Here is a 288,358-nt window from a genome sequence, read left to right on the forward strand (position 1 = left end):
GACAATGTTATGTAGCCTAAGTAAAATACTTATTTTACTATTGCATAATCAATATCTAACCTCAAAGAGAATCACAATGATGTCTGTGTCAAGCCCATGGAACAATTCAGGGCCGGATAATCTGGGAAAGAATTAGCAGTTTTAAAGCCAATTTTCTGAAATTCTAGACATTTTGCCAAGACCATGTTCATATGCTATATGAGTGACTCAAACATTAGGACAAAATAAATGGGGGCCCCCTGGAGGTTGGGGACCATGGGCACGCGGTCCTGCAGAAAACTCATAGCATGGCATAGGTTTGACAGTAGGGTATCATATAACTTCTAAACAAAACCTCTATCATCGACTTATGGCACAGACATCTGACTTCAATAATATTCATGGCTAGTCATGGCTCATCCTATATAACTACTTTTCTATTCATATAGTATCCATACTGTCTATACACACCATTATATATATATTCCGCACTTTTGCATTATTTGTGTAGTATTGTTTTGCATTGCTAGGTATTACTGTACTGTTGGAGCTAGAAATACAAGCATTTCACTGCACCTGTGATAACAACTGCAAATCTGTGTACGTGACCAATAAACTTTGATTTGATTTATAATTTATTCCTACAGAAGTCAAAAAATGTTTTATTAAATCCTGCAGAACAAGCTAAACCTGCAATACCAATTGTTGGTATTGAATGAAAGTTAAAAAATATATTTTGTGTATATATAATGTTAAATGAGAATCTAACATAAAATACTCCAATACTAAGGCCTTTGTTTAATTGTATGCCTTTTATTCGCGGGACTTATATTTTGAAAGGATCTTGCAGAAATCGCAGCATGTTTGTTGCCAGCTGCTGTTGGTTGGCTTTGCTGGCTTCACACAGATGAAACTACGCGGAAAAAAGTTTTGTCCTCATCATTTCCGCTGTCAAAATTGCTGCGGTTGAGTGCGTGTTGATGTTGCACATCAAGTAGACGATAGCCTATGCATTTAATATAACTTTTATTATTAAAGGAGCTGATAAAACGCTGAGTTTATTTCGTATTGATATATTGGGGAAACAAAACAAGTGAGATGTACAAGAATAAAGTTACAAATGATTCAGTGCTATATGATACGCAGTTATTTGAATTCGTATTTATACTACAGTGTTAATTAAGACTAGTGTTAAAAAATCTGAATCACCTTTATTCGTCAACCATTTACTTGGTGAAACGGTGCTGCTAGTGATGGACAACATTTAAAGACAGAATACAGACAGCAGAATTCAAGCAAAGTTTACATAGATATTGGTTGAAGCTCAGTTGTTAAATTAAAATCTCCCTATCATCATATCTAAGCCAATAAATATCACACCAATCTGGATAAACAATTCGCAAGCAACTTGATTGGAGGTACTCAACACGCTCCCCACCTCTCCTCGTGAGCCGTCTGTCCATTACTAAGATTCACATACCGGAATTCTTAACAGTGTCATTAGCAATTGAGTTTTACGATTTCTTGCACCTACCTAGCTCAAATTCTAGATTTCAGATTAAAACGAGACTATAGCGTCCATAAAGTGATCATTGGATTTAAAAAATGCCAGATTGACTAAATGTATAGGTGCAACCGTTTTTATTAAATATATAATTTATCGCTCTCACGTGCTACTTTTTGTAACAATTGTGACAATGCTAACGTCTTTTTTCGCTGAAACTCATAGTTCTAACACAGGGTTGGTTGCTTGGCAACAGCACAGCTGCACCATGCTGCCAGTTGTAAGTAGTCTATGCGAACAAACCTAGACTATTGTATATAGCTAGCTATATGTTGGTATTCAAGCTGAGGTTAATCAATAAATGCAAACATATATTTTGATTAGCTAGGTAGCTAATGTTACCTAGCTAACGTTAGCATGCTTGTACAACGTTCAGCAGCTAACCTCTGTAGCTAGCTAACACCAGTCAGCTAAAAGCTAGCTAACAAACAGGCAAGGTACTGTAACTAGCCAATGAATGTGGTTTTGTTTTGATTAGCTAGCTAGCTAACGTAACATTATACCAGTCAGATGAGAGCTAACATTGGCTAGGTAGCTAACCAACAAGCGACGAAAGCTAACTAGCTATATTTTGCCAAGTTACCCAGTCAACACGGTGGGTTCGAGCCTATTCCGTTTGAGACTCGGGGGACTTGGCATCGACTCGGACTCTGGGGGCTTCATACGGGCTTAGCTCTTCCCGAGTCCGGCAGAATCATATTACTCTGGGTTCCGGCTAATGGTACTCGGGCCGAGTCCACTTCAGCATATCTGTCCCAATTAACTTTTTCAGAAGTAGGGCCGTATTAATTTTTTATTCGGGAGGTGATGGAAGAATATAAAAAATAATTAATGTAATAATTTCACCTCGAATTTGCTAGATCATTTGCAAGCTCAAGTTTGGCCCATTAGGCTATTCGATGGAGAAGGAACGTAGAGAATCTATGCTATAAATTAATTCGATTTTACTACTGAGTTAGCTAACTAACTCAGTATCGCTTCTTACACATTTTCAAAGATGGATTCATGCAAAACGGCCATTTTATGTTCGGTAAGGGGATGCCCAACACTTCGTGGACAAGAGGCTGACTGAAGAGCATCCTTTTCCTGAGAAGTGGTTGCGCTATGATACTCAAAATCAAATCAAACTTTATTTGTCACATGCGCCGAATACAAGTGTAGACCTTACCATGAAATTACAAGCCCTTAACCAACAGTGCAGTTAAAAAAGAGTTAAGAAAATATTTACCATTTAAACTAAAGTATAAAAGTAACACAATAACGAGTCTATATACAGGGGGTACCGGTACCGCTGTAGAACCTTTTGTGGATCTGGGGTCCCATGCCAAATCTTTTCAGTCTCCTGAGGGGGAAAAGGTGTTGTCGTGCCCTCTTAACGACTGTCTTGGTGTGTTTGGACCATGATAGTTCGTTGGTGATGTGGACACCAAGGAACTTGAAACTCTCGACCCTCTCCACTACAGCCCCGTCAATGTTAATGGGGGCCTGTTCGGCCCACCTTTTCCTAAGTCCACGATCAGCTCCTTTGTCTTGCTCACATTGAGGGAGAGGATGTTGTCCTGGCACCACACTGCCAGGTCTCTGACCTCCCTTTAGCCTGTCTCATCATTGTCGGTGATCAGGCCTACCACTGTTGTCGTCGGCAAACTTAATGATGGTGTTGGAGTTGTGCTTGGCCACACAGTCGTGGGTGAACAGGGAGTACAGGAGGAGATTAAGTACACACACCTGAGGGGCCCCAGTGTTGAGGATCAGCGTGGCGGATGTGTTGTTGCCAACCCTTACCACCTAGGGGGGGCCCATCAGGAAGTCCAGGATCCAGTTGCAGAGGGAGGGTTTTAGTCCCAGGGTCCTTAGCTTAGTGATGAGCTTCAGGGGCACTATGGTGTTGAACGCTGAGCTGTAGTCAATGAACAGCATTCTCACATAGGTGTTCCCATTGTCCAGGTGGGAAAGGGCAGTGTGGCGTGCGATTGAGATTGCGTCATCTGTGAATCTGTTGAGGGCGGTATGCGAATTGGAGTGGGTCTAGGGTATCTGGGAGGATGCTGTTAATGTGAGCCATGACCAGCTTTTCAAAGCACTTCATGGCTACCGATGTGAGTGCTATGGGGAGGTAATCATTTAAGCAGGTTACATTCGCTTCCTTGGACACAGGGACTATGGTGGTCTGCTTGAAACATGTAGGTATTATAGACTCGGTCAGGGAGAGGTTGAAAATGTCAGTGAAGACACTTGCCAGTTGGTCCGCGCATGTTTTGAGTACACATCCTGGTAATACCTCAAGCCCCACGGATTTGTGAATGTTGACCTGTTTAAAGGTCTTGCTCACATCGGCTACCGAGAGCGTTTTCACACAGTCATCCAGAACAGCTCGTGCTCTCATGCATGCTTCAGTGTTGCTTGCCTCGAAGCGAGTATAAACGGCATTTAGCTCGTCTGGGAGGCTCGCGTCACTGGGCAGCTCGCGTCTGGGTTTCCCTTTGTAGTCCATAATAGTTTTCAAGCCCTGCCACATCCGACGAGTGTCAGAGCCGGTGTAGTAGGATTCAATCTTAATTCTGTATTGACGCTTTGCTTGTTTTATGTTTTGTCTGAGGGCATAGCGGGATTTCTTATAAGCGTCCGGATTAGTGTCCCGCTCCTTGAAAGCGGAAGCTCTAGCCTTTAGCTCGATGCGGATGTTGCATGTAATCAATGGCTTCTGGTTGGGATATGTACGTACGGTCACTGTGGGGACGACATCGTCGATGCACTTATATATGAAGCCGATGACTGAGGTGGCATACTCCTCAATGCCATTGGATGAATCCCGGAACATATTCCAGTCTGTGCTGGCAAAACAGTCCTGTAGCGTAGCATCCGCGTCATCTGACCACTTCCATATTGAGCGAGTCACTGGTACTTCCCGCTTTAATTTTTGTCTGTAAGCAGGAATCAGGAGGATAGAATTATGGTCAGATTTGCCAAATGGAGGGCGGGGGAGAGTATTGTATGCATCTCTGTGTGTGGAGTAAAGATGGTATTGAGTTTTTTATACTTTGGGTGCACATGTAACATGTTGGTAGAAATGAGGTCAAACGGATTTAAGTTTGCCTGCATTAAAGTCCCCGGCCAGGGTCTGATCTGAGTGTGCTAATGCCACCACAGCATAAAGATGCTGATACTCAATGGGAGATTCCAGCACTGTCTGATCACAGCTATGTGTCAAGTGAACCAGTCAACAAGCCCATCTGCCACAAACAAACCCAATTTGGTGGTGCAGAGCCATTGACCCACATCATCCTGAAGAATGACACTAGCTCAATGTTGTATACTGGCCTTCCTCTTACTTCTTTGACCATGTAGCTTTTCTGCAGAAATTCTACATGGCTATCTTCAAAATGCATATCACTGATGAAATACTGATAACCTTGATGAAGCTGAATCTACTCCAGGGTGATCTTGCTGAACGATTTGCTGTGTCCCAGGGAGTAGTGAGCAGAATACTTTCCTTCTGGATTGATACAATGGAGGAGCACATGAAGATCTACATACATAGTCACAATGTCCTTCTTAGTTGTCTTGGTCTTGTAGTGGAGTGTTTTCAGAGCAGATACTCAGATGTTTGTCTGAGATGGGATTCCTCGGGTAGATAGCCAAACTCACTTTACACATGCCCAGCTGCAGACTGGCAATGTTAAGGTCTAGTCTTTATCTTCTTCAACTTGTGCTGAGAGTTTCCGAGTTTTTAACCATTTCAACATGTGGACCACGGTCAAACGTCTTTTTGTCTGGGAATTTCAACTATTTGTAACGTTTAACTTACACTTCACGTCTGCTGGTCTGGTATGTTGATTCTTAGCGAGTCCTTTTAAGCACTCTGCTCGAAAAGGGAGGCTCAGTCACACTGACACACTCTTCTGACCTGGCTTAGTTAATGTGCAAAGGCCATGAAAACTATGATCTCGTTGGAAAACTAAAATCACATTCCTATCTTAACAAAACTAGCTTAATCGTTCTTCATATTTCCTACACAATGTAAAGGATGTCAACCTGACATACACAGTGTGAAAGCTCTTCATGTTACAGTATTTTCGTGATACAATTTTTAATGACATCACAAAATGAAAAACAATATGACATGATTATTCTTTAGATCCCCACTGAACATTCCTAACATTCCTATCTTAGAAATATTGTTCCCTCCCGAGTTGCACAGTGGTCTAAGGCACTGGTACCACTAGCGATTCTGGGTTCGAGTCCAGGCTCTGTCGCAGCCGGCCGCGACCGGGAGACCCATGGGGCGGTGCACAATTGGCCCAGCGTCGTCCAGGTTAGGGAAGGGTTTGGCCGGCAGGGATGTCCTTGTCCCATTGTGCACTAGAGACTCCTGTGGTGGGCCGGGCGCAGTGCACGCTGACACGATCGCCAGGTGTACGGTGTTTCCTCCGACACATTGGTGCGGCTGGCTTCAGGGTTAAATGGGCATTGTGTCAAGAAGCAGTGCGGCTTGGTCGGCTCTCGACCTTCGCCTCTCCCGAGTCTGTACGGGAGTTGCAGTGATGAGACAAGACTGTAACTACCAATTGGATACCATGAAATTGGGGAGAAAAATATATATTTTTTAAAACAAATTAAATTAAAAAATATATATAAAATAATACTATTATAAAAAATATATATATTGTTCTAATCGTCACTTTTTGGACGTTACAGTTTTTGGGCGGGCAACAGTCTCTCTAGACAAAGGCATTCCTTTGGTTGATACTGAAGAGCAGGAGAGGGTTCTCTGCTGCATAAGATTTACAATTGGCGTGAGGTGTCATTAAACCGGCCCAGCCACCCCCCCTTCTCCCGTGGGTCTGGCTATTTGTCAGCCATTGGCCAAGCTGATCTGAGGCCTTGGATCTGAGGCCTTGGAGAGTCATCACAAGGTACAATAAAAATATTAATAAATCTAAATCATCATCCGTAGGCATTAGAGATAAACATGTATAAAGAGAGCTGTACAAGAAGATATAACACCAAGAACACCAAGAATTATGCAAATATAATCAGGTAAATGATATGAAGAGAACTGTGCAAGACAAAAAAAAACACCAATCAAGAGTTATGCTTAGATAATAAGGTAGAGCTGACAGAGAGCTTTACAAGGCACAAAATATAGGAACTTTTTAAAAACACAGAAGTATTAAGCCCCTAGACATCACATAGATGAACATATTTGGAGCACAGAGTTAGTCTGCCTGACTGGAACTCATCCACTATCCTTGGCAGCATATGTGTGAAATAGAATGCCTTCAATTTAGGGACAAGATCAGCACAGAACTTCACATCAAAAGGCACATCAATAACAACCTGTTCGGATGGAGCCCAGACAAGCAGGTTGCATCTCTCCAGTCCTGTGCAGAACATGCCCATTTGCACTTGCATGTAGTGCCGACGGGCTCCATTAGGTTGCAGCTGAGGAACCCCATCCACCAGTTTGCTAGAGAACAGTTCAGTCAGAGACTTTCACTTCTTACTCAGAACAGGACATTTGATGTCTAGAAGTTCTTGAGAGTTTAACACTCCATCTGGGCTTGCAGAAAGACATGGCTCCTTGACCCTCACTACTGTGTCTCTACTCTCCAGACTAAACCCACAGCTCTCCATCCATGTGTAGACCACCTGCTCATTCTCCTTTCCACCTTCAGAAGAAATGCTCCTGCACAAAGTTGTCGGGATTTGTTGAGGTGCGCACAGGAACCTTCTTTGCTGAGCTAGCAGTGATCCGAAGATTACACGTGTCAAACCGCGCATGGGAGGCATTCTGTGCTTTAGTGACCTCCTCCAAGCTGGCACATTTACACTGCTCCAGTGTTTTGCTCTGACTGGGCTGTAAACGCTGAAACATCCTGACAAAATGCATGTAATACCCTGTTAAAACATGTACAGTTGAAGTCGGAAGTTTAGGCCAACCTAAGTGTATGTAACTCATTAAAACTCGTTTTTCAACCACTCCACAAATGTCTTGTTAACAAACTATAGTTTTGGCAAGTTGGTTAGGACATCTACTTTGTGCATGACACAAGTCATTTTTCTAACAATTGTTTACAGACAGATTATTTCACTTATAATGCACTGTATCACAATTCCAGTGGGTCAGAAGTTTACATACACTAAGTTGATTGTGCCTTTAAACAGCTTGGAAAATTCCAAAAAATTATGACATGGCTTTAGAAGCTTCTGATAGGCTAATTTGAGTCAATTTGAGATGTACCTGTGGATGTATTTCAAGGCCTACCTTCAAACTCAGTGCCTCTTTGCTTGAAATCATGGGAAAATCCAAATAAATCAGCCAAGACCTCAGAAAACAAATTGTAGACCTCCACAAGTCTGGTTCATCCTTGGGAGCAATTTCCAAATGCCTGAGGTACCACGTTCATCTGTACAAACAATAGTACGCAAGTATAAACACCATGGGCCCACACAGCCGTCATACCGCTCAGGAAGGAGACGCGTTCTGTCTCCTAGAGAAAGTGCAAATAAATCCCCGAACAACAGCAAAGGACCTTGTGAAGATGCTGGAGGAATCAGGTACAAAAGTATCTATATCCACAGTAAAACAAGTCCTATTTCGACATAACCTGAAAGGCCGCTCAGCAAAGAAGAAGCCACTGCTCCAAAACCGCCATAAAAAAGCCAGACTACGGTTTGCAACTGCAAATGGGGACAAAGATCGTACTTTTTGGAGAAATGTCCTCTGGTCTGATGAAACAAAAATAGAACTGTTTGGCCATCATGACCATCGTTATGTTTGGAGGAAAAAGGGGGAGGCTTGCAAGCCGAAGAACACCATCCTAACCGTGAAGCACGGGGGTGGCAGCATCATGTTGTGGGTGTGCTTTGCTGAAGGAGGGACTGGTGCACTTTACAAAGTAGATGGCATCATGAGGATGGAAAATTATATGGATATATTGAAGCAACATCTCAAGACATCAGTCAGGAAGTTAAAGCTTGGTCGCAAATGGGTCTTCCAAATGGACAATGACCCCAAGCATACTTCCAAAGTTGTGGCAAAATGGCTTAAGGACAACAAAGTCAAGGTATTGGAGTGGCCATCACAAAGCCCTGACCTCAATCCTATAGAAAATGTGTGAGTAGAACTGAAAAAGCGTGTGCGAGCAAGGAGGCCTACAAACCTGACTCAGTTACACCAGCTCCGTCGGGAGGAATGGGCAAAATTCACCCAACTTATTGTGGGAAGCTTGTGGAAGGCTACCCGAAATTTTTGACCCAAGTTAAACAATTTAAAGGCAATGCTACCAAATACTAATTGAGTGTATGTAAACTTCTGACCCACTGGGAATGTGATGAAAGATATAAAAGCTGAAATAAATCATTCTCTCTACTACTATTCTGACATTTCATATTCTTAAAATAAAGTGGTGATCCTAACTGACCTAAGACAGGGAATTTGTACTCGGATTAAATGTCAGGAATTGTGAAAAACTGAGTTTAAATGTGTTTGGCTAAGGTGTATGTAAACTTCCGACTTCAACTGTATTTAGAACTATGGTTTACGTAATAATAATATGTACATTGTAATGAAACAGGCAAGGAGCTGGTCCGAACCCTCAACCTTCTAGTCCGAAGTTCAGCGCGCCATCACCTGTGCCCAAAAAGCATGATCGAGCGGCAGAGTCGATATCCGAGCTTATAAACCCAGGGTCGTTACAATATTTTGTATACTTTGTATACATTTAATCATATTTGTTTTATTTTCATAAGCGCAACATTTTACTTCAGCCTTCGCTGTTGGGCCTATGTTGGTTAAATTCTTATGTACTGTTATTTTAAATACGTTAGGGACCGTTTCTGTTCACGTGAAGGGTGTGTGTTCGTTTGGGCCAATCAAGTTGGACTATGAGTTGTGTGCAGAGGGTTCACGGGTTTTTCCGTTGATGCTTAGGAGAGAAAAAAGGGTGAAAGATGCTCTTGGGAAGTGGGAAAACATGTTGTGTAGTTAAAAGAGGTTTTCCCGAATTGGTTTTAACAGCACCCTACTTTACTTACCTTAAATAAAGAGGAGTTGTCTCATTTCGCATGCTGCTTGACGAAGGTTCCAGTTGCTTTGGGAGCTAGCTTGGGTTCGTCGGATCGGGAGCTGGAGAGGACGGTTTGGTCTGAGGGACTTTGAGGCCTTTGTTGAAGCTGGACATCATTTTTCGGATGCATGCAGGGCACTTTCTGCCAATTGGATTATAAGTAGGCGACGGCCTTGGAAATGTTGGGTTCTACGAAACTGTGACTAACTGTGGGGTTAGCCTAATGTTTTTTTGAGCTCCAGCTGCTCCAACGACCATTTTCAGTTTAGCAACCGGGTTTAGGTTTAGGCTATTAAAATTGTATTGTATCGTGTTTGTATTGCAGATTGTATCATTCATAATTCATTATTTCTATATAAACATTCTATCTGTAGGTAAGAACCCTGGTCTCTTTAGTTTTTCCCTAGCGAGTTAAGTTATACCAGGTTTATTATGAACTGAGAGGTGTTTTTCACCATACTACTGTATTGATTTATCTGAGCCTTTGGTAAGAGTGTTAGATTTTGGGGGCTCGTCTGGGATATTATTTGATTTGTTTTCCTTGAATGATATTGTGTATTAGGCATACATATTAACACTAACCACTAAGCTTCTACACTGAGTCACTGTACTAAATTGCTAGTTGTTAGTGCTGTGTTTTTCTAATCCACGCTGCTCAATTGATCTCATCAACATGGAGGTTGATGAGATTGTAGCTTGGTGCACTGAGCAGAAGGTAGCTTCACACAATACTCTGTTGTACAGAGTAATGTGTCTGAAGTAACAGATGAAGAACTGAATTTTATTTAACCAGGAAAAGCCCATTGAGACCCATAGTCTCTTTTTCAAGGGAAACCTGGCCAAGAAGGCAGCAACAATCAATGCATTACATAATTAAAACATACAACATGATCCAGCCTAAAAAAAGCCTTTACACTCCTCTGTAACAGTCTTCCATCAATTTTTGAAATTCGTTCAGTGACACTTAACATATCTAGATGAAGCATGGGTTGTACAGTCGTGGCCAAAAGTTTTGAGAATGACACAAATATTAATTTTCACAAAGTCTGCTGCCTCAGTTTGTATGATGGCAATTAGCATATACTTCAGAATGTTATGAAGAGTGATCAGATGAATTGCAATTAATTGCAAAGTCCCTCTTTGCCATGCAAATGAACTGAATCCCCCCAAAAACATTTCCACTGCATTTCAGCCATGCCACAAAAGGACCAGCTGACATCATGTCAGTGATTCTCTCGTTAACACAGGTGTGAGTGTTGACGAGGACAAGGCTGGAGATCACTCTGTCATGCTGATTGAGTTTGAATAACAGACTGGAAGCTTCAAAAGGAGGGTGGTGCTTGGAATCATTGTTCTTCCTCTGTCAACCATGGTTCCCTGCAACGAAACATGTGCCGTCATCATTGCTTTGCACAAAAAGAGCTTCACAGGCAAGGATATTGCTGCCAGTAAGATTGCACCTCAATCAACCATTTATCGGATCATCAAGAACTTCAAGGAGAGCAGTTCAATTGTTGTGAAGAAGGCTTCAGGGCGCCCAAGAAAGTCCAGCAAGCGCCAGGACCGTCTCCTAAAGTTGATTCAGCTGCGGGATCGGGGCACCACCAGTACAGAGCTTGCTCAGGAATGGCAGCAGGCAGGTGTGCATCTGAGTGCATCTGCACGCACAGTGAGGCGAAGACTTTTGGAGGATGTCCTGGTGTCAAGAAGGGCAGCAAAGAAGCCACTTCTCTCCATGAAAAACATCAGGGACAGACTAATATTCTGCAAAGGGTACAGGGATTGGACTGCTTAGGACTGGGGTAAAGTCATTTTCTCTAATGAATCCCCTTTCCGATTGTTCGGGGCATCCGGAAAAAAGCTTGTCCGGAGAAGACAAGGTGAGCGCTACTATCAGTCCTGTGTCATGCCAACAGTAAAGCATCCTGAGACCATTCATGTGTGGGGTTGCTTCTCAGCCAAGGGAGTGGGCTCACTCACAATTTTGCCTAATAACACAGCCATGAATAAAGAATGGTACCAACACATCCTTCAAGAGCAACTTCTCCCAACCATCCAGGAACAGTTTGGTGACGAACAAGGCCTTTTACACCATGATGGAGCACCTTGCCATAAGGCAAAAGTGATAACTAAGTGGCTCGGGAAACAAAACATCGATATTTTGGGTCCATGGCCAGGAAACCCCCAGTCCTTAATCCCATTGAGAACTTGTGGTCAATCCTCAAGATGCGGGTGGACAAACAAAACCCCACAAATTCTGACACACTTCAAGCATTGATTATGCAAGAATGGGCTGCCATCAGTCAGGATGTGGCCCAGAAGTTATTTGACAGCATGCCAGGGCGGATTGCAGAGGTCTTGAAAAAGAAGGGTCAACAGTGCAAATATTGACTCTTTGCATCAACTTCATGTAACTGTCAATAAAAGCCTTTGACACTTATGAAATGCTTGTAATTATAAATATCTAAAGACACTGAGGTAGCAAACTTTGTGTAAATTAATATTTGTGTCATTCTCAAAACTTGGCCACGACTGTAAATTATTCCATGCATCTGGTGCATAAGACGATAAGGCAGTCTTGCCTAATACTGTGAATGTCTTGGGGACATTTAGTAGCAACCACCTAGCAGACTGGGTAAGGTAACTGCTGGTGGTGAAGGAGACCAGTCTACAGAGGTAAAGAGGGAGTTTTCCCAAAAGGGCTTTGTAGATGTGAAGACATACAAATGTATCTTTCTGCGCATATAAAGTGAGGTCCAACCTACCATTTGGTACAATGTGCAATAGTGGGTGAGTGACTTGGCATTTGTAATAAAGCGCAAAGATGCATGATTAACAGAGTCCAGTCTCTATAGGATGGAGGTTGCATGCATATACAACAAGTCGCCATAATCAATTACAGAGAGAAACGTGGCCTGAACAAGCTTCTTTCTAGCAATAAGCGGGAAGTAAGCCTTATTACAAAAATAAAAACCCAATTTAAATTTAAGCTTTGTCACAAGATTATCCACATGAACTTTAAAGGACATCTTGTCATCCAACCAAATACCTAGGTATTTGTAGGATGACACTTTTTCAATGGATAAGCAACCAGATGTGACAGTGCTAATGTTCTCTGGCAGAGTTCTAGCTCTGGTTAAGGTCATGAATTTAGTTTTTTGTACATTCAAGACCAGTTTGAGACCATAAAGGGAGGCCTGCAGTGACTGAAAAGCAGTCTGGACCAGAGAAGGAGCACATGAATATATGACTGTATCATCTGCATATAGATGTTCCATTCCATGATCTCGCCATCACGGTTGACAACTCCATTGTGTCCTCCTCCCAGAGTGCTAAGAACCTTGGCGTGATCCTGGACAACACCCTGTCGTTCTCAACTAACATCAAGGCGGTGACCCGTTCCTGTAGGTTCATGCTCTACAACATTCGCAGAGTACGACCCTGCCTCACACAGGAAGCGGCGCAGGTCCTAATCCAGGCACTTGTCATCTCCCGTCTGGATTACTGCAACTCGCTGTTGGCTAGGCTCCCTGCCTGTGCCATTAAACCCCTACAACTCATCCAGAACGCCGCAGCCCATCTGGTGTTCAACCTTCCCAAGTTCTCTCACGTCACCCCGCTCCTCCGCTCTCTCCACTGGCTTCCAGTTGAAGCTCGCATCCGCTACAAGACCATGGTGCTTGCCTACGGAGCTGTGAGGGGAACGGCACCTCCGTACCTTCAGGCTCTGATCAGGCCCTACACCCAAACAAGGGCACTGCGTTCATCCACCTCTGGCCTGCTCGCCTCCCTACCTCTGAGGAAGTACAGTTCCCGCTCAGCCCAGTCAAAACTGTTCGCTGCTCTGGCACCCCAATGGTGGAACAAACTCCCTCACGACGCCAGGTCAGCGGAGTCAATCACCACCTTCCGGAGACACCTGAAACCCCACCTCTTTAAGGAATACCTAGGATAGGATAAAGTAATCCTTCTAACCCCCCCCCCCCCCCCCTAAAAGAGTTAGATGCACTATTGTAAAGTGGTTGTTCCACTGGATATCATAAGGTGAATGCACCAATTTGTAAGTCGCTCTGGATAAGAGCGTCTGCTAAATGACGTAAATGTAATGTAACTTTGCTGGTTGCATCCCATTTCCCAAATCATTAATAAAAATTGAGAACAACACAGGAGCTAAAATTGAACCCTGGGGCACACCTCTATTCATCTCAAGAAAGCTAAACTTGTGATTGTCAGTATATACACATTGTGTTCTGTCAGAAAGATAGTTCCTAAACCAATTTACTGCCCTTTCACTGAGCTCAATGTTACTGAGTCTAGCTAGCAACAATTCATGGTCAACTGAATCAAAGGCCTTTGATAAATCCACAAACAGAGCAGCATAATGTTGCTTTTTGTCAAGTGCATTAATGGTGTCATTTGCCACTGCCATAGCTGCAGTTGTGGTGCTGTGCCCCGATCTAAAGCCAGACTGAACCCCACTCAGTGTGTTCTTTTCAATTAACACGTTTTTTTTACTAGGGATTCTAGACTTTGGCCAGGATAGGGAATTTAGAGAGAGGACGATAGTTATTAGCATCTGAGGGATCTCCTCCCTTTAGCAGCGGGAGGACATAAGCTGATTTCCAAATGCTGGGTATGGAATTGGTCAAGAGACTCAAGTTGAAAATGTGAGCCACAGGTTCAGTAATAGTTCCAGCTGCTATCTTTAAGAGGTAGGGGTCCAGGTTGTCTGGACCTGCAGACTTTTTAGTGTCTATTGCCTTTAGTGCTTTATGGACCTCAGTATAAGAAACAGGCTTTAAGTTAAAATGGTTCACATGAGGGCCTATATCTTAGTTGACTGTAACTGGAGCTTACATTAGAGGCCTGGGCCCTACCATTATCAAAAAACTGAACCAGCAGATATGAAGTGATTGTTAACAACCCCTACAATATCGGCTTTATCCTTCACTTCATTAGAATCCATCATTAAATGGTCAGGAAGGCCAGAGGATCCATTAGAACATGACACTGATTTGATTAGCTTCCAGAACTTGGTAGGGTTGTTTAGGTTCTCTGTGACTGCATTTAAATAGTAATCTGATTTGGACTTCCTGATCAATCATGTGCATTTGTTTCTTAGCGCTCTGAAGGAGGCCCAGTCAACAGGAGCATTTGTATGTCTAGCTTGAGCCCAATAGATATTTCTCTTTCTACTTAATTCTGCCAGGTTATCTGAAAACCAGGGATTGTCCCTTCCACTGGTTCCATATTTCTTCACAGGGGCATGCTTATCACAAATCGACACAAATTTCATATAAAAATATGAATCAGACTTTACTCTGTCAATATTATGGTACCGATCATGTAAGAACGTTTGCTCTTCAAACTGTCTAAAATGTATTGTAAAAATATAACAGGGTTTGGCTTTGGTCATTTGTGTATTTCTAACACAAGCAATTGCACAGTGATCACTGACATCATTACAGAATATCCCAGTCGATGGGTATTCGTTAGAATAATGTCCAATAGCGTTGATTTGTCAGGTGCTCTGGGATTCGGTCTTGTAGGCGCATTAATTAATTGAGTGAGATGCAGAGAGTCACACAGTTCTTTAAAAGAGTCTGATACAGATGTAAGCATGTCCCAGTTCAAATCTCCTAAAATAATGAATTCAGAGTCATTTAACATGTGCAGGACATCAGAAAGAGAATTTAGTGCGTCTCCCGAAGCCGAGGGCGGTCTGTAGTAGCCGACTACAGTGATGTGGGAGTTCTTAAATATGTTCATTTTAACCGCAAGCAATTCAAAATGTTTGGCTTTGGTGATCGAGAGAATTTCAGAGGTGTTAAACTCGTATTTCACATAAATTGCAACCCCTCCTCTACTCATCCGATCCGTTCAAAAAAACGTGTACCCATCAATAGAAATCCAGTTATTTGACACAGATTTCTTCAGCCAAGTTTCTGATAATGAAGCCCTCAGTCATGTCAAACCTTTTGGGAAGGCTTTGGTGTGAAATCAATGCTCGTATGCTTCTGGTAAAAAGCACTATGTCTTGGTTGAGATGTCACAGGATGTGACTAAGGTAAACCTGACACGCTCACTCAGAAGACAGATTCCGCATTCAAAGTCAGAAGGAAGAACGCTGATCCATTAAGGTCCCACTAAGGATAAAGGCCGACCTGGCATCTTCTGCTATAAATGTGGAGAGGATGGACACTTCAAACAAGACTGTGAGGGTGAAGAAAATCTGAGGAAAGTCAACAAGCGTCTCATCAGCCAGAAACGTTCAATAGGAAACTACAGTGGGAACCAGTAAAGGAGCGGCCTGACGTCTCGGTGAAGATAAGTTCCACCAAGTGCAACAAGAAACGTGAAGAAGCAAAATATATACTACTGTACCTACCGGCTTAGTGGGCCCTAGCACTGTTGTTTCTGTACAGATTGAAAGCATCTATGCTAAAGCTTTACTAGATAGCGGGTCTCAGATCACCCTACATATCCTTTTACAACGTACTTGACGCCATTAAAGCCCATTGAACACTTGGAGCCTTATCTCAGAGCAATACCCACCCCTATGATGGCTATTTGTTGTTGAAGTTTTCAGGATCAGTAGTAGGTGTAGTGGAGACCATAGAAGCACTTGTGTTCGTTTACCAATCCCGGCCTTGAAGTCTCTATCCTAGTTGGTACAAACACTTCTGTGGTGAGAAGGCTGATGGCCTGGGAAGAGAAAGGAGGTGAAGGCTTCCTGAGCACAGTTCCTGAGTTAAAGTTCATCCTGCTATCAAAGAGGCTTATGAGATTTAATTTTATGTTTTATTTTTAACCTTTATTTAACTAGGCAAGTCAGTTAAGAACAAATTCTGATTTACAATGACAGCCTACCCCGGCCAAACCCTAACCCGGACGACACTGGGCCAATTGTGCGCCGCCCTATGGGACTCCCGATCGTGGCCTGTTGTGATACAGTCTGGAATCGAACCAGGATCTGTAGTGGTGCCTCTAGCACTGAGATGAAGAGCCTTAGACCGCTGCGCCACTCAGGAGCACCCTGAAAGTGAAAGAGATCCCAACTGATGTTGATGACCAGAAAAGAGGAACTTTATGGTTTTCATAGACAACCTGTAACATTGCCCCCTGGTGAACTAGCAAGAGTCACCGAATAGAGTCACCGAATAGAGTCACCGAATAGAGTCACCGAATAGAGTCACCGAATAGAGTCACCGAATAGAGTCACCGAATAGGACTCAGAAGTTTCCTAGATCACCTTGTGCTCAGACCATTTTGGTAGATAGGCCTGAAGAATCCCAGTGTCCAGAAGATTCCCGGTTTCCATAAGAACTTCTTGTGAGACCTGACATTCAGACGTGTACGCCTGTGTCATCTAGAAGACTAACAGTTACAGTCAGAAATGTATCGTCATGGGAGATAACCTTAAAATGTGGCATGCCCATTGCTTACCTGTTTCTTGTAGATGTAGCTCCTGTTCCTGCTGCCCCTGAGGGGAGTAAGCACAACTTACCTGAGAAGCTGACTACTTCTTCATTTAACTTCGGTGACTCACCTGTATCTGAAGAATGGAATAGGAGGTTAACTGACAAGATGGAACGAAAATACGTTTTCTCAACTCATGAGTTTGACGTTGGTTGTTCCAAGAGTACTCGCCATACCATCCGAGTCACTGATGACACACGGTTAAGGGAGAGGTCTCGACGGCTGTCCCCAGCTGATGTGGAAGATATAAGGAAAAATCTGAAGAACCTGAAATATGCTGAAATCATCTCTCAGTCCAGAAGCCCCTATGTATCGCCAATTGTAGTAGTGAGGAAGAAGAACGGAAACATACGGATGTGTGTGGACTACAGAACGCTCAACAGACGTACAGTTCCTGACCAATACACCGTTCCACAAACTGAAGATGCCCTGACCAGTTTGAATGAAAGCAAATGGGTCAGCGTGTTGGATCTCAGAAGTGGATATTATCAAATTCCAATGAGTGAAGCTGACAAAGTGAAGTCCCGGCTGTTTGGCAGGCGCTGCACGCCAGGTGTACCACGGGGCCGGTGGCGAAGTTCTATCGCGCTTGACCGAGGATGGCACCAGCAACTTTTCAATGTGTTATGGAACAGACCGTTGGAGACATGAACCTGCTCAAAGTTCTAGTGTACTTAAGACGACCTAATAGTGTTCGGAAAGACACTAGAAGAACACGAAGAGAGGCTTCTCAAAGTGTTGGATCGCTTGAAAGAAGGACTGAAGTTGTCTTTGGACAAGTGTAAATTCTGCCGAACGTCAGTCAACTATGTTGGACACATAGTATCCCAGGATGGAGTGGCAAACACATGGCTGAGACCAGACACTGTGGTCTGTTCTGCGTTCTTTTCTCTGATTCTGTGGGTATTGTAGATGATTTGTCAAAAACTACTCAAGTGAGTTACCCTTTGAATCAACTCCTGTATGGTTACATTCTCTCAGCCAATAAAGGAAGAAAGCCCAAGGAAAAAATAGACAGTGTACTTCAAGCCTTCTGAACTCTTCGAATCTAAGTGGGATGATACCTGTGAAATGGCCTTTGAGAAACTGAAAGAAAGCCTCACTAAAGCTCCGGTGCTGGCTTTTGCAAGCCATCAACAGCCATATGTACTACATGCTGATGCAAGCATTGAAGGGTTAGGTGAAGTATTGTACCAAGAAGAGAAGGATCACCATCTGCGTCCAGTTGCATTCGTCAGTCGAAGTCTATCCCCGTCTGAGTGCAATTACCCTGCTCATAAATTACAATATCTAGCCTTAAAGTGGGCCGTCATTGACAAACTGCACGATTACCTGTACGGAGCAAAGTTCGAGGTCAGAACAGACATCAATCCGATGACATACAGTACCAGTCAAAAGTTTGGACACACCTACACATTTCAGGGTTTTTCTTTATGTTTACTATTTTCTACATTGTAGAATATTAGAGAAGACATCAAAACTATGAAATAACACATGGAATCATGTAGTAACCAAAAATATATATTTTTATTTGAGATACTTCAAAGTAGCCACCCTATGCCTTGATTACAGCTTTGCACACTCTTGGCATTCTCTCAACCAGCATCACCTGGAATGCTTTCCCAACAGTCATAATACATCTTTGGGATCGGTGTCCCTTCCACGGGACGGTTGAGCAAACGTAGGCTAATGCGATTAGCATGAGGTTGTAAGTAACAAGAACATTTTCCAGGACATAGACATATCTGATATTGGCAGAAAGCTTAAATTCTTGTTAATCTAACTGCACTGTCCAATTTACAGTAGCTATTACAGTGAAAGAATACCATGCTATTGTTTGAGGAGAGTGCACACAATTTTGAACATGAAAAGTTATTAATAAACAAATTAGGCATATTTGGGCAGTCTTGATACAACATTTTGAACAGAAATGTAATGGTTCATTGGATCAGTCTAAAACGTTGCACATACACTGCTGCCATCTAATGGCCAAATCTAAATTGCACCTGGGCTGGAATAATACATTATGGCCTATCTCTTGCATTTCAAAGATGATGGTACAAAAAAATACAAAAGAACGGTTGTTTTTTTCTTTGTATTATCTTTTACCAGATCTATTGTGTTATATTCTCCTACATTACTTTCACATTTCCACAAACTTCAAAGTGTTTCCTTTCAAATGGTACCAAGAATATGCATATCCTTGCTTCAGGGCCTGAGCTACAGGCAGTTAGATTTGGGTATGTCATTTTAGTCCGAAAATTTTAAAAATAGGGGCAGATCCTTAAGAGGTGTTGAAAAACAAATGATAGTCTCACTAAGCTTGCTGTCTCTGCTTGGCCGGTTCCCCTCTCTCCGCTGGGATTCTCTGCCTCTAACCCTATGACGGGGGCTGAGTCACTGGCTTTCTGGTGCTCTTCCATGCCGTCCCTTGGAGGGGTGCATTACTTGAGTGGGTTGAGTCACTGATGTGATCTTCCTGTCCGGGTTGGCGCCCCCCTCGGGTTTGTGCTGTGGGGGAGATCTTCGTGGGCTATACTCGGCCTTGTCTCAGGGTAGTAAGTTGATGGTTGAAGAGATCCGTTTAGTGGTGTGGGGGCTGTGCTTTGGCAAAGTGGGTGGGGTTGTACCCTGCCTGGTTGGCCCTGTCCGGGGGTAACGTCGGACGGGGCCACAGTGTCTCCCGACCCCTCGTGTCTCAGCCTCCAGTATTTATGCTGCAATAGTTTGTGTCAGGGGGGCTAGGATCAGTCTGTAATATCTGGAGTATTTCTCCTGTCTTATCCGGTGTTCTGTGTGAATTTAAGTATGCTCCCTCTAATTCTTTCTCTCTTCTCTCAGAGGACCTGAGCCTTAGGACCATGCCTCAGGACTACCAGGCCTGATGACTACTTGCTGTCCCCAGTCCACCTGGTCGTGCTGCTGCTCCAGTTACAACTGTTCTGCCTGCAGCTATGAAACCCTGGCCTATTCACCAGACGTGCTACCCTGTCCCGGACCTGCTGTTTTCGACTCTCTCTCTCTCTACCGCACCTGCTGTCTTTAACTCTGAACGATCGGCTATGAAAAGCCAACTGACATTTACTTCTGAGGTGCTGACCTGTTGCACCCTCTACAACCACTGTGATTATTATTATTTGACCCTGCTGGTCATCTATGAATATTTGAACATCTTGGCTATGTACTGTTATAATCTCCAAAGGCCGTACGATCCTCAGGGAGATCCACAACCTGAGAGATTTGATAGAATGTTGTTGAACATGCTTGGAACACTGGATCCAAAGTGAGAGCAAATTGAGTCAGCATATTGGACGTCTTGTACATTCGTACGATTGCACTCTGAATGAATCAACTGGATACTTTCTGTACTTTCTCATGTTTGGTCGTGAAGGAAGGTTACCTATAGACTTGTTCTTCAGAGTCTCAAGTGATGGAGCATCAGAGAAGACTTACCTGAACTACGTGTCAGACATGAGGAAAGAGTTGCAAGCTGCATACAAACTCGCAGAGACCACATCTGACAAACAGAACAAAGGGAACAAACAAAGATATGATCAGAATATTCACTATCACCATCTTATGCCTGGAGACAGAGTCTTGGTACGGAATCTAGGACTGAAAGGAAAGCACAAGCTGGCGGATCGCTGGGCTTATGTTGTTGAAAGTCAAAATGCCAAACTTACCTGTGTTCCGGTTGAAACCAGAGAACGGAGATGGACCCATCAAAATCCAGAAAGGACAGAAAATATGCTTAGAACCAGTGTCTGATGTTGAGCCAACACTGAGTTGAAGTACCCTTAGAAGAAAGACGTAAAAAAGAAGCAGACCGACGTGAATTCGAACAATCCTGAAAGCAGCACTTCAAGTGGAGAAGTGAATAATCCAGAGAAATCTGAAGATCTTGAAGATGTCGATTCAGAGAATGAAGACATTGGAGTGTGGTATGATCGCCTTGACACAAACTGTCAAGAAAAGAAGATAAAGAAATGAATGAAACTTATAGTATGGACTTGGACATTACATGGAATATGATGACTGGAGAACCTGAGGCGAGATCAGGAGAAGAAAAATAAACGGGAGTCCACTGAAGAAACAAATAAAGCTTAAGAAGCAACATAAACAACTGAAACTGAGGAAACATATAGAACAAATGAGGATGAAACAAATGAGGTTAAGAAATCTGTTTCAGTTGAAGACAACTCAGAAGAAATGAAGGAAGCAGAAGCAGAGATAAGATGATCTCTAAGAACTAAGAAAGCTCCTACACTACTGACCTGTGATACACCTGGAGTTCCTAGTGTGGTGTCTGTTCCTATAGTGAGATACAGTGGGGAGAACAAGTATTTGATACACTGACAATTTTGCAGGTTTTCCTACTTACAAAGCATGTAGAGGTCTGTAATTTTTATCATAGGTACACTTCAACTGTGAGAGAAGGATATCACCTCCATATACAAGTGGATTGGATAGTATTATGTGTAGGCCTATCCCTTATGCCCTTTGAGTTATTCTAAGAAACAGAACAGACAGGTTCACACATTTCCTGTGTTTGTACGTACTATGTTCTTTACCCTGGTTTACTTGTCATGAGGACATGCCTATTTTTTGGGTAGGGGGAGTATGTAATACCTTGTTAAAACATGTATTTAGAACTATGGTTTAAGTAATAATAATATGTATATTTTGTATACCTTGTATACATTTGAATCAGATTTGTTTTATTTTCATAAGGTCTACATTTTACTACAGCATTCGTTGTTGGGCTTATGTTGGTTAAATGATTATGTACTGTTACTTTAAATATGTTGGGATAGTTTGTGTTCACTTGAAGGGTGTGTGCCTGTTTGGGCCAGTCAAGTTGGACTATGGGTGGTGTGCAGAGGGCTTCACAGGTTTTTTCTGTTGTTGCTTAGGAGAGAAAAAAGAGGGAGAGATACTCTTGTGAAGTGGGAAAACATTTTGTGTACTAAAAATAGTTTTTTCCTGAATTGGTTTTAACTGCGCCCTACTTTACCTTAAATAAAGAAAATGTATAGTTTAACTTAGCAATCGAGTTGTCTCAATTCGCTTGCTGCTTGGGTGGATTGATGAAGGTTCCAGTTCCTTTGGGAGCTAGTTTGGGTTCGACGGATCGGGAGCTGGGGAGGATGGTTTGGTTTTCGGATACATGCAGGGCACTTTCTGACAATTGGATTATAAATAGGCAACGTCCTTGGAACTATTGGTTTCAAGGGGGTTTGTATGAACCCGTGAGTAACTGTGGGGTTAGTCTAATGTTCCAAAGGCGCCAACGACCATTTTTAGTTTAGCAACCGGGTTTAGGTTTAGGCTATTAAAATTGTATTGTATCGTGTGTGTTGCAGATTGTTTCCTAGTCCAACAACACAGCAAGAGAGGCAATCTGTGTGTGGGAGATCTTCACCTCGTACTTCTTCGAAGAGGGTGCTGTACCCTGGCAACACCATAGACTACACTGCACAACCACAGGCTCTTTAAAAAAAACTTGTTCAGGATCGGTGTCGGTAGAGCAAACGTAGGCTAATGTGATTAGCATGAGGTTGTAAGAAACAAAAACAATTCCCAGGACATAGACATATCTGTTTTGGGCAGAAAGCTTAAATTCTTGTTAATCTAACTGCACTGTCCAATTTACAGTAGCTATTACAGTGAAATAATACCATGCTATTGTTTGAGGAGAGTGCACAATTATGAACTTGAAAATGCATGAATTAAACAATTAGGCATATTTGGGCAGTCTTGATACAACATTTTGAACAGATATGCAGGATTTCACTGGATCACTCTAAAACTTTGCACATACAGTGCTGCCATCTAGTGGCCAAAGTCTAAATTGCACCTGGGCTCGAATAATTTGTTATGCCCTTTCTCTTGCATTTCAAAGATGATGGTACAAAAGAATACACAAAAACGTTTGGTTTTTTCTTTGTATTATCTTTTACCAGATCTAATGTGTTATATTCTCCTACATTCCTTTCACATTTCCACAAACTTCAAAGTGTTTACTTTCAGATGGTATCAAGAATATGCATATCCTTGCTTCAGGGCCTGAGCTACAGGCAGTTAGATTTGTGTGTCATTTTAGGTGAAAATTGAAAAAAAAGGGGTGGATCCTTAAGAGGATCTATAGAGTGTTGTTCCATTTACTTAGCTGTGTCAACTGCAGTTATTCAATTCCCAGTTTCTCTCTCTTTGATTTCTACTTTTCAGGTGAGTGTGCTGTTTAGGTCAGGGTGATGTCTGTACAAAAACAAAACAGGCTATTTTAAGTCACCCATATTGAAAAAAAATGGAACAATTAGACACCCTATTACACACTCATGTATCAATCTGATTAATGTGTTGTGCAGTAAGCAGGCTCAGGTGTATAACTGTGGCTGCTTCCACCTTCAAAGAATAGGCAGAGGACCAACCATGGAGAATAGTAAGATACTTCATTATTTCTATTACTACGCTATATTGTTTGTCCTTGTCTGTCTGTGCATGTTTCTCAGCATAAAGTACTCTGCAGCCATTTAGTGTGGACACCGGGTGAGGCCACACACACAGATTCCTTTTGAACACTGTCTCTTTAACTACCTTATATTCTCAATATTAGTCTCTCTCCTTCACTTCACCCCTCTTCCCCCTAAATCCTCTAGGTTATATCAGCTGTGTCGGTAAACCCCTCCTGCATCTGAACTGGCTACACAGAGGGCACAGCATGAGCAGAGGTCACTTGGTCGGGTCAACAGGAAATATTATTAAAGAGATGCTTTAGATAGAGATGTAGTAGTCCCAGAGTTAATGATCCAAGGTCAGTTTTGCATTTCACCTCTTGATGATTATGATGACTGACAGTGTTAGAATAAAATATTTTTAAAAACAAGGCTTAAGCATGCTCTCTCTCTCCATCCGTTTCTCGTCTGCAGGTATGTTTTGATGTGAGAGAGGATGCCAACTCCCAGTCCCATCATCGCCACCTCACCGGCTCTTAAGATAACCTTTGGGCTGACTGGGAGCCCAAGGCTGGTTAGGAGGCGTTGGATCACTACTGGCTGTAAGCGAACGAGTGATGCGCTTTTGGAGCAATACTGGCTGCTGTATCCAAGGCTCAGCCAATCGTTCACATAACAACAGAATGCATCGCAGCACGAGACTGAAGAAAGAAGAGACAACCAACTTACTAGTTACAGCATCAGCGTGCGCTCTGGAAAGGCAGCTTTTGAATACTGGGCACGGAACCCAAGATAAGAGAGACTGGTGTGAGAGACAGACAGTGGCCTGACCATAGAATTAGGAATTAAGAATACTATTAGGACATAGCCTGACAGTAGATCACAGAAAATAGTTATTTTCCAATGGAAATTGATCTGAGGCCTTTGCGGGCTGCCAGTTGCCCATCCCTGACCTAGAGTCCTGAAATTCTGTGCATAATTCCCTCTTGTCACAGGGAAAAAATTTGCCTCAAGGACCCACAAGGTTTGCCATGATGGATTTTCCGCCATTTTGAATTTTTGAAAACACTTAAATGACATCTCCTCCAGAACCACAGGGCCGATCTGGATGACACTTGATAATGGCATCTATGGACCAATGTCTTTCAACAATATTTTCCAGGCTAGTATGTCAAACAACTGACCAATAAACATTAATGTGGGCGTAGTCTGGTACATAAATGGATATAAATCAGACATGGATATTTGTACTGTAACCAAACTTGGTACTTACATTCCAAACCCTGTCAAGATTGAACATATGCAAGCACATTTGGATTGACCACACGGTGGCGCTACAACAGGCACATCTTTATCTCGATCTGTTTGACGCAGTGTTGAAATTGAAAACCTCTGGTTGTAGCGTTGTGTTGATGTGCGTCCCATTTGAGGTCTGGATTGTGATTCTCAGGATTTTGTGTGGTGTCAAAATATTTGTAACTAATTGTTGTAACTATTACTTTGTTTTTCCTGACAGGTGCTGTCAGGAGAAACACTTTCGCATCCAAGGCTGCAGATGGAGAGACGGAGAAGTTCGTCATAAGGTTGCTGCAGCATGCACCAGACAGAGACTGAGGCAGAAAGGAGAGGACCAAACACAGCAAGGAAAGGGCAGATAGACCCAGAGAAACATAGATACATCTACATACACACATACAAACATGTAAGGGATAAACACTGACCTTTGTACATTATCTGGGTCTAATGGTACTGCCCGAGTTTATTAGTTCCAGATCATGTACGGAGCGGAGGTGTTTATCCCGCTTATACCACGGTTGCCAAAGAAAACAAGCACACATTTACTGGTCAAAATGACATGTTTTCATTTATAAGTGAATTCATACTACTTCATCCTACCGCTAAACCTGGTTGTTAGTTCTATCGGTTACCGTCATTAATTTCGGACTCAGGTCGGATCCGGCTGCCAGACCTGGGCCAGCAGTTTTAGATCTGCCGGAATCAGGCCAGGTGTGGGCCAGATGTTTGTGCTACCTGGGAAAGGTTTTCACATACGGCTGGAGTAATCATGTGTTAACGTGTAATCGGAGCATAAAAACAAATATGCACAAATAAACTAGTGAACGTCCTTGGCTGCTATGATAGCTAACTAACTGTAGCTAGCTAAGTAACCTTAGCCAACGTAAGACTGTAACGTTAGCTAACATGTATGGCCAGTTCATGCACCACAATATTTCATACTTTCTTACACAAAACGTAACTAGTTAACGTTAAGTTTAAAACACCAAACTTTGGGAAACTGACACGCTAATGTTGATAAAACGTTTACAGGAGACAGGAGATCAAGTAGAGACAATAGGACGAGGTGGATCATTTTATAATAAGGCCGTTTTATTCAAGTGTAAAGATATCAGGCAAAAACGTGCACGGCCCCTTTCTGTCAGATTCTTATGAAATCGTCGGAGAAGAGAGCCCCTCTAAGCAGTACATACAGATTATATAGGCAACAAGCAAAGTAGGTTGATCTTGAAGTCTGGCCTTCCTATTGGTCGATCTGGGTCGTGGGTAATCCTGTTCGGCCTGATGTCGACGTTTCCATTGGCCCTTCCCACAGTTCATTGTCTTATAGTCTCATCCTTGAGCATAATGTATATGCCTCTGTTTTAACAGAGTCCTATTCATGGGGGAGGGTTGAGTATGTGGGTCTGTGGTTACTTAACAAGGTACAAAAGTGGGGGTATAGTGGGGGATGGGTGGATGTTGTGCCAAATTATAGCTTATGTTGAGAAGTGGTTAAAACAAGTTACCAGTATCTTATACAATTTCTTACACTAATCATGTTCATTTGCATTGCACAGACCAAACTACAGTAACATTAAGACGAGGTACAGGGCCGGCCCGCTCATTAGGAATGGCGGCCTATGGCAGAAGATTGACGAGGGTGGCATTTTCTGCCCAAGACGCGCTTCCAACAATACATAAAACATCACTTAATTCTGCTCAAAAACAATAAAAATGTTCTCAAACATAGACGAGGCCTTTTCAACTTTTATTCAGAACCGAAAATTGACCTTATTTCAACGTCTGGAAAATCCACATTTTCAACATCCGGAAAATAAGTACTTTCAATGCCTGGAAAATATGTATTTTCAACTTTAATTCAGAACCTAAAGTTAATCTAAATTCAACATCTGGAACAATACGTATTTCAGACGTCTTTTCAATGTCATTTTGCTTACTGGGACTATTCTAGTAGGGGCTGCAATTTTGTTGTCTTGCTTAGGGTAGCAGAATGGCCAGGAACGGCCCTGACGAGGTAGCCAGATTTCAGACAGGACACACACTGCAGTTAGCTACGCTACATTTCCTCAACTAAGAACAACCAAGACCACAACACAAACCATAGCTGAGAAAACATTTTTGTTGTTGTTAAGTAACAGTAAGTTAGCTATGTTGAACCGCATATGGTAAATTGTTGAACCCCAAATGCACATGTAAACAGAACGTCAGTTGTGCATGCAGGTAGCCTAGTGGTTAGACCGTTGGGCCAGTAACCAAAAGGTTGCTGGATCGAATCCCTGAGCTGACAAGGTAAAAATCTGTTGTTCTGCACCTGAACAAGGCAGTTAACTCACTGTTCCCTGGGTGCTGTGGATGTTAATTAAGACAGCCCCCTGCACCTCTCTGATTCAGAGGGATTGGGTTAAATGCGGAAGACACGTTTCTGTTGAATGCATTCAGTTGTGCAACTGAGTAGGTATCCCCCTTTCCCATGCTGTAGCCAGCTACATTGTGTAATCTTATAGTAAATATTTGCTTCAGTCTTTGTTTCCTTGCTCTTGGCAATTTGCTTTGAGCAATGATCAGTAGGATTATGAGCTGGGATCTTATCAATAAATAAAACGCACAACATTGTGAGAGTTCACAAGGAGAGCATGTGTTATGCTGTATTATAAACTGGGTGGTTCGAGCCCTGAATGCTGATTGGCTGAAAGCTGTGGTATGTCAGACTGTATACCACAGGTATGACAAAACATTTATTTTTATTCTTCTTATTACATAACCAGTTTATAATAGCAATAAGGCACCTCAGGGATTTGTGGTATATGGCCAATATACCACGGTTAGTGGCTGTGTCAAGGCATTCCACATTTGGCTGTATATATTTTTAGATATAGGCCTATTGTAAATGTGTATTGTTGCATTGTCTTTATTGCAACAAAAAAAGAGTACAAATATAACTTGAAGCTACACATTGACAGAGGTAATGAACGGTCCATTGATCAGTACAGCAATTGATAAAACAGGACTATGTTAAAACACAAGTGGTTCTGAGCTTTTGCCAGTATTACACAGGTAAGCTAACAGCTAGCAGACATATCTGTCTCCAACACACTACCTGTTACGTTGGGCACCTACTAACCAAAAAAGGATGTCATGATAATTTATTGAAATGACATGTATTGCTATAATAAAGGTTTAAGGAAATACAGCCATGCACCAGATAACTACAAGACAAAACAGCTCAATCATGCCTGATGGTCTTGTAAGTGTTAAGCGGAGCGACACCGTGGAACCCAAGAGCAGACTCAGATGAGGAAACGGGGATGAATGAACCAAAATATTTGTTACACAGAGAGATATGGAGTGCAGATCCTGGGAAGCTCAGATGAGTTGCAGAAAAACCAGATGTGGAGACTGAGGTTGGAGTTGGCTGAGTTGAACAGGGTAAACAGATCCTGAGGGGAATCCAAGGTAGTGATGGTGAGTAAAATCCAGAGCAAGGTAGTTGGGTGGTGAGATGTGGAACAGGAGACAGAGAGAGCGGTAACTGCAATGAGAGGATAAATGGTGTGAGGCAGGGAAACAGGCACAACAGCCTAACAGGCACTTGCGTAATCATACAAGGCTAGAATAATAACTGACTGAGCAGAGATTACAATCTGGCAGAGTGGAAATGGCAGGACTGAGTATTTGTAGAGGTCTTGATTATGGAACGAGTTGCAGCTGGAAGGGATTTGCTCTGACTCCAGCACACCTGTCTCCAACCACACAATCACACAGAGAGGGAGAGAGAGAGAGTACTGGGGGAGTAACTGCTGGTTAAGAAGATACCGGATGAACACCAGAGGGCGTAGCAGGAGCAGATGTGACAGTAAGTATAAAAGCTAAGATAGCTTTCATTTCATTTATTTTTTAAAAGCTTTAAAAAGGTAGCTTAATGGGATTATGTCTTACTGTGGTGTGTGAAGAATCCAATACTTTACCTTGCATGCGGTACAAATCACATTGTGGAAGCACCTCCTTTATGAGTATGAACTAGGCTATTTGAGAAGGTTTGAATCTTAAGCAACCTGCCTACACATAGTTTGAAGTACAATACCAACATAGCTAATGTAGTAGGTCAAAGCTGTGTGCTGAAAAATCTTGGTAGAGCATGGATGGACTGGACATTGTGGTGCTTGTGAATTTCCTTCCTTTTTCGGCTTCAGACCAATGCCTATTCTCACTTAATTTTTGTATTATATACAACTAGGTAGAGTGAGCATAGAGCTATAAGAGAATTAGTAGATATACAAATATACTGTGGGTAATACACAGTTGATATACAGTGGATGTACAAATGGGCAGTATCAATATGAATATATCTAAATGCAGAGCGATGAACAAAAGTGCAAATGCAGTATAGCGCAGTTATTTTTGTGTAGGCTACCGTTCAGAGAATGCTTGATGCAGTGTGCAGCATAGAGTGCATAGTCCAGAGGATCTTTTCAGGTGGTGTGGTTTTGGTCATGAGTGACCTGAACTGCCTGCCAGAGGCTCATTTTTTTCTTCTTTCCTGCACGCTTCCTTGCTCTGGAGCCAGAACAATGCGTTGCAGTTTGCCCTTGCAGCGGGCAGACGCAGACCCAAACCAGACTGTGATGGAGGAGGTGAGGATGGACTCAACGATTGATGCGTAAAACCGGGTCAGGCTTGACTGGGAGACATTGAGTAGGTAATACCAGTAGGTAATACATGTATCTGCTGGTGTGTGCCTTCTTGGTGACTGCTGTGATGTTGCCTTCTTGTTGACCGCTGTGGGGTGCCTTCTTGGTGACTGCTGTGGGGTGCCTTCTTGGTGACTGCTGTGATGTTGCCTTCTTGGTGACTGCTGTGATGTTGCCTTCTTGGTGACTGCTGTGGGGTGCCTTCTTGGTGACTGCTGTGATGTTGCCTTCTTGGTGACCGCTGTGGGGTGCCTTCTTGGTGACTGCTGTGATGTTGCCTTCTTGGTGACTGCTGTGATGTTGCCTTCTTGGTGACTGCTGTGGGGTGCCTTCTTGGTGACTGCTGTGATGTTGCCTTCTTGGTGACCGCTGTGATGTTGCCTTCTTGGTGACTGCTGTGATGTTGCCTTCTTGTTGACCGCTGTGATGTTGCCTTCTTGGTGACTGCTGTGATGTTGCCTTCTTGGTGACTGCTGTGATGTTGCCTCCTTGGTGACTGCTGTGATGTTGCCTTCTTGGTGACTGCTGTGATGTTGCCTTCTTGGTGACCGCTGTGATGTTGCCTTCTTGGTGACTGCTGTGATGTTGCCTTCTTGGTGACTGCTGTGATGTTGCCTTCTTGGTGACCGCTGTGATGTTGCCTTCTTGGTGACTGCTGTGCTGTTGCCTTCTTGGTGACTGCTGTGATGTTGCCTTCTTGGTGACCGCTGTGATGTTGCCTTCTTGGTGACTGCTGTGATGTTGCCTTCTTGGTGACCGCTGTGATGTTGCCTTCTTGGTGACCGCTGTGATGTTGCCTTCTTGGTTGTCCTCCCACTTGAGAGATTATGGTCCCCAGGAATTTTTATGATTCAGCGGTGCCATCAATCTTCAAATCAAATTTTATTTGCCGAATACAACAGGTATAGACAACGTGAAATGCTTACTTACAAGCCCTTAACCAACCATGCAGTTTTAAGAAAATATTCACTGAATAAACTAAAGTAAAAAATAAAAAAGTAACACAACAAAATAACAATAATGAAGCTTCATACAGGGGGTACCGGTACCGAGTCAATGTGCGGAGGTACAGGTTAGTCAAGGTAATTTGTACATGTAAGTAGGGGTAAAGTGACTAGAGGGGGTGGGGTGGTCAATGCAAATAGTCCGGGTGGCGATTTGATGAATTGTTCAGCAGTCTTATGGCTTGGGGGTAGAAGCTGTTAAGGAACCTTTTGGACCTAGACTTGGTGCTCCGGTACCGCTAGCCGTGCTGTAGCAGAGAGAACAGTCTATGACTTGGGAAAACATTTTTGAGGCCTTCCTCTGAGGGGGGAGAGACGGTGGGGGTGTTTTCTGAAGTCAACCACCATCTCCACAGTTTTGTCTGTTGAGTTCCAAGTTATTGCGACTGCACCAGTAGTCTTGAGTCATCCTGATCTCACACATTCACATTCCATTTCGCTACACGGGTCATCCTGATCTCACACGTTCACATTCCATTTCGCTACACGGGTCATCCTGATCTCACACGTTCACATTCCATTTCGCTACACGGGTCATCCTGATCTCACACGTTCACATTCCATTTCGCTACACGGGTCATCCTGATCTCACACGTTCACATTCCATTTCGCTACACGGGTCATCCTGATCTCACACGTTCACATTCCATTTCGCTACACGGGTCATCCTGATCTCACACGTTCACATTCCATTTCGCTACACGGGTCATCCTGATCTCACACGTTCACATTCCATTTCGCTACACGGGTCATCCTGATCTCGCACGTTCACATTCCATTTCGCTACACGGGTCATCCTGATCTCGCACGTTCACATTCCATTTCGCTACATGGGTCATCCTGATCTCGCATGCTCACATTCCATTTCGCTACACGGGTCATCCTGATCTCGCATGCTCACATTCCATTTCGCTACACGGGTCATCCTGATCTCACACGCTCACATTCCATTTCGCTACACGGGTCATCCTGATCTCGCATGCTCACATTCCATTTCGCTACACGGGTCATCCTGATCTCGCACGCTCACATTCCATTTCGCTACACGGGTCATCCTGATACATCTGTGTAGTGAAAGAGAATGCGAGTTTGTGAGATCAGGATGATATGGTATGAAGCTATTGCACCAGGCCACCAGCCAGTTGACCTCTCCACGGTACATGGACTTATCGCCATGATAAGAGATGAGACCGAACAGTGGTGTCATCTGCAAACTTGAGTAGTTTGACAGATGCGTTGTTGGAGGTGCAGTCATTGCAGTAGAGGTGAGAGCATGCATCCTTCACGTGTTGTGTCCCGTTTGTCAGGAAGTCAGTGATCCACTGACAGATGGCGCTGGACACATTCAGCTGGGAGTTTTGTTTTGTAGCAGTTCTGGGGTGATGGTATTGAACGCAGAGCTGAAGTCCAATAACAATATCCTTGCATATGTCTTTGGGTTATCGAGGTGTTTGAGGATGTAGTGTAGGCCCATGTTGACAGCGTCGTCACAGACCTGTTAGCTCTGTAGGCGATCTGCAGTGGGTCAAGGGAGGCGTCGGTGATGGTTTAGAGGGGGGACAGTACCAGGCTCTCAAAGGTTTTCATGATGAACGAGGTGAGCGCGACAGGTTTGAAGTCGTTCAGGTAGGACACCTTTTGTTTTTTCGAGACTGGAACAACAATGGAGGATTGGAAACAAAAAAATACAATAAGTCCTTGTAACACTAATAAATACAAACATGTAATAAATTGTCGATGTAGATTTGGTCATAGTGTTTTAATCATCTCTATAATATAAACATGTATTGATCAATTAAAAGGAGTAGAAATTAGGCCAGACTACCCCTTCCATACACCTCGGTCGTCAGTAGTTACCACAGCCAGTCATAAACCCCCCTATTTCTACAATTTACCTTCTTAAAATGTGATTTTAAACCTAACCCTAAAATGAACCACACTGCAATACGCACATTTTTGTTTTTATGAATTTTTACAATATACCAAAGTAGAAATTAGTTTGGAGCGACATCTGGTTAAATGAAAGCAAAATGTTTCACTTTAAGAGAAAACGCAACCCTATTGTCCCATCTGGACTGGTCACCTGATGTTGATTTAATGCCGTCCATTTCAGTTTCCTCGCTCACATTAAATTCACATATATTCTACAGACATGCCAATGCGAACACAGAAACTGGCATCAGATTAGCATCAAAAAAAGTTTTCAGTTCGAGGAAAACAGCCCAACATGAACAAATGTATTCATTCAAACATTGAAATGAAGGATACACACTTGGACAAAACAAGAGAATCTTTCAGCTGTTTATTGATGTGTTTAAATTACTTATAGGTAATGCTCATAGTATAAGTTCAGTCATTCATTCAGGGTGAGCAGCTGAAGGTAATTGCATTACTGTCTCTAGACACAATCCCATCTAGCCACATGGAAACAGGACATTCTTCTGGCAGTAGTGTACTAAAATATTTTGGTATTCTTTCCATGAAGTTGACCACAAACAGATTACAAAAGTATAAGGAACCATTGGGTTGTCATCGTTCCATTTTTAGCACACTGGATATAGAGGTGTCATGCTGTGCAATGTCTCATCCAATAATTTGACATACTCCAAATGGCATAATTAAAAAAGGGAACTAACTCGGTACAAAATGTCCTCCTAGTGTCAGAAAGATTCAATAAAAACATAGTAATCAATAACATACAACTGATCATCCTTCACCCAGTCACAATCACATCTATACCAACCACCTGTATGTAGCCTGTTCAGGATCTTTATTGGCTTTCCACAACTTGATTTTCCGTTCCTTGTCCTATCATATTTTTGGCACCAGTAACAGACTTGTCTAAAGCTACCAGTCTAGTATGGTATGACCAGGAAACAGAAAAGGCCCCCCCCAAAAAAAAAAAACTGGGTTATTCCATTATCAGTAATCAAATGTATATATAAAAAAAAAGTGACTAATAAAAATACTGTTTAAGACCTGGCCAAATGGATTGAGCCATTGTCGCAAACGAACAAAAATTGCACTAAGGTATGGTTTGGCAAAAACCAAAGGCAGATAAAGGCATTGGGTAGGCCTACTCTTATTATTAGATGACTGTCAATGACAGGTTTGGGAGGAAAATCATAAGGCACAGGTTAAAAAGAGAGAAGAATTTTCTAAATATGTAAACCATTGCTTGAGCAAAATTAATGTGGTATAAAGAATGAATGCACCGGTGTTCATTCTTCAATGGTCCCCCTTTCAAAACCTCCGGTGAAATGGAATGAAATGCATTTTTTCAACTATGTACATGTACTGACTTCTATTACCTGTCAGACATACTCAATTCAGTAACAATCAGGGGTCATCCTTTCTTTTGTGAATAGAAAAATGGTAGAACACAATGATAGAGAAAGTGATAAGTGATCGTAGTTTCTGATTGGAAAAAAAACTACAACAAAAAGATAGTAAATACAAAGCTTTTCCTTTAAAAAAAAAAATCCAAAATGTACCATAGACTCATAGAAATGTAGTGACAGACAGTCATAGGACAACACATCATATTCCCACTGGCCCACAAGACCTAAAAATACCAGGAAAGTGCTGCTTTTAGAAAATCAACTAGCTCCCCAGACTGCCCCAAGGGTTTGGAATTTTAAGGACACGCTCTCTGGCATTAAAGTCAAGGTATTTTGGGGTGAAACAATCCTGCGAAGTGACAAGTGCCCTTTCTAATAATGGCTAACAGCTGGGCTGTGAGGTGAGGGGGAGGGGCGCCTCAATGGCTCTGAAGCCACTCCACCCTCAGTTCAGCCACCTCTTTTCCGTACCAGTCGTGAAGTTTGGAGAAGCACCCAGTCCCGGGAGAGACAGGACTCTCAAGAGATGCACCCCTCCTGCGCGGAGGCACGGGCGGAGGCCTGACCCCATCACCCCCTCCATTCCCATTTCCCTCCCACGGCACACCAGAGTGGGGGCCCTCACCATACCCATTGACCAGAGCAGAAGGCTTGCTCCAGGCCACCCCGTTCTCTTTAGAGGCGCCTGACAGGAGCTGCACCTCCTCCTGAAGGCTGCGGGCATGAGCCGAACCCTGTGCGAGCGCCGCACCTGTAACCTGGGTAGAGGGCACGTAGGAAGCGCTGAATGATGCTCCTGATTTGGAGCGTGCCACCCCCCCAGCCTTCTTGGAGGACTTGGGCCTGCCCTGCAGCCCACCAGCCCCCTCCTGGATTTCCTCCAGCTGCCTCTCCAACTCTCGCACCACCAGCCGCATGTAGTCGAAGCTGGCTCGCGACAGAGCCTTAACCCACGACTCCATGGCCGCCTGGTTCTCCGCCGCCATCTTGTAGACACGCGCCTTGGCGCAGTCAAACTTGATGGCAAAGGCGAACTCCTCAGCTGACTCGCAGAGCTCTACGGTGCAGCCCTCCAACACGATGACGCCGATGGGTTCCCGGCTCTCACGTTCCTCAAAGTAGAACAGCATGTTGCCCTTCAGGATCAACCAACGCCGGTGGTAGGCTGTGTTTCGCTCCCCCTTCTTGAAGAGGAAGCCTGTCTTGTCTGGCGGCGAGTCGCAGGTGGCATAGTGAGCCACACTACGTTCATTCAGCTTCATCACGCCTTCTCCACAGGGGTGTTCTTAAAAAAATAAATAATAATAATCACAATACAGCATCTGGGTACTAGTCCAGCTCATCAATAAGATGTATTAACTAATTGTTTAGGTATACACACCTCTCACAACACAGGTCAGAGGCATCTAGGATTAGACTACTGTAAACAAATTAAACAGCTCACAAGTCCTATACCTGCCCATTTGTAGTTTACAAGTACTGTAGCATGCAAACAAAGACGGGGGTCATGCAAGAGGTCACTGTAACGACCTCTGCTAGCTAGAGCAACTTAGCTTAATGCAGCGTTTCTCAAACACTGTCCTGGGGACCTCGTGGGGTGCATGTTCTGGTTTTTGCCAAGCCCAGCACTCTGGGGAGCTCATCAACTTGATTATTTGAATCAGCTTTGTAGTGCTAGGGCAAAAACAAAAAAAACGGGTCCGAGGACTGCGTTTGGGAAACGCTGGCGTATTGGCACTGATGTTATATGATTGAACAGGTGAAATTGAGTGCTCTGCCACATATATTTTACCTTTCCAGATAAGTCTAATCAGTGATACATTTTTTAAGTATCACAACAGGGTAACAGCATTTTCAGTCAATAGCGCCGAAGACTGGATGTAACGTTATACTCACAGACCCTTTACCGCAGGCCTGTTTGATCTCACAACAGCATTGCAGGTCAGAATTCACCATCCCCTTTCTCTCCACTGGAGCTGGAAAAACACCGCAAATCTTACACTGTAATTACGAAAACAAAAGGACAGTCTCACACCACAGGGGGAAAAAACGGCCTATAAATACCAACACATGAATGTTTCAGGGATAACGTTAGCTAGCTATACTTTCAATGGCTTAGATTTGACACGTCATCAGCACAAGGATGCAACGTTACCAATAACTCCCTTGAAAACAGTGCTAGTTAGCCAATCCAACTACTGAAAGAAAGCTAACGTTAGCTAGCAAACACACACCTAGCTTGATGCCCCTAGCTAACTGGCTAAATGTTTTTGGTCCAGACAGTGAAAATTATCCAACGTCAGCAAATACAGTTTCCTCGCCTTAAAACTGGATACTTAATACGATGTCTCATTTAAATATATAACGATATATATATATATACATACAATTGTCCCATTTCCACAAGTGTTGTTTATCATACCTTGCAGTGTTGTTAAAGCTCTTTTTCGTCTTTTTCTTTTTAGCCTTTCATTCTTTTCCCCCTAGTCAGTCACGTGTTCTTTCGACACAGCATCACGCTAACCAGCAGTAGGCACACTTGCTGTCCCTCGCTCCGTGCAGGAGGTTCTTCTTTAAGTTTTATTGGCAAATCACAACCAACTGACAGGTGCATACACTGCCACCTACTGTACTGGAGTGTAAGGCCGGTCACGACCTACAGTTGAAGTCGGAAGTTTACATACACTTAGGTTGGAGTCATTAAAACTCGTTTTTCAACCACTCCACACATTTCTTGTTAACAAACTATACTTATAGGACTATAGTCGGCTAGGACATCTACTTTGTGCATGACACAAGTAATTTTTCCAACAATTGTTTACAGACAGATTATTTAACTTATAATTCACTGTATCACAATTCCAGTGGGTCAGAAGTTTACATACACTAAGTTGACTGTGCCTTTAAACAGCTTGGAAAATTCCAGAAAATGATGTCTTGGCTTTAGAAGCTTCTGATGGGCTAATTGACGTCATTTGAGTCAATTGGAGGTGTACCTATGGATGTATTTCAAGGCCTACCTTCAAACTCAGTGCCTCTTTGCTTGACATCATGGGAAAATCAAAAGAAATCAGACAAGACCTCAGAAAACAAATTGTAGACCTCCACAAGTCTGGTTCATCCTTGGGAGCAATTTCCAAACGCCTGAAGGTACCACGTTCATCTGTACAAACAATAGTACGTAAGTATAAACACCATGGGACCATGCAGCCGTCATACCGCTCAGGAAGGAGATGCGTTCTGTCTCCTAGAGATGAACGTACTTTGGTGTGAAAAGTGCAAATCAATCCCAGAACAACAGCAAAGGACCTTGTGAAGATGCTGGAGGAAACAGGTACAAAAGTATCTATATCCACAGTAAAACTAGTCTTATATTGACATAACTTGAAAGGCCGCTCAGCAAGGAAGAAGCCACTGCTCCAAAACCGCCATATAAAAAGCCAGACTACGGTTTGCAACTGCACATGGGGACAAATATGGTACTTTTTGGAGAAATGTACTCTTGTCTGATGAAACAAAAATAGAACTGTTTGGCCATAATGACCATCGTTATGTTTGGAGGAAAAAGGGGGAATCTTGCAAGCCGAAGAACACCGTCCAAACCGTGAAGCATGGGGGTGGCAGCATCATGTTGTGGGGGTGCTTTGCTGCAGGAGGGACTGGTGCACTTCCCAAAATATATGGCATCATGAGGAAGGAAAATTTATGTGGATATATTCAAGCAACATCTCAAGACATCAGTCAGGAAGTTAAAGCTTGGTGGGAAATGGATCTTCCAAATGGACAATGACAAAGTTGTGGCAAAATGGCTTAAGGACAACAAAGTCAAGGTATTGGAGTGGCCATCAGAAAGCTCTGACCTCAATCCTATGGAAAATGTGTGGGCAGAACTGAAAAAGCGTGTGCGAGCAAGGAGGCCTACAAACCTGACTCAGTTACACCAGCTCTGTCAGGAGGAATGGGCCACAATTCACCCAATTTAGTGTGGGAAGCTTGTGGAAGGCTACCTGAAACGTTTGACCCAAGTTAAACAACTTATAGGCAATGCTACCAAATACTAATTGAGTGTATGTAAACTTCTGACCCACTGGGAATGTGATGAAAGAAATAAAATCTGAAATAAATCATTCTCTCTACTATTATTCTGACATTTCACGTTCTTAAAATAAATGGTGATCCTAACTGACCTAAAACAGGGAATTTTTACTAGGATTAAATGTCAGGAATTGTGAAGAACTGAGTTTAAATGTATTTGGCTAAGGTGTATGTAAACTTCCGACTTCAACTGTATTTATACCACTATATTTTCTTAATTAACTGACCCAGAATTTCTAATAAAATAATTCCCAACAAACCTCACTACTCCCATTACCCCCACCCAAAATACCACCCACTCCCCATCTAACCTCTCTGACCCTATCAAACAACCTCTCCCTTTCTACATCATACATTTCACAAAATGATAATACATGATCAACCATTTCCTCTACCATACAGCCATTACACATTCCAGGACCATGTTTCCCTATCAATTTCAAAGATTAATTCAATCCCGCAAGCCCTAATCTCATCCTACACAACATAACCCTCTCCCTTCTGTTCCCATTATATGACACTATCTCCCGTGCAGATTTCATTGTATTATAACAATGTCTGCCCTTACTACTTTCATCCCATTGTCTCTGACAGCAATCTAACCCATTTTCCCGAATCAATGTTTTATTTTCCCCTCTACCCAACGGCACCCTTATATCCACAATATTCTTTCTCACTGCTCTTTTTGTTATTATATCTACTGTGTCATTTCCATTAACTCCTGTATGAGCTGGAATCCAACAGATCTGAATTTCAATACCATGTTTTTGTAACCCAAACAACAGCATCATTATTTCTACCCATAAATCATCACGTTCTGACGTTCCAGATCTTAAACTACACTAAACTGATGCAGAGTCCCAACATATTACTAGTCTTCTTGGTTGTGCCTCCTCTATCCATTGGAATCCAACAATTATAGCAAGCATTTCTGTTGAATATACAGATAAATCATTTGTTAGTCTCTTGCATAGATTAATATTGAAATCAGGAATAAATACACCTGCTCCTGTCTTCCCATTCATGGGATCCTTTGAACCATCTGTATACACTGCAAGACAAGAATAAAACGTATTACTACTATATTGATCCACTATTGTTCCTTCATTATCTTCTTCACACCACTGTTTCTTTTCAGATCAACATGTGGTCTTGTATAAAACCACAGTGGCAGATTTCCTATTGCCACAGATGGCCCTATAACAACATCTCTGAGTACATATTCAGCAAACCTTTTTCCAATCTCTGGGCCAAAACCCCTCTTTGGATATTGTTCATATTCCCAGCACTCTTCCAGTACTGTCAGTATATGATGGTCTACCGTACTACCCTTCAATCCAGTATGCCAGGGCTGGCTTAACTCTTCTCAGGGATAGTGGCATTTCCCCAGTATCTACTTGTGAAGCCTCAACCGGTGTAGTTTTAAATGCCCTCGCTTGCATCCTATCAAGGTGCAACAGCGATGTAAAAGCCGCAGAACCATATACAAAGTACTCAATCTTCGGACAATCTCACTAAAGTACGCTAAATATTCAGTAAATATTTCCTATCTCCCCCCCCAATCATGCACAACTATTTAAAACTTTCTTATATTTAGTATCAATATATGTAATATGTCTCCATGTAAGCTTTTGATAAAACCATTGCCCCAAATACTTAAATTCTGTTACCCTTTCCATTCGTATTGCATATAATTGAACACTGACGTCTTCCTTAAATCTTTTTATTAGTGAACTACATACGGCATCATGGCAACAACCCCATGATAAGGACCATTCCTTTACTGCTACAACAGCACCTTGCATTGTCTCTATTGCATAAGGACCATTCCTTTACTGCTACAACAGCACCTTGCATTGTCTCTATTGCATAAGGACCATTCCTTTACTGCTACAACAGCACCTTGCATTGTCTCTATTGCATAAGGACCATTCCTTTACTGCTACAACAGCACCTTGCATTGTCTCTATTGCATAAGGACCATTCCTTTACTGCTACAACAGCACCTTGCATTGTCTCTATTGCATAAGGACCATTCCTTTACTGCTACAACAGCACCTTGCATTGTCTCTATTGCATAAGGACCATTCCTTTACTGCTACAACAGCACCTTGCATTGTCTCTATTGCATAAGGACCATTCCTTTACTGCTACAACAGCACCTTGCATTGTCTCTATTGCACAAGGACCATTCCTTTACTGCTACAACAGCACCTTGCATTGTCTCTATTGCATAAGGACCATTCCTTTACTGCTACAACAGCACCTTGCATTGTCTCTATTGCATAAGGACCATTCCTTTACTGCTACAACAGCACCTTGCATTGTCTCTATTGCGTAAGGAATACTCCTTCCCATTTTCCAAATGGACCATCATCTGCATATAACGCCGCCCCTATACCCTGTCCGATACCCCAAAGATATCATCAAACATCAATGTGAAATAAGATAGGACTAACAGCACTACCTTGTGGAGTTCCATTTTCTACCTCATATTCTCTTGATAACGCCAATCCCACCCTGACCTGGAAGGTTAGGTCAAACAAGAACTCCGAAATCCAGTTATACATTCTCCCACCCCTGCCTATTCCATTCAATTTAATCAGTAAACCAAGGTGCTGTACAGAAACCCAGCCTAAAACCCCAAACAGCAAGCAATGCAGATGTTGAAGCATGGTGGCTAGGAAAAACTCCCTAGAAAGGACAGAACCTAGGAAGAAACCTAGAGAGGAACCAGGCTATGAGCCAGTCCTCTTCTGGCTGTGCCGGATGGAGATTATAACAGAACATTTGAACAAGATGTTCAAATGTTCATAGATGACCAGCAGGGTCAAATAATAATAATCACAGTGGTTGTCGAGGTGGTTGTCGAGGTGGTTGTCGAGGTCTATAACTAGCAGGACTGGATGGATCTTTACCAGGCTTCACAAAAAGCATATGCAGATTCTGATGGTAGCACTCCTGTCCTCCATATGTTGTTTAATTAAATCAAAATCTTTCCTAAAACTTCTGTAGGCAGATGTTTAAACAAAATGTAGCATAATCAATCCTGACCTGGAGCAGTGCAACCAAAGACCTCGTTATTTCAAACGTGGCGAATTCAGCATCCAGAGATAATCCAGAATCACATTTCTTACGGTTTCCATCTTCATGCGTTCTTAGCTTTTCTTCCTTACATCTTTTACGTTTATCACTTAGATTGTGAACTTTATTGCTCTGCTGCAAAATCTCTTCCTAGAGCATCGCATCTGCTTTTTCTTTGTTTGAAACAGCCATAACATCGTCCTCAACTAACACAGTTATCTGTACTGTCTTTCCTTTCCCCATCATCCTCTTTAACATTTTCCAAACATCCCCCACTTCCTATAGAAGAACAGAATTCCTGCCATGCACCTTTCTTTGCGTTCTTAATGACTTTCCTAGCCAACACTCTCTTTCCCTGAGAGACTATCATGCTATCAAATGTCAAATTATTCTTCAAAGTTTTAAAAGCATTATCACGATCATTGATGGCTTTATTACATACTTCAGGCACCAAGGAACTATCTTTCGTCTACCACCTGTATACTTACAGTACCAGTCAAAGGTTTGGACACACCTACTCATTCAAGGGTTTTTCTTTATTTGCACTATTTTCTACATTGCAGAATAATAGTGAAGACATCAAAACTATGAAATAACACATTGGGTATCATGTAGTAACCAACAAAAGTGTTAAACAAATTATTCAGAGTAGTTACCATTTGTCTTGGTGACAGCTATGCACACTCTTGGCATTCTCTCAACCAGCCTCATAAGGAATGCTTTTCCAACAGTCTTGAAAGAGTTCCCACATGTGCTGAGCACTTGTTGGCTGCTTTTCCTTCACTGAGGTCCAACTCATCCCACACCGTTTCAATTGGGTTGAGGACGGGTAATTGTGTAGGCCAGGTCATCTGATGCAGCACTCCATCACTCTCCTTGGTCAAATAGCCTTTACACAGCCTGGAGGTGTGTTTTGGGTCATTGTCCTGTTGATAAACAAATGATAGTCCTTTGTCAGAGATAAACAAATGATTGTCCTTAGACTGTTTTCACTGCTACCGCACAGCAAGAGGTACCGGAGCGCCAAGTCTAGGACCAAAAGGCTCCTCAACAGCTTCTACCCCCAAGCTTCTACCCCCAACCATTCATAAAATTGCCACCGGACTGTTTACATTGAGCCCCCCCCCCCCCACACCTTTTGTACACTGCTGCTACTCGCTGGTTGTTTGTTACCAATGCATAGTCACTTCAACCCCACCTACATGTACAGATTACCTCAACTAGCCTGTACCCTCGCACACTGACTTGGTACCAGTGCCCCCTGTATATACTGTAGCCTCGTTATTGTTATTCTTATTGTGTTACTTTTTTTATTACTTTTTATTTTAGTCTACTTGGTAAATATTTTCTTCTTCTTGAACTGCACTGTTGGTTAAGGGCTTGTAAGTAAGTATTTCACTGTAAAGTCTCACTTGTTGTATTCGGCGCATGTAACAAAAAAGGTTTGATTTGACTAAGCGCAAACCAGATGGGATGGCGTATCGCTGCAGAATGCTGTGGTAGCCATGCTGGTTAAGTGTGCCTTGAATTCTAAATACATCACAGACAGTGTCACCAGCAAAGCACCCCCACACCGTCCCACCTTCTCCTCCATGCTTCACGGTGGGAACCACACATGCGGAGATCATCCGTTCACCTACTCTGCGTCTCACAAAGACACGCCGGTTGGAACCAAAAATCTCACATTTTGACTCATCAGACCAAAGGACAGATTTCCACCGGTCTAATGTCCATTGCTCGTGTTTCTTGGCCCAAGCAAGTCTTCTTCTTATTGGTGTCCTTGAGTAGTGGTTTCTTTGCAGCAATTCGACCATGAAGGCCTGATTCACGCAGTCTCCTCTGAACAGTTGATGTTGAGATGTGTCTGTTACTTGAACTCTGAAGCATTTATTTGGGCTGCAGTCTGAGGTTCAGTTAACTCTAATGAACTTGTCCTCTGCAGCAGAGGTAACGGGATCTTCCTTTCCTGTGGCGGTCTTTGAGAGCCAATTTCATCATAGCGCTTGATGGTTTTTGCAACTGCACGTGAAAGTTCTTGAAATTCTCCGGATTGACTGACCTTCATGTCTTAAAGTAATGATGGACTGTTGTTTCCCTTTGCTTATTTGAGCTGTTCTTGCCATACTATGTGTCAAGGTGTGCGCTACTGGTGGAGAAGTCAGGTGCAGGAGAGCAAAGAGTTGTGAACAGGCGCACACTTTATTAAGGCAGAGGCAAATAAAACAGACAGATGCCACTGCGTCAAAACCTCCAGCCAAAGGTAAAAGTGCTATGCGCGAAACTGTCACAAAAATTTAGCACATTTTGTACAATCAACATCCCTCGTGAAAAGCCACGGAATAACGGGGAAAAACCCAGCCTGGCGCATACACACAAACATGTAACAAAAACAATTTCACATCCCCATGTCTTTGTGTAACGTCTTTCGTCGGTGGAAAGAGAGGAGGACCAAAGCGCAGCGTGGTATGTTTCCATATTTATTGGAATACTTTTTCAATACGAACAAAAACAATAAACAGACGAAAACCAACGAAGCTACAGTCCTGAACTAGTGAACATAGAACACATGAACGCACGAACAGGAACAATCACCCACAAACCAATAGTGAAAACAGGCAACCTAAATATGGTTCCCAATCAGAGACAACGTAAAACACCTGCCTCTGATTGAGAACCATATCAGGCCAATAAGACAAACCTAACCTAGAAACATAGAACATAGACTATACCCACCCAGCTTACGTCCTGACCAACTAAATGAAGACAAAACAAAGGAAATAAGGTCAGGAACGTGACAGGGGAACAGAGGAATAAATACATGCAGTGTGATTAGGGAATGAAAACCAGGTGTGCCGGGAACAAGACAAAACAAATGGAACAATGGAAAAATGGAGCGGCGATGGCTGGAAAGCCGGTAACGTCGACCGCCGAACGCCGCCCGAACAACGAGAGGAGCCGACTTCGGCGGAAGTCGTGACACTATGAACTTGGTATTTTACCAAATAAGGCTATCTTATGTATACCTCCCTACCTTGTCACAACACAACTGATTGGCTCAAACGCATTAAGAAGGAAAGAAATTCCACAAATGAACTTTTAATAAGGCACGTGTTTTCATTGAAACGCATTCCCGGTGACTACCCCATGAAGCTTGTTGAGAGAATGCCAAGGGTGTGCAAAGCTGGCAAAGGGTGGCTACTTTGAAGAATCTCAAATATAAAATATATTTGGATTTGTTTAACACATGTTTGGTTACTACATGATTCCATATGTGTTATTTCATAGTTTTGATGTCTTCACTATGATTCTACAATGTAGAAAATAGCAAAAATAAAGAAAAACCCTGGAATGAGAAGGTGTGTCCGAACTTTTGACCGATACTGTACTTCAAGATCTATGTTGCATGTGACTGGAAAATTATCACTACCTGTTGTGGATTCTATCTTCACACCCCACTCACATACTGTGTACCAGCAATGGAGGAGGACCCAATGTAAGATCTAAGCATGACAATGTACCTCTAGTCACATTTATCCATGTCCCCCGAACATCATTTATACCAACTAGTCCCCTTCGCTCCATAAAGTCTTGTATTGCTGCCCCACAAGCTGTTATGCACACTGAAATCTCCACACCATACTATATCTCCTTGTCACCTTTACTGGATATCGCAACTAGATTCAGATACAGAGACGGGTTTACAAGGATTATAGTAATTAAGCAATGTGATATTACCCCCTTTTCTACAAATCTCCAGTGCCACACATTCATGTTCTTTGAAACCATGAATCTCTCTAAGTGCTACATCTTCTTTAATAAATGTAGCACACCCACCACCGAAAACTCTATTTCCATCACTTCTCACAGAGATAAACTCAGTTATAATATAATCCAATTGGGGTTTAAACCATGTTTCCTTTACACACACCACGTCCTGTAAAACATCTAAATCATGTACACACTTTTTAAAATTCTTGTCCATTGGCAATCAAACTCCTAGCGTTCCATTGGCGTCCTCGGAGCGACCACTATCTGCCAATATGTTGTATCTGGAGTATTGTGAACACTAGGTTTGTTATTCACTTTCCAAATAGTCTCAGCATAGGATACCTTGTTTGTAATTGTGTACCTCTGCGCTTCCATATGGCTTTCTGTTGTACTTCACATCCTCCCTCACAGTTATAACATTTAACTTTAGCATCAGGCCCACATTTCCCATACACGTGATCCCTACCACACTTTGCACATCTCATTTTACCTTTGCACACATTAGCAACATGCTCCATCCGTTGGCACTTGAAGCACAGAAGTGGAGACGGCACGTACTCTCTAACCGGATAACTGAGGGATCCTAGCTGCACCCTATTCTGCAGGTTCCCTTCAAATTCTAACAGTACAGTTGTAGTGTCCACTCGACTGCCACTTCTTCTGCTTTTCATCCTTTTCCTCCTTTCAGGGAAGCCTTAACTTCTTCCATTTCCATTGGCATTCCAGCAATTACTACTCTCATTTTAGACATAGTACTGGGAATGTGACATTCCACCCGACCCCCATTTAGTGAGTTCAATTTCAAAACTTTCTCCTGCTGAATTGTACTGTTTGCAGTGATCAGGACCTTCCCCTAACCCAGCGGTTGGGCATCCTTAATAACCCCAATCTCTTCCCAAATATTTTTGTCAAATGCAAAGGATGGAAGTACTTACTTGCTGGTTCTGGGAACACTACCATAACTTTATAACTTTCTACTCCAACCTCTTTGTCTAGTGGTCCTGCGCTTTACAGATCTACTCTCAACACTCATGGTTTCCAGTATTCATCCCTCCATCACCCTCATTGCGATTTATCTTACTCCTGTTCCTCCTATTTACAACAGGTGTAAATAGCTGATCGTCACTGGTTATATCATCATTAACAATAACAGTTGCCCTAACGCTACCATCTGAACTATCCGCCATGCCGACCCCAGCCACAAACCAAACAAACAAAGATACAGCTTGTTACTGACCGCCCGTAGGCCACGTTCGCGGCTACGCTCGCGCCGGGAGGTTGTAGAATGGTTCTAAACTAGCGCACATGGCATGCCCAGCCTGCCAGACACGCCTGATCCGATAAATCAATGGCATTATAGGGGTGGAAGAGGCGGTGAGACTCTGCAGTCTGTCACACAACGTGGGTGTAAGGGGTTGTTTCTGGACTCTTGTTTTGCTTTTAACCCATTGACAGTAAAACAATAAGGTGTTAATATTCACTACATGAGCAACAGTATGTGGATACCTGCTCGTCGAACAGCTCATTCCAAAATCATGGGCATTAATATGGAGTTGGTCCCACCTTTGCTGCTATAAGAGCATCCACTCTTCTGGGAAGGCTTTCCACTAGATATTGGAACATTTCTGCAGGGACTTGCTTCCATTCAACCACGAGCATTACTGAGGTCGGGCACGGATGTTGGGCGATTAGGCCTGGCTCGCAGGGGTTGAGGTCAGGGCTCTGTGCAGGCCCTGTTCTTCCACACTAATCTAGACAAACCATTTCTATATGGACCTCGCTTTGTGCATGGGGGCATTGTCATACTGATGCCACAAAGTTGGAGCACAGAATCGTATAGAATGTCATTGTATGCTGTAGCGTTAAGATTTCCCTTCACTGGAACTAAGGGGCCTAGCCCAAACCATAAAAAACAGCCCCAGATAATTATTCCTCCTCCACCAAACTTTACAGTTGGCAATATGCATTGGGGCAGGTAGCGTTCTCCTGACATCCGCTAAACCCAGATGGTCGGACTGCCAGATGGTAAAGCGTGATTCAAATCAGTCTTAGACTTGGGGGTAGAAGGTGTTAAGGAGCCTTTTGGTCCTAGACTTGGTGCTCCAGGACCGCTTGCCGTGCGGTAGCAGAGAAAACAGTCTATGAGTGGAGTGACTGGAGTCTTTGACAATGTTTTGGGCCTTCCTCTGACACAGCCTAGTATATAGGTCCTGGATGTCAGGAAGCTTGGCCCCAGTTATGTACTGGGCCGTACGCATTACCCACTGTAGGGTCAGATGCCGAGCAGTTGCCATACCAGGCGGTGATGCAACCGGTCAGGATGCTCTCGATGGTGCTGCTGTAGAACCTTTTGAGGATCTGGGGATTCATGCCAAATCTTTTCAGTCTCCTGAGGGGGAAAAGCTGTTGTTGTGCCCTCTTCACAACTGTCTTGGTGGGTTTGGACCATAATAGTTCTTTGGTGATGTGAACACCAAGGAACTTGAAACTCTCAACCCGCTCCACTTCAGCCCCGTCGATGAGAATGGGGGCCTGTTTGGCCCTCCTTTTCCTATAGTCCAAAATCATCTCATTTGTCTTGCTCACATTGAGGGAGAGGTTGTTGTCCTGGCACAACACTGCCAGGTCTCTGACCTCCATCCTATAGGCTGTCTCATCGTTGTCGGTGATCAGGCCTACCACTGTTGTGTCGTCAGCAAACTTAATGATGGTGTTGGAGTCATGCTTGGCCACACAGTCGTGGGTGAACAGGGAGTACAGGAGGGGACTAAGCACGCACCCCTGAGGGCACCCAGTGTTGAGGATCAGCATGACACATGTGTTGTTGCCTACCCTTACAACCTGGGGGTGGCCAGTCAGGAAGTCAAGGATCCAGTTGCAGAGGGAGGTGTTTAGTCCCAGTGTCCTTAGTGTCCTTAGTGTTTAGTCCCAGATGGGAAAGGGCAGTGTGGAGTGTGATTGAGATTGCGTCATCTGTGGATCTGTTGGGGGGGTATGCAAATTGGAGTGGGTCTAGGGTTTCCAGCATGATGGTGTTATGTGAGCCATGAACAGCCTATCAAAGCACTTCATGGCTACCGACGTGAGTGCTATGGGGCGGTAAATCATTTAGGCAGGTTACCTTCGTTTTCTCGGGCACAGGGACTATGGTGGTCTGTTTGATACATGTAGGTATTACAGATTCGGTCAGGGAGAGGTTGAATATGTCAGTGAGGACACTTGCCAGTTGGTCCGCTCATGCTTTGAGTACACATTCTGGTAATCCGTCTGGCCCCGCGGCTTTATGAATGTTGACCTGTTTAAAGGTCTTGCTCACATCGGCTACGGATAGCGGGATCACACAGTCGTCCGGAACAGCTGGTGCTCTCATGCATGCTTCAGTGTTGCTTGCCTCGAAGCGAGCATAAAAGGCATTTAGCTCATCTGGTAGGCTCGCGTCACTGGGCAGCTCGCGGCTGTAGTCCGTAATATTTTTCAAGCTCTGCCACATCCGACGAGCGTCAGAGCCGGTGTAGTAGGATTCATCACTCCAGAGAATGCGTTTCCACTGCTCCAGAGTCCAATGGCAGCGAGCTTTACACCACTCCAGCCAACACTTGGCGAATGGTGATCTTAGGCTTGTGTGCAGCTGCTCGGCCATAGAACCCCATTTTATGAAGCTCCCGACAAACAGTTATTGTGCTGACGTTGCTTCCAGAGGCAGTTTGGAACTCGGTAGTGAGTGTTGCAACGAAGGACAGACGATTTTTACGCTTTGCGCACCTCAGCACTCAGCGATCCCATTCTGTGAGCTTGTGTGGCCTACCACTTCGTGGCTGAGCCGTTGTTACTCCTAGAGGTTTCCACTTCACAATAACATCACTTACAGTTGACCGGGGCAGCTCTAGCAGGGCAGACATTTGACAAACTGACTTGTTGGAAAGGTGGCATCCTATGACGGTGCCACGTTGAAAGTCACTGAGCTCTCCAGTATGGCCATTCTACTGCCAATGTTTGTCTATGGAGATTGCATGGCTGTGTGCTCGATTTTATACACCTGTCAGCAACGGGTGTGGCTGAAATAGCTGAATCCACTAATTTGAAGGGGTGTCCACATACACGTGTATATTTAGTGTAGTTTAGCCAACTACATTTCCTTACACAGTGTAGTATCATGGATGACACCTCTGGAAGTGTGCCTCCAGTCATCTCTGAGTTGCAGAAAAATCTGCTCTAGCAACAGCTGGGGCTCTTGAACAAAGGTAGACCACTATCAGAGGGATCTATTTGACCCAGTTCCTTTGATTACAAATGGAGAATCTATGGGTATTATAATTCTATTCAGTCCTTGTTTGTTTTTTACATCGAACGTCTTCAGCTACTTGGGACGATGGTCTTACATGGTACAATGATTAAAAAAAATATTTAACCAGGCTAGTCAGTTAAGAACAAATTATTATTTATAGTGACGGCCTACCCCAGCCAAACCCAGATGACGGTGGGCCAATTATGCGCCAACCCTATGGACTCCCAATCACTGTGATGCAGCCTGGATTCAAACCAGGAACTGCAGTGACCCCTCTTCCACTGAGATGCAGTGCCTTAGACTGCTGCGCCACTCAGGAGCACAGATATCAATTGTCTTCCTTTTGCCTCGTATGTTCATTCACTTTGAAATAGGTTTTTGACTCTCACTGAAAATCTGAGATAATAATGACAGTAGCACTAGCTTGGATGAGTATTAATACTATCTTTTTCATTTGACTTACAGCGGGGTGATATACTGTAGGTCATTGACCTTTCAAATAGCTTTAGAAGCAGGCATTACCATTTCAAATCAACACAATCAACACATACTTGAAATGATTCTGTAATTAACATGTTAAAGGAAAAACAAAGTATAAAGACTAACATAAGTGCAAAGTGCAAATGATGTCCAAAGATGTGGACATTGTTTCCCCAACACGTCATTGACAATGGGTTTTTCTTCCCAGAGAGAACACAGTCACAAAGTCCGCATCGACTAAGGGTGAGCCGAAGTGAGGTGCACTCCAGTTGGTGGAAGGGGCATCAGGTCCTAACAGCCTCTCCAGGAAATGCATAGCAGACCACAGCGATGACAGGAGGAAGTGGAAAAAGAATCAGTCATGCGTTCATTCAGTATCATGCCTCCCCTGATAAGCACAACAATGTATTTGGTTTAATCTAGTTTGCTTTCACATTTTACAAAAAATGTTCCGCCCCTATACCATAACAATAATGTGTGTTTATTTATATACTCTCTCACTATAGAAATAAATTATCCAGATATGCCCTGCAGAAACGCATGTACTTGCAGAAGAATGACAGCCTTCTTTAAAACACGCCTTTCATCCCACAGAATAAAAAAAATATCCTATTTTTAAATGTTACAATCTCTGTAGAAATGTTTTATAAATATATAAATATATACAAATAAAATGTAATGCAAGTTATTCTTTAAGTGCATGCCATATCTTTGCAAGCAACTTGTATGACATTGATCACACATAGATTTCTATACGCTCAACATAGTATTCCGAACACAAATTAGTGAACATCCTCAATTCCTATATTTTAGCCATTTAAGTTGCCTCATATTGTATGTTGGATTTTCAATATGACACATGTGTGTATTTCATGTTCCTGTATATTAAGAGCAGTCACTGCAGATCAACAAATCTTGTCCAGCAGATTTTACTGGCTGTTTATGTCTAATATCCCATAATTCACAAAATCCTATAACCAACAGATACAATTATGAACTGAGAGTGTCTGTTCTTGTTCAAATGATGTCATAAAAAAAGTTACATGAACATGGTTTGGTTTCTCTCTCTCTCACCTTCAATAGGAATGTCTGCTATAAGCAGACTTCCCACCCTTGAAGAGTTCTCAGAATGCTGGGGACATCAGTAATTCCACTGCCTACAATTATACATAGAATCTCCATTTCAATTGTAAATGAACCAGTCACATTTGGATGCAATGTTTTCATCTTATGTTTGCATTACATTTGAACTTTTACCATGCTTCTCCCATGAATAAAACTGTGCTACTATGTCTTCCAATTCTCTATGAGGATTAATTATATGGCCTTGGCTCAGAGGATCTGGTATTCTGTCAAAGGTAGGGAGCCTCGTTCTCAGTGACTGTATGATGAACCAAAATTGATCCGTTTCATGTCAGTAAAGGCTGTTTCCACTTTTACCCAGAAGGACCTGCAGGGGAAACAAGGAAAACACATTAATGTGAGCATTCTGATAGGAAGAGGGAAATGCAATTGAACTTGCATAACAGCAGTAGCCATGGGAATGAACAGATTAAAAAAGAACATGACCACAATTCAAATAAAAGGATGGGGATGTTTTTTTGGTCAGAACATTATTGCACAATTCCTTTCAGTGCATTCAAGGTTACATTAAACTTATTTGTTAATAAAATCACAAAAATTGTGAACAAAATAGTACATTGTGAATTCTCTTATGTTTTTGATGTGCATGCAGCTACACCATAATAGCCAGCATCAATAATCCAGTATGTGGTTGGAACCTTACACTTTCTAACTCACAGATAGATGTTGGTCAACCTGAATGCCTTGTACTTTGACTAAATATCTTTATCTAATCATCAAATTCAAATGGATTACTTCAATGGTGATTACACATTATAGTAGAATGTTGATACTGTCCCTTTCTTTACAGTTTCTGGGTGACATAAAATCTTCTGCATTTTAAGTGGCAGACAGAGGAAGTGGCAGACAGAGGAACTGTGTGTATTTCGTACATTCTTCATAGTCTCTTGACCAATTCTTCCACTTGACAAATTCTTGACTGTAGATCTGTACAGCTGTATCATCATTTGAAAAACAAACAAGTCCCAATTGCAATATTGTTTATCTTAAAAAAGGAGATGCAGCTGATGTCTCTCCTTTTAATAGTCTCCAAAGGAGCATAATAATCTGATGTCTCTCCTTTTAATAGTCTCCAAAGGAGCATAATAATCTGATGTCTCTCCTTTTAATAGTCTCCAAAGGAGCATAATAATCTGATGTCTCTCCTTTTAATAGTCTCCAAAGGAGCATAATAATCTGATGTCTCTCCTTTTAATAGTCTCCAAAGGAGCATAATAATCTGATGTCTCTCCTTTTAATAGTCTCCAAAGGAGCATAATAATCTGATGTCTCTCCTTTTAATAGTCTCCAAAGGAGCATAATAATCTGATGTCTCTCCTTTTAATAGTCTCCAAAGGAGCATAATAATCTGATTATCTCTCCTTTTAATAGTCTCTAAAGGAGCATAATAATCTGATGTCTCTCCTTTTAATAGTCTCCAAAGGAGCATAATAATCTGATGTCTCTCCTTTTAATAGTCTCCAAAGGAGCATAATAATCTGATGTCTCTCCTTTTAATAGTCTCCAAAGGAGCATAATAATCTGATGTCTCTCCTTTTAATACTCTCAAAAGGAGCATAATAATCTGATTATCTCTCCTTTTAATAGTCTCTAAAGGAGCATAATAATCTGATGTCTCTCCTTTTAATAGTCTCAAAAGGAGCATAATAATCTGATGTCTCTCCTTTTAATAGTCTCCAAAGGAGCATAATAATCTGATGTCTCTCCTTTTAATAGTCTCCAAAGGAGCATAATAATCGGATGTCTCTCCTTTTAATAGTCTCCAAAGGAGCATAATAATCTGATGTCTCTCCTTTTAATAGTCTCCAAAGGAGCATAATAATCTGATGTCTCTCCTTTTAATAGTCTCCAAAGGAGCATAATAATCTGATGTCTCTCCTTTTAATAGTCTCCAAAGGAGCATAATAATCTGATGTCTCTCCTTTTAATACTCTCAAAAGGAGCATAATAATCTGATTATCTCTCCTTTTAATAGTCTCTAAAGGAGCATAATAATCTGATGTCTCTCCTTTTAATAGTCTCCAAAGGAGCATATTAATCTGATGTCTCTCCTTTTAATAGTCTCCAAAGGAGCATAATAATCTGATGTCTCTCCTTTTAATAGTCTCCAAAGGAGCATAATAATCTGATGTCTCTCCTTTTAATAGTCTCAAAAGGAGCATAATAATCTGATGTCTCTCCTTTTAATAGTCTCCAAAGGAGCATAATAATCTGATGTCTCTCCTTTTAATAGTCTCCAAAGGAGCATAATAATCGGATGTCTCTCCTTTTAATAGTCTCCAAAGGAGCATAATAATCTGATGTGTCTCCTTTTAATAGTTTCCAAATGAGCATAATAATCTGATGTCTCTCCTTTCAGTCTCCAAAGGAGCATAATAATCTGATGTCTCTCCTTTTAGTCTCCAAAGGAGCATAATAATCTGATGTCTCTCCTTTTAATAGTCTCCAAAGGAGCATAATAATCTGATGTCTCTCCTTTTAATAGTCTCCAAAGGAGCATAATAATCTGATGTCTCTCCTTTTAATACTCTCAAAAGGAGCATAATAATCTGATTATCTCTCCTTTTAATAGTCTCTAAAGGAGCATAATAATCTGATGTCTCTCCTTTTAATAGTCTCCAAAGGAGCATAATAATCTGATGTCTCTCCTTTTAATAGTCTCAAAAGGAGCATAATAATCTGATGTCTCTCCTTTTAATAGTCTCCAAAGGAGCATAATAATCTGATGTCTCTCCTTTTAATAGTCTCCAAAGGAGCATAATAATCGGATGTCTCTCCTTTTAATAGTCTCCAAAGGAGCATAATAATCTGATGTGTCTCCTTTTAATAGTTTCCAAATGAGCATAATAATCTGATGTCTCTCCTTTCAGTCTCCAAAGGAGCATAATAATCTGATGTCTCTCCTTTTAGTCTCCAAAGGAGCATAATAATCTGATGTCTCTCCTTTTAGTCTCCAAAGGAGCATAATAATCTGATGTCTCTCCTTTTAGTCTCAAAAGGAGCATAATAATATAATGCCTCTCCTTCTAGTCTCCAAAGGAGCATAATAATCTGATGTCTCTCCTTTTAATAGTCTCCAAAGGAGCATAATAATCTGATGTGTCTCCTTTTAATAGTTTCCAAATGAGCATAATAATCTGATGTCTCTCCTTTTAATAGTCTCCAAAGGAGCATAATAATCTGATGTGTCTCCTTTTAATAGTCTCCAAAGGAGCATAATAATCTTAGATTGACATTGCTTCACAACTTTCTCAAACTCTCTCTCTCTCTCTCTCTCTCTCTCTCTCTCTCCTAATATGTATGAGATGTATTATTAGCACTCTAATGTTTTGATAATGTACTGTAGGTGATCACTATTTTGATATCTCCATTATAGATGGAACGCCTCTGGAACAAAACTGTATTATTTGTCTTGTCATATTTCACTTTCCATTTTGTTTAATGTCTTTTCACTTTATTTCAATTTAGAAAGCATGTATCCAATTGAAATTAAAGACCTAACCAAGTGATACATGTTGAGTATATCAACAATTGTGTCTGGCACTGTAGTACGATATAGAAGAGTATGATAGCTAATTGTTAATTGAAACAACTGTAATTGTGTCACATTTATGCATATTCCTCTTTGCCAGGTCGGCAAGCGATGATGTCACGCAGAATTTTTAACCATCAGCTCAATGGATGTTAGAGTTTTGCACAATAAGTTTTACACCATCATTCTAAATGTCTGGAATAGTTTCCCACCCACAGGCACATGCAGATCATGTACTGTAGCTGGGTGGGTGGGATTCATCATTGCGATAGATATCTCTATATATAGTTCTGCTGTGGGCACACTCTTGTGGAAGTCTTTTCTGATCACCCTACAATGCCCATTTCCTTTTAGTACATTTATGCATTTATGTATTTCAAGGGAATTGTTCTTCATTTGTTAGTATTCAATATGACATACATAGAGCTGTACTACTTGATGAAGGTTAACACATTTATTTTATTTCTCCAGAATAAAATGTTTTTTTACTAATCTTATCCACAATGCGACCGGGCGAAGCAAGCCTGCAGGGCATAAGCTGATATCGCTACATCCTTCATGGCATTCCTCATGTTTGTTACATTTTTTTCATGTTTCTGTTTATTTAAAATGCTTGAATAAGCACCAATCCCTATCTAAATGTTGAATGCGGGTTAGTAAGCTTGTCCATGAGAGCAAAGACATCATGCATTGAATCTCAGCAGCGTTCACATCCCACTTTTTGTCTTTGTTCACACAGACTCACACACATTTTACACACACATTGCTTTCCCATGTCTACTTTAGAGCATTGTCAACATTTGTGTTGGTACAAAGGCAGTATGAAATAGTGTTATCGGCACAGTAATAGCCTAATCCTGCTCATTAGAAGGCTTGCTAGTAGGAGGTGCTACTATTTCCATCCACCTCCAGGGTATGCCTAATTTCTTCCCTTCCAAAGCACTGAAATGCTTTGTGCTTTCATACCCTTTTGATCATTCCTTTCTGAATGACATGATAACATAATAAAGCACCCACACACGGCCACTACTGTTTAATTACAGTTCTATAAATGTATGGTAAATTAAGATTAAAATACCAACATATGTTGAATGGTAATACATCTAACTAAGATTTAACCTCAAAACATCTGAGGTTAAACACTTTTGAATAGTGTCTGTTCAGTCCACCATGGGAGATTTGACATGGTTTGTCTTCGCAAGCTAAACTCAATGTGACTATATTTATTTTACATCTTCCTATAACCTAAGCCACCAGTAGATGTTGCTCTAGATTCAGTAGTGTGACACCCTCCCCATCTCAAGAAGTGAAGTATGGCAGTGAAGCAATAGCGGGTGACAAAAGCTACTATATGCCATCATTGTATTACTGTCTCAGCCCTATACACAGAGGTGTACTGTAGAATCTGGGTCAGCGGTCGGATTTGAGGCAAGCTTGATTTGTTGTTTAATCCAGAGCATAAATGAATGACATGTTCTAACACAGCTTCTTGTTTCTAAAAAATCCCCCCCAAAAATATGATACAATGTTACTTCACATCTCTCAAACCAATCCTGCCAAACCCGTACACTAGCAGGACAGTTGTTAGATGCCACTCACTCACCTCACCGTTCATTCTCTCCTTGTGCATTTCTGAGCTCATGGCCACGTCTTCTAGCGCTCTTTTTTCCTCATCGTTTAGATAATCCACGTTTGACTGGAGTAGAAAGTGCTCATGAAATAGAAAACACTATAAATTATTTAGAAATATTTAAATTAAGGGTGATTAACATCAAACCGTTGTGGTGGTTGATTTTCGAAGGATGGTTTTCTGTGGTTTCAGGGAAGGGTTAGAATGAGGCACACAAGGCAGTTTTGTAGGAGGGAAACTATGGCTGACACTGAGGCCGCCATTTTCTAACATGAGCTGGGATGGTGGTGAGGAGGAGGAACACTGATGGACAGGGCTCATGTCATCAGTAAATTCTGTCTGTAAGTGCATATCTGTGTTGTCAACGTCATATTGCAGGTCACAGTCGGGGCAGTACCCGTGATACTGGACCTTTTCACTGAATCGGACCCTCTCCCGGGTTGCCTGGGGGCATTTGGTCTTTTCATGCCGTAGCAAAGGCATTGGCATAAGTCTTCTCTCTTCCTTTGTACTATTAGAGATGCAGCACGATAAGTCTCTGTTTGGCTTCCCTGGGAAAAGACCATTACGCATAAGAGTCCCGTTAGCCTTGGCTAGTAGGCTCCCTGATAGTGGGTTCTTGTTGTGCTCCTCTGCTTTGATAGGTGTCAGCCTGGGAGGGGGCAGCGGAGGGTGGGGCTTCTTCATCACGGTCAGGATGGCGTGGCTGACAGACGGGGGCCTAAAGAGGGCGATCTTGATCTTGTCGATGCTGGAGGTTGTGGTGGTGGTGGTGGTGCTGCTAGAGCTGCTGTTCAGGGTGTCTGTCTTGGAACTGTCTGTCATCTCCTCCTCCAGCTGTAGGTCACACGTGAGGGAGTCGATCTCATGCACAACCTGCACCAGGAGAAAAGGAAAAGGAGGACAGTACATATTTAGTTTGACAGACATCGAAATATAACAGACTAATAGAGTAGAAAATACAGCAGCAGCCAAAATGTTACCGTATGAAGCACTTGTTGTTGTGCAACCTGGCTAGTAAATAGTTAGGCAGGGGGAGGGGGCTTCTACCAGGCTAACATATGGAATTGTTTTAAGATGGTCATACCAAGGATCATTTAGCTATTTGATTTAGAGTTTTAGGAACCCTTTAGGTATATAACAAAAAAATATATATATACTGTATATAAAACAAATATTTGATGAAACATTGAATTTGGCCTTACTGTTATTAGCCCATAGAAACACATTGAATAACAGATTCATACATAGTCCAAAAAATGTATGCAAAGGAATTTTGTTTTAAAGTTTCTGTCCTATAGCTGAGAGATATAAGAAAGATACGGAAATTATTAGTATTTTTTTTTTACCCATATTTACCCCATTTTTCTTTTGCACTAAACTACTTCCATATAGATATACACTACATGACCAAAGGTATGTGGACACCTGCTCGTCTAACATCTCATTCCAAAATCATGGGCATTAATATGGAGTTGGTCCCCCCTTTGCTATAACAACCTCCATTCTTCTGGGAAGGTTTTCCACTAGATGTTGGATCATTGCTGCAGGGATTTGCTTCCTTTCAGCCACAAGAGTATCAGTGAGGTTGGGCACTGATGTTGGGCGATTAGGCTTGGCTCACAGTCGGCGTTCCAATCCATCCCAAAGGTGTTCGATGGGGTTGCGGTCAGGGCTCTGTGCAGGCCAGTTAAGTTCTTCCACACCGATCTCGACAAACCATTTCTGTATGGACCTCGCTTTGTGCACGGGGGCATTGTCATGCTGAAACAGGAAAGAGACTTCCCCAAACTGATGCCACAAAGATGGAAGCACAGACTCATCTAGAATGTTGCTGTAGCATTAAGATTTCCCTTCACTGGAACTAAGGGGCCCGAACAATAAAAAACAGCCCCAGATAATTATTCCTCCTCCACCAAACTTTACAGCTGGCACTATACATTGGGGCAGGTAGCGTTCTCCTGGCATCTGCCAAACCCAGATTCGTCTGTCGGACTGTCAGATGGTGAAGCGTGATTCTTCACTCCAGAGAGCGCGTTTCCACTGAGTCCAATGGCGGCGAGCTTTACACCACTCCAGCCGACGCAGGCATTGCGCATGCTGATCTTAGATTTGTGTGTGGCTGCTCAACCATGGAATCCCACTTAATGAAGCTCCCGACGAACAGATGATGTTGCTTTCAGAGGTCATTTGGAACTCTGTAGTGAGTGCTACAACTGAGGACTGACTATTTTTACGCACTACGCGCTTTAATACTCGGCGATCATGTTCTGTGGGCTTGTGTGGCCTACCACTTCGCGGCTGAGCCTTTGTTGCTCCTAGACGTTTCCACTAAACAAAAACAGCACTTACAGTTGACCGGGGCTGCTATAGCAGGGCAGAAATTTGACAAACTGACTTGTTGTAAAGGTGGCATCCTAAGACTGTGCCACGTTAAAAGTATTTGAGCTCTTCAGTATGGTCATTCTACTGCCAATGTTTGTCTATGGAGATTGCATGGCTGTGCCCTCAATTTTATACACCTGTCAGCAAAACAACCGACGTGTATGTGTTCGTGAGAGTCTCAGCTTTTCATAGAGGCATATTCATATGTAGCCAAACAGTTTGCACGCTACTTCAGACGTTTTCGCGTGAAGAACAATTTTTGGGATGTCTCATGGTCTGACAAACACCGCTGTAGCTCGGCCATCTTCCACCGCAGATGCGGAAGGCCGTCATTGGTGGATGCGGTAGAATGAGACATAGACGTGGACATCGACTCTATAAAGGCCCACTGCAGTCAAAAACTTGTTTTACAGTGCCTTCAGAATGTATTCACACATTTTCCACATTTTGTTGGGTTGAATTTAAAATTGATTAAATTGAGATTTTGTGTCACTGGCCTACACTTGAAAGAGCTTGAAAAAAAAGTACTAATATTGTGCAATCCAGGTGTGCAAAGCTCTTAAAAACGTACCCAGAAGGACTCCCAGCTGTAATCGCTGGCAATGGTGATTCTAACATGTATACTTTCAGTTAAAAGTTTGGACACACGTACTCATTCCAGGATTTTTCTTTATTTTTACTATTTCCTACATTGTAGAATAATAGTGAAGACAGCAAACTCTAAAATGACACATGGAATCATACATAAAAAGTGTTAAAGAAATCAAAATATTTTTTATATTTGAGATTCTTCAAAGTAGCCAACCTTTGCCTTGATGACAGCTTTGCACACTCTTGGCATTCTCTCAACCAGCTTCATGAGGTAGTCACCTGGAATGCATTTAAATTAACAGGTGTGCCTTGTTAAAAGTTCATTTGTGGAATTTCTTTCCTTCTTAATGAGCCAATCAGTTGTGTTGTGACAAGGTAGAGGTGATATACAAAAGATAGCCCTGTTTGGTAGAAGACCAAGTTCATATTATGGCAAGAACAGCTCAAATAAGCAAAGAGAAACGACAGTCCATCATTACCTTAAGACATGAAGGTCAGTCAATCTGGAAAATGTCAAGAACTTTGAAAGTTTATTCACGTGCAATCGCAAAATCCATCAAGCGCTATGATGAAGCTGGCTCTCATGAGGACCGCCACAGGAAAGGAAGACCCAGAGTTACCTCTGCTGCAGAGGATCAGTTCATTAGAGTTACCAGCCTCAGATTGCAGCCCAAATAAATGCTTCACAGAGTTCAAGTAACAGACACATCTCAACATCAACTGTTCAGAGGAGACTGTGTGAATCAGGCCTACATGGTCAAATTGCTGCAAAGAAACCCCTACTCAAGGACACCAATAATAAGAAGAGACATTCTTGGGCCAAGAAACACCAGCAGTGGACATTAGACCGGTGGAAATCTGTCCTTTGGTCTGATGCGTCCAAAGTAGACATTTTTGGTTCCAACCGGCGTGTCTTTGTGAGACGCAGAGTAGGTGAACGGATTATCTCCGCATGTGTGGTTCCCACTGTGAAGCGTGGGGAAGGAGGTGTTATGGTGTGGGGGTGCTTTGCTGGTGACACTGTCTGTGATTTATTTAGAATTCAAGACACACTTAACCAGCATGGCATCCACAGCATTCTGCAACTATACGCCATCCCATCTGGGACTATCATTTGTTTTTCAACAGGACAATGACCCAAAACACACCTCCAGGCTCCGTAAGGGCTATTTGACCAAGAAAGAAAGCGATGGAGTGCTGCATCAGATTATCTGGCCTTCACACTTCACACCCGACCTCAACTCAATTGAGATGGTTTGGGATGAGTTGGACCGCAGAGTGAAGGAAAAGCAGCCAATGAGTGCTCAGTATATGTGAGAACTCCTTCAAGACTGTTGGAAAAGCATTCCTCATGAAGCTGGTTGAGAGAATACCAAGAGTGTGCAAAGCTGTCGTCAAGGTAAAAGGGTGGCTACGTTGAAAAATCTAAAATCTAAAATCTATTTTGATATGTTTAACACTTTTTTGGTTACTACATGATTCCATATATGTTATTTCATCATTTTGATGTCTTCACTATTATTCTACAATGTAACAAATAAAGAAAAACCCTTGAAAGAGTAGGTGTGTCCAAACTTTTGACTGGTACTGTATGTAAATGAGATATTTCTGTATATCATTTTCAATAAATTTGCAAAAATGTCTAAAAACAAGTTTTCACTTTGTCATTATACAGTATTGGCGGTAGATGGGTGAGAAAAAAACTTTCTGAAGGCACTGTATATAATGTATATTTCGACACTATGTGGTTGGAATAATATTGTGAAATTGTGAAAATGATGATAATGTTCTTCTAGTGTAAGAGCTGTTTGAAAAGTCTGCCTGAAATTTCAGCCTGTTTTGGTGGGATGGAGTTTTGGCCTGCCTGGTGACATCACCGGGTAGTTAATTAGTTAATAGACCAATAAGAGAGTTTCAAACCTCTTCCAATAACAGCTAGTCTTCCGTTTCCCCTCCCCACTCAGACCACTCGTAGACAGTCCTAGCAAATTTTTTGCTTGAGAAATTGCTCATTGCTGAGAAGCTATTTTTGCTTCTTTTTGACCATTTTAGTTGAAAACAATCACAGTAAGGTACTTAATTGTTACCAGAAATGATTTGATATGGGGGAAAAAACTGCTTAATTTGGCCTTTAAACTAATGAATTATTATAATAACTTTGTAGACATATGGTCCTCTCAAGCCAGATTCGCATGCAACACAACAATATTACACAGTATTCTCTGATTAATTGCAGGTCGTGTTTGATTAATTAATTTGCAAGACGTATTTGTAAGGTAAGGGCAAACTAGAAACTACCCATAATAGTCCAATGAAAAGAACACACACCAAACTGTATGAAGACTCTAAATCAAAAGCAAGACCCTCTGGCTATAGCAATACTAACGTGATAACATACATGATCAGTTTATATAAGAATGAATTCTGTGAGTATGCTCTGGCACGTGGTGGACATATCAAGATGAAATTGAAATTGTTGAAAGCACATACTTGGCCCCTCCATACATTCATGGTTGAGGTGATAATAATATACCTACAGGACAGGCAGTGAAAATTGCAAAGACATCTCTTTGTAGCAAATGACTACATCTTCCCTTAGGTATGTTTACTAGTTTTGAGTAGAAATAAACCTTGATTACTCTATGTGTATGTGCATGTATAAAAATACACAATGTTCAACACTATTATGGAGATAGTCTGAAATGACTTGTTATTTTGTCATCTATTACTGACACAATACCTACTAATTAAGACCTATGGTATAAGTTGCCAATCCTTTCACATTTCAGTGGTAGCCAATACTTTGCCAAACCATGTCTGCGAACAGTATCCACATAGTATACCATTTTAAAAGTCATTATATTTTTAAGTAATTGACGCTAGTGAAGTAATATCAGCATATCCACATTTAATGGAATATAAAACTGAGGTTGGGTAAAAAGCTCATGTAGAGTGAAATCTCCATGCAGTCTTATTAAATGGATCATTTAGTGGGACACAAAAGAGAGTCACAGTATCCATTGCAACATGCTTAGGGGCATGATGGTTCTCTCTGTGCCAAGCATCTGGGTTCAGCTCCCCTTAAACATAGGCTCGAATCCAATAATTCAAGTGTGTGAGTTGCACTAGATAAATACTGCATCTAAATGGGATTTACTGAAACATTGGCTTTGACAATGAACTGACAATCCCCGAGGTGGGTTGTTTTAGTAGTGTACACTCTCCTAAATAGAATATTGATTTGTATTTTTTATTTCTTATTTAACCTTTGTTTAACTAAGCAAGTCATTTAAGAAAAAAAATCCTATTTACAATGACGGCCTAGGAACAGTGGGTTAACTGCCTTGTTCTGGGGCAGAATAACAGATTTTTACCATGTCAGTTCAGGGATTCGATCTAGCAACCTTTGGGTAAGATCGACGCTCTAACCACTAGGCTACCTTCCGCCCCAGATTGATGTTTCTATAACATTGTATTTAATTAAAATACTTGTTGAAAATGTTGAAAGAGTAGCATTATGTCAGAGGAAATGTGTGTCATGTATCCATCCATTACATCCATCAATTAAGAAGAACAGTGTAGGTTTCATCTAAAGTGACAACCTGTCGTGTAAGGGCGGGTATTTCAGGACCAGCAGGCCGGACAGTTCCTTTCGTACAAACATCTTGGTAGGCTACATCCACGCGTCAAAGCAAGTTAGATTTCGTGTCATTATAGGGACGATGGAAGACCACAAGGATCAATGTGTGAAATCAACAGAAAACAAATATAGTATGAGTTAAATGAATGAATGCACTCAAATTTATATTCCTGACAATTGTATATCACTTAGACACAATGACAGCGCTGACACAATCCTGATACTGTAACAAGGTGCCTATAGAGAAGAGAGCTGCTGTATAATTTGACAGGAGACAATTATCATAAAAACAGTAGGCTAGACTGCATTTAGATGATGAAATGCAATGCAAAACCATACCGGTGAACTACACGTGATTAATCATGATACATGTTTGCACTTAAATGATCAAAGCCCAGTGTACGCACTAAGGCGCAGCTGCGTTGTCATCCTTCGCACATACAACGTGTCCTATATGTCGTTCATGTTCACTGATAAGATAGTTGGTCACATACGAAAGGGCAATGCATAGGCCATGGACTTAATTATATCTGAGCCTTCAGATGTGTTTATTATAGAACAATCTTTTTCCCAATCGGTAAAAAATCTATACCCTAAACATACCTGCATTAAAACAAAACAATGTTCATATCAAATAAAAAACACCAAACATAAGCCAGACATAGGAAACCTATTCCACTAACCTCTTTGAGTTCCTTGGCTACATCCCTCAAGTCTCCCAGTATGGTCTCCAAATCCTTCACGATAGTCTTGATCTGCTTTTTGACTTTAACTTTGGAGACTACTCCTTCAGCAGATTCTACATTTGATGTCCCTGACATTCTTCGTTGGCACAATGTATTTTTAAGGATCACAAGTAAATCCTTCCGCTGCCGTCAGACCACTTTGCCTATGCATGTTAATGTTCTGTTTTCTTCACTTTCCTCCCATACAGGCTAAATCACGCAATAATGTAGCGAAGCGTGGTGACAGCGTCCCGGCCAGCACGCCTGCGCAATAGAGCAAAGCAAAAATAATATTATCTTAAAAATGTTTAACAAAATAATGTTGCTGGAGAGGTGTTTCTAGACAGTCGCTCGTGATCATTCTGCCGTTACCTTTCAAAATTTCTGTCAAAAAAACAAATGCTGATATGTCACATTTCCTTGTGGCAAGATGCCTAGTCAGATATTCGGTCCATAATTTTAATCAGACTGAAATAATAAGAGAATGAAAAGGAACATGGTACATAGTACACATCAATCCAATCCAAGTCCAATATTCTAATCATAATGGTCCATAGGCTGCGCCAGACATCCCCATTGAACGTATTGTCTCTCAAAAATATATGTATATTCTATAGGCTACATAAGACAGGCATAGTATATTCATAAACTGCAGTTACTTTACTGAATAAATGACAAGTGATAATAATCCCATCTTCACATTGCATCTACATCGAAGCCTCCGTGGTGTCTGATAGCCTGTCCATACACCAGGGGAGAGAATGGTCTCTGCACGGCTGCGCGTGTCATGACACGCGCGCCGCAGAAGCAGGTCACCTAAGGCTGCTCTTCATGTTTTGATTTGGAAAGTGATACATTCGTGTTACTCACCATTATTTCCATAGTGTTATGGTTTAAAACAATGTTTTCCCGAACCGGTACACGTGACGTGTCATTACCCTCAGCCAGCACTTTCACATAGGCTATGTCATCTATTCTAACACCAGCACACCTGATTCAAGTAGCCAACTACAGTTGGATCAGGTGTACTTGACGAAATAGCCTTTAGATCACATTAGTCGAACGGCTGCGGTTCCCGATGACAGGTTCCTGGGTTAAAGCATGGCTGCATTGAAGCTGTTTGGGATTGTTTTGCACATTTCTAGGCTTTTGTTGGGGGATAAATATTACGTCCTCTTTAGACTTTCTAACTTTGGAACAACATAGAAAGCTTTCCAACTCACGATTACATAACATTCATCAAGTTCCTGGAATATTTTCCAATGGGCTTGTTTCTTCTGTTTGGACAACTCATCTTATATTGCCTGCGTGTTTATATGAGAAAAGCTTTTGACTTATGCTTTTTGGGTGATTATGCCTATAGACAAACTTTAAGATGTAATGAAAGAATATTTCCAACCATACTAATCGGCAATACTGTAGGCTATTTTGATGGGTAGGGTCATTTACTGTTGAAGATCTCACGTCCAAGTTAAGCAATCACATCCATCATCGTTGACCTGTGTGTGTCTTGCACACTTCACAAGGCATGGATTTGCTTGCCCAGGGTAAGCAGTCATTTATAATACTTAGGCCCCACTTGGACATCTAGTTCAATTTTGGAATAAGGGGTTGGGTGCTTCTGTGGTTTGGTCTGTATCCTCAAACCTTGACTCAAAACATGTCCAGGCTATTTTTGCCATATATGATCAGAGACAGGTGTGATCAATGATTTCATTTGAATAACTTCAAATGAAGTTATTCAAATGACACGGTAGGCTATGTGAACAGACTAGAGATATTGGCTTTGTGAAGCTGTGGTTTTTAATTTGAGAGAAAAATGAAAGGACATTTAAATGCTCCCACTTCTTTTCATTGATTTTCTCATAATAATGCAAAATGCTGAAGGCTTACAATTGCAAGTATGTATCAGTCCAAGTTGAGTCACTCAAACGCCCACTAAATTGTCATAATCCTTCCTCACTCAAACAAAGTGATTTGGCTGGTAGTGCTGCAGACTTACTTGTATGTCAAGAATTGATCTAGGATCCCATGATTGAGGAGCCCTTTAAAAAGTGCTCCTCAATGTAATTTTCGAACTATAGCCTAGACTATAGCCTATTAACTCACCTGTATGTCTTATTGGCCAGAGTCAGAGCAGGGTCATCATCACTTATGTTGAGCCTAGTATTCAATTAGGCTACAACCTTTTAAGATATATTTTGTTTGCTTGGAGAAATCAATGACAATGCCGTGCCATCCACAATGGTTTGGAGAGTTGTGACATTTGTTTGACAAGCTTTTCTTTTTTTCTTTTGCATCTTATGCCTCTAATTTGAATTCATTTATGCATCAAATAAGCACTGGATCATTATAGCAAAAGGTTCAGCTCAAGACGTAAGCACTTTTCAGCAGAGGGCATTTAAGTAATTAACAGGTTAAATTATATAGGATTTATAATGGTTTGTACTTGGATCTCTGTGATTGGTTGTTGTTACCTTTGATTACCCAGCGCCCCCCCTGCGGAAGTAAGACAAAGTTCACCCTGATAGCTGTTAACACTCTAGTCGTTGCCCTGCTGTCTTTGCATACTACCAGCACAGTTTTGAATCTGGACACAAAGTTAAAATCCAGAACTACTTCATCATGTCTGTGCCTTTGGTTTTCGACGGGAAAGTTGTTATTGTCACTGGTGCCGGTGGAGGTAAATGACTGCTATCTTATGCTAACATAGCTAGCTTCATTGGGATATGCTCATTTTGTTAACTAGCTACGTTGTGCAAGGTGGTGTTGTGTTTTAGTGGTGGTTGACATGGTTGTGAATCCATTGTAGGGATTATGGCCAGGGGTATTCTTATTTGTCTGGTAGCAACAGTGGCTAACTAACTAGCTATCCTAACCAGCAGCAGTGCTTGGTGGCTAGGCGCTATGACAGAAAGTAGCCAACTTGCTAAGTTACTTTAGCAAGTTACCCACTGCTGTCATTGTTGCAACACTTTATACTTGAATCTGATATCGCTCGGCCACACAGGACAAAGTACATTTAGTTCATTCCAGATAGCTTATGTGAGGGCATTCTTGCAGAAAAGTACCCAGTAGCCCATCCACGCATGACGACAACATGGACTGTGCTGGACACTTTGCTGCAACCGTAAGTCTTATTTAACTTTTTCATTTGACCAAGTATTAACTTAAACTTATTTCCATAGGACTTGGGAGAGAATATGCTTTGGCTTTTGGTGAGAGGGGTGCCTCAGTAGTTGGTAAGTATTGTGAATGTATATTTTTAAGATGTTACATTAAATAATAAGCTGGCAACTATACAGAAAATATGCTGTTCAATGCTTAGTTTTTGGTTTAATTGTTTATCTTTTCTCTGCACACAGTTAATGACCTTGGAGGAGATATTAAAGGGGGAGGGAAGAGCTCTGATGCTGCTGATAAAGTCGTGGAAGAGATAAAAGCCAAGGGAGGCAAAGCAGTGGCTAACTATGGTGGGTAGATGGACCAAGTTATCTAACTCCATTTGAACTTTTGCACATGGTTCAAGAGTCTTGCGTGGCCAACCTTCCAAATCCTGTCTAGAGCCCTGGAATCTGAAGTTAGGTTCAAGGCTATGTGGGCAGGTTACAGGGCAAAATCACAGCCTTGACACAGTCTCAAATTCCATCCTTCCATTGCCCAATTTGACTTATGTTTTTTTTGAGCCCTCAATGAAACTATGACCGTAGACATCCATAACTGTTTAGGAGCATTATATCAGCTGTGAAAAGAAGCCATGCACATTTGTCAAACTGTTTTGACGTTTCCATTTTTTACCTGGCCACCCAGAAGAGACTGGTTTCTTTCTTCCCAGAGTTTCTTTGCCACCATCACACCTTGGTTAGGCATTTTGGGGGTTTATTCTCATGTTTGTTTACCTGCTCATATTTGCCCCACAGATTCTGTAGAAGATGGTGAGAAATTGATCCAGACTGCCCTGGATGCTTTTGGGCGAATAGGTGTGTATTTAGACAACTGTTTTTCTTGTTTAAAACCAATAACACTATGTACATAGCATGGCTGATGGTGTTAAGTTAAGCATGATTATACAGTGCATTTGGAAAATATTCATACTCTTGGACTTTTTAAAAACATTTTATTATGTTACAGCTTTGTGTCTTCTTGGGTATGACGCTTCAAGTTTGGGGAAAAACTCCCCAAATACAGGTGTGCTGTTCTTTGCAGATCCCCTCAAGTTCTGTCAGGTTGTATGGGGAGCGTCGCTGCACAGCTATTTTCAGGTCTCTCCAGAGATGTTCAAGTCCGGGCTCTGGCTGGGCCACTCAAGGACATTCAGAGACTTGTCCAGAAGCCACTCCTGTGTTGTCTTGACTGTGTGCTTAGGTTTGTCCTGTTGGAAGGTGAACCTTTGCCCCAGCCTGAGGTTCTGAGCACTCTGGAGCAGATTTTCATCAAGGATCTCTGTACTTTTCTCTGTTCATCTTTCCCTTGAGCCTGACCAGTCTCCCAGTCCCTGTCACTGGAAAAACATCCCCATAGCATGATGCTGCCACCACCATGCTTCACCCTAGGGATGGTGCCAAGTCTCCTCCAGATGTGATGCTTGGCATTCAGGCCAAAGAGTTACATTTTGGTTAGTAGACCAGCGAATCTTGTTTCTCATGTTCTGAGAGTCTTTTAGGTGCCTTTTGGCTAACTTCAAGCGGACTGTCATGTGGCTTCCCTCTGGCCACTCTACCGTATAGGCCTGATTGGTGGAGTGCTGCAGAGATGGTTGTCCATCTGGAAGGTTCTCCCATCTGCACAGAGAAACTCGAGAGCTCTGTCAGTGACCATTGGGTTCTTGGTCAGGGAGGTGACCAAGGCTCTTCTCTGATTGCTCAGTTTGGCCAGGCTGCTAGCTCTAGGAAGAGTCTTGGTGGCTCCAAACTTCTTCCATTTAACATTGCTGGAGAACTGATTTCTTGGGGACCTTCAATGCTGCAGACATTTTTTTGGTACCCTTCCTCAGATCTGTGCCTCCACACAATCCTGTCTCTGAGCTCTACGGACAACTCTTCGACCTCATGGTTTGGTTTTTGCTCTGACATGCACTGTCAACTGCGTGACCTTTATATATAGAGAGATGTGTGCCTTACCAAATCATGTCCAATCAAAATAATTTACTACAGGTGGACTCCAATCAAGTTGTAGAAACATCAAGGATGATGACTGGTAACAGGATGCACCTGAGCTCAATTTCAAGCCTCGTAGCAAAGGGTCTGAATACTTATGTAAATAAGGTATTTCAGTTATGTTATATAAATTTGCAAACATTTAACCTGTTTTCGCTTTGTCATTTTGGGGGGAGGTCTGAATAAGGCTTTAACAAAAGTCAAGGGGTCTGAATACTTTCTGAATGCATTGTATGTTCAGGCTTGATTGAGCACATAATTACATGTTAATGTGCAAATGGTTTGTTTTGGCATCTTACAGTACATGATTTGGTGATAAGAATTTTGTTTTAAACAGACCTGTTGCTTATCTTTTCCAGATATTGTTGTTAATAATGCTGGGTAAGAATGTGATTTATCTAAATCCTTTTAATCAGAATTGATGACCACTTTTTGCTAAATAAACTAAACTGTAGTGTTTCAGATGGATATGTGACATGGAAAACTATTCCATTTTACTCAATGTATTTAATAGAATAGAGGTCAAAGTGAACAACACCCTGTTTTATTGATTTCAAGGATACTTCGGGATCGCTCCTTTGGCAGAACGAGTGATTTGGATTGGGGTAAGGAGTTTATTTCTGAGTACACGTTCATTCTGTCCATCACGGAAGGAGAATATTGCATATTAAACAGTCATATGGAATGAATAGTATATGTCTATCAGGCTGGAGAAGAGCTTTAATTCCAAGGACTTTAGCTTAGAGAAATTAATGACAAATACAGTCTGAGTAGTAATTTGCAAGAACAGGATAACCTCTACATAGTTATTGTAATGCAACATTCGAGCCTGGTTCCTCTCTAGGTTTCTTCCTGGTTCTGGCCTTTCTATGGAGTTTTTCCTAGCCACCGTGCTTCTACATTTGCATTGCTTGCTGTTTGGGGTTTTAGGCTGGGTTTCTGTACAGCACTTTGTAACAACGGCTGATGTAAAAAGGGCTTTATAAATACATTTGCTTGTATTTCAGACCTCATCCATAGAGTCCACCTGAGAGGGTCCTTCATGGTCACTAGAGCTGCCTGGAACCACATGAAGAACCAGAAGTTTGGGAGGTGATGACAAGGGTCAGACCCAGCACCATGTTGCCTATGTAAAAGGAAGTAGAGCTGACTGTTCTGCTGAATCCCAAATCATACCCTAGAGCAGGCTCTGCAGTCCTGTAGATCAGTGTGGATTGGATAGGAATAAGCAACATGGTAATTGTCTTCTGATAGGCTGGATGGAATTCTCACCACCGCTTTGCTGTTATCTATTCAAGGGGTTCTTAAAGTGGGGTCTGTGGAGGTACTTCAGGGGGTTGTGGCTAGATCCCCCCCCCCCCCCCCCCCCCCCACTATTATTGTTTAAAAAAATATATTTACATTTTATTTAATCTCCTATTTCTGTTCTTAACCCTGGCCTACATGGGCCTGGGAGGCTCACAGGGATATTGGTATCCACAGTACTCCACCAATTGTACTTAACAAAAATATATATACATTTTTTTTTTTTTTTTTCAACTCCATACAACAAAATTCCCAATGACAAATTGTGTAGAATTGCAGGAAATTTGCTTGAAAATGGCAAAATTTGCAACCCATGCCAAGAGATGGGCCTTTAAAATGTTCCTGCTTGGGACTTGGTTTGTCCGGACATCCACTGCCAGAGTCCTAGTAAAACTCCCTGCATGCTATTTTTATCTCACTCAAGTTGTTCTGATTATGAGGGGGCTCCCTGATGACTTTGTCATCACAAAAGGGGTCCCCGGGCCCAAAAGGTTTGAGAACCCCCTGACCCATTCAATCATTTCAGCTCATAAGCAGTGCCTAGTGATTCAGAATTCCTTTTGTACATCCAATCAATCCAGCTCTCATACTGAGCACACTCCAAACAGTTAGGTAATGGCCGCTGCAGAGTATAGAGCTGTTTCAGGTTTGCGCACAGGTGGACCCTGTCTTAAATTAATGTAGAGAAATCATCCTGATGATACCCCTTGATTTGCAGCATCGGCACCAAGAATACGTGAGAAAACGGTCTTCAAATGTTCTAGAATAGTTTTTAGGTGGTTGTTAGCTTTTGACAGGCAGTGAAGCGGATGGGTTTCTTAACTATTGTTATTGCCACGTGCCTGAAACAGCCTTGGCGCTTCAGTCTACTTCAGTGCACAGTGTTGAATCAACGTGCCACGGTGCTCTGTCTGTGCCCAGGATTATCATGACTTCATCGGCTGCTGGCATCTACGGCAATTTTGGGCAGGCGAACTACAGCGCGGCGAAGCTGGGTCTACTGGGATTGGCCAACACCCTAGCCATCGAGGGCCAAAAGTACAACATCCACTGCAACACCATCGCCCCGACCGCAGGCTCGCGCCTCACAGAGACTGTTATGCCCCCAGGTCAGAGGAGCCGCTGAGAAACTGCTCTAAACAGGCTGAGCAGCACACATTACTGGGTCATCTTATTAAGACTCAATGATTTGAGTTGATCTGTTGTGTAATATTGCGATGAGTTACCAGTGCTTGACATGTCCTGATGGGTGCCTGTACTCATTGTGGGTGCCAGTATTGTTTACATTTAGATGCAGGAGCTCTACATAGTTTTGAGCTAATATTATAAGGCCTGAGGGGTTGTGGTATATGGCCGATATACCACGGCTAAGGGCTGTTCTTATGCGCGACTGAACATGGTGTGCCTGGATACAGCCCATAGCTGTGGTATATTGGCAATATACCAGAAATCCCAGAGGTGCCTTATTGCTATTACAAACTGGGTACCAATGTAATTAGAGCAGTAAAAATACATATTTTTGGCATACCTGTGGTATACAACCTGATATACCATGGCTTTCAGTCAATCAGCATTCCGGGCTCAAACCACCCAGTTTAATACAGGAACTCGAGCAGTAGAAAACATTTGAGGTGCCGGTACTCTGCTCCAGTGATCTGCCTAAGTCAAGCACTGTTGCATCATGTAATATTGACATGTAAATTTGTTACTAAAGTTACCTGCTATTGTCAAACTAGTGCACTCACAAACTCAGTAAACACTGAGATTAATCATGCGTTCTGACAAATAACGTTTATTTATGGGTTGGGCATTTAATGAGGTGTCGTAGATTGCTTTGGTGGCCTCTGCTTGGCTGACATCTGTGATTTTTCTTCTCTGGTGTCTGCCACGTGATGCCCTTTTAATATCCCATATGAAAGTCGTGTGATACTGTCGCGTTTGCTGGTATTAAAAAAAGTATGTTAAACTGTAGGACATGGGTGTCAAACTCATTCCACGGAGGGCAGAGTGTCTCGGGTTTTCACTCCTCCCTTGTGCTTGATTGCTGAATTAAGGTCACTAATTAGTAAGGAACTCCCCTCACCTGGTTGTTTAGGTCTTCAATGAGAAAGGAAGAAACAGAAATCTGCGGACACTTGGCCCTCTGTGGAATGAGTTCGACACCCCTGTCCTATGGTTTATGAAGTTTAAAAAAATATATATGTATATACCAGCAAAAGGCTGGTATATCCCCACAATGTGCATACCTTTTCATGTTATTAGCAACTTAACATTTCGTTTTTTTTGTCGTAGATCTGTTGGAGTCCTTGAAAGCAGAATACGTGGCTCCCCTAGTTCTGTGGCTGTCTCATGACCAGTGTCAGGAAAATGGAGGCCTGTTCGAGGTTTGTTAGAGAACTATATGAAATGTTCACCTATGCCTTAAACTGTATCGGGCTTACTCCCAATCCTTACTGATTATTCTGTTAATGTTCTCTCGCTGTTTAGGTTGGTGCTGGCTGGATTGGAAAATGTGAGTTGATTTTATTATTCTCATTTGGGAGTATTTTCACCGTTCTACAATATTTTCCATCAATGTGTTTGTGTAGTGCGCTGGGAGCGTTCACAGGGCTGCATTGTGAGGAACAAGAACCAGGGCATGTTTCCTGAGACTGTACGAGACCAGTGGGACAACATCTGTGACTTCACCAATGCCACCAAACCTGCCAACATCAATGGTAACCAAGTCAAGCAGCCCTTAGACTGAACACCTATGCTGGCATATTTTGCCTCTGTCAGATACGTTACAGATATTAGTCATTGACTTATACACAGATGTATTGAATTTAAACTTTTAAATATATATTTTTTAACAATAGTATAAAATGCAGAAAATGACTGACTAGGTAGGTGTCAGTGAAACGTTCAAATAATAGTCCACCTGCAGTAAATGCTGGAACTCTTTTGTTGTTGTAATAACAACCACTTTCATGGGACAAGGTCTGCAGTGTAAACCGAGTGGCTGACCAGGGATCAAACCTCTAAGAGAAGGGGGGGGGGGACAAGCCAGCAATCCAGTGAACAAACTCATTGGCTTGTGCTGCTATGACACAATGTCAATTCCACCACCGCTATTTCCCCCTCGTCTTTTAATAAAGAGCACAGTATCGAGCGGCGCGTCTTTGGGTCAGACACAGAAGAGAACATGGCAAGTGTTCATCATTATTCTCTCCTCCCTCGGCTTGCCCTTGGATGTGCAGCAGCAGCATGGGGGTGGCAGCCTCCAGAGGAGTGCCTCATTACCATGACTTTGTAGTGCTCCTCATTTGTACCTTTATTAGTGGACTTGTGGCCGTCTTTGTTCCACAGCGTCCTTATTGAGTGACTGTAATGAATCTCCTCTTTTCCCTTTTTTTTTTTAGAGTCCTTGGCTACATTGGTGGAGGTGCTGTCAAGAGTGGAGACTGATGAGGGAATTGCCCCCAACCCCACCAGTGCTATGGCCACTGCTGCATCTGGGATCAGTCCTGTGAGTGGAGAGGTCAACAGTACTAGGCTGGAATGAAGTGACATGCGGTCCCATAATGATGCTCTGTGGGCGATGTCTTCAAAGATGTCTGTTTGGAGTGTCTTTGACACCAAGGGGCCATGGCTCCAAGTCAAACAGTCCCTGGCAGGCTGATGTCAGTGTATCACTAGCTGACCTACGGGGCCTGGTTCTACCAAAAGGCATGCTTAGTAACGACATGGCTTGTGTCCACTTCGTACTGTGCCGATTGTCACTGTGCTTCCCCTTCAGCTGGAGGCGGTGGGACAGAAGCTTCCGGAGTCGACCTTCAGCTACTCCCAAACTCAGTGCATCCTGTACGCCCTGGGAGTGGGCATGTCCACCAAGGATGACGACCACCTCAAGTTCCTGTACGAGGGCCACGAGGACTTTAGCTGTCTGCCCACCTTCGGGGTCATACCCTCCCAGGCGGCCATGATGGACGGAGGGCTAGGTTCCGTGCCTGGACTTAACTTTGACTTCACCAGGGTAAAAGCTCCAGGAAACAATCCCAATCATCTTTATTTCCCCCAAGTACAGTAGAATTTACAGTTTATATTCATTATATAGAAAATAGATGCAGTAAACTCAGAACTCATCCCATACAGAAGTGGCAAAGCAACTGTTGCTGTTCTCACACATTTCATTTACATTTTATTTTGCTAGGAGCAAAGACTAACTGAAACCGCTATTGTAACCATAACCAATTTACTCACCTTTGTTCATTCTGATATTGTCCCTCTCTCTCAGTTGTTGCACGGAGAGCAGTATCTGGAGCTTTTCAAACCATTACCCACCTCTGGTATGTGTGCCCATTACAGATTCTAAGTATCTCTGAGAACAACATTTTCTGCTTACAAAGGCCTGTTATTTAAAATAATTTGTCTGCATTTGCAGGAACACTGACGTCTCAGGCTAGAATCGCAGATGTGTTAGACAAAGGATCTGGCGCAGTCATTCTCCTGGATGGTTAGTTTTGTTACGCTTCCTTGTCCCTGAGAATTAGTGTGGTAGTGTGAAGGGTATGTATGTGACGTTCCACAGGGTTGCATGAGATGAGCAAAGAAATAGCAGAGGAACTTTAAGAATTAGTTATGGACCTGATATTAAAGGAAGGAAATGTAACACATGCAGTCTAAAGATTCTTTCAGAGAAACATGAAAGAATATTTTATTTTCTCCTGTGGAATGCAATTATTATTATATATATTTTTTAAAGTTTCATTATTGGTGAAAAAAATAAAGAAGCTATTTAGCAGGCACTTTTATCCAAAGCGACTTAATCATCTGCACACATTTGAAGTCCACTGTCCTGGCATTGCAGCACCACGCTGTACCAACTGAGCTACAGAGGACCATTTGGAAGATAATAACATTGTCTTTCTCCACAGTCCACACGTACAGTGGTAAAGAGCTGGTGTGTTACAACCAGTACTCTCTGTTCATCGTGGGGGCTGGTGGCTTTGGAGGAAAGCGAACATCTGATAAAGCAATGGTAACAAGGAGTCTGTTAACACCACCAATGCTTAAAACTATTCAGAAGTACTATAATCTTTTTCTAGAACAAAATGGTTGACACTTACTATTTTTCTTTCAACGTAACTTAATCTCACTCTTTCAGAGCACAGTGGCGCATCCAAACAGAACTCCTGATGCTGTGATGACTGACACCACAACAAGGGACCAGGTTTGTTTTTCATCTAATGTATACACTGATTTACTACTAGTGCCCAAACTGTTAGGATTTTTTTCAAAAGTTGACGCATCAAGTAAGTAGCCATAATGGCTCAACGGTAGGCCGACTCTCAGGATATTTCTAAAAGGAGTGACTTGACATTGATTCCACGCTTTCAGGCTGCCTTGTATCGTCTGAGTGGGGACTGGAACCCCCTCCACATAGACCCCAGCTTTGCAGCAATGGGAGGTGAGTCTTTTGACCTGGTACCAGATCTGTTTTGGCAATCGTGTCAACTCCCTTGTCATGCCAAAAGCAGAGTGCCAAGGAGTTGACATGATTGCACCAACAGATCTGGCACCAGGCTTTGAGTCTTCTATATGAATATAACACTGCACAGTGTTATGCAGGATATTGTGTTGACTCATAAAGACCTCTTCTCTTCATTTTTCAGGATTCAAATCCCCTATTCTGCATGGCCTGTGCTCCTTTGGGTTTGCAGCTAGGCATGTGCTGAAGCAGTATGCCAACAACGATGCCTCCAGATTCAAGTCCATCAAGGTGAAGCACGATCTTGACAGTAACGTCATAGACTGAATAGAACGGCCGTTTCCATTCAAGTCAATGATGGCATAATGGGGGGACTGGCGGCCGTTGCGAGTGTACCCATCAATCTGTGCTGTGATTTGTTGAGTCAGCTCAACTGACATTACAAAAAATATATTCAATTGCATGAGCGACATCAGTTAACTTTCTACATTACCATGGAAACCAGGCAGCCATTGCAGGTGTACCTATGAGTTTACCGGTCAAATTGCCAGGGTTAGAGGTTCCAAGCCCATTCTATGTTAACAGTTCCCTATATCTTTTTGGAGCTTGGCACTTAAGAAATATAAGAACACCCTACCGTTGCACGTACCTTTTCTTACACTTGTCTCTTGACTATCACTAATAGCTGCTTTATCGAGGAATGTTTGACTTATGACTGTGAGATGTGGTTCTCACCTAGCTACCTTAAGATGGGTGCTCTAACTGGAAGTCACTCTGGATAAGAGTGTCTGCTAAATGTCTAGAATTGAAAATGTAATCAGCTGTTTTAAAAAAAAAACATTTTTTCCCTGGTCCCTACCGTTCCTTCAGGTTCGCTTTGTAAAGCCAGTGCTACCAGGCCAGTCCCTACAGACTGAGATGTGGAAAGAAGGAAACCGAATTCACATTCAGTGCAAAGTAAGCAGTTTTATCATGGTTGTGCTAGAGGTTAATAGTGATCCATTAAGATTGAAAGAATTACCCAAATGAGGTCCAGTAACCTCTTTCCATGCGATACAGAATATCCATGTTAAATTGATTTGGGTTATGTCTTATTCCTCAGGTCAAAGAGAGCGGTGCTGTGGTTTTGTCAGGTGCCTATGTGGACTTGCATGCTGCTGCAGATGGCTCCCCACAAATTCTTCCTGAGGTACATCAGTCAGGCTATTCATGTGTGACGCAAAAACACAAAGGTGGAAATGACCTCTGACTAGTTTTTCCTGTTTTGAACCCTTCTAGGCAGGGGGACTCAAGAGTGAGCTGGTGTTTGCTGAGATCGGCCGTCGCATTAAGGACCTAGGGGCTGAGATGGTGAAGAAGGTCAATGCAGTGTTTGGCTGGGAGATCACCAAGGGGGGAAACACTGCAGCCCAGTGGAGTAAGTGAACCCTTGTTGCTTTCCAAGCCCTCCTGTCAATCAATGCAGTCATGTTGAACCTATGCGTCCCGCTTCCCGGGCCCTGATTTTAAGCCCTGGACTAAAAATTATTCTCGATGGAGAATTACCATTGTGCACTTTAGTCTACTACTAAACTTAATCTGGGAAACTGGCCCATAGTGTGAATGCCTAAACCATATTTTCATTATGCTCTCCCCCAGCCATTGATTTGAAAACTGGAGCTGGCGCCTTGCACAAGGGCCCATACAGTGGCAAAACCGACGTGACCATCACTGTATCTGATGATGACTTCATGGAAGTAGTGCAAGGAAAACTCAACCCTCAGAAGGTATAAACATCTCCCCAAGCCTACATGCCTGGCAACATCTGTGAGACACTGTAGAAAGCTGGAAGATGACTCAGCAGAGAGAACTGCCAATGTGTAGCACATTCACACTTCAAAGCTTTTTACAGTACATCCCAGTAAGAGTGGGTTTCCTTGGCAGGAATGAGCTACATTTCACCTTTTCATTGTTTTGTGACTTTAGATCAGGGATGGACAACTGGCAGCCCTCCTTTTTGTAGGCCCGCGGATCAATTTCTGTAAAATAAAATGTTGGGGGGTGGAGGGAACTCAACTTAATGTTGAGAGGTAGAATACACAAGGTGCAGTTTCTCAACAACATTTCACTTAGGGCCCCCAAAAGGCTAGGATTGCCTTTTACTGCCTGTGTGGGTATGCAGACCTGTGAGCCACTGCAGCCTATCATGAGTTCAGATTTTTTTTTGTGGCTCCCACCCCAATCAAAGTTGCCCATCCCTGATTTTTCTACAGAACAAAAATATAAACGCAACATGTGAAATGTTGGTTTCATGTGCTGAAATAAAATATCCCAGACATTTTTTCATATGCGCAAAAAGCTTTTCTCAATTGTGTGCACAAATTTGTTGACATCCCTGTTAGTGAGCATGTCTCCTTTGCCAAGATAATCCATCCACCTGACAGGTGTGGCATATCAAGCAGCTGAGGAAAGCATGATCATGAAAATAAAAGCCCACTCAAATGTACAGTTTCACACAACGCCACAGTTGTCTTGAGGGAGTGTGCAATTAGCATGCTGACTACAGGAAAGTCCAGCAGAGCTGTTGCAAGAGAATTGAATGTTCATTTCTCTACCATAAGCCTCCTCAATGTCATTTTTAGAGAATTTGGCAGTATGTCACAATCGCAGACCATGTGTAAACCACGCCAACCCAGGACTTCCACATCTGGCTTCTTCACATGCGAGATGTTCTGAGACGCGCCACCTGGAAAATGTGGGTTTACACAACCGAAGAATTACTGCACAAACCGTGTCTGGGAAGTTCAGCTGCGTGCTCGTCGTCCTCACCAGGGTCTTGACCTGACTGCAGTTCAGCATCGCAATTCCTGGAAGCTGAAAATGTCCCAGTTCTTCCATGGCCTGCATACTCACCAGACATGTCACCGTTGAGCCTGTTTGGAATGCTCTGGCTCGACGTGTACGACAGCGTGTTCCTGTTCCCGCCAATAGCCATGAACTTCACACATGCCAATGAAGGAGACAACATTCCTCAGGCCACACAAATCAACAACCTGAGCAACTATGCGAAGGAGATGTCGCGCTGCATAAGGCAAATGGTATCACACTGGATACTGACTGGTTTTCTGATCTGACCCTACCAACAAATCTGACCAACTGATGCATATCTGTATTCCCAGTCATGTGAAATCCATAGATTTAGGGTCTCTTATTTCAATTGACTGATTTCCTTATGAGCTGTTCATCTTTTTAAATTGTTGCATTTTATATTTTTGTTCAGTGTCGCTCCAGGAAGCCCTTAGCTTATGAACATATATTTTTCTCAAAGTGACCTGAGACTTGTACTTGTTCTTCCAGGCGTTCATTGCAGGCAAGCTGAAAGTGCGAGGGAACATCATGCTGAGCCAGAAGCTGGAGGTGATCCTCAAAGACTATGCTAAACTGTGAGGTTGAGCCACTCAATCAGTTATCTAACTTGTTTCACCTGAGGTAGCAGCATTAATTGCCGATGTGCATAAAGATGGCAGAAGTCATTGTTTTAACACCATCCGCTGAGTTTTTCAAATTGCAGGTGTCTCGAAGATAAAATTGCACCTCTTCTGTTGCACTAATTTGACCTGGATTTCAATGCATCAACCTAAATGCAAGTTAATGATAATTTGTCCAGTGATTTTAATGCTATTTCAACTAATAGACACCTTACACTGAGATCATGATTTGTACTTTGACGCTGATGAAATGTATAGCGACGTTTATTAAACATGAACAGCTTTGATGGTTAAGAAGATAGTGCTGATGTGCAATTCTGAATGTCAAATGCAGTAGGATTTTTCTCAGGTCGGGTGTATGGGGCAAATAAATTACTGGGCTATGCAGTAGGTGGGGCAAACTGTACATGAACAATATACTATAGTGTCAACTGGGGATGCTTGCTGTATTCCAGGGAAATGAAGAAAAGGCTAGCAGAACCTGTCTGCTACATCTTCTCACGAAAATTGCATTTGTGCTCCCAGATTAGTCGTTTTTTTTCTCATGTAACAACTGTAGCCATAGTGTTGGCTTGGTGTAACATGCTACACTAATTTCTAATAAATCTAATGCACTTTCATCATGTGGCTTCTGACGGGGATAAACTTTAATCAAGGTTCCAAACAGACAAGTGTACATTAAGTTGCTTTATTATATTACACTTGTAAATCTGACTTAATCAACATATTCATAAAATTAGCTTTCTGAGCATATTCACAGTGTAAAGGAAGAAAAACATGGAACCCCTATTGTATATGATGGTTCTAGTTAGATACTCATCCCTTGTCTGCAATAGCATATTAACATATCTCCTACGCATTGTTGATTAAAGATTTTATTCAATTATTTTGCAGTGAAATGTGTTTTACAGGGACAGCCATAGTTGTACTGCACCCCAGGAGGAAATTATGGTTAAGTGCCTTGCTCGAGAGCACACCGATTTTCACCTCAGGGATTCGAACCAGCGACCTTTCGGTTACTGGCCCAACGCTCTAACCATAAATCAATGAACTTTGATTCTTATATTAACCATCTGCCCCTGGAGGTGATTAAACAAACCCAATTCTGCATCATGATCAGACAGTATTGTTTATAACACAATCCATAAATATTACTGGTATTTCGCAGAACTTGCTAAAACATCACAGTAAAGTTGTGAGGTGTAGTTTGTTCTAGTTACAGAATGCAATAACTATTTTATCAAGAAAGCTTTTCTCCAGCTTATACCCCAAATATAGATTTGTCTACAGCAGCTATGTGACAGTATGTCAAGGGGGTGAAGTTATTGGGAATAATCGATATCACAATATACATGGGCCTAGATTCAATCTATAAGTTCATTTCCTGAAGGCAATGCATTTTGTAAAAATAAAAAGCTATTTGTCAAACCACACAAGTACCCCACTAAGGCAGCCAAATTCAGATTTTTTTTAAACCAATCATAAGCTCTGAAAATATCAGATGTGATTGGTCAATTAATGGAAAAAAAATAATTGGGCTGCTTGTCTAAATGCATCCTAACTGACAAGCTAGTTAACCAGTTTGTAAAGTCAATTTCATGTTAGCAAAGGTAAATCCACAATTTAAGTGACTTATCTATGCATCTGGGGATGGGAGGAGGAAAGTGCTGTGTTGGAATAAAACAATTTCATACTCAAGACACCCATTCAAATTAGTGCTCTCTCTCTCTTATTGGCTAAAGGAAAGGGTGGTATTACTATAAGCTTCTTGATAGTTACAGCATTCTGTCTAAAATAATCAAGGGGAAGAACAGACCAATTATATTGGTGTCCCCTGATAAGTATGTCCTTATTAAAGCTACGTGTGTACCTCAATAAGATGATCACTTGATTGGTCAATTGCACACAAGGTCCAACCAAAACTAAATACCTAGGAGAGATGGGTGCAGTACCAGTATGAGTTAAAGATTTATAAAGACACATCACCACTGTTTGAATCTAGACCACAACAATACTAAACAGAATATTCTACTTACTTAAGGCTTGGCTTGCTCTCTGGGATCTAAACTATGCACTGCATATCATTTTACCTTATTTATGAGCAAACAAAGCGAATTCCTTATGATTCGATAATGTGCTTTATATCAACTGGCCTTAACAACTCAAGCAAGCAGGGATGTCAGTATTTTACAGTCTTAAAATAGATGCAGAGCACTGTAGAAACACCTGACATCCCAAATCATACACTGCACAGATAATCTAATCTCTACACGACTCATCTTGACATGTAAGATTCCAATATGATGATTGCCTTAGAAAAGTGATCACTGGTGAGAGGAGGAAGCTTGCGTCCGTTTTTGAGTGTCCTCTCCTTGTGCAGACAGACAATCAGTCCCTCCACACTCATCTTGCAGTAACTTGTGCAAACAAAGGCAGTCTTGGTCACGTAAACCACAAGCTGACGCTGTGCTGAGTTAGCTAAATTATGAACTTGACGTCGTTCTTCAGGTTGCCATTGTTGACGCTGAAGCGGTCAGGGAGAATCCTCATCTTCATGGTACCGTCGGCCCCACACGAAAAGATGTGGTTGGCCGGGCCCACCTCGATCTGCATCACGCCCGTGCCCAGATTCCGGAACAGGGACTGGCGAGCGTGCTCGTTGGGGAACTGATGCAGTAAGCACTGCGTGGACAGGCTCCACACCTGCAACAACATGCCACAGTCAGGGTTGGAGCCAAAGTAACCTTTTTGTTATACTTGCATATGATTTATGGATTTAAATCTTTAACATGCTATACAGGGGGGAACCAAATATCTATTGTAATCCTGATTTTCCAATAGGCTGCTCCCACCACCCTACTCCCCTTGAACCTCCCAAAATACACCCATAAACCCACCCTATACCGATCCACAACTGTTGTTTTTGACCCATCCTAACCCAGTCACCTGGAAAGAATAAACAAGCAACAGGTGCAGTGAGGGGGACTATGCGAGGGGACTATGTGGCTAGTGAGGGAGGGAGGGCACCTTGATGTTGCCCTCGGCAGAGCCGCTGATGAAGCTGTCCTCGGTGGGGTCCACAGCCAGCGCCTTGACGGGGGAGTCGTGGGCCTGGAAGCTCTGGCGCTGGTGCCTGTGGGGGAGCTCCAGCACGCTGATCCAGCCCTTCCTGCCACCTGTTATCAGCAGCTGCTGCCTGGGGGCCAGCGACAGCACCGTGGCCCCCGACTCATGACAACTAAAGGCTGCAGAGAGAGGAGAGGGGCAAAATAGGAACAACTTAAAAGTAGCTAACTTGGCCACTCTGTATTATTGTTGATGATGTACTGGCTTCAATAGAAAGAGCCAGTGTTGGAGGACTCACCGTGCACTAGACTGTTAATAGTGTTGTGGAGGACTCACCGTGCACTAGACTGTTAATAGTGTTGTGGAGGACTCACCGTGCACTAGACTGTTAATAGTGTTGGAGGACTCACCGTGCACTAGACTGTTAATAGTGTTGGAGGACTCACCGTGCACTAGACTGTTAATAGTGTTGGAGGACTCACTGTGCACTAGACTGTTAATAGTGTTGGAGGACTCACTGTGCACTAGACTGTTAATAGTGTTGGAGGACTCACTGTGCACTAGACTGTTAATAGTGTTGGAGGACTCACCGTGCACTAGACTGTTAATAGTGTTGGAGGACTCACCGTGCACTAGACTGTTAATAGTGTTGGAGGACTCACTGTGCACTAGACTGTTAATAGTGTTGGAGGACTCACCGTGCACTAGACTGTTAATAGTGTTGTGGAGGACTCACCGTGCACTAGACTGTTAATAGTGTTGTGGAGGACTCACCGTGCACTAGACTGTTAATAGTGTTGTGGAGGACTCACCGTGCACTAGACTGTTAATAGTGTTGGAGGACTCACCGTGCACTAGACTGTTAATAGTGTTGGAGGACTCACCGTGCACTAGACTGTTAATAGTGTTGGAGGACTCACTGTGCACTAGACTGTTAATAGTGTTGGAGGACTCACTGTGCACTAGACTGTTAATAGTGTTGGAGGACTCACTGTGCACTAGACTGTTAATAGTGTTGGAGGACTCACCGTGCACTAGACTGTTAATAGTGTTGGAGGACTCACCGTGCACTAGACTGTTAATAGTGTTGGAGGACTCACTGTGCACTAGACTGTTAATAGTGTTGGAGGACTCACCGTGCACTAGACTGTTAATAGTGTTGTGGAGGACTCACCGTGCACTAGACTGTTAATAGTGTTGTGGAGGACTCACCGTGCACTAGACTGTTAATAGTGTTGGAGGACTCACTGTGCACTAGACTGTTAATAGTGTTGGAGGACTCACCGTGCACTAGACTGTTAATAGTGTTGTGGAGGACTCACCGTGCACTAGACTGTTAATAGTGTTGTGGAGGACTCACCGTGCACTAGACTGTTAATAGTGTTGGAGGACTCACCGTGCACTAGACTGTTAATAGTGTTGGAGGACTCACCGTGCACTAGACTGTTAATAGTGTTGGAGGACTCACTGTGCACTAGACTGTTAATAGTGTTGGAGGACTCACTGTGCACTAGACTGTTAATAGTGTTGGAGGACTCACCGTGCACTAGACTGTTAATAGTGTTGGAGGACTCACCGTGCACTAGACTGTTAATAGTGTTGGAGGACTCACCGTGCACTAGACTGTTAATAGTGTTGGAGGACTCACTGTGCACTAGACTGTTAATAGTGTTGGAGGACTCACCGTGCACTAGACTGTTAATAGTGTTGTGGAGGACTCACCGTGCACTAGACTGTTAATAGTGTTGGAGGACTCACCGTGCACTAGACTGTTAATAGTGTTGGAGGACTCACTGTGCACTAGACTGTTAATAGTGTTGGAGGACTCACTGTGCACTAGACTGTTAATAGTGTTGTGGAGGACTCACCGTGCACTAGACTGTTAATAGTGTTGGAGGACTCACTGTGCACTAGACTGTTAATAGTGTTGGAGGACTCACCGTGCATTAGACTGTTAATAGTGTTGGAGGACTCACCGTGCACTAGACTGTTAATAGTGTTGTGGAGGACTCACTGTGCATTAGACTGTTAATAGTGTTGGAGGACTCACTGTGCACTAGACTGTTAATAGTGTTGGAGGACTCACCGTGCATTAGACTGTTAATAGTGTTGGAGGACTCACCGTGCACTAGACTGTTAATAGTGTTGTGGAGGACTCACCGTGCACTAGACTGTTAATAGTGTTGTGGAGGACTCACCGTGCACTAGACTGTTCATTGGATTCACCAATGTATCCCAAAGACACACATTCCTATGGAGACAAAACAAAGCATTACTTACAGCGCATTAGACCAACTGAAACAGGCACTCTATTACATCAGCCCATTTGGTCCCCAGTGAAGTGATTGAGAGGTTTGATCGCATGGCTCTGTAGCAGGGCTACGAAGTGTACCTGTTGTCTGTTGACAGCCCTGCTGTGGCTATGAGGGAGGATGAGCCCACGAACACAAAGTCGTGAGCCGTCTTATTATGGCACTGCAATGTCTGTGGAGGGAAGAGCATCACCAGTAAATAACAACAACGCTACCAGACAGTAGGAGGCACAGCTAACTGCCAAAATAAAGGAAACGCCAACATACAGCGTCTTAATAGGGTGTTGGGCCACCACTAGCCGCCAGAACAGCTTCAATGCATCTTGGGATAGATTCTACAAATGTCTGGAACTCTATTGGAGGGATGAGACACCATTCTTCCGCAACAAATGATGTTGGAAAATGCTGTCTCAGGCGCCGCTCCAGTCTCCGATAAGAGTTCAATTGGATTGAGATCTGGTGACTGAAACGGCCATGGCATATGGTTTACATCGTTTTTATGCTCATCAAACCATTCAGTGACCAGCCTTGCCGTGTGGATGGGGGATTTGTCATTCTGCCCATCATTTTTATACATGACCCTAAGCATGATGGGATGTTAATTGCTTAATTAACTCAGGAACCACACCTGTGTTGAAGCACCTGCTTTCAATATATGTTGTATCCATCATTTACTCAAGTGTTTCCTTTATTTTGGCAGTTACATGTAGACAGAGACAGACGAGTGCTTTGTTCCTACCAGGTAGGGTTTAGGGGTGTTCCCAGTCGTATTGGTCTGCCATAGACGTAGGGCTCCGTCAGCGTCAACGATACCAAACTACAGCCAAGAGATGACCATATTAGGAAGATAATTCAAATAGGGAGTAAAAGTAATGTCCAGCAACTACATCATTCCTCAGCAGTAGCCATGTTGTTGAGGGACTGAGTTGGGCGGGGAAAACGTTACTCGGTGAATAATTTGATGTAAACTAAGCATGCGTTCCAAATGGCACCCTATTCACTTAACAGTGCACTACTTTTGACCAGATTCTTATGAGCCCTGGTCAAAAGTAGTGCACTATAAAGGGAAATTGGGAATAGGGCGCAATTAGGGAAGGAAAATGTAGTCACCTTGTTTCCTTGGTGGTTGAATCGTATCCGTGTGACTCTGGAATTGCCTGGACTTCGGAAGCAGATGATCTGCTGAGAGTGGCCCCACTCAAACATCCGGACACTTCCGTCCTGCGCTCCTGTTAAGTCTGAGGGAGGGAGGGACTTGGTAATCAAAACCACAACAATAGGATTCTCCAATCCCAATGTAGTATTGACAATAAAAGGCCTTGTGTATATTCTTGGAATATTAGCACAAGGTAAGGATGATAACATCAAGGACTAAACAAAATAGACATGGTATACACATAGCTAGCATGTGTGGCAGTTTCAGTCATTGTATAGTCACATCTACTTACAGTAAGGCAAGGTTGGGTGGGAGGTCATCCTTCTCACGTTGTTGATGTTCCTTTTGATGAGCTGCACCAGGAAATAAAAAGGACAAGATACTTGACAAGACATGCTAGTAGAATGTACTGCATTGTGCTCAATATCAGTGGCAAAAAAAAGAAAAGGAACCGCAGTAAAAGCTCTATCGGTCTCACCACGGCAGCGCCTCTCCCCGTCTGTAGGCCCCCGAGCCAGGGCATGTTGATGGGCGTCCCTAGGCTGCTGTGGGTGTAGGGGGTGGTGCCGTGGAGGGTGTTGAAGTCATCCCGGGCCTGGATCACCAGAAAGTCATCACTAGTGTGAGAGTGTGAGAGTGAGAAGAGTTTGAGAGGACACTCCCAGACAGAACAGTATTAACACAGTGCTGACTGCATCCAAGAGCTAAGCTTGAGGCTTTTACTTCTTGCCAATCTGAACATCTCTGATATGGTCAATAGGAGGTATTCAGCAGCCAAATCACAGGTAGGGACACAGAGGGACACTCAAAGTTCCTACACAACTCCAGAAGACACTATTTTCTTGTTTGGGTAATTGAGATCCGGGCTTACCCTTTGGCCTCGGCCTCGGTATCGTCGTCGATCCACGTCAGAATCTGAGTGGCCAAGATGGAGGACACGTCCAGCTCCTGGATGTCATGAGTGGAGGCCATGACTAAGCAGTTCCGATTAGCCTGGGACACGGAGAGAATAGAGAAAGAGGAGCGAGAGAGAATAGATAGAAATCCAAATCAGTCCTTCCACTTCACACAGCCTATTGAGCCAATGTGACACCTTGCTAGTCTAACATAACGACGCAGATGAGAACAGACGTCTCCTGTGGAAAACATGCGTAGAACAGACGTCTCCTGCGGAGAACATGCTTAGAACAGACGTCTCCTGTGGAGAACATGCTTAGAACAGACGTCTCCTGTGGAGAACATGTTTAGAACAGACGTCGCCTGTGGAGAACATGTTTAGAACAGACGTCTCCTGTGGAGAACATGCGTAGAACAGATGTCTCCTGTGGAGAACATGTTTAGAACAGACATCTCCTGTGGAGAACATGTGTAGTACCTTGTTGATGGCGAAGGCGGTAATGATGTCCGAGTCCTTGTGGATGATCCGGGCCTTGCCTCCGGGGTAGCCCAGATCTGCCTCGCTCTGTAGAGCAACGCATGAATCATTACACAGTCTCTGCATGTCTGAATCATTATACAGTCTCTGCCCGTCTGAATCATTTCAGTGTGACCTAAAGGAAGTGGTGGGAGATGAATGGACGACGCATGCCTGTCTGCAGTAGGAGGGTGTGTATCTCTAACAGAGCCTTGCCTCAGGGCTACAGGGTGGGAGACTAGAGCATCAAGAACCCACAGTTACCAGGATTAGTGCCATTTTCAACCTCTAGAGACAATGCTCAGCACATGAGGCTCAGCACAACCCACTGCGATGGGCGTCTTATTGTATAATATAAAAGGGGTGTATTGACACGAGATGCCGAACGGAGGCTTTCACAGAACATTAGGTTGAATTACATTCTACATCACAATTATTTAAATGGTAAATACCACATTTCCTCTCAGAGAGTGTTCGGCTTGACTATGAAATCTAAATATGGTGACTTGCCATTTTCACATAGTACTTAATCTTAACCTGACGAACATTCAATGTGACACTCTGGGCCTGCTAATCAGAACCTATTGTACTTCATGACAGTCTTATTCTCCTCTGCACATTCTGTGGAATTAGTTAGTGACAAACTATTGCAACCTAATCACTGTATAGACTAGAAAAAGGCTTTATCACAGAGTACAGAACATGCATTTTATGTCATTATTTTACCGTTCAATAATTCTGAAAGTGTTAATGGTTCTATTAAGTAAAATCACACCATATACCCTCAACACCGTATATATAGTGAATGTTGTCTTAGATCTAGTCTAATGTATAACATTCAGATAAAAGCATGGCAATGTCTTTCATGTAGCTCTATACCATGACAGAATAAACATTGTTTGATTCTTTATGAAGCTGTCCATTACAAAATTCATACAAATCTCAGATTAATGAAAGCAATGCACATGCATTTGTGATCCAACTCTTGTGAGCTCATGCTAACAAGATTTCAATAAAACCAATGCAGCTTTTTGAAATGAGCCAAATTGCTTAACTAATTGGTTCAATTATTTCAAACAACTTGGGAAATTTGCCAAATGAATAATGCGCTGGGAAAGTGACATTCACTTCCGTATTTTATTTGTTCCGTTTTTTAAAATGGACTTCAAGTGCAAAATGCACAAAATGCAATGTAAAACCTTCATAAAATGCATTAGGTTGAAGTAAATGAATTCACTAATCTAATATACAATGCATCTGAAAAGTATTCAGACCCCTTGACTTTTTCCACATTTTGTTATGTTACAGCCTTATTCTAAAATGTATTAAATTGTGTTTTTTCCTCATCTATCTACACACAATACCCCATAATGACAAAGTAAAAACCAGTTTAGAAATGTTTGGAAATGTATTAAAAATAAAATATTACATTTACATAAGAAAGTTTGAAATGCACACACCTGCCTATATAAGGTCCCACAGTTGACAGTGCATGTCAGAGCAAAAACCAAGCCATGAGGTCGAAGGAATTGTCTGTAGAGCTCCGAGACAGGATTGTGTCGAGGCACAGATCTGGGGAAGGATACCAAAAAATGTCTGCCGCATTAAAAGGTCCCCAAGAACACAGTGGCCTCCATCATTCTTAAACCACCAAGACTCTGACTGGGCGGCCAGCTCTAGGAAAACGGCGCAATCGGGGGAGAAGGGCGTTGGTAAGGTAGGTGACCAAGTAGCACAGCGGTCTAAGGCACTGCATCTCAGTGCTAGAGGTGTCACTACAGTCCCTGGTTAGAATCCAGGCTGTATCACATCTGGCCATGATTGGGAGTCCCATAGGGTGGTGCCAATAGGCCCAGTGTTGTCCAGGTTTGGCCGGGGTAGGCCGTCATTGTAAATAAGAATTTGTCCTTAACTTGCCTAGTTATATGATGGTTAAATGTAATTATTATTTTTGTTTTAACCCGATGGTCACTCTGACAGAGCTCTAGAGTTTCTCTGTGGAGATGGGAGAACCTTCCAGAAGGACAACCATCTTTGCAGCACTCCACCAATCAGGCCTTTATGGTAGAGTGGCCAGACGGAAGCCACTCCTCAGTAAAAGGCACATGACAGGCAGCATCATGCTGTGGGGATGTTTTTCAGCGGCAGTGACACTAGGCAAAGATGAACGGAGCAAAGTACAGAGAGATCCTTGATAAAAACCTGCTCTAGAGCGCTCTGGACCTCAGACTGGAGCCAAGGTTCACCTTCCAACAGAACAACGACCCTAAGCACACAGCAAAGATAAGGCAGGAGTGGCTTCAGGACAAGTCTCTGAATGTCTTTGAGTGGCCCAGCCAGAGGCCGGACTTGAACATCTCTGGAGAGACCTGAAAATAGCTGTTCAGTGACGCTCCCCATCCAACCTGACAGAGCTTGAGAGGCTCTGCAGAGAGGAATGGGATTAAGTCCCCAAATACAGGTGTGGAAACCTAGTAGCGTCATACCCAAGAAGACTTGAGGCCGTAATCACTGCCAAACAAAGTACTGAGTAAAGGGTCTGAATAGTTATGTAAATGTGATATCGTTTTTTTATTTGTAATAAATTCTAAAAACCTGTTTTTGCTTTGCCCTTATGGAGTATTGTGTGTAGATTGATAAAAATAAATAAAACATGTAATCAATTTTAGAATAAGGCTGTAACTTACACTGAGTAAAAAGTCAATGGGTCTGAATACTTTCAGGAGGCACTGTGTATGTGTGTGTGTGTGTGTGTGTGTGTGTGTGTGTGTGATACATAAACTCAGCAAAAAAAGAAACCCCTTTTCAGGACCCTGTCTTTCAAAGATAATTCGTAAAAATCCAAATAACTAAACAGATCTTCATTGTAAAGGGTTTAAACACTGTTTCCCATGCTTGTTCAATGAACCATAAACAATTAATGAACATGCACATGTGGAACGGTCGTTAAGACACCAACAGCTTACAGACGGTAGGCAATTAAGGTCACAGTTATGAACTAAAGAGGCCTTTCTACTGACTCTGGAAAACAACAAAAGAAAGATGCCCAGGGTCCCTGCTCATCTCCGTGAACGTGCCTTAGGCATGCTGCAAGGAGGCATGAGGAATGCAGCTGTGGCCAGGGCAATAAATTGCAATGTCCGTACTGTGAGACGCCTAAGACAGCGCTACAGGGAGACAGGATGGACAGCTGATCGTTCTCGCAGTGGCAGACCACGTGTAACAACACCTGCACAGGATCGGTACATCCGAACATCACACCTGCGGGACAGGTACAGGATGGCAACAACAACTGCCCGAGTTACACCAGGAACGCACAATACCTCCATCAGTGCTCAGCCTGTCCGCAATAGGCTGAGAGAGGCTGGACTGAGGGCTTGTAGGCCTGTTGTAAGGCAGGTCCTCACCAGACATCACCGGCAACAACGTTGCCTATGGGCACAAACCCACCGTCGCTGGACCAGACAGGACTGGCAAAAAGTGCTCATCACTGACGAGTCGCGGTTTTGTCTCACCAGGGGTGATGGTCGGATTCTCGTTTATCGTCGAAGGAATGAGCGTTACACCGAGGCCTGTACTCTGGATCGATTTGGAGGTGGAGGGTCTGTCATGGTCTGGGGCGGTGTGTCACAGCGTCATCAGACTGAGCTTGTTGTCATTGCAGGCAGTCTCAACGCTGTGCGTTACAGGGAAGACATCCTCCTCCCTCATGTGGTACTCTTCCTGCAGGCTCATCCTGACATGACCCTCCAGCATGACAATGCCACCAGCCATACTGCTCTGTTCTGTGCGTGATTTCCTGCAAGACAGGAATGTCAGTGTTCTGCCATGGCCAGCGAAGAGCCCGGATCTGAATCCCATTGAGCACGTCTGGGACCTGTTGGATCAGAGGGTGAGGGCTAGGGCCATTCCCCCCAGAAATGTCCGGGAACTTGCAGGTGCCTTGTGGAAGAATGGGGTAACATCTCACAGCAAGAACTGGCAAATCTGGTGCAGTCCATGAGGAAGAGATGCACTGCAGTACTTAATGCAGCTGGTGGCCACACCAGATACTGACTGTTGCTTTTGATACGTTTTTTCAGGAACACATTATTCCATTTCTGTTAGTCACATGTCTGTGGAACTTGTTCAGTTTATGTCTCAGTTGTTGAATCTTATGTTCATACAAATACTTACACATGTTAAGTTTGCTGAAAATAAACGCATTTGACAGTGAGAAGACGTTTCTTTTTTTGCTAAGTTTACATACATACATATAAATAAATAAAGTGCCAGTCAAAAGTTGACACACCTACTCATTCCAGGGTTTCTCTTTATTTGTACTATTTTCTACATTGTAGAATAATAGTAAATACATCAAAAATATGAAATAACACATATGGAATCATGTAGTAACCAAAAAAAGTGTTAAATACAAATTATATTTTGATTGATTTAAGATTCTTTAAAGTAGCCACCCTTTGCATTGACAGCTTTGCACACTCTTTGCATCCTCTCAACAAGCTTCATGAGGTAGTCACCTGGAATGCATTTCAATTAACAGGTGTGCCTTGATAAATGTTAATTTGTGGAATTTCTTTCCTTCTTAATGTGTTTGAGCCAATCAGTTGTGTTGTGACAAGGTAGGGTTGGTATACAGAAGATAGCCCTATTCGGTAAAAGACCAAGTCGATATTATGGCGAGAACATATTAAATAAGCAAAGAGAAACAACAGTCCATTACTTAAAGACATCAAGGTCAATCAATGCGGAAAATTTGCAGTCACAAAAACCATCAAGCGTTATGATGAAACTGGCTCTCATGAGGACCACCACAGGAAAGGAAGATCCAGAATTATCTCTGCTGCAGAGGATAAGTTCATTAGAGTTACCAGCCTCAGAAATTGCAGCCCAAATAAATGCTTCACAGAGTTCAACACATCTCAACATCAACTGTTCAGAGGAGTCTGCATGAATCAGGCCTTCATGGTCGAATTGCTGCAAAGAAACCACTACTAAAAGACACCAATTAGAAGAAGAGACTTGCTTGGGCCAAGAAACACGAGCAATGGATATTAGACCGGTGGAAATCTGTCCTTTGGTCTGATGAGTCCAAATTTGAGATTTTTGGTTCCAACCACCGTGTCTTTGTGAGACGCAGTGTAGGTGAACAGATGATCTCTGCATGTGTGGTTCCCACCGTGAAGCATGGAGGAGGAGGTGTGATGGTGCTTTGCTGGTGACACTGTCTGATTTATTTAGAATTCAAGGCACACTTAACCAGCATGGCTACCACAGCATCCTGCAGCTATACGCCATCCCATCTGGTTTGCGCTTAGTGGGACTATCATTTGTTTTTCAACAGGACAATGACCCCACACACCTCCAGACTGTGTAAGGGCTATTTGACCAAGAAGGAGAGTGATGGAGTGCTGCATCAGATGACTTGGCCTACACAATCACCCTACCTCAACCCAATTGAGATGGTTTGGGATGAGTTGGATAGCTGAATGAAGGCAAAGCAGCCATGAAGTGCTTAACATTTGAGGGAACTCCTTCAAGCATTCCAGGTGAAGCTGGTTGAGTGTGCCTAGAGTGTGCAAAGCTGTCATCAAGGCAAAGGGTGGTTATATAAAATATATTTTGATTTAACACTTTTTTGGTTACTCCATGAGTCCATATGTGTTATTTCATAGTTCTGATATCGTCACTACTATTCTACAATGTAGAAAATAGTAAAAATGAAGAAAAACCCTTGAATGAGTAGGTGTGTCCAAATGTTTGACTGGTATTTTCTAAATTGTAGAATAATAGTGAAGATATCAAAACTATGACCATGTTTTTATGAATTCCATGATATAATCTTGAAGTCCAGTTAAAAACAGAAAACGCGGACATGGAAGTGGACGCGGAAATAGATGACATTTTCCCAGCGTAAAACACAGGTGTCAATTAAAAACAGGAAAAAAAACAAATGATTTTACTGGTCAATGAACATGATAATTACAACCCATAAACCCCCACCACCAAAATTATCCAAAGCAGTACCTGGTTACAGCTAGGCTCCTCCATCCCTGAACATTTGTCATTTTCATTGTGGTCCTCAACCGACTTAATTATTTGAGAAGCCCCCAAGACATCAGACAAAACAATGTGATGAATCATGCAGAGTCAACAGGAAACACAATCTAGAATTAGACGGTTAATTATCAGAGTTTAAGAACAATATTATTCACCAGAAATCCATAAAGTAAAAGGTAATTAGGATATAAGTACAGGAACCATGCAAAACAAAAGCACAAATGTGTCAACAGGGATAGAAAAAGTTAATGACACTCTCTGTGACTAGAAATTATGTTTTAGGTATTATTCAATGGGAGATGTTATTTAGTGACAGTATGCAATGTGTCAGTGCTCAGACTGCTCAGCTGTCTGCATGCTGTGGGTGGGTGAAGTGGAGCGGTAGCGGTAGCTACCTCGTTTTGGTCTCGTTTCTTGGTGAAAATATTGCGGATGAACGTTTCCTGCACCTCTTCCTGTTTGACCAGGTACTGCCACAGCCTCTTCACAGGCAGGGCAGAGTGGTGACTGGACCTGTAGCCACACAATACTCCCCTCGGTTATACAGCTCACTTACAAAAAGGCATTTATGACGTTGTGTGGATCATATCAGAGTGTACCGAAAACCTACATTTACAGCAGTGGTCACTAACCTTTTCGGAGTCAAGATCACTTTCGATGTCAAAAAGCAAGCCTAGATCTGACACTTTAAAAAAGGACTTGTAATGCGCATATGCAACATTAACTTAATAAAAACAGTTCTGTAGGAAAGTTTTGTGCAGTAGGACTGATAAATTATCACAGCATATTGACTATGCTTGGCCTGCCAATATTGTTCTTCTCAGACCATATTATATTTTAAAACTCAATCTTTTATAACAAATTAGATCATTTGTTGTATCAGTTGGGAGGCACAGCTGAGAATAAATTGAAATAATTACTGGACTGATGGTCAGTCTCTGTGGTGAGAGACAGAAGCAGAGGGTCCATCTCTCACTGTCCTCTCTTTTTCTCTGGTGAAACTGACCAGAGAGAGGAGACACTGTCTTCCATCTGACGGCCCAACTTGAGACACACCACATTATTTCTGTCTCATACACAAATTCATGTTGTTCCTATGATCAGAGAAAGTGAAATATCCCTTGATATTAAAATATACACGACGAGCTGCTAATAATACAAATTCTGGCCTATCGATACACTTGGCTACTCATGTACTACAGTGCTGGTTGTAGCGTGAAACACGTTTTATGTTTTGTAAAAGTGCTGAATAAAAACAGTGTTAACAGTGTTGAATAAAAAACGTAAACATGAAGTCACTCATAAAAACAGCAGCTCTTTGCTGTATTGTTTGACAGTCTCTCTCTGGTCATGGTTTTAAAAGTTATGAGATCTCACGTAAGCTAGTATCAAACTCTACTGTTGGGTCGTGAAAGCTGTAGGCATGGTATTTTGAGCTATCCGACTGGCCAGAGCAGTAGGCGCACTTGATTTAGCTCTCCTGGTCCATCTGGTAGGCAGAGTTTGTCCCTTCAGACAAATGAAATGGTTCAAAATGGGAAAACTTCGCCTACCTAGCGCGGAGGGCCTCTGAATCAAGTGCACCTACCATCAATCTCGCAAGACGAATAGAACAACAAAAAAATAGCGCGCAAGGCTTTGGGCGTGTTCCTCTGCCCAGGCGTTGCTGATGCCTGCCAGATCTTATAACACCTGGACAGGTATTTTACATATCAGCTAACCACATCATATGTTATAGCAATCTGTCATTCGATGACGTGGCATGTAACCTCTGATCAGGGGACCAGCATCTTTGGCTTTTCTACAGAAATGCCTTGATGATCGACTAGGAATGCGCCTTGATGATCGACTAGGAATGCGCCTTGATGATCGACTAGGAATGCGCCTTGATGATCGACTAGGAATGCGCCTTGATGATCGACTAGGAATGCGCCTTGATGATCGACTAGGAATGCGCCTTGATGAGCGACTAGGAATGCGCCTTGATGAGCGACTAGGAATGCGCCTTGATGATCAAACAGTCGAATGCAATTGACCGGTTGGTGACCACTGATTTACAGAATGTTATGTCAAACATATCAATATACAGATAATTCCTGTTTGGAGCTCACCTGAAAGGTGTGTTGGAGGGCTCAAACAGGGCTTTGTGTCTGAGGATGGCGGGGCCCGAGGCAGCCGTCTCGTCCAGAGGGTGTGTGGAGATGTACTTGGAGGGCGGCCCCCCGAAGATTTCCAGCCTCTTCAGCAACACCTGCTCCCAGCGCTGGAGGGTCTTCAGCACCGCGTGACACAGAGGAGAGCCCACAGGTAGATCTTAGAGAGACACAAACACTAGGTGACATTAACAACAGTACATTCAGAGGCGTGAGACTTCACTAAAAGTGCAGGCAGTTATCTAAAAGGGAGTATAGTTCAATATCACAGAATCCCTCTCTTAGTTTGGACTTCACAAGCCCTAATGCTTCCAACTAAAATTGTCTCCACAAATAGACATTAGTCCAGTGGTTGTGTAGGCTAGTTGTCGTTAGTGTACGGTACCTAGTAGGTCATGTCCTGCCATGGGGTAGAATGACTTCAGGTTGCCTAGGACCAGCTGGACCATGGCCAGGCGCATCAGACACCAACTGGACACACACAGAGAGAAATCACCATTGTTATGTCCAACCATCACTGACAAGAGTAACGTCCATTTGCTTTGATACTACTGCCCACCGACTGTACCTGTAGGAGTTGGGATTGGAATGTTCTCGGCTAGGAGAGTTGGGGTCAAAGTCTCCAAACTCGTCTTCATCATCATCATCATCCTCGTCCTGACTGCCCTGGCTCTCCTCCGAGTCGTACTCCACCCTGCTCTCTGACGGAGGGAGGAAAGGCTGTGGGAGGAGAAAACACTATAAACACACACATACAGTTGAAGTCGGAAGTTTACATACACCTTAGCCAAACACATTTAAACTCAGTTTTTCACAATTCCTGACATTTAATCCTAGTAAAAAAATCCAGGTTTTAGGTCAGTTAGGATCACCACTTTATTTTAAGAATGTGAAATGTCAGAATAATAGTAGAGAGAATGTTTATTTCAGCTTTTATTTCTTTCATCACATTCCCAGTGGGTCAGAAGTTTACATACACTCAATAAGTGTTTGGTAGCATTGCCTTTAAATTGTTTAACTTGGATCAAATGTTTTGGGTAGCCTTCCACAAGCTTCCCACAATAAGTTTGGTGAATTTTGGCCCATTCCTCCTGACAGAGCTGGTGTAACTGAGTCAGGTTTGTAGGCCTCCTTGCTCGCACACGCTTTTTCAGTTCTGCCCACAATTTTTTCTATAGGATTGAGGTTTGGGCTTTGTGATGGACACTCCAGTAAACTTGACTTTGTTGTCCTTAAGCCATTTTGCCACAACTTTGGAAGTATGCTTGGGTTCATTGTCCATTTGGAAGACCCATTTGTGACCAAGCTTTAACTTCCTGACTGATGTCTTGAGATGTTGCTTCAATATATCCCCATAATTTTCCTCCCTCATGATGCCATCTATTTTGTGAAGTGCACCAGTCCCTCCGGCAGCAATGCACCCCCACAATATGATGCTGCCACCCCCGTGCTTCACGGTTGGGATGGTGTACTTCAGCTTGCAAGCCTCTCCCATTTTCCTCCAAACATAACAATGGTCATGATGGCCAAACAGTTATATTTTTGTTTCATCAGACCAGAGGACATTTCTCCAAAAAGTACGATCTTTGTCACCATGTGCAGTTGCAAACCATAGTCTGGCTTTTTATATGGCGGTTTTGGAGCAGTGGCTTCTTCCTTGCTGAACGGCCTTTCAGGTTATGTCGATATAGGACTCGTTTTACTGTGGATATAGATACTTTTGTACCCGTTTCCTCCAGCATCTTCACACGGTCCTTTGCTGTTTTTCTGGGATTGATTTTCACTTTTCGCACCAAAGTACGTTCATCTCTAGGAGACAGAACGCATCTCCTTCCTGAGCGGTATGACAGCTGCGTGGTCCCATGGTGTTTATACTTGCGTACTATTGTTTGTACAGATGAACGTGGTACCTTCAGGCGTTTGGAAATTGCTCCCAAGGATGAACCAGACGTGTGGAGGTCTACAATTGTTTTTCTGAGGTACTGGCTGATTTCTTTTGAATTTCTCATGATGTCAAGCAAAGAGGCACTGGGTTTGAAGGTAGGCCTTGAAATACATCCACCAGGTAAACTTCCAATTGACTCAAATGATGTCAATGAGCCTATCAGATGCTTCTAAAGCCATGACATAATTTTCTGGAATTTTCCAAGCTGTTTAAAGGCACAGTCAACTTAGTGTATGTTAACTTCTGACCCACTGGAATTGTGATACAGTGAATTATAAGTGAAATAATCTGTCTGTAAACAACTGTTGGAAAAATTACTTGTGTCATGCACAAAGTAGATGTTCTAACCGACTTGGCAAAACTATAGTTTGTTAATAACAAGAAATTTGTGGAGTGGTTGAAAAATGAGCTTTACTGACTCCAACCTAAGTGTATGTAAACTTCCGACTTCAACTGTACATACATGTTAGAATGAGCTGAATGACTGGGTCTTTAAGTTAACTAAGAACCTGGAAGTGTACACTACTACGGTACCTTTGCGATAAAGTAGTCCCAGATGCTGAGCTCCGGGGGGACAAAGTGCTCTTTGAAGATGGAGGTCTCTTGCTCCACCACAGGGCTGGTTGGGCTGGGGGTCTCTGGCCCCTCTCTGGAGGCACTGCGTGTCGACGACGACAGCAGCTTGAAGCGCCTGGGCTTCCTATCGAACTCCTCACTGGCTGCTGAGACAACCACACACATGCTATATTTATTGGACATACTGAACTTGCCATTTTTCAAGGTAGTGATGCTTTATATTAGTGCGTAAAACTGACATAATATTATGGATATTATTGAGATGAACAAGAGCTGCAGTGTGTGTAGACTGTTGTTCCAGCCCAGCTGTAATATGCCTGATTCAACCAATCACAATCTTCAACAGATCTTTGAATCAGGGGTGAAGCCTGCCCACACGGCTCCGAGTTGCCCACCCTTGCGTTCCAGTTACATCAGCCTCTACATCTGGCGCACACACACACACACACACACACACACACAGAGGATGACAGACCTGGAGGTGACTTGGCCTGACTGGGCTTCTCTGTGATGGGGGTACGCGCCCCCCCTCCGAACACAGCCACCCACAGCTTGCTGTTGAGAGGGTGGGCCACGATGCGGAACAGCTCGTTGCTGGAGTGGGTGGCCAGGCCGTGCACAAACAGGCTGAGGAAGACGGCCGTCAGGATCTCACACAGTAACACGGCCAGGCCTGGCTGGCTCTCCTCACCAGCAGAGTTCAACAGGCGGATCAGGGTACTGATACCTGACACACAGAGACCGTGAGGGAGTGAGGGTGAATGAATTGACCAGAATTAAAGAATCACTCAAATGTTTTTTTGAATAAAGTATGTTGTTCATTAGTCTACTGTTGATATTGTCCCAACAAATCGTTTACTGTTTTCTTTTTTTAGATGGAGCACTTTCAGTAAAAAGCAAAGTGTGATGATGTAAAAGGCATCATACTTTTTTGCTTTTTAATGAAAGAACAAAATACTAATTAACAAAATATTAACAAATTGTAATTAACAAAATACAAAAATGTGTTTTTGTGTTTAAAGTGATCCTTTAAAAGTTGTATGTTTAGGACTGTGGTGTTAAAGGGGCAATCTGCAATTGCTACATACATTTGACTTATAAATTAATACTATGTACCCATTGATTCTTAAAGAATATTACTTAGAAATACTTCATAAGATTAGTTCAACTATCGTAACCCATCAGAACCCAAAATATATTTATTTTTTTACTCCAATGTTTATAAACAATGTAATTGTAAACAAACACTATCGCCTCAAGCCATGGTTAAAACTGTCATTTTGATCTCATGGATTGTCAGTCTTTGCATCCCATAGCTGTCTATGAATTTGAGAGTGGTTACATTTCTCCAGACCCATCCCTCAGCTTTTTAGCAAAACAGGGACGGGGTCTACACTTTGTTACTGTTTGAACTGCAGATCGCCCCTTTAATGTAGCAAACAAGCAATGGTTCTCCAAACAGGATACATGGGGTTCATTTCTGTGAAATTAAGTGAAAACTGGTGGAAGTAAAGTGGGATTACCTGGCCACTGTGCTGGGTGGGTGTTGGGCAGTACAGTCTCCTCCATGCTCACAGTGCGTACCGGGTGGTGCTGGAAGGAGAGGATACTCTGGTACACTATCCCAGTGAACTGGTTCACATGGCTGGGAGGAGAGAAAGACAAGGAAGGACACCCACACTCACTCATTAAGCAAGAAGGAAGGGGACGTTCCATTAAACAAGGGATTATCAACCAGGGGAAATGGTGACGTGTACGTAGGCCTATATGGAGCGGACTGTAAATGTTTTAACTTCTCTGAATCCAGAGAAGTTTTGCACGGCAGACGGCGGGAGGCAGACCCATTTAACACATAAAACACTAATACACTGCTGTGGCTCCTCACCCTCTGGTTACAATAAAGAATTCAGGAGATCTATAGATGAAGCGCAGAAGTGTATTCTGACATCAAAGAGCCTTCTCTAGATAGTTAATGAGTTGGGAGGCAGCACAGAGTTCCATCTCTCACAGGGGGGATATATAGCTCTCTCAACATGATGGATCTAGTTCAGTATACTGACGGGTATATTAGAGTGCATTGTATATCTACTAAGTCCTCTATTAAGCTTGCACGAAAGAGCTGATTCCTGTCACATAACACAGAATTGAGTTACTGGAAGTGTACAGGCTAAATCTGCAATATTAGAACATAAAAAGTGCTTCTTTAGTGGACAGAGCAGGTTGAAAAGGACCGTGAAACTGTGCAACAACATAAAAAGCCAGCGTCCAAAGCCTTTCACATGTTCGCCAGATGGAATCACCTACCATGAGTTGAATTTAGAGTCAACGTTTCGACAAACCTCTAGCACGACTGCGGCGTGGGTTTTCATTAGCATAACAAAAGGGGAGTGTTGAATTAGAAAAGGCTAATTTAGTCGGACTGCACCGCTTCATTCTCCACACGAGAGGGGGAACTGTTGGGCACGGCTCAAAACAAAGTCCTTACTCATTTACAGATCGGTGAGCTTTGAAATGTCAAGGTCAGGCCGAGGGCCGGGCGCAGTCACGTGATTCCTATTTTAAGGTCATTCAACTGCTAGATGAGTCAAAGAAAAAAGCCTTTTCTCTACTTTTTAACGTCATACACTTTTCTCCTTGTAGTAGTACAGCTGTTAGAGAATTAAAAAACAGGACAAGGTTTTAATGATCATTATCACATACACACCGACAGGCAGATTCTCAAAATCAGATGCACGGTGCAGTTCAAATGTCTGAACTGTTGCCTAATGTGCATTTCCCAGCATGCTCTTGGTTGTGTGCCGTTCTAGTACAGAGATCAGGAGCACAGATCAAAGTTGGCGGCGTTAGGATTCAGACTAACCTGTGGTTGTGGCCATCGCAGAGACACTGGTATATGCAGGCGGACAGCGAGGCTGCCAGTGTGTGCATCACATAGATCTGGAAGAGCAGGAGGTATTAGACACATTAGGAGCAGCAGAACACTCCTTCCCACCATCAACTCACCTTATATTACCAGTGATATCCATCTATCACAATATCTACACTAAAACACTGCTGATAAGATATGACCCCTGTCAAATTCACAGCACATTACCGCCCTTGTCAAATTCACAGCACATTACCGCCCTTGTCAAATTCACAGCACATTACCGCCCTTGTCAAATTCACAGCACATTACCGCCCTTGTCAAATTCACAGCACATTACCGCCCTTGTCAAAATCACAGCACATTACCGCCCTTGTCAAAATCACAGCACATTACCGCCCTTGTCAAATTCACAGCACATTACCGCCCTTGTCAAATTCACAGCACATTACCGCCATTGTCAAATTCACAGCACATTACCGCCCCCCCCCACCCAACCACCACGCACAACCAACACAAGTACCACTCTGATCTCTCAACATGCTCTTTGATTGGAGCACACAGCATGACGATAGCCTTGGCTGGTGCACGTGTGTCTGACCTCGTTGTTGACGATGTCTGGGTGTGGCGGGGAGTCCAGTGCGTTGATGGTGTGCAGGATGTCGTGGGTGAGGTTGGTCAGATGGACGATGGGGTTGGCCACCACTGTCTTGGCACTGGCAGTGCAGGCCAGCAGGAGAGGAATGGAGGCGTGGTGCAGGTAGGGGGCGACGGCTGACTGGACACTGTCATCCTGTGGACATAGAGTAGCGTGGAGTGAAGTGTGGCTCCAAGACTCACAGAGAAAATACATAAACAACTGAGCTGGAGTTGGATCTGTCTGAGCTAACTGTGTGTGTGTGTGTGTGTGTGTGTGTGTGCTGAGCCATATGGCAGACTGAGAATCTACCACTATAACATTGTTTTTGGCCCCCCACTTTTTATCTGAAATTATCATCACCCACTGAGTAACTTCTCATATAACAGTTTAAAATGTTTTGAGCTAGTAATGTCAATATTTATCTTTAGAAATTAGCTATGACATACATAGACAATTAATGTAATGCAGCTTTGGATTTCACCCCAGTCTCAAAAACAGGGAATTTCACCCCCATTTGGAACTTTAGAGAGCTGATCTCTTCTCCCGTTCTGACCAGTGCATCTTCCAAAAATGATTGCTGTCCTTGTTATGAAATTTCATCTTTCAACTGTTCATTTAAAAATGACCAAATGCACTGATTGAAGCAGAACTACCAAAAATATTTTGTATAATGAACCTGGCAATCGAAAAGCCTCAATCAGTTAAATTGGTGAGTTGTGTCCACGATGGTAGACTACACAGCCCCGCTGGTAAAACACAATTTTCTACAGCGCATTTGGTAACAATGACATAGACAATTACATTGGTTGTCCCTAAAGCCTATGATTTATTATTGCAAAAGCCATTTTACAAACATCTGAATGCTGAAGGCGCGGCGCAGATATAGCCTACGCATATTGAGGCAGGGATGGGGGCGGCCTACTTCTCGTTGGCGCGAGAAGCTGCTTCTCCTGCACTGTGCGCAGTTATCTGAATTTTAGATCAATGTCAAACGCAGTTACGGTTATAAAAGTTCAATAGGCTGAAGGAGAGGACGCATCAACTCTGTCGTCACAACATGAGGTATTTTCGTAATAAGGCAGAAAAAAAGGAACAAAACACGTCAATGAACAGCCGGTTTTATTACCGATTAGTGCTTTACTTGGATCAGTTTGGGATCCGCGGACGGATGCATTCACATCTTAAATATTTTAACCGGTAAACGATGCGTATCGGCGAATTGTTACATCCCTAAAAAAAATTGCTACAGAATTGAATCCTGGCTACTATTCTGCGGTTCACTCATCAGATCAGATGCTTTGATGTCAAACTTAAAAGTAAGTCATCTCAGACAGAGGCGTCATCTCAGACAGAGGCGTTACTGTCATGTGGTATGACAGGAGCATCTGATGTTCCAAACGCTCCAGAGAGGAGACCAGTGTTTCTGGTGTTGGTGACTCGATGCTTGTCTCCCTATAAGTAGGACGAGACGTCAGAAGAGAATTGGAATCAGTCTTGTCTGTCAGACAGCCAGCCACTCACTGCAGAAGTCACTGATTCCAACCATCAGCTACGCGAAACCCCAGCCCGGCAAACGCGAGGCTGAGACAAAATGGCAAGCTCCGTTTTCTTTGCTTCAGTTTTTGTGTTGCCCTTCCTTCGTATCCCTCCTCAGAGAACTTGCTGTCAAGTACTGAGATGCAAGAGTCTTTTTCTTAGTCTTGTTTACAACAAAGATACTTTTTTGTTAGAAGAATTTTAATTGTACACTGAACAAAAATATATATAAACGCAATGTGTAAAGTGTTGGCCCCATGTTTCATGAGATGAAATAAAAGATCACAGAAATGTTTAATACGCACAACAAGCTAATTTCTCTCAAATTTTGTCCACAAATTTGTTTACATCCCAGTTAGTGAACATTTCTCATTTGCCAAGTTAATCCATACACCTAACAGGTGTGGTATATCAATAATCTGATTAAACAGCATGATCATTACACAGGTGCACCTTGTGCTGGGGACAATAAAAAGCCACTCTAAAATGTACAGTTTTGTCACACAACACAATGCCACAGATGTCTTGAGGGAGTGTGCAATTGGCATTCTGACTGCAGGAATATCCACCAGAGCTGTTGCCAAAGAATTTAATATTAATTTCTACCATAAGTCGTCTCCAATGTTGTTTTAGATAATTTGGCTGGAGGTCCAACCGGCCTCACAACCGCAGACCACGTGTATGGCGTTGTGTGGGTGAGTGGTTTGCTGATGTCAACATGTGCCCCATGGTCGCGATGGGGTTATGGTATGGGCAGGCATAAGCTACAGACAATGAACACAAATGCATTTTATCGATGGCAATTTTAATGCAAAGAGATACTGTGACAAGATCCTGAGGCCCATAGTCGTCCCATTCATCCACCACCATCACCTCATGTTTCAGCATGATAATGCACAGCCCCATGTTGCAAGGAGCTATACAGAATTCCTGGAAGCAGAAAATGTCCCAGTTCTTGCATGGCCTGCATACTCACCAGACATGTTACCCATTGAGCACGTTTGGGATGCTCTGGATCGACGTGTACGACAGAGTGTTCCAGTTCCCACCAATATCCAGCAACTTTGCACAGCCATTGAAGAGGAGTGGGACAACATTCCACAGGCCACAATCAACAACCTGAGCAACTATGCGAAGGAGATGTGTCACCCTGCATGATGCAAATGGTGGTCACACCAGATACTGACTGGTTTTCTGACCCACGCCCCTACCTTCTATTTTTAAGGTATCTGTGACCAACAGATGCATATCTGTATTCCCAGTCATGTGAAATCCATAGATTAATTGATTTCAATTGACTGATGTCCTTATATGAACTGTAACTCAGTAAAATCTTTGAAATTATAGTTATATTTCTGTTCAGTATAATTATAAAACTGGGTGGTTGGAGCCCTGAATGCTGATTGGCTGAAAGCCGTGGTATATCAGACAGTATACCACGGGTATGACAAAATGTAATTACGTTGGTAACTAGTTTATAATAGCAATAAGTCACCTCGGGGGTTTGTGATATGGCCAATATAGCTATGATCCTTATTGATGTCACTTGTTAAATCCACTTAAATCAGTGGAGATAAAGGGGAGGACACAGGCTAAAGAAGGATTTTTGAGACATGGATTGTGTATGTGTACCATTCAGAGGGTGAATAATATTGAAGTTTCAATAGGGTATGGTAGTTGGTGCCAAGCGTAGTGGTTTGAGTCAAAAACTGCAACGCTGCTGGGTTTTACATGCTCAACAGTTTCCCGTGTGTATCAAGAATGGTCCACCACCCAAAGGACATCCAGCAACTTGACACAACTGTGGGAACCATTGGAGTTAACATGGGCCAGCATCCCTGTGGAACACCTTGTAGAGTCCATGCCCTGACCAATTGAGGCCGTTCTGAAGGCAAAAGGGGGTGCTAATGTTCCTAATGTTTTGTACACGGTATATATGGCTATTGTATCCATTTGTTACTCATTTTAATAAGATTGACAACATACAGTGTGTGTGTTAGTGTGTGCTGTACCTGTTGGGACTCCTGAAGCAGCAGGATGAGTTCCATGCGCACCGAGGCCAGGCCTCCTCCGTGGGAGCCGTGCAAGCTGCAGTAGCTGAGGAACATGCGCAGGAGAGGCTGGTTGCTCTGGAGCCAGTGTCTCCGGGTGCGCTGGGCCTCACCAGGCTGGGCCTGGGCCTCCTCCTCTCCACTTGGCCCTGCCATTCCCAGGGCCAGCTCTGGCAGGCAGGGCTTGTAGCTGCAGCACCTCTGCAGGGCCACCACCTCCCTCTCCAGCCACTGGCACAGCTGGTAGCGTAGCTTCCCCCCGTCCAGCTCGTAACCCGTGGACAGGGTCCGCAGCTCCGTGGTCAGGATCTTCAGGCAGGCGCTGAATTTGAGTTGAGCGGCCAGGATGTCCTCAGAGGGCATGAGGACGTCACCCTCGTCCAGCAGCGTCTCCGTCAATGGAGAGATGGCGTCTTGAAAGACGCTACTGGTGTTGTCGGCACTCTTCATGGCCAAGCCCTGTGGATCGTCGTCCTCTTCCTCCTCCTTGTCGCTGTCCCATTTCAACTCCAGGGCTTCATCCTGAACCGACACAGAGGGCTGACCCCAGTCAAAACTCAGCACAGAGTCCGATTGGCTATTGGACAAGCTGTCTGACACAGACTCGAAGCCGTTCAACGCGGGCTGAGACCAGTCCAAATCTGACGCCTGTTCCTTTTTCGTCTCGCTCAGGTCGGGGTTAGTGGTATCGTCCTGGTGGAGCTTGGATCTTTTGACGACTTTGGGCATTTTGGAGAGGACCTCCAGGGCCAGCATGGGGCAGCCGGCCTGCAGGTGAGCGTAGGCTGCGGTGAAGAACAGCCTCCTCTCCACCAGGCTGATTGAGTTTGCCATGCGACCCTCCGCTGTCAGACCCACCCTGGTCTTCTCAGACGAGCCAAAATGGCGGCGCAGCAGTAAGGGATGTGTGCGGAGGTAGGTGTAGAAGTTGAAGACCTCCGGGCTACAGATGGACGTGGACGAGGTACCTGCAAATCACAGCTCTGTCATTTCCCCAGGCATTCACATCAATAATTTACCTCAAAATAATCAAACGTCAAATCTAAGAAGGGAAAAAGCATCGTTCTCTTACTACTACCTGGTTGAGTTGTGTGGCCAGCCTGAGTGGAGGACGCTAGGTTTGGGGCAGCAGGCTGCTCCAGCAGAGTATCCAGGGCCCGGCTGTAGTCCTCTAGTACCCAGTAGGCCGTGCTGCGCAGGAAGGGGTCCTGGTGGGCGGGGAGCTGGCGGTCTTGGCCCAGCACGTGCCTCTGCAGGATGCGTTTGTAGGTGGAGGACGTCTCAAACTCGGACTCATAGAGCCGGGAGATCACCAGGGCCAGCTGCAGGTCCTGCATCTTCTCCAGGCAAACCTGTACAAGGCAGGCCAAACCTCATCCAATAGTGTTGAAAGCATTTGCAGTAGCAGCACAGAAAAATACCTCACAGGAATATCAAATAAGGTCACCTCTACCCTTTGCATGGCCAGATGTAATTTGCATAAATGCTCAAAGATACAACTTTGTATTTAATTATATATATTTTTTAAAGAGAGAGCTACCTCTCTCCTGAAAATCTTTGTATGAAAAAGGTGGACATCATATCTACTGTAGCTGAAATTAGGACATTTTTTACCTCTACAGCATCCTTGAGGGAGCCTGCCAAAAGAAAGAAGGCTGCAGAGTGCTGGAAGCGCTGCTTCCCCAGCAGAGAGAAGGCGTTCTTCAAGGCAGCCCTCCTCCACCTTTCCTCACCGAAATTGTTGCTGAAGAACGTAGTCATTTTGGCATTCTTCTGAGACCTTGATGGAACAACACACGTTGGCATTAGACTATCTGTAATGTGAAATAATTGTTTCAATCTTTTCAAGGGGATATGGGAAATTATATTCAAGAACTTCTAAAAGACGTTACCTGTACAGTCCCCAGACCACCGCTTTCTTTTTCATAGCGAGATAGAAGATGGCGGCGTCCAGAGGATCGTTCTGCCTTTGAAAAGACGCTTTTGCGACCTGATGAATAACGGAGGTAGAAAAACACATTTGTATATAGGTCATTCTACATTCTCTGATTTATATTACTGAATTCTGTGTTGCAGCAAAATCTGACTCTGTTCTCCTTTTGTATCTCAAAGGCAACCAATAACTCTTATCTACCTATCCATCTATCTATCTATCTATCTATCTATCTATCTATCTATCCACACATGTTCAAAAGTTGGGGGTCACTTAGAAATGTCTTTATTTTTTAAAGAAAAGCAAATTTTTTGTCCATTAAAATAACATCGAATTGATCAGAAATACAGTGTAGACATTGTTAATGTTGTAAATGACTATTGCAGCTGGAAACGGCTGATTTTTTTATGGAATCTACATAGGCGTACAGAGGCCCATTATCAGTAACCATCACTCCTGTGTTCCAATGGCACGTTGTTAGCTAATCCAAGTGTATCATTTTAAAAGGCTAATTTATCATTAGAAAACCCTTAGAAAAATTATGTTAGCACAGCTGGAAACTGTTGTCCTGATTTAAGAAGCAATACAACTGGCCTTCTTTAGACTAGTTGAGTATCTGGAGCATCAGCATTTGTGGGTTCGATTACAGGCTGAAAATGGCCAGAAACAAAGATCTTTCTTCTGAAACTCGTCAGTCTATTCTTGTTCTGAGAAATGAAGACTATTTATTCCGTGCGAGAAATTTCCTAGAAACTGAAGATCTCGTACAACTCTGTATACTACTCCCTTCACAGAACAGCGTAAACTGGCTCTAACCAGAATAGAAAGAGTGGGAGGCCCCAGTGCACAACTGAGCAAGAGGACAAGTACATTGGTGTCTAGTTTGAGAAACAGACGCCTCAGAAGTCCTCGACTGGCAGCTTCATAAATAGCACCCGCAAAACACCAGTCTCAACGTCAACAGTGAAGAGGCGACTCCGGGATGCTGGCCTTCTTGTACGAGATCTTCAGTTTCTAGGAAATTTCTCGCATGGAATAGCCTTCCACCGTAGGGATGGTGCCAGGTTTCCTCCAGACATGACGCTTGGCATTCAGGCCAAATCTTTGTTCCATCAGACCAGAGAATCTTGCTTCTCATGGTCTGAGAGTCTTTTAGATGCCTTTTGGAAAACTCCAAGCGGGCTGTCATGTGCCTTTTACTGAGGAGTGGCTTCCGTCTGGCCACTCTACCATAAAGGCCTGGTTGGTGGAGTGCTGCAGAGATGGTTGTCCTTCTGGAAGGTTATCCCATCTCCACAGAGTTACTCTGGAGCTCTGTCAGTGTGACCATTGGGTTTTTGGTCACCTCCCTGACCAAGGCCTTTCTCCCCCAATTGCTCAGTTTGGCTGGACGGCCAGCTCTAAGAAGAGTCCTGGTGGTTCCAAACTTAATGATGGAGGCCACTGTGTTCTCGGGGACCTTCAATGCTGTAGAAATGTTTTGGTACCCTTCTCCAGATCTGTGCCTTGACACAATCCTGTCTCGGAGCTCTACGGATAATTCCTTCGACCTCATGGCTTGGTTTTTGCTCTGACATGCACTGTCAACTGTGGGACCTTATATAAACAGGTGTGTGCCTTTCCAAATCAATTGAATTTACCACAGGTAGACTCCAAATCAATTTGTAGAAACATCTCAAGGATGATCAATGGAAACAGGATGCACCTGAGCAAACATTTGAGTCTCATAGCAAAGGGTCTGATGAGTACTGATGTAAATGTCATATTTCAGTTTTACATTTTTTATAAATACGCAAACATTAAAAAAAAAACTTTTCGCTTTGTCATTATGGGGTATTGTGTGTAGATTGATGTATTCTTTTTTAATTTTTTTAATACATTTTAGAATAAGGCTGTAACGTAACAAAATGTGGAAAAAGTCAAGGGGTCTGAAAACTTGCCGAATGCACTGTATGTATGCATGCATGTATACAGTAATCCCTCGTTTATCGCGGGGGTTTACGTTCCGAAAATGACCCGCGATAAGTGAAATCCGCGAAATAGAAAACTTTTTTTTTTTTTACAATTAGCAACTATTACATGTATACAAATACAGTGACTCACGTGTAGGCCGTTTCGTCGACATTATGGGTTTAGGAGATGTTCGAAATTACAAGATAATTTGGCCAACTTAATGTAAATTTGCCAAGCTGTTTTATGTACGTACACATAACTGCACGAGACGACAAAATGATAGCACAATTCGTAGCATGTTTTGATACAAGAAGCGGGAGTGAGTTTTTAGCGAATCAGAATGCAGAGCACAATGCACCAAAAAAAAAAAAAAAATGCATTATGAAAATCCGCGAAATAGCGAATCCGCGATAAGTGAACCGCGAAGTGGCGAGGGATCACTGTATATTTATTTAAAGGGAGGAAAAATTATCGCAATAGGTATATGGGACACATGGGCTCACTTTTTCAATACACCTCCGGAGTTTATTGGTGCTCCTGAGCCACCAGCCCATGCCCATGGCGCGGAGCTCGGGCCAGGTGGGGTCTCCTTTCTGCAAGGCAGGTAACATGTGGAGCAGCTCGTCCTCAGCCTCGGAGTGGAAAGCCCAGGCGTAGTGACAGGTGGACAGACCTGGAGGACCAAACACAGGTTGTCAAGACAATCAAACGTCGCACTAGTCTACACAGCACCAGGCTGGAGGAGCTAGAGTTGTTTGACTAATGTAATAATATGTTCATTTACCCACATTGATTTAAATGTATGTATTTTTTACAAAAATAAATAGGCTAATCAGCATAGGTCAGCCATGCAGGAATTAAACCCACAAGTCTAGTGTTGCAACAAGCTTCATGTTCTAGCCATCTGAACCTCAGTGGGCTGAGTTCAGCCCTGCCTACCTTGGCGAAGCAGCTGGGCGCGATGGGCAGGAGGCAGGGTAGTCAGCAGGAACGTATGGAGCCTCACAGCCAACAGGAACTTCAGACCGCACTCATCCAAAGTCTCTCCACCTAGTCAATGGAAAGAACATGACCATCTGCAGTACTCCTCCTCACAGGCCTTCTACTAGAATAAAACAAATACACCCCCTTTGGTCATATTAGTCCATTGAATAACATTTTGTAAGGAGAAGGACTATTAAGGACGGTCTGTGTTGGGTTAAATGAGATACCGTACCTTTACCCCTGCTCTGGCTCTCCCGGATGTCAGTGCTTGTGGTGGCGATGGTGTCAGCCAGGGCCATGAGGGACATCTGCTCCATGCGGGTCAGGCCCGGCAGGCTGGAGTGGAGCAGGTGGCTGGACAGAACCTGGGCGTGCTCTGGCCCAAAGAAGGTGGGGCTATATTGAGACAGGTCTATGACCTTAGCACCGCCGTCCTCCTGGTCGCTGTCCATATGCTCCAGGTCGTCCACACCCACCCCGCTGCTCTGGAAGAGCTCATCGTAGGCGTCCGTCTGACTGGACCCGTGGCCACTGTCTCCACTCAAGCTGGACACCTTGTCCTTGGGCTTGGGGGAGCAGTCCTCGTCGGCCGCCAGCAGCGCGTACAGGGGCAGGGGAGGGATGGAGTCGATCTCTGTGTAGTCCGAGCTCTCGCCCTTGCTGAAGAGCTTGGGGTCTCTGGAGGTGCTGCCGCCGGCGCTGATGGTGCGCGAGCGGAAACGCTTGTCTTGGTTGGTGCCGTTGTCTTTGAGGGCCACAATCTCCCCGGCAATGCATTTGACGAGGTGGGAGAGGATGGCCTTGGCACGCCGAACCTTCCCCAGGTCCATGAGCTCCAGCAGCTGTACCGGGTGGTACTGGGGCAGTGTGGGGAACAGGTGGTGTGCCGCCTCAAACAGCCCGTAGTCCTCCATCTCCGCAGGCAGGTCGTACACCGTCCTCTTCCCACTCAGCTTCTGGGCCAGGCTGGTCATGGACCTGGTCAAGCTCTTCTTGGGAGGAGCAGGGTTCAGGCCCTCCTCATGGCTCTGTTTCATTGCAGCCAGGAGGGATGACACGCTGCCCATGTCTGTGGTGGTGGTATTCGAGGCCGTGGACTTGGACGGGGCCGGGGGCTGCCACTGGGAGTACACGTGCATCTCACAGTCCATGCCCACCACCAGGATGCCGTCTCTCACCCAGGACAGGGAGACGGGGATGGGCAGGGAGCCTTCCACGGAGGACACCAGGTCCACGGAGCGCAGGAGGACCAGGCGGGAAGAGCTCTGCTCCCTGGGGCCCTCAGACAGGCCCAGTTCAGGAGGTTTGCCAGAGAGCAGGCCGTACATGTAGAGTTTGGAACCAATCCCCACAGTAAGAATGTGGGAGCCGTCCTCCCTGGAGACCCAGTCCAGGTGGACCAGACTCTTACCAGACGTCCCCTGGCAGTCGTCATTGGGCAGATAGATGTCCAGGTTATTATTCTCCACATTCAGGCCCTTGACGACACTCTCCATGTTATTGTTGTTGTTACCAGTGGGAGTGGAAGCATCCAGGACGAGGGTCTGCTCTAGCACCCAGTGGGAGCCACCTGTGGACTCACACTGGAATAACCCTACATGGACCAGTGGTTCCCTGACACCCTGCTGAGGGTTAGGGCTCAGGTGGTTAGGGCTCAGGTGAGGGCTAGGGTTGTGTCGGTAGGCCACTGCAATGCGGCTGGTGTGACAACAGCTGACCGTGACTGGTCTGCCTGACACGGTCACGGCACTGCTGTTGCCCAGCCCCTCCTCCACCAATAGAGGCCATTCCTCCCAGGTGTACGTCAGCTCCTTGGTGTCTGGCTCCACTGCAGCCACCCTGCACCTCCAGAACCTCACCTTCCCGTCTGAACAGGAAGTGGCCAGGAGATAGGGAGCGCCACCTGCCGGCTGCAGGGAGGACGCGCTCAGATGACCTGGAACAAGAACAATCATTGGTTAGTTAGTTAGCCACACTTCCTGGGTAGGCTTGTACACTTGCGACGGCAGATAGCCTACTGGTTAGAGCGTTGGGCCCGTAACCGAAAGGATGGTGGATCGAATCCCTGAGCTGACAAGGTAAAAATCTGTCTTCTGCCCCTGAACAAGGCACTGTTCCTAGGCCGTCATTGTAAATAAGAATTTGTTCTTAACCGACTTGCCTAGTTACGTTTTTTTTTTTAAGACACAAACTTAATACAATTGACTTAAGCTATATCTATACTGAAATGTAACAGTTAGATGCCAGCAAAGTAACAAAGATGCAAAACCCCAAAACCTTTCCAAACAAATGGCTGTTAATTATCTCTTATCCAATTTCAGTTGAACTGGTTCCATTCTATAGAATTAGCCAACACTTTGTGAGTTGATTACATTCCTGTAGAAGAACAAACAGGATTGTCCCATTATACAGGAGAAGAGGGCGGTGTGACTGTGGTTCAGTGACCTCTCACCTGCTGAGGGCGTGACACTGATCACCTCAACGCCGTCTGGAAGAGCTAGCTCCTGGCTGTACAACCTGTGAGTGGCCAGGGTGAGGCGACTGGCACTCTGCAGGTTGGACGTGCAAGGCTTGTTCTTCTGGGCCGAGGGGGAGCTGAACGTCTCAAAGCTAAAGGAGCTGTTCATTGGCGACAAGGTCACATTCTCCTTTTCAGGCGGAGCACCGGTCTCGTCTGTAAAGACACACAAAAACAAATCGTTTTTTTAGAGCCAGGTTAAAGCTGGCTGACTGGCACACAATTCCCAACAATGCTGTAACATAGAAATGGACCCTTAAAGGTCACACACCCATAGTGATTTGGCCAGCTGCCAGTTGCAGGTGCCACATATGCAGGAAAGACCTGCCAGTCTGGGTAAACTCTACCACCACCAGGAAGAAGCGGGCGGAGAAGCCTGGCTGGCTGGAGGCTGCAGGAGCAAAAACAAACACACACAAGGACACGTACATCACACTGAATGAGATTGACTGGAGAGTAAAGAGAAGGTTGTATTAGTGAGTGTCTCCTCTAATCCTACCAGTCTCTGTAGCGGGAGCTTCCTGAGTGGCATCTCTCCTCTCACTGCCCAGAATCAGATCCTCTTCAAACACATGCAGCAGCTGAGTCTCTTTCCCCTGCTGCAGAACACACATTTTACATTTATATTTTTTGTAATTTAGCAAGACGCTCTTATCCAGAGCGACTTACAGTAGTGAGTGCATACATTTTTATACTTTTTTTTTTGTACTGGTCCCCCGTGGGAATCGAACCCACAACCCTGGTGCTGCAAGCACCATGCTCTACCAACTGAGCTAGACAGGACACACAATAGGACAGGATATACTTTGTCACTGAGTGTGCTGATGCTTCCATACATAAAATCTAACCATGCATCATCATCATAATACACACACAAAAGTTAATTATTTCATGCCAAGGCTAGGCTGTGACTTGGTGGTAGCTCCGCATGATTTAACGCTTACTGGCTAGGCTACAGTGTAAAACATCTATGGCATGGCTGACCTTTTCATTAAGATGGCAAGAAGCCATTAAACAATGTGTTAAATAGAATTCAGTCATGTATTGAATATCAGATTGTGCTTACTATGCCTAGCAAACCCCAATCATTGTGCTGAAAAAGGTCAGTGAAAATCTGTGTGCACTCAATAGAACATATTTCCTTCTTCCATAAACGTATACTTACGAAGTCAGTAATGGCATCTAGCTCGATGATACAACCTGGTTTAGCAGTCGATTGCTGGCTGATGATGTTAAAAACTTTGCCGACATATTTCTGAGACAAAGTTATAAAAAAGAATAGTGAGGGTAAATAAAACATTATGTTAATCTGAGATATCAAAAAGACATTGTGCTGGTGGTCGACTTACTGAAATATCTGGGTTGGAGAGCTCACTGAGTAGTTTCTTGGCTTCAATAACAGCCTGGTAAAGCCTCAGCGTGTGACCGTCACTGGCCACGAAGCAGGCACTGGGAGAGTTGCAGTAGACACCTGCAGTAGAGAAGAAAACTATTGCAACAAGCCATCTGCTGACAGATATTGTAGCTACCAGAGTTTTCAAAGGTAAATCCACTGACTGTCTCCTTCCTTACCAAGGCAGTTGCTGGGGATGAGTGTGGGCAGCCAGGCTACATTGGAGAAGGCGGAGGAGTGGAGAGAGTTGATCCTGGCCAGCTCAGACACCCCTCCAGAGAAGGACAGCGGTCCCACTGGATCCACCCTCCACAGAATGAGCTCGCTGTAGATGGCATTGGGATCCTGCGACACAGCGCCCAGGGACACCCGGCTGGGCCCGCCCCCGAGGGGTTGAGAAAGGGTGGTTGAGGGGGCGGGGACACTGTCCACATCGGGGGTGCGCAGGGCATTGTGGTGTGAGGTGGTGAGCAACAGGGGCAGCAGGGAGTGGCAGGCCAGGTCGTTGAGGTGGAAGCGGTGGCCGCAGTAGCGTGACTTGTGGGACACGCTGAGCACAGTGGAGAAGGCCGACTCCTCTGCGAAGCTGACCGCCCACTGGTTGAGGGAGCCATCGGAGTGCGTGGAGATCATGAGCACGTTGGGGGTGAAGATGCTGAGGCGCAGGCTGCTGGAGTAGGAGGTCGCCTTGCTCTGGCCGTAGGGAATCAGCACCGACGAGGAATGTGGTAGGCCGGCAGGCCGCTGGCGGCCATGTTGGATGGCTAGGTCCACGTTCTTGTTACAGGCGTACATGACCACGCTGCGGCTCAGGGAGTTGGCGTCGCCCGTGGGGAAGGCCACAGGAATCCGGGACACAAAGGACACCTGTCACGGGACAACGGAGACATGATTGGTCAGTCGGTGCTGCTTCACTTCTTCACCAAAGATAATTAGCATATTATTATGCATTACGCTTTCTGCCATTTTTATCAAATGAAGGCAGCCAGCCCTAATAAACCTGGATGTCATTGAGATTCCATCAGCAGCGTTGACTGCCGGATCAAAAGAGGCCCAACCATTATACTGCAGATAAACGCATTTCCAATTTCAAATAATGTCAGACTTAATTAGAATATAATTAACCCAGCGTCAGTGAGAATCCATTAAAATGTAAGCTGTACAATGCAACTGTCAAAATGATTAGTTTCTTGGAGACAGCTAATGTTGTTTTCAACGAGTAGCACGTTAATTTATGTTAATATTCCACGTATTAAAAGACACAAAAAAGTTACAAAAATGAAATCAGTCAGACCACATAACACAGTGCCTACAGAAAGTATTCATACCCCTCGACTTATTCCACATTTCGTTGTGTTACAGGCTGAATTCAAAATGGATTAAATCAATTTCTGTTCTCACCCATCTCCACACAACATGACAAAGTGAAAAACATTTTTTTTTAATGTTTGCACATTAGTTGAAAATGAAATACATAAATATCTAATTTACATAAATATTCACACCCCTTTCCTGACACTCCAAATTGAGCTCAGGTGCATCCGATTTCCTTAGATCATCCTTGAGATGTCACTACAACTTGATTTGAGTCCAGCTGTGGCCAATTCAATTGTTAGGACATGATTTAGAAAGAAACATACCTGTCTATATAACATTTCCAACAGTTGACAGTGCATTTCAGAGTAGAAACTATTGTGAGGGAAATTCTGTTGTCTGAAGAAATAGCCTTGAATTTTACATCTTGTCTCATACAATCATTGGTTCCTCTAGATGCTGGGTAGAGATATGAAGGGAAGACCGTCACGACCCCCTCTTCAGACCTTTTGTCAGAACGCCCAGAATATGTTCTATTGGTTAAGATAGGAGACGGTGCCAGTCACATACAGGAACCAACCCTATGAACCACGCCTGTGAAGCTTGTTTGTATAGCCGTAAATAAGAGAACTAACGGGACTGCCCCGACAGAGCTCCTGGCAGACTTCAGACTGGTACTTTAGGGACTGAGTGTCCCTGTGTTGAATTTCCACAACAATTTGGAGTCAACGAAACAGGATGATTGATTCTGCCTGCGGAGCTTTCTAGTGAGAGTCTGCGAGGAACACCGGTGGGGCATTTTATGAAACGTGAGGGAAATTCCCATCTGACCAAAAGATGACGAGGACCCGCCCAGACCCATACTGCAAGCTGCCCAGGAGGAGACACATCATCCGCAAATAATTGAGGGACAGAGAGTTTTTCGATCTATAACCCTAGTGAGGGGGTTCCGTCCACCACTGCCCATCGTAGTCTGGGACTACTAGTAATAGCATGGGGTGTTGTTTTATATGTATAGGAAGTAGAAGTCTATAGGCATTTCTGAGAATTGTCCATGTGATCTGAGACCACTGTACCATAGTTTCTGGGAGGCTAGAGAACCGTTGAAGATACATATGGTGCACAGGATGCAGATGGGGTGGTGTGGATATAAATACCTAAGTTGATTGATAACGTTATATAGGGATTCTGTGTGATGTGAAGATATAGAAGGAGAGAATACTAAACCGAGCAACAAAAAAAAAAACTCACTGTCAACTGCTTTTATTTTCAGCAAACTTAACATGTGTAAATATTTGTATGAACATAACGAGATTCAAGAACAGACAAACTGAACAAGTTCCACAGAAATGTGACTAAAAGAAATTGAATGTGTCCCTGAACAAAGGGGGTGTCAAAAACAAAAGTAACAGTCAGTATCTGCTGACACCAGCTGCATTAAGTACTGCAGCGCGTCTCCTCCTCATGGACTACACCAGATTTGCCAGTTCTTTCTGGGAGATGTTACCCCACTCTTCCACCAAGGCACCTGCAAGTTCCCGGACATTTCTGGGGGGAATGGCCCTCACCCTCCGATCCAACAGGTCCCAGGCGTGCTCAATGGGATTCAGATCCGGGCTCTTCGCTGGCCATGGCAGAACACTGACATTCCTGTCTTGCAGGAAATCACGCACAGAACGAGCAGTATGGCATTGTCATGCTGGAGGGTCATGTCAGGATGAGCCTGCAGGAAGAGTACCACATGAGGGAGGAGGATGTCTTCCCTGTAACGCACAGCATTGAGATTGCCTGCAATGACAACAAGCTCAGTCCGATGATGCTGTGACACACTGCCCCAGACCATGACGGACCCTCCAACTCCATCCCGCTCCAGAGTACAGGCCTCGGTGTAACGCTCATTCTTTGACGATAAACGCGAATCCGGCCATCACCCCTGGTGAGACAAAACCGCAACTCGTCAGTGAAGAGCACTTTTTGCCAGTCCTGTCTGGTCCAGCGATGGTGGGTTTGTGCCCATAGGTGACGTTGTTGCCGGTGATGTCTGGTGAGGACCTACCTTACAACAGGAATACAAGCCCTCAGTCCAGCCTCTCTCAGCCTATTGCGGACAGTCTGAGCACTGATGGAGGGATTGTGCGTTCCTGGTGTAACTCGGGCAGTTGTTGCCATCCTGTACCTGTTCAGCAGGTGTGATGTTCGGATGTACCGATCCTGTGCAGGTGTTGTTACACATGGTCTGCCACTGCGTGGATGATCAGCTGTCCGTCCTGTCTCCCTGTAGCGCTGTCTTAGGCGTCTCACAGTACGGACATTGCAATTTATTTCCCTGGCCACATCTGCAGTCCTCATGCCTCTTTACAGCATGCCTAAGGCACGTTCACACAGATGAGCAGTTACCCTAAGCATCTTTCTTTTGGTGTTTTTCAGAGTCACTAGAAAGGCCTCTTTAGTTCATAACTGTGACTTTAATTGTAACAGCTTACCGTCTGTAAGCTGTTAGTGTCTTAGCGACCGTTCCACAGTTGCATGTTCATTAATTGTTTATGGTTCATTGAACAAGCATGGGAAACAGCGTTTAAACCCTTTACAATGAAGATCTGTGAAGTTATCTGGATTTTTACAAATTATCTTTGAAAGACAGGTTCCTGAAAAAGGGACATTTCTTTTTTTGCTGAGTTTATTACTGAATATGGTGTATGAATGTATAATGGTTTACTAGAGATTTTATTAAGTAACATTGAAAAAAAAAAGAAATATATATACAACTTGCACACCCACACGTAGACTTACGTAAGTGGTGTGAAACGTATTCTGAGAAGTTCAGGGTGGTCCCTTTATGGATCATTTGATAAAGATAAGGTTAAAGCGTTGTATGACTGTCTAAACGGGTCTGTCTAAAGATTGGCGCATATCAACTTTTGGTAAAGGTACGGGACTTGATTTACCCCCAACCAATAAAATTATAAACGCTTATGGGATTCCTCCACCCCGGTAATACATTTTGAAACAATACCCATTTTCTGTTAACTAAAACCCCAAAGTGGCGCAGCGGTCTAACGCACTGCATCTTAGTACTAGAGGCGTCACTACAGACCCTGGTTCGATCCTGGGCTGTATCACAACCGGCCGTGATTGGCAGTACCATAGGGCGGTGCACAATTGGCACAGGTTAGGGGAGCGTTTAGCTGGGGTAGGCCGTCGTTGTAAAATAATAATGTTCTTAACTGACTTGCCTAGTTAAATAAAAATGACTTAATGCTACAATTTATTGTACCCCAGATTGAGTTTTTGTTGATACCCAAAACAATGAGATATTAAACCAATGTGTAAGCAGACAAATTCAACCACTCTCCCAGGAGGAGTAGGGGTCTGACACTGCCTCCCAGTCTGTCCTGAACCACTCCCCCAGGAGGAGTAGGGGTCTGACACTGCCTCCCAGTCTGTCCTGAACCACTCCCCCAGGAGGAGTAGGGGTCTGACACTGCCTCCCAGTCTGTCCTGAACCACTCCCCCAGGAGGAGTAGGGGTCTGACACTGCCTCCCAGTCTGTCCTGAACCACTCCCCCAGGAGGAGTAGGGGTCTGACACTGCCTCCCAGTCTGTCCTGAACCACTCCCCCAGGAGGAGTAGGGGTCTGACACTGTCTTCCAGTCTGTCCTGAACCACTCCCCCAGGAGTAGGGGTCTGACACTCCCTTCCAGTCTGTCCTGAACCACTCCCCCAGGAGGAGTAGGGGTCTGACACTCTCTTCCAGTCTGTCCTGAACCACTCCCCCAGGAGGAGTAGGGGTCTGACACTGCCTCCCAGTCTGTCCTGAACCACTCCCCCAGGAGGAGTAGGGGTCTGACACTGCCTCCCAGTCTGTCCTGAACCACTCCCCCAGGAGTAGGGGTCTGACACTGCCTCCCAGTCTGTCCTGAACCACTCCCCCAGGAGGAGTAGGGGTCTGACACTGCCTCCCAGTCTGTCCTGAACCACTCCCCCAGGAGGAGTAGGGGTCTGACACTGCCTCCCAGTCTGTCCTGAACCACTCCCCCAGGAGGAGTAGGGGTCTGACACTGCCTCCCAGTCTGTCCTGAACCACTCCCCCAGGAGGAGTAGGGGTCTGACACTGCCTCCCAGTCTGTCCTGAACCACTCCCCCAGGAGGAGTAGGGGTCTGACACTGCCTCCCAGTCTGTCCTGAACCACTCCCCCAGGAGTAGGGGTCTGACACTGCCTCCCAGTCTGTCCTGAACCACTCCCCCAGGAGGAGTAGGGGTCTGACACTGCCTCCCAGTCTGTCCTGAACCACTCCCCCAGGAGGAGTAGGGGTCTGACACTCCCTCCCAGTTTATACTGTCTCAGGTGCCAGACTTACTATGGAATGATTGGGAGGGTCTTGAAGGAAACAGATATGGAGACTAGTGAAATCAACAAAGTAAATGGTAATATTAGTGGCTTCCAGAAAGCACTCTAATAATGCAATATCTTAGTAATTTGAAGAAGACAATGTTTCAATAAAAAGGTCACATGACAAATGGAGGGATTAAGCATTGGGACAATACATTAGAGACTGCCATCTGGTGTTTTGGTTAGAGATAAGCTTCCTGTGGACAAATAGATAACCCACCAGTGAAAATAAGTGCTACTCACTGAACTCAAAACAGGCTGTAAGGGACATAGTGGGACAATTGGGACAGAGGTATGAATAATTGAAAAATATACGTTTTTGAAAATGTCCAATTATCATTACTCAATCCTATCGTTTGTGTAACACCAGTGATTTAAGTAAGAAGGTAATGCCATCTAAAACAATCAGTTTCCATTACGTGGAACTGTGTCCAAAATGTAAGTAGATCCAAGTAAATATTTGTAGTACCTGAATACTGAGCTGATAAGCCAGCACAAGGACACCTAGCAGATGTCAAAACAACAGGTTTCATATTTTGACTAGTTTATGTCACAGGGACAGTCAGTGCAGGACATATGTCAATGCAACAGGTCAACATTATGAGATTACAAGAAAGGGCCTCTGGGATTGTTTACTTTAGAAGGTGCCTATTCCACTTAACGGGACACTATCATCTAATGTGTCTGAAGTAGGATTTTGTATACACATGGTTTTATCAAGATTTCCTGCCCAAGGTGTAGTAAACTCGATTAAGAATTGTTAGGACTGACTAAGTTTACCAATGATTCTTTATCTCTTCATTTGAAAGGCTTCCTGAGGCAGGTGCCTTAGGAGAGACGTTATTGAGACTGTGTACTACACAGTACAAAGGTGCCCGGATCCAGCTGTTAAGGGAGCTCCCAAATTAAGTAAGGCCTGGCCAATTTGTTTGTTTTTATCCTACATTTTACCACATAAGCCAGCACCCACACAACCCACGTGTTATGAATATTTGTTAGTGGTGTTAATACTGTGATTTATTGTGTGGGGTCTTTTTCTTTTGGTTTTAGTGGGTTTTCACAGATTAGAAAGGATGCGCCTTAAAAAGGGCACACAAATGACATTTTCTGAAGTATCTATTGTCCGAATTTTGGTTGTATACATGTAAATTATTTTTATAAGAAATTTACTGAAAAACCCAATGTAAACCTGGTACACAAAATGTTTTAAACGTTTTTAAATAATGAGTGAGGTACAGGGAAAGAAACACTCAATAGGGTTGCATGACCCGGTGAGGCCTGATTCCCATCACTAGAAAGGCTAGAGACATTTGGTGAGATTTAAATGTAATTTGTAAACGCTGATAATTAGGAAGAAGTTTATAATTGATCAATAGTCCTGTGTGTGATTCGGCCCAATCGTGGTGGTGTTGTTATTTTTGGATGCATAAATCACGATATAAGTCATGTCAAAAGGGAAGAAGTGCATGTTGTTGTGTGTGTATTGTTTTGGTCTTGCTTCAATACAAATCTCACCAGATTGGGTCTGCTGGAGGATTAGCCCTCTAACTCCCTGACCTCGTAACTCTGCAGTAAGGTCGCCAAGATGATAGGGGAGTATAAGCCAATGTGTTATTCTTTTTGACATGTGTCTTAGACATTTGTATTAATAATATTAGTAGTAGTAATAATTTGTCATACAGTAAATAGTAACCACGCTGGGCCAATTGTGCGCCGCCTCATGGGTCTCCCGTTCGAGGCCGGCTGTAACACAGCCCGGGATCGAACCCAGATCAGTGCCTTAGACCGCTGCGCCGCTCGGGAGGCCTCACCACACATTTCTGTAGAAAAGCCAACAATAAAGGCTTGCGTTTTTTTTGTTTTTGTATTGCGCTGTTAGCGGTAGGTGCCCTTGATTCAGAAGCCCTGTGCACCGGTTAGGCAAAGTGTTCGGTTTTGAACCATTTCATTTGCCTGAAAATATTTTAAAAAATCTGCCTACTCAGCAGACCAGAAGATCTGTGGCTAAATTGAGTACATCTACTGCGCTGGCCAATCGGATAGCTCCAAATCACCATGCCTATAGCTTCCATGACCCCGGCCACAGCAAACTTTAATATTAACCTACATTAGATTTCATAACTTTATAAAAGACCAGAGAGAATGTCAAAGAACACAGCAAAGAGCTGCTGTTTTTGTTTCTCTTTTTATTCAACACCATTACAAAACATCTCTACTTCCACTTGCGCTGCAATGAACGAGTCGCTAAGTATCAATAGCCCTGTGTTCTTTATTATTAGCAGCTCGTTGTGTCTATTTTAATATCAAGGAATTCCACTTTCTCTGGTCATAGGAACAACATGAATTTGTGTACGATTTGGATGCGGTGCGACTCGAGTTTAGCCGTCAGGTGGAAGACTGCTTCCCCTCCCTATGGTCCCTCCGCTGAGACTAATATAGTGTTCAACACAACTAGGAACTCTGGGGGGAAAAAAACAAGTTCTGACTTGGAAGAATCTTTTTGAATGGTCATCCAACTCGGAAACTCGGGCATCTTTCCAGAGCTCAGACCTGAAGATCACTGACATGATTTGATGTTCTTTTTTCACAGTTGTCTTGAAACCACCATGACCATGAGATACAGGTACCATCAGTCCAGTAAAATAAAAAGCTAATTATTTCAATTTTTGCTCAGCTGTGCCTCGGAAGCGCTACACCAAGTGATCTATTTTGTTACCAAAGCTTGAGATTTGAAATAAAATATGGTCTGAGAAGAACAATATTGAAAGGCCAGGCATACAGACAATATGCTGTGATAATGTATTAGGCCTACTGCACAAACCTAATTCCTCCAAAACTGTTTGTATTATGTTAATCTATAAAATATGTAGTCATTTTTGAAAGAAATTCTGAGCGGTAGTTCCCGGCTTGCTTTTTGACTGCATAAGTGATCTTGACTCAGAAAATGTTATGTTCTATTGTGAAGCAGAAACCATAGAAATGTCAGTTATGCAACTTTACTGATACTTTTTTTATGACAGGGTAGGTCAATCCATCAGAGATCACATACATATACGGTGCCTACGGAAAGTATTCAGACTCCTTGACTTTTCCACATTACTTTTTGTTACGTTACACCCTTATTCTAAAATTGATTTAATAGTTTTCCCCCTCATCAATTTAAACACAATACCCCATAATGTTAAATCAAAAACAGCTCATTTATTACAAATAAAAAACAGAAATATCACATTTACATACAACACCCTTCAAAAGTTTGGGTTCACTTAGAAATGTCCTTGTTTTTGAAAGAAAAGCTAAAACATTTGTCCATTAAAATAAAATTGAGCAGAAATACAGTGTAGACATTGTTAATGTTGTAAATGACTATTGTAGCTGGAAACGGCTGATTTCTTATGGAATATCTACGTAGGCGTACAGATGCCCATTATCAGTAACCATCACTCCTGTGTTCCAATGGCACGTTGTGTTAGCTAATCCAAGTTTATCATTTTAAAAAGGCTAATTTATCATTAGAAAACCCTTTTGCAATTATGTTAGCACAGCTGAAAACGTTTGTGGTGATTAAAGAAGCAATAAAACTGGCCTTCTTTAGACTAGTTGAGTATCTGGAGCATCAGCACTTGTGGGTTCGATTACAGGCTCAAAATGGCCAGAAACAAAGACCTTTCTTCTGAAACTCGTCAGTCTATTCTTGTTCTGAGAAATGAAGGCTATTCCATGCGAGAAATTGCCAGGAAACTGAAGAACTCATACAACACTGTGTACTACTCCCTTCACAGGACAGTGCAAACTGGCTCTAACCAGAATAGAAAGAGGAGTGGGAGGCCCCGGTGCACAACTGAGCAAGAGGACAAGTACATTAGTGTCTAGTTTGAGAAACAGACACCTCACAAGTCCTCAACTGACAGCTTCATTAAATAGTACCCGCAAAACACCCGTCTCAACGTCAATAGTGAAGAGGCAACTCCGGGATGCTGGCCTTCTAGGCAGAGTTGCACAGAAAAAGCCATCTGACTGGCCAATAAATATAAAAGATTAAGATGGGCAAAAGAACAAAGATATTGGACAGAGGAACTCCCGGTACATCCCGGAGTTCGCCTCTTCACTATTGACGTTGAGACTGGTGTTTGCGGGCACTATTTAATGAAGCTGCCAGTTGAGGACCTTTGAGGCGTCTCAGTTGTGCACCGGGCCTCCCACTCCTCTTTCTATTCTGGTTAGAGCCAGTTGGCACCGTTCTGTGAAGGGAGTAGTACATGATGCTGCCACCACGCTTCACCATAGGGATGGTGCCAGGTTTCCTCCAGACGTGACGCTTGACATTCAGGCCAAAGTGTTAAATCTTGGTTTAGACAGACCAAGGAATCTTGTTTCTCATGGTCTGAGTCCTTTAGGTGCCTTTTGGCAAACTCCAAGCGGGCTGTCATGTGCTTTTTACTGAGGAGTGGCTTCCGTCACGCCACTCTACCATAAAGGCCTGATTGGTGGAGTGCTGCAGAGATGGTTGTCCTTCTGGAAGGTTCTCCCATCGCCACAGAGGAACTTGACCATGGCCCTTCTCCCCCGATTGAACGGGTGGCCAGCTCTAGGAAGAGTCTTGGTGGTTCTAAACTTCTTACATTTAAGAATGATGGAGGCCACTGTGTTCTTGGGGACCTTCTATGCTGCAGACATTTTTTGGTACCGTTCCCCAGATCTGTGCCTCGACACAGTCCTGTCTCAGAGCTCTTTGGACAATTCCTTGACCTCATGGCTTGGTTTTTGCTGTCAACTGTGGGACCTTATATAAACAGGTGTGTGTGCCTTTCCAAATCATGTCCAATCAATTGAATACCACAAGTGGACTCCAATCAACTTGTAGAAACATCTCAAGGATGATCAATGGAAACAAGATACATCTGAGCTCAATTTCAAGTCTCATAGCAAAGGGTGCATACTTATGTAAATAAGGTATCTTTTGAAAAAAGTGTTTTCACTTTGTTATTATAGGGAATTGAAGGGGAAAAAACTATTTAATACATTTTAGAATAAGACTAATGTAAAATAATGTGGAAAAAGTCAAGGGGTTTGAATACTTGCCGAAGGCACTGTATTGTGATGCAGAACAGAAATGTCAGTTAGGTTGCTTTACTGATGAAGATAACATACCTGGACCTGCCGGAACATGCCAGGCTGGTATTCATCCAGCCAGTCCACGTGCCACACCAGCAGAGAGCCATCCATGGGGTGGATACTGAACAGCATGTCTGCCCCCCTGTTCCAGTCCTCCAGTAGCACCTCTACCTGGTGCTCCACCGCTGCAGCAGGCAGGTGGGTGGACGCCACGTCGGGTCCTCGCTCGGCCGCTCGCCTAGAAGCCTCCTCTACCTCCTCATAGTCAGGCTCTGGGAGACCGACAGACAGACAGGAGAGCTCACAGGAGAGCTCATATCCAAAGACCTTTCATTTCTAGGTTAAAGCCGCAATCAGCAGGTGAAACAATAACAAAGCGATCTCCCCAACCGTTTCGTTAAACAGCTGAGGGATAGGGCTGGAGAAATGTAACCACTCAAATTCATAGAGCTACAGATGCAAGGGCTGACCATCCATGACAAAATTATAGTTTTAACCCTGTTTTGTGACTATATAGTGTTTCTTTACATTTACTTTGTTTACAAACAGTGGAGTAAAACAAGCTTTTATTTTGGGTTCTGATGAGGTACGACAGTTGAACTAAGCTCATGAGGCAGTTATATGTTATATTGTTCAAGAAACAGTGGGTACATTTCATTAATTCCAAATTGGATGAAGCAACTGCAGATTGCCTCTAAAAAAGTTTATTATATTGCTCTATGACATGTTGTGCAATCTGGTAAAGTGTGAGAATGCAATCATTTAGGGCACATGTGTCAAACACATTCCATGGAGGGCCGGGTGACTACGGGTTTTTGTTCCACTCTTACTTGATGGATGAATTAAGGTCACTAATTAGCAAGGATCTCCAGGACAAGCGTTGCCTACCCCTGGTGTATTCACTAGGAACCAAACCTAAGCAAACAGTCAAAACTCTGAGGTACTAACATGAACTTGTCCAATTAAAAAAAGCTTGTTTTCTTTACAAAGCATTTTCCATTGCAAAACATTGTGTCCTAATGAATCCACCCCTGCTCTCTACTTAGTACCTACCCTCCTGGGAGTGTTCCGAGTGGTTCTGCTCCACACTGCCTCTGAGCTGCTGCAGGAACACCTCCATGGCCAGGGTGAGAAGCAGCTCCTTGTTGTTGAGCCAGTGCACGGTGAAGGGCCCGCCAGGCTCCTCGTCATCTCCCCCACACAGCGACGTGATAGAGGGCAGCAGGGGGATATCTGCTCCAAACAACACACCAATACTGGATCACTTAACTGGTGTACAGTCATTTGTGCCCAGAGTTGGTCCTGGTTGCAGAGCCCTGCATTACCCTGGGACTCCCATATCGCCCGACAGAGAAATGTGCGGCGCGGTCAGAATGGTTCATGCTGCGGGCGGGCAACGGACGGTCAGAAATACAAATTCAGGATGAAAATATTATTTTATTTCCGCAAATGATTTAATAATGGCCATATCGCCGTTTAAATGCACTGTGATCTGTTATAAAACCACTTATCACATGAATCCCCCTCAGTAATTCTGCCTCCTCTTCTCTAACTGGGGCTTGTTACACAACTGGCTCACGCCTGCTTCAAACAGTAGTGGTGGCAAATATATTTTTTTATCCGATGTGATTGAGTTTGTGGCCACTTCTGATGAATTATAAAATAAATTATCAGCTTGCAGTTCTCACTGGAAAGAATGTTAATCATTTTCTACAGGTAATGAAATAAATGGCAATTATGATTGGGCACTAGTCAGCCTATCAACAGCCTATTTGTTGCCTTTCCATTCGCTTACTGACAGTTTGAATTGAGGTGATTGGAAGTTTACAAGGTGAACAGGGACTTTCTGTCTGGGCTGCTTTAAATGACTTTGACTTTATTCCAACCAGCAAATGTCTTATGAAATCATGCATTCATTGCACATTATAATGCATAAGATGGAGGTTTTGAAGATGTGTAATTAACATTGCGGGACTGGGTACAGGAGCTGGAAGAGATTTGGTGGGAGCAGGTGGGATGTCGGGGGAAAAAACCTGCGGGGGGGGGGCGCAGTATGAAATCGTGCAATCCTCTACCTGGTTGTTCTTGGGCAGGTCACATTACCCCTAAATATGTGTGATGATCAGTAGAGTTGGGAATTGCCAGGGACCTCACGATACAATATTTTCTAGAGCCCGACCGATGTGGTATTTTTGGTCCGATATCGATTCCGATTTTTTGGGGGGACAAATCGTAACCCTACCGATATATCTGCCGATATACTGTTTCATAGTGGGGAAATGAAAAAGTGTAATTTTCCCAAACTGAATTATCCTGAATTGGCATCCAAAAGAGCAATTGTTCAATAACTATGCTTGATTTCATACATTGTGACAATGACATCATGAGTATGGCCGCAATTGTTCAGAAAAACATGAGATTCCCTTTTTACATCCCATTTATTGAATATCGTTTAACGTTTGAATCATCATCCGATACTGCTATATTGGCCGATAATGTCAGTGAACCGATATCACAATACTTAGGTGCCGATACGATTGTGTACGTATTGCGATCCAATACTGTGATTTTATTGCGATTCCATGGTCCAAACACTGCTCACAATATGTCTGCTGCAGAAGGAAGCGAGAGCCATAAAAAAACAAGTTTTGATCAGTCATGGAAATAAGTGTGGGAAACATATTAGCTCCCCATTTAAAAAAAAGATGGAGTACAAGCTATGAATGAAAAATACTGGTATTTTGGTGCAGGTACTGCCTAATAATATCACGATGTTGTCAAAACGATACAATATATTGTCAAAAATAATATCCCGTTATGTAACTGTATCAATTCCACCCTTCATCACTAACGGTCAGTTAGAGGGCCTTATATTATTGATTCTTAGGCATAACCTCTGCGTTGTCATTCTTATGCATGAAGTACAGAAGGGGTTTACGACAGGCTCTGTTATCCTAAAATGAACTGTTAAACAATGTAAACAACGTAAACATCCTTGAACTTAATGGCACTGAACCACTGTTTGCGTGCGGTACCTGTGGCAGGGTTGATGCTGGCAGCGATGTGGAAGTGGCAGAGAGCGTTGGCATGGGGCACGCTGTTGGTCTTGTGGTTGTGGTGACTGTTCTGCTGGGTGGGAAGGCAGCCGGTCAGGGAGGGCTGGGCCACACCTCTCAACGGGGCTCTCCACGACTCCTGCAGATTCAACTGAAGCAACAAAATGGCTCCTAAGTAGGGATCTCGCTCTCATTTGCTTTGGAAAACCAGACCGGAACTAAAATAGTACCTCTGATATCGCAGTCAGTGATGTTAATGAATAACTCAGCAATGTTAGCAGACTTTCCTCTGGGCATTTAATATACATTTGCATATCTATTTTTCCTGCAATGTAATTCGTCCCTTGCTCCTCAATATTTTCTGGCAAGATGCATAACCATGTAATGACAGTCTTCCAATAAGGAAATGTTCTTTACACAACTAAAGTGAAGGCAATGCATCTGATCATATAATTAGTTACTAGAGCACCTCAACAAAAAACAAGATAACATTTGTCCGCAAAATGAACAGACGTACTTTAATTAATGGATGTACTGTATAGAAACAAGATTTTTTTAGTGATGTTCTCAAGGGCTGCGAAGCCTGGAAAACGAGCTTCCTGTCAGATATCCTTTTAGCTCTAAGCCTGTTACGCTCTCTTAACTTCTCACCAGCCTGATGGACTATGCGGTGGAAACATTCTTCCTACCTCCAGGGGATTCCTGTCCTGCGTTTTGATACGAGAGGGAGTCTTCTTGCTGCCTGACGATTTCAGTGAGTCGCTGCTCTGTCCGTTATTATTAACGTGACTGAGCGTGTGTCCGGACAGCAAGCTGTCACTGGGAAGCAGGGTCTCGGCCCACAGGCGACACACACTGTCCTTACAGCATGTCAGTAGAACATTGCACACTGAACCCCTGGAGGGAAAAACACAGAGGACACAACTCCATCAGGTCAGGTATGGAGAAACATACTCTAAAGACTTAACGACGGGCCTTACCGTGGCATGTACTTGCTGGTCTTCCTCCAGGAGAAGCCTGTTACAGAGCGTGGGTGTGCCAGGTAGACAAAAGAGAAGTCGAGCTCGCCCTGAGCGTTGTGCTCCGGTGGGGTGAACAGCTTGGTCACACCAGACTGCCATTTGCTGGTGCCGTACCAAACTTTGACCAGACAGTCGTCCTGAAAACAACGGCATCACTGGGAGTTAGTACACAAAGGATTACATAGCTGTTGTTAGAATGCGTTTCTCTGTAAGGTCTTTACTTAAAAAAAGGAACATCTTTATGCGCATGAATGGACACCAAAGGCCACCCACCTGTCCAGCAGTAGCAAAGAATTCTCCATCTGGAGAGAACTTCATGAGCTGAATTGGGGAGGCGGTTCTATTAAGATAAGGGGAACACAACAATACATCAGATGGATCCATGAGAATGTTTTTTGGGGAATCTTTTTTTATTCTTCTAAACAGGCTACATTTGGACTATTTCATAGTGCAGTTCTTACTTGCAGTGCCAGATACACCTCCAGGGACACTGAGGGTCACCAATGGTCATGTCTGTCTGTTCCCCTTCCTCATCAAAACCATCGCTGATATTGGACCACAGCTGGAGGCTAGCGGACCCAGTTAAGAGACGAGTGCCTGTGTGCAAAATATAAAACAAAGATCAGACAATGGAGAGAGAGAAGATTATTTTTAAAGAACACAGGACGTTTTAATTTGCAAAGATAGTATCAAGAGCAGTGTGTAATCTTAACCTGGATCCATAAAGCTTATTACAGAGCAGAGATACTATCAAGAGCAGTGTGTGGGGTTTCTTATTTTTTTCTCATGTTATTCAACTGTTACTATGCACCTGTAACAAAGATAGCTCAGATGTTCGAGTGGCATTTGAAAAGATACCAAATATACATAGAATAATGAATTTACCTGTGGGGTCCCAGGCCAGGTTACGCACTATGGACTGCAAAACAAACTGTCCACTCTTCTGCCACTGGTAGCTCAGTTCCTGTAAGAACACAAGCATTCAAACGATCAAATCCAAATTGTCAATACCAAGTCATTAGGAACAATAAATTAATACATTTCCTCACATATTATTTGTATCAGGAAGTTACACTGCAGTCAGTAATAATCAATTACTATTAGAGAATCAATTACTATTAGAGAATCAATACAAATAGCACTTACTGATGATGTCCTGTCCTTCTGGTTCATGAGCTGAACCGGCTCAAAGACACAGACAATACTTCCATAGGAAGCTGCAACCTGTCAGCAGCAATTGAAGAGAAGGGACATTTTATTCAATATGAAGGCTTGACCTTCTCACTCTCATTATACCATAACAAGTACCAAGCACAATACTTGTGACTTTTGAAAAGGACTGTGAGCTGCAGCCTACTGGTTAGAGTGAAGATGATTAAAGATAGGAGTACTGTAATTATGACTTAAGATAGTTGTGGTAATAGCATCCTCACAAATTGTAAATAACCACATGAATTATAAAACATTTCTTGACAACCTTAGAAACGTAATGTAATTTTACTGTAGCCCTTTACACACTCATATCTGTATACGGGTTGAACATAATAGATTTTGACACTGATACATTTTTAAATTGGAATGAAATGGCTGTACAGTAACATGTGTTATATGACGTCAGAACTCTGGCTCTGCGGTTCACGTCGGTGTATGGGTTTTGACTGACAGATGTTCAGAACTTGGGTGACAAGCATATCCCTCCCACTAATTGGGCAACTTTTGCAAATGTTTTGCTGTCTGAGGGAGGTAAATGCTGTAAATTAAACAGGCCTATGCATACTGATCAAAAATATAAACGCAACATGTAAAGTGTTGGTCCCATATTTCATGAGCTGAAATAAAAGATCCCAGAAATGTTCCAAAAAGCTTATTTCGCTCAAATTTTGTGCACAAATTTGTTTACATCCCTGTCAGTGAGCAGTTCTCCTTTGCCAAGGTAATCTATTCACCTGACAGGCATGGCATATCAAAAAGCTGATTAAACAGCGTGATCATTACACAGCTGCACCTTGCAATTGGCATGCTGACTGCAGGAATGTCCACCAGACCTGTTGCCAAATAATTTAATGTTAATTTCTGTAACATAAGCTGCCTCAAATATCGTTTTAGAGAATTTGGCAGTACGTCCAACCAGCCTCACAACCGCAGACCACGTAAGACCAGGACCTCCACATCCGGCTTCTTCACCTGTGATGAAACTGTGGGTTTGCACAACCAAAGGATTTCTGCACAAACTGTCTCAGGGAAGCTCATCTGCGTGCTCGTCATCCTCACCAGGGTCTTGACCTGACTGCAGTTTGACTCCGTAGTCAACTTCAGTGGCCCTGACACACTGGAGAAGTGTGCTCTTCACGGATGAATCCCGGTGGCGGTGGGGTTATGGTATGGGCAGGCATACAATGCATCCGTAAAGTATTCAGACCCCTTTACTTTTTCCACATTTTGTTACGTTATAGCCTTATTCTAAAATGTATTCTATTATTTTTTCCCCCTCTACACACAATACCCCATAATGACAAAGCGAAAACAGGTTTAGAAATGTTTGCTTATAAAAAATAAAAACCAAATACCTTTAAGTATTCAGACCCTTTGCTAAGACTCGAAATTAAGCTCAGATGCATCTAGTTTCCATTGATCATCCTTGAGATGTTTCTACAACTTGATTAGAGTCCACCTGTGGTAAATTCTGGAAATTGATTGGACATGATTTGGAAAGGCACACACCTGCCTATATAAAGGGCCCACAGTTGACAGTGCATGTCAGAGTAAAAACCAAGCCACGAGGTCGAAGGAATTTTCCAGTAGAGCTCCGAGACAGGATTATGTCGAGACACAGACCTGGGGAAGTGTACCCAAAAATGTCTGCAGCATTGAAGGTCCCCAAGAACACAGTGGCCTCCAGCAATCTTAAATGGAAGAAGTTTGGAACCACCAAGACTCTTCCTAGAGCAATCGGGGGAGAAGGACCTTGGTCAGGGAGGTGACCAAGAATCCGATGGTCACTGAGTTCCTCTGTGGAGATGGTTTTCCTTCTGGAAGGTTCTCCAATCTCTGCAGCACTCCACCAAATCAGGCCTTTATGGTGGAGTGGCCAGAAGGAAGCCACTCCTCAGTAAAAGGCACGACAGCCCGCTTGGAGTTTGCCAAAAGGTACATAAAGACTCCCAGACCATGAGAAACAAGATTCTCTGGTCTGATGAAACCAAGATTGAACTCTTTGGCCTGAATGCCAAGCATCACGTCTGGAAGAAACCTGGCACCATCCCTAAAGTGAAGAATGGTCGAGGCAGCATCATGCTGTGGGGGATGTTTTTCAGCGGCAGGGACTGGGAGACTAGTCAGGATCAAGGGAAAGATGAACAGAGCAAAATACAAAGAGATCCTTGATGAAAACCTGCTCCAGAGCACTCAGGACCTCAGACTGGGGTGAAGGTTCACCTTCGAAAAGGACAATGAATCTAAGCACACAGTCAAGACAAAGCCGGAGAGGCTTTGGGACAAGTCTTTGTTCTTGAGAGGCCCAGCCAGAGCCCGGACTTGAACCCGATCGAACATCTCTGGAGAGACCTCAAATTGCTGTGCAGCGACGCTCCCCATCCAACCTGACAGAGATTGAGAGGATCTGCAGAGAAGAATGGGAGAAACTCCCCAAATCCTTTTGTGCCAAGCTTGTAGTGTCATACATAAGACTCTAGGCTGTATTCGCTGCCAAAGGTGCTTCTAGTGGTTAGAGTGTTGGGCCAGTAACCGGAAGGTTTCTGGATCGAATCCCCAAGCTGACAAGGTAAAAATCTGTCGTTCTGCTCCTGAGCAAGGCAGTTAACCCACTGTTCCCCAGGCGCCGAAGACGTGGATGTCGATTAAGGTAGCCCCCCGCACCTCTCTGATTTCCCTTTCAACAAAGTACTGAGTAACGGGTCTGAATACTTATGTAAATGTGATATTTCAGTTCTTACTTCGTCATTATAGGGTATTGTGTGTAGATTGATGAGAAATAAGGCTGTAATGTAACAAAATGTGGACAAAGTCAAGGTGTCTGAATACTTTCCGAATGCACTGTAAGCTACAGATAATGAACACAATTGCATTTTATTGGTGGCAATTTGAATGCACAGAGATACCGTGATGAGATGCTTTAAGTCCATTGTCATGGCATTCATCCGCCAGCATCACCTCATTTTTCAGTATGATAATGCATGACCCCATGTCTCAAGGATCCGTACACAATTCCTGGAGGCTGAAAATGTCCCAGTTCTTCCATGGCCTGCATACTCAACAAAAATGTCACCCATTGAGTCTGTTTGGAATGATCTGGATCGATGTGTACGACAGCGTGTTCCAGTTTCCGCCAATAACCAGCAACTTTGCACAGCCGTTGAACAGGAGTGGGACAACATTCCACAGGCCACAATTAACAGCCTGGTCAACTCAAGGCGAAGGAGATGTTGTGCTGTATGAGGCAAATAGTGGTGACACCAGATACTGACTGGTTTTCTGATCCACGCACCTACCTTTCTGCATATCTGTATTCCCAGTCATGTGAATACAGCCATAGATTAGGGCCTAATTAATTAATTTAAATTGTATTCTTTTTTTTATTTAACTAGGCAAGTCAGTTAAGAACACATTCTTATCTACAATGACGGCCTAGGAACAGTCAGTTAGCTGCCTTGTTCAGGGGCAGAACGACAGATTTTTACCTTGTCAACTCGGGGATTCGATCTAGCAGCCTTTGGGTTACAGGCCCAACGCTCTAACCACTAGGCTACCTGAATGGTTTCCTTATGTAAACGGTGTATTTTGAAAGATGAGACATTTAGGATTATAATAAATACCCCTGTGATGTCATACAAGCAAGCCAAATACCTGTGAGTCCAAAAGTGCACATTTCCACATTATAAAACTCATGTAATATACAGGGTCAGTTTATGATCACTATGTTTGATGTACATTTACAAGGGTTGTTCTGAACCGAATTAGTCTGTCTATTATTAAGAAAATTCACTGTGGCACACGCTAGTGTTATCATGATACCAGAATTTTGACTTCCATATCGATACCAGGTTTAGTATCACAATACTGAATATCAAAACGATACCACAAAAAAAAAAAAAACTACATATTAGCCAAAGTCACAGAATGGCACTTGATCCAGACAGATAAACTCAGCTACAGCTCTGTTAAATCATTACTTCAATATCATTACATTTGAACATTGTCAAATTTTTGGAGACAACCATATATGCATGAATTGAGTAAATGATACAATCAATTTGACTTTGTAACTTCAAAACAATATATTGGTAATCATTTATTTGAATGATTAATATCTATTGATAAACTGTGTAAATCAAGATGTAGCCTAGGTCTATTCACAATACAGGTGAATGCATATTATTCAATAGGAGTGTGTGCATGCATTGAGTTATTGAGCTTGTTTTAGCTGATTCCATTGGGCTACAAATGACAATCCCTTCCATTTAGGACTATTTTATTGGCAACTGATAAGATAATCAGCACAATAAAGTAGTAAGTTCACAACATTTGCATAGATGGGTTAGCTGACACCGTCACGTAAACAATGCACACGCTTCTATGGGGCAGAAGTCCGTGTGTTGTAGTGATTCTGGATGGCGAGAACGACAAGAAACTGCCATGTGGGGAATCGTTTCATTTTGTTCTTCATACCATGTCTTATTTTGACTGACCTCATGTCTATGCTAATATGGGTAAAATTCGCTAACAAACAACTGTAACGAGGTATTTGACAACAAGTGCTCATTGTGCAAATGTATTTACGTGTTCAATAAACATTGGCGACGAAATATAGTTTTACATGTCATCAATCTAAGCCAACCGCGTCTGTTTTGCCCCATAATTGCGCACGCGTCAAATGTTGCTAGACAACCAACCCTTCTATAGAATAAGCAATCTCATATTTTCTAAGTGTGCCTGTATAGGAAATGAATGACAATTTGTTAGGCAGAATGTGGCTGTGGAATCTGACTTCTATTAACTTACTATTAAAGCTGGAAGCCACCTGCATTGTCTTGCATTGTATGTGTTCTAGCCTGTGTGGACATTGTCTTTGCAGACAGTAACGAACCGTTTCAACATAACGTGTTGCATTATTCAAGTTAACTTCTGTGCAGCATGTGGGGACTAGGGAGCTAATGCAGCGCAGACAGCTCTAGCGATGAATGAGTAAGTAGAGCAGGCTCTTTGCACTATAAAAAGGGACTGCGCTGATACAGACTTGATCCTCTCAAGCACCTAAATGCACTCATGACTACTTTTTATGAATGGCAATCTGAAAGCCTAACACCGTCATGCTAGTCCTGTTGACAACAGAACAAGCTTTCAAAATGATGCCCGCTTGACCCAGATTGCGATTCATAACGGACCGTTCTTGGATTACGTAAACAGTAACTGTGTGATGGCGGGGATGCAGGACTGAGTTCCAAACAAAACAACTACAAGTGTGCTCGCTGTAGTTCAACGGCACAGCTTGGAGAGTAAACAACAAAAACACCTTATTGTTGAAGACTTTTCTTTGAGTAAAAAAAAAATATATATATATATATAGAGAGAGAGAGAGAGAGAGAGAAAATTACTTAGGAACTGGGCACACTATGGAGAGATGTGTGGACACTTGGAGACACCAGTTACTCCTCTCACTCAAACCTTTGTAATTTTATGGTTTTATGTTGCATCTACCCCACATTTTCCATAAACATTCTTATCATGTTACTGAAAGTAACCAGAGTACCTTATGATTTATCAACAAATGCGGCGAAAAGTACAGTAAATGTAAAATGCACATAAAATCAACAGTGTTAATGTTCGGATTCAGTCTCGTGTCAGGTGAACTGTTGTGTCCTCACCTTTGGTCGAATACTCTTCCCACAATCTCCAAACTGTTCCCTGTCAATTGCTACCATGGTTATGCATATGCTTTTCATATTTATTCTGTAAGAAACATTTCAATTTATCATATAGGCCAATTCCCATGAGTGTAAAGGGTTAAGCATTTTACCACATGCTAAATGTCTACTTTGCATAATTTGAAATCTGCACCAGACCCAATATTTAACAACTAGGCCAATATACTCGATTCCTCTTTCTAACTCTGCAAGTTACTGGCTGATCTAAAACGAGGTAGTCCATAGTCAGGCTCAAAAATAACTATAGGCTAACTTCCTTAGATAATACAGGTTGTGTCTAATAATGACAATTTTCCAACAGTCAGGAGAGCTACATGTCATGAGTAGTGACTAGTGAGTCTGAGTCACAACATACAACATTTTCCCACCGTGTATTGGCTGGCTAAGTTTGTTTCTCTTTCTTCATTTCCTTTTTCTGAAATATTGTGATATCTATCGACGGGTGTAGCTGGCCAAGCTCAATGACTCGTACACAGCTTAAAATGCATTGTTGACCTAGGACAAACACAATGGATCCAGGCAACATGGCATTTTGATAAGATTTAAACAGATTTTAGGCAATATGGCATTACAGTGAGAACAAAAGGCCCGCTTCTCTTGAGTTGCTGTGCTGTGTTCCATCTTGTTAAAATTTACCCGGATTTGGGGGATCGTTCAACATTTGTAATATTGCATCATAATTCACATATTTTGCTGTTTAGAAACAATATAGCAAATAAATGCTCAATATTGCTAAAGGTTTAGCTACAATATAGCCTATAGCAAATTGATGGTCAATATTGATACAAAGCAACGGCCATGTAAACAATATGGCATGGATATACAAATATGGTCATAGTAGCATGCAAACTCAACTGGTTCTTCGCCAAACAGCATCGTCTATAAGTTGCAGTAACTACACTAAACAAGTAATACAAGAGACAATGTCTCTTACCTGGCCTCCCTGTAGTGAGCTGTCCACACATCCCACCTGGATGTTCCCATGCTTCGCTCCTGGGATGATCTGTAGCCTTTCAAAGTCACTGCCCAAAATCACAACGTCACAGCCAGAGGCATATGCCTATCACATGAGAGGGTGGGATGAGGGAGGAATGTCACTCAGTTAGGACAATAATCATAAAGAACTGTCAAGCGTGATTTAATGAAAGTTGAACTTCTAGTATGACTTTGCATTGTATGACACTGACAAGCAGATGATATCTGTAGTATGCATACTAATGCCATGAATAAATATACGGACAAAATGCAGACTGTCAACACGGCATAAGCAGCACAATGTAACTTTTGCCTGCACTAGAGGACAGAGACAAAAATAGTCTGATATTGATCGGCTCAGTGAAAGACTGTGGGTATAGTATCAGATTCTCTTCTCTGAGCAGTGCTGCTGGACTAGCACGGAACACTCCCAAAGCATGCTTAAAATGTAGGGAGACTGACTGCCTGAAATATCTTACCGTGAATGGTTGGTTGTTTATGCTACCTACAGAAAAACAATTGTCCCCTGGGTTGACAGCCCCAGTAAGGACTTGGTGAAGATTCATGGTCCTTTGTAACGCTGTCTTCCTGCCCTCACAATGTGGCCTTGATCCAGGACAAATTCATGAGAAACCAATGCAATGACGTGGTCATTGTGCTTCAAATCATAAAGTCAGTTCCCCTGTGAGAAAGAGAAACACGTCCGTTGTTAGTTGTGCTACTGACAGTTAAGACACTAGCTAGGTAACTTGTAGCCACCGCACTCAATGTCATATTCTCAGCAAGACAATCTTCAGTGGCAAACATCACCAGACATGTCAGTTAGTGAGACAACTAACGTTAGGTTGATAACTTGGTACAGTACAACATTGCTAGATTAGCAAGTAATCCATGTTGTGTGCACTGCACTACTTAATTAGATCACAAGATTAGCGATAGACATTAATTTAACTAAGAGCAATAATTGGGTGATATTTTTCTATGGATTGGACCTATGCTAGCAAAACCAGTGACATTAGGCTGGTAAACAAAATTACTACATACCTAGCTAGCCAATGACAGCAAACTAGCAGTAGCAGGTAGCTAGCTGTAGCTAAAGATTACAGCTAGTTAGTTAGCTAATGACAGCTAGTTAGTTAGCTAATGACAATGTTGAGACATTAGCCCATTGGATAATTTACACCCCTCATCCCATGAAATCACCGCTCCTACATGGAAAACCAACCTGAATGTAGAGGTGTTTGGCCCGCAAGTTAGAACGGACACCGGCATAACAATCGTTTCTAAACTGGAAAGAGGTGAGCAAGTTCCGTGTGCCAACTCACGTGACACCATCACTCGGAAATAGATGACAGATAGCAACCCATTTAGCTAAATAAAAGCAACATATTGTCTATCATTGTGATTTTTTTTTAAAGATATAGCTATCAATAAACAAGTGATCAACTATCAAGTCAATTCACGCAACAACCAACTAGCTAGCTAGCAAAGGCACGAGCAGGCTACCTAGCTTTGGGACACAACATCGGGAGTCACTGTAAATAATACATAGATTACAGATGTTTCCCATAGCTAAGCTACCTAGCTAGCCATGTTGTTGCGTCTTTACAGGCTTACTAGCTAGCTATCGTCAACTAAATGAACTACTTAGCTGCAGTTTCGATACAAAATATTACGTTATAGTATACAGCACTATTGGGCGAAATCCGAAATGTAACGTTACAGCTAGCTAGCCTAGTGTCAAAATGCACTTACTTCTCGTCGTTTGGTTTGACTCATGAATGCATTGCGACCTGCTATCATATGACTGCTAGCATGCAGTCTGTCATTCAGTCACGTTGGTAGCTAGCTATTCGTCTTGCAAAAAGTAAAATAACGGACAATTTCAAATAATATGCTAAATACACATGTTAAACCATTTAGCTAACTGTGGTATAGAGTTAGCTAGTGGCGCTCCTCTCCCGTGAGACGGTCATGAAACCGTGCTATGGATTGTGGTTATTGTAGTAATTGATGGTGCGTGATTTCATCAATGACGATGCTGTTTGCAGAATGTGTTTGCCCTTTACGGATGCCCTCTACATACGGAGAGGAGCTTATGTTAAACACTCGCAGTTCCAGAATGGATAGAAAATGGCAGCCATATTGGTCAGGGAGAAATCCTAACCAGTATAGGGAAAGGGAGATATCTAGTCAGTTGTACAACATAATCCAGATTTTTCTTCCACAGGAAAATATAAGTAAGGCCTGTGATTTATCAGAAATTATGTAATATAATTATTTGTCAACCTAAAATCGTGTCATATAATTATAAATACAGTTTATACAGGTTTTATACAAATTTTATGTATAAGTAGTCTCTAAAATATATACGTAAACAGACCATAAATGTCTCAAATTGTGTTTTGCTTGGAAAGGTGTGAGTGCTATTATATGATACAATATCAGTCCTACCATCAACTGATTTCAGCCAGTGTATGGCTGTGTATTGAATGCATTGTTTGAATGGAATGTTGGCAGTTAATACTAACAAACATATGGTGCAAATACATTCTTAAAATGCATTATTTTACACAATTTCTTATCACAGAACTGGCAAACCATGGTTGACCAACTGCCTGACCAAAATAGCTGACCTTTAGACCATCAGAAGAAGGTTCATGTCCAGTATTCTAAATTATAATTCCTTACTTGCTACACTATTCAATATCCTCATGCCTTCATAACTTGGGGCTCCCGAGTGGCACAAGGCACTGCGTCTCAGTGTTCAAGGCATCATTAGACACCCTGGTTCGATTCCAGGCTGTATCACAACCGCCTGTGATTGGGAGACCCATAGGGCAGTGCACAATTGGCCCAGTGTTGTCAGAGTTTGGCCGGTGTAGGCTGTCATTGTAAATAATAATTTGTTCTTTTAACTGACTTGTCTAGTTAAATAAAAAAATAACAATGCTGGTCCTCACACAGTCAACTAAAATAGCATGCAGTGTATTGGGACCAATTCCCAAGTCATTCCCCAATATTGATTAAAAAAACAACAAGGGAGTTGTACTCTTTATGTCCAAAAAAGTAATTTCTGGACAATATTTCTGTCCATTTAGGGAACAGACCCATTTTGGCTCAAGAGCACCCCCAGAGGCAAGAATTCTGTATAGTTCTTTAATTTTCTCTTTTCCTTGGACTATCCTCCTCACTGCTGACAGCGATGGGTAAATCAATGATGCTGATCTGGGCCTATAATTTGTATGAACATTAAATGTTTTAATTTCTTTTATCAAGGGAGAGCGTAGACGCAGTCCCCCACTACCAAAAATTATGCAGTCGAGATTCCCACATTTGTAGAATTCACAGAAGTCAGCACGGCCTGAGTGCAATGGTCGAGCGTTGTCCTGGGTGATCAAGGTATCTCACATGCCAGGTAAGTTTATCATGTTTTCTTACCTCTATCAACCCTTACAACAAGTCCTACAGGAATCCTGCAAGGAAAATCCTACAGGATTTTGAGTGCATTTTTCTGTGGGACAACCTTCAGAAGTAAAAAAAAGAAAAAAGAAAAAAGAGAATTCTTGCAGGAACAAATATCATACTGGAAAATTTTACATGAATCCTGTAGGACCTTTTTTTAAGGGAAATATTTCACTCCTTCATTCTTATTTCAGACAAATGTCAGCCTTGCAACTTGGTTTGCTGTAAATGCGGAATAGGGATATAAATGGTTTGTTTACAAAAACACTATTTACAAGCAAAACATAACTCCATTTTGTGTTATGATTCGGTTAAAACCAATGTAGAAAATAGTAAAAAATAAAGAAAAACCCTTGAATGAGTAGGTGTGTCCAAAACTTTTGACTGGTACTGTATGTTGAAATGACCATTTACATTTACATTTATTGTAAATATTGCAGATTATACCTTTAAAGCTAGAAGAGTTAATTGAAACAATAACAAAGCATTTTCCTCACCTCTGTTAGTCAAAAGCTGAGAGATGGGTACCACTTGTAACGGCCGTCTGAAGAAGAAGGTGACCAATGCGCAGCGTGGTAAGTGTTCATTATTTATTAATAATACTGAACACTGAATAACAAAACCAACAAAGAGAACGACTGAAACAGTAATACCTAACAATGCAAAACAATACAGACAAATCCCAAAAATGTAAATAAAGAAATGAATAAATATCAGAATGAGTCCGGAATATGAATATATATACACAGTATATGTATATAATGCTGTGAAATAGACCGTATGGGCAGCATATGAATAGAAAAGCTGTGTACAGCAGTAGTTACATTGAATGAGCCTTGACTAGAATACAGAAGTCAGAAGTTTACATACACTTAGGTCGGAGTCATTAAAACTCATTTTTCAACCACTCCACAAATTTCTTGTTAACAAACTATAGTTTTGGCAAGTCGGTTAGGACATCTACTTTGTGCATGACACAAGTAATTTTTCCAACAATTGTTTACAGACAGATTATTTCACTTATAATTCACTGTATCACAATTCCAGTGGGCCAGAAGTTTACATACTCTAAGTTGACTTTGCCTTTAAACAGCTTGGAAAATTCCAGAAAATGATGTCATGGCTTTAGAAGCTTCTGTTAGGCTAATTGACATCATTTGAGTCAATTGGAGGTGTACCTGTGGATGTATTTCAAGGCCTACCTTCAAACTCAGTGCCTCTTTGCTTGACATCATGGGAAAATGAAAAGAAATCAACCAAGACCCCAGAAAAAAAATTGTAGACCTCCACAAGTCTGGTTCATTCTTGGGAGCAATTTCCAAACGCCTGAAGGTACCACGTTCATCTGTACAAACAATAGTACGCAAGTATAATCACCATGGGACCACGCAGCCGTCATACTACTCAGGAAGTAAACGTGTTCTGTCTCCCAGAGATGAACGTACTTTGGTGCGAAAAGTGCAAATCAATCCCAGAAAAACAGCAAAGGACCTTGTGAAGATGCTGGAGGAAACAGGAACAAAAGTATCTATATCCACAGTAAAACGAGTCCTATATCGACATAACCTGAAAGGCCGCTCAGCAAGGAAGAAGCCACGGCTACAAAACCGCCATAAAAAAGCCAGACTACGGTTTGCAACTGCACATGGGGACAAATATCATACTTTTTGGAAAAATGTCCTCTGGTTTGATGAAACAAAAATATAACTGTTTGGCCATAAAAATGGAGAGGCTTGCAAGCCGAAGAACAACATCCCAACCGTGAAACACGGGAGTGGCAGCATCATGTTGTGGGGGTGCTTTGCTGCAGGAGGGACTGGTGCACTTCACAAAATAGATGGCATCATGAGGAAAGGAAAATAATGTAGATATGATCTCAAGACATCAGTCAGGAAGTTAAAGCTTGGTCGCAAATGGGTCTTCCAAATGGACAATAACCCCAAGCATACAACAAAGTCAAGGTATTGGAGTGGCCATCACAAAGCCCTGACATCAATCCTATAGAACATTTGTGGGCAGAACTGAAAAAGCATGTGCGAGCAAGGAGGCCTACAAACCTGACTCAGTTACACCAGCTCTGTCAGGAGGAATTGGCCAAAACTCACCCAACTTATTGTGGGAAGCTTGTGGAAGGCTACCCGTAACATTTAACCCAAGTTAAAGGCAATGCTACCAAATACTAATTGAGTGTATGTAAACTTCTGACCCACTGGGAATGTGATGAAAGGAATAAAAGCTGAAATAAATCATTCTCTCTACTATTATTCTGACATTTCACATTCTTAAAATAAAGTGGTCATCCTAACTGACCTAAGACAGGGAATTTTACTAGGATTAAATATAAGGAATTGTGAAAAACTGAGTTTAAATGTATTTGGCTAAGGTGTATGTAAGCTTCCGACTTCAACTGTACATATGAAGTGGGTAAAACAGTATGTAAACATTATTAAAGTGACCAGTGTCATGACTTTGGCCTGTGGGTAAGGTTTAGGACCCCCCCCCCCCCCCATAAATACCTTTCTCCCTTCCCTCTCTCTTGACTCTACAGAGGGACTCTTGAATAGCCTTTGTTAAACAGAGAGTCTGGGAACATCAAACAAGTGGAGGGAAAGGAACCATATTTCGGTAATAGAACCAGTTGAAAATATGCGTTGGTACTTAATGAATATGATGTCAGTTCGGTTGTCATCTGAGACATTATGACTGATGACAGGACGACCTAAACTGTATCTGGGAAAGTCTACACATTATAGTTATCAGATTCACATGGAATTGTTGTGCAATTTAAATGTTTAAATATAAAATTATTGGTGAAAAGATTCAATGTAATTTTAACTTCCAAATGAGAGATTTGGGTTTTCATAAGGTTAGGGCTCTGCTCAATCAGTGGCCCGTCCCCGTGAAGAGACATGGGCCATAAACTATGAAACACACCCTTCTCCCTCCACTATATAAGCCCTTGACGAAAATGTAACCTCCTGTTCCGGGTACATTAGGATGACGATCCGATGTCAGAAGGATTCAGATAATAACTACAGAACGAAGCCAACCTCAGCGTGAGCTTTGGTTGCGAATGGTATGAACTTTGAACTCTTATTCGCTACAGAAGTGATACCTCCTAGCCGTTGAGTTAGCAGCAGCCGCTGTAAACGTGGGCTAGGAGAGGACAGACAGAGTATCCCGTCTACCACACCGACGACACTACAACGTTTCCCGTTCACCACCAGAGACACTCTTCAAAGGACAAAGGACTCTGTTGGGCAACACGGCCTTCCATCTACCACCAACCTATTGAAGCGCAGCTCAGAGTAAATATTTATTGCATTTTCCTTTTCCAAATGGCCGGTAATTTAGAGTGCATAAGATTCTGTATTTACGATAGACTAGCTGCCTACGGCCCGATAGAGACATCGCTTCTCCCTTTGTTCTTCAATCTTCCCGCTCTTTCACTCAAACCCAGCCCCCGTTTCTTTGTGTAACCAGCTGTCATATCTGTTCCGTCCGCTAGGGACGTATTCCTTTATGACATAATTTGTAATCAAGGTATGATTCATTCTGTGTATATGTAATTCTGTGTGATTAGTTAGGTATTTAGTAAATAAATAATTAAACCCAATTTTGTATTGCTGATTCAACTTGTTAGCCAGGGTTCGTGAAGATAACCAAGAATTTACAGCTTTCAGATGAGACTGAAATAAGGTGACGATTAATATTGACTGCTATTGATGTAAAATATTACTAGGTCTTTAAGAGTTTATTCGGAAGATAACTGCTCTATAAATATTATTTAGTTGTGCCCCGACTTTCTAGTTAGTTACATTTACATGATTAGCTCAATCAGGTAATATTAATTACAGAGAAAGGATTTTATAGAATAGCATGTCATATCACTTAATCCGGCATAGCCAAAGACACGACACCAGTGTTCAATGACTATGTACATAGGGCAGCAGTCTCTAAGATGCAGGGTAGAGTACCGGGTGGTAGCCGGCTAGAAACAGTGATTTAGGTGCAGGGTAGAGTACTGGGCGCCAGTTGGTGGAGGCCGGCTAGTGATGACTATTTAACAGTCTGATGGCCTGGAGATAGAAGCTGTTTTTCAGTAGCTATTCATGACGATTTAACAGACCGATGGCCTGGAGATAGAAAGCTGTTTTTCAGTAGCTATTCATGACGATTTAACAGACCGATGGCCTGGAGATAGAAGTTGTTTTTCAGTATCTATTCATGACAATTTAACAGACCGATGGCCTGGAGATAGGAAGCTGTTTTTCAGTAGCTAGTGATGAATATTTAACAGTGATGGCCTGAAGATAGAAGCTGTTTTTCAGTCTCTCGGTCCCAGCTTTGATGCACCTGTACGGTCTATTCCTTCTATATGGTAGCGTGGTGAACAGGCTGTGGCTCAGGTGGCTGAGGTCGTTGATCATCTTGGCCTTCCTGTGACACCGGGTGTAGATGTCCTGGAGGGCAGGCAGTGTGCCCCTGATGATGCATTGGGCTAACCGCACCACCCTCTGAAGAGTCCTGTGTTTGCGGACAGTTCAATTACCGTACCAGGCAGTGATACAGCCCGACAGGATGCTCTCAATGGTCTTAGGGGCCAAGCCGAATTTCTACAGCATCCTGACGTTGAAGAGGCACTGTTATGCCTTCTTCACCACACTGTCTGGGTGAATAAACCATTTCCGGTTGTCAGTGATGTGCATGCCGAGGAACTTTAAGCTTTTCACCCTCTCCACTGCGGCCCCGTCAATGCGGATGGTGGTGTTCTCTCTCTGCTGTCTCCTAAAGTACAGAGAGGTTATTTCCCTGGTACCACTCCGCCAGGGCCCTCACCTCCTCCCCGTAGGCTGTCTCGTCATTGTTGGTAATCAGGACTACCACTGTTGTGCCGTCAGCGAACTTGATGATTGAGTTGGAGACGTGCGTGGCCACGCATGGGTTGTTGCCTACCTTCACCACCTGGGGTCAGCCCATCAGGAAGTCCAGGACCCAGTTGCACAGGGGCGGGGTTCAGATCCAGGGCCCCGAGCTTAGTGATGAGCTTGGAGGGCACTATTTGGTATTTAATAGGATCCCCATTAGCCGCTGCACAAGCATCAGCTACTCTTCCTGGGTTCCACATGAAACATGACGTAATACTTAGTGCAGAACATTATTAGTCAAGGACTGAAATACATACATTTAAAACATCACACACAGCCTACATATCAGTACATACACACAATATCTAGGTCTAATACATAGTACAGTGCAAATTACAATACAATATATATAAAATGGCTGTGTCTCTTCACAGTCCCCTTTCTGCAGTAAGGTGTTGTTTTATCTGTTTTTTGAAACTGATTTTATTTCTAGCTTGAGTTTCCTAGGGTGGCAGAGAACTCCATGTAGTCATGGGCATGGCTCTATTTAGTACGTTGCGTTTCCCAGCCTCTGTTCTGGACCTGGGGACTGTGAAGAGACCTCTGGTTGCATGTCTTGTGTTTTACCGATGAGTGTCCGAACCTTGTGCCAACTACTTGCACAGAAAGTTTGGGTCCCTTCAACACAACACCCCGCACAAAGACCAATAGCGATGCAGTCAATCTCTCCTCAAGTTTGAGCCAGCAGAGACTGATATGCATGTTACTGACACTTTCCCTCCATGTACATTGAAGACTTCCGGCGCCGACCGAGATGGCCGCCTCGCTTCGCGTTCCTAGGAAAATATGCAGTATTTTGTTTTTTTATGTGTTATTCCTTACATTGGTACCCCAGGTAATCTTAGGTTTCATTACATACAGTCGGGAGGAACTACTGAATATAAGAGCAACGTCAACTCACCATCGTTACAACCAGGAATATGACTTTCCCGAAGCGGATCCAGTGTTTTGCCTTCCACCCAATACAATGGATCTGATCCCAGCCGGCGACCCTAAGCGACGCCGTAAAAGGGGCAAACGAAGCAGTCTCCTGGTCAGGCTTCGGAGACGGGCACATCGCGCTCCACTCCCTAGCATACTACTCGCCAATGTCCAGTCTCTTGACAATAAGGTTGATGAAATCCGAGCAAGGGTAACATTACAGAGAGACATCAGAGATTGTAACGTTCTTTGCTTCACGGAAACATGGCTCACTCGAGAGACGCTAACGGAGTCGGTGCAGCCAGCTGGTTTCTTCACGCATCGCGCCGACAGAAACAAACATCTTTCTGGTAAGAAGAGGGGCGGGGGTGTATGCCTTATGATTAACGAGACGTGGTGTGATCATAACAACATACAGGAACTCAAGTCATTCTGTTCACCTGATCTAGAATTCCTCACAATCAAATGTCGACCGCATTATCTACCAAGGGAATTCTCTTCGATTATAATCACAGCCGTATATATTCCCCCCCAAGCAGACACATCGATGGCCCTGAACGAACTTTATCTGACTCTTTGTAAACTGGAAACCATACACCCTGAGGCTGCATTCATCGTAGCTGGGGATTTTAACAAGGCTAATCTGAAAACAAAACTCCCTAAATTCTATCAGCATATCGATTGTGCTACCAGGGCTGGTAAAACCTTGGATCATTGTTATACTAACTTCCGCGACGCATATAAGGCCCTCCCCCGCCCTCCTTTCGGAAAAGCTGACCACGACTCCATTTGTTGCTTCCAGCCTACAAACAGAAACTAAAACAACAAGCTCCCTCGCTCAGGTCTGTTCAACGCTGGTCCGACCAATCTGATTCCACGCTTCAAGACTGCTTCGATCACGTGGATTGGGATATGTTCCGCATTGCGTCCAACAACAATATTGACGAATACGTTGATTCGGTGAGCGAGTTCATTAGAAAGTGCATTGACGATGTCGTACCCACAGCAACGATTAAAACATTCCCAAACCAGAAACCGTGGATTGATGGCAGCATTCGCGTGAAACTGAAAGCGCGAACCACTGCTTTTAACCAGGGCAAGGTGACCGGAAACATGACCGAATACAAACAGTGTAGCTATTCTCTCCGCAAGGCAATCAAACAAGCTAAGTCCCAGTATAGAGACAAAGTAGAGTCACAATTCAACAGCTCAGACACAAGAGGTATGTGGCAGGGTCTACAGTCAATCACGGATTACAAAAAGAAAACCAGCCCCGTCGCGGACCAGGATGTCTTGCTCCCAGACAGGCTAAATAACTTTTTTGCTCGCTTTGAGGACAATACAGTGCCACTGACACGGCCCGCTACCAAAACCTGCAGGCTCTCCTTCACTGCAGCCGAGGTGAGTAAAACATTTAAACGTGTTAACCCTCGCAAGGCTGCAGGCCCAGACGGCATTCCCAGCCGCGTCCTCAGAGCATGCGCAGACCAGCTGGCTGGTGTGTTTAAGGACATATTCAATCAATCCTTATCCCAGTCTGCTGTTCCCACATGCTTCAAGAGGGCCACCATTGTTCCTGTTCCCAAGAAAGCTAAGGTAACTGAGCTAAACGACTACCGCCCCGTAGCACTCACTTCCGTCATCATGAAGTGCTTTGAGAGACTAGTCAAGGACCATATCACCTCCACCCTACCTGACACCCTAGACCCACTCCAATTTGCTTACCGACCCAATAGGTCCACAGACGACGCAATCGCAACCACACTGCACACTGCCCTAACCCATCTGGACAAGAGGAATACCTATGTGAGAATGCTGTTCATCGACTACAGCTCAGCATTTAACACCATAGTACCCTCCAAACTCGTCATCAAGCTCGAGACCCTTGGTCTCGACCCCGCCCTGTGCAACTGGGTCCTGGACTTCCTGACGGGCTGCCCCCAGGTGGTGAGGGTAGGTAACAACATCTCCACCCCGCTGATCCTCAACACTGGGGCCCCACAAGGGTGCGTTCTGAGCCCTCTCCTGTACTCCCTGTTCACCCACGACTGCGTGGCCATGCACGCCTCCAACTCAATCATCAAGTTTGCGGACGACACTACAGTGGTAGGCTTGATTACCAACAACGACGAGACGGCCTACAGGGAGGAGGTGAGGGCCCTCGGAGTGTGGTGTCAGGAAAATAACCTCACACTCAACGTCAACAAAACAAAGGAGATGATTGTGGACTTCAGGAAACAGCAGAGGGAGCACCCCCCTATCCACATCGACGGGACAGTAGTGGAGAAGGTGGAAAGTTTTAAGTTCCTCGGTGTACACATCACGGACAAACTGAATTGGTCCACCCACACAGACAGCGTTGTGAAGAAGGCGCAGCAGCACCTCTTCAACCTCAGGAGGCTGAAGAAATTCGGCTTGTCACCAAAAGCACTCACAAACTTCTACAGATGCACAATCGAGAGCATCCTGTCGGGTTGTATCACCGCCTGGTACGGCAACTGCTCCGCCCACAACCGTAAGGCTCTCCAGAGGGTAGTGAGGTCTGCACAACGCATCACCGGGGGCAAACTACCTGCCCTCCAGGACACCTACACCACCCGATGTCACAGGAAGGCCATAAAGATCATCAAGGACAACAACCACCCAAGCCACTGCCTGTTCACCCCGCTATCATCCAGAAGGCAAGGTCAGTACAGGTGCATCAAAGCAGGGACCGAGAGACTGAAAACAGCTTCTATCTCAAGGCCATCAGACTGTTAAACAGCCACCACTAACATTTAGTGGCCGCTGCCAACATACTGACTCAACTCCAGCCACTTTAATAATGGGAATTGATGGAAATTATGTAAAAATGTATCACTAGCCACTTTAAACTATGCCACTTTATGTTTACATACCCTACATTACTCATCTCATATGTATATACTGTACTCTATACCATCTACTGCATCTTGCCTATGCCGTTCTGTACCATCACTCATTCATATATCTATGTACATATTCTTTATCCCTTTACACTTGTGTGTATAAGGTAGTAGTTGTGGAATTGTTAGGTTAGATTACTTGTTGGTTATTACTGCATTGTCGGAACTAGAAGCACAAGCATTTCGCTACACTCGCATTAACATCTGCTAACCATGTGTATGTGACAAATAAAATTTGATTTGATTTGATTTACATTGGCAAGAAAAAGTATGTGAACCCTTTGGAAATACCTGGAATTCTGCATAAATTGGTCATAAAATGTTATCTGACCTTCATCTAGGTCACAACAATAGACAACCACAGTCTGCTTAAACTAATAACACACAAACAATTATACATTTTCATGTCTTTATTGAACACACCGTGTAAACATTCACAGTGCAGGGTGGGAAAAGTATGTGAACCTTTTGTTTCAACAACTGGTTGACCCTCCTTTGGCAGCAATAACCTCAACCAAACTTTTTCTGTAGTTGCGGATCAGACCTGCACAATGGTCAGGAGGAATTTTGGACCATTCCTCTTTACAAAACTGTTTCAATTCAGCAATATTCTTGGGATGTCTGGTGTGAACTGCTCTCTTGAGGTCATGCCACAGCATCTCAATCGGGTTGAGGTCAGGACTCTGACTCGGCCACCCCAGAAGGCGTATTTTCTTCTGTTGAAGCCATTCTGTTGTTGATTTACTTCTGTGTTTTGGGTTGTTGTCCTGTTGCGTCACCCAACTTCCGTTGAGCTTCAATTGGCGGACAGATAGCCTAACATTCTCCTGCAAAATGTCTTGATAAACTTGGGAATACATTTTTCCGTCGATGATAGCAAGCTGTCCAGGCCCTGAGGCAGCAAAGCAGCCCCAAACCATGATGCTCCCTCCACCATACTTTACAGTTGGGATGAGGTTTTGATGTTGGTGTGCTGTGCCTTTTTTCCTCCACACATGGTGTTGTGTGTTCCTTTTTTCTGTCCCGGTACACTTTTGCAAACTTCAGACTTGCGGCAATGTTTTTTTTGGACAGCAGACTCGTCAACAGAGATGTTAGCGTGTACAAGAGATTTCTGTAAGTCTTTAGCTGGCACTCTAGGATTCTTCTTAACTTCATTGAGCATTCTGCACTGTACTATTGCAGTCATCTTTGCAGGATGGCCACTCCTAGGGAAAATAGACAATTTGTCTTACCGTGGACTGATGATCATCAAGGCTTTTAGAGATACTTTTGTAACCCTTTCCTTTATGCAAGTCAACAATTTTTAATCTTAGGTCTTCTGAGATCTATTTTGTTTGAGGCATGGTTCACATCAGGCAATGCTTCTTGTGAATAGCAAACAAAAATGTTGTGAGTGTTTTTTATAGGGCAAGGCAGCTCTAACCAACATCTCCAATCTCGTCTCATTGATTGGACTCCAGGTTAGCTGACTCCAATTAGCTTTTGGAGAAGTCATTAGCCTAGGGGTTTACATACTTTTTCCAAACTACACTGTGAATGTTTAAATGATGTATCAATATAGACAAGAAACATACAATAATTTCTGTGTTATTAGTTTAAGCACACTATGTTTGTCTATTGTTGTGACTTAGATGAAGATCAGATCAAATTTGATGACCAATTTATGCAGAAATCCAGGTAATTCCAAATGGTTCACATACTTTTTCTTGCCACTGTACATCTAAGTGTGATACGTGCTGCTTGGTTCTGGACCAACTGCAATTTACCTATGTCTTTTCTGCACATGACCACACAGCTGGGCATTAGTCCAGGTGCGACAAAACCAGGGCCTGTAGGACCTGTCTGGTCGACTGAGATGTCAAGAAGGCAAAGCAACGCCCTATCATGGACCTCTGCTCTCATCCTTCTAGACCTATCGGCTGCCTTTGATACTGTGAACCATCAGATCCTCCTCTCCACCCTCTCCGAGCTGGGCATCTCCGGCGCGGCCCACGCTTGGATTGCGTCCTACCTGACAGGTCGCTCCTACCAGGTGGCGTGGCGAGAATCTGTCTCCGCACCACGTGCTCTCACCACTGGTGTCCCCCAGGGCTCTGTTCTAGGCCCTCTCCTATTCTCGCTATACACCAAGTCACTTGGCTCTGTCATATCCTCACATGGTCTCTCCTATCATTGCTATGCAGACGACACACAATTAATCTTCTCCTTTCCCCCCTCTGATAACCAGGTGGTGAATCGCATCTCTGCATGTCTGGCAGACATATCAGTGTGGATGACGGATCACCACCTCAAGCTGAACCTCGGCAAGACGGAGCTGCTCTTCCTCCCGGGGAAGGACTGCCCGTTCCATGATCTCGCCATCACGGTTGACAACTCCATTGTGTCCTCCTCCCAGAGTGCTAAGAACCTTGGCGTGATCCTGGACAACACCCTGTCGTTCTCAACTAACATCAAGGCGGTGACCCGTTCCTGTAGGTTCATGCTCTACAACATTCGCAGAGTACGACCCTGCCTCACGCAGGAAGCGGCGCAGGTCCTAATCCAGGCACTTGTCATCTCCCGTCTGGATTACTGCAACTCGCTGTTGGCTGGGCTCCCTGCCTGTGCCATTAAACCCCTACAACTCATCCAGAACGCCGCAGCCCGTCTGGTGTTCAACTTTCCCAAGTTCTCTCACGTCACCCCGCTCCTCCGCTCTCTCCACTGGCTTCCAGTTGAAGCTCGCATCCGCTACAAGACCATGGTGCTTGCCTACGGAGCTGTGAGGGGAACGGCACCTCCGTACCTTCAGGCTCTGATCAGGCCCTACACCCAAACAAGGGCACTGCGTTCATCCACCTCTGGCCTGCTCGCCTCCCTACCTCTGAGGAAGTACAGTTCCCGCTCAGCCCAGTCAAAACTGTTCGCTGCTCTGGCACCCCAATGGTGGAACAAACTCCCTCACGACGCCAGGTCAGCGGAGTCAATCACCACCTTCCGGAGACACCTGAAACCCCACCTCTTTAAGGAATACCTAGGATAGGATAAAGTAATCCTTCTAACCCCCCCCCTTAAAAGAGTTAGATGCACTATTGTAAAGTGGTTGTTCCACTGGATATCATAAGGTGAATGCACCAATTTGTAAGTCGCTCTGGATAAGAGCGTCTGCTAAATGACTTAAATGTAAATGTAAATGGACAGACCTCTTCCCACTATGGTGCTGAAGGCTGTGCTGTAGTCGAAGAACAGCATTCTTACAAATGTAGATGGGATAGGGAAGTGTGCAATGCAATGGCGATTGTGTCATCTGTGGATCTGTTGGGGCGGTATGCAAATTGTAATGGGTCTAGGGTGTCGGGTAAGGTGGAGGTGATATGATCCTTAATTAGCCTCTCAAAGCACTTCATAATGACAGAAGTGAGTGCTTTGGGGAGATAGTAATTTAGTTCAATTACCTTCGCTTTCTTGGGTACAGGAAGAAGGATTGACATCTTGACACAATGGTTACATCAAGCTTGTGACTCATTCAGGACTATCCGTAATTATTGTAGCATCCACATTCATTTAGAAGTGTTTAGATACATATTCTGTTCTTATTTACAATAAATAAAACTCAAAAATGACCTAATGCATTATTTACCAATGATTTTCTATTGGGAACAAAATAATCTGAAACACAACCAAAACAAACAGCAAATCCATCCAACAGATGTAGAGTCACAAGCTTGATGTAATCATTGTGTGCTATGAATATGGGACCAAATACTACACTTTTGACTACTTCAATACACATATAAGTGAATTTGTCCCAATACTTTTGGTCCCCTAAAAAGTGGGACTATGTACAAAAAGTACTGTAATTTCTTAACGGTTCACCCGATATGGATGAAAATACCCTCAAATTAAAGATGATAGTCTACACTTTAACCTCATAGTCATTGTATCATTTCAAATCCAAAGTGCTGGAGTACAGAGCCAAAACAACAACAAAATGTGTCACTGTCCCAATACTTTTGGAGCTCACTGAATATCATGGTCAAGAGCATTTAACATAAAGCAAAGTTATTTTGAGTAGTGTAATATGGTCTACATTTGCATGAGCTCTAAAAAAGCGATCTGTACTGTATGTACAGCGGTTAATGTAATCTAGCCAGAGGTAGGCTAGCCTACCCCTCCTTTAATGGAAGCCCTCTGGGTTGTGGGTTTGTGGTATTATCAGGCCGTCTGGTGTTATTACCGCGTGTGTCCCCGCAGGGATATTTGGTCAAGAATCGCTTTATTAATCACTGTGTATTGTCATAATGACAGTATGCCTGCCTTCATTGTCAAGGCTAACGTCACAGTGGAAGTGCAGGGAGGTAATTTCAAGGTCAGCTAAATAGTGCAGAGATAAGTGGGACAGACAGTCTCCTGAATAATTAAAAGTCTGACATGTCATTGACATTAAGATGGTTTAGGGATATATATTTTTTTTCTACGACAGTTGGTGAAACTGTTGACTGTGCTGACCAGAAGTAGGTCACAACGTCATTAAAGATGCAGTCCATGCCTCACACTAAATATTACATTGCTTAGAACACACACACACACACGGCAAGAATTACCTTTTTTTTCCCTTTTTTTTTATGACTGGTGTCCTCATATGTAGCTACGGGCCTGCACATACCACAGGTTTAGTCTCCCTCAGTATAAACATGTCACATTATCTGTGTGTACATGATAGTATCCCCCTCCATTGAATACGGCTTTGAATAGAAACACACTGACTGGAAAATGCTAGAGAAAAGCTGGGCCCCAAGTGTGTTATGTCAGGTAATCTGCATAAGAACTTGTTTTTCGGAATAAAATGTAATTCTCTTAGGCCTCACTGGTGGCTTTTGTTAGTGAGTGTACGGATCAGACTTCTGCAAAAATAGATATTCTATTTTGACATAGCTATTGCAACTGCAATTCTTTGCCAAGTAAGAAAGGAAACAAAAAAAATTGATTATTTTAACATTTAAGAGTCTAAGCCGTTGGTGGGTGGGGGAGTGGGGGTTCTAAGCTGACATATGGACTTGTTTTAAGATGGTCATAGCATGGATCATTTAGCAATTTGATTTAGAATTGTAAGACCCCTATTGGTATACAAAAAAATATATTTAAAAAATGATTTGATAAAATATTGAATTTGTCCTTTACTACTATAGCCTATAGAAACACATTGAATAACACATTCAGAAATGGCAAAAGACATGCAACAAAGAAATCATAAGGAATACGGTTTGGAAGTGTCTGTCCTGTATCTAGGATATATAAGAAAGCTCACATATTTAACCCCTTATTTTTGTTGGCACTAAACTACCTCCATACTTCCATTCATTTTATAAACCAGTGCTGGTTACCTTCAGACGAGTCCCGTGACACTTGTGGGGGTCGTAGAACAAAACGGAGACGACAATCGTGTTTGTGAGAGTCTCATCCTTCCACAGACAAACACCGCTGTAGTTCGGCCACCTTCCACTGCAGATGCAGAAGGCAACCATCGGCGGATACAGTGGATTGAGACGCAGCCCAGATATCTCTAGCTTAAACTGACAGATTTTGATGGTGATTTTTTTATTATGTTACTTAGATTGATGCACCGGTGCGTCAATAGACTCTAGGTTTTTTTAAAGACATCTATTTCTATATTTCATAGTTGACGCTGACGCTTCTATCATCTGTCTGGCAACCTATCTGCCAGACATCCTCCATTGAAAAGATCACACATCATCCCCATCCCAAATACATGGTCCAAGTAGCCTCCGTGCTGATAAAAACATAGGAGAGATTTGTGATTCAACATTACTTACTTGCCACAGTGGAAATGAAGATGGACCCGTACCAATTTGCTTACAGAAATGAGTTCAGCCAGCACCTGATCCTCAAACAGACAGATCAATCAAAGACTAACGCCAAAGTCTCTTTATAGATTTATCCTTCGCTTTCAACACCATCCAACCCTATATCCTACATGCCAAAATGCAACAGCCGGACAGTGGACATTTAACCCAGCCGTCATTTAACTGGTACCATTGGTTCCTTACTGATTGAGCTCAGCTAGTACAACACTCACAAATCCAACTTGGTCTGTGTGTACAAACTGTGTAGCACCAGCATGAGTTAGCTCACCTGTACTTTCCATTTGGCACACCAAGGACTAAATGGGGTTGACCATCAATCATGACATCATTTAGTTGTCAGATGACACCTAAACAGTGCTTCAAGTTCCTCAGGTCCAACAGGTTTAAAACCTCATACTCAATTGACCTGCTTAACAAGTATCCAGGAGGACAGTTGGGGTATATAGGGATGTATAAGAAGACTGATGATTCATTATTCTGGAGTGTGCAGTGTACAGGGATCATGGATGTGCAATGTATTAATTAAGAACATACATACAAAAACAGAAAGTAATAGACTTGTATTTGTAGGGGAAGCAGTAAGTAGCAGGATGTGTTAGATGCATTGTGCTATCTGTTTGTTGACCATGTTTGTTTGTTGACCGTGTCTGTTTGTTGACATGTCTGTTTGTTGACACGTCTGTTTGTTGACCACGTCTGTTTGTTGACATGTCTGTTTGTTGACAAGTCTGTTTGTTGACCACGTCTGTTTGTTGACCATGTCTGTTTATTGACATGTCTGTTTGTTGACACGTCTGTTTGTTGACCACGTCTGTTTGTTGACATGTCTGTTTGTTGGCATGTCTGTTTGTTGACCACGTCTGTTTGTTGACCACGTCTGTTTGTTGACATGTCTGTTTGTTGACATGTCTGTTTGTTGACCATGTCTGTTTGTTGACCATGTCTGTTTGTTGACATGTCTGTTTGTTGACACGTCTGTTTGTTGACCACGTCTGTTTGTTGACATGTCTGTTTGTTGACATGTCTGTTTGTTGACCACGTCTGTTTGTTGACCATGTCTGTTTGTTGACATGTCTGTTTGTTGACCATGTCTGTTTGTTGACACGTCTGTTTGTTGACCGTGTCTGTTTGTTGACCGTGTCTGTTTGTTGACCGTGTCTGTTTGTTGACACGTCTGTTTGTTGACACGTCTGTTTGTTGACCACGTCTGTTTGTTGACATGTCTGTTTGTTGACATGTCTGTTTGTTGACATGTCTGTTTGTTGACCATGTCTGTTTGTTGACCATGTCTGTTTGTTGACATGTCTGTTTGTTGACACGTCTGTTTGTTGACCACGTCTGTTTGTTGACATGTCTGTTTGTTGACATGTCTGTTTGTTGACATGTCTGTTTTTTGACATGTCTGTTTGTTGACCATGTCTGTTTGTTGACATGTCTGTTTGTTGACATGTCTGTTTGTTGACCACGTCTGTTTGTTGACACGTCTGTTTGTTGACCATGTCTGTTTGTTGACCATGTCTGTTTGTTGACCATGTTTCTTGTTGATCTGGCTCGGTTTAGTTTGTCACAATACACCTTCGTACACAAAGCACATTTGTGAGCAAAGATCTAATTGAATCTAATTTTGTTATATAAATGAATGTTCCAACAGTATAATTATCATGTCTGACAAATGAAGAGCACATTGAAGGCATTTTTATTGTGTACATTTGCATGTTAAATATCATGCACAAGAGGGCAGTGTTGAAACATGAAAGTACTTCAGTGGGGAGAACTTCCGAGCTTTACAAAACAGGCAAGCCTTTCTAACCAAATGCAATGCTTAATGGAATATTCATTTTGTAACAACCATAACTCTCTCATGGAAAAATGTTTTTTATGGAAGTTGTTCATAATGGGGTTTCCCCAAAGACCATTGGCCCAATTTACAGCTGTATCATTGTATGAGAAGTACAGCAAGCTAGAATATATTATTAAAGGTATTGTTAATCTTCTTTATGGTTGACATACAATGCTCCCATTAGCTTTGGAGAGGTCGAACAATTCCTAATACATAATACACTGCTTTTATTTCCCCTCCTCTTTAAAGTGTTTTGTAGTGTTATTATATCCAGACTTGATGGGTAATAATGTTGTCTTTTCCGAGCTGTAATTACTGCATAAGAGACAGGAGGGAGGGCAATGTCGAAATGTGCTTGAAGTTGCAGTGTGCCCATCCTTTGATGTTCAAGGAACAAAAATGCAGGCCTTTAAACAAGAGAATGGCCACAGAAATATCTGAGAAGGCCATGCGCACCAAACCTTAATGACATGTAATGACAAATAAAACAATAGTTATTTGAAGAGGAAACCATCATCATTTGGCCCCAGTAATCATAAAATGGGAAATTATGTCATTTTGGTGAATTAGTGTACTTTAAACACCTTTTAAACACTAAGCTTTGTTCTTGGCATAAATGTGTGAAAATGTACTTAGAGAAAGCTTTGCGCTCTTAGCAGCTACTGCATGTTCAGGGGATTCCTAGTCCAACTGTACCATGATGATCACATTGCTTTTGTTATCGCCCTTTTTGTTAGATTGTGTGAGTTTTGAATTCCTCTTTTCTGTGTTGCAGTGTCAACGCTGTCTGTCTGAGTGAAAGCGTCCTCGGCCGTGTCTGTCGTTGAGTCACCTGGAGGTGTCTGTGTGCGCTTCAAGTGCAGCATCCTGCAAAGGTGACTCGGACTGTGGGAACAATTAATTACTGTATGAGGAAGAAGGGCTGTCAGCAGCAGGATATCCCATCACATTAACTGCACCCACTTCCTGAATCGTTTCCCAGCAGCAGCATCCAGGAAGAGGTTGCCAGGGGTCAAGTAGCCTCCTCCCACAGTCATTATCCTTCCATCACCTGCATGCCTGCCGTTGTTGTGCTGACAACAACAGAACTACAGTACTTTCTCTCTCACAGAGGAGAGCTCAGGGAGTGCCTGCTGTGTTCTTTTTTGTTATCCTGGGTAGCTTGTGGCTTTCTCTCTCACAGAGGAGAGCTCAGGGAGTGTCTGCTGTGTTCTCTTTTTGTTATTCTGGGTAGCTTGTGGCTTTCTCTCTCACAGAGGAGAGTGTCTGCTGTGTTCTCTTTTTGTTATTCTGGGTAGCTTGTGGCTTTCTCTCTCACAGAGGAGAGTGTCTGCTGTGTTCTCTTTTTGTTATTCTGGGTAGCTTGTGGCTTTCTCTCTCACAGAGGAGAGCTCAGAGAGCGTCTGCTGTGTTCTCTTTTTGTTATTCTGGGTAGCTTGTGGCTGTGTTTCGAAAAGACTGAGACTTAAATAAATAACTCATCATATGATTTGATGAATTTGTTTTGCTGTTGAAAATTGCTATTTACATTTTAATTCAATTGAATGTTGGTAATGAACAACAATATGTAGTATAATGAAGTATTATAATGTATGCATGTTGTGTAAGGTCAACTATCAAGAGGACAATTTGTTAACTAGTCATTTTCAATGATGCAAATGAATGTAAAATATATTTCGGTCTGCACAGCACTAATATTGGAAATGTTTCTCCAATGGTAGACGTCATTCACAATCTCTTAACCACCTTAGATTTTGTTTTGGCACAAACTTGGTTCCTAAAAGGTTAAAAAATATATTTTAACTGTTTTTTAATTATAAATGTTACACAGCTTCATTTCACGGCACTCTTCACCTATGATGACACAGTCTATGTGCCTTTTGAGTATAGCTACGAATTGACGGGTTGTTTTCTGGTTCTTCAAATGCCTTTGCATCACTCATTGTTCGGCAGCCCATCTCTTGTCTCTGAAAATGCTAAGTGAACTAGGCTTAATGAGGAAAGGAGTATATCTTTTTTACAGGATTTAACAATAGGAGATAAGCAGATGCTCTGAGCACTTCTCACTCAGATAGCGTACTCTCCCCAAGGCATATGAAACCTAGTTGAGAATGAAAGACAGGTGTGCAGAGATCATTTTTCGCATGTCCTTTTCCCACATACAGTAGATATTCTTTGATGAATGTGTTTATAACTACTTTATATATATATTTATATTGCCTCAGTGAGGAAGAGGAAAATAAATGTGATTTTGTAAATGTACTTATTGAAAAGAAAAGCAGCATTAGATGGGCTTGCTCCTACCTATCTTTTCCGATTTGGTCCTGCCGTACATACCTACACGTACGCTACGGTCACAAGACGCAGGCCTCCTAATTGTCCCTAGAATTTCTAAGCAAACAGCTGGAAGCAGTAGCTTTCTCCTATAGAGCTCCATTTTTATGGAATGGTCTACCTACCCATGTGAGAGATGCAGACTCGGTCTCAACCTTTAAGTCTTTATTGAAGACTCATCTCTTCAGTAGGTCCTTTGATTGAGTGTAGTCTGGCCCAGGAGTGTGAAGGTGAACGGAAAGGCACTGGAGCAACGAACCGCCCTTGCTGTATCTGCCTGGCCGGTTCCCCTCTCTCCACTGGGATTCTCTACCTCTAACCCTATTACAGGGGCTGAGTCACTGGCTTACTGGTGCTCTTCCATACCATCCCTAGGAGGGGTGCGTCACTTGAGTGGGTTGAGTCACTGACGTGGTCTTCCTGTCTGGGTTGGCGCCCCCCCTTGGGTTGTGCCGTGGCGGAGATCTTTGTGGGCTATACTCGGCCTTGTTTCAGGATGGTAAGTTGGTGGTTGAAGTTTTCCCTCTAGTGGTGTGGGGGCTGTGCTTTGGCAAAGTGGGTGGGGTTATATCCTGCCTGTTTGGCCCTGTCCAGGGGTATCATTGGACGGGGCCACAGTGTCTCCTGACCCCTCCTGTCTCAGCCTCCAGTATTTATGCTGCAGTAGGTTATGTGTCGGGGGGCTAGTCTGTTATATCTGGAGTATTTCTCCTATCTTATCCGGTGTCCTGTGTGAATTTAAGTATGCTCTCTCTAATTCTCTCTTTCTCTCTTTCTTTCTTTCTCTCTCTCGGAGGACCTGAGCCCTAGGACCATGCCTCAGGACTACCTGGCATGATGACTCCTTGTTGTCCCCAGTCCACCTGGCCGTGCTGCTGCTCCAGTTTCAACTGTTCTGCCTGCGACTATGGAACCCTGACCTGTTCACTGTGATTACTATTATTTGACCCTGCTGGTCATTTATGAACATTTGAACATCTTGGCCATGTTCTGTTATAATCTCCACCCGGCACAGCCAGAAGAGGACTGGCCACCCCTCATAACCTGGTTCCTCTCTAGGTTTCTTCCTAGGTTTTGGCCTTTCTAGGGAGTTTTTCCTAGCCACTGTGCTTCTACACCTGCATTGCTTGCTGTTTGGGGTTTTAGGCTGTCTTTCTGTACAGCTCTTTGCTATATCAGCTGATGTAAGAAGGGCTTTATATATACATTTTATTTGATTTGATTAATAGCAACATTAACTGGAATTACTTTCTTATATAGCAAACCGTTGTCAGAGAATAAAAAATATCTCAAATATAGTTAATATGAATTGATTTCCTTCGGCGCCATGCTGTTTGTTGTCTGTTTATTGAATATTGATTCATTACCGTAAATCTTGACATCAATAGCCCACTATAAAATTACATGTATGTTTAATGTCCTAAATACTGTAGATCACAAATGTACCTGCGCCAGACATAAGTGACTATGTAAAGACCGGTTGTTTGAGTTATGGACCTTGCATGCACCTGAAATGGTCTGATGGGCCATTATCCTTCATGGTAGTTGGTTATTATCCCAGGTGATTTATGCTGTGCATGTGGATCCTCACCCACAATGACCTACATTGCTTTCATCTGACACATCAATCATGTATCAGTTCAAATTCAGGTCTGTCTACACTGGAAAGTCAAAAGCCTGATTGTGATGTTTAATCATGGATGGATATCAGTTTATGCAGACCTCTACTCTTGATTCCTTTCAGTTAATCAAAATATTGTTATTGTTCATATACAATACATGTAGATACAACATGGTGAAGGTGCACTGATTTCAGAGCAGAAACCCTTGCTTTCCACACAGTCTTCACCATGGGCAACACGTGCAAAGCTGCAAGTAATGGAATAAAACAAGTTCCCGAGACCACTGAGAAAGAACATATGACTCAATAGAGAGGTCAGATGATGCTAAAATATGCAGAAAAATACGCCCGCCTTACGTGTACATACGCATCCACGTTGAGAGAGTGACAGAGATGGATTGGCTAAAAAATGTATGAGCACTATCGTGTGTTAGCACTGGCAGGATAATTTATTCAGCAGGACCTGAGCACAGTTGTCATTAAAACATCTGGTTTACCCACAGCTGGCTAGAGATGGGGCTAATGGGGGGACCCCCCCCCCCCCCCCCCACCCTAAACCAGGGACTCAAAGACGCACATGTGACTCACAGAGCCGAGGCAGGGCGGGTTCCTGGTCCAGTTACCCCGTGCCTGAAGCAGATGCCTCCCTGCTGCACCAGGTCCATTTGGAAAGGCACATGACGGCGGATGCCTACTGAAGCCCAAAACACTGGGCTCTTTAACTGTCACCCGTCACTATAGGGACTCAGGGCAGAAACACTGACTTATTCATGCTTTTAAGCAAGCCTTGGTGCATGCTCTGGCTCAGACTCAAGTTGCAGGTTTCTGAGTGAATCTCTACCCCAGCTTTACAACGTTTTGCCATTATAGGTCACCGGGCTTACCTTAATTTAATATGCTGAGGTAGATGTCTGAAGCTTTCAGTCAGAGCTCAGAGCTCATCTCTGAAAGAGCTGATGTGCAAACTGCAACACTCTTCTAAAACAGTGATGATGGGACAAAATATAATGGTTGGCATAACTGTACAAACAGTAAAACCATGGTCAGTAAGAATAATTGTAAAAAACTATTCTGGATAATCATCTACCAGAGTCATTTTAGTAGCCTACTGTTTATCACTTACAACACATCACTTTAACACAGTGGGTAGCTGTTATGCTTCAGAGAAGAAGAGGATCCTGCTGGAATTAAGTCGAATATATAATAAAGGGAACGCTTATTACCTGAATATACATTTATTTATATATTGATAACATGTTACTGAGAGTATGGTGGCCTATGTGTTGATGAGAAAACCAACCAAACCAATTTTCTCTGAGACCAATTAAATAGTGTGAAGCTGTTCCCTGACAGAGAGAGGGTGTTAAAGACTGCATGCCCTCTCCAATGCCATAGAATTAAAAATGTTCCTGCCGGAATGAGGTGACAGCTCTGGTCATCATCATGTGCCATTCTTACGCATCTGTCTGTCTGTCTGTCTGACTTTTCAAAGGATCCTCCACTTGAAATGCATAACAAGTCCATTTCAACTTGTCACGCACGCTCCAATGTTTTTTATTGTACATGTCAACTGGAAGCTGACACATCCCCTTGTGAAATAAAACAAGAATATTATAAACTGTTCAACAGTAGTGGATACTAAAATATATAAAAGTTGTAATTGATGATCAAACATTATTGTTTAACTTAGACAATAGTATGAAATAATAACTGTCTCTTGGAGCATGGGTGACTGTTTCTCTTCTCTCTCAAGACTGCATGTGGCAGGGCCCCATACCTTTCCTACAGTACATACAGTAGCTGAGACTGCATGTGGCAGGGCCCCATACCTTTCCTACAGTACATACAGTAGCTGAGACTGCATGTGGCAGGGCCCCATACCTTCCATACTAGCTGTCTCATTGCCACAGCAGGTGAACAACAGCAAAGGTTTCCTGGTAACAAAAAGGAATTAACCACCAGACTTAAATCCAAAGCCTGGGCAACCAGTTACCAGTCACCATTTAGAGAAACAATGGACAATTCCAGTATCTTGGGATCTTTCCCCTGACAAGTTTTTTATTTTACCTTTATTTAACTAGGCAAGTCAGTTAAGAACAAATTCTTATTTACAATGACGGCCTAGGAACAGTGGGTCAACTGCCTTGTTCAGGGGCAGAATGACAGATTTTTACATTGTCAGCTCAGGGATTCAATCTAGCAACCTTTCGGTTACTGGCCCAATGCTCTAACCACTAGGCTACCTGCCGCCCCAGGTCAATGCATCAGTGGCTGTGTCCTCCCAAAATAGGCCATTGAACACACAAGATTAGTACATCTGGGATGGCTGTATCTTCACAGCGAGATCAGCTTGGATACATAGCTGATCAAGCTAGCCCAAGTGTATAACCCAGGTGTATTCATACCCACGCAAAACATTTATAGGATATCAAAGGTTGTCAAGCTAGTAGGAGCATACATTCAGTGCCTTCAGAAAGTATTCACACCACTTGAATTTTTTCACATTTTGTTGTGTTACAGCCTGAATTTAAAATGGATTAAATTGACATTTTGTGTCACTGGCCTACACACAATACCCCATAATGTCAAAGTGGAATTAGGCTTTTACAAATGTTTACAAATTAATACAAAATTAAAAGCTGAAATGTCTTGAGTCAATAAGTATTCAACCCCTTTGTTATGGCAAGCCTAAATAAATTCAGGAGTAAAAATGTGCTTAACAAGACACATAATAATTTGCATGGACTCAGTGTGTAAAACAGGATTTTTGAATGACTACCTCATCTCTGTACCCCACACATACAATTATCTGTAAGGTCCCTCAGTCAAGCGGTGAATTCCAAACACAGATTCAACCACGAAGACCAGGGAGGTTTTCCAATGCCTCGCAAAGAAGGGCACCCTTTGTAAGGCTAAAAATAAAGGTGAAGTTATTAATTACACTTTGGATGGTGTATCAATACACCCAGTCACTACAAAAATACATGCGTCCTTACTAACTCAGTTGTCGGAGAGTAAGGAAACCACTCAGGGATTTCACCAGGAGGCCAATGGTGACTTGGATCAACAGCATTGTACTTACTCCACAATATTAACCTAATTGACAGAGTGAAAAGAAGGAAGCCTGTACAGAATACAAATATTACAAAACATGCATCCTGTTTGCAACAAGGCACTAAAGTAATACTGCAAATAATGTGGCAAAGCAATACATTTTGGTCCTGAATATAAAGTGTTATGTTTGGGGCAAATCCAATACAACACATTACTGAGTACCACTCTCCATATTTTCAAGCATAGTGATGGCTGCATCATGTTTTTTGGCTATGGGTGTAATCGTTAAGGACTGAGGAGTTTTCAGGATAAAAAATAAATGGAATGGAGCAAAGCACAGGCAATATCCTAGAGTAAAAACCTGGTTCAGTCTACTTTGTACCAGCCACTGGGAGATAAATTCACCTTTCCGCAGGACAATAACCTAAAACACAAGTCCAAATCTACAATGGAGTTGCTCACCAAGAAGACAGTGAATGTTCTTGAGTGGCCGAGTTACAATTTGGACTTAAATCTACTTGAGAATCTATGGCAAGACCTGAAAATGGTTGTTAAGCAATGATTAACAACCAATTTGACAGAGCTTGAAGAATTAAAATAAAAAATAACTTGCAAATGTTGCACAATCCAGGTGTGGAAGGCTCTTAGAGACTTACCCCAAAATACTCACAACTGTAATCGCTGCCAAAGGTGCTTATACAAAGTATTGATATTTCTGTATTTAATTGATAAAACATTTGCAAAAATTTGTAAAAACATATTTTCACTTTGTCATTATAGGGTATTTATTATTTATCATTATGGGTGAGACTTTTATTTATTTAATCAATTTAGAATTCAGACTGTAACACAACAAAATGTGTAAATACTTTCTGAAGGCACTGAATGTTTTGTTTTGGTTGGAGGATTATTTGGCATGTTATTTATATTGGATTAATGCCACCGGTATGGCTATGTCACATGGTATGGCTATGTCACACGGTATGGCTATGTCACACGGTATGGCTATGTCACACAGTATGGCTATGTCACATGGTATGGCTATGTCGCATGGTATGGCTATGTCACACGGTATGGCTATGTCACATGGTATGGCTATGTCACACGGTATGGCTATGTCACACGGTATGGCTATGTCACACGGTATGGCTATGTCACACGGTATGGCTATGTCACACGGTATGGCTATGTCACACGGTATGGCTATGTCACACGGTATGGCTATGTCACACGGTATGGCTATGTCACACGGTATGGCTATGTCACACGGTATGGCTATGTCACACGGTATGGCTATGTCACACGGTATGGCTATGTCACACGGTATGGCTGTGTCACACGGTATGGCTATGTCACACGGTATGGCTATGTCACACGGTATGGCTATGTCACATGGTATGGCTGTGTCACACGGTATGGCTGTGTCACACGGTATGGCTATGTCACACGGTATGGCTATGTCACACGGTATGGCTATGTCACACGATATGGCTATGTCACACGGTATGGCTATGTCACACGGTATGGCTATGTCACACGGTATGGCTATGTCACACGGTATGGCTATGTCACACGGTATGGCTATGTCACACGGTATGGCTATGTCACACGGTATGGCTATGTCACACGGTATGGCTGTGTCACACGGTATGGCTATGTCACACGGTATGGCTATGTCACACAGTATGGCTATGTCACACGGTATGGCTATGTCACATGGTATGGCTGTGTCACACGGTATGGCTGTGTCACACGGTATGGCTATGTCACACGGTATGGCTATGTCACACGGTATGGCTATGTCACACGATATGGCTATGTCACACGGTATGGCTGTGTCACACGGTATGGCTATGTCACACGGTATGGCTATGTCACACGGTATGGCTATGTCACACGGTTTGGCTATGTCACACGGTATGGCTATGTCACACGGTATGAATAATATTACCATACATAATAACAGGTTTATCAACATGCATAATGTAGATTTGTTCCAAATGCATTTGACCTTTAGAGCACTTTGTGACATCTGCTGATGTAAAAAGGGTTTTATAAATGCAATTGATTGATTGATTGATTGATTGATTGATTGATTGAAACATCGTTCTATGATTTTACGTTACATAATTTTTATGTTGTCCACCAAAGGGAGCACACTATCAAATACATGCAGGTCTAGAAGAACACATGACACAAGAACTTTAAAGAGACAACAGCCATTTATCTGGGATAATAGTTGATCATCTTTTGGTTATTGACTCACACACAAGGATCCACTTGCACTGCTACCAAGTGATGTAATAGTGAGTTACTCAAATGCAATTCAATATAATTCATGATGATAAAGGAGGAATATCGAACCATGCTGTAGGCATGGGGGTGTGGCATATGGCCAATACGATTGTTACATTAACATTCAAAATGTAACACTATTATCAGAGAACTTTTTACACTCTGTAGTGGCACTATCTGACATGGTGTTAAAATGAACAGTTTAAGTGTTGATTTAACACTGCAAAATGTACTGTATACAGATTAAATATGTTATGATGAACATCACAGGATGGTGAAAGTGCACAGTGATGAGATTGATGCGCCTTTCCATTGAATATTGAGGGTCTTACTCTGGTGACATGAAGATCGATCCCTGGCAACCATTTGACAAATAAAAAGAATCTAGTTTTTATCCATAATAATCTCATCATGTAGGCTTGCCTATCCGAACACTGTACCTGCGAGCGTTTGGCTAGAGCCGAAGATTGAAGGGGTTTGATTAATCTTGCCCGAGCACCAGTGTGGGTGTGTTCTCACACGACGCAACACGGAGTGCTTGCATACAGCCGTGGTATATCAAATCAAATCAAATGTTATTAGTCATATGCGCCGAACACAACAGGTGTAGACCTTACAGCGAAATGCTTACTTACAAGCCCCTAACCAACAATGCAGTTTAAAAAATATGAATAAGAATAAGAAATAAAAGTAACAAGTAGTTAAAGAGCAGCAGTAAAATAACAAGAAAGTAACAGAAAGCTTGGCCCCAGTGATGTACTGGGCCGTATGCACTACCCTCTGTAGTGCCTTGCGGTCAGAGGCCGAGCAGTTGCCATACCAGGCAGTGATGCAACCAGTCAGGACGCTCTAGATGGTGCAGCTGTAGAACCTTTTGAGGATCTGAGGACCCATGGCAAATCTTTTCAGTCTTCATGACTGTCTTGGTGTGCTTGGACCATGTTAGTTTGTTCATGATGTGGACACCAAGGAACTTGAACCTCTCAACCTGCTCCACTACAGCCCCGTCGATGAGAATGGGGGCGTGCTCGATCCTACTTTTCCTGCAATCAACACTCAATCGCCTTTGTCTTGATCATGTTGAGGGAGAGGTTGTTGTCCTGGCACCACACGGCCAGGTCTCTGACCTCCTGCCTATAGGCTGTCTCTTCGATCAGGCCTACCACTGTTGTGTAATCGGACAAGCGTCGGAGCCGGTGTAGTACGATCCGATCTTAGTCCTATATTGACACTTTGCCTGTTTGATGGTTCGTCAGAGGGCATAGCGGGATTTCTTATAAGCTTCAAGGGTTAGAGTCCTGCTCCTTGAAAGCGGCAGCTCTAGCCTTTAGCTCAGTGCGGATGTTGCCTGTAATCCATGGCTTGTGGTTGGGATATGTACGTACAGTCACTGTGGGGACGACGCCATTGATGCACTTGTTGATGAAGCCAATGACTGATGTGGTGTACTCCTCAATGCCATAGGAAGAATCCCGGAACATATTCCAGTCTGTGCTTCAAAACAGTCCTGTAGCTTAGTATCTGCTTCATCTAGACCCACTTTTTTTATTGACCGAGTCACTGGTGCTTCCTGCTTACATTTTTGCTTGTACGCAGGAATCAAGAGGATAGAATTATGGTCAGATTTGCCAAATGGAGGGTGAGGGAGAGCTTTGTACACGTCTCTGTGTGTGGAGTAAAGGTGGTCTAGAGTTTTTCCCTCTGGTTGCACATTTAACAAGCTGATAGAAATTTGGTAAAACAGATTTAAGTTTCCCTGCATTAAAGTCCCCGGCCACTAGGAGCGCCACCTCTGGATAAGCATTTTGCTGTGCTTATGGCGGTATACAGCTCATTGAGTGCGGTCTTAGTGCCAGCATCGGTCTGTGGTGGTAAATAGACAGCTACAAAAAATACAGATGAAAACTCTCTAGGTAGATAGTGTGGTCTACAGCTTATCATGAGCTACTCTACCTCAGGCGAGCAAAACCTCGAGACTTCCTTAGTCATGCACCAGCTGTTGTTTACATATATGCATAGTCTGCCCCCCTTGTCTTACCAGACTCTGCTGTTCTATCCTGCCGATACGGCGTATAGTCAGCCAGCTGTATGTTGATAATGTCATTGTTCAGCCACGACTTCATGAAGCATAAGATATTACGGTTTTTAATGTCCCATTGGTAGTTTAATCTTCCTCATAGGTTGTCGATTTTATTTTCCAATGATTGCACGTTAGCTAGTAGAACGGTGGGCAGGGGGGGTTTATTTGGTCGCCTACGAATTCTCAGAAGGCAGCCCAACCTCCGTCCTCTTTTTCTCCGTTGTCTCTTCGCGCAAATGACTGGGATTTGGGCCTGTTCCCGGGAAAGCAGTATGTCCTTCACGTCAGGCTCATCGGACTCGTTAAAGGAAAAAAAAAAGCTTCTGCCAGTTCGTGGTGAGTAATCGCTGTTTTGATGTCAAACAGTTATTTTCTGTCATAAGAGACGGTAGCAGCAACATTATGTACAAAATAGTTGACAAATATTGGCCATACCACAAACCCCTCAGGTGGCTTATTGCTATTATAAACTGGTTACCGACGTAATTAAAACAGTAAAAACTGATGTTTTGTCATACGATATATCACGGCTGTCAGCATTCAGGGTTCAAAGCACCCAGTTTATGAATTATTATAGCACGCCTATAATACAATTTGTTGCAGCAAGCATCTGGACTAGTGGCTATCTGGGACACAATTAACATTGCCATCACAGGTGGTCTGTTATTAGCCTACATAAAGCAAACACTCCCAAGCTGAGCATGAGCCATTATGAATCCTTGGCCTTCTTAGAGTGTAAGCCCCTGGTTGCAGATGGTCAGCCTGATTTCAATGTGCCTTGCTTCCATCCAGAGTATAACATGTTTTTTTTAGGTGTAGAAGACTACAAACAAAAGTAGCTGCAACTTCAGCAGGATTTGCTGTTATTCTGATAAGGGGCCCAAAACTGATCGGCTTCTATGTTATGTGGAACCGACTGAAGGGCGATTATAAACACTGTGCAGTGGCTGGAGAGGATGGGACCACCGGAGTGGGGTCTCCCATTGATGAAGACAAGAGAGGCTTTGAACCTGGTTGCATTCATTCCCTTTCGCATTGGCTGGGCACAGAAATCTCAAAGCAATAGGGGTACCAATGCGTAACTGTGGGCATCATCATTGTCACCCCAATATTGTTTCTGACACTTTGTGTGCGAGCCAGAAAGGGTTCACTTTTCCATATGGGATAAATACAGTTGTAATGTTGTTGTTTCTCTTTTAAACTAATAATACAGCCTACACAATCATTATATTTTGCCATTTAGCCTATAGTAGTTTATTTTTTGAATTGTGTATTTTCGTTGAATACCAATGTAAATTCTAAAAATACAGTCGTCCATAAAGTGGCACCCATGAAACAAAAGATCCTGTTTCACTAGCACACTCCAGTCTAGGGCGTATAGCTCCTCCCTGTGTGTAGCGGGTGACAGCTGGGATCGCTGTGCACTAGTAAGAAGGCTTCATCTCGAAATAGGATGACCTGCAGCTTTTGTAGCGGGACTGAGTTCGCTTTCCACGAATGGTTCGGAACCCTCAATTGTTAGTTATTGGGTGCCAGGTTGTCTTGCTCAGTTTTCTCAAAGGAGTTTTTAAAACCGCTGGGTTTCAAGTGGATTTCCGATGGATATTCCGATTTGAAGAGTTGTGTAGGCTACAAGCGCGGCATGTAACAACAACAAAAAAATCTCAAGAGGTTTAGAAAAGTAGCGTTTCGCATAGTTTTTTTTCGAAATGATCATTGTCTGAGCTGCTTTATGAACATTATTTTTGAATGGATTAATAAAAGGACGAACGATACATTTACCCCAAGGCATTTCCATTCATGAGCTGAAGGTATTGTATTTTTATTCTCTAACTTTATGTGCATAATAGTAGCCTATTTATTTGGAACCTATGGCTATAATGTTTTGCCAATCACTACTAGGACAAGTGCACAACTAGGCGTCTGCAACAAGGTAACTAACTATACGTCACTTCAGTAACTTTATAATTATTTATTTCTGTTGCAGTTAATGAATAACAATTCATTGGGAAAATTTATAATTATTTCGTAAAGATAATAGTTATTTTGGCAATTTAAATATGTGATGTTTGTGCGTAAATACGTATTCACGCGTATTTATCCAAGCTGTTTCAGGTCCCTTCCATTGCATTTAGAATTACTGCGTGCTTGCAAAGCTTCAGAAATGAGCCTATATGTTATTATAGACAACTCTGTGACAATTTTGCCAGGTGATGAAAGCGTTTATAATTTCAACGCCTGTCATTTATGGATACTAACTCTCCGTTGCTTTTAGTGTGCTGTGAACTGATAGGCTACAGGACTCAGCATTATAAACTACTTGGATAATTTGCTCTGTCCTTCGTTGTTGGCCCCTCCATGGTAGCGTAATGTAGAGATGCAATGCTCATGTGTGAGAAGACAGACAGGCATTTCAATGTTCAGTGTTGGTAAAACGAATATATCACCTGTGTCTTTCCAGGTGGAAAATACGGTATTTCAATGTATAGGCCTTTATCTGTCTTCAATACGAATCATACATTATTTATGGTTGTGGAGTTAATTGTAGCTATTTCATTAATTTCGTTTCACTTTTATCTACCCACAATTCAGACTGAAATGTCTTAACTGGTGTAATATGGTTGTAGTTACATCACTTCTCTCTCTCTCTCACACACACACACACACACACACACACACACACACACACACACACACACACACACACACACACACACACACACACACACACACACACACACACACACACACACACACAGAGAGAGGGGAGTGAAGCATTGTCCACACAGGGTTTGTTGAGTGACTCCAGGCTTTAAAGGCCATTTCAGGGCGGGTCACTGTTGTAATTGCTCCATTGGGCACACGTGTTATCAAATATGTTTTACATGTAATGTATTTCCTTTCGAAAGGGATATGGCTGGTGCAACATAATGACTTTTCCCCCTTTGTTCAACCTAATATATAACATAAATATAACAGAATATTTCATGTTAATATAACACATTTTTTTCATTTTGCTCCATGTTGAAATTTCTCTTTGACTTTTCAAAAATTCTTAAATTGGGTTAGAAGCAAATAAATAAATTGCCTGTAAATCAAAAAAGTTTGTTCATTAACATTAAATAATACCTTTAAACACAATCTTTACAAAAAACATTCACATTTGTGACGCATTTAGGGAACTAGGCATATGTCACAGGTCACTACTTCACATAAATTACAAGCTTAGTCATTTCAAATTTTGCTCTACAAGACCAATTTGAGCCGGTCAGTCACATTTATTGACCACAATATTGTAACCAAATGACAATCATTGTATCAATGGAAACCTTAAGTTTAAACTTGTATAATGAATACAACAGAACACATTAACTGGAATGACATTCACTCTCACGGATGGCCAAAAAGAACAAACTGAAAGCCACGCCCCCAATAAGCCATGCCTCTAACTCTTCTGATTGCCCCCAATGCTACATTGCCCCAACCGCTATACAATGAGCATGCGCATTAGGTGTCGAAAGCAATTTAGAAGCATTCATTAATTAATTATTTTTTACCAAAACATAACGTTTAATTACACCATTCAATAAAAGCACTTCAGATGAACAACAGCGCCATCTCACTTTTTACAGTGATATACTGGAAGCTAGCTGTGTTTAGGTGCAGTGCAGAGGCCCCATGCAACACCCAGTGCTGCTAACACCTCGGCTCTCTCAGCCATTTCTCCCTCTCTTCAACCAGTTTGAAGACGTCTGGCTTGCTGTATTTGCAAAGGGACTCTAGTCAAGGGATGTTTCTCAATGTGTATAGATGCTCCATGGCCTGTGTGTTGATTACATCATAACAATGAGGAATAGGGCTAAATGCCTGTGAACAATAAAATATATATATATTTTTTTTTACAGTAATATGTGATATTTGAGAGAATTACTTTTAAGATGAGAGGGTCTTGTAAAAACACATTGATAGGAAAAAAGTATATAATCCATTATTTCATGAAATCACCCCAAAAAATATTTGATGTGTTTCCATCCTCTTCACTAGCCCATGGAGATAAGGTCTAACAGTTAAGTTGAGATGAAATACTAGAGAAGATATGTACTGTAGGTAGGCTATCCGTGTGTGGAATACAATCCAGTATTGTTACAGTGGTGCGCAATAATCCTGGAGCCATTTTGAAACACCTGCCATAAATGCTAGACTGTTTACAAGATATACACGAAAAGCAGATCATGCTGCCATTGATGTATGTGTACATGTGTGCCTGTCACTGTGTGACTAACTACCTTTGGAGAAAGCATAGTTTTTTTTGTCACGCAGTAAAAAGGGGAAATACAAAACATCAGCATGCATTGTGGGTAACCACTGTTTGGAGCAATGCTCTGTGGAGCATTTGATCTGCAGCTTCCTAACAATAGCAATGAGGTTGGCATTGTGTGTGACTGATGTGGATTTGTCACACTGGTGTGCTTGTATACGCTGTGCAGGGGTGTAAGTTGGTATTTACATTTGTCAGTCAAGGACAGATAGATGTGCTTGGTATTGAATAATTGATAAATGGCGTGCCTATGTGAAATGAATTGCACTCAATTACGCAAAGCGAGGCCATGTTAATCATTGATTCAAATTCAGTGTCAATATGGTAGGTCGAGTAGAATTGTGTATTTATGCATATTTTATGATTGCATGTTTAATTCATGTTTATCCAGTGTGATTTAGAATTTATTGTAATCAATTAAGAGTGTATGAGAGCATTACAATCCTCACACTCATCAAAATGTGATTTATTTATGATATATATATATATATATATGTACACACAGTATATTAGAGCATTGAAAATTATAATTGTAAATTATGCTTCAATCATCATCATCATCATCACAGCTTTCATTGCATTTTATTCAGGCTCCATTAGTAGTCCACTGATAGCAGAATCATATACATTTTAATACCATAATCCTGTGGGGAAATTACATCTCATATATAGGATATAGGCTATGTTTCAATGTGAACATTAACCGGTTTTCGCTCTAGCGCCTTTCACCTTTTTGCCAAATGGAAAATTCTAATTTTGTGTGTCTGTGGGGATATTTTCTTCAAAAACTAATTTTCCATGAGCGTCTCTCTGTGTGCCTCCTGCTGATAGAAAATGATAAACACCTAGCATCCTCCAACCACCCCCACAATAGAATGGTGTCATACTCAGATGAAACCAATACCGTGCTGGTGTTCACAAGCTGCATGACATTTAGAGAAGGTTTTCTTCCGCTCATCAGTCCCCTTATTGCAAATATCATGACATCATGTTTTGTGGGAAAGCTCCACTCTAAGGTGAAATCGCATCCCGTTATATTAAAAACCTGACCATTGATCTGACAATAATGAATTAAATGAAATGTATTTGGTTGTGGGAGATATGGTTCATTCTGTTCTGTACATTATGCCTCATTTCAAGTGTACTGATTTGTTAACATCATTGCTGTTGTAGCTTAGCCTCTGTTTCTCACCTTGCATTAACACCCCAGGCTCTCAATACACTATATATGTTTTTTAATTAGTAGGCCTTGTGTAAAATTCCCTTACCTTAGACTCATTAAATTAACATAATTGAGGGCATTTTTAGCGCCAGAAAAGCCAAAGGCTTACAGTATGAAGCTTTTGGACAGAACCTCTAAAGTCAATGGCTGAATTGGCAGACTGTCTGTTGGCATGTTCACTGTTGCTCTTTGGCAAGACTTTGTTTATGGAAATGTATTAAATGAAATTGTGATGAGAGGAGAGTTGACGTAGCCAAACTGCTTGCATCATAGATGTTATCAGAGATGATCCACCTGTCTCTACAATGGGGTTTTATTGTCTGCAAACAAACTAGAAACTGTCTTAAATAGACAAGTGTTGATAAGGGTCTAATATGATGCCAGACATCACATAGCATTTGGTATGTAAATAGTTAAATGTTTTGAATGTTTACTGTACTTATACAGGTAAATGGCCATGAGTCACAAACGCTGCTCGCTGTGAACACTCATTATGAACAACTGTGGCTTCCGGTTATGGTTAGCTCATTGGCTGCTTCCAGTTGTGGTCAGCTCTCATTGGCTGCCCATGAAGTATGCATTGATGCTCATGTAGGACTACATGGTTCTACAGCAGCCTGTCCTGCGGGTGTTCAATGACTCTTTGTTGAGGGGGTGTTCCATGATCCTGTGTTGAGGGGGTGTTCCATGATCCTGTGTTGAGGGGGTGTTCCATGATCCTGTGTTGAAGGGGTGTTCCATGACTCTTTGTTGAGGGGGTGTTCCATGACCCTGTGTTGAGGGGGTGTTCCATGACTCTTTGTTGAGGGGGTGTTCCATGACCTTGTGTTGAGGGGGTGTTCCATGACTCTTTGTTGAGGGGGTGTTCCATGATCCTGTGTTGAAGGGGTGTTCCATGACTCTTTGTTGAGGGGGTGTTCCATGACCTTGTGTTGAGGGGGTGTTCCATGACCTTGTGTTGAGGGGGTGTTCCATGACTCTTTGTTGAGGGGGTGTTCCATGATCCTGTGTTGAAGGGGTGTTCCATGACTCTTTGTTGAGGGGGTGTTCCATGACCTTGTGTTGAGGGGGTGTTCCACGATCCTGTGTTGAGGGGGTGTTCCATGACTCTTTGTTGAGGGGGTGTTCCATGACCCTGTGTTGAGGGGGTGTTCCATGATCCTGTGTTGAGGGGGTGTTCCATGACCCTGTGTTGAGGGGGTGTTCCATGATCCTGTGTTGAGGGGGTGTTCCATGATCCTGTGTTGAGGGGGTGTTCCATGATCCTCTGTTGAGGGGTTGTTCCATGACACTTTGTTGAGGGGGTGTTCCATGATCCTGTGTGGAGGGGATGTTCCATGACTCTTTGTTGAGGGGGTGTTCCATGATCCTGTGTTGAGGGGGTGTTCCATGATCCTGTGTTGAGGGGGTGTTCCATGACCCTTTGTTGAGGGGGTGTTCCATGACCCTGTGTTGAGGGGGTGTTCCATGATCCTGTGTTGAGGGGGTGTTCCATGACTCTTTGTTGAGGGGGTGTTCCATGACCCTGTGTTGAGGGGGTGTTTCCATGACTCTTTGTTGAGGGGGTGTTCCATGACTCTTTGTTGAGGGGATGTTCCATGACCCTGTGTTGAGGGGGTGTTCCTGACCCTGTGTTGAGGGGGTGTTTCAATGACCCTGTGTTGAGGGGGTGTTCCATGACCCTGTATTGAGGGGGTGTTCCATGACCCTGTGTTGCGGGGGTGCGTGTTGCCTGCGTCGCAAGGCCCTCTTTCCTCCTTCCGTGCCGCGGTGTGTGCCGGTGAATCACAGAGAGGGGCGTACATCTGTCCCCCTCCCCAGGCCCACCGCGATTGGCACAGCATTTCTCATCTATTAATCATGGAGGCTGCTCTCTTGTTCGGTTGCCATAGTTTCAGGGTCTGAGATGGTGTTGGGGTGCCTGGAGAAGGCCAGGAGAGATTGCAGCACTCGGAGCAGCCTCTCTACCTGGGTGTGTGCTTGAAGAGGCAAAATGGTTTGCAATTTCATCTCAAAGCAGTATGCTCCCTCTATAGAAGGATGAATACAATTTAAGGAGGCTTTCCCAGTAGAGTTCACACCTGGAATCATGTGTCCTTCACTGAAGAGGCTGAAGCTATGTCTACTGTAAACCAAACAAGCCTTATTGTCCTTTGTTTACAATGGGTGACTCAGAGATAGAATTGGCTTCCACTATTACACAGAATGTGTTTGGAGAGATTGATGTTGTTGTCTTGTTATTTTTTTTAAAAAGTGGATGTTGGGGAATTTCGAGGAGACCACTTTCCATTATAAAATGTATTTTTTCTATCAGTATGTTGAGATGATCAGTGTTGAACATTTATTTTTGAACTCCTCTAAGATGGACTTTCTTGGTCATGTTATACCTCCCAAAGGAGTCTGTAATCTCTGCTGTCTTGTAATGATTTAATGTGGCCATATTGTTGCTGTGCTTCATCACATTACACCTTGCCAGTGGGTCTTTTCAGTGGAACTAGTGCCTAGTGGGAAAATCAGTCTCTAATCATGGGACTTTCTTCATGGCCTTTCATGTGGGCCACATTAAGAAGAAAGGACCTTGTCATTGTCAGTGCCATTGGGCTGAAATCCAAGCCTATAGGGATTTAGATGCTGAAATTCTCTCATCTGGGTGACCTTTCTGGAGGGAATCATACCATGGGTTTACAATGGAGAAATGGGCTGTTTGCTCAACTTACCCATGTAGATGTTTTATGGTTTTGAAGTGATATGATTGTAGACTCAGTGACATCATCTTGTTATCATTCCCCAGTGCAGGTGACTGGTGTGGGTGCAGGGCTGCTGGGCTCTAGAAGGGTTAACTGACAACGTAATGAAAAGGATGTTGGCGCGTCGATGGGGCAGAAGTGTGTTATCATTCTGGACGATCACATAGGTACCAACAATGACATGAAGCTGCCATGTGGGGAATCGCAGGTGGCTCATTTCAGCCCGTTGGATCTTGTTATTGATATCACGTCTTGTTTTGAGGTGTTTTAACTGATGACATGTCAATGCTAATATTGCAAAACATTTGATAGCTAGCTAACCAACAACTGCAACGATGTATTTAAGAGTCAACAAGTGCTCATTGTTCAAATGTATTTATGTTTTCAATACAATTTGGAAAGGAAATATAGTTTATATGTTGTCATTAATCCTTTGATTCTAAGCCAAACCGCCAGTTCTGCTCCACGGTTAAATAACCCACCCGTCTATTGTAGGTATTGATATTTGTGTGGAGAAATGCACCTTGTGTAAAGTGATATGTGATTGATGTTACTCCCAAAGGCCAGGTCTATCTCAAAAGCTTATCAAAGCACACCCGTGGTTAGTAAGTGTTATTTAATACATCAGATGGCATTTGTAATGCCCTCCCAAGTCATGTCAACTTTCAGACGAGGACAGAGTATTTGCAATAGTGCTTTATGAGGTATTTCCACATTTCTAAGTTTACCCATACGAACGCAATCTCAGCAATTTACCAGTTGTACAATTGGACTACATGGTTCTACAGCAGCCTGTCCTTGTGTAAAGATACATTTGTAAAACTAATTGACAAATAGATTTTTCATTAACTCTAAAGACTGTTACTAAAGACATACAAGAAAAAATATACACCACAAAAAAATTTATTCACCATCCTTCAAATCTGGGGGAAAAACAGGTCTTACTACTAGGGCACAGTTGTTGGTAGACTACATTAAGAGAACCGCCTGAACCCCCCTCCAATCAGGACAAAAAAGTGAACAGTAATACCTCTGTGTGTACATTTATGACATATCTAGTGAACAAATTGCAGCCATGTGGCGTGGTCATGTGACTGATAGTAGAAGCGCACGACCACAAGGCCCCCATTGTTTCAGCACTAGTTCCTGCCTGTCCGTCATCTCATGTGGAGCGGTGGGCTGGGAACACTTATCATCACTCTCACAGAGGCCACACAATGCCCCCTTGCTCACGTTTCACTCATCCAAGAGAGGAACAGCTAGGTTCCTTGGCCAGCCCTGATTAAATGTATGGCAGCGGATGCTGTATTGCTTCATGCATAGTGATGTGTTCATTGTCTCAATTCTAATTTTATTAGTCGCGCTGCACGTTTCATTCATGTCTTTACATCCTGTGTACAACCGACAAAATCTGCTCTTTATTGATAATGCTGCTAAGACAATTCAACGCTAGCTGATTTAATTGGGTTTGGAGACAGTATTAAGATGCATGGCCCTGTGGGTAGTCTACTGATGTAGCAGTCAGAGGGAATATGGTTTGACTTCCGAAACGGTCAGATAATCTGGTAGACCGAGCATTCTGTCATTTGTTTTCTTCCCCATGCTGTTTAAATAACAGTTGAAACAGGTTCCTCAACGACAGTCCATTCTAAGTAGCTAGTGAATTAGGAAAAATTACCATCAGCAATTCATTAGTCACCCTCTCTTAGGTTACGGTGGGCTCCCCTGTCAGCTGATTATTGCATGTTGAGCTAATTCAAGGTAACCAGAGAGGAAGGGAGGAGATGATCTCCAGGCAGCACAGCTCCCGTTCATCATCTGACCTACATAAGAGAAGATTGTTGTTTCTGGAGAACAGTACCTCTCTCTACCACTCCCTTCAGGGTGCTGTGAGGGTTTATGTCCCTCTGAGGTGCAGCCTGCCTGCGTCCATACTGGGTTTGTGTCCCAGTGCTAGCTAGCTAAATTCCCCTGCATGGTTCATATAGGGAGATGTTATCTAAAGCAAACACCATTTCATGCAGCCTCTGCAGATAAGATGGGTCGTTGCTGTTAAATAGTGGCGCCGTTGTGCAGTCAGTAATTTCTCACGCTAACAGGTGAATGTCTTAATGTGGCCTTGTGTTCCACAGGCTGGCTGCTCATGACTGTGGCTGAGACATTGGTAAATGGTCTAAGATAACGGACACTGTATTTAAGGTGACGTGATGTTGAATCAACGTTTTCACTTCCAACATATTGTTTTGATCATTGAAGTAATTAGCCAATGATTGGTGTAAGAGTTGGCCATGTTGTCACTCCATGTCATTCCATGAAAGCGGAGATTAATTGAGTTACTGATTTCCAGTAGTTTGATGCTCCTTCTCATTATTTTCTGGAAGTCATCTGCTTTACAACTAATATCATCCTAGAAGTCTCACCTAGATGTAGCTACTGTATCTCAGGAAAATCAGCTACAGTATCTCTTAGGAATGGTTGTGTTTGTTGGAGAGTAACAGCCAACCACCAGTCTAATTACAGGACCCCATATGTCTCACCTCCACCATGAGTATAATAAGACGTGACTTTCTATTCGAGTGCTCATTGCTTTCCCCTAAGGCAGTGTAGACAGTTATTACTGCATCACGGTAATTTCCATGGCTGTAATGCTGGACTAATTGCTAGAGTAAATACTACCTCTGTATCGGTCTACAATATTTCCTGAATGGAAGTGTGAACGGCGCGTGCCTCTACTCTTTCCCCACAGTTTTAGTCTCTAATTCTCCTTGCCACCATATTAAAATTGAAGAGAGCTTGTTTAAGTGTAATTTAGTTTTGTTTAGTTACATTTATTTGCACCAAAGTAAACAAGTGATAAACAACAATACAGATTGAAAAAAAGGAGGTTGGAAGCCCAAGGGCTGGCTTTACAATCAGTACAAAAATAGAAAAGGTTTGTTAAAACAGATAACAAAACCTACTAATTATAAATGTATAAATGAATTGATCAATAATCACAAAGTATTTGTTTAGTTTAAATGTGTGTGTGCATATGTGTGTGGGAGAGTTAGTCTTCATGGAGGAGATTACTGACAGTCTGACCCTCAGTCTTCACTTTAAGTTATTTAGGGATGATGATGTTTTGGCAATGTGAAGATAAGAATTCCAGAGTATGGTACCTCTGTATCTGATAGATAATTGACTATGTGAGGTGCAGCAGTGGGGAGGGTGAAGGTTATCACAGTGTGTTATATACACTACCGGTCAAATGTTTTAGTACACCTACTCATTCAAAATCAAATCAAAATCAAATCAACTTAAATGTATTTATATAGCCCTTCGTACATCAGCTGATATCTCAAAGTGCTGTACAGAAGCCCAGCCTCAAGGGATTTTATTTATTTTTACTATTTTCTACATTGTAGAATAATAGTGAAGAAATCAAAACGATAAAATAACACACATGGAATCATGTAGTAACCAAAAAAAGTGTTAAACAAATCAAAATATATTTTATATTTGAGATTCTTCAAAGTAGCCACCCTTTGCCTTGATGACAGCTTTGCACACTCTTGGCATTCTCTCAGCCAGCTTCATGAGGTAGTCGCCTGAAATGCATTTCAATTAACAGGTGTGCCTTCTTAAAAGTTAATTTGTGGAATTTCTTTCCTTAATGCGTTTGAGCCAATCAGTTGTGTTGTGACAAGGTAGGGGTGGTATACAGAAGATAGCCCTATTTGGTAAAAGACCAAGTCCATATTATGGCAAGAACAGCTCAAGTAAGCAAAGAGAAACGACAGTCCATCATTACTTTAAGACATGAAGGTCAGTCAATATGGAAAATTCCACAAACTTTTTAAGTTTCTTTAAGTGCAGTTGCAAAAACCATCAAGCGCTATGATGAAACTGGCTCTCATGAGGACCGCCACAGGAATGGATGACCCAGAGTTACCTCTGCTGCAGAGAATAAGTTCATTAGAGTTACCAGCCTCAAAAATTGCAGCCCAAGTAAATGCTTCACAGAGTTCAAGTAACAGACACATCTCAACATCAACTGTTCAGAGGAGACTGTGTGAATCAGGCCTTCATGGTCGAATTGCTGTAAAGAAACCACTAATAAAGGACACCAATAATAAGAAACTTGCTTGGACCAAGAAACACCAGCAATTGACATTAGACCATTGGAAATTTGTTCTTTAGTCTGGAGTCCAAATTTGAGTTTTTTGGTTCCAACCACCGTGTCTTTGTGAGACGCCGCGTGGGTGAATGGATGTCCGCATGTGTATTTCCCACCGTAAAGCATGGAGGAGGAGGTGTTATGGTGTGGGGGTGCTTTGCTGGTGATACTGTCTGTGATTTATTTAGAATTCAAGACACACTTAACCAGCATGGCTACTGTACCACAGCATTCTGCAGCCATACGCCATCCCATCTGTTTTGGGCTTAGTGGGAATATAATTTGTTTTTCAACAGGACAATGACCCAACACACCTCCAGGCTGTGTAAGGGCTATTTTACCAAGAAGGAGAGTGATGGAGTGCTGCATCAGGGGTCCTGGCCTCCACAATCCCCCGACCTCAACCAAATTGAGATGGTTTGGGATGAGTTGGACCGCAGAGTGAAGGAAAAGTAGTCAACAAGTGCTCAGCATATGTGGGAACTCCTTCAAGATGGTTGGAAAAGCATTCCAGGTGAAGCTGGTTGAGAGAATGCCAAGAGTGTGCAAAGCTGTCCTCAAGGCAAAGGGTGGCTATTTGAAGAATCTCAAATATAAAATATATTTAACACTTTTTTGGTTACTACATGATTCCATATGTGTTATTTCATAGTGTTGATATTTCACTATTATTATTCAATGTAGAAAATAGTAAAAATAAAGAAAAACCCTTGAATGAGTAGGTGTTCTAAAACTTTTGACCAGTAGTGTAGATTGATTTCAGAATTAAGCTGGAAGAATCCATTGAAGGGTTTAGGTAAACTATCTGAGAGGCAGGAGTATTTGTAGATGAAAGTTCATAATTGCCGTACATTAACGTCGTAAATAGACACGATATTAAGTTTCTTAAACAAAGGTGCAGATGGAGCCAGGTAATTAGAGGAGGTGGCTAGTCTTGCACATTTCTTTTGTATGATGAGTAATTTGTGTAGGTAGGAGGCATATGTACTGCGGTTGGAGGAATATTGATTGTTCCCAATAGAATGTTAGTAGAATCCAGGGTGCTTTTTATAGCCATTAGTAATGATTATTTATTCACTTGGATGCATTGTATTACATCTGGTAGGTTATTGAGCTGCCACTGAGATACTAATCAATGAAAGCATTAATAGCCCTGTTTGTCCTGTGCCTTCTCACTCCCCCAGAGCCAAAAGCTTTGACCTAGGAACTCATGAGTTGTTCAAATGGACAATTATGTTTTTTCATCGTCATGTGGGTTGTCATGAGAATGGCCTTTCCCTAGAAGACTATAACATTGAAATAGGCCCAAGAGCACATCATTATACAGAAGACTTGAGTTAGGAAAATAAAGCCTAACGTACAATTGAAAAAGCAACTTCAAGTTTTACTTGAAAATACTCACCAAAAAATAAATATACCTGTATCTTTGTATTGGATTACATGGATAAAGAACTCCATCCTTAGTTTCTAGAGTTGGGCTCTCAAGTTCAACTAGATGCCAAATAAAGCCAGTGACAACACAAGGCTTTTATGGCATTGTGATGGTTGAAACTTAAGATGATGAACCCAGTTATAGAACAGTTGTTGTTGCTGTTGTGTTAAAGTGCCCTCTGGGTGGTGTAGGGCATGGGCTGGGTTTGTGAGCCAGGGCTCTGGTATCTAAGGGGTAGGGCATGGGCTGGGTTTGTGAGCCAGGGCTCTGGTATCTAAGGGGTAGGGCATGGGCTGGGTTTGTGAGCCAGGGCTCTGGTATCTAAGGGGTAGGGCATGGGCTGGGTTTGTGAGCCAGGGCTCTGGTATCTAAGGGGTAGGGCATGGGCTGGGTTTGTGAGCCAGGGCTCTGGTATCTAATGGGTAGGGCATGGGCTGGGTTTGTGAGCCAGGGCTCTGGTATCTAAGGGGTAGGGCATGGGCTGGGTTTGTGAGCCAGGGCTCTGGTATCTAAGGGGTAGGGCATGGGCTGGGTTTGTGAGCCAGGGCTCTGGTATCTAATGGATAGGGCATGGGCTGGGTTTGTGAGCCAGGGCTCTGGTATCTAAGGGGTAGGGCATGGGCTGGGTTTGTGAGCCAGGGCTCTGGTATCTAAGGGGTAGGGCATGGGCTGGGTTTGTGAGCCAGGGCTCTGGTATCTAATGGGTAGGGCATGGGCTGGGTTTGTGAGCCAGGGCTCTGGTATCTAAGGGGTAGGGCATGGGCTGGGTTTGTGAGCCAGGGCTCTGGTATCTAAGGGGTAGGGCATGGGCTGGGTTTGTGAGCCAGGGCTCTGGTATCTAAGGGGTAGGGCATGGGCTGGGTTTGTGAGCCAGGGCTCTGGTATCTAAGGGGTAGGGCATGGGCTGGGTTTGTGAGCCAGGGCTCTGGTATCTAAGGGGTAGGGCATGGGCTGGGTTTGTGCGCCAGGGCTCTGGTATCTAATGGATAGGGCATGGGCTGGGTTTGTGAGCCAGGGCTCTGGTATCTAAGGGGTAGGGCATGGGCTGGGTTTGTGAGCCAGGGCTCTGGTATCTAAGGGGTAGGGCATGGGCTGGGTTTGTGAGCCAGGGCTCTGGTATCTAAGGGGTAGGGCATGGGCTGGGTTTGTGAGCCAGGGCTCTGGTATCTAAGGGGTAGGGCATGGGCTGGGTTTGTGAGCCAGGGCTCTGGTATCTAATGGATAGGGCATGGGCTGGGTTTGTGAGCCAAGGCTCTGGTATCTAAGGGGTAGGGCATGGGCTGGGTTTGTGAGCCAGGGCTCTGGTATCTAATGGATAGGGCATGGGCTGGGTTTGTGAGCCAGGGCTCTGGTATCTAAGGGGTAGGGCATGGGGTATAATAAATGATCTGCTGGGACATGTGCTGGGGGCCAGATATCCTAGTGGTCAGAAACGTGTCTGATCCTGTGGAAGACAGAGCGGTCATGTTTCCTTTGTGTTGTTGGAGTCATATGTCTGCTAGACCTCAGGCCTCATGACGTCCGAAAACGCTGCTGGACTATCACATGCATGCAGTATCGGAAATGGTGTATCCATATATGGGACATATATGAACATGTTTTTGTCAATGGGACTAGAACTGATTACAGTTGTCAACAGATTGTGTTTCCACCTGCCCCATAGGGTTAGGGTTAGAGTTAGGGTTAGGGTTAGAGTTAGGGTTAGGATTAGAGTTAGGATTGGAGTTAGAGTTAGGATTGGAGTTAGAGTTAGGATTGGAGTTAGAGTTAGGATTGGAGTTAGGATTAGGATTGGAGTTAGGATTAGAGTTAGAGTTAGGATTAAGATTAGAGTTAGGGTCGGAGTTAGGGTCGGAGTTAGGGTCGGCGTTTGGGTTAGAGTTTGGGTTAGAGATAGAGTTAGGGTTAGAGTTAGAGATAGAGTTAGAGTTACGGTTAGTGTTTCATAGGCCGGGATGTAAACTAGAAGTTGATCACAATAACCTTCAGCAAACTTCTGCACAAAACAGATCAAATGAATAGATAAGACAAATAGACCTGTGTTATGTATAGGGCCAACCACATGATATTTCCTGTGTTCAGTTTCAGTCAATATGGATGCTGTTTGATGTAATGTGGTGGATCATTGTGTCAGAGAACTGATATGATAGAGAATCTGAAATAGGTTGTGGTATTGCATTCACCTCTATGTCTTCTAGTGAGGAAAAGGAATGGCATTGTTACATAAAGAGACATTTCTCTCTTTGCTGTTGCCTGGCCTCTCAGTGTGCTGTATGGTAGGTAGTTAATTCTGTGTGTGTATGAGGCTCCTGAGTGTACCTATGCGCGTGTGCATATCTCTGTGTGTGTGTCTGTGTGTGTGCCCCCTGTGAAGTAATTGTGCTTGCATCCTGCTCATACAGAGGCAGGGCACTCATTGTACACTTCAAATAACAGGGTTTGAGTACTGACAGTTTTGGCCCAGTGGAGATTTGTCAAGGTTATACATTATTCTGCAGTTTTCATATGGTAATCGTTTCCGAACTTGTTTTTCAAACAGAGTTGTTTTAATGAATAAAGTAGTCATTCATTGTCTGCTTCTGGATGGAATGTGACAGCCTGTACTGTTTACAGATGTAGGATCTTAATTTGAGCCAGTTTGCAGGAAAATAATATTTAATGGACATTTTGTAGGGGTTGATACATTTTTCATAAAGGAAAATCAAGTCTGAAAATTACAAATTGGAAATGACAAACTTCAGAAGCATTTTTTAAACCTCAAATACACTACACGTTTTAAATGTCCTGCATTGTAGGAAAGTTATCCTGCAACAGGGTGATCAAATTAAGATCCTACATCTGTAGGTGGCTTAATTGACCATAGAGGTTGAAGGGTAGAGAGGAGAAAGGACGAGGATATTTCATTATAGCCCACGCTTCACTGACATTTCTAGTTCATATAAAACCCATTATTTTATTGGTAAACACAGAACAAGAGATGGCTTCCACTGAACTTCCCTCTTTTAATGAGGAACATGTCAAGAATTATCATCATTATAATTACATTTCTGTTGAGTTCCTATTTACTGTACACAGTAGCCATTACAATGACGGGGTTGAGGAACATTTGAGAATGCCTTTTTTTGTGCCATTTATAAAAGCGTTGTAAATGAGTGTGTGTTCTTCATCAAGGGAGACATCTGTTTATGTGAGATTTCCTAATCAATGTTATTAAGTCATATTTTCCTGAAACCGAGAACACTGAGTGACCCCATTAGGTTTTGTTTATAACACTGAGTCCAAAGTGGATGGTTGTCATAGGTGTATATGTCTATGGGAGATGTCTATGTCAGATTAAAGCTTTTCTGTAATGGCTGCAGAGACCAACTAAAATGCAAGGTGCAAGGCCACAGGAAGACTGGCAGTCCTCCTCCTTCCATCTGTCTCAACCAGGAGGTGGCCTGTAATCAAAGATGGCGACCGGTGATACCAGGTTTTCCATTATTTGGGTTAGCGGCACCCAATCTCTGTAGCTATTTTAAGGCACCCATGAACTTCCTATGCTGTGGGAACATTGAGTCATTGATGTATGGCAGCCAGCTCTGACTGTGGGGACCCACAAAGTAGCGGTTTCACCTTCATATTACATGTGAATCATGGCCAAAACGTTTAAATTACACCCTCAACTTCATGTGGCCTTCTCAACTTTTTTACTCAAGAACTCTGTTGAGTTTGATCATTTGATAATGTTGAATTGTATGCACTCTGAATCTACATAACTCTCTCTTTATATTCAGGATGGTATTTCTCTGGCGTGTTGACTAAAACTAGGTTTAAAATGCTCACTGACTGACCAATGGTGCATTAAATAGCCTGCCTGAGCACTGTTGATTATGAATAACTAAACCGTATGTGCATCACTTACCGTGAAGAAAACTCTTTCTCACTGAGGGTTTTTACTTGTCAGTGATTTGGAAGGGAGAGGAGACTGTTTCTGTAATGACTTTTACAGAGGTTTATTTCCCTCAGAGTGGTACACAAAGGCCTGGAGTGTGGTATCGTTTTGGGTGATTCCACTGGCAGGAGAGTTAGCCTAGCAACAGTACCAGCGACATTTCCACAGTGGGAAGCCAGCTCTGGTGGAAGAGACCTCATGTCCAGATTTGGCCTGCATTCCAGACACTCCAGTTTAAGCCAATGGTCAGTCTGAACTATCTGGCCAGAGGTTAAAGAAGCGAGGGAATGAATCAAGGTTAGTCCTTGGGTCAGTTAGCATGTGGGTGTGGGTGGCTGTGCATAACGCCTGTATAAAAGTAATCTATATGAGATAGAAGAACCATATTTCAAGCTCCACCCTGTGGGGTTGTAGATATTGCTATAGTGGATATGCATATTGAGGAAATTCTCTGGAGTTTTATGGGGAACAGACTGATGATAAACTGCTCATGAGGCTATTGTGGATATTGTAGTAGGACTGTTCGTGGGAGGATCTGGAGAATCTACAGAGATAAATAAAACTGCTGCATTGTAGCAAAATGATGTCTGAAATGTACAATACCAATAAGAAGGATGCAGCACAACAACAAACATGGTCAAGCTTGAATGTAGAGTAATGGCTAGTAAGACATTCAGTGAATCCCAAACCATCCGCTTGCCCCTACCAACTCTCTCGGAGGGCCCTCCGTTGTCACGTGTTGCTGATGGAAACTCTGAGGGTGACTTCCAGAGAGTGGCGAGGGGATCAATAAACCGCTCAACGTCGGGAAACACTCGTGACTTGAATGAGGCAATTCATGTTCCACATTTAAATAATAAAATAAGCATGACACTGAAATGAACAAATTCCCCCTGTCCTTTTACAAGATAGAAGCCCCAGTAACAGTTAAACATTTAATTTGGTATTCCATTTGTTACTACATGTGTCAAACCACAAAATCAGACATGCACGTGTCATATAATTAGGCACACCTTCCCATTATTTTTTAAATTCAATTGCGCAAACTCCAAACATATCACGGTGCATGTTGTGATACCACTTCTCTCTGGAGCCTGCAGCCTCGATGGTCGAAGTGGCTATCAGAGGGTCTAGGTTTGACGTCAAATGGCCATAACAGCTGTTGATGAAAGACCACATCAGTTTTACTCACTCTACACATCACATTATTTGTCTCGTCCATGTTGTCCATCTGCAGGTTACGTCCACCAACACTTGTGGCTTTGCTTATTCAGATCGGGATTTTAAGACAGTGTTGTTGTTGTTAGTGTGACTTGGTGATTGGTGGGGAAATCCTCTTTAACGGACCTGGAAAGCCAACATGCTGTGAGACATGGCAACACAAACAAGGTATAGCATTTCATAACCAAGTGTAACTATGGTAACCAGACATATGCTGACCATGTCGTAGACTAGAAAACCTCAGGATGCACTGTTTGATATCACTAGCGGATGACAGTTAGGCTCCATAGGCATGACGGAGGTTATATGCGTGGACTGTTTGGGGGTCCCTCTATTCATTGGCCATGTCACCCCATGGGGGTTGGCTAATTGGTCGCCCCGGCTAGCTCCTTTTTGTTCACAAAGGCGTCGGGCCCCATCCGTGGCGGGAGTTAGAGAAGGGCCACATGGGGGAAGAGGGAAGCAGGTTTCCCTCTGCTGGGAATAGCCCGAGCCGAAGGGGGTCTTGCCGGTTTGGGGGAACAGATCCTGACAGTTGTTGGCCTCCACAAGTTATCCCTGACCCACATAGCCACCCATGTGTGAGCCGTTTCTTTACAGAGCTCCTCTCTCTTGAAATTGAATTATGGGTGTTCCTGAATCTCCCTCCTTGTTTCTCCACTGGGAGCCAGAGGAGGCCCCATGTAGGCTGACATTGCTCCCCCCGACCCATGGACAATGAACTAGTTGGCTCCGCCAAGCAGAAGAGTGCTTCACTCAGGGAGAGAGTATTGATTATTCTATACGCTGAATGTCTTCAGCTGCGCTAGGATACAGGGAGAAGTCGTTATTGCTGATGAATCATGGAATTGTAGACGTTAGTGGGTCTTTAACATACTCTATATTGATTACACTGGGAGAAGAATAGCATGTTTTCTGAGGATAATGTGTTAATTAGCACCTGGTGTCTGAAAGCACAGTTAGAGACATTGCGCTGCTGGGTATTGCAACGCTAGCAGCTCCAAGAAGGGAAACATTGAATGAGAAAAAGGTTAATGTTACTACTGCTGATTTTATGCCTTATGCTTTTTCATCCGTTTAGGAGTCATTGCTTGTTTTGTGTGAAGAAGCTGATGAAGTAGTCTTGATACTTTATCTTAAAGGCATAAAGACTATGAATGAGTGAAATGTGAGCAATGAGTAGGTCATGGATCATTTAGAATTTCCCTCTTCTCCATTTGGCCATGATTAGTGTTCAATCTGAACGGTCTGAAAACATATCATTTGTGAACGACTCTAGTAATTCAAGTGTCAACATATACCCCCTCAACCGCCTCACCACACACACACACACACACACACGCACACACACACACGCACACACGCACGCGCACGCGCACGCGCACGCACACACACGCACACGCACACGCACACGCACACACAGACGCACACGCACACGCACACACACACACACACACACACACACACAGACGCACACGCACACGCACACGCACACGCACACAGACGCACACGCACACGCACACAGACGCACACACACACACACACACACACACACACACACACACACACACACACACACACACACACACACACACACACACACTAGATAACCCTCTACTACACACACGCACTGGACAACACTGCAAGAATATGTACGGGTTCCACTCTGCTGTACATCTGTGGGCTGACTCCTTGAAGAAGTCAGTCACTCTTCTGATGTTGCAAAACATCGACAGACAGACAAAAGTATAAATTGAATGATAAAGGCTGTTTGATTTCTACAATAGTCTAAATGTTTTTTGGGGGGTTATGTTTTTGGGGGTTATGTTTTTTGTTGGTTATGTTTTTTGGGGGTTATGTGAAGATCAAATCATTTATAAAGGACAGTAAAGAGATGGTATCACTCTTATCGCAAAGAAGCATAGAAGGGCCTTTTTTCTTTTTAAAATACATTTGTTTTCAGTGAAAATATGGAGGTTATCATCACAAACACTTTTTCATCTAGGAGGATCTTGCCCTACTGTTTCCCAGAACACACTCACATAGAGCGCACACATATTCAAACATTCGCTTGTGCACACACACACACACACACACACACACACACACACACACACACACACACACACACACACACACACACACACACACACACACAGTAGCATGTCATCAAAGGCTTAGAATTAAGCTGTGTGTATGCTGCTTCCCCTTCACTGGAGACCATTTTTGGGGAGGAAACCACATGAAACAGCCTGAGCCCTCCCACTCCTACTCGGCAGCCATTATAAGATTAGACAACTTTACTGGATCTTATAATCAGTGATGTCAGGCCCAGATGAAATGCCCAACAAAATGCTTTTTGATATCGCACAAGAAGCCAGAGCCATATGCAGGTCATTACAGACCCTCAAAACCAGCTGCCGTTTCCAGACCTGACTGAAACTCGAGCATAAATTACCATATCATTACCATATCAGAGATCAAGACTGGTCTGACATCATGTTTTCAAATTACTCAGAAAGGTTGTTAAAATGCTAATTCAACAAAATGGCTAAACCCTCCGAGAGGGATACAGTTTCTAACATTTGCAAACAATTCCTTACCTCGTCTTCAGGGCGAGGGATGTAAACTAGAGGAATTGACTGTGCTATTCCTCTTTACCCTGTACGAAAAGCTGGCTAAGCTTCATAATCTTGTAATTACAAGGTTGCTAGTGGAAATAAGCCATTGAAGGTTCATGTCCTTCCTAACACAATTAAGTGAATATTCTGAAGTCTGTCCTTTTTGTGGAGAAGGAGCTTATAGATGAATGTTGGGTTTTTATCATCAATTACCTTTTTCCTGGCGAGCTAACTGAGCTGTTTGTTGACTCAAAAGTTTATTTTCCGTGTTCTAATATTTGATTTATTCTGATGATGTTTTGTAATGTCTATGAATTATGCAACATTCTCTATATCTCTTGGCAAATTCATATTATGTATTTTTGTTATTGCCTTGAGCACTTGCTATACAAGTTAGTCAGTTCTATACTGAACAGCGTAAGGGAAAAAATATAGTATTTCTCAAGCTCTGACACTCAGACGTTGCCGCCAAGCGTTAGAATGACATCATCAGTAGTGGACAGATCCTGGGAAAGTTCACTGGCAGGGCTGTTCAGAGCTACTGTATATCGTGGCAGGATAAAGGCAAATGGGAATCCAGCAGGGAGGTGGCGCTGACTGGAGCACAGGGAGTGCTCTGAGGTCATGCCATAGGGGCCATCCCGTGGGGCCCACCCTGAATGCACTGGCAGCCATCCTCACCACTGTGGGGCGAATGCCAGATAGCTGGGTCCTGGAGACACCACAAGCCTTGTCCAATGAATGGCTGCATGTTAACTCTGTCCTCTCTCTCTCTCCATGGCCTGATTATGAACGGGGTGACGGGGGTAGTGGAGCTCTCAGGGAGTTCCTGTGTGGTAGAGGGTAGCAGGATGTAAGGAATGTGTCCTCTCAATAGGGCGTTTAGAAATGTTGTCTTTACAGGTTAGGGTAACACTTTCTATGAGCCTCCTGTGTGAGATGTGTTTATAATGTATTCTATTACAGACATTAAACCAAGATATTGAACCAAATCTGTATTGGAATATGATTTTCCATTCCTCTGAGTAAATGACAGTAACATGCACAACGTTGTACCTACTTGTGTTAATTGAACTCAGACTTTTCTGGTATTTATTTATTTGCACTTCCACGCTTCCATGTTTCAGTGTGTCTCTTTGTTTGGCGTTAAGTAAACATGAGTGTATAGACTGTATGTCCCATGTGTCCCCCTCCTCCTCCCAGTGACAGAAGCACATTCCCAGTGATCTCGTTCGTTCATGCCATTGGAGCAGTGTAATGAGTTGTAAACAGCAGAAGCCCCGCTGGCTGTATTTCATTACACTTTTGGCATGGTTGTGCGGGCATTTTGATTGGAGCTGCTCTCAATGAGCTTATGTCAGACCTTGATTAGATGGCGAGCTTGCCGGGCAGCTAAAATAGTTAATCTGTTTCCCGCCCACCCCTCCGCAGTAGTTGACTGCTGAGGCCCGCCCGATAGATTATTTTCTGTTGTCCACTCCTTGCTGCCTCTCATCACAGTGGCTACTGTTTCCATTTCCTTTGATATAGCCATCTAATAGGGCCATAAGACATAACCATATGTTGCAAATCCACTCCTAGACTGGAGGATTTCTCCACCATAGTTATTTTCTCTCAGTCGCTACACCATGCCATTAGAATGCATCACGTCAATATGCCACGACAGACTTTACAGAGGCATCATTTCGAAAGCTTGTCTTCATGAAGGTATGAAATGTTCGAGAATGCCGCTCTGAATGAGTTTGTATAAAACTGACAATTATCACCTAGAGAGTGGCAGAGTGTTAGTTCTAAATGGGAAATGTTAATTAATTCTGACTTTACGGAGGTGACCTAATCTCGTACAGTTGAATAAAGAGCAGCTGCTTTGATTTTCAGTGCTGGCTAGAGGGGGGGTTCTGTTCCCACCAGATAGAGACACATCTAGAGTAAAGCTTTCACTAATCCCCTCAATGAGCCACTCCAAGGAGGATTCACCTGAAATGCTCAGTACTGAACTATGGTTCTGCATTGCTTAACATTAACATGCAGTGACTACTCCCCCCCCCCCCAAAAAACAGTCTTATTGGAATTAGTTTTCACTGTGTCCCAAATTGTTGTCTGCCTCTCTTTCTCTTTCAACATCACCCTCTTTAATAGGAAAGTAATTCACGTCAATCAAAGTAGAGTAGGATATCTCCTACATTAAATCAAATGAAGTGTATTTAGTTTGGCCTTAAAGCAGTCATAATATTTGAATAGTACAAGAATAATGTGTTTCTAAAGCTGACAAGTAAAATAAGTCATGTTGACAAAAGATATGCATTGCTATGCAAATACCCCTTCACTATTGCTCAGTATGTGCAAAGCCCCAGAAAGAAAATAGCCTGGTAACTCCAAAGGAGTGCTCAAAGCCAGCGTGAGTAAAAGACTTGGGCAGGGTATTAGGCCTTAGTATTGTCTGCCATGGGGGCTGATTGTCTCCAGTATTAAATGCAGAAACAGTTAAATGGTTTAAGGCAGAGGATGAGCAGGCTTACGGTCTTAAGTCTTAGTGCCTGACACCGCCAGTAAAGCAGACAGATTTCATTGTTACTCCTGGATACGAGACTTGTCCTTGGGTTAAGCGTGATGGTGGTATGGTGTGGGTGGTGGTTGTATAGGTAGTGGTTGTATAGGTAGTGGTTGTAGACTGTAGGTGGTGGTTGTATAGATACTGGTTGTAGACTGTAGGTGGCGGTTGTATAGGTAGTGGTTATATAGGTGGTGGTTGTAGATTGTAGGTAGTGGTTATATAGGTACAGGTTGTGTAGGTGGTGGTTGTATACTGTAGGTGGTGGTTGTATACTGTAGGTAGTGGTTATATAGGTACAGGTTGTGTAGGTGGTGGTTATATAGGTGGTGCTGTTATAGGTGGTGGTTGTATAGGTACTGGTTGTAGACTGTAGGTGGTGGTTGTGTAGGTGGTGGTTGTAAAGTTGGTGGTTGTATAGGTGGTGGTTGTAAAGGTGGTGGTTGTATATGTGGTGGTTATATTGGTGGTGGTTGTATACTGTAGTGGTTGTATTGGTACAGGTTGTGTAGGTGGTGGTTGTATACTGTAGTGGTTGTATACTGTAGTGGTTGTATACTGTAGTGGTTGTAAACTGTAGTGGTTGTAAACTGTAGTGGTTGTATACTGTAGTGGTTGTATAGGTGGTGGTTATATAGGTACAGGTTGTGTAGGTGGTGGTTGTAAACTGTAGTGGTTGTATACTGTAGTGGTTGTAAACTGTAGTGGTTGTAAACTGTGGTGGTTGTATAGGTACAGGTTGTGTAGGTGGTGGTTGTAAACTGTAGGTGGTGGTTGTATAGGTGGTGTCTGTATAAGTGGTGGTTTTATAGGTGGTGGTTGTATAGGTAGATGATGTATACTGTAGTGGTTGTATAGTGTAGGTGGTGGTTGTATTGGTAGTGATTGTAAAGGTGGTGGCTGTATAGGTAGTGGTTGTGCAGGTAGTGGTGTATACTAGAGGTCGACCGACTATGATTTTTCAACGCCGATACCGATCATTGGAGGACAAAAAAAGCAGATACCGATTAATCGGCCGATTTTTTAAAATGTATTTGTAATAATGACAATTACAACAATACTGAATGAACACTTATTTTAACTTAATATAATACATCAATAAAATCAATCAATTTAGCGTCAAATAAATAATGAAACATGTTCAATTTGGTTTAAATAATGCAAAAACAAAGTGTTGGAGAAGAAAGTAAAAGTGCAATATGTGCCATGTAAGAAAGCTAACGTTTAAGTTCCTTGCTCAGAACATGAGAACATATGAAAGCTGGTGGTTCCTTTTAACATGAGTCTTCAATATTCCCAGGTAAGAAGTTTTAGGTTGTAGTTATTATAGGAATTATAGGACTATTTCTCTCTATACCATTTGTATTTCATATACCTTTGATTATTGGATGTTCTTATAGGCACTTTAGTATTGCCAGTGTAACAGTATAGCTTCCGTCCCTCTCTTTGCTCCTACCTGGGCTCGAACCAGGAACACATCGACAACAGCCACCCTCGAAGCAGCGTTACCCATGCAGAGCAAGGGGAACAACTGCTCCAAGTCTCAGAGCGAGTGACGTTTGAAACGCTATTAGCGCGCACCCCGCTAACTAGCTAGCCATTTCACATCGGTTACACCAGCCTAATCTCGGGAGTTGATAGGCTTGAATTCATAAACAGAAGAGCTGCTGGCAAAACGCACGAAAGTGCTGTTTGAATGAATGCTTACGAGCGTGCTGGTGCCTACCACCGCTCAGTCAGACTGCTCATCAAATCATAGACTTAATTATAACATAATAACACACAGAAATACGAGCCTTAGGTCATTAATATGGTCGAATCCGGAAACTATCATCTCGAAAACAAAACATTTATTCTTTCAGTGAAATACGGAACCGTTCCGTATTTTATCTAACGGGTGGCATCCATCAGTCTAAATATTCCTGTTACATTGCACAACCTTCAATGTTATGTCATATTTACGTAAAATTCTGGCAAATTAGTTCGCAATGAGCCAGGCGGCCCAAACTGTTGCATATACCCTGACTCTGCGTGCAATGAACGCAAGAGAAGTGACACAATTTCACCTGGTTAATATTGCCTGCTAACCTGGATTTCTTTTAGCTAAATATGCAGGTTTAAAAATATATACTTCTGTGTATTGATTTTAAGAAAGGCATTGATGTTTATGGTTAGGTACACATTGGAGTAACGACAGTCCTTTTTCGCGACTGCGCACTGCATCGATTATATGCAACGCAGGACACGCTAGATAAACTAGTAACTAGTAAGTAGTCAACCATGTGTAGTTATAACTAGTGATTATGATTGATTGATTGATTGTTTTTTATAAGATAAGTTTAATGCTAGCTAGCAACTTACCTTGGCTTCTTACTGCATTCGCGTGACAGGCGGGCTCCTCGTGAGGCAGGTGGTTAGAGCGTTGGACTAGTTAACCGTAAGTTTGCAAGATTGAATCCCTGAGCTGACAAGGTAAAAATCTGTCGTTCTGCCCCTGAACAAGGCAGTTAACCCACCGTTCCTAGGCCGTCATTGAAAATAAGAATGTGTTCTTAACTGACTTGCCTAGTTAAATAAAGGTGTAAAAAATATATATTTTAATCGGCAAAATCGGCGTCCAAAATGACAGATTTCCGATTGTTATGAAAACTTGAAATCGTCCCTAATTAATCGGTCATTCCGATTAATCGGTCGACCTCTAGTGTAGACTGTAGGTGGTGGTTGTGCAGGTAGTGGTGTATACTGTAGGTGGTGGTTGTATAGGTGGTAGTTATGTAGAGGTTGGTTGTACAGGTGGTGGCTGTATAGGTTGTGGTTGTATAGGTTGTGGTTGTATGCTGTAGGTGATGGTTGTATAGGTGGTTGTATAGGTGGTGGTTGTACAGGTGGTGGCTGTACAGGTGGTGGCTGTGTAGGTAGTGGTTGTATACTGTAGATGGTGGTTGTATAGGTAGTGGTTTATACTGTAGGTGGCTGTATAGGTGGTGGCTGTATAGGTGGTGGCTGTATAGGTGGTGGTTATGTAGGTGGTGGCTGTATAGTTGGTGGCTGTATAGGTGGTTTGTTTTATAGGTGGTGGTTGTATATGTAGTGTTTCTGTAGGTGGTTGTTTTATCGGTGGTGGTTGTATCGGTGGTGGCTGTGTAGGTGGTGGTTGTATAGGTGCTGGTTGTATAGGTGCTGGTTGTATAGGTATTAATTGTATAGGTAGTGGTTGTATAGGTAGTGGTTGTATAGGTAGTGGTTGTATAGGTGGTGGTTGTATAGGTAGTGGTTGTATACTGTAGGTGGTGGTTGTGTAGGTGGTGGTGGTTGTGTAGGTGGTGGTGGTTGTTGTATAGATGATGGCTGTATAGTTGGTGGCTGTGTTGCTGATGGTTGTATAGGTGGTGTTTGTATACTGTAGGTGGTGATTGTATATGTGGTGGTTATATTGGTGGTGGTTGTATACTGTAGGTTGTGGTTGTGTACGTGGTGGTTATGTAGGTGGTGGTTGTATAGGTGGTGGTTGTGTAGGTGGTGGTTATGTAGGTGGTGGCCATTTTCTGTTATAATCTCCACCCGGCACAGCCAGAAGAGGACTGGCCACCCCTCATAGCCTGGTTCCTCTCTAGGTTTCTTCCTAGGTTCTGGCCTTTCTAGGGAGTTATTCCTCGCCACCGTGCTTCTACACCTACATTGCTTGCTGTTTGGGGTTTTAGGCTGGGTTTCTGTACAGCACTTTGTGACATCGGCTGATGTAAGAAGGGCTTCATAAATATATTTGATTGATTGATTGATTGGTTATATAGGTGGTGGTTGTATACTGTAGGTGGTTGTTGTATAGGTGCTGGTTGTGAAGGTGGTGGCTGTTTTACCCACAGACTCATTGGGGGAAAGAAAGGATGTCATCTTTCCAAAGCCAGCATTGCAGCAGACAGCAACAGATAGCAATAACAGCAATGATAGCAGCAGATATCAATGATAGCAGGGGCATGGTTGGTGTTGCAATTAGTTGAGTGGATATTTGAACCTAATCAGTCTCAAAGGGATATACACTGTGTGTCTTCAATTCCCTTAAGTTGATTTACATTATTCAGCTAACTCATTAATCAACATTTCCCCTGGATTTAAGCTCCCCGTCAACCTGAAACATGCAAAAAGAAAGGGAGAGAGAGAGAGACAGATGGAAACTCTTCCGTCAGAGAGCCTTAGACAAAATAGCCGGGGCCGGGTGCAGTTCACTCAGATTGTGCTCATCTTTGTGGATATTTTATCTGCATGAACAAACCCAGGGCCCAAGCCAGTGTGTTTATCTCAAGGCCCAGATAGGTTAGCCAGCAGTCAGCCAGTGATGATGAATCACATTGACAGAGGGAATCAGGATTACATGTTAATGGAAGTCTGCTAGTGGATTTAGCTCCCTATGGAAAAAGATGAGGATGCATTCCACAGGGAAAACAATTTATACAGAAATTGGAATTTGCATTTTGTTTGTTGGCTGTCGGTTCATGGTGGAGATTTATCGGTTAATGATATACACTGAGTATACACTGAGTATACACTGAGGATACACTGAGTATACATACACTGAGTATACATACACTGAGTATACATACACTGAGTATACATTGAGTATACACTGAGTATACACTGAGTATATACAATGCATCCCACAGTTGTGTCAAGATGGCTGGATGTCCTTTGGGTGGTGGATGGTTCTTGATACACACAGGAAACTGTTGAGCATGAAAAACCCAGCAGCGTTGCAGTTCTTGACATAAACCGGTGCACCTGGCGCCTACTACCACACCCCGTTCAAAGGCACTTAAATATTTTGTCTTGCCAATTCACCGTCTGAATGGCACACATACACAATCCATGTCTCAATTGTCTCAAGGTTTAAAATACTTCTTTAACCTGTCTCCTCCCCTTCATCTCCACTGATTGAAGTGGATTTAACAAGTCACATCAATAAGGGATCATACTGTAGCTTTCACCTGGATTCACATGGTCAGTCTATGTCATGGAAAGAGCAGGTGTTCTTAATGTTTTATATACTCAGTGTACACCAGTGAGGTGTGAAGTGTAATACACTGTACCTGTTACAAAGGAAACAGCTATCTGTTAACACATATTTACAACATTATTGACATGATACTACACAGCAGTTCCATTGTCTGTATCCTTGAGCTGAATGAGCTGAATGCTGGTATGATTACCTACACAGGGCAACATCATATTCATTCACCACTGTTCTCCTGACATCTACTGAGGTAATTTAATCACTGAGCTTTCCCCTATGTGTCTAATGATTGAACAAACTCTTGAGAAAATTGCTGGACCACAGTATCTGTCTATATCTACTAAGTAAGCACATTTGATGTCCAGTATGTGTTTGGTTTCCATAGGGGAATACTTTTGAAGCTTCTCTTTCTCTGTTTGCGATATCAGAGTACAGTTTACAGAAGTTGGTTTAAGCTGCCTGGTGTTTATTTGCTAGCAGGCTGGGTTTCCGGCTGAAAGGAGCGGTAATCCTGGTATTAGGCAAACATCATAGAGTGGGGCTGACAGGTTCAGAGTCTCCTCCGCGTCTTCAGACTTAAGGCTGGAAGCTGCAGGTAGAACGCTGGCAATCCCCACCTGCAGGAATAGTCTCTTTATCCAAGGAGGATCTCCATCTTTCATCCTCACTCACATAGACTTGTGTGAACCCACAGCACAGAACCTCTCTCTCGCTCTCTTTCTTTCTTTCTTTCTTTCTTTCTTTCTTTCTTTCTTTCTTTCTTTCTTTCTTTCTTTCTTTCTTTCTTTCTTTCTTTCTTTCTCTCTTTCTCTCGCTCTACCTTCACTCCCTACCATACAGTCTGAGCAGGCAGGAACTCGTAAAAGGGATGTTTAAATCTAGCGGGAGAGGGAGGGAATGGTAAAGGTTAAAAAGTCAACCTGAAAGCGTCAGGAAGCTGTTGAATTCAGAGTGGGAGCCTGTAGGTTTAATCATGCAGGATATCGGCAGTTCAAATCCGTTTTTTTTTGTTAAAAAAATAAATAATCAGGTTTTTAATGAATGTAACTGTAAAAAGTGATGGTGTTCCTGTAAAACTTCTCACATGAAGGCAATATGTTAAATGATACGACGAGAGCAAAAAGTGTTGCGTATGGTGTTATGAAGATGTCGTGATTGCCAATTATACAGAGTGATTGTAAACTACAACCAATAGTTTTTCAGTCAGTTTACCGATCTTCCCCCCTGCACATTATTTCTGTACTGTTCCAGTCATTTACATAGTACTTGCTCCCTTGTGTGTTCCTTGAATGTAAAGCCATCAGACACACCCTTTTCAGCCTCTGCAGGGGTTATACTGTACAGTGAGGGAAAAAAGTATTTGATCCCCTGCTGATTTTGTACATTTGCCCACTGACAAAGAAATGATCAGTCTATAATTTTAATGGTAGGTTTATTTGAACAGTGAGAGACAGAATATCAACAAAAAAATCCAGAAAAACGCATGTCAAAAATGTTATGAATTGATTTGCATTTTAATGAGGGAAATAAGTATTTGACCCCTCTGCAAAACATGACTTAGTACTTGGTGGCAAAACCCTTGTTGGCAATCACAGAGGTCAGACGTTTCTTGTAGTTGGCCACCAGGTTTGCACACATCTCAGGAGGGATTTTGTCCCACTCCTCTTTGCAGATCTTCTTCAAGTCATTAAGGTTTCGAGGCTGACGTTTGGCAACTCGAACCTTCAGCTCCCTCCACAGATTTTCTATGGGATTAAGGTCTGGAGACTGGCTAGGCCACTCCAGGACCTTAATGTGCTTCTTCTTGAGCCACTCCTTTGTTGCCTTGGCCGTGTGTTTTGGGTCATTGTCATGCTGGAATACCCATCCACGACCCATTTTCAATACCCTGGCTGAGGGAAGGAGGTTTTCACCCAAGATTTGACGGTACATGGCCCCGTCCATCGTCCCTTTGATGCGGTGAAGTTGTCCTGTCCCTTTAGCAGAAAAACACCCCCAAAGCATAATGTTTCCACCTCCATGTTTGACGGTGGGGATGGTTTCTTGGGGTCATAGGCAGCATTCCTCCTCCTCCAAACACGGCAAGTTGGGTTGATGCCAAAGAACTCCATTTTGGTCTCATCTGACCACAACACGTTCACCCAGTTGTCCTCTGAATCATTCAGATGTTCATTGGCAAACTTCAGACGGGCATGTATATGTGCTTTCTTGAGCAGGGGGACCTTGCGGGCGCTGCAGGATTTCAGTCCTTCACGGCATAGTGTGTTACCAATTGTTTTCTTGATGACTATGGTCCCAGCTGCCTTGAGATCATTGACAAGATCCTCCTGTGTAGTTCTGGGCTGATTCCTCACCGTTCTCATGATCATTGCAACTCCACGAGGTGAGATCTTGCATGGAGCCCCAGGCTGAGGGAGATTGACAGTTCTTTTGTGTTTCTTCCATTTGCGAATAATCACAGAAACTGTTGTCACCTTCTCACCAAGCTGCTTGGCGATGGTCTTGTAGCCCATTCCAGCCTTGTGTAGGTCTACAATCTTGTCCCTGACATCCTTGGAGAGCTCTTTTGTCTTGGCCATGGTGGAGAGTTTGGAATCTGATTGATTGATTGCTTCTGTGGACAGGTATCTTTTATACAGGTAAGAAACTGAGATTAGGAGCACTCCCTTTAAGAGTGTGCTCCTAATCTCCGTTCGTTACCTGTATGAAAGACACCTGGGAGCCAGAAATCTTTTTGATTGAGAAGGGGTCAAATACTTATTTCCCTCATTAAAATGCAAATCAATTTATAAAATTTTTGACATGCATTTTTCTGGATATTTTTGTTGTTATTCTGTCTCTCACTGTTCAAATAAACCTACCATTAAAATTATAGACTGATAATTTCTTTGTCAGTGGGCAAACGTACAAAATCAGCAGGGGATCAAATACTTTTTTCCCTCACTGTATATAGCCATGATCTATTGTTGTGGTGACTGAATTAATGAAACATTTCCATTGGAAAAATTGCATGACACAGCTGATATAGGAAGTTAGCAATCAAAAATGTCCTGTGACACAGCAAGGAAAATTACTTATTGAAGAAACGTCATCCGTCCTTTGGTTGAATCTGTGACGGGAGGGAGATATAGTGTATCGGTTCATCCCACTAAACCATCCGTGTGATTGAGATGATGTGAGGGGAGTTCGTATGCCGTGCAGTATTCACTGGTCCAAACCACTGCTCTCTCTGGTTGCTCGGTGCTGTTTACTTCATGTGATGAAACTGTTCACATCTTAAGAATTGAGATTCATGCCAGAGGCTGAGGTCCGATATGGGCTGCTGAAGTGTCATGTCAGTCAACAACATGTATTATTAGTGTCACACACTGTTAAGTTTACAACTAGCTGGTGTAGTTAGTAGTGGGCTAAGCAACCAAGCATGCAATTAGGCTATGTGCCTCTGGACTTGCACTTGCATTGCATCAGTTTGTTTACAATCCTGTAGAATGTCTGAAGGAGTTTCTGTTTTTGAAATCTTTACTTTGTCTGCTTTCCTCCTCTGGCTGTTTTGCAGTGTAGCATATACTTTTCCAGCAGCATACCACCCTGGGGCGGCAGGTAGCCTAGTGGTTAGAGCGTTGGGCCTGTAACCGAAAGGTTTGCTAGATTGAATCCCAGAGCTGACAAGGTAAAAATCTGTTTTTCTGCCCTGAACATGGCTGCCCACTGTTCCTAGGCCGTCATTGTAAATAAGAATTTGTTCTTAACTGACTGGCCTAGTTAAACATTTTTTTTTTTAAATCCACTGCTGTCTTGCCTCTGAACCTAATGGATGTGAAACCAGATGGTGTTGGAAGGCCAGTAGGTGGCACTCTTTCCCTCTGGTCTAAAAAAATATCCCAATTCCCCATGGCAGTGATTGGGGACATTGCCCTGTGTACGCGTGCTGTCTTTCGGATAGAATATTAAACGGGTGTCCTGACTCTCTGTAGTCACTGAAGATCCCATGGCACTTATTGTAAGAGTAGTGGTGTTAACCCTGGTGTCCTGGCTAAATTCCCAATCTGGTCTTCATACCATCATGGTCCCTAACATCCCTAACTTCCAATTGTCTCAGTGGGTGGAGCATGCTCTCGCATGCCATGGGCTCTCCAACCTTGTTCCTGGAACAACCCAGTGCTTAAGTTGGGAAGCCAAGTGAAATATGTTCGGGAACATTGATAGTAACATGTTTTCGTAAACAAAACATATTTCACTAAACTGTTGACAGCCCCTCTGCGCGAATAAAGGATAGAGGAGGAGATGGAAACGCACGGTGGTGAGATATTCTGTATTGCTAAAGGTAATGTGTCACCCAATTCATTATGAACATATAAAAACATGCCCTATTACTAGGTTATTCAAACTCAAATACAAATGAAATATAATTGTAGGCTAACTCTGTAAGCCGCCCTGCACAACCAATAAACCAACAGCATTGCCTAGGGCTATACTTTATCTCCCAGAAGAATTGTGGAGCATAGCATAAGGTAACCAGTCCATTCAGTATGACTAATAATGCAGTCCACTATCAAAGGTGGTTACTGGAAATTGTTTAGTTTTGGAGTATAGGCTAGACCAATCATGTACCAAAGACATCTTCAATCAGTTTTGTTTTATGTTTTTCTGCCATGTGTAATATACGGTAGGTTATGTATTGTATAAAGGCACAAACATAATTTTAATTCTGGGGGAGTTTTTGGGCTTGGGCTCATAAACTCTATGGGTGTTTTGAATGAATCATCATGCTGTCCATTTTGTTGTGTTAGGCTTTGAAACAACATCCACAACAACCATGTTTTACTTTGTTTCAAACTACTGTTGAACTTCTTTCTTCAAGTTGATCAAAACAGTGAGGTGAGTTTTAAAAGTATGATAGGCCTGCTGTTTTGATGATAAGTGTTTGATGTAATTTTTGATTGCATTTGCATTGATGTTAGAGCGGTTAGAGGGACAATGGAGACCTGAGTACCAGACTATTAGGACCTGATGGAGGGACAATAGAGCCCTGAGTACCTGATGGAGGGACAGTAGAGCCCCAAGTACCATGCCATTAGGACCTGATGGAGGGACAATAGAGCCCTGAGTACCTGATGGAGGGACAATAGAGCCCTGAGTACCAGGCCATTAGGACCTGATGGAGGGACAATAGAGCCCTGAGTACCAGGCCATTAGGAACTGATGGAGGGACAATAGAGCCCTGAGTACCAGGCCATTAGGACCTGATGGAGGGACAATAGAGCCCTGAGTACCAGGCCATTAGGACCTGATGGAGGGACAATAGAGCCCTGAGTACCAGGCCATTAGGACCTGATGGAGGGACAATAGAGCCCTGAGTACCAGGCCATTAGGACCTGAAGGAGGGACAATAGAACCCTGAGTACCATGCCATTAGGACCTGATGGAGGGACAATAGAACCCTGAGTACCATGCCATTAGGACCTGATGGAGGGACAATAGAGCCCTGAGTACCAGGCCATTAGGACCTGATGGAGGGACAATAGAGCCCTGAGTACCAGGCCATTAGGACCTGAAGGAGGGACAATAGAACCCTGAGTACCATGCCATTAGGACCTGATGGAGGGACAATAGAACCCTGAGTACCATGCCATTAGGACCTGATGGAGGGACAATAGAGCCCTGAGTACCAGGCCATTAGGACCTGATGGTAGTTAGTGAGTTGGGTACAAACAAAGCATGTCCAGAGTGCATATAAGGACATTAACTTGACTCAAGGGTCACGTGGAATTTTACTGCGATCATGACTCATGACGGTCGGTGTAGCGGTAATATGGTCGCATAACAGTCCTAACTGTAACCATTAAATGGTCTTAACCAATAGGAACCAATAAGTTCAGCCCCATATACGTAATCTTAAATGGCTTTTCGCTGTATTGCTAATGGCTAATGGTACACTACGGTTGCGTCTGAGGATGTTGACATGACCAGTGAGCTCTGTGCTGTGATTGGCTTGGCTTGGGTCTAATCAGTTCTAAAGGTGTCTAAAGCATGATATCCAATTAGGTGGAGCATGGCTAAGTCACAGAGCAGGTGAGGGTCAGGGCAACCTGTACCAGTACAACAGGCTAGGCTGCACTATTCCCTCTGTACTGTACGGTTTCCTCAGATATAGACACACCAATATTTAACTTTGCACAAGGGTCGGGCAACCCTGATTCTCTATGAAACCATTTTGGTGGTGATGACTCCACAGGGAATGTTGGCATTCAACATGTTACCTGTTGCCTTGTGTAGTAAATGATGATTCATAATGGAATTGGATAAAGGCACGTAGCTAACAGACAACAGAATTCCATTAGGTTCTGTTGTTTTTATTGTTCAGATTGGATGTCCAGTAGTCCAGAGTGGCTTTTAGCCGCCATGCTATCTAATTTCTCCTGGCCAGCCTGTTAGCTTGAGGAGATTAGCATCATGCTTGTTCAGATCAGATTGGCTCTGCGTGAGCAAGCCAGCCATTTACCCTGGTCTGTGGGAGTGCTCATGTAGAAAGGGAATAATCCAAGGTTGAGAATCACAGACAAAAGCCAATATAACACGAGGGATAAACAAGAGGGAGTGTGCTAAATGTGTGGTCTCCAGTTTCTCCTCACACACAGATGGATGGAACAACTGCTCACTCACACATCCATACTGAGCACTGTAGCAACCAGTTTGTTAGCAAGACAAGTGAATGAAACCTTCTGCACAAAATGACATTGAGCGTGTGGATGTGGAAGTGTACTTGTAAACATGGTCATATGACAGGGTTAAGGACATGTGGGAGGGTTAAGGACATGTAGAGGGTTAAGGACAGGTAGAAGGGTTAAGGACGAGGTTAAGGACATGTGGAAGGGTTAAGGACATGTGGAAGGGTTAAGGACAGGAGGAAGGCGTTAAGGACATGTGGAGGGGTTAAGGACAGGAGGAAGGGTTAAGTACATGTGGAAGGGTTAAGTACATGTGGAAGGGTTAAGGACATGTGGAAGGGTTAAGGACATGTGGAGGGGTTAAGGACATGTGGAGGGGTTAAGGACATGTGGAAGGGTTAAGGACATGTGAAAGGGTTAAGGACATGTGGAAGGGTTAAGGACATGTGGAAGGGTTAAGGACAGGTTGAAGGGTTAAGGACATGTGAAGGGGTTAAGGACATGTGGAAGGGTTAAGGACATGTGGAAGGGTTAAGGACATGTGGAAGGGTTAAGGACATGTGGAAGGGTTAAGGACATGTGGAAGGGTTAAGGACATGTGGAGGGGTTAAGGACATGTGGAAGGGTTAAGGACATGTGAAATGGTTAATTAAGGACATGTGGAAGGGTTAAGGACATGTAGAGGGTTATGGACAGGTAGAAGGGTTAAGGATGAGGTTAAGGACATGTGGAAGGGTTAAGGACATGTGGAAGGGTTAAGGACGAGGTTAAGGACATGTGGAAGGGTTAAGGACATGTGGAAGGGTTAAGGACAGGTGGAAGGCGTTAAGGACATGTGGAAGGGTTAAGGACATGTGGAAGGGTTAAGGACAGGTGGAAGGCGTTAAGGACATGTGGAAGGGTTAAGGACATGTGGAAGGGTTAAGGACATGTAGAGGGTTAAGGACAGGTAGAAAGGTTAAGGACATGTGGAGGGGTTAAGGACGTGTGGAAGGGTTAAGGACATGTGGAGGGGTTAAGGACATGTGGAGGGGTTAAGGACAGGTGGAAAGGCGTTAAGGACATGTGGAGGGGTTAAGGACATGTGGAAGGGTTAAGGACATGTAGAGGGTTAAGGACAGGTAGAAGGGTTAAGGACGAGGTTAAGGACATGTGGAAAGGGTTAAGGACATGTAGAGGGTTAAGGACAGGTGGAAGGGTTAAGGACAGGTATAAGGGTTAAGGACAGGTGGAAGGGTTAAGGACATGTGAAGGGTTAAGGACATGTGGAAGGGTTAAGGACAGGTAGAAGGGTTAAGGACATGTGGAAGGGTTAAGGACATGTGGAAGGGTTAAGGACAGGTGGAAGGGTTAAGGACATGTGGAAGGGTTAAGGACATGTGCAAGGGTTAAGGACATGTGGAAGGGTTAAGGACATGTGGAAGGGTTAAGGACATGTGGAAGGGTTAAGGACATGTGGAAGGGTTAAGGACATGTGGAAGGGTTAAGGACATGTGAGAGGGTTAAGGACATGTAGAGGGTTAAGGACAGGTAGAAGGGTTAAGGACGAGGTTAAGGACATGTGGAAGGGTTAAGGACATGTGGAAGGGTTAAGGACAGGAGGAAGGCGTTAAGGACATGTGGAGGGGTTAAGGACAGGAGGAAGGGTTAAGTACATGTGGAAGGGTTAAGTACATGTGGAAGGGTTAAGGACATGTGGAAGGGTTAAGGACATGTGGAGGGGTTAAGGACATGTGGAGGGGTTAAGGACATGTGGAAGGGTTAAGGACATGTGAAAGGGTTAAGGACATGTGGAAGGGTTAAGGACATGTGGAAGGGTTAAGGACAGGTTGAAGGGTTAAGGACATGTGAAGGGGTTAAGGACATGTGGAAGGGTTAAGGACATGTGGAAGGGTTAAGGACATGTGGAAGGGTTAAGGACATGTGGAAGGGTTAAGGACATGTGGAAGGGTTAAGGACATGTGGAAGGGTTAAGGACATGTGGAGGGGTTAAGGACATGTGGAAGGGTTAAGGACATGTGAAATGGTTAATTAAGGACATGTGGAAGGGTTAAGGACATGTAGAGGGTTATGGACAGGTAGAAGGGTTAAGGATGAGGTTAAGGACATGTGGAAGGGTTAAGGACATGTGGAAGGGTTAAGGACGAGGTTAAGGACATGTGGAAGGGTTAAGGACATGTGGAAGGGTTAAGGACAGGTGGAAGGCGTTAAGGACATGTGGAAGGGTTAAGGACATGTGGAAGGGTTAAGGACAGGTGGAAAGGCGTTAAGGACATGTGGAAGGGTTAAGGACATGTGGAAGGGTTAAGGACATGTAGAGGGTTAAGGACAGGTAGAAAGGTTAAGGACATGTGGAGGGGTTAAGGACGTGTGGAAGGGTTAAGGACATGTGGAGGGGTTAAGGACATGTGGAGGGGTTAAGGACAGGTGGAAAGGCGTTAAGGACATGTGGAGGGGTTAAGGACATGTGGAAAGGGTTAAGGACATGTGGAAGGGTTAAGGACATGTAGAGGGTTAAGGACAGGTAGAAGGGTTAAGGACGAGGTTAAGGACATGTGGAAAGGGTTAAGGACATGTAGAGGGTTAAGGACAGGTGGAAGGGTTAAGGACAGGTATAAGGGTTAAGGACAGGTGGAAGGGTTAAGGACATGTGAAGGGTTAAGGACATGTGGAAGGGTTAAGGACATGTGGAAGGGTTAAGGACATGTGGAAGGGTTAAGGACAGGTAGAAGGGTTAAGGACATGTGGAAGGGTTAAGGACAGGTGGAAGGGTTAAGGACATGTGGAAGGGTTAAGGACATGTGGAAGGGTTAAGGACATGTGGAAGGGTTAAGGACATGTGGAAGGGTTAAGGACATGTGGAAGGGTTAAGGACATGTGGAAGGGTTAAGGACATGTGGAAGGGTTAAGGACATGTGGAAGGGTTAAGGACATGTGGAAGGGTTAAGGACATGTGGAAGGGTTAAGGACAGGTGGAAGGGTTAAGGACATGTGGAAGGGTTAAGGACATGTGGAAGGGTTAAGGACATGTGGAGGGGTTAAGGACATGTGGAAGGGTTAAGGACATGTGGAGGGGTTAAGGACAGGTGGAGGGGTTAAGGACAGGTGGAAGGGTTAAGGACATGTGGAGGGGTTAAGGACAGGTGGAAGGGTTAAGGACATGTGGAAGGGTTAAGGACATGTGGAAGGGTTAAGGACATGTGGAAGGGTTAAGGACATGTGGAGGGGTTAAGGACATGTGGAAGGGTTAAGGACATGTGGAAGGGTTAAGGACATGTGGAGGGGTTAAGGACATGTGGAAGGGTTAAGGACATGTGGAAGGGTTAAGGTAATTTGCTTGAATCACTCTGAAGATTTTTTGTCATCAAGGTTTTTCTTGCAGGAGTTGTACATGTAGATGAAGAGGTATTTCCTCTCCAACTGTGTTACTTTGTGGTCAAGGGCTGAAGGGGATGGCATAAAATCACTCCTTTCCACTCTACAAATCCTTCATGCATTTATACCAGTCAAATGGATACATGTGATCCTGCAACTTTATTGATGTGAAGACTTTTCTCATTTAGACTTTTGCCTTTGAGGAAAAAGGCCTGTGAATATCTAATTCCCACTGAAATTGCCATTGTTTTATTGATTACTCATTACAATGTATCTACTGCGAGAGCTCCCTACAGCACTATCCCATCCCTCAGATACTCTCCATACCTAAACTCGTTTTGAATTCCATACTTCGTAGACCCAACACTTTTAATGAGACCCACAGCAGTGCTTATTTATTTTGCACTCAACCACACAGCTTGTCTCAACCACACAACTTGTCTGAACCACACAGCTTGTCTCAACCACACAGCTTGTCTGAACCACACAGCTTGTCTGAACCACACAGCTTGTCTCAACCACACAGCTTGTCTCAACCACACAGCTTGTCTGAACCACACAGCTTGTCTCAACCACACAGCTTGTCTCAACCACACAGCTTGTCTCAACCACACAGCTTGTCTCAACCACACAGCTTGTCTCAACCACACAGCTTGTCTGAACCACACAGCTTGTCTCAGTTGCTCTATTGATTCCTGTTGCATGTTTACTCCGATGAAAGCTTTCAAAAGCAGCCGTTCAAACGATGTGCTGTGCTTGATATTGTTGATTGATGTCGTAGCCTATTTTGATATTGTTGATTGATGTCGTAGCCTATTTTGATATTGTTGAGTGATGTCGTAACCTACAGTGATTTGATATTGTTGAGTGATGTCGTAACCTACAGTGATTTGATATCGTTGAGTGATGTCGTAACCTAGTTTGATATTGTTGAGTGATGTCGTAACCTAGTTTGATATTGTTGAGTGATGTCGTAACCTAGTTTGATATTGTTGAGTGATGTCGTAACCTAGTTTGATATTGTTGATTGATATCGTAGCCTATTTTGATATTGTTGAGTGATGTCGTAACCTACAGTGATTTGATATTGTTGAGTGATGTCGTAACCTACAGTGATTTGATATCGTTGAGTGATGTCGTAGCCTAGTTTGATATTGTTGAGTGATGTCGTAACCTAGTTTGATATTGTTGATTGATGTCGTAGCCTAGTTTGATATTGTTGAGTGATGTCGTAACCTAGTTTGATATTGTTGATTGATGTCGTAACCTAGTTTGATATTGTTGAGTGATGTCGTAACCTAGTTTGATATTGTTGATTGATGTCGTAACCTAGTTTGATATTGTTGAGTGATGTCGTAACCTAGCTTGATATTGTTGATTGATGTCGTAGCCTAGTTTGATATTGTTGAGTGATATCGTAACCTACAGTGATTTGATATCGTTGAGTGATGTCGTAACCTAGTTTGATATTGTTGATTGATGTCGTAGCCTAGTTTGATATTGTTGAGTGATGTCGTAACCTAGTTTGATATTGTTGATTGATGTCGTAACCTAGTTTGATATTGTTGAGTGATGTCGTAACCTAGTTTGATATTGTTGATTGATGTCGTAACCTAGTTTGATATTGTTGAGTGATGTCGTAACCTAGCTTGATATTGTTGATTGATGTCGTAGCCTAGTTTGATATTGTTGAGTGATATCGTAACCTACAGTGATTTGATATCGTTGAGTGATGTCGTAACCTAGTTTGATATTGTTGAGTGATGTCGTAACCTAGTTTGATATTGTTGAGTGATGTCGTAACCTAGTTTGATATTGTTGAGTGATGTCGTAACCTAGTTTGATATTGTTGAGTGATGTCGTAACCTAGTTTGATATTGTTGAGTGATGTCGTAACCTAGTTTGATATTGTTGAGTGATGTCGTAACCTAGTTTGATATTGTTGAGTGATGTCGTAACCTAGTTTGATATTGTTGAGTGATGTCGTAACCTAGTTTGATATTGTTGAGTGATGTCGTAACCTAGTTTGATATTGTTGAGTGATGTCGTAACCTAGTTTGATATTGTTGAGTGATGTCGTAACCTAGTTTGTTCACGGCCCATTGTATTGTTTTTGGATGTACGTTTGAGTGTGATGTGAAAAACTCACAGAAGTGCTCAGGTTTAGCCACAGGCACACAGCAGTAACAGTTAGCAGCAAATAGTTTACCAGAAAATCATCATTATACAATGTGACAATTCAGAGCCCTATTGCATTTACACACTATGTGCTATCCTGTCATGGTGGCATCTTGTTTTCCTCAGGTAATTTGACATTTAGCTTTTGTGACATTTTGCCATTGTGTTGCGGCTCAGTAGGGGGCTATATTTTCACCCTGCCCTTCTGTCTGGTGCATTCGTTCATATCCTTCGGTTAAACGAAATATCAGAGAGGGCTGATGATCCTGGTTGTGCCAACCACTGTCCAGTGCCGTAAAAAGACGGATTGGAAATAAATGGGAAAACAGCATGGTTACAAGAATGGAAATGAATGGGTAAACAGCACGGTTACAAGAATGGAAATGAATGGGTAAACAGCACGGTTACAAGAATGGAAATGAATGGGTAAACAGCACGGTTACAAGAATGGAAATGAATGGGTAAACAGCACGGTTACAAGAATGGAAATGAATGGGAAAACAGCACGGTTACAAGAATGGAAATGAATGGGTAAACAGCACGGTTACAAGAATGGAAATGAATGGGTGAACAGCACGGTTACAAGAATGGAAATGAATGGGTAAACAGCACGGTTACAAGAATGGAAATGAATGGGTAAACAGCACGGTTACAAGAATGGAAATGAATGGGTAAACAGCACGGTTACAAGAATGGAAATGAATGGGTAAACAGCACGGTTACAAGAATGGAAATGAATGGGTAAACAGCACGGTTACAAGAATGGAAATGAATGGGTAAACAGCACGGTTACAAGAATGGAAATGAATGGGTAAACAGCACGGTTACAAGAATGGAAATGAATGGGAAAACAGCACGGTTACAAGAATGGAAATGAATGGGTAAACAGCACGGTTACAAGAATGGAAATGAATGGGTAAACAGCACGGTTACAAGAATGGAAATGAATGGGTAAACAGCACGGTTACAAGAATGGAAATGAATGGGTAAACAGCACGGTTACAAGAATGGAAATGAATGGGAAAACAGCACGGTTACAAGAATGGAAATGAATGGGTAAACAGCACGGTTACAAGAATGGAAATGAATGGGTAAACAGCACGGTTACAAGAATGGAAATGAATGGGTAAACAGCACGGTTACAAGAATGGAAATGAATGGGTAAACAGCACGGTTACAAGAATGGAAATGAATGGGTAAACAGCACGGTTACAAGAATGGAAATGAATGGGTAAACAGCACGGTTACAAGAATGGAAATGAATGGGAAAACAGCACGGTTACAAGAATGGAAATGAATGGGTAAACAGCACGGTTACAAGAATGGAAATGAATGGGTGAACAGCACGGTTACAAGAATGGAAATGAATGGGTAAACAGCACGGTTACAAGAATGGAAATGAATGGGTAAACAGCACGGTTACAAGAATGGAAATGAATGGGTAAACAGCACGGTTACAAGAATGGAAATGAATGGGTAAACAGCACGGTTACAAGAATGGAAATGAATGGGTAAACAGCACGGTTACAAGAATGGAAATGAATGGGTAAACAGCACGGTTACAAGAATGGAAATGAATGGGTAAACAGCACGGTTACAAGAATGGAAATGAATGGGAAAACAGCACGGTTACAAGAATGGAAATGAATGGGTAAACAGCACGGTTACAAGAATGGAAATGAATGGGTGAACAGCACGGTTACAAGAATGGAAATGAATGGGTAAACAGCACGGTTACAAGAATGGAAATGAATGGGTAAACAGCACGGTTACAAGAATGGAAATGAATGGGTAAACAGCACGGTTACAAGAATGGAAATGAATGGGTAAACAGCACGGTTACAAGAATGGAAATGAATGGGTAAACAGCACGGTTACAAGAATGGAAATGAATGGGTAAACAGCACGGTTACAAGAATGGAAATGAATGGGTAAACAGCACGGTTACAAGAATGGAAATGAATGGGTAAACAGCACGGTTACAAGAATGGAAATGAATGGGTAAACAGCACGGTTACAAGAATGGAAATGAATGGGTAAACAGCACGGTTACAAGAATGGAAATGAATGGGTAAACAGCACGGTTACAAGAATGGAAATGAATGGGTAAACAGCACGGTTACAAGAATGGAAATGAATGGGTAAACAGCACGGTTACAAGAATGGAAATGAATGGGTAAACAGCACGGTTACAAGAATGGAATGCAGAAGAAGACAGAGCTCCATCAGAGGAGGGTATAGTAGATAATACTGGTTCAAAAGGGACACGGCATCTAAAGCCAAGCCTGCCTTATCTGTAATAATTTTCCCTTCTGCCTGCCGTCTCAGCCTGCTCCAGATTGATTAAGTTGCATGGCCTGTATCATCTTGCATGATTGGCAGCACTGGGAAAGGTTCTGATATTTAAATGTGTAACCTCATTCTTTTTGGGGTCAACCTGTTAAGCACCAGTCGGGGGCCTTCATAAATGGTTTTCCAGACAAAACGAAGAAGCAGCTTGCACCACAGACTGCTTTCTACCGCTCAGCATGGGGAGAGAGCAGGAGACACCAGAGTAGTGGGTTATATGGCACATGGCATTTCATGATGTTTGCTGTGCTGCTGTGGAGGGCAGTGCTGAAGCTCCCTGGACTCTAGCTGTCCCTGTGTTGTCAGTGATCGTCTTTACTTAGGTGATGCTCCTGTGGAAGACGCCCATCCTGCTTTGTTCAGTTCAAGACATCCACAACCAGGATGTGTTGAAAGGCCTCATTGGTACAACTGTCAGATCAGGAAAATTACATTTTGTTTCAGTTTGCACACAGTAGGCTGTCTCTAAATTCTCCTCATCTGTAAATATTCAGATAAGTGCTACTGGACATGAAAGAAAGCCTACAAAGTGTTTACTCAGCAAAGGATCGCATAATTGTTGTTTTTGATCATCTTCAGAGTTAATTTACCCTCTGTGGGCAACAGTAAGCAGCTGTCGAGGCGAACCGCGCTCTGCTACTTACTCAGGTTTGTATCACCAGTTTTTCCTTTCATCTGTGGCGCTCCATTCCTGTGGTGCTGGCCTACAAGTGCTGTGCTATATATGGGCTGCTTCATTAGCCATATATACTGTAAGCCGAACATCTGTACAAATTTCCTATCTTTTCATTCAAAATCTCAGTTCTGATTAGACCGCGCGTACACGAACCCATAGAGATGTATAGAGTGAACACTTGCCACTAGATGGAAGTGCAAACCCTCTATGGGCTTTGCTATCACAGAAGCGATCAATGGCAAAGATCAGAAGTACGCCCTCTATACATTTTTATGGACAGCAGCTGTCATGACATTTCTCCAAACAGCCTTTCTCCTCTTGATCAAGAACTAAATGAGGAAACAAGTCGAGATTGGATCATGGAAACATGCGCCCGGCAGAGATTCCGAAAATAACGCTCGCCTTACTTGACAAAGTAACTAAATAACCAACGCGTTACATTACTAGTTACTCATAAAAAGTAATCCGATTACGTAATGCGTTTCTTCTGGTCTGATCTTCTTCAGAAACAGGCCTCTCCTTCTCCTATCAGGCTCCGTGGGTTCAATCAAACATCTCATTTATTCTTCACTGATCTATCTGTGTGCTTTGATATGTGAAACAAGTGATGTGGCAGCCATCCTGTGAAGTTTTCTTGCATGGGAAATCAGAACACAGACCTATTATTTCAAATCAACGGGTTCTCACCCGGAGTGGAGTGGAGCTGCTCAGTCCAAGTCTCTCTCTCTCTCTCTCTCTGTCTCTCTGTCTCTCTGTCTCTCTGTCTCTCTGTCTCTCTGTCTCTCTCTCTCTCTCTCTCTCTCTCTCTCTCTCTCTCTCTCTCTCTCTCTCTCTCTCTCTCTCTCTCTCTCTCTCTCTCTCTCTCTTTTTCTCTCTCGTTCTACTTACTGCTGGGTGTTGTTAGTGTGGTTTGTTCCTGTGTTCACACCCCTGTGAAAGGAGTCCATGTCTGATCCTGCCAGGCTGATGTCAGAGCTATTCCCACACTGCAGGAGCTGCAGAGGCTGGTGTAAATGAACTAACTGTCAGTCAGTCAGTCACCGCTGAGCTGTTTATCTGTTGGACTCTCACGGGAGCTTCAAATACCCCCATAAAGACTACTGCACATATGGACCTATTTCATTAAATCCCAGCCCATTACACAACTTAATGGGTAACATAGGGTATGTTGATGGGTAGCGTAGGGTATGCCGATGGGTAGTGTATGCTGATGGGTAGCGTAGGGTATGCTGATGGGTAGTGTATGCTGATGGCTAGTGTAGGGTATGCTGATGGTTAGCGTAGGGTATGCTGATGGGTAGCGTAGGGTATGCTGATGGGTAGTGTATGCTGATGGCTAGCGTAGGTTATGCTGATGGTTAGCGTAGGGTATGCTGATGGGTAGCGTAGGGTATGCTGATGGGTAGCATAGGGTATGCTGATGGGTAGTGTATGCTGATGGCTAGCGTAGGTTATGCTGATGGTTAGCGTAGGGTATGCTGATGGGTAGCGTAGGGTATTCTGATGGGTAGCGTAGGGTATGCTGATGGGTAGTGTATGCTGATGGCTAGCGTAGGTTATGCTGATGGTTAGCGTAGGGTATGTTGATGGGTAGCGTAGGGAATGCTGATGGGTAGTGTATGCTGATGGCTAGCGTAGGGTATGCTGATGGTTAGCGTAGGGTATGCTGATGGGTAGCGTAGGGTATGCTGATGGGTAGCGTAGGGTATGCTGATGATGACTGGGTAGACGTCTAATGATAGACACACCAAACCCCAGGTCTCTGATCAAGATGAACATCGACGCAGGAGATGTGTTGTATTTTCATGGTATCCCTTCTGAACTAGCCCACTGGGCTTCACCTTGTGAATGAAATATGTCTTATAGTGTGTGGTGGCCACATGCCCCTAGATTACAGAATGAAATATGTACATTACTGTGTGTGGTGGCCACATGCCCCCTAGATTACAGAATGAAATATGTACATTACTGTGTGTAGTGGCCACATGCCCCCTAGATTACAGAATGAAATATGTACATTACTGTGTGTGGTGGCCACATGCCCCCTAGATTACAGAATGAAATATGTACATTACTGTGTGTGGTGGCCACATGCCCCTAGATTACAGAATGAAATATGTCTTATAGTGTGTGGTGGCCACATGCCCCCTAGATTACAGAATGAAATATGTACATTACTGTGTGTGGTGGCCACATGCCCCCTAGATTACAGAATGAAATATGTACATTACTGTGTGTGGTGGCCACATGCCCCCTAGATTACAGAATGAAATATGTACATTACTGTGTGTGGTGGCCACATGCCCCCTAGATTACAGAATGAAATATGTACATTACTGTGTGTGGTGGCCACATGCCCCCTAGATTACAGAATGAAATATGTACATTACTGTGTGTGGTGGCCACATGCCCCCTAGATTACAGAATGAAATATGTACATTACTGTGTGTGGTGGCCACATGCCCCTAGATTACAGAATGAAATATGTCTTATAGTGTGTGGTGGCCACATGCCCCCTAGATTACAGAATGAAATATGTACATTACTGTGTGTGGTGGCCACATGCCCCCTAGATTACAGAATGAAATATGTACATTACTGTGTGTGGTGGCCACATGCCCCCTAGATTACAGAATGAAATATGTACATTACTGTGTGTGGTGGCCACATGCCCCCTAGATTACAGAATGAAATATGTACATTACTGTGTGTGGTGGCCACATGCCCCCTAGATTACATAATGAAATATGTACATTACTGTGTGTGGTGGCCACATGCCCCCTAGATTACAGAATGATATATGTACATTACTGTGTGTGGTGGCCACATGCCCCCTAGATTACAGAATGAAATATGTACATTACTGTGTGTGGTGGCCACATGCCCCCTAGATTACAGAATGAAATATGTACATTACTGTGTGTGGTGGCCACATGCCCCCTAGATTACAGAATGAAATATGTACATTACTGTGTGTGGTGGCCACATGCCCCTAGATTACAGAATGAAATATGTACATTACTGTGTGTGGTGGCCACATGCCCCCTAGATTACAGAATGAAATATGTCTTATAGTGTGTGGTGGCCACATGCCCTCAGATTACATGTTGATGCAACAGCAAAGATACTATTGTTAGGCTGGTAATGTGTTTATGAATAAAGTTAATGGAGTTTAGGACTGTGGGAGCTGCAGTTATTCCCACTGGGCAAAAACTGGTTGAATCAACGTTGTATCCTCTCCATTTCAACCAAAAAAATTCAAGGTGATGACATTGTGAATCAATGTGGGAAACTGATTGGATTTGCAAAATGTCATCAACGTAAAGGAATTTAGTATTTTTTTCACCCAACTTTTAACCTAAATCCAATGACATGGTGACATTTTCTGTTGATTTTGTGTTAATTTGGAAATGATGAAGAGATCAATTGTGAATTGAGTTCCTCTGTACTGTTGCATGAGTTCTGAAAACTGAGGTTAACTATTAAACATAAATTTGTTACAAATAACTGTCTGCAGTTAGAAGGTACAATAATGCTGCATTGTGGCCTGTAGTGTCTAAATTAGAAATTATAAAGCTATATTTTGGAACATCATTATCGATTCCGCTCCCATGGATAATTTTGTGATACAGTATTGAGTTAGCAATTCTGTGTTACTTTTCTGTGTTTGTTGCCTCTCTCCCTAGCTCCATTTGTCATTTACTATAGACAGTCCCACATGTGTCATTTACAATAGACAGTCCCACATGTGTCATTTACAATAGACAGTCCCACATGAACACTGGTATGTCTCCGCCCCATCCTGCTCATCAATCCATCAATTACTGCACGACTTCCTGGTCAAGGTTCATGAAACAAAACAGCCCCCATAGTGGTGTATGTGCAGAATCTCATTTTGGCTTGGAAAATGAAAAGGCATAGGGCTAACAGAGATTCTGAGGGCCTATACCCAGGTCTCCTGTCTGTTATTGTGCCAGTATGTGTATAAAACAGATGAAGTGAGGGAGAAAATAACCCCCGCGAGGAGGAAATTCAACGACCAAGGTCATTCCCCAGGTTTTATTTCTATTCTCCTCACTGTTAAAGTGAATCTCCCAGTGAATAGTGTTTTCATTCTCTTTCTGAATGAGATTCACGGGAGCATGGAGAGAGACCCCCTTCTATCTCCCTCTCTCGCATTCTACCCTCTCTCCTCTCTCTCTCCCTCTCGTTCTTCTCCGAGACACAATACAGAGCCAGTGAACAACAGTGCTGGGTTTAAACAACTGTTAACATACCATAGAAATGTAATTCACCCCCCCACCAAACTGTCTACCCATTGGGCACACATTGGTTGAATCAAATCAATTTGTATTTGTCACATGCGCCGAATACAAGTGTAGACCTTACCATGAAATGCTTACTTACAAGGCCTTAAACAGCAATGCAGAGTAAAACATTTGTCAAAAATAAAAGAGCAACAATAAAATAACAATAACGAGGCTATGTACATCAATGTTGTTTCCACGTCATTTCAATGAAATTACTCTGGACCAACATGGAATAGACGTTGAATTGACACCTGTGCCCAGTGTTTACCGTTTGGCCCATGATAAAAGGTCTGTGAATTAAATGCTTATACTTGATTAGATTATGCCTGCAATAATTGTCTGGATGATTTATAGAAGTAATTTGTTTCCACAACGCACAAGAAGGAGAATAGAAACATCAGCATGGTCACGGGCTGCCGTAAATCCAGTCAGCAATCAGGCGCCAACTCTTAGATGTTGATTATTATGTACAGAGAAAAGTGCTGGTCTATTAACTCTGCCCAGACACCAGGATCATATCATGGAAGCTCTCCTATTAATTCAACTTATTGGCCAGGATGCAGTCCAGTAGAACTCCCACTCCTGATGCTGCTCGGTTAATCACAACATGCCTACTTCAACAAGACCTGGCCTGCCATCGATCTAAGACTCATATTACCCAATTAATTTGTTTTGCTAGCAATACAGCTATTGAGTCATCACAATATATATATATATATATATACAGTATATACAGTGGGGAGAACAAGTATTTGATACACTGCCGATTTTGAAGGTTTTCCTACTTACAAAGCATGTAGAGGTCTGTAATTTTTATCATAGGTACACTTCAACTGTGAGAGACGGAATCTAAAACAAAAATCCCAAAAATCACATTGTATGATTTTTAAGTAATTAATTTGCATTTTATTGCATGACATAAGTATTTGATCACCTACCAACCAGTAAGAATTCCGGCTCTCACAGACCTGTTAGTTTTTCTTTAAGAAGCCCTCCTGTTCTCCACTCATTACCTGTATTAACTGCACCTGTTTGAACTTGTTACCTGTATAAAAGACACCTGTACACACACTCAATCAAACAGACTCCAATCTCTCCACAATGGCCAAGACCAGAGAGCTGTGTAAGGACATCAGGGATAAAATTGTAGACCTGCACAAGGCTGGGATGGGCTACAGGACAATAGGCAAGCAGCTTGGTGAGAAGGCAACAACTGTTGGCGCAATTATTAGAAAATGGAAGAAGTTGAAGATGACGGTCAACCACCCTCGGTCTGGGGCTCCATGCAAGATCTCACCTCGTGGGGCATCAATGATCATGAGAAAGGTGAGGGATCAGCCCATAACTACACGGCAGGACCTGGTCAATGACCTGAAGAGAGCTGGGACCACAGTCTCAAAGAAAACCATTAGTAACACACTACACCGTCATGGATTGAAATCCTGCAGTGCATGCAAGGTCCCCCTGCTCAAGCCAGCGCATTTCCAGGCCCGTCTGAAGTTTGCCAATGACCATCTGGATGATCCAGAGGAGGAATGGGAGAAGGTCATGTGGTCTGATGAGACAAAAATAGAGCTTTTTGGTCTAAACTCCACTCGCCGTGTTTGGAGGAAGAAGAAGGTTGAGTACAACCCCAAGAACACCCTCCCAACCGTGAAGCATGGAGGTGGAAACATCATTCTTTGGGGATGCTTTTCTGCAAAGGGGACAGGACGACTGCACCATATTGAGGGGAGGATGGATGGGGCCATGTATCGCGAGATCTTGGCTAAAAACCTCCTTCCCTCAGTAAGAGCATTGAAGATGGGTCGTGGCTGGATCTTCCAGCATGACAACGACCCGAAACACACAGCCAGGGCAACTAAGGAGTGGCTCCGTAAGAAGCATCTCAAGGTCCTGGAGTGGCCTAGCCAGTCTCCAGACCTGAACCCAATAGAAAATCTTTGGAGGGAGCTGAAAGTCCGTATTGCCCAGCGACAGCCCCGAAACCTGAAGGATCTGGAGAAGGTCTGTATGGAGGAGTGGGCCAAAATCCCTGCTGCAGTGTGTGCAAACCTGGTCAATAACTACAGGAAACGTATGATCTTTGTAATTGCAAACAAAGGTTTCTGTACCAAATATTAAGTTCTGCTTTTCTGATGTATCAAATACTTATGTCATGCAATAAAATGCAAATTAATTACTTAAAAATCATACAATGTGATTTTCTGGATTTTTGTTTTAGATTCCGTCTCTCACAGTTGAAGTGTACCTATGATAAAAATTACAGACCTCTACATGCTTTGTAAGTTGGAAAACCTGCAAAATCGGCAGTGTATCAAATACTTGTTCTCCCCACTGTATATACATACATATCTGACAGATTGCATCGGCAATGAAAAACAGAAACAGCTAATTCAGTTGGACTTTATTTGTTTAATAATTTTTTTTCTTAATGGTCTTCTCCTCACAGGCTTAAGTAAATAAGTAATCGAGGAAGGAACCAGCAGAGCTACAATGAGGTCTGAGGCCTTGTTGCTGTATTTCACGCTACTGCAGATTGCTGGGGCTGGCTTCCCAGAAGACTCGGAGCCAATCAGTATTTCACATGGCAACTGTGAGTACACCCAGCTATTTCCTACTCCCCCAACACCCTGTTTTCCAACCACCGCCTCCCACTACCTTCTCGTCTCTCCCCTCTCCCCTCTGAGTGCTTTTGGAAGGTAGAATGTAATTTGGTGCCCAGGGAAACATAAAAAATTGAGGAGTTAAAGCTGCATTTGAAATGGAGCCCACCCTACATCAAAGGGTAATCCTGTATTTTCCTGTTGGGGCTTTAATGCAGTGTGTGATAGTGTAAATACCACGTGAGGCTCATTGTTCTTTCTCTCTGTATGGGTAGACCCTATATTCCTCCCAGCCATACAGTGTTGGAGCATCCTCCAGCAACCTCAGAGAGACCTTTCTCTCTGTCAGGCTTCTTTTTTTTTTAAACATTGCCTTGCAAGAGGGGGGATTGCTTCCTATATTTATTGTTTTTGTTCCTCCCTCTCCACAGATACAAAGCAGTATCCGGCTTTTGTTGGACACAAACCTGGAAGAAACAATACACAACGGCACAAGCTGGACATCCAGCTGGTCGTGATTATGAACCGAACGTTGTATATCGCTGCCAGGTCAGTTCCCGCCCCTTTTCTCTCAGGTCACTAGCTCTCATATTAGTTCCAGTTTTGGATAGTCCACATAGTCATGTCAAATGATACCCCACAGAGTCATGTCAGATGATACCCCACAGAGTCATGTCAGATGATACCCCACAGAGTCATGTCAGATGATACCCCACAGAGTCATGTCAGATGATACCCCACAGAGTCATGTCAGATGATACCCCACAGAGTCATGTCAGATGATACCCCACAGAGTCATGTCAGATGATACCCCACAGAGTCATGTCAGATGATACCCCACAGAGTCATGTCAGATGATACCCCACAGAGTCATGTCAGATGATACCCCACAGATTCATGTCAGATGATACCCCACAGAGTCATGTCAGATGATACCCCACAGAGTCATGTCAGATACCCCACAGAGTCATGTCAGATACCCCACAGAGTCATGTCAGATGATACCCCACAGAGTCATGTCAGATGATACCCCACAGAGTCATGTCAGATGATACCCCACAGAGTCATGTCAGATGATACCCCACAGAGTCATGTCAGATACCCCACAGAGTCATGTCAGATACCCCACAGAGTCATGTCAGATGATACCCCACAGAGTCATGTCAGATGATACCCCACAGAGTCATGTCAGATGATACCCCACAGAGTCATGTCAGATGATACCCCACAGAGTCATGTCAGATACCCCACAGAGTCATGTCAGATACCCCACAGAGTCATGTCAGATACCCCACAGAGTCATGTCAGATGATACCCCACAGAGTCATGTCAGATGATACCCCACAGAGTCATGTCAGATGATACCCCACAGAGTCATGTCAGATGATACCCCACAGAGTCATGTCAGATGATACCCCACAGAGTCATGTCAGATGATACCCCACAGAGTCATGTCAGATGATACCCCACAGAGTCATGTCAGATGATACCCCACAGAGTCATGTCAGATACCCCACAGAGTCATGTCAGATGATACCCCACAGAGTCATGTCAGATGATACCCCACAGAGTCATGTCAGATACCCCACAGAGTCATGTCAGATGATACCCCACAGAGTCATGTCAGATGATACCCCACAGAGTCATGTCAGATGATACCCCACAGAGTCATGTCAGATGATACCCCACAGAGTCATGTCAGATGATACCCCACAGAGTCATGTCAGATGATACCCCACAGAGTCATGTCAGATGATACCCCACAGAGTCATGTCAGATGATACCCAACAGAGTCATGTCAGATGATACCCCATAGAGTCATGTCAGATGATACCCCATAGAGTCATGTCAGATGATACCCCATAGAGTCATGTCAGATGATACCCCACAGAGTCATGTCAAATGATACCCCACAGAGTCATGTCAAATGATACCCCACAGAGTCATGTCAAATGATACCCCACAGAGTCATGTCAAATGATACCCCACAGAGTCATGTCAAATGATACCCCACAGAGTCATGTCAGATGATACCCCAAAGAGTCATGTCAGATGATACCCCAGAGTCATGTCAGATGATACTCCATAGAGTCATGTCAGATACTTATAACTTTTTTTCTATCTCACGTTTCAGTTCAAAGTTCATATACACAAACACACTCACAAAGAATAAAAACATGACAATATCAACATTTACAATAGACACTAGAGAAGCACACAGTAAAACTACCAATGGTGAAAGATTAAACCGAACCAGGTAATCAATCAGTACAGTTCAATTAAAATCAATTCAGAAAATAAATATGTTTAACCATATACTAAATAATGAATCATGTAAGTCTTGGCGATATAGGCTCTTCTCTTTCAGGGTAGCTCACTGCCCAAGCAAAGCGTCAATATTGATATATAAAATGACCTACAAGCAGTGAGCGCGGTATGCTGTACCAATCCCCCATCAGTAACACAGAACCTAACAGGTGGAGGTGGGGTGGTGGTGGGAGCAATAGAAGAAACGCAGACTAGCGATAGCAGCAAGCGGCAGCAGGATGTGTGAGCAGAACCGGTCAGTTTAAATGGACCGCCAAATAATGTAGGCGTGATTGTTGCTAGCATCTAATTGGTGCAATCTCAGCTGATGCAGACACTCGGGTTCCCTTTCTGAACTGGCTTCTCTTTATCTAGATTCAAATCCACTGAATACATTTACAAATCAAATACAATCAATAAATTATATCCAATTACAAAAAAAACATATTAAGAGACTTAAAAGAAGAAATTGGATGTGTCTGAATATCCATACTAGTGTATTAAATAATATGTGAAAAAAATGTAGTTTTATAGTATGTGAAATTTCGAAAATGCATCATCGAATGCGTTCGTTCATTCGTTCATTTTGGTACAGCGCATCAATTTATCTGATTATCAGCCGTTGTCAAACACATTAGTTGGAAAAAGATGAGTGAATTCTACTAGATCAAACGGCGTAATGAGTATGGGGTTTAAGTATGTAGAACGCTAGTATGGGTATTCGAACACAGCCGATGACTTGGGCAGACTAATATGTATATACTGTACTCTCTATCATCTACTGCATCTTGCCATCTTTATGTAATACATGTATCACTAGCCACTTTAAACTATGCCACTTTATGTTTATATACCCTACATTACTCATCTCAGATGTATATACTGTACTCTATACCATCTACTGCATCTTGCCTATGCCGTTCTGTACCATCACTCATTCATATATCTTTATGTACATATTCTTTATCCCTTTACACTTGTGTGTATAAGGTAGTAGTTGTGGAATTGTTAGGTTAGATTACTCATTGGTTATTACTGCATTGTTGGAACTAGAAGCACAAGCATTTCGCTACACTCGCATTAACATCTGCTAACCATGTGTATGTGATAAATACAATTTGATTTGATTTGATCTCGGGGCAGACACTGGATAAACTAGATGCTTGGTTCTGGACTGGAACTGAGGTTGTCTGACGGAAACGGGGGAGTCTGCATCAATAGTTTTCTCCATGGGGAAGCATATTGATTTCATTTCATTTTGTATCATCGTTTTTTTTTTTACTTACCTAGCTTGCTTGAAACAATTGACTATAGAGGTTACAAATTTAACAAAGCCACAGCATGGGGAATTCAGATCAAATGGCTCTGTATCTGTGTCGGCTTCTGTATTGGCCTAATTACATAGTAGGTTGATTGGATCCTGTTGAAAGCAACAATGAGTCACTTTGTTTTTTGAGAGCGCTACTAAATAAGTGGCCATTGAAGCGTGGTTCCTAAGTAGCAGGCCTGTTTAACACATCTGTGGTCATTAAGGAGGTGTTGGGAGCTTTGGAGTCCCAGCCTTTGGTCTGACTGCTACCTGCTCCTGGTCGGGCCTGGGGGAAATGGGAAAGTGAGGGGTTTATTAGTGGGGTGTGGTGGAAAGACAACACGGTGTGTTTCACTCCAGCATATTTAAAGCAGACGCGAATGCCAACGGACAGATGGTGAGGAGGGAATGTGACGCAGGAATTGTTGGAATTGCTGTCGTTGTGAAGAGTAGATTGATTTTAACTGGGAGAAATGTTTGAATCGATGGAATGCTGCCACCAAAGCCAAGCGGATACCGAGATTTCTGAATAAAAAATAGATATAGATGCATACAACTAGATGACTAACAGTATAACGCAAATAGTTAGATGGTCATTCAGAGTAAGTCAAATCAAATCATAATCAAATCAAATCACATTTTATTTGTCACATGCACCGAATACTGGTGTAGACTTTACCGTGAAAGGCTTGCATGCGAGCCCTTCCCAACGATGCAGTTTAATAATAATAAAATAGTAACATAAGAGAAATAAAATAAACAAGAATGGAGCTATATACAGGTCAATGTGCAGAGGTACCAGGTATTTGAGGTAGATATGTACATGAAGGCAGGGTAAAGTGACTAGGTATTTGAGGTAGATATGTACATGAAGGCAGGGTAAAGTGACTAGGCATCAGGATAGATAATAATAAGGTATTTGAGGTAGATATGTACATGAAGGCAGGGTAAAGTGACTAGGCATCAGGATAGATAATAATAAGGTATTTGAGGTAGATATGTACATGAAGGCAGGGTAAAGTGACTAGGCATCAGGATAGATAATAATAAGGTATTTGAGGTAGATATGTACATGAAGGCAGGGTAAAGTGACTAGGCATCAGGATAGATAATAATAAGAGTAAAAACAGTCCATTGGCCAACAGCTCAATACACACAATATAATTAAATATTGGGCTGAATATTGTCCAATCAGACCTCCGTAGAGGCTCTTAAAGTCAAAACCCAATGAAATGTGTTGTCTGTTGTCAGTGTTGTGGGGCCAGTGTTGTGGGGCCAGTGTTGTGGGGCCAGTCGTAGGTAGGGTCATGATTCCATGCCTGATGACCAATCATCTCCAAGTGTGCTGCCTGCAGATGGTCAGTGGAAATTGTTTCCAAAATCAAACGCCATTTTGTGAATGGTATACATCCTTTTGGCTCCTGTTTTACACTGGCAATAACACCACACAATATTTTAGCAGTAGGACAAACAAACATATTCACTGACAAAATTGTAAATAAGTGGCTTAATTGTTTTTTTTAAACGTAATCTTTGGCAATGGTGGCGCTCCAGCAGATGCCGTAAATGCGGTTATTTGTGGGAGTAAAACAGTTACCTTGATTAAGTCATTCTCTTCTGTTATTTGCAGCTTCTAACATGTTAATTCTTCCACAAAGATTTAATATTTAATTTGAATTATGCAATTCAGTTAATGTCTGTTGTGGATTGTTTTAATATTCTGTACATTTTTCTCTGCTCTTTATTTTTATTAAGGACATTATTCATATGCCAGGATATTACACTTTCATCTCCTAAGAGTCAGTGATTTTCTTTGACTAGCTGTTGAGCAATTCTTAATCTCACATGAAAAAATACTACAGGTTTACTATAGAACAGTGGTGTATAAATACTTCAAAGTACTACTTAAGTATCTGTATAATGTACTTTTTACTCCATACATTTTCCCTGACACCGAAAAGTACTCATTACATTTTGAATGCTTAGCAGGAAAGGAAAATGGTCCAATTCATGCACTTACCAAGAGAATATCCGTGGCAGACTCACTAAACGCAAATGCTTCATTTGTAAATTATGTCGGAGTGTTGGCGTGTGCCCCTGGCTATCCGTAAATTTAAAAATAAATTGTGCTTAATTTTGCCTAATATAGACAATTTTGAAATTATTTATGCTTTTACTTTTGATACTTAAGTATATTTTTGTAATTACATTTACTTTTGATATTTAAGTATATTTAAAACCAAATAGTTTTAGACTTTTACTCAAGTAGTATTTTACTGGGTTACTTTAACTTGAGTCATTTTCTGTTGAGGTATCTTTACTTTTACTAAAGTATGACAATTGGGTACTTTTTCCACCACTGCTATAGAATACTACAGTACTTACTATGGAATACTACAGTACTTACTATAGAATTCTGTAGTAAACTGTAGTATACCCGCTAACATAGTACTTAGTATAGAATGGTGTAGTGTACTGTATAATACTATAGTAAGTACTACATTATTATCTACACAAAAAAACACTGCAATAAATAATACAGTAATGTCCACAAAAACACAAAACTTTTTAAACTATAGTATATACTGCAGTATTGAATTTGCATATACTCTGCCCATTCCCATTCCCCTCCCCCATATCCCAATTTGTGCCACCCATAAGTGAGGAACCTACATGCCAAGTATACACCATATATTGTCTTCCCTTCTGAACTGTCTGTTCAGACCCCAGTCCTACCTACCTACAGATCATAGAAGAAGAAAGACCATAGTAAATACTACAGTAATGTCTGCGTAAATACTACAGTATACAACAATCCACAAAAACACTACATGAATTACTATAGTATATACTACCGTTTTCTTTTACTAGGGTATTTATACTGTAGTTAACTGTAAATACTACAGTATACTACAGTAAACACTACAGTATTCACTGTAGGGTTTTTGCAGAATATAGTATATATATGCTATAGTATTTTTTCCTGTGGGATAAGAAAATCAAATCGTTTTCTATTAAGTAATATATGGTCTATGGTTATGAACAATGAGATTATGAGATGGCTGTAATATTCTGTAGGTTTGTCTGCTGTACTTAACCATATTTCTGAGTTAATGTTAGAATACAACAATAATGTCATGAATTCTAATGGAAATTAATGTCAACACCCAGTGAGCACAAGACATTGAAAATATGTATTTTTAATCCAAACGTCTTTTCAATTTATTTTCTACGTATTTGCAACATCTTGTGCTCCTTCTGTGCACTGCCCATACTCAGCCTGGCAGGGGTTGTCAGAGGCCTACTCCCTGCTGTATGTTGAGTGTGTTCTTGCAGTGCTGCTGTGTGTGGGTGTGTGTTTGCTCGGCCTGTCCAGTGCCGACTCTGTGATCAGATGTAGAGCAGACACTGAGGCTTAGCCCGTACTTAAGCTCTGTCCCGGTGTCTGCCCGCTGGGATAATCAGCCGACCACTGCCAGCCTGCCAATAGGTAGCAGCCATCGGGTAGTGGGTAGTGGATACCCCCAGGTCACTCCGCATGCAGGGCATTGTCGCCATTCCCTGTCCTCAATTCCGGCTAACCATGGCAACGGCACCCACCCACTGCGTACACCCCTCAATAAGGGTGGGAATGGGAAAGTCTGCCATTAGGAGAGTAGCCCACGTGAACACGCCTCCCCGGTCCTCCTGAAAACCCTGTGTCTCTTTGGGCCGCCCCACTGGAGGTCACGTTGGGCAAAATTATTCTAGTCGCCATTAAATCCTGTTAAAGACATCTAATGACGCGGATTACACTTCCTCTGCCTCTCAAAACCAGGCGGTCAGTTTTGTCCACTGCAGTGTTTCGCCTGTACAAAAAGAGTCAATGAGACTCGGCCAAAAGGACAGTCAGAGAACAGTCAGCGAGGCCCCTCTTTGATCCACTCCTCAGTGTAATGGTGGCCATTTTGCCTCTCTACCCTCCCATTCACTTGTGTGGGGATGTGAGTGAAACAATATACAATGCCCCCCTACCACAGATTATCTAGTTATGAAGAGGGTGGAATATGGGGATGGTGGTGTCCCATTTCTGAGACGATAGGTGTGGGATGCATACTAATCATGGCCCCCTTTCTGCCATCCGAGCGCGAGATTGTTTGACAAAGGGCCACCAGATGGCCCCCACTGGCCCGCAATTCCCCCAGAAGAAATGGGGTGTTATGAAAACGACATTCCCCAGCACAAAGGCCCACTGTTCTCATGGTTGGATGTCCAAGGGCTCTATTCAGTGTGTATCGCTGAAGCGTTACAGATTGTGTGATGGAACTGTAAAGGTAATTTCTGATTGAACCGACATATGCAGCGTTTACCGTGAATGTAGTCTCCGCTAGCGCGGGAACATTGCCTTTAAATTTCAATCACGTTGCAACGCTGAACTTCCGCCATACAGATTGAATAGAGCCCATAGTCTTCCTCTTTCCCCTTGACCCACTAAAGCACACTTTCTACGCCCATGTTTACAGTCGTACCTTCCATCCCACTCACATTCTTAACCCGTTGTTTTCAACGTGGATAGAGGTTGAATTGACGTCTGTAGCCCAGTGGGTCAGGCCCACAGTACTGAACCGCTGGGCACAAACTGGTTGAATCAACGTTGTTTCAAAGTAATTGGACAACGTATTGTGATGTGTAATCTACATGTAAAATACATTAAAAAAAAAATTAAAGTCATCAATGTAAACTGTTGTTTTGAGGTGAAATTTCAACCACAGGATTATGCCATCATGGTAACCAAATTTCAACATAGACAAACCTTGTATAAAATATGTTGAATTTGTACCTTTAAAACAACGTCAAATTTTCAATGTTATATCCACTATCAGAAAATAAAAACTTTAGGCTGGGCAGCACCTCCTACTGGAGAATTGATCTATCTACAGCTACCCCTTTGTTTTAACCAAGCCCAGCCCTGCTTAGCTATGATATTTGTAATTGACTATTACCAGTGTGCTATCTCCTGAGAATGATTAGTAAGAGATTTCCACTTAAAAACTAAATAGATTCACTGTTGCTATCGAAAACATTCCAAGGGGTAGGTTTAACAGAGCAAATGAAATGTGACCGTACTTTATCAATCATCAATAATGCTATTTAGGCCTATATAGCATTTGCAAAGTCATCAACAGAAATAGTTTGAATTCAATCCAGATGTCAACTATAAATAGACAATACAATAGGCCTAGGGTTTCAAGCTCTGGTTGGTTTCAAATGTAATGATATTTAGTGATATTGAATTAGGGTTGGTTGTCAACGCAACCAAATATCAACATTTGAAGGATATTTATCTTCTGCTTGGATAGTTCCATCTGTGCCACTGAGTTGGTCTGGCTTTAATTCCAGTTTGTCTACCAATAAAAACATAATATGTTGGATTCACTTCACCATCTCAACCAAAAATCTAAGTTAAAGAATACGACTAAATCAAATCAAACTTTAGTAGTACCATTCACATTCAATATAATCTTATCCGGGTAATTTGGTTCTGCTATTAGACGAAGCACAGTGATATCACATTAATCTGTTGTTTAAATAAATAAAATATCTGACATTGTATACCCATTTTTACTTTTCTGTTTTAAATGGTTGAAAGCGCAGTGATAGACATTTGGGTGACATTGTTTTTCCATTGGAATTTGGTTGTGCTTGTAGATGGTTGAAAGCATAGTGATAACACATTGGAAATGTAACTAACTTTTGGCTGTCTTTTTGAGTGGGTGAATATAGGTTCTAATCTCATTGAACAACGTCTCAACTAAATATTACCAAATTATCCACGTTGAAATGACATGGTGTGCCCAGTGGGGAGTGTTTGCTCTCATCTTGGACTCCATGTTTGTTCATGGCAGTGTGAGGGTTCTCTCTGTGGGGAGTTTCAATATGTTTTTTAGAAGTTGCAGTGCCACATAGAGTGCAGTGAAGATGAGAGTCGGCCTGCTGTATATTTAAGAGCTCTCCCACATCTGATGGGACTAGTGTGGCTCTCTTTTAGTGGGGAAATGGAGGTAGGCCAGCAGGAAACTAATGGGGACTTGCTCTGACATGAGCCCAGGTGCAGACAGTGTTTGACTGCTGGTGTTGACACAGAGACAGCTCCAGCATTGTCCTGCCAGGATGTCTGCATGACGCATGGCTTGGCTCTGTCTTATCTCAGCTGGAGCTCTTCTGGCTCTGCTGGTACTCTGCTGGAATCACTTCCCAGCTAGCACATAATGTTCTGAGAACCATGTTTGTTCGAGCTTGGTGAGAGCGTGGTGGTCCTATGGTTATTTTTGCGTACAACCTCCCCACAACATTCTGGGAATGGTGCTTTGGAATGTTCTCAGCACATTTAAGGAACTTGACAAAAAACATTTTTATCTGTATTTCATTACTTTAACAGAATGTTTCCTAAAAGTTCAAACATGGTTACATTTAATTTCAATTTTGGTAATGTTCTAGGAAAGTTCAACTGGTTTGACATTGGGAATGTTCTCGGAGAAAAGGAGATTAGCACCGAGAGAGGATGGAGCTCCTCCTAATGTTACGCTCTCTAGATGAATTATTCAATTTAGGCTGCAGCACTGATAACATACCTAAGGTCTTCTCCTCTAGGAGATGTGCGGAGCCCCAGGAAACCTATATAAGTGGATTCATTTCTGAAATGCTGTTCCTTCAGACTTTATTCAATTTCGTTAATGAGAGATGAAGCTACTGTGCAGGTTGGTAGTTATAATTAAAGCCAGACAGCGGCTGTTGTTTCACACTTTGATTAAAACCACATTCACACAGTCATCTCTAACAAATGAATGCCAAAAGTGGTTACAGTGTTGAGCACGGTCACCTTTCCCTTCTCAAACGAGCGTGCCAGTCTCTCAGAGCCACGGTCAGTCAAACACAGTCTGGCTGAAAGGCAGTTAACCCTTGAGTTTATGGGTTCCATATGTGAGAAGGAAAGCCTATTTTCCCACATAGGTCTTGTCTGTGCTTTAATGAGTGTTAGTATAGATTTCCTGTGGCTGAACACTATGCTTAATTGACCTGAACAGCAGAGTAACTTTGCACTCCCGTTCCCAGGAACAAAAAGGTTTTTGTCTGGGCGGCAGAAGCAGCACTCTCAACCATTGTTGACTGTTTCTGTCTGACAGAGCAAATAGCCCCTTTGTATATTGTTATATTCTTCCAGTTTGAACAAAGTTTAGACAAAGACGCCTGCGGTTTCAGATTCGCTGGGGGGTGTACGGGTGGGGGTGAGGGGTGAGGGGGTGGGGTGGTTGAATGGTTGTTGATGAGAGCCTGTCTATCTCCTCTGTTTCAGGGATCACATATACACGGTGGATACAGACACCGCCAACTCCGAGGAGATCTTTTTCAGCAAGGTGAGTGTTCTTTTTGAGGATGTGTTGTCCTGCACTGTCCTGCGGGTGGCTGTCCCGTACGTTGGCATAATCACCTGGCAGGTCATCCTGTCCAGCCCCGCTCCAGCGGCCGTCTAGCGTGAGACACTGCAGCGCCATGACCCCACTAAGCACATTATCCCATCAGGCATCAAACCGCATGCGTCATCTCTGCTCACAGGGATGGGGCCAAGGGAGAAACCAGAGATTTATGTACATATGTAACAACCCCCAACCCCCGCCTCCACCTCCTCCGCAGTATCTGTTTGTTCCACCTAGTATAATCAGAGCAAGCTGGATCAAAGAGACTGAGACAGAGAGATTGATCACTGAGACCCTGTTTAGTCTTTAATCACTGGCCAGGCGCCAAACATGCTGTAGTGTAGTATAGAGGCTGACCTATAGGACAGAGGCAGAGTTGAGCCAATCAAGCGGGCTAACTGGTGCTCCAGGCTCTCTCTCTCTTGAGGAATGATCGCCAGGGTAACTAAACAGATCTTCATTGATTCCCCATCAATTTCCTCTCCGCAGAAACTGACATGGAAGTCCAGACAGGCAGACGTGGACACCTGCCGAATGAAGGGGAAGCACAAGGTAGAAAGACTACTCTTTCCTCCTTCTCGCCGTACCGCAGGTCATACCATACATAATAATAAACTAAAGCTAGGAGGTTTTCCTGACCACGGGGACCTCACCAGTAAAATGTATGTGCATATTCATATTCATTGAAATATTGTCATCTTTGAATGCCTTGCTGTCTCACATTCTTCTGAATGAATTCGTGAAATTAATATTTAATTTTTTTTTTTTTTTTTTTATAATGGGATGGGGAAAAAATCCACCAGTTGTCTTTATTGTATAATTAATGTTATTGTGCGTGTTTTTGTTTTCTGTGCATTCGACATTCTGTTCAAAGAATACACTGTACAGGTAGTAGCATTCCAGGGACATGGACTAGTCAGTCGCCATCATTCATTCCTTTGAACGTGGCTGTCCATGTGGTTTTGCTCTAGTTCCAGCACAACAATGAATCATTCACAATATACATTCCCCCACCCCTCTTTTCTCCCTAAGGATGAATGTCACAATTTCATCAAGGTTCTCCTGCAGCAAAACGATGACTCCTTGTTTGTGTGTGGAACAAATGCTTTCAACCCCTCCTGTCGAACTTACAAGGTACAGCTCACATTGCGCTCTATCCATGCTCTGACTTCACCTGCTAAGAATTCGCTGCATACACAGTGCTGTATTTCAACCATATGGGGACGACAAAAGGAAGAAGAGGTGTGGAGAGATGGACATTGATGGATTACTTTCAAAAGCCCATGGTCAGATGTGTCCTTTTTTCCAGGTGTACTTTGACACATTTCATTTAAAATCAGGGACATCTACACTGACAGATAGTGTAGGCACAGCAGTTCTGTTGAAATATGATCAAGGCAGACGGCCGCCTCGGTTGTCAAGGCATTTTTGGAATAGATTCAAGATATCCAGACTTTGGCAGAGTTATTAAGCGTCTTTAAACATGAACACCATCTTATAAAGATATCTACTGTCATCCTTAGGAAAGAAAACTCTAGAAGGCTGGCTTTGTTGACATGATAGGAAATGAATTGACGCCACAGTGAAGTTGATTTGAAGGTGCTGTCGTGAGACATCGGGGGGTTGTTGTTTATCGCGAGGTATGTTTACTGCCGAACGAGACTCTTTGCTTCATTGACTTTTTGGTTCAGCGAAGCACAGAAAAGGGCTTGTGTTCTCACTCAAGTATTCTTTAGAGAATACAGAATTTATGCCCACATTTTGTAGGCATGGTTAGTTTTACAGTTTCTCTGCTCTCATTTCAGGTGCTTCTCATTGTTATTAGTGTTATATTGTCTGCAGAAAGCTGACATCCTCACTGACATACCGTAACACGTAACGAGAGGTGCCGTAAAATGTGTAAACATTATGGCGAAGAGGTGCTGTAAAATGTGTAAACGTTATGGCGAAGAGGTGAAATAAACAGGCTGTTGGCCATTGGCAGGCTCTCCCAAACGACCGATTTCAGGCTTTTGAGGTGCCGCTGGCTGCATCCAGTCAGCCTGGTTCTGGTTCTGGTCGAGGGGGAGGGGGTATGTGTGCGCATGCATCCACCTTGGCCACAGTTTGCCTTACCATCTCGCCGGCCTGACAGGCCTGAAAAGAGCTTCTGTTTTAGAGCCAAACTCATCCCACATTAATCAGAGCCATGAGGAGGGGGGAAGATATACAAATGTTACTGTCGACAGCAGCTACACAACCCCCCCCCCCCCTCTCCTCACTCCCTCGCTTCCCTCCTCCCCCCCCCCGAGGGTCCATCTGCAAGCCAGCTCCTCTGTCGGCGCCGACACTTGTGTACCCGGGCCGTTCAGACAGACACCTTGGCAGCCGTGGGCCGCTCCCCAGAGCCGAAGCACAGCTCGCTTTGTGTAATAAAGCCTCCCTCCCCAGCTGCCTGATGTACGACTTGTGTCCATTACATCACCTGTTGCCGGGCGGAGCAGGGGAGTGCTGCTGAGAGGCCCAGTTGATATTGATCAGCCGTGGTGTATAGCACCCCCCCCCCTACCTCCTGTATAGCCCCAGCCCCTGCCTCAGCTCCTGCCTCATCCCCTGCCTCATCCTGACCCCCTGCCTCACCCCTGCCCCAGCCCCTGCATCAGCCCCTGCCTCAGCCTCACCCCCGCTTCAGCTCCTGCCTCTGCATCAGCTTCGCCTCAGCCTCACCCCCTGCCTCAGCCCCTGCCTCAGCCCCTGCCTCAGCCTCACCCCCTGCCTCAGCCCCTGCCTCACCCCTGCCCCAGCCCCTGCATCAGCCCCTGCCTCAGCCTCACCCCCGCCTCAGCTCCTGCCTCTGCATCAGCTTCGCTGAGAGATGGAGCATGGCTGTCTCAGTGGGAGAGTCAGTGCACTGAATATGTGCACACTCTGATTTACCATAGCAGTGATAAACCCTATACAATAACAACATAGACATGTAATGACAAGGCCCCTTTCCAGTGTGGAAGCAACCAATTAAAATGCATTTGAGGGCCATGCTAGAGATGTGTTTTTTCTATTTGTATTATTAATTTGCAGACAAGGCCTTAATCCTTGAGTTAATAAAATTAATGTACATCCTCAAGGATAGGTCTAGCTTCCCATGTGTTTAATTGTTTATGGAAAAATACAATCATTTTTTCAGGAGCGACAACATAACTGTGTATCCCTTTCCTCTTTGCTGCTTGATAGTGGATTGACCTCATAAATATCTCACGATTGCCTGGGAGTCTCTTCCTTCTGTTCAAATGGCAGGAATAGATCACTGACAGAGAGCCAAGCACACAGTAGACAGAGGTCATTGCCATGGTGAAATTAAACAGGCAAGAGTGGGGCCTCCCTCTCCCTCCCCCCTCCCTCCACCCCACCTCAGTGATAGTGCCTCAACCTCCACAGTGATAGCATAGTGCCTCAACCTCCACAGTGATAGCATAGTGCCTCAACCTACACAGTGATAGCATAGTGCTTCAACCTCCGACAGTGATAGCATAGTGCCTCAACCCCCTACAGTGATACCATACTGCCTCAACCCCCACAGTCATAGCATAATGCCTCAACCCCCGACAGTGATAGCATAATACCTCAACCTCCACAGTGATAGCATAGTGCCTCAACCTCCACAGTGATAGCATAGTGCCTCAACCTCCACAGTGATAGCATAATACCTCAACCTCCACAGTGATAGCATAGTGCATCAACCTCCACAGTGATAGCAAAATGCCTCAACCCCCGACAGTGATAGCATAATACCTCAACCTCCACAGTGATAGCATAATGCCTCAACCCCCGACAGTGATAGCATAATACCTCAACCTCCACAGTGATAGCATAGTGCCTCAACCTCCACAGTGATAGCATACTGCCTCAACCCCCTACAGTGATAGCATACTGCCTCAACCCCCGACAGTGATAGCATAATGCCTCAACCTCCACAGTGATAGCATAGTGCCTCAACCTCCACAGTGATAGCATACTGCCTCAACCCCCTACAGTGATAGCATACTGCCTCAACACCCACAGTCATAGCATAAAGGCTCAACCCCCACAGTGATAGCATAGTGCCTCAACACCCACAGCGATAGCATAGTGCCTCAACCCCCACAGTCATAGCATAGTGCCTCAACCCCCACAGTCATAGCATAGTACCTCAACCCCCACAGTGATAGCATAATACCTCAACCTCCACAGTGATAGCATAATGCCTCAACCCCCACAGCGATAGCATAGTGCCTCAACACCCACAGCGATAGCATAGTGCCTCAACCCCCACAGTCATAGCATAGTGCCTCAACCCCCACAGTGATAGCATAGTGCCTCAATACCCACAGTGATAGCATAGTGCCTCAATACCCACAGGGATAGCATAGTGCCTCAACTCCCACAGTGATAGCATCGTGCCTCAACCTTGCTTCAACCCCCACAGTGATAGCATAGTGTCTCAACCCCCACAGTGATAGCATAGTGTCTCAACCCCCACAGTGATAGCATAGTGCCTCAACAACCACAGTGATAGCATGGTGTCTCAACCTCACCTCAACCCCCACAGTGAAAGCATAGTGTCTCAACCTCACCTCAACCACCACAGTGATAGCATAGTGTCTAAACACCCACAGGGATAGCATAGTGCCTCAACCCCCACAGTCATAGCATAGTGCCTCAACCTCGCCTCAACCCCCACAGTGATAGCATAGTGTCTAAACACCCACAGTGATAGCATACTGCCTCATTCCCCACAGTGATAGCATAGTGCCTCAACCCCCACAGTGATAGCATAGTGCCTCAACCCCCACAGTCATAGCATAGTGCCTCAACAACCACAGGGATAGCATAGTGCCTCAACCCCCACAGTCATAGCATAGTGCCTCAACAACCACAGTCATAGCATAGTGCCTCAACAACCACAGGGATAGCATAGTGCCTCAACAACCACAGGGATAGCATAGTGCCTCAACCCCCACAGTCATAGCATAGTGCCTCAACAACCACAGGGATAGCATAGTGCCTCAACAACCACAGTGAAACAGTTGAAATGAGTGCCCTCAGACTAGTGACTTCATATTAGTAATAGAACAACTTTCCCTGTCTCGAAAAGGTGTATCTTTTAAAAGGGCCTCTGTTTATACAATTATTCATATCTTGATAGCTGAGAGAAAAATCCAATGCTGGTGTTGGTTGTCGTAATGTAAGGTCAAAAGTAATTTTCACTGCCAAATCAGCTTTAACTATTTCTCTGGCAGCCCTCTCAGCACTCAGTGAGAGTGGGCAGATGATAGGTGTTTTAGTGGGCAGATGATAGGTGTTTCCACAGAAACAGGAATAGAAAACAAAATGGCCTCTTTAGAGACCAAAAAGTGCTGTGTAAGCGCGTCACCTTTCTTAGAAAACTGCAGTCTTTGTGAGAGAGACAACGCCTCTATGTAACTCTGTTAGCGTACAGTGATCTTGACCTCAGCCCAGTGTCCTTGACCTCAGCCCAGTGACCTTGACCTCAGCCCAGTGACCTTGACCTCAGCCCAGTGACCTTGACCTCAGCCCAGTGACCTTGACCTCAGCCCAGTGACCTTGACCTCAGCCCAGTGACCTTGACCTCAGCCCAGTGTCCTTGACCTCAGCCCAGTGTCCTTGACCTCAGCCCAGTGTCCTTGACCTCAGCCCAGTGTCCCTGACCTCAGCCCAGTGTCCCTGACCCCAGCCCAGTGATCTTGACCCCAGCCCAGTGGTCTTGACCTCAGCCCGAGCTTCGTATGAAAGACTGTAGTCGTGCCCACTGGGGATGACACGGCACCCATGGGGGAGGTAACTGACCTTTCACCCAGATATGATCCTCAGCCACTACCACTCCACTGTTGTGTTAAATATGGTTCCATGGAAGATGCTTTATTTCCAATGAGGATAGGGTTGGGTTGGGATTTCAATGGTTTGGGTTGGGATTTCAATGGTTTGGGTTGGGATTTCAATGGGTTGGGTTGGGATTTCAATGGATTGGTTTGGGATTTCAATGGGTTGGTTTTTCAATGGGTTGGGATTTCAATGGGTTGTGGGATGGGGTGGGATGGGATGGGGTGGGGATGGGGTGGGTTGGGTTGGGATGGGATGGGGTTGGGTTGGTTTGGGATTTCAATGGGTTGGGATTTCAATGGGTTTGGATTTCAATGGGTTGGGATTTCAATGGGTTGGGTTGGGATTTCAATGGGTTGTCGGATGGGGTGGGGTGGGTCTGGGATGGGGTGGGGTTGGGTTGGGATGGGGTGACTGCTAGCTTTTGGGTGGATTTTCCTCTGACCTTTTTTCTTTCTCCACTGTAGATGGACACCATGGATGCTGTAGGGGAGGACATCAGTGGGATGGCGCGGTGCCCATATGATGCCAAGCACTCCAACGTCGCCCTGTTTGCTGGTGAGAGACCTTAACTAATGTATTACTGGAATGTGGATGTGGTCTGGGAAAATATAGGTTACCCTTTTTAGTCTAAAGAAGTAACCTAAAGAATCTTAGTATTACCACATCAACATGAGTGAAAGGTATGCATTACTTTAAGTGTTTAATGTACAGTGTCTATTTTATGTACAGCAGTACTGTGTGTCTAAGACAATATCCCCCTCTGGGAAATTACAGTTAACCTTATCATATTCACCCAAGGACATTAAACTAGTTGTATGAATGATATGTCAAGATCATTTTAAATTCCACTGTATCTCTCAGTAATCATGTAATTACAAGGCATATCACTTCAAAAGATTAGCCTTTTCCTTTAGTCATAGTCATTAAACATTAGCTGGATAGGAAAGTCTTTCTCTTTTTGAGCGTAAGGTTGCATTAGGAACACTAGGGTGAATTTAATACTCTGTGGCCTATTTTAATAGCAATACACTAGCAGTAGGTCAGGAATAAGGAGCAGTCTGTTACATGTTGTTGAACAAATTGTTGAACTCTGGGCCAATTTGTTCTGTGTTTCTGGGAGGAATCTGCTACTTGGCAGATGTAAGTTTGTGGGCAGCTTGGAAACACATGAAGCTATTGTGGTTTTACACCCCCCCCCCCCCCCCCCCCCAAAAAAAACTGGAATATTCTCCCGAATCTGGGGATTAAAAATCAATAAAAAAGACGAAACCCCGAATGAGTCAGCTTTCCGTTCGTGGGTTACAGCTCCTCCAGCCGAGGAGCTGTTATAGTGATTCACTCTTACTGATATTCAGTGTGAACTGATTTATGGGATGTGAGTTTCTCTGTGTAAAGCCAACGCAGAGTAAATGCCTTTAGATGACCAGTTAATTTGTAGCAGCGGAATTGGAATGGGAATCTCTGAGTAATCAAGAGGGTTCTTTGCTATCCTTTCAATTATGTAGTTAAAGTTTCCAATGCAGCCATCCAATTGAAGCTGAGGGGCTGAGGTCATTCTCATTGCGGATACTGTTTGCATTGAGGTGCGTGTGTGCGTGTGTGTGCGTGCGTGTGTGCGTGTGTGCGTGTGTGCGTGTGTGCGTGTGTGCGTGTGTGTGTGTGTGTGTGTGTGTGTGTGTTAAATGAGGATAGTTTTTGTGCGTAGCCATTCCTCTTGTCATGTTTGTGTTTGTTCTGCCCATGACTGGTACAGTGGCTGACTTCTTATCCCTTATCCCTCTCTCTTCTCTCTCCAGATGGAAAGCTCTACTCCGCAACAGTAACAGATTTCCTAGCGATCGATGCAGTCATTTATCGTAGCCTTGGAGACAGCCCAACTTTGCGCACTGTCAAACACGACTCCAAGTGTCTCAAAGGTGAGGAGAGTCATCGGATACAAAGGCCTGATGGTTGAAAGACGTAGAGACACAGACTCATCACAATGAGTGACGGGTTGGAAAACAAATCAGAGTTGATGCTGTCACTCTCATAACCAATCCCATAGCAGTTATGTACTAAGTAAATTGGCTTCCTCTAAGAATGACAACATGACCAGGTTGTCAAAGCTGAATGAATAGATCCCTCATTCCCCACATGTAAATAACCCCTTAATAGAGATGATGGATTGAGCTACTTCCAGTGCCGTGCTTGGGCTGGGCCTCACTGTATACTGTGATTGATACTTCAGATATTGGATGTAAAATGGGTGTTGATCTGTTTTGTGATGATATGTCTGCTTTTTGTTTTTCAGAGCCGTATTTCGTACAGGCAGTTAACTACGGTGACTTCATCTACTTCTTCTATCGCGAAATTGGAATGGAGTACAACACAATGGGAAAGGTAAGCTGACTGGGGCTGAGGGCTACATCCTCCTGAACAGGAGAGACAGGATGTGCTTTGTGAAGTAAACAGGAAGTGGGTGTATCAAGTATCTGTAAAGGCGGTCAGTATGACCAAAATGGTGAAACCTTTTCGATATAGAAAAACATTTGCAGGATGTAGGCCTAAAAATAGTTGAAAATGCATGTCAGTGATGCCTGGAAAGCCATTTTGAAGTCTAAATATATTCTCTGACTCGCACTGCGTGCTACTGGTTAACCTGTTGCTTACTCTGGCTGTTTCCTCAAAGGATTTTGAAGTTTTTCTCCAAAATGAGATAGACAGGAATGGGAGGAAAGGACAATGAGCTGATTCTTCATTCAAGGTTTTAGACCAAAGGGATATAAGACGTTTTAAATTCATCCTTTCATTTCAGTTTGCATAGAGAAGGTTTAATTGTATCCTATAAGGAAAATACGACATGGAAATGAATTACATAAACATTATATTATTAAGAATAAACGTGGGAGCCGGGGAAAACATATTTACACCCAATTCCGTCTGACGTGTTATACTGCACGTGAATACAAAGTGAAATTCTGTGGTTATTTTGAGAGGAATATCACTATATAAGAAAGAATGCAGAGTGGTGTGACGTATGGTTTGGTGGGTGATGTGGGGTAGAGGAATGGTACTCCCTGATTGATTTATTTGACAATCTGAAACATAATAAGTTCCACAGTCATTAATAATGTGGGCTGTTGTATATTTATGCATGGTGAATATTTTTAAGACCATGGCTCTGGTCTGCGAGACCTCCTTAGTTACAGAGACCTAATAATAATAAGCTTTACCTTCTGTGAGTGTGCTGGTTTGGCGCATAAGGAAACCAGCCAGACAACAGGTGTGTTTCTGGAAACACCCACTAAGTGTGTGTGTGCGTGTACGTGTACGTGTTGTCCAGGTGGTGTTCCCCCGGGTGGCCAGGGTGTGTAAGAATGACAAGGGCGGCTCCCAGAGAGTTCTGGAGAAACAGTGGACGTCCTTCCTGAAGACCCGTCTCAACTGCTCCATCCCGGGAGACTCCCACTTCTACTTCAACATCCTGCAGGCCGTCACCGACGTCATCCACATCAACGGCCGCGACGTCGTCATGGCAACCTTCTCCACACCTCACAACAGGTACGATTGTCCGGCGGCCACACAGAAGGAAATCAATTTCCCAGGGTACCGCAGCGCGTAATTCACTGTCACAATAGTTTTGGCACTTTTGTCAGGTGCATAATGTTATTCCTGCATAATGCATATTGAGAATGGAGAACCATTTAAGCAGGGAGTTTTTATCTAAATATAAATTATAAAGGAGCTGTAGTACTGCTACATATTGTAAATCCCATTTTATGGCGTTTCTTAGGCAATAAGACAATTGCTTGTGACAATGCAATTGAGCATGGTTAATGGGCATTAAAAGTCAATGAAGCGGCTTGGAATTCCTATAAGCGAATTTGATCCGGGCATGAATTGCAGTTAGTGAGTGAAATGAGAGGGAACACATTTTGACTGGAGGTAGCATTCTGAATTTATTAGCTATTAATTTAACCAAGTGCTTTGGCAGCATGGCGTTCCTCTCGCGCTGAACATAGCCAACGCTGGCTGATTACTGAGATTTACAGTCTGGGCCTCTGTAACCGTCACAATCCTGCCCTTGTACATGATGTCTCTCAATGCCAAGGCAGCTGAAATGCCCCTTTATAAACGTCCAGGAAATAGACAAGTGATTCAGAGCTATGCTATGCACAGTTTGCACACAGTGGAATCATATCAATTGGACTGAGAAAAGTTCTTTTTTTGTGGGGGGTGATGTTTCTACAGCATTCCTGGGTCGGCCGTCTGCGCCTATGACATGGCTGATGTGGCCAATGCGTTCACGGGACGTTTTAAAGAGCAGAGGTCCCCGGATTCCACCTGGACACCTGTTCCTGAGGAGAAGGTTCCAAAACCAAGGTATGCCTCCCCCCACACACACACACACCAGCAACAAACACACATTCAAACACACACACACACACCGGCAACATGAAAGAAGTTCGATATCAGCAAATGAAGCATGAGATCATTTTCCAGATGGCTGCCTACTTCTACAAATGCACCAGCCTGATCAATCTCCATCTCTGCGTTCCTAATTACCCGGCAGAGAGCAGCTCCTTTTCTCTTGTGAAACGTACGTTTAAAAACCGAGATCTGTGGAGGGGGATGGTACTGTAATTGGTGTCTCTCCCCATATGGCTGGCGATAATGTGGAGCGCAACAGGATACCACCCCTGGTGATTAGCATAATATTATGTGTTTGTGTGAAACAAGGTCAGGTGTTAATGTGATCTGAAATCTACGTCTCGTTTATTCAATTTATTTTCTGTCGACGTTATCAGCAGACAAACAGAAGGGAGTTTTCACCACGTTGCCCAGGTTCTTATCCCCCACCCTCTTCGGCAGCAGTAGACATGTGATGTGTCTTCGTCTCTGATCTGTCTCTGTTGCTTTTCATGTACTGTAGACCTTATTACATTGTGCAATGTCTTATCATGGAAAAGAATCGAATCAGGGCTGGTTTCCATGCCAGGCCACAGAATCCACCCAAGTTATCCATTAAGAAAAGAAAGGTACCGCTCTACCGTAATAGTGCAGCAAAACCTTTTCAATAAAGCTATCAAGAGGTGAGATGTCTTCGAACGAATCTCCTATCAAAGGCAGCTTCACTTTTACAGGGCCTTCTCCTCTACTACTCTGTCCTTGTAAAGAGATCAAATGGCTGCTCTCTGACTCCCACTGTTTGATTCCCTGATACTTTCATCCACTTCAGGCCCGGCTGTTGTGCTGGCACGCCGTCCTTAGAGAAGTACAAGGTGTCCAACGAGTTCCCTGACGACACCCTGAACTTCATCAAGCAGCACCCTCTCATGGATGAAGCTGTGCCCTCTATCACTAACAGGCCCTGGTTTCTCAAGACCATGGTGCGGTGAGTATAGCCTCAATAGCTAGGATGCTACTCTAGTTAGCGCGCTAGCTAGGTCTGGGTTATAGGTGGTGTTTATCAAGGTTATACGTGCATTATGCATTACTATATTTGTAATTACCAGTGGTATCATTATATACATAAATCATAGTTACAATTTTTATACAAATGTCATGGCACATAGCAAAGTGTTACGTTACATGTTGTTAAAAGGGTTATATACATCAAAAGCAGTTACTTTTATAAGGCCATATGGTGGAAGGTGGTTTTATTATCTATGTCACAGCCTCGGTGTGTAGTACGACTCTAACACAGGAAGTCAGCCGCAAACTGAATCTGTAACAGGACCTTATCTCATATATACCCCAAAGGGACATTATAGAATTTGAGCTTGTGTTACAAATTGGACTATCAAAATCCTATCAACTATGAAAACCTATTCCATTATATGTTCTAGTGGCTAGCCAGGCACACTCTGTATGGAGGTAGACTGGATTCAAGGATATCCCACTTGAGATTTTCTATTATTCTGGACATTGTCCTTGAGGTTGTTGTTATTCTTAACGGGACAGAATCATCGACATACTGTAATACTTGAGATTACTGTTATTGTTGATGGTGCAAAACCATGGGCTTAGTGAATACAGACATTCAATGTCATTTCAAACCAGACAGTCTGAGTGGGAGAGAAGAAGGCCTTATCTTACTGATTTGATTGTGATGTGAGCATTTACTCAGATAATGTAAACGATTAAGTCGCCGCTTTCATTCCAGCGAAGGCATACACATGTTTTATATCTCATGACCTTGTGTGAAGAGATCTAGTCTTTCAATGGCAGAATGGAAAAGGATGTGTGGTCCACTAAATTGCTGAAAAATATATTTGTAATATATTTGTAATATATTTGTTTTTAATCCTTTCCATCTCACTGAATTAATAGCCATGCAAATGTATTTGCATACGGATCTGCAGATTATACATGGTTTTGATAACAGTAGGAGCTCCATGGTACAAATCTAATTGGAGATACTTAAGCAATAAGGCCCGAGGGGGTGTGGTATATGGCCAATATACCACAGCTAAGGGCTGTTCATAAGCACGGCGCAACGCAGAGTGGCTGGATACAGTCCTTAGCCATGGTATATTGGCCATATACCACAAACCCCCTAGGAGCCTTATTGCTATTATAAATTGGTTAACAACGTCATTAGAGCAGTAGAAAATAAATGTTTTGTCATACCCGTGGTATACGGTATGATATACCATGGCTGTCAGCCAATCAGCTTTCAGGGCTCGAACCACCCAGTTTATAATACTAGATAACACACAGTGGAGTTCCGTCTTAAAATTAAGAAATTAGGTATAAATCCATAAACGTGTTCTTCCCGGTGTTCCATATATGTTCTAGATACCGGCTGACCCGGATCGCTGTAGACAATGCAGCGGGACCCTATCGGAATCACACCGTTGTTTTCCTGGGATCGGAGAAGGGGATCATTCTTAAATTCCTGGCCAAGATGAACAGTGGTTTCCTGAATGACAGTCTCTTCCTTGAGGAGCTCAACGTGTATAACCCAGAGAAGTATGTATTCCATAAGCTAGACACGCTACCCACCACAGCACCACTTACCCAGCACCACTATCCCAGCACCACTAACCCAGCACCACAGCACCACTAACCCAGCACCACTAACCCAGCACCCCAGCACCCCCACCCCAGCACCACTACACCAGCACCACTACACCAGCACCACTACACCAGCACCACTACACCAGCACCACTACACCAGCCCCACTACACCAGCCCCACTACACCAGCACCACTACACCAGCACCACTACACCAGCCCCACTACACCAGCACCACTACACCAGCCCCACTACACCAGCCCCACTACACCAGCCCCACTACACCAGCACCACTACACCAGCACCACTACACCAGCCCCACTACACCAGCACCACTACCCCAGCCCCACTACACCAGCCCCACTACACCAGCCCCACTACACCAGCACCACTACACCAGCCCCACTACACCAGCACCACTACACCAGCCCCACTACACCAGCCACACTACACCAGCACCACTACACCAGCCCCACTACCCAGCCCCACTACACCAGCCCCACTACACCAGCCCCCCTACACCAGCCCCCCTACACCAGCCCCACTACCCCAGCCCCACTACACCAGCACCACTACACCAGCACCACTACACCAGCCCACCAGATGGCTACTCTATCATTTAAAGAGTTTGATCAGGTTACACTCTGCACTGACCACAGCTACTAAATTAAAGAGGCCGGTCCCGGATCTTCAGTAACAGGGGCTCAGACCACACAACTCTACTCTTACAAATGCAGGACGATTAAAGGAAACAGAGAGGGACTGCTAGCCATTCAATCCAGCCTGAGATCTCTTCCTAATACATTATAAAGGGGCTTTTGGAATATTTGGAAAGGAAGTAAATGAGGGGAAAATGTGCCTGGGCCTTGCCAAAGCAAATAGATGAGAGGCATGATGATAGGGTAGAGTCAATGAGAAGGGAATGACAGGCAGGGCTTTCAAGGTGACAGGCGTTTGTGTTTGTTATCCAACGACGTAGCATCATGTGACATGGGTGTGTGTGGGGTGAACGACAAGCCCCCCCCCCCCTTTTCTTCCTGGCATGGGCAGAGCAGCCTCTGGCCCTCAGCCATCTGGCCGGAGCGGATAGCGTAGGTGACTTTGCTGGGTGGGATCAGGATCTGGGTTTGGCCACTGCGCATTACATAGTGTAGATGGACTGTAAGCCCTAATTGAGGGCTGTAATGCCCGGGCTGGAGATAAATCCCTCCTCTAGGGTAGATGGATGCTCTGCACGGTGGGATTAGCGTGGACTCTCTCTTATGCCCTGCAGACAAAGATGCTATGGTGGGGCTTTGAGCGCCTATCAACAGAGAGAGACTGGGGCTGTTTGAAGTGTTCTGTTAGTGCTGACAACTCCTGCTGTCTGTCTGCCCTGCCCCAAATCCAGGTGCAGCATCGACGGTGTGGACGACAAGCGGATCGTCAGCATGCAGATGGACAGCCAGGGACACTCTCTGTTCGTGGCCTTTTCCTCCTGTGTAGTCAAGGTGCCACTTTCTCGCTGTGAGAAACATGGCAAATGCAAAAAGTAGGTTTAGAAATTAAACCCTCCATCCATCCATTCTCTTAGTCAGGACTTTATTTGTGCGTTTGTAATGTCCTAACCAATCAGTCTTCAGGAAAATAAAACGCTATGAAGATACACGTTGTGATGAGAGTGCTGTGTGCGTTTCCTCCAGATCGTGTATTGCCTCCAGGGATCCCTACTGCGGCTGGGTGTCCGAGGGAGCGTGCAGACAGGTGGTGCTCGACCCAAAGTAAGTTACTGCTCACTCCACTATCATACTATCTATTTCACGTACGGTAATCATAACATCATTTGTGCCGTACGATGACTGGTGTCCCCAATGACGTCAATCTAGCTACTGTATACATTTTTAGTTTCTATGATTAGTCACATTTTTGTGGTGCTCTGTATTTTCTTCCAACTGAAAGGGCCATTGAAAAGGCTGATGGAAGGAAAGGGATATTTGCCCTGGGGCTGGGGCTTGGGAGGAGGGGGACTTGGCAGTCACCGTCATTTGTGGCTATATTTATGAAGCAGAACGAGATGTGTTTTGAAAAAAACAGCATATGGAGTTTCGGTGGGAGAAACCCATTTAAGAGATGAAGTCATAATAAAAGGAACAGCTTTTGATGTTAAATTAATTTGATCCCAGCCAAATGATTGGTCTCGCATGCTACAATACTATATCCTATTATAATTTCTAAAGCCCTGGCCTCTCGACTGTTCTGATTGAGTTTCCACTTTGGAAATTGAGTAGACAGAGGCATTAGGAGGTTAGATGACCTCAGTTTTACTGTACAATATTTCTAAGTGAGTGAGTGAGGATTAGAGCGCTATGATCTGTAGGTTCTGTGGCGAGCGATTGAAAGCATTTGGCCGGACGTGTCTCAGTGTTTAAAGGCCCAATGCAGCCATTTGTATCTCAATATCAAATCATTTTTTAACAATTAAGTACCTGTTTTCAATTAAAATGGTCAAAAATAAACTAATATAGCTTCCCTAGCAAAGAGCAAGAATTGTCTGGGAGTGGTCTGAGTGGGGAGGAGAAAACAGACCCTAGAGAGTCTCCCTCTCCCTCTCCCTCTCCCTCTCCTCTGACCAACTTATATATGATGTGGGTCTGCTGTTTATTACCAGGTGACATCTTGCACCACCCTCCACTACATAGCATGTGTGATTCCTCTTACTGCATTTCAATGACTGAATCAATACTCTACTTCTGATTTGAAGCCTGGTAAACCAGGCTTTGTAGATCCATGCTCTGATTGTAAGCAGTGGTCCAGGCAGCAGAGGCTGTCATCCTTGACTGTAATCTCCCTGACAGTTGGCCGCTCTGTTTCACTGCATGGTTGATGGTCCTTCAGGAAAGTTGGGTGTGGGCTGCTGGGAGAAAATAGTGTCCACCTTCCTTCCGCTGCATTGGCCTGGTCCCTGGCCCTGATGCGTGTGATTGGACCGTGGACCCATATCGATAGTGAAGGCAGACAGTAGGGTTGTCCTCCTGGCTGGTCCTGTGGTGCCTGATCTGTCCAGGCCTGTGCTCATCCTTATCTGTCCAGGCCTGTGTGAGTTCTGATCTGTCCAAGCCTGTGTGAGTTCTGATCTGTCCAGGCCCGTGTGAGTCCTGTGTGAGTCCAGTCATTCACTATGATGTCTCTGTTCATTATGCAGATCGGCCTTCGAGCAGGACGTGGAGCATGGCAACACAGATGGACTGGGAGACTGCCAAAGTAAGCAGGCCTCTTCCCTCTGTTGATCTGGGCTCAATGTGCCTCTGTCCTGCAGGACAGGGACGTGTCTCTCACCCCACCATACAATACAGCACACACAAACATTGTACACACACACGCACATACACACGCACACACACACACAGCCCATACTCCCCTAAAGAGTCCACAACCACTCTGTATAGACTAGAGTACATAGCTCTGTGTTGCTTTGTGGTTAATACCGATTAGGGGAATACCAATGAATCAGAAGAAAACAAGAATGGAAAGCCTGTTCACATTCCTTTAGAGAAACACAATAGACCAGAATAGACAGTTCACATTCCTTTAGAGAAATACCATAGACCAGAATAGACAGTTCACATTCCTTTAGAGAAATACCATAGACCAGAATAGACAGTTCACATTCCTTTAGAGAAATACCATAGACCAGAATAGACAGTTCACATTCCTTTAGAGAAATACCATAGACCAGAATAGACAGTTCACATTCCTTTAGAGAAATACCATAGACCAGAATAGACAGTTCACATTCCGTTAGAGAAACACAATAGACCAGAATAGACAGTTCACATTTCTTTAGAGAAACACAATAGACCAGAATAGACAGTTCACATTCCTTTAGAGAAATACCATAGACCAGAATAGACAGTTCACATTCCTTTAGAGAAACACAATAGACCAGAATAGACAGTTCACATTTCTTTAGAGAAACACAATAGACCAGAATAGATGAGAATATCCTTTAAAGAAGAGCCATAGACCAGAATAGATGAGAATGTCGATAAATATTGAACATGCAATCGATTCTCAATTATTTAGGCCTTTTCACATTGCATTGTTCTTAGCCCTGGACTATTTTGCTTATAGCCTAGCATTTGATTTCCAACAGTGATGGTTTGTATAAACCTTGCTGTCTGCCTGTCTAACCTCGGAAACAATGTTGCACTTTTGAAATTCGATCTCGCCCCTGTACAGAGAATGCTGCGTCAACTTTTCTGATCCAGGCGAAATCATGCAACAGTATTATTATCATGGATATATCCAATTAATATTCAATGGAAAAGCTATGAAAACACAGCCGTGCTAAAAACGTTTTGTAATTAACTCGAGTGTACAGTTGCTTTTCTACAACGGGTTAGCTAGCCAACTAAGGCTAACACAGTCACAACAAACCGCGCAACTAGAATAACAGAAAAGTAGCGCCATTTGCGTTGGTTTTACCTGTTTTTCTATTTACCTTTCTTTGTAAAAAATTATCTTATTCATGATTTTGACTGGCTGAGAAAAGATGTCCTGACACGTTAATTCTTAATAGGACAGTGGAGATGTTGAGACAGACAGAAACGTTTGTACAAACCCCCGTTGTTGCAAACCAAATGTTAGGCTAGAAGCAAGGGGAAACAATGTCTACATGCTTTTTACAGTGGAGATCAAGTTAATGAATTGGCTGTCTGGGGCCTCCAGAGTGGAGCAGCAGTCTGGGCATTGCATCGCAGTGCTTGAGGCTTCACTACAGCCCCGGGTTTGATCCCAGGCTGTGCCACAGCCAGCCGTGACCAGGAGACCCATGAGGCGGTGCACAATTGGCCCAGCATCGTTTGGGTTAGGGGAGGGTTTGGCCGGCCGGGATTTCCTTGTCTCATCGCGCTCTAGCGACTCCTTGTGGCGGGCCGGGCACCTGCAAGCTGACTTTCGGTTGCCAGCTGGACGGTGTTTCCTTCGACACATTGGTGCGGCTGGTTTCCGGGTTAAGCGAGCAGTGTGTCAAGAAGCAGTGCAACTTGGCAGGGCCGTGTTTCGGAGGATGCATGGCTCTCGACATTCGCCTCTCCCGAGTCCGTATGAGAGTTCCAGCGATGGAACAAGACCGTAACTTCCAATTGGATATCACAAAAAAGGGGTAAAAAACTAAAACAAAAAATTGGCTGGCTGGGCTGATGGGACACTGGATGAGTAGGGATTTCTCAGATGGAACAGAAAACAAGATGCCCATTTTTGCTTCATAGGCTTACCCGTGCAAAACATAGTTTTTTTTGTATTGCTTAAAACACGTCACAACCAATCATAATGTTTGTTTTAACCAACCCATTGTCGAATATTAATTTACTGCATTACAGGCAACACAAGAATTTGTAAATTAAGTGACAGTGCAGCTTTTGTGATTGGACAGTGAGCATTCTAGGCGTTGTTCTTGACCCTGATTCACACTGGCTATTTTGGCACAATGTTTCTGGGGCTAACCCTGAAAAGTTGATGCTAACCCTGCTCCTGAGCAGAGCCAGCTAGCCCTGGGGTAAGGTGAACATTCGCTTAGCCCAGGGCAAAAATGTCCTTCAGCCCTTGGCTATGGTGCATTGTGAATGCACCTTTTGAAGAGATGGTTTAGATCATGCCAATGTATTTTTTTGCTTTTGCTCTTTGAAAAAACCGAATTAACACATTTTTCCTTTGATGTTTTTAGATGCGTTCGTGGCCCTAAACGGTAAGTACCAAACCTGAGGTAACGAGATGATACCTCCCCTCACACGTATTTATTTTCAGCTCTTCCGTTCAATCAATTCTTTGCTCTCATCATAATGAAACCCCGCCCACTATTTCACGAGAAGCCAAACGAGCTGAGCTTTAATTGAAATGTTTCATTTTCTTTATTTTTTTCGTTCCTTTTCTTGCTGTAGACGTTCAGTCCAGTCCTCACAGTCATGAAAGGCCTCGCCATGGTCAGTTTACTTTTGTTTCCCCCCAGTTTGTCATATATAGTGTAATTCTCTAGCATCTAGAACCTTTCCTAATCCACTCCTCAGTGTTCCGAGTCCAGAGCTTCCCTCCCCTCCACCCCTCCTCCTGCCCTGTTCTGCTCTGCTGTGAAGGACCTCTAGACTGCGATGCAATAGCATTGATTTGTCCTAACCTTTGTTTCCCTAATTGGATGGATCTTGTTGTTAATAGAAAAGGCCTCCATGGTTCACTGTGGTTCACCAGACTCATCAAGGTGCATGAAAATGATGGAGGTTGTTGACAGAGGCTAAACACAAGCTCACTGCTCTAGAAGCTCCAACATTTTCCATACAAACCCACAGCACTGCTGCACGGTACCACTAGCTTACAGCAAGCATACTCACGCATACACATGCAGACAGACAGCACAATTCAATTCCACACTTACATCTATTGAATGTGTTTATGCTCGATTCTTGGTGCTGGTTGATTAAACAATTTTCCCTCCAGGCTTATGAAGAAGAATGATAAACACTCTTGATTAGCCTGCAACGATGTCACAGTCCTCCATAGCACGTCACACTTCATCTATACAAGACCAAGCATTCACACTCCCATATGGAATGACAAGAATAGCAATTTTTGGGGGGTGATAACATTCCAGATATATTCCCTTTTCACCCTACTGTGTTCCCCCATTTGTTCCTGTCAGATTTCAGGTGAAATACAAAGCGTTTGTTTTTAAATGCAGCCCTGCAGTTGTGAGTGTTTGTTTCTCCCTGTAGGTATGGCTGTGTATTTGAGGCAGTCAAACCCAAGCGTTTCAGACACAGACTGTTGATACAGTGCTGAAGACGAATGCCCTTTCTTTCCCCCCAGACAAGCCCTCCTCTGTTCAACTTTTTTAAAAAGGAATCTGCACAAGTTGGCAGTTTAGGAATTTCTTTTCCAAGGAGCTGGTACTTTGCCTCTGTATGTGTGTCATCTGACTGAATTGCACTTCCCGTGGCCGAAGAAAATGAATTATAAAATAGTCCTGTCACACTAATCTCTCAGCCCACGGTGCATTGTTAAATAAATCATTTTAATGATTGCCACGCGGAGGCTTGGGGGCTGTTGTGCATGGTAGACAAACGGCAACAATCCCAGCCCCCTACCACCTCCCTTCCTCTCCCTACCCCCACCACCAGCCTCTCAGCAACCATCACCCCCTCATGGGAAAGCGTGTTAAAATGGTTTACTGGGAGCTGGCCTGATTAACATACGAGCTGTTGATTACAGTATGGCTGCTGGTCGCCTGAAAGGAGACTCAAGTTATTGCTCTAAACAGGAGAGCCGTGAGGATGGACACTGATAATGGGATTTATCTGGACTTTCTTGATAGAGGAGCCACAAAAAGATACAGGCTGGAACCAAGTGAAGGAGAATGAATTTGGATATTGATACAACATAGAAAAATAACAGAGTATGGTATGGACTAGTTTTGTTTTAGTCCAGCTGTAACTGTGGCCAGCAGTGCAGTGTCATTGATGAGTGTAATCGGTAGGGCAATTTAGGTTAAAGGACATTAATATCTTAATTACCCCTCATGATTAATTTGGTCATGTTGTTGGGCTTTTTCAAAGCACTCTGCTAAATATAGCTGATGGATTGACATTGAAATGTAGCGGGTAGAGGAGAGCAGAGAACAAAAACAGAAGACAGGTTTGTTAGGGAGGGATGAGGACTTTTTCTTGCTCTTCATATCAAAGGTAAGCCTCCCTGAGGTGATTTTGTGAGAGGCTTTTTAGTCTGAGCCAGCGGCAGCGTGACATGTAAGTGAGAACAGGAGAGGTTCACCTCTCCTGAGCCACATTCTCTCTCTCTCTCTCTCTCTCTCTCTCTCTCTCTCTCTCTCTCGCTCTCTCTCGCTCTCTCTCGCTCTCTCTCGCTCTCTCGCTCTCTCGCTCTCTCTCAAGTCACAGCTCTCTGGAGATACAGGGCCCAGTAATGAGCTGCCCAGGATCACCTCACCAGGGAGGCAGGAAGGGACACACACACTGCTTTGTAACTTCGCACAGCCCATCTGCCCCCCGAAAGAGTGTGTTTGTGTGCATGCGTATATGTGTGTGTGAGGAGAGTTAACCTGTGTTGTGTCCGGCAGGCCATCCCACCCTCCCATTCCCCACCACGGCCCACCCCCAAGCAGGAGGACCCCTGGGTCGGGGCGGCATGGTGGAGCAGGCGGACCCCCCCATGCCCTCAGATAAGAGGGACCCCTATATGGCGGTGCCCTCTCAGACCCAGCAGGACGCCACTGGTAAGCCTTGGAATAGAAGAGTCCATTTATCCTGTGGCAGGGATGAAGTTTACCGTGTCTGCTTCCAGCTGACCAGCCCAGAACTGTAACAGTGTCAGGAGAGAACAAATTGCCTCACCCCGTAGAGAGATTTATTAAACAAAGAGTTTAATGTCCCTGAGAAGATGTAATATACACACCATTACACTTCAGGAAGAAAAAAAATTAAGATTGCAATGTATTTATTTTCACAAGAAGATGGCCCCAGCTTTATCTTGTGCAGGAGCATGATATGGACGGCCCTTTTTGCCGTGTTAACATCCCAGCTGGCTCAAGGTCACTTTAAGCCCAGACACATAAAGACAACCAGAGAAAACACAGCTGTGATTACACTGATCAATGCCCTGTCCTGTAATAAAAGATAAACCATTAGAAGTTCCATTACATCAAATGTAATGTCTCCCTGGTACATTACCGAAGTCATCTTATTAGATGACTGGCTGCCATGAGTAGATATTGATAATCAATAAGGATGATTAGAGGTGACCGTAGACATCCATAGAACACACCCTCACACACACATACGCACACACTCCCACACACACACTTACACACTCACACACACACCAACGAGGAGTGCAGCTCTGTGTGTGTGTGTGTGTGTTAGGGTGAAGTCATCATATCTCTCTCTGGGGCGTGGCAGTGTGTGAAGTCTCCTGGGTGGTACTCTATGGCTGCGTCCCAATTCTCTGCCATTCCCTTCTCCAGAAGTGAGCACTTCCCGTTGTGGATTTTAAACGCATTGGATTGGTGAAAACATTGACTGGAAGGAATTCTAGCTTTGCTAAATCTATGCTAGGAAGTTTAATGTGGGAGAAAGGTGGAGAATGGGGATGCAGTCTAGATGAATCTTAGTGAGCTATCTGTTGCTCTCCTCTCGCTCTTTCCTCTCTGGCAGCTGGAACCAGACAACTGTAGCCAGACCAGACAGACACAATGGTGGCAGAGACTACAGCATGCTTAGACAGCATCACTGTGGTGTTGCTACCCTCGTTGCTGTTACCTGGGACCTGACTGGCCCCGTCCATCATGGCAACCGTCATGGCAACCCAGTTCACAGCAACAAGGGCTCACATTCAAACCAAGCTTCTCAGTGTTTTTCTTTTCAACAACAATTTTGCAGCTTGTCTCAGTATTATCAGTTCAATTTCAGCTCATGTTGCTTTTTTGTGTTTAAAGTGAGCTCTAATATTGCCTGTTTTGGTTCTGTGATTGACTGTATTTGCATGGCTTGTTTTCAACTCTTGCTTGACTATTTATTTCCCTGCTTTGATTGTATTAAAGCACCATTTTGCCTCCATGCAGCTTAAAGCGTCTCTGCATGGCAAATTGAGCGCCACTGTCTGCAGTACTCATCTCCTTATGTCCTTATCCTAGAGGTCTTCAGGGGTCCAAAAAGTTGGATCCATTCCAAAATGGATCCGTGGCTTTTTCCCACCCGACTCGCGATATGCATAAATATATATTTTTTTAAACGGAGAACCGTTCCGAATGGACCCGAGGACAGTCAGGCTGTGGAAAACAGACCAATACAGACCCGTGTTGGTTTGGATCCGAGAGAAAGAGGGAGAGAAAGAAACCTCCAACTGGGCGCTGCCAGCGCCATCAATAAACAAGCCATATTGGCCAAATGATCCACAGTTACGTGTCCTTAAAAACTGACTAGAACAAATTACAGGAAACCTATTCATTGTGTTTCGATGTGTAGCATATTCCAAACATCATAGTCTATTGGTTTTTACTTGTCCACTTCACTGTTAAGTTGTCGGAGATCTGAGCAATGAATGCATCAGGGCATTGCATGCATATAGGCCTAGTCATCCACTGTATGACATGAATATTAAAGCATATATTAAAGGAGACAAGCTAGCCATGTTCCCGACATCAACATGTATTTCTTAGAGCCTACTACTGCAATACAGATATAGGCATACAGAAGGAGGCTCATTCGTACATTTTCTATCAGAATATATTTGATAAAGATAAGGATTATATTGTTAGATTAAAGGAGTAACTCTGGTAGAGCTGAAACATTCTTTCCCACCTCAAGCTCAACTGTTGGAGTCAGTTGGAGTGCTGGTGCGTACTGCCTTCATAGGCCGGCAGTAGCTAAGACAAATAATAGCCAACTGGTGTATACTGTCTTCATAGGCCTGCAGTAGCTAAGACAAATAATAGCCAGCTGGTGCGTACTGCCTTCATAGGCCGGCAGTAGCTAAGCCTAATAATAGCCAGCTGGTGTATACTGCCTTCATAGGCCGGCAGTAGCTAAGACAAATAATAGCCAGCTGTTGCGTACTGCCTTCATAGGCCTGCAGTAGCTAAGACAAATAATAGCCAGCTGTTGCGTACTGCTTTCATAGGCCTGCAGTAGCTAAGACAAATAATAGCCAGCTGGTGCGTACTGCCTTCATAGGCCGGCAGTAGCTAAGACAAATAATAGCCAGCTGGTGCGTACTGCCTTCATAGGCCGGCAGTAGCTAAGACAAATAATAGCCAGCTGGTGCGTACCGCCTTCATAGGCCGGCAGTAGCTAAGCCTAATAATAGCCAGCTGGTGCGTACTGCCTTCATAGGCCGGCAGTAGCTAAGACAAATAATAGCCAGCTGGTGCGTACTGCCTTCATAGGCCGGCAGTAGCTAAGACAAATAATAGCCAGCTGGTGTATACCGCCTTCATAGGCCAGCAGTAGCTAAGCCTAATAATAGCCAGCTGGTGTATACTGCCTTCATAGGCCAGCAGTAGCTAAGCCTAATAATAGCCAGCTGGTGCGTACTGCCTTCATAGGCCGGCAGTAGCTAAGCCTAATAATAGCCAGCTGGTGTATACTGCCTTCATAGGCCTGCAGTAGCTAAGCCTAATAATAGCCAGCTGGTGTATACTGCCTTCATAGGCCTGCAGTAGCTAAGCCTAATAATAGCCAGCTGGTGTATACTGCCTTCATAGGCCGGCAGTAGCTAAGCCTAATAATAGCCAGCTGGTGTATACTGCCTTCATAGGCCTGCAGTAGCTAAGCCTAATAATAGCCAGCTGGTGTATACTGCCTTCATAGGCCTGCAGTAGCTAAGCCTAATAATAGCCAGCTGGTGTATACTGCCTTCATAGGCCTGCAGTAGCTAAGACGAATAATAGCCAGCTGGTGCATACTGCCTTCATAGGCCGGCAGTAGCTAAGCCTAATAATAGCCAGCTGGTGTATACTGCCTTCATAGGCCTGCAGTAGCTAAGCCTAATAATAGCCAGCTGGTGTATACTGCCTTCATAGGCCGGCAGTAGCTAAGCCTAATAATAGCCATGCTACACCAAACCTTCACAAAAGTTGTTTAACTTTAAAAATGAATTAAAGTAATTGTTTGTATGGAAAATATGAACAGGTTATTAAATTGCGTCATTAAATTAATTACGAACAAAGGTGATTGTCTACCGTAGGGCCTACCCAACAAATTACAGCAATAGGCTAATGCTATTTATTTTACGACAGGCCTAATTTTAACCTTAAAATACACTGAACAAAAATATAAACGTAACATGTAAAATGTTGGTCCCATGTTTCATAAGAGGAAATCAAATATCTCAGAAATGTTCCATATACACAAAAAGCATATCTCAAATGTTGTGCACAAATTTGTTTACATCCCTTTTAGTGAACATTTCTCCTTTGCCAAGATTATCCTGACAGGTGTGGCATATCAAGAAGATGATTAAACAGCGTGATCATTACACAGGTGCACCTTGTGCTGGGGACAATAAAAGGCCTCTCTAAAATGTGCAGTTTTGTCACACAACATAATGCCACAGATGTCTCAAGTTTTGAGGGAGCATGTAATTGGCATGCTGACTGCAGGAATGCCCACCAGAGCTGATGCCAGAGAATTGAATGTTCATTTCTCTACCATAAGCCTCCTCCAACGTCATTTTAGAGAATTTGGCAGTACGTCCAACCGGCCTCACAAGCTATTCTTGTCTATTAATGTTCTGTATTATGTTATGTTTCATGTTTTGTGTGGACCCCAGGAAGAGTAGCTGCTGCTTTTGCAACAGCTAATTGGGATCCTAATAAAATATCAAATACCAATCGCAGAACAAGTGTATGGCGTTGTGTGGGCAAGTGGTTTGCTGATGTCAACGCTGTGAACAGAGTGGCCCTTGGTGGAGGTGGGCTTATGGTATGGGCAGACATAAGCTACGAATACAATTGCATTTTATCGATGGCAATTTGAATGCACAAAAATACCATGATGAGATCCTGAGGGCCAATTTTGTAAGGTATCTCTGACCAACAGATGCATACCTATTCCCAGCCATGTGAAATCCATAGATTAGGGCCTAATGAATTGATTTCAATTGACTGATTTCCTCATATGAACTGTAACTCAGTAAAATCTTTGAAATTGTTGCATGTTGTGTTTATATTTTTGTTCAATGTAAATATGGAGCACAACATTAAAGACAAAAGTTCATTTAGCCAACAAGAATATCTCAACAAAATGAAACAAAACACTTTTTGCATAGGCTATTTAAATAACTTGTTTAGATGGTTAAATTGGCCTACAATAATAATAATAATATTTACAATAATAATAATAATGACTAAACAATTGATAATAAATACAAAAATAAATCAAAGGTAGAAAAGTGCATCAAACCTCAATAGCGAGTTGCACACAGTCCTGAAAAGTGCATCAAACCTCAATAGCGAGTTGCACACAGTCCTGAAAAGTGCATCAAACCTCAATAGCGAGTTGCACACAGTCCTGAAAAGTGCATCAAACCTCAATAGCGAGTTGCACACAGTCCTGAAAAGTGCATCAAACCTCAATAGCGAGTTGCACACAGTCCTGAAAAGTGCATCAAACCTCAATAGCGAGTTGCACACAGTCCTGAAAAGTGCATCAAACCTCAATAGCGAGTTGCACACAGTCCAGAAAATTGCATCAAACCTCAATAGCGAGTTGCACACAGTCCTGAAAAGTGCATCAAACCTCAATAGCGAGTTGCACACAGTCCAGAAAAGTGCATCAAACCTCAATAGCGAGTTGCACACAGTCCTGAAAAGTGCATCAAACCTCAATAGCGAGTTGCACACAGTCCTGAAAAGTGCATCAAACCTCAATAGCGAGTTGCACACAGTCCTGAAAAGTGCATCAAACCTCAATAGCGAGTTGCACACAGTCCAGAAAAGTGCATCAAACCTCAATAGCGAGTTGCACACAGTCCTGAAAAGTGCATCAAACCTCAATAGCGAGTTGCACACAGTCCTGAAAAGTGCATCAAACCTCAATAGCGAGTTGCACACAGTCCAGAAAAGTGCATCAAACCTCAATAGCGAGTTGCACACAGTCCAGAAAAGTGCATCAAACCTCAATAGCGAGTTGCACACAGTCCAGAAAAGTGCATCAAACCTCAATAGCGAGTTGCACACAGTCCATTTGGCTGCACCAATGTTCTTCTAATCTTTGTCCACTACAATATTAAAACTTGTCCCCGAGGACATTCCCCTTGTCGGCTCCTATTCACTATACTCTTTCTCCTCTAACTTTCATTTTACTTTAATGAAAAAGGACTCCAACTTCACAATCAACAGTAGCCTAGGCCAAGGCTCCAGTTTCAGCAGGATATTAGCTATACGTTTTATTGAGTTGCAATTAGCTGACCCAGATAACAAGCTCGCACAGTTCTCATTACACAAACACTAAATTAACAGAGGATAGGTCCAATCGGGTCCAGTCGGTAAATACATTTTAATTGCCCATACCCGAGACCCGTGGCAATTATATCAGACCAGTCCCAGATTCGAGACAAAAGTCAGAATTTAGGACGAGGATCCGCTCGTGTCTCGGGTCGGATCTCTGCATTTTGTGTCTGTTGAAACCGTGAAGACCTCTACTTTATCCCTCTTTCACCTGTGCAGGTGCACTTCTCCTCTCATTCCTAGCTCCAGGTGCCGAATGTACTGTGAAAACACAACAGGAGAGCCAATCTAATACATCAAGGCTATAGGTCCAGACAGCCTCTATCTCTTAGCATAACCATAGACATCAAACCTCCCTCTTAGCCACATCAATATGAATACTCTACATACAGTACAGGGAAATCTGAATTAGGCATCACCAGAAGATGTTTTGAAATAAATTAAGCTTTAAATATTGAAGACATATAACTCCCCAAATTCTTAGCCCCCAGATTTATCCCTGCTAGCAATTAAAATTACATGACATTCCAACTTCCTCTTTGCAGCTCACTCATTTTGGGATCCTTATCTGTTAATGAATATGACAGTATCAATATGTATTAGGGCAACACATTGGAATAATTAGAATGGTAAAACAGAGGATATTTAGTAACTCCCCATCTACCAGATGAGAGCACCACTGTTGCTTGGTGACCATTTCTGGCTTTCACAGTACATTTGAGCACCGTTGTGTCTGGGCTCATCTATCTGTGTGATATCCCACCTCTCCCCCACGACCCTCCCTCCCTCCCTGCACACCACCGTCTGTTACCATTGTGAACAGTCTCCCTTCCACAGGACCTTTCATTGGTCCAGATGGAATGTTCCAAGGCTGTACCTTATTGTAGTGCAAATGAATTACTAACCGTATTTATGGAGCATCCTACCCCCTACCAACTGGAGTTATACCTATCTATCTGTCCCCTGCCCTGTCTGAGGGAATGAGTCCTGCGCTCCCCCTCTCTCCCTCCTCCACCCCGCCGACCTGTGGCCATCTCTGTGTGTCTCTTCAATTTATGGGTTCATTACAAAAGCTATCCAGATGGAGGGAGGGAGGGAGGGAAAGGGAGGCTTTCTCTCCCGTTGCTCTGTGGCCTATGTCGTCTGTTCCACGTAGAGTCACTTTTCTAATGCCTGAACGGTATGTCCACAACTAACTCTCACTTTACTCCCTGGCTCAGGTTTGAATGGCATCTGTGTTTATGAAAGTAAATCATCTGGTTGTGTACCATGAAGGGTAGATGTGTATAGGACATGGGAACATATTTTGTTATGCTGGAAACCATTCTCAGTGTGTTTCTTCTAATGGTTCACTATTAATGAAATGGACGTAAATCAACAAACGTGTCTGTTTTCCCCGGACAGTTTTGCTTTTCAATATTGCATGTTTACATGTGTATTCCATAGGTATATTTAATTTCATCATTGTTTTATACATAGGCCTTTTTTATTCAATGAACAATATTATTCACATGGTGGTGATTCTCTACATTCTGGTTGTCATAGCAAACACTCTACCTTCTGGTTGTCATAGCAAACACTCTACCTTCTGGTTGTCATAGCAAACACTCAACCTTCTGGTTGTTTTGGGCGGCAGGTAGCCAGCCTAGTGGTTAGAGTGTTGGACTAGTAAGCGAAAGGTTGCAAGATCGAATCCCCAAGCTGACAAGGTAAAAACCTGTTGTTCTGCCTCTGAACAAGGCAGTTAACCCACTGTTCCTAGGCCATCATTGAAAATAAGAATTTGTTCTTAGCTGACTTGCCTAGTTAAATAAAGGTAAAATAATTACCTCCTGGCTGTCAAGGCAAACACTCTACCTTCTGGTTGTCATAGCAAACACTCTACCTTCTGATTGTCAAAGCAAACAATCTACCTTCTGGTTGTCATAGCAAACACTACATTCTGGTTGTCAAAGCAAACACTCTACCTTCTGGTTGTCAAAGCAAACACTCTACCTTCTGGTTGTCAAAGCAAACACTCAACCTTCTGGTTGTCATAGAAAACACTCTACCTTCTGGTTGTCAAAGCAAACACTCTACCTTCTGGTTGTCATAGCAAACACTCTACCTTCTGGTTGTCATAGCAAACACTCTACCTTCTGGTTGTCAAAGCAAACAATCTACCTTCTGGTTGTCATAGCAAACACTCTACATTCTGGTTGTCAAAGCAAACACTCTACCTTCTGGTTGTCAAAGCAAACACTCTACCTTCTGGTTGTCAAAGCAAACACTCAACCTTCTGGTTGTCATAGAAAACACTCTACCTTCTGGTTGTCAAAGCAAACACTACCTTCTGGTTGTCATAGCAAACACTCTACCTTCTGGTTGTCAAAGCAAACACTCTACCTTCTGGTTGTCATAGCAAACACTCTACATTCTGGTTGTCAAAGCAAACACTCTACCTTCTGGTTGTCAAAGCAAACACTCAACCTTCTGGTTGTCAAAGCAAACACTCTACCTTCTGGTTGTCAAAGCAAACACTCAACCTTCTGGTTGTCATAGCAAACACTCAACCTTCTGGTTGTCATAGAAAACACTACCTTCAGTGCTGGTATTTTACACTTGGAATTGACAGACAGTTTGCCAGTTGCACCTAGAGGTTTTTTTTCAGCTTCAGTTCCCTGGCACATGTGTGGCATGATAGAAGCACAACCTCAGAGTGGAGACAATTACTGTGCCAATATGTCATTTAAGTTTGAACACACCACTATCAGGCTGGAAAGTCTGTAGGGGAGTCTGAATAAAGGGAATAACAGAAATGAGGACAACGATCTGATTACTCAGGAAGCCTCTGATTACATACCCTTTAATGTTAAGGTGAACCGAGAGAGACAATGATATGTCATCTCCTATTGATTCTAAGTATGTTTAATCTATTTAGACTGTTTAGTAATAATGTTTGCAGAGGTCAGAAAAATAATCAGACCTGTTACTTTTACTATTGCGTACTTCCGCCATTTATATCGAGCTTCAAGCAACAGGCTTCCTTCCTCCCCATGAGCTTGCATTGTGTTGCCCTGCTAGGTTGTCTTTTTCCTCTGCCTCAGAGAACACATACAGTGCAGTACGTCTGCATTTCACAGGATCCACATGGGTCTTTCCTCTTTGTGTCTTTCAGAGGTGTTCATACATTTTAAACCCAAGGTGCTCTATTTAATCCATTCACCGAAAAATGCGTAGCAATTAAAATAAGTGATTTTAATTTCCACAGTTTGATCTGAGTACATCTCCACATGTTTAGCTTGAGCACAGTGTTCTCCATCTTAAATAGGTGGGGCTTTAAGCGATAATTGTAAATAATAAAAAATAGAGTCCTAAAAGGTTCTTATGTAACCATGACTCAAACAGAGTACAAAAAACTGAGTGGACAAAACATTAAGAACACCTTCCTATCATTGAGTTGCGCCCCCTTTTGTCCTCAGAACAGCCTCAATTTGTCAAGGCATGGACTACAAGGTGTCCAAAGCGTTCCACAGGGATCCTGGCCCATGTTGACTCCAATGCTTCCCACAGTTGTCTCAAATTGCCTGGATGTCCTTTGGGTGATGGACCATCCATGATAAACACGGGAAACTGTTGAGCATGAAAAACCCAGCAGCATTGCAGTTCTTCACACACTCAAACCGGTGCGCCTGCCTGGCACCTACTACCATACCCCGTTCAAAAGCACTTAAATATTTTGTCTTTCCCATTCACCCTCTAAATGGCACACATACACAATCCATGTCTAAATTGTCTCAAGGCTTAAAAATTATTCTTTAACCTGTCTCCTCTCCTTCATCTACACTGATTTGAAGTGGATTTAACAAGTGACATCAATAAGGGATCAGAGCTCATAACTCGGTGTATATGCCCAATCAAATAGAAGGATATTCTCTCAGAGCCTCTGACTAAAGAGTTACAGAACATATACATGTTGTAACTGAGCAGAGAGACTATGTAAATACATTAATATCTGTAGATGTGTACAGTAAATGTGTGTAAATTCAGTGAAGTATCCAATATGTCCATAACTCATTAATCGTTTTATTGTCAAGCATTCCCTCTGACATTGACTCTTGGTGAACAAAGCATGTCTTGAGGGTATGCATGGAAGTGGAAAGGGTCATTAAATTAGCCATGCCTGAGTTGGGTTAATAGATAATGGCATTAACTAGCCTATACTGATTCATCCATATAATGCTAGCAGATACAGAATAGATCCTAATGGTATGAACATACAACGCTCACTGGGGAAAACAATTGTCGTCAAAGTCATCAACGTCAGGGCATTTCACATTCTTTTCATCCAACTTTTAACCTAAATCCAATGACATGGTGAAATGTTTTATTGATTTCACATGAGTTGACAACTCAACTAGACATTGTTTTCTCCCATCACAGACTCTGTAGCTGTTTTAAAATCGCTAATGGCCTCATGGTGACATCCGTAAGCAGTTTCCTTCCTGTCCTGCAGCTCAGTTCAGAAGGACGACTGCATCTTTAATGTGTCTGGGTGGTTTAATACATCATCCACAGCATAATTATTAACTTGATCCTGCTTAAAGACATATTCAATGTCTGATTTGTTATTGTTACCCATCTACCAATCACTGCCCTTCTTTATGAGGCTTTTCAAAAGCTCCCTGGTCTTTGTAGTTGAATCTGTGCTTGAAATTCAATACTTGACTGAGGGACCTTACATATCAACATATGTCCCTCAGTCAAGAATTGAATGTATGGGGGACAGAGGAAGTGGTGGTCAATAAAAAATCATGTCAACCCCTATTATTTTACACAGTGTGAGTCCATGTAACTTATTATGTGATTTGTTAAGCCAAATGTTACTCCTGTAGTAATTTAGGCTTGCCTAAACAAAGGGGGGTGAATATTATGCAACAACTATATTATAGTTATTACATTTGTCAAAACATTTTCACGTTTACATTATGTAGTATTTTGTCTAGATCAATGACAAACAATCACAGTTAAATCTATTTCAATCCTATTTTGTAATGCAACAAAATGTGATCAAATCCAAGGTGGGTAAATACTTCTGATACCCGCTGTAGCTATAGCTACATTTAATGATGGTCTGCCTCTTCCTCTCAGTTGAAAAGACAACCATGACCACAACCATGATCTTTGAACACAGAGATTGCTTTTCTCTGCGGCACATAGCTTCCTCTAAGTGATGGTCTACCTCGTCCTCCAAGTTGAAAAGACGACCACAATCTTTGAACACAAAAATGGGGTTCTCTCCAAGGCACGGTAGATGTAAACTCAAGGCATTTCCATTCATCCTCCCTTCCAGTCAGCTGGGTCCATATTGTGTTTTGTGTTAGCACCATTTAGGGCTTTATTCAAACCGTATCGTGGAAATTCGGCGCAAAAAGCCCAATTGAAATTTAAGTCAATGTTCCCACGTTGGCAGAGACGGCATTCACTGTGAACGCTGCACATGTCGACTCAATTCAAAATGACCAAAACATTTATATCGCAAAATCTGTAACTCTCCAACGATACAGACTGAATAGAGCTCTTAGTCTTTCAGCATGTGGTAGGGACACATCACTGAACGCATTTCAATGTGATTGAGATTTTATCATTTTCAGACTATGCCTGTGTATGCTATAGCCCCACTCAGAGGTTATCACCCCAGTCAGAGGTTATAGCCCCAGTCAGAGGTTATAGCCCCAGTCAGAGGTTATAGCACTAGTCAGAGGTTATAGCCCCAGTCAGAGGTTATAGCCCCAGTCAGAGGTTATAGCACCAGTCAGAGGTTATAGCACCAGTCAGAGGTTATAGCACCAGTCAGAGGTTATCGCCTCAGTCAGAGGTTATCACCCCACTCAGAGGTTATCACCCCACTCAGAGGTTATAGCCCTAGTCAGAGGTTATAGCCCTAGTCAGAGGTTATAGCCCCAGTCAGACGTTATAGCCCCAGTCAGACGTTATAGCAGTAGTCAGAGGTTATAGCAGTAGTCAGAGGTTTTAGCAGTAGTCAGAGGTTATAGCCCCAGTCAGACGTTATAGCCCTAGTCAGAGGTTATAGCAGTAGTCAGAGGTTATAGCCCCAGTCAGAGGTTATAGCCTCAGTCAGAGGTTATAGCCCCAGTCAGATGTTATAGCCTCAGTCAGATGTTATAGCCTCAGTCAGAGGTTATAGCCTCAGTCAGATGTTATAGCCTCAGTCAGAGGTTATAGCCCCATTCAGAGGTTATAGCCTCAGTCAGAGGTTATAGCCTCAGTCAGATGTTATAGCCCCAGTCAGAGGTTATAGCCTCAGTCAGAGGTTATAGCCTCAGTCAGAGGTTATAGCCCCATTCAGAGGTTATAGCCTCAGTCAGAGGTTATAGCCTCAGTCAGAGGTTATAGCTCCACTCAGAGGTTATAGCTCCACTCAGAGGTTATAGCCCAGTCAGACGTTATAGCCCCAGTCAGAGGTTATAGCAGTAGTCAGAGGTTATAGCCCTAGTCAGAGGTTATAGCTCCACTCAGAGGTTATAGCCCCAGTCAGAGGTTATAGCCCCAGTCAGAGGTTATAGCCCCAGTCAGAGGTTATAGCCCCAGTCAGAGGTTATAGCCCCAGTCAGAGGTTATAGCCCCAGTCAGAGGTTATAGCCCCAGTCAGAGGTTATAGCCCTAGAAAACCTCACTGTGATGTAAACAGGGCTTTAAAGTCTTCCCAGACCAAGCAGGCAGTATAAGCAACAGCAGGATCCACTAACTTCACAGGTTAAAGACTGTCTGTGTGAATGTTCACACATCTCTGTCACTCTAGATGACAGTGTTTCTCATTTACAAGGAAGTGCTGGGTTGTTTTGACACGTAGGAAGAATATCTGAAATCTGGATTAAATATCGGTGTGACAAGGCTTTTGGAGGTATGAAATTCAAATTAGATTGTTGGCTATTAAATGTATTCTGGTGGCCTTTCACTCTGCAGTCTGAGAAGAGTCAAAACTGGACGATATAAATCACTGTTTATTACCTCACACAAGATAACATCGTTATGAGGCAACAAATAATTAAAATTGCTTTCTTTAAATGTTAAGCCTCAACACGCTGTCCTAGATACTCTGGGATTCTCAATGTCAACCAAGAACATCCAAGTATTAAAAAGTTGAACATCAGTTTACTTGATGAATGAGCCCTTCAAATGAGGGAAGCCACCTTGATTTAAAAGCCTGCTGTCTTGGGATTTGTCTGAGGCCTATTGTCCTTTTGTTGCACCCTCTTTGAAGTTAATTTGAGAAACAATTGACTTCATACATGAAAGGTCTGGGGAGGCTTTTGGGTTGGTTTTGAAAGCCCCCCCCCCCCCCCCCCACCACCACCAGGTGCTCGAGGCAGGGGAACTATGTTTGAGGGAGACCCAGTCACTGTTGGTTCAGAGAGGCATTAACCTTCCTCTTACCCTGGGAGAAGACAGACGGCCAGCTCCATAGCTCTCTTTTCTCCACAATGGACGCTTAGCTCTGACATGCTCAACCCCTCTGACTGTGTTGTTCTCAAATCCACCTGCCAGTATTTGACCTGCACCATTGTGGATGATTAATATGCTTAAATTCAATGTCACAAAGATTTTGTACCAAAGTTGTCGATGATCTCCCATAATAAAACAAACGAGACAGAGACTGATATATTTATGTTTTAGAAGGTTTGAAATGGAATGGACCAGTACTGCCAGAAAGCAACTCACGTACGGAACACATTTCTTTCGACAAAAGATTTTAGAGCTGCTAACCTCAAGTGCTGTTTGGTTACAGATTCAATCCTTTTTATTTATGTATAAAGTCAAACGTTTCAGTCCAACACTTTTTAAATAAAACCTATAGCTGGATGTAATTTCAGTCACAAGACAATAACTGACAGAAAACACAGGCCTAAATTACAGTGTGCCATGCTGGCATAGAAGAGAAAGCTGAAAGGCAACTGAGGCGTGTGAAACAAGAAGGAAGTCGAAGAAATGAAAGACTCTCTGATGTTACCAACTTCAGATGAGAAACAGATGTTTCACATGGAGGCAGGTCATTTAGTCATCAGAGGCCTCCACATAACACACGTCATCAATTAATACCACACACTAGATAAAACTTGTTACTCCTCACAGAAATCATTCAGTAAGACAACTCCAATGATAAGCACTTCATTTGGGCGGAATGAGGAAAAATGCTGTTTCTTTTACATTCCAGTTTCAGGACGACCGAAGCAGGATTCTAGATGTTCGTTTTACAGACACTCAACAGGCTCGCCTTTTCATCCCACGAAAGATCAGTGTCTATCTGTGTTATGGGAACCGTGATTCTCCATCCAGCACCACAGTGACGTGGCCAAGCTGGAAACATAAACTGGGACTGTATCCCGAATGGCACCCTATTACCTACAGAGTGCCCCAAGGGCCATAGATACATGTAGCACACTAAATAGGGAATATGGTGCCATTTGGGATACAGGAATTACATTATTCTGATCTTTATAGTACTCCTAATGACGTATGAGATACTGTGTATGTATAGTATACTGTAGTACAGCACACCCGATTTAAACCAACTGCCTAATCCTCCCCTTTAAAGTAGCTCATCACCACCTCTGCATAGGTCTGATGGAAGCCAACTGCCTAATCCTCCCCTTTAAAGTAGCTCATCACCACCACTGCATAGGTCTGATGGAAGCCAACTGCCTAATCCTCCCCTTTAAAGTAGCTCATCACCACCTCTGCATAGGTCTGATGGAAGCCAACTGCCTAATCCTCCCCTTTAAAGTAGCTCATCACCACCACTGCATAGGTCTGATGGAAGCCAACTGCCTAATCCTCCCCTTTAAAGTAGCTCATCACCACCTCTGCATAGGTCTGATGGAAGCCAACTGCCTAATCCTCCCCTTTAAAGTAGCTCATCACCACCTCTGCATAGGTCTGATGGAAGCCAACTGCCTAATCCTCCCCTTTAAAGTAGCTCATCACCACCTCTGCATAGGTCTGATGGAAGCCAACTGCCTAATCCTCCCCTTTAAAGTAGCTCATCACCACCTCTGCATAGGTCTGATGGAAGCCAACTGCCTAATCCTCCCCTTTAAAGTAGCTCATCAACACCTCTGCATAGGTCTGATGGAAGCCAACTGCCTCATCCTCCCCGTTAAAGTAGCTCATCACCACCTCTGCATAGGTCTGATGGAAGCCAACTGCCTAATCCTCCCCTTTAAAGTAGCTCATCACCACCTCTGCATAGGTCTGATGGAAGCCAACTGCCTAATCCTCCCCTTTAAAGTAGCTCATCACCACCTCTGCATAGGTCTGATGGAAGCCAACTGCCTCATCCTCCCCGTTAAAGTAGCTCATCACCACCTCTGCATAGGTCTGATGGAAGCCAACTGCCTAATCCTCCCCTTTAAAGTAGCTCATCACCACCTCTGCATAGGTCTGATGGAAGCCAACTGCCTAATCCTCCCCTTTAAAGTAGCTCATCACCACCTCTGCATAGGTCTGATGGAAGCCAACTGCCTAATCCTCCCCTTTAAAGTAGCTCATCACCACCTCTGCATAGGTCTGATGGAAGCCAACTGCCTAATCCTCCCCTTTAAAGTAGCTCATCACCACCTCTGCATAGGTCTGATGGAAGCCAACTGCCTAATCCTCCCCTTTAAAGTAGCTCATCAACACCTCTGCATAGGTCTGATGGAAGCCAACTGCCTAATCCTCCCCTTTAAAGTAGCTCATCACCACCTCTGCATAGGTCTGATGGAAGCCAACTGCCTAATCCTCCCCTTTAAAGTAGCTCATCACCACCTCTGCATAGGTCTGATGGAAGCCAACTGCCTAATCCTCCCCTTTAAAGTAGCTCATCACCACCTCTGCATAGGTCTGATGGAAGCCAACTGCCTAATCCTCCCCTTTAAAGTAGCTCATCACCACCTCTGCATAGGTCTGATGGAAGCCAACTGCCTAATCCTCCCCTTTAAAGTAGCTCATCACCACCTCTGCATAGGTCTGATGGAAGCCAACTGCCTAATCCTCCCCTTTAAAGTAGCTCATCACCACCTCTGCATAGGTCTTGTGTGATACATGCATAATACATCTGTACTTGGTGAGGACTGTATTTTTCTATGTAACTCTAGGAACATGGATGGGCATTAGATAACACGTTTATCAAGGAGCTGGAGGTTATCACTTCTGTCTGTGTTTACAGTGATGAGGACTCCTAATGCCGGAGCTGTGCCCATTTAATTAAAAACAACCTACTGTTGTTTCATTCCATCCAATATCTTCTCTCTCTCCCTTCCTTTGCCAAGATGCTCGTCATCATGTTTTGCTGCACTTTTATTGAATCCTCACTTTAGTTGGCCGGAAACCAACCGCCTCTTTTTTCTTCTTCTTTACAGCTGGAAAGTGGCCTCTAAGAAATGAATGACACAACTCCTTTGATTTGGAGGTCTAATCAGAGATTTTTACTGTTATTCTCTGATATGAGAATGAGTCGTAGCCATATGAAACGAGTCCCATTTGCATCGAGGAAAAAAAAGCTTTCCTTTTGAACGTTCATTTATCTAATATATCTTTTTCATTTCAACTGCCAAGGTTTAATCTTTGAATTCATTGTAGGAACCATAAGCTCATTTTTGCCAAGTGTAAGGCTGGAATTAAACTGATAACATTTCCTGACAGTAGGCTACAGTATTGCTGCAAATAGTACAAATTGGATGTGACAAATGTTTCCTCATTATTTGTGCTTCATTCGTCAGTTAATTTAACCATTTAGATTTTCAGCTAAGTCATTGATCACTCATATATTTGAAATAATTTAATCCTTGTCTTTGCAGGGGTTATTCGTGAGAGTTACCAGAAGGGGCGTGACCAGCTGGTCCCTGTCACACTGCTGGCCATCGCTGTCATCTTGGCCTTCGCCATGGGCGCCATCTTATCGGGTATCCTCGTGTACTGTGTGTGTGACCACCGCCGGCGAGATGTTGAGCTGACCAGGCGTAAAGACAAGGACCACGTTCACGATAGGAGGGGATCCATGAACAGCGTGACCAAGCTGACGGGTCTGTTTGAGACCGGGGTCAAGGACGGTCACCCAGAGGCCATCCTCACCCCGCTCATGCACAACGGCCGCCTCACCAATGGCAAGATGCTGATCAAAGCCGACCAGCACCACCTGGACCTTGCCGGCATGCCCACTCCAGAGTCCACCCCCATGCAGCCTAGGCGCAAGCCCAGCTGGGGAAGCCGCGAGTGGGAGAGGAACCAGAACCTGATCAACGCCTGCACCAAGGACCTGCCGCCCATGGGCTCCCCAGTCATCTCCCCTGACCTGGCTCTGAGGGCCTCCCCGGGCCACATCCCCAGTGTGGTGGTGCTCCCCCAGCACCAGCACCAGAAGGCCTACCAGCATGAGTACGTGGAGCAGCCCCACCGCAGTGACCTCAGTCAGATGAGCCTGGACGACCAGGGGGCCACGCTGGAGTACAAGGCCCTGAAGAGCCCCTGCCACGGCCTTAACCTGGTGGAGAGCGACGGGCTGCCGCCTCGCGTGCCCCAGAGGGAGGCCTCCCTCACCATCCCCCCCGCCGTGCCGCAGATGGGCAAGCGGCTGGAGGTCCACTCCTCTGTCTACGGCCACGAGTTCAAGCGAGGCTACCCGATGAGCGCCCAGAAAGGATCTGCCCTCAAAAAGCACAACACCAACTCGTCCAACTCCTCCCACATGTCCAGAAACCCCAGTTTTAACCGCGTGGAGATGCCACCCCCCGCCCCACAGAGGGTGGACTCCATGCACATGACTTCCCAGGGGATGTCCCTCTCCCGACAACCCAGCATAAGCTCTTACGGTTCGTTGCCCCGGACCGGGGTCAAACACCTCAAGCCCGACGTCCCGCCTAAACCCTCTTTAGTGTCCCTCTCGACGAAAGTCAAGTCCAATGACTCCTGCACATAATCAGCACGCCCAGAAAACAAAACAGGGAACACGATTGCATCTCCTTTAGTCTTTGGTCTATGTACAGCAAATGCAACACACTTTTAAAAGATCTTTCTTTTATATATATATGTAAATATTCTACAAATGGTTGTTGTTGTTGTTGTTGAGCTCAGGCTGTTGACTCCCAGTTCCTCAGAAACACAGAACACTTGCTACTGAGAAGAAAATTACTTTCATGAACATTTCATTGACGAGCAACATGTCACCGTTGTAGCATTCAAGATGTGGTTGTGCTGGACATTTGAACACCATGACTTGACTGATGTTTTGTTTTCTTAACCGACTGCCAAAAGCAGACAGCGGGAGAAAAGTGGATCAATTGTATAGTGAGGACTGGAGCGTTCTCCCAGCAAGCACTTGGGCACAGTGAGCTCCGACTGGAACGACAGCTTGAGTTTACGTGGAAAACTGTGAAACGCCTCTCAGTGTTACAGCAACTGGACACAGCAATCAAGTTCTGGTTAAAAAAGCCTTGGTCTGAGAATCTCCTGCACTGGTTACTGAATAACACATGACTGTTAATACTAATAGCTTGTTGTATTTATTTTTAATAAGTGCTTTTGAAAATACTGACTTTTTAGGCTCAGAGAGAAAATCTTTTAATATGAATTAATCAAGTGTGAAATTATTTTAAGTCATTCAACTGGAGCCAGTACCACTTTCTTGACACAAAAGGTCCACTAGGTCCTTTTGTTTTTGAAGCTTGAGTTATATGTGACCTCTGTCTGAGGAGGAGATATTTATTTAACTGTGCTAGATGGAACCTACATGTTGGAGCAGAACCTCCCATAGCAGTCAGAAGAAAAAAAACACACAACTCGTGAAACTCACTCCCTAAATCACTCCTACATGGGCATCTATCTACATACGTTCTGCACTGTGGCTTTGCAGTCAGTAACTTCTCTCTCTCCCGGGTTGGCTGCTGGCTCACTGCGTGTCAACAAGCCTCATTCTTGCATGTAAAGTGCAAAGGGGGAAAAAACATGGAAGTCCACACATGAAAAAGAGAAGTGTGTGGATGTTGGGCCCTCTGCCAGGTGTGGAGAGTGGCCATTTTGGCAGGTTCTGAAACGTCCCATTTTCTCTAGGCGCGTCATGCAGGCCTCTGACTGGATTACATCTGTTGATAGCCTGCTTCTCTTCCACATGTACATTTGTGCCTTACACCCCGAGTAGTGACAATTTCTTTAGCTGTTAACTATGTTTCTTTGTGGTATTTTTCTAATGTCATCTTTTCCCTGGTTTGATAAAGGCAAATATAGAATGTAGATGTCCTTGTTGTAATTCTGGTCCCTAGAAATATACCGGGGGTGGAGACCCCCACATTCTTATTTGTGGTTCATTTCTGATTGTGCCAATGATGCGCTTAAAGCAACCCTTTTGTTGTGCTGCCAGTGTCAACGATGTTGTGTGTGTGATGGTTTTTCTTCTTCATACAATAAGTCCTGGTATTGTCTTTTATTTTGCTGTTTGATTGGAGTGATTCATGTTTGTTCTTGAGAGGGCCACTTTGGGTCTTGCTGGTGCACAGCAATAATCTAACACTAACGAACGAGAAACACAGCAACATACTGTGCTGACATGACACCTGGTTCCTAGTGTACACTCTAAACAGTGAAAAGCAGGCTGGTTCCTGTGATAGAGAAGCGTTTCATAACTATTAGGAGATGTATTTAACCTGTTTTTTAAAAACACATGTTCCAGGAGGATTCAAGTCATTTAATTTGTACTAACTCCCTTTATCAAGGTGAATGAGAGTTTAACTGAACAATCTGATGTTTGACACTTATTTTCTTATTTTTTTTGCTTGATATTCATTTTTATTGACCACGTCTCCCCAAATGAACAGAGCACTCCCTTGGTATATTATGTAGATAGGGGAGTTTCTTGATCTCGAGCAGATTTTGATTTACAATGGAGAAAAGCCAACTATTTATCATCCACAGCCAATGCAGGAGGAACGTGTAGAACATTCCCACGTCAGAGGCATATATAGTATGTGTTAATTGAACTGACATGTACACAGATGCACGTAGGGTTCGATTGCAATGAGTGCATCATCATGAGACTAGGCTTAGTAAAGGGGAGGTCATTTGAACCCCGATAGTGCAGACTGCATCTCTGGCCGCGGTATCCATGGTTACTGTGGACAGTGAGTCTCTGTGGTGTGTGCCTTTGTCTTCCACCCTTGCTCTATATATATACACACTGACAGATGCATCAGAGACTCTCAACTCCCTTTGAACTGTAAGATATTGTGATGTCACACTGCTTCCTTCCTTAACATCTGATTCACAGCTTAATGTATGTTGTCGAGAAAAATTCTCTTTAATAAATGCAAAATGTAATAAAAAAATACATTCATGTCATGAAGATGGTTGCGTTTCCTTGATTTAAGAGCAAAACATTCTTGAAATAAAGATGCTCGCTCTGATATTAGTACACCTGAACAGATAAAAATGATTTTAACTTATGGGCAAACGCTGCTAACATCCTCAATATGGTTAGAAGATTAAGAGTTTTATGGCTTTATATCATATTTAGGCTAAGAGTAGGCCTTTAAGAGGAAGCACTTTAAAACAACTTTTCTGTTCCAAGATCTTTGGTGAATTGTTGGCGGCATTTCAACGTGAATAAACAACAGGCTGATAGGCATCAGTCTGCAACCATTCTCTGGTTTACAGGTTGGAGTCGTTAATCATCCCCTTTGTGATATGTGTGGAGATTAGGTTACAAGGATATGATTCTAACATTAATGGTCCTTGTCCTCTCACAATCATGTATTGTTTGTTCACCTTTGTGGTACTTCTGAGTCACATTTTTTCACAGCTCTTATAGTAACACAGGCAGTGTTAGAGGGCAGAATAAGTCCACAATCATGATATAGCTAGTTTTACATTGATCACTGACTAAGCTCATTTCCGTAGTAGGTTAAAAAAGAGACAGGGAAAGCTCCATATCGCCACAGCAAACAGTATCTTGTGCATGTACTACATGTCTTTGTTAAACCAGTTAAGCAGATACATGTTGGTTGAGGGACAACAAAGCTTTCTGGGTAACAGACACGGTGAGAGAGAGAGAGTGTTGTCAGTATTAGTGGGACCTCGTAAACAACACAAAGTGCTCACAGCCCATTGCTGGATACAAAATGACAATGTATCCAAATATAATGTAAGATAATGTATATTCCTCTGATAATGGACAAACAAAAATAGGCACAGTAATGACATTCGCCGTGTGTTATAAAAAAAATCAATGGGAATTCTGTTTGGATAGTGATCTACTGTAACATAGCAACGGGAAGTCTCGATAGCTCCGGTGTTTGCCAGTAAACGTACCAGCACAGCTAGACCAGCACCCTCCCCACCACATCGCTCTCTAATCCCTACTGGCAAGGCTCTGTGCTCTTTTTGATTGCTGCTGCCCCACAATCTGTGGTCACAACAAGCTTAGTGGAGTAATCCTTGACCTCTCATCCAGCTATCAGTTCTCACTACTGATACATGTCGTATAATGACCCACATCCTCTTACTATGTGTGACACTCCCTGCCACTGGTCCACGGTTTCAGCCAAAAGACTGTACAGTACAATAACGTCTCTCTGACTGTCCTTCCCAATTAGCACAGTTCATCGAGTCATGAACAACCAATGGCCCCTTTGATGGTCATGACCATTGGTTTGTTGTCGTTTATGTATCATATTGGTATTGTGTGTTGAGAGAATGCCAAGAGTGTGCAAAGCTGGCATCAAGGAAAAGGGTGGCTACTTTGAAGAATCTCAAATATTATATATATTTTGATTTGTTTAACACTTTTTTGATTACTACATCATTCCATATGTGTTATTTCATAGTTTTGATGTCTTCACTATTGTTCTACAATGTAGAAAATAGTAAAAATAAAGAAAAACTCTGGAATGAGTAGGTGTGCCCAAACATTTGACTGGTACTGTATATACAAATAACTTTATTACTCCTGTATGAGCGGAGAACCCCCCCCCCCCTTTACTCGACAGCACCCACACCAAAAGACATCGTTCTGCGGTCATGGTTGTGGGAAGAGGGGAATGTGCTGTGTGAATGAGGAGAGGAGAGGAAAGATCTTGAGGACACAGAGGGCTTAAGAGGTGACTGACCATAATGGATTGCAGTGGGATTAAAACAAAGCCCATGGGTGACGTGAGGGAGCAGAGTGGAGCAGAGCAGGGGGACTTGGACATGGTCCTTCCCCTCACTCAAAAGCCAGTGCCTGGGACTGGGAGTAACTGACTGACTGAATCTAAGAGAGCAGGGGTAATCCTCTGGGAATGGAAACCCTAACAGGGAGCAGAACAATGTCCTCGCAACACTGTCATGATTAAAGGAAGATCCTTTTTCTGTAGTATACAGTGCATTTGGAAAGTATTCAGACACCTTGACTTTTTCTACATTTTGTTACGTTACAGCCGTACAGCCTCCCTCGCCCTCCATTTGGCAAATCTGACCATAATTCTATCCTCCTGATTCCTGCTTACTAGCAAAAAATTTAAGCAGGAAGCACCGGTAACTCGGTCAATAAAAAAGTGTTCAGATGAAGCAGAGCTACAGGACTGTTTTGCTAGCGCAGAATGGAATATGTTCCGGGATTCCTCCAATGGCATTGAGGAGTACACCACATCAGTCACTGGCTTCATCAACAAGTGCATCGATGACGTCATCCCACAGTGACTGTACGTACATACCCCAACCAGAAGCCATGGATTACAGGCAACATCCGCACTGATCTAAAGGGTAGAGCTGCCGCTTTCAAGGAGCGGGACTCTAACCCGGAAGCTTATAAGAAATACCTCTATGCCCCCCCGACGAACCATCAAACAGGCAAAGCATCAATACACGACAAAGATTGAATCATACTACACCTACTGATGCTTGTTGGATGTGGCAGGGCTTGCAAACTATTACAGACTACAAAGGGAAACACAGCCGAGAGCTGCCCGGTGACACGAGCCTACCAGACGAGCTAAATTACTTCTATGCTCGCTTCGAGGCAAGTAACACTGAAACATGCATGAGAGCTTCAGCTGTTCCGTTGACTGTGTGATCACGCTCTCTGCAGCCAATGTGAGTAAGACCTTTATTAAACAGGTCAACATTCATAAGGCCGCAGGGCCAGACGAATTACCAGGACGTGTACTCCGAGCATGCGTTGACCAACTGGTAAGTGTCTTCACTGACATTTTCAACCTCTCCCTGTCTGAGTCTGTAATACCAACATGTTTCAAGCAGACCACCATTGTCCCTGTGCCCAATAACACTAAGGTAACCTGCCTAAATGACTACTAACCCGTAGCACTCACGTGTGTAGCCATGAGGTGCTTTGAAAGGCTGGTCATGCTTCACATCAACACCATTATCCCAGAAACCCTAGATCCACTCCAATTTGCAAACTGCCCTAACAGATCCACAGATGCTGCCATCTCTATTGCACTCCACACTGCCCTTTCCCACCTGGACAAAAGGAACACCTATTCATTGAGAATGCTATTCATTGACTACAGCTCACCGTTCAACACCATAGTGCCCTCAAACTCATCACTAAGCTAAGGACCCTGGGACTAAACACCTCCCTCTGCAACTGGATCCTGGACTTCCTGACGGGCCGCCCCCAGGTGGTAAGGTTAGGTAACAACACATCCACCATGCTGATCCTCAACACGGGGGCCCCTCAGGGGTGCGTGCTCAGTTCCCTCCTGTACTCCCTGTTCACTCATGACTGCACGGCCAGGCACAACTCTAACACCATCATTAAGTTTGCCAATGACACAACAGTAGTAGGCCTGATCACCGACAATGATGAGACAGCCTATAGGGAGGAGGTCAGAGACCTGGCCGTGTGGTGCCAGTGTAACGGATGTGAAATGGCTAGCTAGTTAGTGGTGGTGCGCACTAATAGCCTTTCAATCGGTAACGTCACTTGCTCTGAGACCTTGAAGTAGTGGTTCCCCTTCCTCCCCGCGGCTTTTGTGGAGTGATGGGTAACGATGCTTCGTGGGTGACTGTTGTTGATGTGTGCAGAGGGTCCCTGGTTCGCGCGAGGGGACGGACTAAAGTTATACTGTTACACCAGGACAACAACCTCTCCCTCAACATGATCAAGACAAAGGAGATGATTGTGGACCACAGGAAAAGGAGGCCCGAGCACGCCCCCATTCTCATCGACGGGGCTATAGTGGTGCAGGTTGAGAGCTTCAAGTTCCTTGGTGTCCACATCCCCAACAAACTATTATGGTCCAAGCACACCAAGACAGTCGTGAAAAGGGCACGACAAAACCTATTCCCCCTCAGGAGACTGAAAAGATTTGGCATGGGTAGTCAAATCCTCAAAAGGTTCTACAGCTGCACCATCGAGCGCATGATGACTGGTTGCATCACCCCCTTTGGCAACTTCTCGGCCTCCGACCGTAAGGCCCTACAGATGGTAATGCATACAGCCCAGTACATCACTAGGGCCAAGCTTCCTGCCATCCAGGACCTCTATACCAGGCGGTGCCAGAGGAAGGCCCTAAAAAGTTTCAAAGACTCCAGCCACCTTATTCATAGACTGTTCTCTGCTATTCTCTGTTGTTATCTATGTATAGTCACTTTAATAACTCTACCTACTGTACATGTACATATTACCTCGACTAACTGGTACCCCCGCACATTGACTCTGTACCATCTGTATATAGCCCCGCTATTGTTATTTTACTGCTGCTCTTTAATTAGTTGTTACTTTTATTTCGTATTTAATTTTTTTTTTGTATATTTTATAAACTGCATTGCTGGTTAAGGGCTTGTACGTAAGCATTTCACTGTAAGATTCGGCGCATGTGACAAAAACAATTTGATTTGATTTGATTCAGCTGGTCAGTCTATGTCATGGAAAGAGCAGGTGTTCTTAATGTTTTGTGCACAGTGTATTTGAACGTATCTGTAGTCAGATATAAATCAAATTTCTGGCGTCATCTGGCGTGACTGGGACTATTGTCAGTCATCCCAATGTCAGTTGGCATTATGATGACTACTCAGATAAAGTGTGACTGAATGTTGTCAGGTGTTGTTAGGGGTTTGTATAGTATGGCTAGAAGAAGCAGTTTGGCCACTGACTCCTTTCCTGTTGTATAGAAGAGGGAGAGGGAGAGATCGAATGAGCGATGCGGAGAAACTCTCCCCTCACTGTAACTCCACAGAACAACTAACACAAGATTAAAGTGACACATTTAAGTGTGAAAGTTATCACATAACTGCAAATTGGTTGCCAAAGTTCCATTTCCTACAGACACATTTCTCTGACTTCCAGATTTATTTTTGTCTTCATTGTTCTATGGTTTATTTTTGATTATATGAAGTATCATTATATATTAATTTGGTACAATGTGTTGCCCTGCTCTTGCACTTTCACAGAGTTGCATCAGATAGAAAGGTAAGGTACACTGACAAACACCCATGGAAATTATTAATGAACGTGTCACAAGCATGGTACCTTCAAGGCTACGGTAGCACAAGGTGAAATGGAAGGTGTGACAAAGGACTATTAAAATCAGCTGGCATGCTATTAAAGTCAAGGAGAACCGGTCATTCATCCATCTGTCTTGTCCGAAAGCCTACCAACAAGGCCGGTCATTGATGCCATTTGAGATTCAGACACGTAGTTGGAGCTGGTCTGATTGATTTGGCACAAACATAGATAAACATCTTGCCTTGAATCAGACGGAACCATAAAAATATTCACAACTGCCTACTGCAAACCTTAGATTGTTAGATAGAAAAATGTTGTCTGCAAACAAATTTGGCACAAACAAACTCCCCAATTTACACAAGACCCAATAGGGAACATGGCCAATGGTCAGACACTTGTGGTTTGCACTTACATAAAGTGTAATTATGTCAAACTGACAGACATTTCAACACAACAAACAGCAGTCATAAATAACTAGTTGTAAAACGGAATCTGTCCAGGTCTCTCGGCCGCAGAGTCCTGTATAAACAGATCCACATGAATGGGAATCACTTGTTGCATCTTCACACATGACATCCCCTCTGCTATCAGGCCTTGTCTGATGTCTCTGTCCCCAGACTTGCTGTGGGTGTGTGGTGTTTGACTCCTGGCTGTCAGATGGGCCGGTGTGGGCTGTCCCCAGTCCTGCTCCAGCGCCTTCTAACTGGGCTCCAGACATTATCACTGAGCTGGGCCGGAAAGTCTCTTCGTTCAAGGTCATCATACACCTTCTCTGGGGAAACGATGAAGAAAGCTTGTTTTTAGCCAGAATCCGCATGTTTTCATAGGCTAGAGTGATTCACCAGCTTAGCAGCTGTGTGATCTGACATAACACAACGCTGTAAATTGATTCCGCAGTCTCTTCATGGCCAAAGGTTTCCATGTTTACTGCGTTTATCTCATAGGCATATTGTGAAAAAATACTGTATCCTTGACCTTGGATTCAATCACCTTGTGATTGAAGAAAGAAGAAAGTGAAATTAAACATTGGTATGAAGAGTTTCATCAACATCAAGTTTCAAAAACCTTATTTGTCAAGACGTATTGTTTTTCAATGTTGGGAAATGATTTTGAACTTGGCATCAATTCCAAGGCTGATATTTTCCTGGCTAGCTATACCGGGTATCTACCTTACTTTGCCTGGTGCTGTTGTGCAATATTTACTACGCATTACAACTCATTATTAATCATCATTCCAACTTCCAGGGATTACCTGGAGGTAATCACATATTGTGTGTGACGAGCAAAAACTAAAGCCAAGCCATCTGGCCCCTCTCCTCTGTTGGAATACAGCCCCTCTGGACACCCAGCGAGACAAGGCTCCATGCTCATCACCCCGCCTCCTTCCCTGCCTACCACCACCCCTGTCACCTGATCCTGAGGGTATGGGTCACAACTGTCATATCTGTCCCCTCCCCGCACACCCACACAGATACAAGCACGCTCTCTCGCTCTCTCTCTGGGCTATAATCAGGGGGGCCCAGCTGTGGCGAGGCTCACCCAGGGCTGAAGAGAGGATCACAGAGCACTGAGGAGCTGTGGCCAAGCTCACCCAGGGCTGAAGAGAGGATCACAGAGCATTGAGGAGCTGTGGCGAGGCTCACCCAGGGCTGAAGAGAGGATCACAGAGCACTGAGGAGCTGTGGCCAAGCTCCCCCAAGGCTGAAGAGAGGATCACAGAGCACTGAGGAGCTGTGGCCAAGCTCCCCCAAGGCTGAAGAGAGGATCGCAGAGCACTGAGGAGCTGTGGTGAGGCTCACCCAGGGCAGAATAGATCACTCGTGGAGGATGACAGCGCTCTGAGGAGCTGAAGGTCACCAGTGTCGTGATTATGTGCCAGAGGTGGACAAGCATGGAGCATTCCCAGTGATTTTTATTTCACACAGAATAGCAATTCATGGATGAAATGTGTTTGTTTCCGGAACTATGAAAGACTTCTCAGTCACCTGTTAGAAGATTAGGGATCATCATTATGATTTTGGAAGGATTTTGATCCCTGAATATGGAGACATGACAATGTCAAATCATCACATGACAGAAATTCAAGAGCTCAATGAAAACGACAACATGGGAAAATCTGCTGGAGCACATGCATGAATAAAGTATTTCATTAATAAAATCAACCTCTTAAGCCTAACTTGGGATTCTCGGACCGTTTATATACCGTATATATATTAATAAGGAGTGTTTATTTACCGTACCCGGTCTTTAACGTAATTTCTGTGCCGAATCTATTTCATGTCATTACAGGCGAGGTCAAGGGGCCAGACAGCGCATCAGTCACTCTTTTTACATTTAATATTGACCCCTTTAAAGAGACCTGTAACCTATTGACCCCTTTAAAGAGAGCTATAAACTATTGACCCCTTTAAAGAGAGCTATAAACTATTGACCCCTTTAAAGAGACCTGGTCTGCATCCCAAATGGAACCCTATCCAATATGTAGTGCACTACTTTTGACCAGAGCCCTATGTAGTGCACTACTTTTGACCAGAGTCTATAGGCCCTATGTAGTGCACTACTTTTGACCAGAGTCTATGGGCCTTGTTCAAAAGTAGTGCCCTACATAGAGAAAAGGGTGACATTTGGGACACAGCCCTGGTCTGAGGCACATTACAGAGAAGAGAGTGGGTGCCTGTGAGATATCATCCTCATGATAATATGATGACAACCAAAACCATTGGAGATGTTTATCTATGAAGGGAACCAAACCCATTGGAGACGTTTATCTATGAAGGGAACCAAACCCATTGGAGACGTTTATCTATGAAGGGGCCAACCCATTGGAGACGTTTATCTATGAAGGGAACCAAACCCATTGGAGATGTTTATCTATGAAGGGAACCAAACCCATTGGAGACGTTTATCTATGAAGGGAACCAAACCCATTGGAGATGTTTATCTATGAAGGGAACCAAACCCATTGGAGATGTTTATCTATGAAGGGAACCAAACCCATTGGAGACGTTTATATATGAAGGGAACCAAACCCATTGGAGACGTTTATCTATGAAGGGAACCAAATCCATTGGAGACGTTTATCTATGAAGGGAACCAAATCCATTGGAGACGTTTATCTATGAAGGGAACCAAACCCATTGGAGACGTTTATCTATGAAGGGAACCAAATCCATTGGAGACGTTTATCTATGAAGGGAACCAAACACATTGGAGACGTTTATCTCATCACTGTATAGAGACTACTGTTATGGGTTGTTCATTGTTTGCTTACAACCCATTAAAGTGACAGATCATTGATCGATACAGGGAGAATGATTTATTGCCGCAATTCCATTGATTTATAAGGAATCTATTGTTGAAAATAATGCTATGGAATCGTGCTATATAATAACATGATGAGTTCTTATCTCACACTGAAATATCAAGTGAGCAAAAATCAACAATTATTTCATAACACATACAGTTGAAGTCAGAAGTTTACATACACTTAGGTTGGAGTCATTAAAACTTGTTTTTCAACCACTCCGCAAACTATAGTTTTGGCAAGTCAGTTAGGACATCAACATTGTGCATGACACAAGTCATTTTTCCAACAATTGTTTACAGACAGATTATTTCACTTATAATTCACTGTATCACAATTCCAGTGGGTCAGAAGTTTACATACACTAAGTTGACTGTGCCTTTAAACAGCTTGGAAAAATCCAGAAAATTATGTCCTGGCTTTAGAAGCTTCTGATAGGCTAATTGACATCATTTGAGTCAATTGGAGGTGTACCTGTGGATGTATTTCAAGGCCTACCTTCAAACTCAGTGCCTCTTTGCTTGACATCATGGGAAAATCTAAAGAAATCAGCCAATAGCTCAGAAAAAAATAGTAGACCTCCACAAGTCTGGTTCATCCTTGGGAGCAATTTCCAAACGCCTGAAGGTACCATGTTCATCTGTACAAACAATAGTACGCAAGTATAAACATGGGACCACGCAGCCTTCATACCACTCAGGAAGGAGACGCATTCTGTCTCCTAGAGATGATAGTACTTTTGTGCGAAAAGTGCAAATCAATCCCAGAACAACAGCAAAGGACCTTGTGAAGATGCTGGAGGAAACAGGTACAAAAGTATCTATATCCACAGCAAAACGAGTCCTATATCGACATAACCTGAAAGGCCGCTCAGCAAGGAAGAAGCCACTGCTCCAAAACCGCTATAAAAAAAGCCAGACTACGGTTTGCAACTGCACATGGGGACAAAGATCGTACTTTTGGAGAAATGTCCTCTGGTCTGATGAAACAAAAATAGAACTGTTTGGCCATGATGACCATTGTTATGTTTGGAGGAAAAAGGGGAAGGCTTGCAAGTCAAAGAACACCATCCCAACTGTGAAGCACGGGGGTGGCAGCATCATGTTGTGGGGGTGCTTTGCTGCAGGAGGGACTGGTGCACTTCACAAAATAGATGGCATCATGAGGCAGGAAAATGGTGTAGATATATTGAAGCAACATCTCTAGACATCAGTCAGGAAGTTAAAGCTTGGTCGCAAATGGGTCTTCCAAATGGACAATGACCCCAAGCATACTTCCAAAGTTGTGGCAAAATGGTTTAGGTATTGGAGTGGCCATCACAAAGCCCTGACCTCAATCCTATAGAACATTTGTGGGCAGAACTGAAAAAGCATGTGTGAGGGGCCTGCCGGGTGGTGCAGTGCCCTAGACCACTGCACCACCCGGGAGGCCCCTCACACATGCTTTTTCAGCGCTAGCTGTGCCACCAGAGATTCTGGGTTCGCGCCCAGGCTCTGTCGCAGCCGGCCGCGACCGGGAAGTCCGTGGGGCGACGCACAATTGGCCTAGCGTCGTCCGGGTTAGGGAGGGTTTGGCCGGTAGGGATATTCTTGTCCCATCGCGCACCAGCGAGGGACCAGGCGCAGTGCGCGCTAACCAAGGTCGCCAGGTGCACGGCGTTTCCTCTGACACATCGGTGCGGCTGGCTTCCGGGTTGGATGCGCGCTGTGTTAAGAAGCAGTGCGGCTTGGTTGGGTTGTGTTTCGGAGGACGCATGGCTTTCGACCTTCGTCTCTCCCGAGCCCGTACGGGAGTTGAAGCGATGAGACAAGATAGTAATTACTAACAATTGGATACCACGAAATTGGGGAGAAAAAGGGGGTACAAATATTTTTGAAAAAGCATGTGCGAGCAAGGAGGCCTACAAACCTAACTCAGTTACACCAGCTCTGTCAGGAGGAATGGGCCAAAATTCACCCAACATATTGTGGGAAGCTTGTGGAAGGCTAACAGAAACGTTTGACCCAAGTTAAACAATTTAAAGGCAATGCTACCAAATACTAATTGAGTGTATGTAAACTTCTGACCCACTGGGAATGTGATGAAAGAAATAAAAGCTGGAATAAACCATTCTCTCTACTATTATTCTGACATTTCACATTCTTAAAATAAAGTGGTATTCCTAACTGACCTAAGACAGGGAATTTTTACTCTGATTAAATGTCAGGAATTGTGAAAAACTGAGTTTAAATGTATTTGGCTAAGGTGTATGTAAACTTGCGACTTCAACTGTAGATGTTGCATAGATACACAACTTTTTTTCCATAAATAATTTGAGCTGTGCTGATGATGTGTGACGTGTGAGAGAAGAAGAGGGCTGGATGAACAACATGATAAGTGCATGCATTAGCTGGTGAGCTAACTGTGAGCCATCTAGGGTTCGGTCTCGCCCATCGTCCCAGTCTCATCATTAGCTGGTGAGCTAACTGTGAGCCATCTAGGGTTCGGTCTCGCCCACCGTCCCAGTCTCATCATTAGCTGGTGAGCTAACTGTGAGCCATCTAGGGTTCGGTCTCGCCCACCGTCCCAGTCTCATCATTAGCTGGTGAGCTAACTGTGAGCCATCTAGGGTTCGGTCTCGCCCACCGTCCCAGTCTCATCATTAGCTGGTGAGCTAACTGTGAGCCATCTAGGGTTCGGTCTCGCCCACCGTCCCAGTCTCATCATTAGCTGGTGAGCTAACTGTGAGCCATCTAGGGTTCGGTCTCGCCCACCGTCCCAGTCTCATCATTAGCTGGTGAGCTAACTGTGAGCCATCTAGGGTTCGGTCTCGCCCACCGTCCCAGTCTCATCATTAGCTGGTGAGCTAACTGTGAGCCATCTAGGGTTCGGTCTCGCCCACCGTCCCAGTCTCATCATTAGCTGGTGAGCTAACTGTGAGCCATCTAGGGTTCGGTCTCGCCCACCGTCCCAGTCTCATCATTAGCTGGTGAGCTAACTGTGAGCCATCTAGGGTTCGGTCTCGCCCACCGTCCCAGTCTCATCATTAGCTGGTGAGCTAACTGTGAGCCATCTAGGGTTCGGTCTCGCCCACCGTCCCAGTCTCATCATTAGCTGGTGAGCTAACTGTGAGCCATCTAGGGTTCGGTCTCGCCCACCGTCCCAGTCTCATCATTAGCTGGTGAGCTAACTGTGAGCCATCTAGGGTTCGGTCTCGCCCACCGTCCCAGTCTCATCATTAGCTGGTGAGCTAACTGTGAGCCATCTAGGGTTCGGTCTCGCCCACCGTCCCAGTCTCATCATTAGCTGGTGAGCTAACTGTGAGCCATCTAGGGTTCGGTCTCGCCCACCGTCCCAGTCTCATCATTAGCTGGTGAGCTAACTGTGAGCCATCTAGGGTTCGGTCTCGCCCACCGTCCCAGTCTCATCATTAGCTGGTGAGCTAACTGTGAGCCATCTAGGGTTCGGTCTCGCCCACCGTCCCAGTCTCATCATTAGCTGGTGAGCTAACTGTGAGCCATCTAGGGTTCGGTCTCGCCCACCGTCCCAGTCTCATCATTAGCTGGTGAGCTAACTGTGAGCCATCTAGGGTTCGGTCTCGCCCACCGTCCCAGTCTCATCATTAGCTGGTGAGCTAACTGTGAGCCATCTAGGGTTCGGTCTCGCCCACCGTCCCAGTCTCATCATTAGCTGGTGAGCTAACTGTGAGCCATCTAGGGTTCGGTCTCGCCCACCGTCCCAGTCTCATCATTAGCTGGTGAGCTAACTGTGAGCCATCTAGGGTTCGGTCTCGCCCACCGTCCCAGTCTCATCATTAGCTGGTGAGCTAACTGTGAGCCATCTAGGGTTCGGTCTCGCCCACCGTCCCAGTCTCATCATTAGCTGGTGAGCTAACTGTGAGCCATCTAGGGTTCGGTCTCGCCCACCGTCCCAGTCTCATCATTAGCTGGTGAGCTAACTGTGAGCCATCTAGTGTTCGGTCTCGCCCACCGTCCCAGTCTCATCATTAGCTGGTGAGCTAACTGTGAGCCATCTAGGGTTCGGTCTCGCCCACCGTCCCAGTCTCATCATTAGCTGGTGAGCTAACTGTGAGCCATCTAGGGTTCGGTCTCGCCCACCGTCCCAGTCTCATCATTAGCTGGTGAGCTAACTGTGAGCCATCTAGGGTTCGGTCTCGCCCACCGTCCCAGTCTCATCATTAGCTGGTGAGCTAACTGTGAGCCATCTAGGGTTCGGTCTCGCCCACCGTCCCAGTCTCATCATTAGCTGGTGAGCTAACTGTGAGCCATCTAGGGTTCGGTCTCGCCCACCGTCCCAGTCTCATCATTAGCTGGTGAGCTAACTGTGAGCCATCTAGGGTTCGGTCTCGCCCACCGTCCCAGTCTCATCATTAGCTGGTGAGCTAACTGTGAGCCATCTAGGGTTCGGTCTCGCCCACCGTCCCAGTCTCATCATTAGCTGGTGAGCTAACTGTGAGCCATCTAGGGTTCGGTCTCGCCCACCGTCCCAGTCTCATCATTAGCTGGTGAGCTAACTGTGAGCCATCTAGGGTTCGGTCTCGCCCACCGTCCCAGTCTCATCATTAGCTGGTGAGCTAACTGTGAGCCATCTAGGGTTCGGTCTCGCCCACCGTCCCAGTCTCATCATTAGCTGGTGAGCTAACTGTGAGCCATCTAGGGTTCGGTCTCGCCCACCGTCCCAGTCTCATCATTAGCTGGTGAGCTAACTGTGAGCCATCTAGGGTTCGGTCTCGCCCACCGTCCCAGTCTCATCATTAGCTGGTGAGCTAACTGTGAGCCATCTAGGGTTCGGTCTCGCCCACCGTCCCAGTCTCATCATTAGCTGGTGAGCTAACTGTGAGCCATCTAGGGTTCGGTCTCGCCCACCGTCCCAGTCTCATCATTAGCTGGTGAGCTAACTGTGAGCCATCTAGGGTTCGGTCTCGCCCACCGTCCCAGTCTCATCATTAGCTGGTGAGCTAACTGTGAGCCATCTAGGGTTCGGTCTCGCCCACCGTCCCAGTCTCATCATTAGCTGGTGAGCTAACTGTGAGCCATCTAGGGTTCGGTCTCGCCCACCGTCCCAGTCTCATCATTAGCTGGTGAGCTAACTGTGAGCCATCTAGGGTTCGGTCTCGCCCACCGTCCCAGTCTCATCATTAGCTGGTGAGCTAACTGTGAGCCATCTAGGGTTCGGTCTCGCCCACCGTCCCAGTCTCATCATTAGCTGGTGAGCTAACTGTGAGCCATCTAGTGTTCGGTCTCGCCCACCGTCCCAGTCTCATCATTAGCTGGTGAGCTAACTGTGAGCCATCTAGGGTTCGGTCTCGCCCACCGTCCCAGTCTCATCATTAGCTGGTGAGCTAACTGTGAGCCATCTAGGGTTCGGTCTCGCCCACCGTCCCAGTCTCATCATTAGCTGGTGAGCTAACTGTGAGCCATCTAGGGTTCGGTCTCGCCCACCGTCCCAGTCTCATCATTAGCTGGTGAGCTAACTGTGAGCCATCTAGGGTTCGGTCTCGCCCACCGTCCCAGTCTCATCATTAGCTGGTGAGCTAACTGTGAGCCATCTAGGGTTCGGTCTCGCCCACCGTCCCAGTCTCATCATTAGCTGGTGAGCTAACTGTGAGCCATCTAGGGTTCGGTCTCGCCCACCGTCCCAGTCTCATCATTAGCTGGTGAGCTAACTGTGAGCCATCTAGGGTTCGGTCTCGCCCACCGTCCCAGTCTCATCATTAGCTGGTGAGCTAACTGTGAGCCATCTAGGGTTCGGTCTCGCCCACCGTCCCAGTCTCATCATTAGCTGGTGAGCTAACTGTGAGCCATCTAGGGTTCGGTCTCGCCCACCGTCCCAGTCTCATCATTAGCTGGTGAGCTAACTGTGAGCCATCTAGGGTTCGGTCTCGCCCACCGTCCCAGTCTCATCATTAGCTGGTGAGCTAACTGTGAGCCATCTAGGGTTCGGTCTCGCCCACCGTCCCAGTCTCATCATTAGCTGGTGAGCTAACTGTGAGCCATCTAGGGTTCGGTCTCGCCCACCGTCCCAGTCTCATCATTAGCTGGTGAGCTAACTGTGAGCCATCTAGGGTTCGGTCTCGCCCACCGTCCCAGTCTCATCATTAGCTGGTGAGCTAACTGTGAGCCATCTAGGGTTCGGTCTCGCCCACCGTCCCAGTCTCATCATTAGCTGGTGAGCTAACTGTGAGCCATCTAGGGTTCGGTCTCGCCCACCGTCCCAGTCTCATCATTAGCTGGTGAGCTAACTGTGAGCCATCTAGGGTTCGGTCTCGCCCACCGTCCCAGTCTCATCATTAGCTGGTGAGCTAACTGTGAGCCATCTAGGGTTCGGTCTCGCCCACCGTCCCAGTCTCATCATTAGCTGGTGAGCTAACTGTGAGCCATCTAGGGTTCGGTCTCGCCCACCGTCCCAGTCTCATCATTAGCTGGTGAGCTAACTGTGAGCCATCTAGGGTTCGGTCTCGCCCACCGTCCCAGTCTCATCATTAGCTGGTGAGCTAACTGTGAGCCATCTAGGGTTCGGTCTCGCCCACCGTCCCAGTCTCATCATTAGCTGGTGAGCTAACTGTGAGCCATCTAGGGTTCGGTCTCGCCCACCGTCCCAGTCTCATCATTAGCTGGTGAGCTAACTGTGAGCCATCTAGGGTTCGGTCTCGCCCACCGTCCCAGTCTCATCATTATCTGGTGAGCTAACTGTGAGCCATCTAGGGTTCGGTCTCGCCCACCGTCCCAGTCTCATCATTAGCTGGCGAGCTAACTGTGAGCCATCTAGGGTTCGGTCTCGCCCACCGTCCCAGTCTCATCATTAGCTGGCGAGCTAACTGTGAGCCATCTAGGGTTCGGTCTCGCCCACCGTCCTAGTTTCATCATTAGCTGGCGAGCTAACTGTGAGCCATCTAGGGTTCGGTCTCGCCCACCGTCCCAGTCTCATCATTAGCTGGCGAGCTAACTGTGAGCCATCTAGGGTTCGGTCTCGCCCACCGTCCCAGTCTCATCATTAGCTGGTGAGCTAACTGTGAGCCATCTAGGGTTCGGTCTCGCCCACCGTCCCAGTCTCATCATTAGCTGGTGAGCTAACTGTGAGCCATCTAGGGTTCGGTCTCGCCCACCGTCCCAGTCTCATCATTAGCTGGTGAGCTAACTGTGAGCCATCTAGGGTTCGGTCTCGCCCACCGTCCCAGTCTCATCATTAGCTGGTGAGCTAACTGTGAGCCATCTAGGGTTCGGTCTCGCCCACCGTCCCAGTCTCATCATTAGCTGGTGAGCTAACTGTGAGCCATCTAGGGTTCGGTCTCGCCCACCGTCCCAGTCTCATCATTAGCTGGTGAGCTAACTGTGAGCCATCTAGGGTTCGGTCTCGCCCACCGTCCCAGTCTCATCATTAGCTGGTGAGCTAACTGTGAGCCATCTAGGGTTCGGTCTCGCCCACCGTCCCAGTCTCATCATTCATTAATAGATGAGGTCTCCCAGGGGGTCGGTTTCCTCCCTCCTCACCTCTTTCCCCATCTCCCTCCTCAGGGCGACAGGAAGCCTAGCAGGGAGGAGCGTTGGGCCAGTACCCAAAAGGTTTCTGGATCGAATCCCCGAGCTGACAAGGTAAAAATCTGTCGTTCTGCCCCTGAGCAAGGCAGTTAACCCACTGTTCCCCGGGCGCCGAAGACGTGGATGTCAATTAAGGTAGCTCTCCGCACCTCAGATTAATTGCGGAAGACACATTTCAGTTGTACAACAACCCTCTTTCCCCTCCCCATCTGTTCTCAGCCAGGGCCACCATTTGCATGCCATTCACTATTCTGACAACACAAGCCACTCCCACCACTGAAAAGCACACACCACAGCCTCTATCACCGGGCTTTTATGGTACGAGGCCTGAACTAACTCCGTTCAGGAAGTGAAGCAGTGTACCTGAAAAATGGCACAGCAGCGGAAAAATCATCTCGTAATGGGCCGTCTCTGACTGCCTCTGGAGATCAGGTGCTATCCACAAACATCTACAGATACATGACGAGGTCAGGCAGGCAGGTAGGCTGGCAGTAAATCTCCTACTACGCCCAGACAATGTTATGTCTTTCCTCCGCATTAACTAGATGGTGCCGACAGAGGGGTGCTTTTTAATGGGGCTATCTGGTGAGGCTTACAGCCTTGCAGGGCTGCCTTGGATGCAGCCCTGCAGCCCAGCCTGGATCAACGCTCCCTGCGGTCAATCTGCCCCTCCTTCCCCTTGCAGATGCTGAAGAACTGAAGCTTTTTCCCCTGAAAACAACTAAATACATGAAAACTTCACTAAACAGTATGAATGAATGAAGCATGAGCAACGTGACTCCTGGGTGTTTCCATGTTGACGTGCATTGGAAAAAACATGGTCAAAAATTCTTTATAAATACATTTGATTGATTGATTGATGTCTTCATCCATGGAATCAACTTCTCGAAGCAGTCCGAGAATATCCACGGTATTTCTGAAGTGTCTCTGCTTCCTCCTTTTTATAATGCACGTCGATACAATGAACACGTCAGTACAGTGAATTGCTGGTGTTAAACTTGATCATAATCAGTAAATTAATATCGGTATCATCTATTTTTGAGATTACTGTTAAGGGTTGTTAATTTTTTGCTTACAACCCATTAAAGTGACAGATCATTGATCGATACAGGGAGAATGATTTATTGCCGCAATTCCATTGATTTATACGGAATCTATTGTTGAAAATAATGATATGGAATCGTGCTATATAATAACATGATAAGTTCTTATCTCACACTGAAATATCAAGGGAGCAAAAATCAACAATCATTTATAACATATAGATGTTGCATATATAAACTACTTTTTTTTCATAAATAATTTCAGATTTTTTTTATAAACATGTCAGACGAAAACACGTTACCTCTCCATGCACTACCGCGGGTCCAGGTGAACCATCATGTGTGAGTGTTCAGATTGTTTACTGTGCTGATGATGGG

The 288,358-nt window shown here is 43.5% G+C and overlaps 5 protein-coding genes, 1 long non-coding RNA gene and 1 pseudogene across 19 annotated transcripts; 3 read left to right on the forward strand and 4 right to left on the reverse strand.

Moving 5' to 3' along the window:
• The first annotated feature begins 29,116 nt into the window (after positions 1-29,116).
• LOC139577214 (uncharacterized) lies at positions 29,117-50,887 on the forward strand. Its single transcript, XR_011675234.1, has 2 exons — positions 29,117-29,540; positions 49,802-50,887. It is a non-coding gene; the product is annotated as an uncharacterized lncRNA (long non-coding RNA).
• pheta1 (PH domain containing endocytic trafficking adaptor 1) lies at positions 32,828-36,533 on the reverse strand. 4 transcript variants are annotated; one of them, XM_071404158.1, is made up of 3 exons: positions 36,304-36,533; positions 35,778-35,857; positions 32,828-35,166 (listed from the first exon to the last, which is right to left on the reverse strand). In XM_071404158.1, the coding sequence occupies exon 3, from the start codon at positions 35,141-35,143 to the stop codon at positions 34,301-34,303; it is 843 nt and encodes a 280-aa protein (XP_071260259.1). In that variant the 5' UTR covers positions 35,144-35,166; positions 35,778-35,857; positions 36,304-36,533; the 3' UTR covers positions 32,828-34,300. The 4 variants fall into 4 exon arrangements, with proteins under 4 accessions (XP_071260259.1, XP_071260260.1, XP_071260261.1 ...); XM_071404159.1 differs by having other exon boundaries at positions 35,778-35,882; positions 36,304-36,449; XM_071404160.1 differs by having other exon boundaries at positions 35,782-35,857; positions 36,304-36,440.
• Positions 49,554-63,977, reverse strand: LOC139577213 (protein Largen-like). Of its 2 annotated transcripts, none has more exons than XM_071404163.1 (3): positions 63,198-63,977; positions 55,877-56,774; positions 49,554-51,043 (listed from the first exon to the last, which is right to left on the reverse strand). In XM_071404163.1, the coding sequence occupies exons 1-2, from the start codon at positions 63,333-63,335 to the stop codon at positions 56,040-56,042; spliced, it is 873 nt and encodes a 290-aa protein (XP_071260264.1). In that variant the 5' UTR covers positions 63,336-63,977; the 3' UTR covers positions 49,554-51,043; positions 55,877-56,039. The 2 variants fall into 2 exon arrangements, with proteins under 2 accessions (XP_071260264.1, XP_071260263.1); XM_071404162.1 differs by having other exon boundaries at positions 55,872-56,774.
• Positions 63,978-65,733: 1,756 nt separating this feature from the next.
• Positions 65,734-79,257, forward strand: hsd17b4 (hydroxysteroid (17-beta) dehydrogenase 4). The gene is made up of 24 exons (XM_071404170.1): positions 65,734-65,922; positions 66,428-66,481; positions 66,605-66,712; positions 67,160-67,219; positions 68,755-68,776; positions 68,954-69,000; positions 69,403-69,487; positions 70,622-70,809; positions 71,993-72,084; positions 72,188-72,212; positions 72,289-72,417; positions 73,102-73,208; positions 73,479-73,715; positions 73,977-74,028; positions 74,124-74,195; positions 74,617-74,720; positions 74,847-74,912; positions 75,080-75,149; positions 75,355-75,461; positions 76,041-76,127; positions 76,273-76,359; positions 76,449-76,587; positions 76,809-76,936; positions 78,507-79,257. The coding sequence occupies exons 1-24, from the start codon at positions 65,865-65,867 to the stop codon at positions 78,594-78,596; spliced, it is 2,214 nt and encodes a 737-aa protein (XP_071260271.1). The 5' UTR covers positions 65,734-65,864; the 3' UTR covers positions 78,597-79,257.
• Positions 79,258-79,309: 52 nt separating this feature from the next.
• LOC139577215 (dmX-like protein 1) lies at positions 79,310-138,024 on the reverse strand. Of its 6 annotated transcripts, none has more exons than XM_071404168.1 (45): positions 137,763-138,024; positions 136,487-136,689; positions 135,967-136,092; positions 129,238-129,315; positions 128,977-129,055; positions 128,553-128,688; positions 128,365-128,431; positions 128,050-128,228; positions 127,759-127,966; positions 127,049-127,220; positions 125,067-125,246; positions 124,050-124,285; positions 113,373-114,060; positions 113,150-113,271; positions 112,966-113,055; positions 112,300-112,399; positions 112,072-112,191; positions 111,735-111,956; positions 109,515-111,218; positions 109,238-109,348; positions 108,802-108,971; positions 106,305-106,402; positions 106,027-106,192; positions 105,491-105,764; positions 104,374-105,380; positions 100,787-100,978; positions 100,180-100,256; positions 98,843-98,964; positions 97,795-98,046; positions 97,278-97,462; positions 95,367-95,518; positions 95,184-95,269; positions 94,757-94,958; positions 93,041-93,158; positions 92,613-92,675; positions 86,547-86,633; positions 86,043-86,164; positions 85,650-85,788; positions 85,464-85,524; positions 85,126-85,253; positions 84,755-84,832; positions 84,096-84,187; positions 83,902-83,954; positions 81,665-81,882; positions 79,310-81,340 (listed from the first exon to the last, which is right to left on the reverse strand). In XM_071404168.1, exons 2-45 carry the CDS (start codon positions 136,571-136,573, stop codon positions 81,116-81,118), a joined length of 9,072 nt encoding a protein of 3,023 aa, XP_071260269.1. In that variant the 5' UTR covers positions 136,574-136,689; positions 137,763-138,024; the 3' UTR covers positions 79,310-81,115. The 6 variants fall into 6 exon arrangements, with proteins under 6 accessions (XP_071260269.1, XP_071260268.1, XP_071260267.1 ...); XM_071404167.1 differs by having other exon boundaries at positions 97,278-97,465; XM_071404166.1 differs by having other exon boundaries at positions 105,488-105,764.
• Positions 138,025-139,282: 1,258 nt separating this feature from the next.
• Positions 139,283-139,433, reverse strand: LOC139577402 (U1 spliceosomal RNA; annotated as a pseudogene).
• Positions 139,434-168,711: 29,278 nt separating this feature from the next.
• On the forward strand, positions 168,712-270,988 carry LOC139577218 (semaphorin-6A-like). Of its 5 annotated transcripts, XM_071404171.1 has the most exons (20): positions 168,712-169,147; positions 218,552-218,695; positions 219,137-219,254; positions 229,655-229,715; positions 230,265-230,327; positions 230,808-230,909; positions 236,099-236,189; positions 237,431-237,550; positions 237,925-238,013; positions 238,957-239,174; positions 239,865-239,996; positions 240,853-241,008; positions 242,415-242,588; positions 244,025-244,165; positions 244,317-244,394; positions 245,816-245,874; positions 248,339-248,359; positions 248,553-248,594; positions 250,736-250,891; positions 267,460-270,988. In XM_071404171.1, the coding sequence occupies exons 2-20, from the start codon at positions 218,596-218,598 to the stop codon at positions 268,575-268,577; spliced, it is 3,039 nt and encodes a 1,012-aa protein (XP_071260272.1). In that variant the 5' UTR covers positions 168,712-169,147; positions 218,552-218,595; the 3' UTR covers positions 268,578-270,988. The 5 variants fall into 5 exon arrangements, with proteins under 5 accessions (XP_071260272.1, XP_071260273.1, XP_071260276.1 ...); XM_071404172.1 differs by lacking the exon at positions 248,553-248,594; XM_071404175.1 differs by lacking the exons at positions 248,553-248,594; positions 250,736-250,891.
• The last annotated feature ends 17,370 nt before the right edge of the window (positions 270,989-288,358 follow it).

The sequence above is a fragment of the Salvelinus alpinus genome, chromosome 5 (assembly GCF_045679555.1).
Source record: "Salvelinus alpinus chromosome 5, SLU_Salpinus.1, whole genome shotgun sequence".
In the NCBI taxonomy this organism is placed as follows: Eukaryota; Metazoa; Chordata; class Actinopteri; order Salmoniformes; family Salmonidae; genus Salvelinus; species Salvelinus alpinus.

Coding starts and splice junctions, on each gene's coding strand:
- hsd17b4 (XM_071404170.1), top strand. CDS start 65,865: ATGTCTGTGCCTTTGGTTTTCGACGGGAAAGTTGTTATTGTCACTGGT. Junction 65,923..66,427: donor TGTCACTGGTGCCGGTGGAG/GTAAATGACTGC, acceptor TTATTTCCATAG/GACTTGGGAGAGAATATGCT. Junction 67,220..68,754: donor GGATGCTTTTGGGCGAATAG/GTGTGTATTTAG, acceptor TATCTTTTCCAG/ATATTGTTGTTAATAATGCT.
- LOC139577213 (XM_071404163.1), bottom strand. CDS start 63,335: ATGTCAGGGACATCAAATGTAGAATCTGCTGAAGGAGTAGTCTCCAAA. Junction 56,775..63,197: donor TAGCCAAGGAACTCAAAGAG/GTTAGTGGAATA, acceptor CTCCTGGTGCAG/GTTGTGCATGAGATCGACTC.
- LOC139577218 (XM_071404171.1), top strand. CDS start 218,596: ATGAGGTCTGAGGCCTTGTTGCTGTATTTCACGCTACTGCAGATTGCT. Junction 230,910..236,098: donor CCTCCTGTCGAACTTACAAG/GTACAGCTCACA, acceptor TCTCCACTGTAG/ATGGACACCATGGATGCTGT. Junction 244,395..245,815: donor CAGGTGGTGCTCGACCCAAA/GTAAGTTACTGC, acceptor TTCATTATGCAG/ATCGGCCTTCGAGCAGGACG.
- LOC139577215 (XM_071404164.1), bottom strand. CDS start 136,573: ATGAATCTTCACCAAGTCCTTACTGGGGCTGTCAACCCAGGGGACAAT. Junction 112,192..112,299: donor AGCTCCCGCTACAGAGACTG/GTAGGATTAGAG, acceptor TTGCTCCTGCAG/CCTCCAGCCAGCCAGGCTTC. Junction 108,972..109,237: donor CGCCCAGCTGCTTCGCCAAG/GTAGGCAGGGCT, acceptor TTGGTCCTCCAG/GTCTGTCCACCTGTCACTAC.
- pheta1 (XM_071404158.1), bottom strand. CDS start 35,143: ATGAAGCTGAATGAACGTAGTGTGGCTCACTATGCCACCTGCGACTCG.